The following is a 271,028-nucleotide window of genomic DNA, read 5'->3' as shown; positions in this document are numbered from 1 at the left end:
CAGAGAGAGACAGACTACCCAGAATGTCCCATCCTTCATATCAGAGAGAGACAGACTACCCAGAATGTCCCGTCCTCCATATCAGAGAGAGACAGACTATCCAGAATGTCCCATCCTTCATATCAGAGACCGAGACAGACTACCCAGAATATCCCGTCCTTCATATCAGAGAGAGACAGACTACCCAGAATGTCCCGTCCTCCATATCAGAGAGAGACAGACTACCCAGAATGTCCCGTCCTCCATATCAGAGAGAGACAGACTACCCAGAATGTCCCGTCCTTCATATCAGAGAGAGACAGATTACCCAGAATGTCCCATCCTTCATATCAGAGAGAGACAGACTACCCAGAATGTCCCATCCTTCATATCAGAGACCGAGACAGACTACCCAGAATGTCCCGTCCTTCATATCAGAGAGAGACAGACTATCCAGAATGTCCCATCCTTCATATCAGAAGACCGAGACAGACTACCCAAAATGTCCCGTCTTTCATATCAGAGAGAGACAGACGACCCAGAATGCCCCATCCTTCATATCAGAGAGAGACAGACTACCCAGAATGTCCCATTCTTCATATTAGGCAGCCATCCAGCTCTTGAAGGCTGGTAGGAAAGAACCCTAAGGTACCTAAGGGCTTGACTAGAAAAGGAAAAAGTGCCAAGACACCTCCACAGGGGTAAGCAGAGAGAAGAAATATGGCGCAACCCATATGGTGCACAAAACACCAGCAGGTCATAAGGATGCACAGGGACCCATGTGCCTAAACACCCATCGGTGCCTCTAAGCAAAACTGCCTACATCTAATCACGGAGCATGGTCCAACAAAGCATCCTCAGCTGAGGAGAGGGGAAGGGGGAAGGGATCATAGATTGTCTACCTGATTAGGAACAGAAGCAAGGGAAGGAGTCTGGAGGAACTGCACATCGGTCATCAAATGAGAACTTAACCTCCAGTGACCAAGTCCTACAAAGGTCTCCAGGCAGACTCCCTATCTGCTGGGGGAACTAGCAGAAGGACCCCAGCATGATCTTCTTGCTGACAATGTGGAGAGCACAGGAACATCCAGCAATTAAATCTTCCTGCCAGTTGGGAAATCAACAGCTTTCAGGTACTGAATCAGATATATCAGTATAGTGAAACGTAACACTCTCAGTGTAGTACAGCATAGGGACTAGGCCACTATACCTGCCGCAGGGAAAACTCCCAGACCGTTCCATAAGGGAAGACTCTTCAATACGTGAGGGATTTCCAGTGGAGCTCAGGTCAGAGTACCAAGTCATGAAGGGGATGCTTGATGAGATGGGAACTGTTCTCAGGAAACAGATTGGAGCCCCAAGACTTTCATGGTGAAGGGAAGAAAATACCCCTTTCAGACAAAAAGGCAGACAGGTAATGAAGAACTCAAGAACTGAGTTACAATTGAAAAAGGGAGTCTAAATTATGAGAGTAATCCCTTGGCACCCTACACACCCTGAAAGAAGAGGAAGGGAGAATGATCCTGATTTATAAGGGGAGGAATTAAAACCCTAAAGCACAGGTGTAAAACTGGTGACCCTCCAACTTTTGCAAAACTTCAAGTCCCATGAGGCATTGCAAGATTGACAGTTACAAGCATGACTCCCAAAGTCAGAGGCATGATGGGACTTGTAGTTTCACAACAGCTGGAGGGTCGCCAGTTTGACACCCCTGCCCTAAAGGAAATGAGCAACCTTGCCCAACAGTGACCTTTAAAAAAAACAAGGCCTGGAACAAGAGTCTGATTCTCCAGATGATGGGTAGTACATCTATAAGGTTTGAAACAACCCCGGTAAATCTGTGTCCACTTCAGGAGACTGTAATGACCCCAACCAGAGGTAGACTGTTGGAATTCTCAGAGACAGTGACAAGATCAACATGGCCAGCATGAATAGAAGTTTTAGGCCAATCACAGACAATCTGCAGGGGACCATGTGGAGCCTTTGAGGGTAGAGTGCCCCGATATCTGAGCAAAAACAGCCATAAAGTCCAAAATGGAGACTGAGGTCCCTGTGGACATGGGGGATACCTTGGCGACACACGAGAGAGCTTTGGTAGACTTCAATAAAGATGATCCAGTAACAATAGGTCCAAGGTTCTGAATTACAGATGTCAATTCCTTCTGGGAAGGAAGCACTCTATGACTATAAGCCGTGTTCATCCTTGGCAGTGGGACAGTCCTGGCTGTCTTAGTGAAGACATGTTGTGTTTGTACAGTGGTAATTCAACTAGGCCCAATGTGAGGCAATGTTTTAAGTCTCATAAACCCAGGCAGCTTGGGCTGAGGGTTTTAGGTGGCCGAGGGTGACCAAGTCAGTGTAGGAAGGGAGATCCATGTGATGCTTCAAGAGCTTCAAGAGCAACGGCAGAATGATGCTTCCTCCAAGCTGAATAGAGAGAAAGAGAAGTCAGAGCTCCACCCAGTGAATGACATCAGCACTCGATTCCTCAGCCTTAACCCTTAAAGACAAATGTTATATATTTTGCTTTAATGTTTGAAGCCCATGGTCAAAATGGCTGCAGTAGCTTATGGGCATAATGGAGCCATCCTAACACATATGCCTCCTTTTTTGGCAGGAAAGGTGGCCCCTCATTCTTGTGGCCCCTGCTCCTGAGCCTTACCATGGCTCTTTCTACTCCCAAACAGTCTCCTGGGCTATGGCTGCCAGTGTCCTATTTGTCTGGATAAACTGGAGTGAAGAACATACCAATGAGCAATCCCTCAAACCTTGGTCGCAAATGTCACATCATACATACAGCCTAACTAGTATCTGATGTTGGGTCGGGAACTGCTGTAATGGGTGGGGATGTACAAATATATGTTACATGTGTATTTGGGAAATGTCATTTTTTTTTGTTCTGTGGTGCAGGGAAGTTCAGGCACTCCAAACTTGCATGAAATGCCGTCACCTCCACCTGAGTTGCCTGAACCTCCGGTAAGAGATGCTAAAGATGTTCTCCCTAATGAGTCACCCAATTAGAGTATAACTCCGTTCCTGGCTGGGCAGGATTTGGCAACGTGATGTGTAACTTACTTTTTTCGGATCATTGCTTAGTCCGGAGCTGGAGGGAGTGATGTGCATGTGACAAATCAGCAGGAAGGTATCAGTCTGGGTAAAGATGCCAAACCATTCATTTCGGTCAAATGCTGATCCAGTGTAATGTGTCAGGGAAAGGCATTCACCAATACCTGGTCCTAGGGACGGGACAAGAACATGATCTAGTGTTTGGTGTCAGACGAGGCCCCTGTCCTACTGTACACTTGTGCTGTGTGTTAAACACTCTTTAATTTTTTTGTTTGTTTCTCCTTACAGCCAACATTGGATGCAGCTGGATCAGCACCCCGTCCACCTGGACCCAGCCCCCTTCTCAAGCTTGAGGAAAGGCTGGTGTTCAACATGGAGAGATTATGGGAGCAAAGGAGGCTTTCTAATACATCCAGTAATATAGAAAGGTTACTGGGGCTCCAACATGAAGCCCTGCTTGGACTTGTCACCTCGGTCAGGGAGCAGACTACAGTGCTGCAGGACCTTAGGGCCTTATGTCAAGCAGGGGCTGAACAAAATGCACCTTCGGCCAGAGGCTCCCAACCCCCGTGCAGTAGTTTAGGGCCAATGCCAAGGTTACCACAGAGTTCCCCTGTAGAAAGTGCTGGGGAATCAGCAGGGGAACAAGCCTTGGAGGTGCCGATTCTGGAACGACCCACTCTGGAGCAGCCTCCTCAAGAAACCTCACCCGAAGACCAGTATGCCTCCTTCCCCATGGATCCCTCTTCTGCACCTTCCTCACACTCCACTTTGCCCCTTGACCACACCCCCACTTTCACACCCCTTCCCCTTGTTTCTACACACCCCTCCTCTCAATCCCATTTCCACCCTTACCTTCCACATCCTGCCCACTCTCCTCAGCCCTCAAACGCCTCTCCCCACATACTCTCTCCCCATCACTCTTCCGTTCCCGCCTTTCCATCACCCCAGGTTCAACCCCTTACCCAGCACTCCCTCCCAATCCATCTTTTCCCAGCCCCTCCCTGCATCCTCCCTGCCTTCCGTTCCCACCTTTCCTTCATCCCCCGTTCAACCCCTTCACCAGCCCTCTATTCCCACCACTCTTTCCCAGCCCCTCCACACACTGTAGCTCCCCAAACCTCACACCCACCCTCCTCTGCAGCAGCCGCCTCTTCCTCCTTCCCATTAATTTTGTATTATGTTTGTGTTTGTAATAAACATTATTTGGAAAGTAGCAGAACGTGTCTTTCAAATTGTCAAATGCATTTGGGGTAATAATGGTGGCTTGGTCATGTAGGGAATCCAACACAGGTGCTTTTCTGAGTATGGCTACCAATAATTCCAAATAGCGAACACTAAAAAAGCAGCACTTCAGAAAGAAAACTAAAAGGTGACCCTTCCAGAGGCATTGGTGGTTAGACTCTTTGGCCTTTCTGCTGTTTTCACCTGGTGGTCTGTCCTGCAAATAGTTTTAGCTGTTCCCCATCACACAAGTTCTCTGGCACATGTAGCGGTTGGCCATTATCTGCTAATATGAAACATGCACGCATCACCCCCATACTTAAAAAGCCCTCCCTGGACCCCAATGACCCGAACAACCTCAGACCCTGCTCCCATTTACATCCAAACTCCTCGAGCGCCTAGCCTACACCCGCCTATGCTCTCACCTCAATGACAACAACCTCCTCGACCCCCTACAGTCCAGCTTCCATCCCCTACACTCCACCAAAACTGTCTTACTCAAACTCTCCAACGACCTGCTAACCGCCAAAGCTAATGGCCACTATTCAGTGCTCTTACTCCTTGACCTCTCTGCGGTCTTCCACACAGTCGACCACCCCCTCCTCCTCAAAAATCTACACTCCCTCGGCCTCAGAGATTCTGCTCTCTCCTGGCTCTCATCCTACCTGTCATAACGCTCTTTCAGCGTTACCTATAATGCTACCACCTCCGCCTCACTCCCCCTCTCTGTTGGGGTCCCTCAAGGCTCTGTCCTCGGGCCCCTTTTCTTCTCCATCTACACCTCCTCCCTTGGCCAACTCATACACTCTCACGGCTTCAACTACCACCTCTATGCCGACGACACACAAATCTATCTCTCAACCCCCCACCTCACCACCTCAGTCTCCGCCCGAATCACACACCTACTGAGTGACATATCAGATTGGATGTCGCTCCACTTCCTTAAACTGAACCTCTCCAAAACCGAGTGTCTTGTCTTCCCCCCAGCCCGGACCCCACCCCCCATTGACTTCTCCATCATGTCCAACAACGCCACCATCAAACCCGCCCCGCAGGTCAGAGTACTTGGTGTCATTCTGGACTCCAACCTATCCTTCCAGCCCCAAGTCCAATCTTTAACAAGCTCGTGCAGACTCCACCTCCGCAACATGCAGACTCCACCTCCGCAACATGCAGACTCCACCTCTGCAACATCGCCAAAATCTGCACGTTCCTAACCCCAGAAACCACTAAACAGCTCAACCACTCCCTCATCATATCACGACTCGACTACTGCAACTCCCTCCTCACTGGTCTGCCTCGCCGCTGGCTATCCCCGCTTCAGTTGATCCTGAATACGGCTGCCAGACTCATTCACCTTTCCAACCGCTCCATCTCCTCCACCCCCCTCTGCCAATCTCTCCACTGGCTTCCGATTGCGCAATGGATCAAATTCAAAATCCTAACACTGACATACAAAGCCATCCACCATACTGCCCCGAACTACATCACTGACCTAATATCCAAGTACTGCCCAACACGCACACTCCGCTCCTCACAAGACCTCCTTCTCTCTAGTTCCCTGGTCTCCTCCTCCCATGCCCGCCTCCAGGACTTCTCCAGGGTGTCACCCATCCTCTGGAACTCCCTGCCCCAACCCATCAGTATATCACCTACTCTCCTCTCCTTTAGGTGCATCCTGAAAACCCATCTCTTCAGGGAAGCCTACCCCACCCCCTGCTAACTTGCAGACCTCCTCCACTCTTCCTACCACTCCATCCCCCGCAGCTATCTCCTCCTGTACCACCATCCCCTCCCTCCTAGATTGTAAACTCGAAAAAGCAGGGCCCTCGATCCCCTCATGTTTTGCATTGTATTGTTATTGTTCTGTTACATGTTCTGTCCCCCTTTGTAATGTACAGCGCTGAGCGAACTATTGGCGCTTTATAAATACTCTATAATAATAATAACCATTTGTCTGCCCCAAGGGAGCTTAGAATTCTCAGTGGACTCTGTGGGCAAGGCTAACTTTCCCCAATATGGGAACACACAATATTGCAGCTTGTTCTCTAAGTGTCGGCTAGCTTTTGTCTTTTTGGGGTGCTGATTTTGGCCAAGACTCCTGCATGGAACACTCACCCCCCTCCCCAGAGACTGACACTGCCGTCCAAATATGTTCCCTTCATTGACACACACTATACAAGAAGTGTGTAATATCCAGGACACCAGGCGTGACACCAGGACACAACTTACACACAGTAAGCCTGCCAAGGAATGCTAGAGACACAGAAAAGTTGGGAGAATAAGAAGAAGGCCTTCTGTTGTTTGGACTATCATTATGCTGGACTAACTGGACCCAGACTAAGTTTGCTTTACACCCCGTGTAACATCTTGCCCTGAGATTGGTTGGGGAGCATAGGATCTTTAGCTGCCTGATTCTAGACGTGTGTGCCTATGGAATTTATGTGCCCAGTGGACACTTGTTCCTCACTTCATTCCCTCCCCACCTCTTGTTGTCAAAACACTGACATGTGAATGAGGAACAAGTTGGATCCAAGTGGTATGTGTGGAGCAGACAGACAATTTGCCCATTAGGGCCCCTTCTTTTCTGGAGGACATTGCATGTAACTGGTCTCATCCATAACTGATAGTCCTTCCAAGAGCAGCTTTCAAGTCATGTGACTTCTGTGTAATGCCAATCCCAACTAGAGATGAGGTGATGGGAGACATCTTGACAGAGTTGGGCCACAGGATCCCCCCACATTGTCTACTTGGCTGCACCCCCCTTTTGGCAGTCTGCACAACTACACTTCACCAAGCCATGTAGAAGTCCCTGGATGGAATGAAGAGCTACTCCAAACGTGAACAATGTAACGTGAATGGAGTGTTCTGTGTAAACTGTTGCAGCATTTCACAAGAGGAAGCAAACCAAGATTGGGAGTAGCTGCAGACAGCAAGCAGACAACTTCAATCTTTATGTATCCCAGCTTAGGATTGAAGGAGCTGGTTTACCTCTCGGAAACATGCAATCCTATCTGCTACAGTCCTAAAGCTGGACTTGCCAGAAAACACTTCGTTTGGACATTACCAGAAATTCCAGGTAAGCAAGATTGTCCAGTGCAGCTGGAGCTAGCAGAGTCCTGCAATGCTTTAGGGACATGCAGATCAGCTCCAACTGCAATGAAGAAGATTGCCGACCTGCAAAGGCTGAAGAAGGCCACAACACAGGGCACTGTCCAAGAGAAATAGAACATTTATTACCAACAATCAATAGAAAACTATAAAACATCATAAAAAATTGTAACTAAACTAAAATTGCTGCCTGAAATAGGCTCCAAGGCTGGGCTGGTCCTCGTCTGGTTCCACCTCCAGGGCTTGCTCCAGGGCCTGGATCCAGCGGCACATCCAGCCCAGGAGGCCACGAATGTCAGGATCGGGGAACAATGTAGAAAAAGCCAAACAAAATGTATTATCTGTAATAAAAAAGGAGACAGACTTGCTTCACACAACAACAGCATGCAATGCTTGTCTACCTTTGTCCATTATCCTGAAAGCACTCTATGCTGTTGTCACCTCATAATTGGAACACAGAACTTACATTTCTTGCCTGGATGATATCATGGCCCAAGGAGTGAGCTGGGAATCCTTAGTCCTAGATTACCCGCTTCCCACCCGCAATGTACTGTGGCCAGGCGGCAGCTACAGGCAAAGCAATGTACTTGTACGTCACTCTGGCTGTACTAACACAGGAGGCACACCACACACCCGAGCCGGCACACAGCGCTCCCCTCCCCCCGACTGCTGTGTCTGGTGGATACAGCGGAATGAAGATCCCAGTGATTGTGACCCGGTGATCATGTGATCCCAATGTAAGCAGTTATTATGAATCAATCTCATTCATAACAGCTGTGCTTCTCCTCCTAGTGAGCTGTGATTGGCCCACAGCTGTCACATGATACATATGGCCAATCACAGCACCCTGTACCATGTGACCAGCTCCAGCCAATCACAGATCACTATCTTGAGCTGTCAAAAATCTAACTCACTGATGACAGTTGATGAATGAGTTCGGTTCTGACAGCAAGCTTTGCATTGCAGGAGAAATCACCATTATTTCCTCTGCAAAGAAAAGTGTGAAAAAAAAAATCCCTGATCACCCCCCTCCCCCCACAGTAGTACAATGGTTACTATGGTAACATCCTACTATTCTGATACAAGTATTAAAAAAAAGTTAAATACCATATTGAGAATTTTGTTTTAAAATGTTTTTAAGGGTTTTTTTTAACTATTTGCCAACCACTTACCCGCATTTTGTGGGCGAGCAGCAGCTCTTGGCAAAGTGACGTAATCTGCATCGCTTCCGGTGTCAATGCGCCTGCGCCCCCCCACTGCCCCCGGTCAGTCCAGGGAGAGAAGAGAGAACACGGCACCGAGTAAAAGCACCACTACATTGTACACACACGTTAGATTAGCACATTTAACCCTTTGATGGCCCCGTCACCCAGCCAGTGCCATTAGTACAGTGTCAGTATATAGAATGTTTCACTGATCTCTGTATTCCTGCCACTAGTGACATCACATAGTGTCAGGGTCAGTAAGCCCCTCCCAGCCAGGGTCAGCTGGCGTTAGATTGGCCGCACACTGTCGCACTCACGCTATAGGTCGCTGATCACCGCCATTACTAGTATAGTGTTTGTACGGATCAATATATTGATCATGAACAGAACTATACTAGTGCCGGCTTTGTATAGTGTCCCCAATACTCAGTGTTAGCCGGATCGGCCCGGTCACTGCCAGCACTAGTGTTCAGCCCCTCCACTGTTCTTCACAGAAGATTTGTACCAATTGTGGGCCAAGGCAATTTATACACCACAATACATGGCCGCCCCCCAAATTCAGCTCTTGTCACACAATTCACATGGAACTCTATCACCGTTTATGAAATTAAAACATTTTTGGGCCGAACCCTCAACATGGACATTACAGAAAAGAATGAATTGCAGTCATATTGGTCCGCAGACCCGATTCATGGTATGTCCGTGTTCTCTGCTGGTACATATATGTCCAACATGGACCAGCAATGTACAGGAACGTCGCTGGACTTGGAGTGGTTATACCGGGAGGATGCTTGCAGCTACAGGCATCATTCTAGTGCTGGTTTATTAGCTGGAGGTCGGCTTTCATGTAAGAGTAATCCTAGTGGCCAATTAGCTGCAGAATTGTATTTACGATCATTTTAAATGATTTCCTATAGCAGCAAATCTGATCAGATGAATGAAGTGGGTGTAAAGTGGAAGCAGTGGATCTGCAGGGAGCAGCATCTTGAGCACAAAGCACTTTATGTTGTGGATGGATTTGCACACGGTTCAGTTTCCTTCATTTATTGATAAACCCCATAAGACCAATGAAGTGGGTGTAAAGTGGAAGCAGTGGATGTGCAGAGAATAGGATTTGGAGCCCCGAGCTCTTTATCTCTGAATGTCTCCACATATTTGTAGTGTATTTGTGATGATTTCGGTGCACACACAATAGGACAGCGCTGTGACACATAATGCTCTTCTAGATGACAGGGAATCCTTCCCTTTGTTACAGCAGCAGTCCGCTAGAAGGTTTTTGTAGGTTTGGAGTTGTTACACATAGCGCGGGTTTTATCCATTTATAGTGATGACATCATTGCCCAAATCTGGGGGTCACCAGCCATTTCCACCCTTTACTCCCAGCTGGGGGGCTTTGTATCCATATACCAGATGTTCTACAGGACTAAATCTGCCATCAATGTTACTGCAAAATCAAAGGGGCCAAAACCCCTCCCCCGAGGAGTCATATATTTCTGTCCCCCTTGGTGGGAGTGGAGGTGACCCCTCTATAAGGATCTACAGTCCATACACACCCAGCACAAGGCCGGGGTCACACTACCAGACGCTTCTCGGGGCTGCAGTTCCTCTGAGCTCCACAAGGTGGGGATCTCACTTCTACCCAGACAGGAGGTCTCTATGGAAGACATACAGGAAGTGATGTCAGGTACAGGCAGGAAGTGATGTCAGGTACAGACAGGAAGTTCCATGAATGAGGAAGTAGAGAGTCCACATTTCTGGATGTGGCAGCAGAGGAGGTAATACGTAGATGAACCCCTTCAGGGGAGGAGTTGATGATAATATATTTGCTCCCAAAGCTGGCCTACATGGTTCAGTTTTATCGTTCAGCCAGCGGGATGACCATAAAACCTGAAGTGATTCCCCCATCCACACATTGGAGGTGGATGGGGGAATCCTCCCCGCTGCACTCTTGTATTCTGACAATGGGGGGATCTCCACTGCTCTCAGAATACACAGATCAGCACTGAAGCTATTGGCTGCAGCCGCTGGGGGAGTGGCTTTTATCCGGCAGTGGCCACACATGGATGGAAATGTGAGCGATCCCTGCTGAACCAGCTGAATTTCCATGGATCTATGGTCACCTTCAGTGACTTCCTCCCCTCCCCCTCATCTCCTTCATGATGGAAGTCATGCTGAGATCATCTCCCATTGGCTGAGCAATATTCTCATTTGTCTCTCAGCTCCTTCTTGCTATTCCTCGTCCTGCCTGTTGTTTCCTTGGATTGATTTTCTGTGTAGTGACCCCGGCTTGGTCTCTTGGATGCGCTCGTCTGTTGCTTGCCCTGACCTTTCTCCTGATTCCTGGATTCCAGGAACTAGGATTTGGTTTGTACGGGAGCCTAATATAGAGGATCCCTCAAGTCTCCCCATCCAAATGTCCCTCCATCCAGAGTCTATCTGTCATAGAATTCTCTGACTCCGGATGGAGGGACATTAGGAGGAGGAGCTGTGAGGTCAGTGTGATGTTATAGGACATATAGATTAATCAAAATTATTGGTAGTTGTAATTTATACACAGCATGTTTGTTACAATGAATGTTTTATTATATCTTTCAGAGTGGAATCCTCGGGGATGATAATATTGATGTTAAAGAAGAGTATAAAGAGGAGGATGAGGAGTATGGAGTGATGGAGGAGTTTTCAGAAGGACACAAGGATATGATGGAGCCACCTAATACCAGGAACCCACCAGAGAGATGTCCCCGTCCTCTGTATTCCCGGGATTCCACACAGGAAGGTCACACCATCCCTCATTGTTATAAGGTTGGTGGGATGGAGCATCTAGAACATGGACTTGTGGAGACAATTTGTGCATTTTTCATGTTAGTTTATATTTTACAGATATTATTTTCTCTTACTTATTTTAGGGTGAAGATTTAATAGATATAAAAGTTGAGGTTAAATCAGAAGAAGAAGAGGCGTATGTGAGGGATGATCAGCAGTCTATGGAGGAGGATGGAATAACGGGGACATTTATAGAGGAGGACACTCCTACAGAGATCAGCACAGGTGGGTCATGAACACTAAATCCATTCCTCCACCCATACTGCTCACTGATTGGTCCAGAGTAGGGCGGGGACTGGGTGATATCAGCCTGTAATCCCCTGGTCACTTTCCTGAGCTGTGTTCCCCGTCCTGTATTCCTGGATTTCTCTCGGATAATCTTCCTTCTCTGTGCTGCAGACACAATTTATGTCTCTAGACTGGATTTATGGAAGTTCTGGGGTTCAGCTAAATATTAATTCATTGACTCTGCTAAACGTAGGCACCTGTCAGAGCCTGGACTTGAACCCAGGACCTCTACTGTGTCTGGCAGAAATTCTTCTCACTGAACTACCTGATATAATGGACGGCACTCTGCTTATCCATTGCTGTGTTTTCTGCTGAGCCTTGAACTCTGTGCTCCTCCCATGAACTTCCTGATTTAAGCCATGTCTTTGCATTTCCTGTTTGGCAGATTTTTGTGCCTTCTCCATCCAATATCTTGCTCTTATCTCTCCTGCTACCGTCTGTATTGTGGGGACTCTGGACATTACACTGTTAATTGTCACAACAAAGTTAAAAGAACAATTGCTGCGATTGATAGTATATTATTATTATACAGTATTTATAAAGCGCCAATAGTTCACTCAGCGCTGTACATTACAAAGGGGGACAGAACATGTGACAGAACAATACCAATACAATGCAAAACATGAGGGGATTGAGGGCACAGCTCTTTCATGCTTACAATCTAGGAGGGAGGGGATAGTGGTACAGGAGGAGATAGCTATGGGGGATGGGGTGGTAGGAATTGTGGAGGAGGTCAGCAAGTTAGCAGGGGGTGGGGTAGGCTTCCCTGAAGAGATGGGTTTTCAGGGTGCGCCTAAAGGAGAGGAGAGTAGGTGACAGTCTGATGGGTTGGAGTAGGGAGTTTCAGAGGATGGGAGACACCCTGGAGAAATCTTGGAGGTGGGCATGGGAGGAGGAGACCAGGGAACTAGAGAGAAGGAGGTCTTGTGAGGAGCGGAGTGTGTGTGTTGGGTGGTACCTGGATATTAGGTCAGTGATGTAACTTGGGGCAGTATTGTGGACGGCTTTGTACGTCAGTGTTAGGATTTTGAATTTGATCTGTTGGGCAATCGGAAGCCAGTGGAGGGATTGGCAGAGGGGGGTGGAGGCCAGTGGAGGGATTGGCAGAGGGGGGTGGCGGAGATGGAGCTGTTGGTAAGGTGAATGAGTCTGGCTGCCGTATTCAGGATGGACTGAAGTGGGGATAGCCTGTGGTGAGGCAGGCCAGTGAGGAGGGAGTTGCAGTAGTCGAGTCGTGATATGATGATGGAGTGGTTGAGCTGTTTAGTGGTTTCTGGCGTTAGGAACGTTCGGATTTTGGCGATGTTGCGGAGGTGGAGTCTGCATGAGTTTAATGATTGGACTTGGGGCTGGAAGGATAGGTTGGAGTCCAGAATGACACCAAGTACTCTGGCCTGCAGGGTGGGCCAGATAGTGGCATTGTTGGACGTGATGGAGAAGTCAATGGGGGGTGGGGTCCGGGCTGGGGGGAAGATTAGGAGCTCGGTTTTGGAGAGGTTCAGTTTAAGGAAGTGGAGCGACATCCAGTCTGATATGTCGCTCAGTAGGTGTGTGATTCGGGCGGAGACAGAGGGGGTGAGGTGAGGGGTTATGAGATAGATTTGTGTGTCGTTGGCATAGAGGTGGTAGTTGAAGCCGTGAGAGTGTATGAGTTGGCCAAGGGAGGAGGTGTAGATGGAGAAGAGAAGGGGCCTGAGGACAGAGCCTTGAGGTACCCCAACAGAGAGGGGGAGTGAGGGGGAGGTGGTAGCATTATAGGTAATGCTGAAAGAGCGTTGTGGTAGGAGGAGAGAGCGGAATCTCTGAGGCCGAGGGAGTGTAGTTTTTTTGAGGAGGAGGGGGTGGTTGACTGTGTGGAAGGCCGCAGAGAGGTTGAGGAGAAGGATCACTGAATAGTGGCCATTAGCTTTGGCGGTTAGCAGGTCGTTGGAGAGTTTGAGTAAGGCGGTTTCGGTGGAGTGTAGGGCAGTTTCGGTGGAGTGTAGGGGACGGAAGCCAGACTGTAGGGGATCGAGGAGGTTGTTGTTGTTGAGGTGAGAGCTTAGGTGAGTGTAGACTAAGCGCTCAAAGAGTTTGGATGTAAATGGGAGCAGGGAGATGGGTCTGAGGTTGTTCGGGTCATTGGGGTCCAGGGAGGGCTTTTTAAGTATGGGGGTGATGTGTGCATGTTTCAGAGGGGAGGGGAAAGTGCCGGAGGAGAGGGAGAGATTGAAGATGTGGGTGAGAGAGCGTAGGATGGAGGTGGAGGGAGGTCATAGGAGTTGTGAGGGGATAGGGTCGAGGGGGCAGGTGGTGAGGCGGGCATCAGAGAGGATCTTGGAGACCTTGATGGTAGTAAGGTCAAAGGTGTGGAGTGTTGAGGGGGCTTCAGTGTGAGGAATGTTGGGTGGGGGTCAGAGCAGTGGTGGGGCCGTGGGGGAGGGGTGATGAGGGGGTAGCTGTGTGAGAGGGGACAGGGTTGGAGGGAGTTTGAGCAGCGATGAAGTCTCTGCGGAGTTATGTTGAGGGAGAGGGGTGATGGGGGGGTTGCTGTGTGAGAGGGGACGGGTTTGGGGTGAGTGTGAGCTGCGGCGATGTCCTTGCGAATTGTGTCAATCTTGTTTTTTAGGTGATTGGCAATCTCAAGGGCGGTGAGTGAGGTGGGGGTGGCGACAGTAGAGAGTTGAAGGTGGAGAAGAGTCGGTGAGGATTGGAGGAGAGGGCCTTGAGGGTCAGGAAGTAGGCTTGTTTGGCTGCGTGGAGGGAGGAGGTATCGGTGTGGAAGGCAGATTTGTAGCGGGTGAAGGCTTGTTGGGATTTGGTTTTGCGCCATAGTTGCTCCAGGGCAGGACTGTGTCATTTGAGAGTTTTGGTGTGATCAGTCTGCCAGGACTGGGGCGGTCGGGGTCTGATGTTTTGTGTGGTTAAATGCGCTAGTGAATCAAGGGCTGTTGACAGCGCGTTGTTTTAGGCGGTCATAGCCAGGAAAAGGCAGGACGGGGAGAATGCTGTCATGGAGTTGATCAGCTGCAGAATGGAGGGGGGCAGGGTTCAGGTTGCGGAGGTTACGACTGGTGGTAGTATGACATTTAGAGGGGTAGGGGTTAGAGGACAAAGAGATAGAGAAGGTGATAAGGTTGTGGTCAGAGAGAGGGAAGGGGGTGTTAGTGAGGTTGTGGGGAGCGTAGCGGTTGGAGAAGACAAGGTCCAGGATACTTACATCGGAGTGGGTGGTGGATTGTATGCACTGTGCAAGTGCAAAGGAGGAGGTTAAGTGGAGGAGTTGGGATGTGGCCGGGTTGTCAATGTTGACAGGGATGTTGAAATCCCCAAGTATAGTGCCTGAACAAATAAGCTCCATTACCAGTCTATCTCCCCATTGATTTATGAAGACATAAAAGTTGATTCTATACAGTCTCATTTTATTGTCCCTATCATTCTTATCACTGAGGGCCATGAAATCCCATGTTCTGCTATGCTGGACTCTGGGGTCGGGCGGAACTTTATGGACATAGAATTTGCCCACAACAACAATAATCTCCCAAGAAACAAATCTGCCCCATTGATATGGAGACGGTTGATGGTTCACCTTTAGGACCGGTGTTGCCCATGAAACGGTTCCCCTGGTACTCTAATTTGAGGCTGACCATTATGAGACCATCAGCTCTCAGCTGATTACATCCCCTAAATTTCCTGTCATCTTGGGCATTCCTTGGTGTTCTACCCATAACCCCACTGTCGGTTGGGGAGAACGGACTATACATTTTATGTCCCCTCATTGCAAGGAGCATTGTAGGGAACCATGTTGTACAAGTTTTCTACCAATCAGGGAATCACAAGTTGATGTGGTAACTACCCAGTCATATGACAACCTGCCTCCACAATACTATGAGTTCTGAGATATCCATGATAAAAAGAATGACGATCAATTACCTCCTCCTCACCCTTACGATTGTCCCATTGAACTGCTTCCAGGGTCAGAAATACCATTCAGCCGCCTTTTCAAACTGTCAGAACCTGAATTAAAGGTGCTCAGGGAGTGGCTTGATGAGAATTTGAGAAGGGCTTTATCAGACCCTCAACATCTCCTGCAGGGGCAGCCCTGTTCTTTGTTGAGAAAAAGGATTGCACTTTGCGTCCATGCATTGATTTCAGGGACTAGAATAAATCACTATTAAAAACCTTTACTCCCATTAATCATTGAAATGTTGGAAAGACTCCGCTCTGCCAAAGTCTTCACAAAACCTGACTTACGGGGGGCATATAACCTTGTATACATTCATCAAGGAGACAAATGGAAAGCCACCTTTACAACCAGATATGGGCACTTCCAGTCCCTAGTTATTCCTTTTGGCCTATGCAACGCTCCCGCGATTTTTCAGCACTTCATCAATGATGTGTTTTGACATCTGTTGGACCAGTTTGTTATTGTATATCTGATGATATTCTCATCCTTTAACTTGGAGGATCATCTCAAGCGTGTCTGCACTGTATTCGAAAGATTAAGGAAGCACCGACTTCAAACTGGAGAAATGTGAGTTTGAACAAACCCAGATCCAGGTCTTGGGATTTATTATCTCTTCAGAAGGAGTGAGCATGGATCCCGAGAAGATCAAGGCAGTGGTGGATTGTCCTGTACCTGGAAACGTGAAGGAAATACAATTTGTTGGATTTGCCAACTTACAGGAAATTCATAAGAAACATCTCTAAGGTAATCGCACCAATTACAGAGTTGACAAAGAAAGGAGTGCCCTTTGTATGGTCACCTGAGGCACACACTGCTTTTAGTAAGCTAAAGTTTATTTTTCATTTCTACACCAATATTGGTACATCCTGATCCTGAACTACTCTTGTTATCTCTCACCTTGACTATTGTAACTCCCTCCTCATTGGCCTACCTAATTGCAGGCTATCCCCTCTTCAGTCTATCATGAATGATGCTGCCAGACTCATCCACCTCACTAACCATTCTGTATCTGCCACCCCTCTCTGCCAATCCCTCCACTGGCCTCCATTCAGTGTCCTCCACCCCTCTCTGCCAATCCCTCCACTGGCCTCCACTCAGTGTCCTCCACCCCTCTCTGCCAATCCCTCCACTGGCCTCCATTCAGTGTCCTCCACCCCTCTCTGCCAATCCCTCCACTGGCCTCCACTCAGTGTCCTCCACCCCTCTCTGCCAATCCCTCCACTGTTCTCCATTCAGTGTCCTCCACCCCTCTCTGCCAATCCCTCCACCGACCTACATTCAGTGTCCTGCACCCCTCTCTGCCAATCCCTCCACTGGTCTCCATTCAGTGTCCTCCACCCCTCTCTGCCAATCCCTCCACTGGCTTCCATTCAGTGTCCTCCAACCCTCTGCCAATCCCTCCAGTGGATTCACATTGCCCAACGAATAAAAGTCAAAACATTAATAACATATAAAGCCATTTATAACTCTGTCCCAAGTTACATCACCGATCTTGTCTCCAAATATCACCCAAACCGTCCTCTCCGCTCCTCCCATGACCTCCTGCTCCTCCTGAGGGAGGAGTCAATACCCCAATGATGGTGGTCTTCAGGATCAGTCCAGTCTTCATCTTGGTTGTTCTCCCCCCATCCTCACTCTCTGACCTCTGGTGGGGCTCAGCCCCGCTGTTCTTCATGACTAAATCATGGACTAAATAAGGAAGTGCAGTACTTCTTGTGTTGGGAAGATGGCGATGAGTGATAGAGGGGGTGGGGACCCTCGTCCTATAATCCCCTCATCACTGTCCCTCCTATAAAAGACAGTTCTGGTTGTTTCCTCACTCTCTGACTAAGGTCCATGAATAAAGAAATGACCTGGTAGGAGATCAGAGGAGCCATTTCCTAGTTCCCTTGAGGGTGGAATTGTAAGCTCCTCAGAGACCAAGCTGCCTGATGTGGGCGGAGTCCTGGTTTGGGGGAACCAATCAGCTCCTGTCTAGTAATCCTCTTTGTCTTTGTATTTTAGTCCATGGCCGGGAGATGAGGAAAACCTCCGAGGATTGTCTCACTTTGTCTCCAGACTGGAAAGTAGAAGATGAGGACATCACACAGTATAGTCCAGGAGAAAACCCGGCTCCCTCCAATGTCCATCCGGCACCACCCAGTGTAGATGGACCATCGGATTCCTCGTATCCTGAGGAACCTCAGACTGTGCGGGACCGGGCCGGCCTTCCAACAGGGAAGAGGTTCTCCTGTACTGAGTGCGGGAAAGGTTTCCGTTATAAACATGGTCTTAATGTGCATAAAAGATCTCACACGGGGGAGAAGCCATATTCCTGTCCTGAGTGCGGGAAATGTTTTTCAGTGAAGTCCAGTCTTTGCACACATCAAAGATCTCACTCGGGGGAGAAGCCGTATTCCTGTCCTGAGTGTGGAAACTGTTTTTCACATATATCCAGTCTTTACAGACATCAAAGATCTCACACGGGTAAGTATCTGTATTCCTGTCCCGAGTGTGCAAAATGTTTTTCAGAAAAGTCCAATCTTCACATACATCAGAGATCTCACAGGAAGGAAAATCAATATTCCTGTCTTGAGTGTGGAAAATGTTTTTCAGTGAAGTCCCATCTTTACAGACATCAGAGATCTCACACGGGGGAGAAGCCGTATTCCTGTCTTGAGTGTGGGAAATGTTTTTCAAGGAAGTCCAATCTTTACACACATCAGAGATCTCACACAGGGGAGAAGCCACTTTCCTGTCCAGAGTGTGGGAAATGTTTTTCAGACAAGTCCCATCTATACAAACATCAGAGATCTCACATGGGTGAGAAGCCGTATTCCTGTTCTGAGTGCGGGAAATGTTTTTCATGTAAGACCAGTCTTTACACACATCAGAGATCTCACACAGGAGAGAAGCCGTATTCCTGTCCTGAGTGCTGGAAATGTTTTTCAGACAATTCCTATCTTTCCACACATCAGAGATCTCACACGGGGGAGAAGCCGTATTCCTGTTCTGAGTGTGGGAAATGTTTTTCACAGAAGTCCAGTCTTTCCAAACATCAGAGATCTCACACAGGGGAGAAGCCGTATTCCTGTCCTGAGTGTGGGAAATGTTTTTCATTGAAGTCCCATCTTCACACACATCAGAGATCTCATACGGGGGAGAAGCCGTATTCCTGTCCTGAGTGTGGGAAATGTTTTTCAGCAAAGTCCCATCTTCACGTGCATCAGCGATCTCATACAGGGGAGAAGCCGTATTCCTGTCCTGAGTGTGGAAAATGTTTTTCACGGAAGTCCCATCTTTCCAGACATTAGAGATGTCACACAGGGGAGAAGCCACTTTCCTGTCCTGAGTGAGGGAAATGTTCCTCACTGAAGTCCGGTCTTCCTGTACATCAGGGGTCCCACACAACCCTGGAGGTATATTAGTGCCTTGAGTGCGGGAAATGTCTTCTAGATGAATGTTGCTGGACATCCCAGCTCTCATGTGGGGAAGAAGCACACCCTGATATACACCTCAGATATACTCCATGGCTGATCTTCATCATGGCAGAAACAGTTGATAAGGAGATGAGAGGCCCCCAAAGACATGGGTGAAGTGCAGTAAATGTCGGGGTGCAGAGTGGTCAGTAGATCCTGGAAATGAAGGACACAACTTCAGCCCTTCTTGGGTGTCGGAGTTGCGTTTCCTGATAATGATATAGCGGGTTACAGAGCTAGAAGCCGGGAGAGCCCAGATCTCGTTATTGGGGAACTTTACACAGACAACAAGAACTTCTGAAGTTGATGTCCTTCATTTCAAGGCTCTACAGAACAGTGGTGACCCCGAAGCGTCTCTCTGTCTTCAGTCCATCCTTCTCCCATCCCCCAACAGGAGGGAAGGAGAACTCCGCCCCAAACTAGGGGGGAACTTTCCTCTCATTATTTCCCTTGGCTTCTGTGTGGGTTTGGGTGGTTGGAGGAGTGCGGCACGAGAGGGAACACAGCTTGTTCTATGTCTACATATGGGGTCTGGGTAGAGGGGATCCACCGGAAAATATTTCTACTCTTTGATTATGTGCAAATCGTTTCTGTTTTCACTTTGAAGGGCGATATTATGTGTGGTTTGTAAAAGGGTTTGGCCCAATAGATACCACCCCACTTAGAGAATAGATGAACTAATATGACCAGCATTCATTCAGCCATGTCACATGTTGGGATCTTTTCTACAATACTTTGTTATAATAATGGAACACGTTGTGTATTGTATTGTACACCAATAATAATGACTCCGCCCCCACATTCCAGACAAGGGATCTTCCTGACCAATCAGATTTCTGCCTTTACTATTTCCTGATTATTTTTGTAATCTTGATGAAAGTGAAATTATAATAAAAATTGTATTGAATGAAAACAAAATGGTGTGTGTGCAATGATGACAAAGCTGTGTATCCAGAAACGGCTGGTCAGTGACACTTCCATATACAGCCCAATGAAGTGACAAGGAAGCCCTAGAACCCTTTGGAGGAACCCTGGCTGAGAAAGGCTGGACTAGGCAGTCACATATCTCTGCCCCCCTTGCAGGGTTCCCAACCCTCCGGGACTTTTATTACTGACACAACATGAACATTTACTGACGGAGGACATGTTTTTACTGACATCCTGAAAAATGACAGAACTCCTGTTAGGATGTCAGACGATGGATATTGAATCCATATAACAGGACATGTGATCACTGACAATCCCCAGAACAAGCCATCTGCCTGGTTTACACCTAATAATTCAATCCATGGTGACCACAAATCAGCCCAACGCAGACACATGAAAACCAAGTTCTGCTCGGCATGCCATGGAAAGTAATGGGCACGGTCAGATGGGAGGGGCATAGAAGAGGATGATGTCACAGACCCGCCCCCTGATCACCTACCTCTAAATGAAGAAAGCAGCTGTATGGGTGAGTACACATTGCTGTGACCTCCATGCTTAGCTTCACAGTGCGGCAATTTTACCTTCACATGCCGAGTCTCACAGGTGGCACCGCCTGTCATACCTGTCTATTGAAGTCAATGGGACTGAGCCGCAGCCACAACCAATCACCTGACTTGTCATTGTGACACAGAACTTCCATGTAAAATCTCCATTCAGCTGGAAAACTCCAGACACCCCAGAGCCACCATGGATCCCTTTATAGATGGAGGAAGAGACTGCAGGACTGGTGAAGGAGGCCTTCATAGTGATGGATCCACTTTATCCACAAAGGACTTGTTCTGACTCCCATGTACTCCAGTGATGGCCAACTGATGAGACACTGGGGGCCTCAACTGCCCCCCAACACACCAAAGGGTTGTGCTTTATATTTACTGCTAGACATACTACAGGAGACGGTCAGAGACTGCAGACTTACTACAGGAGATGATCAGAGACTGCAGACATACTACAGGAGATGGTCAGAGACTGCAAACATAGTACAGGAGATGGTCAGAGACTGCAGACATAGTACAGGAGATGGTCAGAGACTGCAGACATAGTACAGGAGATGGTCAGAGACTGCAGACATAGTACAGGAGATGGTCAGAGACTGCAGACATAGTACAGGAGATGGTCAGAGACTGCAGACATAGTATAGGAGACTGTCAGAGACTGCAGACATAGTACAGGAGATGGTCAGAGACTGCAGACATAGTACAGGAGATGGTCAGAGACTGCAGACATAGTACAGGAGATGGTCAGAGACTGCAGACATAGTACAGGAGACTGTCAGAGACTGCAGACATAGTACAGGAGATGGTCAGAGACTGCAGACAGAGGTGTCTATTGCTTCACAGACACCATGAACTCTGTGGGACTACAGAGCCTAGCACACCTAGTCATCTACAGTCGGGGGTTTTCTGAGTAAGTGCGGCCAGGTTACCCCAGGAGTTTTCTTACACTTTGTTATCAGAAGGTTTTATTGGAACCATCGTGTTGAGGATTCAGATATTTTGTCCATAGTGCAAGCATTGCCCCAACATTTATTATTTCTAGATTAACCCCTTCAGGGGCAGAACATTCCCCCACTTCCGGGGCCGGAACATTCTCCTCATTGTGGAGATAAATTCTAGTAATATGGTCCTCTAAACAAACAGCACTGACAATAAATAGACAAGACAAGGACCATCCTGACCATACATGGCCTACAAAGGGCAATGATGACACTACACAGGCAGCCAATGGGCAATCATTACACTATGCAGCCAACACAATGATGGAGTGCCGGGGTCAGGAGTATGGAGCCTCTTTGGAAGTAATAGGGCTGAACAACTCTGAGAGGTTAATGGGGCAGAAGGACTGTGGGGGCCTCTAAGGGGGTTGTCAGGCTGCAAGGACCAGAGATAAGAGGGGGCTTTAGGGCTCATAAGGGATCTTGCTCTCTGATGGTCCTCCCACCCCACCTGTGCTTACTTCTCTGACCTCCTTAACCCCTTGACACCTCACAGACCTGGGCTTTTTCCGTGGGGCTGCATATTTGCGTACCTGTCTTTGTGCTGAGAACGCGCCGCACTGCACACTCCCAGCACAAAGACCATGGTGTCTCTGAGAGCCCCGGCTCCCGTTCTAACGATCGGGACCCGGGACTCCTGGTTCTGGGTCACATGATTGCTGTGATAGAATCTGGCTATCACAGTGATAAGTCACTGTGCAGCCCGGACCCTTTGTTTTTTGTTTTTTTTAACTATTGTTTTTTTATTAGTCATTTGATTGTTTACAACAATTAACAGTATTGTCACAATATCGTATTACAGATTTGTAAAGGATATAGATAACAGTATGAGCATATTCAACATCTTACAAAATTCAAACATCTTACAATATAAACAATGTGACTTTGCAATCATTACTGTCATCAATACATTTCTTTTTTTGATGAGTATACATTGTTTGTTTGAAATATTCAGTAAGTCATTAGTTTAGAGAAGAAAGGAAGGTTGCAAGAAGTGGAGATTAGAAAGAAGTAGAATAAAGAATGAGATTTGAAATGATTACATATTTCCTTTTTTGGATAATAGGGTGATAATAATAGAGTGGAGTAGCTGTATCTCTAGTGGTGTTTGATTGGTACATCTTGTAGTTCTTTATGTAACGGTACATCGATGATCTTTGAGCCATAAGTCCCAGTGTTTCTGGAATTTAGCAGATGAGTTGTGTATTTGAGCAAAGGTTTTTTCGAAGGCTGTGTTTTTGTTCAAGATTTCAGTTACTGTGTGAATGGATGGCGTTGTAGTTTGTTTCCAAAGCCTGGCAATACTCAATCGTGCCGCTATCAAAATATGCATTAGTACAGTTCTGGACTGTGGTGGCCAGGAGTCTATAACTATTCCCAAAAGTGCCAGGGCTGGATCAGGAATTGGAGAGCAGTTTGTAATTGATGTTATAAACGTGAAGATATCTGACCAGAATGGAGTAATTTGTGGACATTCCCACCATATATGGTACAAGGATCCTTGTTGGTTACAGTTCCTCCAGCATAATGAGGAGTAGCGGTTGGATGAACGTGCTGCCAAATGTTGTGGAGTTATGTACCATCTGTGTAATATCTTTTGGGCTGATTCCCAATGGTTAATGCATCTGGTAGTTTTCCTAGTCCAGTTTCCTGCTGTTTGCCATTGTTGAATCTGGAATTGTTTCCCAATGTCTTGTTCCCATTTATGCATTGTTGGTACTTTTCCTGATGTTGAAGAAGGATATTATATATGAATGAGATACCTCGTTTGTGAGAATATATTCTTTCATAAAAGTTGGTCAAAGATCTGAGGAGAGAATCCTCTTGGTATTCCAGGTTGCGTAATGCATGATGAATTCTTAGATATTTGAAAAAGTCCTATGCGTAATTTTGTATGTTTCAGAAAGTTGTTGAAATGTTTGTAGGGTACCATTGGCATAGAGTTGGGCAAGATTTTTAAGGCCTGCTTTTGACCAGGATTTAAGTTCTAGATCAGGTGTCATCGATGATATGGAGAGTAGAGGAATGAAGCCATTAATTGTAAGGTGATTTTCCTTTGAGATTCGTAGAATAGACACCCAGGTGCAGAGAGTCACATTGATTGTGTCTAGGCAGTATCTTGGGGCTCTATGGGTGAGAGTAAGAGCTCCCAATGTGGCTTGAGTGTCACTATGGATAAGGGACTGTTCTATCTGTACCCATCGTTTGTCTCTTTGATGTGTCCACCAATGCTGTGTCTGATCCAACACTATTGCTTTATGGTATAATTGTAGATTGGGGGCTCCCATACCTAAATTTGATCAAGAAGTGTATAGTGTCAATTTGTTGACCCGTGCCTTTATGTGTTCTCAGATGTAAGTGTTTAATAGTGATTGTAGTTTTTGTATGGATGAAGATAGTAATGGTATTGGGATGGCTCAAAAGAAATATAAAATGTGTGGTAAGATAAACATTTTTACAATAGCAATTCACCCAACCATTGTTGTGGGCTTTTGAATCATGTCTCAAGAATATGACTTTTATCAAGACATAATGTTATATAGCAAACAGCTCAGCAGAACCGTATGTTAAGAGTTAATTTTGTCTTGGTTGAACCTTCAAGAATTCTAGTTAAAGAACTGAAGAGAACAGGGAATTAAGACTTTTCCAAGACAATGGGACTGTTTAAACTGTCAACAAGGACTATTTGTATATGGAAGTGAGAAGAATGCACCTACAGAAAGTCAAACAAATAGGACTCTGACTTGTAAACATTTCAACAATAATGAGACGGGAACTCAACTGTTTGAAAGCTTAACCAAAACCTGTAGAGTGTGATGAACCAACAAACCTCTGAAACTATTACCATCTACTATTGTTCACCAAGGGTGAAAGCATTAACAATTGTTTACCATGAGTCCAATACAAGGGCTAGGCAAACAGAGAATTTTTTTTCCCTACACAGAGGAAATGTTGATGCTGAAACCAAGAGGTGAAATTCAGGACATTTAAGTCTAAAAGTTCACTGTATATCATTACAAAAATGTACTACAGAAACAGATTATAAATAAGATGTCATAGACTTTAAAACACCATTAAATACTCAGCAATGGGAACTATATATATCACTAACTTGAGTATTGAGATGATGGGAAGTAAGATGTATTATAAACTAGCATTAGTTACATGTCTTATCAGGAAACAAACAGGATGGTATTTCAAATAGGAATAACTGAATATACACCTATATTCCATGGTCCCTATTTAGAATAATATAGGTATGATCACTGCTATATCTGGAAAGAGCCGTATATTTTATTCCTGAAATTACCTGAAGATTCCACCCAAGATATGAGTCATCTCAAATACTCACATTGTTCTGTGATACATGACCGCCACCTGGCGGGCAGGTGAGAAATAGCTTATGTACACACATTTCTCAACTAGCCAATCAGGAAGCCTGGTGGGAAGGTATCTTAGAACAATGGACTAGTGGATATAAAAAGCCCATGTGTTTTGACATAAAAGGACCTCATGAAAAGAAGAAAAACCCTCATAAAGACCTCATGGAAAGACCTGACATCTGAAGAAGATCTCTGCTGAATAACTACTCTTCCATCTTTTCAAACTTCCTAAAACTTTAAACCTCAAAACTTATAACTTCCTACATTCTCCCCTATTGAATCTATCACTTGCCTATATATCAGTCTAAAGGCGTTCCACTGCCAGCTAAATCCCCGGGAGAGTTGCCTAGTCTGACGTCCGGGTGTGGTGAGATGTTTATTTGATTTGTATTCATTACTTTCTCTATTGTGTAGAATCATAAAAATTACCTTAGTGTATTACAACAATATTGGATAGTTAGATATATGTAGTCAGATACTGTGTTACTGTTAAAAAAAAAAATTGTTGATTGCCATATTATAAATTTTTCCATATTTCATAATTTATTGAATATTAATAACCAGAGTATCATATATCAAGGGCTTACTTCTTGCAAGCCTATGGCCACGGCATGTAAGAATATAACCTTTGAGATATTCGAAATTATTAATTATTAATAAATTTAATAAATATCATATCATTTAAATTTGTGATTGATGTAATTAGTTAGAGACATTATTAGTGTGTCTTACATTGGTAGGATATATTTTTGATTGTGTGTACCAATATTCATTTATCACCAGTCTTTTGTGTTTTGTGTTAATATATATATAATTTTTGTACATAAATAAATTTTTATATTTATCTATTATAAGGCAAATTTTGTGTGTATGGTACGAAATCATATTGGCTAAAAGAATTCAAGGTATAATAATAAGTGGTGATCAAATTATCAAGGTGTCCAAATTATTGGTTTACTAAATATTTGCCGTATTTTAACGGCTGGAGGCACTGTAATATTTCATCTAAGGGAAAGGGACACGCCCTTTATAAATAATATATCCTTACATAAACCACCACAACATAAATTTGGAGGCACTGCTGAGATCCATAGAAATCGTACCATAACACAAAACGCACTGGTGATTGTATATTTGTACACGTTATCAAACATATATTTTGTATCAAAATGGCATCCAGTAATCACGGATCCACCTCTTCCAAGCATAACGAGGAAAATATGGCGGCTCAAGGCATTGAGCAGGAAGTTATGAAGCCAGCTCGGAAAGCTGCCGGTGCTTGGCAGAAGTATGTTGAAAATGAAGTAATAAATTATCTCCGCAAGAGATTGAATTTGGGGGATAGTAATAATGAATTTGTGGATGAAGAGAAAGAGCAGGCCATGAGCACCTTTGAGGACCTGTTTAACCAAAAGGGCCAGGTTGTTGGGTTTTTAATGGCATTTGCTGGAACAGAAAGTGATAGAGGCCGTGACAGACTTCTCCTAGAAGCTTGGCCCATGTTATGGTTCATGACCGCTGGAGCTGCCCAGCGGACCATGACTCTAAGGGAAGAGTTGTCAGAGGCCCGCCTCTTGTTAGAAAGCAAAAATCAGGACATTGAGTCTTTGAAAGGGAAGCTTGGTCATGCCGGTATTCGTTTAGACGAATCCGAGAAACATTATGATAGATTGGTCGGAGACTTTCGAAGTGCTCAGGACCTGTATGAAAGAAACTTTCAGGAGTTAAAACAACTTCAAGAGAAGTATCAGGACTTAAAAGATGAGGTGGAGTACTTCAGATCAGAGAGGTTATCTCCTGTCAAAATTAAAGTTCACCCAGGGGATAAGCATGACCAGTCAGAACTTACCTTGATAAAATCTGAGCAGAAAACTCTGGAGGAGCAGATTATAAGGTTGACGGCCCAAATAAATTCTGGGGTCCGAAACCGGACCAACCCAGGCAAGCAGGAGGCTGATGAGCGGAGATACCCGCATCACAGCGAAGTATCTGATAGTGAGGCAGGGTCAGAATATAGGTCACCTCCTAAGCTGTCAAGATACACTCCAGAGCGCTCTGAAGAAAAATATGAGGTTTCATATAGGCAGGAAGGGAAATCCCAGGGGTCATTCAGGAGATATGACACCCCAAAGGTCATTAAGTTCCTGAAGGACACTGTTCCTATGTTTTCTAAGAAAGGGTCCCTTGAAATCACCGAACACATGAAAACATATGAACAGACGTTAGAGATTCTGGGCATTAGAGATGACCACACCAAAATAGAATTGCTGCCATGGGTGTTTGAAGAGAAATACCGGCAATTCTTTGAGACTTTGAGGGCCTATTCCAATCAGTCCTGGAGAGAGGTTAAACATAAGTGCCACATGGAATTTGGGCCTTATAAAACTGTAACCTCTGCCAAGGCTGCGGCCTACAATTTAAAGTGTGGTCCTCACCAAAGCCCTGCAGAATTTCTGGCTGTCCTCAGAAATGCCTATTTCCTGGCTGAAAAGGATCCCAATCCTAACCAGCCAGAATTCAAGACACTATTCTATGAAGCATTACCTGCTTACATAAAATTGGGACTTGCAAAGGATTACAGAAAGGGATGCTCTCTTGATTGGTTGGTGAGAGAGAGTGACTATTTATTCTCGATCCAACAGTCCAGTGAGGGCGGGATAAAAAGAGAACCTAAAAATAGCCCCAAGATAGTAGCAGCCACTACCGTTTCCCCTCCAAATCCAAATGTGCAGGCAGAGAAGAAATCATATGCGGAAGTAGTCCGTGGGGGTAAAACCAATGGTTCCCCTAGATTTGCACCTCAAACCCAGCAAGTGAAGGAGGTCCATAACTTTGCACCCCAAAACCAGTGGGTGAGAAAGGATAGGCAAAAGCCAGGGAACTACGGTAGTGGAAGTGAGAAGAATAAAAAGTATGGTAAGGGCCAGTACAGTGATGAAAATCAAAGGAGGCAATGGTATCCTCAGAGGTTCTATTATCCTCGCCAAAACCAACATGGGAATTTTTATGGGAACCCCAATTTCAACAGGAACCATAATTACAATAAGAATCCCAATTTTAATAAAAACTCCGATTTCCAAAGATTTCCTCCACGCCAAGAACACCCTCAGGCTCAAAGGGGGGATACAGTACCCCAGGCTCCCTTTAATAACAGGGAGACCCCAAAACCTCAGAGAGAACAATGGCATCGGGATCAGAGCAGTAGTTCTGACTCTGAGTCTCATTACCAGTCCCGGCCAAAATATCAGCGCAAGTATAGGAAGAGGGAGAATCAACAGAATGACTCCTCTGAGCGTATTGGACAAATCGAGGCACAGGTCAGCAAAATGGCTGAACAAATGGACAGGCTTGTCACTCAATTTCCATCCAATCCTTTTTTAGGAGCAGCTCCTGTGACCAACCAAGGGTCACAGAATTAACAGGCAACCAAGCCTTAAACCAACAGGGGAGGACACTGAGTCAAATGACAGGAGATGTGTGCCCCGTCCCTGACACGCCTACTAATGGAGAAGCTAGTTCTCAGGCAAAGGGGGACCAGTTGTTGGTTATTAATGATTCTCCTGTTTTTCAGTGTCCATCTATTGCCCCTAATATAGTCGCGGCATCGGAAGTCGTCGGGATTGACAAGCCAGACGGAGCACCAACTTCTAGTTGTGCTTCTGTCTTGAGACAGTCCAAGAATCCCACCAGGGAGGATAAGGGTAATGTGTCCACCACATGCGGTGAGATAAGAGCCAGTCATATGTTATTGAAGGGCCCACAGATCTTCAACCACACTAATTTCATGTGTGAGCTGACTGAATCTGATGGGAGATATTATGCCACGGTGCAGGTGCAGGATGCCAGTGATCTTTCGATTGTCGGCTTAATAGACACTGGATCCCAAGCAACCATCATGTCACAGGAGCATTTTGACAAAGTGGCGAATGTCATGCCCACCAAGCCAAGACTTAAAAGTTTTGACAGCTCATTGATTGGTGTAGGTGGAGACCCTTTACAAGTCATGGGTACCGCCTGGCTTAAACTGAAACTGGGTAATAAGGAACTGAGACACCCCATCATCATTGCCAGCATCTCCCAGCACCACATGATAATTGGGATGGACTTCCTAAAAAGGCTGAACACGATAGTTGACTGTGTGAACCAAGTCCTGTGGTCACAGGTAAATACCCCAATTAAATATGGGAAACTTAAAACTCCCCATTCCCGACAACACTGCCACCTGGTGGAAGAAAGGCCTGGATCATTAGAAATCCATTTCAGGAACAGCCAACTTCCTGATGTAACGGTTATCAAACCTGATGACTGTAACCCTATCAGAAGAGATGAGGAACACATTTTTAGAATTCCCCAAGATAAAATAAAAGATATTTCCCTCCAAGATGACATCCTAACGATATCTTTTCATCAGGAGGATAAACCAAGAAAAGGGGGAGATCACACCCAATTCTTGACAGGTATTGAAAGGGTTAACAGCGACTTGTTTATCCCCATCCGGATAAATGGTCTTAATAGTTCAAAATATGCCAAACTAGATTTGAGACAGGAACACAGCTTTGTAAGCCATGGGTTGATAAAACACCTGACCGAAATGGAAATGATCCGTTTCTCCACACCTCAGCGTCATTGGATTTCAGACTCCATTGATGACTCTGATGATTATAATTCAATGGCTAGGTGTCTCTTGAACGTCACTGTAGGAAACAAAACAGCCACCCATGTGTTCCTAGTCTTGGATAATCCCCAAACTAAAATTTATTTTGGCAACGATGTATTACATCGATTTGCAATGCAAGTCGACCTAATTAATGACTGTTTATGGAGTCGACTAAAGGGGGACCCCGAAAAATACCAAAATCTGGACTTAGCTTTAAAATCCCAGCAACAGATGCCTTATGCTGTTGAAGTCCAGATAGCCCAAAAGATTACAATAGCTAAGGGCATAAATAATTTCATACTCCCCATCCAAGTTAAAAAGGGACATAGACTGAAGGGGTCAGATGCATTAGTATGCCTCTCCCATAAAATGCAGGGGGAGGGACTGAACATTACACACACGCCCCTAGTCAACACACATCAATCCCCGATGTACATTTACATACATAATCTGTCCAATCAGGACATCGTCTTACCCAAAGAGACCCTTATTGGTCTAGCGGTAGAGACTGAATATTACACCTTTGGGGTCACTAACCAGGTGATCGGACTCATCCCCGATGAATATTTGTCGGAGGAACAATTAATTGAACAAACATTCCATTCATTACCAGAGGGTATTTTCACCATAGAGTCCATTTATCCGTTCGATTCTAAAGATGGCACCTGTCGAATCGAAGAGACATCAATTGTCTTTGATCACCCAATCAAAGAACAAGAGTACCCCAAAGAACCTGGATGGCAGGAGAACACACACACACATCACATACCCAATGACCTCACCACAAAACTTGAAAAGGCATATGAGATAGGTCAGCCGGAAAGCTTTCCTGGATTCAAGGAGTTAGTGGAAGAGATGGTGGCCCTCGCCGACGCGTGTGCCAGTGATCTCGACCGACAATTGCTCCGAGAGCTTCTCCTTGAATTCCAAGAGATCTTTGCCAAGGATTCTTACGATTGTGGGACTACTGACCTACACATCGCTAGGATCCAAACAGATCCAGATGCCCCACCAGTATTCGTAAGACAGTATAGGTTACCATTAGCTTCCTATGAATCTCTAGCTGAGATTATCAGGAAGTTACATGAAAGGGCTATAATTAGGCCCATCCACAGCTCCTACAACCACCCGATCCTGGGTATTTTAAAACCCAATGGACAATGGCGTTTGTGCGCTGACCTCCGTCAGCTGAACAAACGTGTGTACATGTCAGGATGGCCTGTCCCATACATAGACCAATGTCTCGCCCAGCTCCAAGGATCCCAAGTTTTTACAGCCTTGGATTGTGCACAAGGGTATTGGACCATTAAGGTGAATGAGGAAGACCAATACAAACTGGCCTTCAGTTTTGGGAATCGACAATATTGTTGGGTGAGAATGCCTTTCGGATTCATAAATTCCGGACATGAATTTGCTGTGTTCATGCACAAGGCCATGCCAGACGCCTTCGAAAGGGGGACGTTGGCATATGTGGACGATATCCTGATCAAAAGTACTGATATGGCCAAACACATTACAGAACTTCGGCATGTCCTGGGCCAATTAAAAGCAGCAGGAGTTAAACTGTCCTTACAAAAAGCCCAGTGGTGTCGCACGAAGGTAAACTTCCTAGGCCATGAAGTTACTGCTGAAGGTTTGAACCCACAAAAGAAGAAGGTTGAGGCGGTTCTGAACTGTAAAGTCCCTACTAACCTTAAAGAATTGAGATCATTCCTAGGTATGGTAAACTACTCGCGTAAGTTTATTGATAATTACGCCGAGATAAGCAAGCCGTTGCTTCACCTACTGAAGAAGGATGTCGGATGGTCGTGGGGTAAGAAACAGGAGGACGCCATGAAGGAGTTAAAGGAACGTCTCGCGCAAGAGCCGTGTCTAGGATATCCCGAAGGGGGTAAAAATTTCTATCTAGAGACAGGGTTTACGCAGGTAAGTATGAGTTCCGTTCTTTACCAGAAACGTGATGATGTCAGTAAGGTGATTGCCTATGCCAGTAAAACTTTATCCCCGGTTGAAGTAAAGTTCAGTGACTGTGAAAAAGCTCTATTGTCCACCGTGTGGGCATTACAGAATTTTCGCAGTTACATTCAGGGAGAGAGAATCATTGTTGAAACGGCACACCAGCCTTTACAGTATTTAAAGAGTGAACGTATCAAGGGAGGAAATGTGTCTAATAGCCGCATCACTGCTTGGACTTTGTCTTTGCAAGGGTGGCCTCTTGAAATTCGGTACAAACAGAACAAGGAAAGTCCAGTAGCCCAGGGCCTAGCCGAGCTCCATGATTGTTCCGCAACTACGCCTGCTATGGAGGCCCCGGACACCGACTTTCTGGAAGAACAACTGTTCTCTCCCTACAAGGTTTATGTTGAAGAATACTGTAAACAGCTGCCGTGTGTATATGTGGATGGTTGTGCTTTTCATCACAAGGATGGGGAACAGCTCCAACTAGTGGCAGGTATTGGAATCGTTTGGACCCAAGGTGTCACCCCAATTTCTGTGGGATACAAACTTGGACCAAAAAGCAGTCAGGTTGCTGAACTTACTGCAATTCTTAGAGCAGTTGAGATGGCTATAGAGTTCAACATTAAAGAGTGTGCCATCATAACCGATTCCAATTATGTCAGGAATAGTTTTGTGGAGTATTTCCCTAGGTGGAAGCGAAACAACATGAACAAGAGTAATCACAAACCCGTGAAACATGGTAAGCTCTTTTGTCACATCGATGAACTGGTAAGGTTCAATGATCTCACCCTGCACTTCAAGAAGACCAAAGGCCACTCCAAGGTTCTAGGTGCCGAGAAAGAAGGGAACGATCTGGCCGATTCTCTAGCCAAGGAAGGAGCAATCACCGGTGAACTGTTAGACATTGATCAATTTTTAGGTACTGTACAGGTTGAAGCTGTCACCAGGCAACAGGCCAGAACAGCTGGTGATCCAAATGCAATACAGTGGAGTCACGATTCTCCTAGTGAGGATTTAATTACTGCCCAAAAAGAAGACCCAATAATTGGCTTGTTTTATAGTCATATAGAAGATCCCAACCAAAATCCCATAAATAAGGAAGTATGTAGTGGGAAGGAGGATTTACGTATCTTAATGAAATCCAAATCCCAATTCTCTTTATACCAGGGATTGTTGATACGAACCTCAAAGGGTGGCGTACAACAATGGGTCGTCCCACTTAAATTTAGAGGTTTGATGCTACAGCATGCCCATGATGCTCCCACTTCCGGTCATCGTGGAGAGAAGATCACGTATGAGATCCTGCGGGATTATGCCTACTGGCCTCATATGTTACGTGATGTGAAGGAATACTGCCAAGGTTGCCTAATATGTCCCCAATTTCAACCTACCAAGCCAACTCACAGAGCACCTCTCCAGAAGAGGGGGATATGTATGCCTTGGTCAGACCTTCAGATGGATTTTATTGGGCCCGTAACAAAATCTTCACGAGGAAATCGGTATATGTTAACAGTTACATGTTTATTTATCAAGTATGTCGAATGTATACCAGCACCAAATAATAGCTCCGAGACATGTGCTGCATTGCTAATAAATCATGTATTTTCACGTTTTGGTCTACCACAGAGGATAGAGTCTGATAGAGGATCGCACTTCACTAGCGAAGTGATGGCCAAATTGTGGAAAATTTTGGGGGTTAAAAGGAAATTGCATATCGCCTATCGGCCAGCCTCTAGTGGTGGTGTAGAACGATACAATCAGACCATCGTTAACGTCCTTAAGAAATTTGTTAAGGAAACAGGCAAGGATTGGGATGTCAAACTCCCACTGGTCCTGATGGCGTTGAGGGCTACTCCGAATACAGTTACAAAAATGTCATCTTTTGAACTGATGACAGGTAGACGGATGGTACTGCCCCAGCACTTATTGTATCGCACTACAGATCAAAATTTGATCAATGCTACCACCACACACCAGTACATAGAGGATTTACGTAAACATCTGCAATATGCTTTCGCCTTTGCCCAGCGGAATTTGGAAAGAGCTGCAACTAGTGCTAAGACATACTATGATCTCAAAACCTCCAAGAAGGAATATGAGATTGGTGACAAGGTCTATCTATACAACTTTGCAAGAGACCAGATCAAGGAACGGAAATTCCTTCCATTCCATCTTGGAAAGGTCCGTTCTCTATCATTGATAAAATCTCTCCGGTCGCATATAAATTGCAGGTTACCCGGTATGGTGAAATCAGTGATAGATGGGTGCACATCAACCAATTACGTGCTTGCCATCCAAAGTCTCAATTGCAGTTGTTGGAAGACTAACCCACCAGTTCCTATCTGGAGATATTGAGATCATTATTAAATTTCCTTTGAACATATAACTCATCTTTTGCCTTACAGGATCCAGTAATATAATTTTATGTATATCCAATACTTAAACTGTTCATTTTAATAATTTAGAAAGGAAGGCCCAGACTGTGATCAGACCGGCGATCGGAGGTGTCGATGACCGGACCCTAGAAGGAAGCTATAATTTCCTGTGGGAAAGACCAGATGCCAGAGATCGATCCAGAGACGATAACCTGATGTCCCAGGCCACCAAGGGCCAGTCCAGAGGAAAAGATCCGCCTAGGAGACCGTCTAAGAGACCTGTCGTGCGGAGGACCCATGGACCCCAAGGTGGATGTGCCAGGCCAGGCCGGCCTCATCACAAGACCAGGATCGTCATCAGAAGTGTCCATCTAAAGACGCCGAGTCAAGTTGAGGACCAACCAGCATCACCGCTGCCATTTTATTATTAAAAAAAAATTTTTTTTTGTATTTCATTCACTTCACCGGAGAAGACGAACAATCACTCTAGCCAAAAGCCCCACTCATGTTTTGCGACACAGACACAGACACCCCTATACACGTGCCTGTATAGAGGGATTTTTTTTTCCTCCTAGAGACAATCTACTATGTTGAAGTTCTACAGGTGGTCAAACACCATTATTCAGACTTCAATAGCAGGTAAACATATACAAGGTCTGGACATGACAATAGAGGAACCAAACTGATTGTCTGAGAGCTTACCCAAACCTTGTAGAGTGTGATAAACCAACAGACCTCTGAAACTATCACAATATACTATTGTCCACCAAGGGTGAAAGTATTAAGAGTTGTTTACCGTGACTCAAATACAAGAGCCAGGCAAACAGAGAGTTTTTCCCTACACATAGAAAATGTTGGTTCTAAAACAAAGAAGTTAAATTCAGGACATTTAAGTCTAAAAATTTACTGTATATAACTACAAAGATATATTACAAAAACATATTATAAATGAGATGTTATAAAGGATAGGTTTCACACACCACCAAATATTCAGCAATGGGAACTATATATCACTAACTTGAGTATTGAGATGATGGAAAGTAAGATGTATTATAAACTAGCATTAGTTACATGTCTTATCAGGAAACAGACAGGATGGTATTTCCAGAAGGAATAACTGAATATACACCTATATTCCATGGTCCCTATTTAGAACATTATAGGTATGATCACTTAGATCTGGAAAAAGCCGTATATTTAATTCCTGAAATTACCTTAAGATTCCACCCAAGGTGAGTCATCTCAAATACTCAAATTGTTCTATGATACATGACTGCCATCTGGCGGGCAGGTGAGAAATAGCTTATGTACACACATTTCTCAACTAGCCAATCAAGAAGCCTGGTGGGAAGGTATCTTAGAACAATGGATTAGTTGGTATAAAAGCCCTTGTACCTTTAAGAAAGAAAGACCTCATCAAAAAAAAAACTCATCAAAAGAAAAGACCTCAGCAAAAGAAAACCTGACTGAAGAAAGACCTGATTCTGAATAACTACTCTTCCATACTTTCAAACTTCCTAAAACTTTACTAAATTTCTAAACCTCTATCCTTATAACTTCCTACATTCTCCCATACTAAATATCTATCACTTGCCCTATAATATCATTTCTAAAGGCGTTCCACTGCCAGCTAAATCCACGGGAGAGTTGCCTAGTCTGAATGCCGGGTGCGGTGAGATTGTTTATTTGATTTTGTATTACCTATTTTCTCTGTTGTGTAGAATCATAAAATTACCTGAGTGTATCACAACAATATTGGGTAGTTAGATATATGTAGAGAGATCCTGTTTTACTGTTAAAAATTGTTTGTTGCCATATTATAATTTTTTTTCATATTTCATAAATTATTGAATATTAATAATCAGAGTATAATATATCAAGGGCTTGCTTCTTGCAATCCTATGGCCACGGCTTGTGAGAATATAACCTTTGAGATACTCGAAATTATTAATTATTAATAAATTTAATAAATAATCAGATCATTTAAAAATTGTGATATTGATGTAATTAGTTAGAAACCTCATTATTGTATATTACATTGGTAGGGTATATTTTTGATTGTGTGTACCAATATTCATTTATCACCAGTCTTTTGCGTTTTGTGTTAATATATATATAATTTTTGTACATAAATAAATTTTTATATTTATCTATTATAAGGCAAATTTTGTGTGTATGGTACGAAATCATATTGGCTAAAAGAATTCAAGGTATAATAATAAGTGGTGATCAAATTATCAAGGTGTCCAAATTATTGGTTCACTAAATATTTGCCGTATTTTAACGGCTGGAGGCACTGTAATATTTCATCTAAGGGAAAGGGACACGCCCTTTATAAATAATATATATCCTTACATAAACCACCACAAGTCGTCTATCCAAACAGGATGGGATTTCATTTTCATTATCATTTTTTGAGGTGTTTGACCCAAGACCATTGTGAAGGAGTTGGAGATGATTGGTCACTTACAGTTGCAAGAAAAAGTATGTGAACCCCTTGGGATTACGTGGAGTTTTGCATTAATTGAGCATAAAATGTGCTCTGAACGGCATCTAAGTCACAACAATAGAAGAACACAGTCTGCTGAACATAATACTACACAAACATTAGATGTTGCCATGGTTTAATTGAACATAACATGTAAACATTCACAGTGCAGGGAGGAAAAGGTATGTGAACCTTTGGACTTAATAACTGGTTGACCCTCCTTTGGCAGTAATAACCTCAACCAAACATTTCCTGTAGTTGCAGATCAGACCTGCACAACGATCTGGAGTCATTTTGGACCACTCCTCTTCACAAAACTGTTTCAGTGTAGCAATATTCTTGGGATGTCTGGTGTGAATCGCTCTCTTAAGGTCATGCTACAGCATTTCAATCGGGTTGAGGTCAGGACTCTGACTGGGCCACTCCAGAAGGCGTATTCTGTGCTGTTGCAGCCATTGTTTTGTTGAATTACTTGTATGCTTTGGGTCATTGTCCTGTTGCATCACCCATCCTCTGCGGAGCTTCAGTTGGCGGACAGATGGTCGTACGTTTTCCTGCAAAATGTCTTGATAAACTCTGGAATTCATTTTCCCATCAATGACAACAATCCGTCCAGGCCCTGAGGCAGCAAAGCAGCCCCAAACCATGATGCTCCCTCCGCCATGTTTCACAGTGGGGATGAGGTTTTGATGTTGGTGTGCTGTGCCTTTTTTTCTCCACACATAGTGTTGTGTGTTCTTCCCAAACAACTCAATCTTGGTTTCATCTGTCCACAGTATATTTTGCCAGTAGTGCTGTGGAACATCCAGGTGCTCTTTTGCAAACTTCAAACGTGCTGCAATATTCTTTTTGGACAGCAATGGCTTCCTCCGTGGTGTCCTCCCATGTACTCCATTCTTGTTTAATGTTTTCCTTATTGTAGATGTGTCAACAAAAATGTTAGCATGTGCCAGAGATTTCTGTAGGTCTTTAGCTGACACTCTGGGATTCTTCTTTACCTCATGCAGCATTCTGCGCTGTGCTCTTGCAGTCATTTTTACAGGACGACCGCGCCTAGGGAGAGTAGCAACAGTGCTAAACTTTCTCCATTTGTAGACAGTCTGTCTTACCGTGGACACATGAACATCAAGGCTTTTGGAGATACTTTTGTAACCCTTTCCAGCTTCATGCAAGTCAACAATTCTTGATGGTAGGTCTTCTGAGAGCTCTTTTCTGCGAGGCATGGTTCACATCAGACAGAGCTTCTTGAAACCAGTAAACCCAAAACAGGTGTGTGTTTGTTAAGGGCAGGACAGCTGTCAGCAACACATCCAATATCATCACACTGATTGGAGTCAAGGTTGGCTCACTCCTGCCTCCAATTAGCTCTGGGAGAAGTCATTAAGCTAGGGCCTCACATACTTTTTCCTCCCTGCACTGTGAATGTTTACATGTTATGTGCAATTAAACCATGGCAACATCTAATGTTTGTGTAGTATTATGTTCAGCAGACTGTGTTCTTCTATTGTTGTAACTTAGATGACATTCAGAGCACATTTTATGCCCAATTCATGCAAAACTCCACGTAATCCCAAGGGGTTCACATACTTTTTCTCGCAACTGTATTCAGCCAATCATTATCCTCCTGTGTGTGCTGTGGCTGCATTAAATGGTTGGTGTACCCTGCTTCTAGTTTGTACAGCCCTACTACCATTATGTCCTGCAGAAACTGCTCTCCCCCTACTATCTGCTTGTGCAGCAACTGCTCTCCCCTTACTATTCCCTGTGCAGCAACTGCTCTCCCCCTACTATCTCCCCATGCAGCAACTGCGCTCCCCCTACTATCTCCCCGTGCAGCAACTGCGCTCCCCCTACTATCTCCCCGTGCAGCAACTGCGCTCCCCCTACTATCTCCCCGTGCAGCAACTTCTCTCCCCCTACTATCTCCCTGTGCAGCAACTGCTCTCCCCCTACTATCTCCCTGTGCAGCAACTGCTCTCCCCCTACTATCTCCCCGTGCAGTAACTGAACTCTCCCCACTGTCTCCCCATGCAGCAACTGCTCTCCTCCTCATCTCCCTATGCAGCAACTGAACTCCCCCCTACTATCTCCCCATATAATAACTGAACTCCCCCTACTATCTCCCCATGCAGTGACTGCTCTCCTCCTACTATCTCCCCATGCAGCAACTGCTCTTCCCCACTATCTCCCCGTGCAGCAACTGTTTTCCTACTATCTCCCCATGCAGTAACTGCTCTCCTCCTACTATCTCCCCATGCAGCAACTGCTCTTCCCCACTATCTCCCCGTGCAGCAACTGTTCTCCTACTATCTCCCCATGCAGCAACTGCTCTCCCCCTATTATCTCCCTGTGCAGCAACTGCTCTCTTCCTACTATCTCCCCACTATCTCCCTGTGCAGCAACTGCACTCTTCATACTATTTCACTGTGCAGCAACTGCTCTCCCCCCACTATCTCCCCGTGCAGCAACTGAGCTCCCCCTACTATCTCCCCATGCAGTAACTGAACTCCCCCCACTGTCTCCCCTTGCAGCAACTGCTCTCCTCTTTTTATCTCCCCATTCAGCAACTGCTCTCCCCCCACTATCTCTCCATACAGCAACTGCTCTCCCCCCGCTATCTCCCCGTGCAGTAACTGCTCTCCTCCTATTATCTCCCCGTGCAGCAACTGCTCTCTTCCTACTATCTCCCCTTGCAGCAACTTCACTCTGCCTACTATCTCAATGTGCAGCAAATGCTCTCCCCCCACTATCTCCCTGTGTGGCAGCTGCTGTCCCCCCACTGTCTCCCTGTGCAGCAAATCCACCTCTCACATGAGGTATCTCTGTCTTTGTAGTATTTTGATGGAGGTGGACACCCTGGCTTTTATTCATACTATGGTGATGGAGATGTTTAGGGTTTTTATTGATCACTGTTTACTGTAAGGCGATGGCGGGCTGCATCAACATGTATATGCTGCACACCCATTGGTTATAGTTATTTGTTATTCCCTCTAGTGTTCTCTAGAATTGTTACATCGTATCTATTATTGCAATGGAGGAGGACCAGAGTCACAAGACTGAGAAGATACTAAACCTCACCCTGGAGATCATCTACCTGCTGACCGGAGAGGTGAGGAGGATTCTGGGAGCTCACATGACATCACTCTGATCTCTATTAATAAAACACAGACCTGACTGGAGAGGTGAGGAGGATTCTGGGAGGTCACATGACATCACCCTAATCTCTATTAATAAAACACAGACCTGACTGGAGAGGTGAGGAGGATTCTGGGAGGTCACATGACATCACTCTCATCTCTATTAATAAAATACAGACCTGACCGGAGAGGTGAGGAGGATTCTGGGAGTCTAACATGATATTCCTATTGGTTCCTCAATACAGAGATTTCCTCTTCTGAAGTCAGGTGATCATATGACCATCACAGTGCCTCCATGTGACTCCCTAAACCCTGAGAGACACAACATGCAGAAGATTCTAGAAGTCACCAAGAAGATGATGGAGCTGCTGACAGGAGAGGTGAGCGGTGCCGGGAATTCTGGGACATTCTCCAGTAACAGACAAGGGATGTGTCTGGATGGTGACTGTATCATTGTGTGTGTCAGGTTCCTATAAGGTGTCAGGGTGTCACTGTCTATTTCTCCATGGAGGAGTGGGAGTATTTAGAAGGACACAAGGATCTCTACAAGGACGTCATGATGGACAATCAGCCGCCCCTCACATCACCGGGTAAGAGGAGACTTTATTGTAAAGGAGAGAGCAGTACGGAGGATCCACCTAGGTCCCCCACCATCTGATAAACACATAGAAACAATGGATTCAGTCAGTGTGTGTGTTTCCTACAGATGGATCCAGTCATGGGAACCCACCAGAGAGATGTCCCCGTCCTCTGTATTCCTGGGATTCCACACAGGAAGGTCACACCATCCCTCACCATCATCAGGTAGATGAGGAACAATCACTGATAGTATCATTAGGATCTGTACATTATCTGCATTGTTACCATTGATGTCATTTTTATTATATATTCAGAGTGGAAACCTGAGAGATCCTAAAGTTGAGGTTAAAGAAGAGATGAAAGAGGAGGAGGATGAGGATGGGGGGATGGAGGAGTCAGAGCTTCTAAAAGAACACAAAGATCTGTACCAGGACACCATGGTGGAGTCATCCAGCTACAGGAACCCACCAGAGAGATGTCCCCGTCCTCTGTATTCCCGGGATTCCACACAGGAAGGTCACACCATCCCTCACCATCATCAGGTAGATGATGACAATTATTGGTAGTTGTGATTTATACACAGCATGTTTGTTACAATGAATGTTTTATTATATCTTTCAGAGTGGAATCCTCGGGGATGATAATATTGATGTTAAAGAAGAGTATAAAGAGGAGGATGAGGAGTATGGAGTGATGGAGGAGTTTTCAGAAGGACACAAGGATATGATGGAGCCACCTAATACCAGGAACCCACCAGAGAGATGTCCCCGTCCTCTGTATTCCCGGGATTCCACACAGGAAGGTCACACCATCCCTCACTATTACAAGGTTGGTGGGGCTGAGAGCATGGACTTGGGACAATATATGGATTTTTTATGTGAGCTTATATTTTACAGGTGACCTCTTCTCTCATTTTCTTGGTTTAGAGTGAAGATCTGATAGACATCAAAGTTGAGGGTAAAGCAGAAGAAGAAGAGGCGTATGTGAGGGATGATCAGCAGTCTATGGAGGAGGATGGAATAACGGGGACATTTATAGAGGAGGACACTCCTACAGAGATCAGCACAGGTGGGTCATGAACACTAAATCCATTCCTCCACCCATACTGCTCACTGATTGGTCCAGAGTAGGGCGGGGACTGGGTGATATCAGCCTGTAATCCCCTGGTCACTTTCCTGAGCTGTGTTCCCCGTCCTGTATTCCTGGATTTCTCTCGGATAATCTTCCTTCTCTGTGCTGCAGACACAATTTATGTATCTAGACTGGATTTATGGAGGTTCTGGGGTTCAGCTGGCAGAAAGATGTTCATTTCACCATAGACATTACTTGACCTAGGCACCTGGGGTGTGTGCTTTGGGTCTTCTGCCCCATGCCTGGGTCTAGTAAGATTTCTGACAGAACAATTCTCCCAGGATTACTTGCTCTGTTATCTGCTGGCTGTGCTGGGTGGAGGGATATGTCTGTAGTGTCTCAGACCTAAGTCACTGAGTGCAGTCTCAGGAGATGGGAGGCAGCGGTGTGGGATCTCTGCAACTTGTCTACAGGAAACATTTAAGCTTCCACTGATTACTGAATACCAATATTATGAGTCCTGACCCTTACACTGTATAATTTATATTGTACATTACATACTCCTGACCCCTGCACTATATACTCTATGTTGTACATTACATACTCCTGACTTCTGCTCTCTATCTTCTTCCAACTGCTATATATAAACATAGGAAAACATTGGGAAGATGGCGATGAGTGATAGAGGGGGTGGGGACCCTCGTCCTATAATCCCCTCATCACTGTCCCTCCTATAAAAGACAGTTCTGGTTGTTTCCTCACTCTCTGACTAAGGTCCATGAATAAAGAAATGACCTGGTAGGAGATCAGAGGAGCCATTTCCTGGTTCCCTTGAGGGTGGAATTGTAAGCTCCTCAGAGACCAAGCTGCCTGATGTGGGCGGAGTCCTGGTTTGGGGGAACCAATCAGCTCCTGTCTAGTAATCCTCTTTGTCTTTGTATTTTAGTCCATGGCCGGGAGATGAGGAAAACCTCCGAGGATTGTCTCACTTTGTCTCCAGACTGGAAAGTAGAAGATGAGGACATCACACAGTATAGTCCAGGAGAAAACCCGGCTCCCTCCAATGTCCATCCGGCACCACCCAGTGTAGATGGACGATCGGATTCCTCGTATCCTGAGGAACCTCAGACTGTGCGGGACCGGGCCGGCCTTCCAACAGAGAAGAGGTTCTCCTGTACTGAATGCGGGAAGGGTTTCTGTTCTAAATCCAAACTTACTATGCATAAAAGATCTCACACATGTGAGAATCTGTATTCCTGTCCTGAATGCGGGAAATGTTTTGTAGAAATGTCAGATCTTGTCATACATCAGAGATCTCACACGGGGGAGAAGCCATATTCCTGTCCTGAGTGTTGGAAATCTTTTTCAGTGAAGTCTAATCTTTATAAACATCAGAGATTGCACACTGGGGAGAAGCCATTTTCCTGTCCTGAGTGTGGGAAATGTTTTTCACAGAAGTCCTATCTTTACACACATCAGAGATCTCACACGGGGGAGAAGCCATATCCCTGTCCTGAGTGCGGGAAATGTTTTTCAGACAATTCCCATCTTTACAGACATCAGAGGCTGCACACGGGGGAGAAGCCGCATTTCTGTCCTGAGTGTGGGAAATCATTTTCAGTGAAGTCACATCTTTATACACATCAAATTTCTCACACGGGGGAGAAGGCATATTCTTGTCCTGAGTGCGGGAAAAGTTTTTCAGGGAAGTCCCATCTTGACACACATCAGAGACTGCACACAGGAGAGAAGCCTTATTCCTGTTCTGAATGCGGGAAATGTTTTTCTGATAAGTCCAATCTTTACAAACATCAGAGATTGCACATGGGGGAGAAGCCGTATATCTGCCCTGAGTGTGAGAAATGTTTTTCAGTGAAGTCCAATCTTAAGAGACATCAGAGATCTCACACGAGGGAGAAGCCACTTTCCTGTCCTGAGTGAGGGAAATGTTCCTCACTGAAGTCTTGTCTTCCTGTACATCAGGGGTCCCACACAACCCTGGAGGTGTATTAGTGCCTTGAGTGCGGGAAATGTCTTCTAGATGAATGTTGCTGGACATCCCAGCTCTCATGTGGGGAAGAAGCACACCCTGATATACACCTCAGATATACTCCATAGCTGATCTTCATCATGGAAGAAACAGTTCATAAGGAGATCAGAGGTCCCCAAAGACATAGATGAAGTGTGGGACCGTGTTGGCCATTGATAGGAGAAGAATAAAAATGGAGTCCTGCCTGAAAGGATCTAGAGAACCTCCATTGTGTTGATGTACGCTATTTTAAGTATTAAGTTAGGTTTTTGCAGATATATTAGAAGTTTAATGGAACTGTTTTAGTTTGCTGAAGGATGTATCAACAAAAGATAACATGACCCTGACATTGTCTTTGTCCGGCTATTTCTCAGAAAGCTAGCAAAAACAGTTAATACCAAGAAATGTATATGTCATGTTTCATGTAGTCAGCTCATGATGGAAACTTACAATTACAGTTTTAGAACTCGCTCCCCCCCCTTATTATTTCTGTATCCTATATAATCTTAGTAATGTCTAATAAACTTTGAACATCTCTGAACATAAGCTGCCGTTATTTCCGTGTTCAAGGGGTGTTCCCAGAATTCTGCTGATAAACCAGGAATCTCTCCACAGACCGGGGGTCTCTGAGGGGATAAGAAAATCATCCTTTCAGCTGGGGGCTCAGCCCGGGATGACCACCCACCTCACTTGGTAAGTAAACCTTTTGTCTTTTTATGACCAAAAGCTCTTTCTTGCCCTGTGTTGAGGGAAGGTCTTGAATCATTCTGTATTGTCTATATAGACCCGTGATAACCTGTAGCTGCTTTTGGTAAGCAGACTTAACTCTTTAATAGCGTTACAAAAGAGTGCACTATATATATATATATAAAAAAAAGAGTGTTTTTGGTAAAACACAGATTGTTCTTTGGTAGAACACACTGTCCTTTGGTAGTGTTAGGGATCCAGGTATGACCAGAGATGTGTGGACTGACACAGGGAAACGCAGGCTTCAAGTATGGTATAAAACAATATAATTTATTAAGATTATACAGTACACAGTGCAAAAACCAAACCTTCAATAAATAACAATATGTGCGGGAACACAAACGCAGTCAGGCAGGGTCAGTAACTATCGGGCAGACGGTACCAAGGAGCAGGCAGGAGAGTGGTCAGGAATAGCCGGGGTCAGTGCAGGCAGAGTTCTAGCAGAGTCACGATCAGGCAGAATGCAGATACAGGGGCTCATAGGAACAAACACCAAGGCACTGACTGCAGGCCTGGCCATTGCTTAAATACACCTCCTGCAATCAGTCTCAGGTGATGGCTTGATTGCAGAAGTGAGATTCTTGCTGCTGAGAGCACCCGCTGGCCAACACTGGTACTGCAGCCCACAAGGCAGTTGAGCCCCAGCACCACCTGTGCTGAGCCCATTCCTAACAGGTAGAACAGTGAGGAGATAACTTTTGGGAAGTTATCAAAAGGTTAATAAGTCTGTGGAGCAGATTCTGGTTTATCTTTTGCTTTTTCTTTCTGTCTCGTAGAAGTATAAGATAATTTGTTGTGTGGAACAAAATAAGATTATAAAAAGGTAAGATAGATAATCTTATCCACTGTCTAAATATGGGTCAAGGAGGTAGTTACCCACCAGGTCCCCCAGAAAAGAGAAAATTGTAAGGATTATGTTGCTAGAGTTTGTGGAACGGACTATTATTTAATAAATCGCTGGGTGGATTGTATGGCAGGTTGGACAGAAGCCATGGGAAGTACAGACCCATTCCCGAGAGAGGGAGAGATTTTATGGGAATTTTAGGGATTTCTCTGAGAGTAACATCAGAAGGAGGTATAGTTGCCAGATCCTCCAAAGTACCCATTATACCCACCTATTTCAATGATGAGAGTCATCCCTCACACATTACACCCCCTCCTCATACACATCCAGTTTGGGCCACAAATTCTATGGATGTAGGATTAATTTCATGTACACCATACACAGTCACACTCAAGGAAGGGGCATTGCCCTACAAACAGAGGCAATACAAATTGTCGCCAGAGAAGGAGGAAGGGATTGCTCCTCTAGTGGAAAGATTTTTAGAGACGGGTATTTTAGAAGAAACTGTTTCTCCTTACAACACACCTATCAATCCTGTTAAGAAGCCGGATGGCTCTTACAGGTTTGTACAAGATTTGAGGGCCATAAATAATTTGGTGGTTCCAATAGCCCCAATAGTGCCTGGTGTCCCATCACTCCTCACCTCCATTCCGTCCGATGCAGAATATTTTACAGTGATTGATTTAACAAATGCATTTTTTTGGTTCCTGTGGACCACCAGATGAGGGCGCTATTTGTATTTATATTCTGAAATTGCCAGATGAGCTGGTGTAGAATGCCCCAGGGTTTTGTAGATTCGCCTGCAGTCTACTCACTTGCCCTCCAGACCACACTGAGGTCCTGGACCCCTCCCAATGGTTCGGTCCTCATTATATATGTGGGACCTATTGATTTGTAGTTCAAGTCAGGCGGCCAGTCAGGAGGATAGTTGGTCTCTGTTAGAATGGTTGTCAGGGAATGGTCACAAAGCATCTAAAAAGAAACTGCAATGCTGCCAAAAACAGGTTGAGTACCTTGGTTTTATTCTAAGTCATGGTGAGAGGAATGTCAGTCACAAAAGAGCTGCGGCTCTCGTGGGTCTGCCCCGCCCACAAACAAAAAAGGACATGCTAACTTTTCTTGGTATGATTGGTTACTGCCGCCAATGGATACCTGATTGTTCATTCTATGATCACACTCTGAGGTCTGCCACACTTTCAGAATCACCTGACATTCTCACATGGTCAAATGAAATGGTTGATGCCTTTGTGTACCTGAAGAATGCTATGGTAACGGCCCCTGGTCTTGGACTACCTGACTATAAGAAAATGTTTCATCTGTATGCGGGGGAAAATTGTACAACCATGGCGGGGGTCCTGGCTCAGGAACATGGAGGCAAGCTCCGCCCGTAGTTTTTTTTTCAAAGTAGTGCCAACTCAGGTTCAGGGCATGCCTGCCTGTCTGAGAGCTGTTGCATTGTGCGTGATGGTGGTGGAGATGGCTATTTCTTTCACATTGGGACATGAAACTACCCTACACACCACACATCAAGTGTCCTTACTACTGAAAAACATACACACTCAACACATGTCAGCACAAAGGTTGAGCGGATATGAAGTGATTCTTCTATCTGATCCCAACTTGATTATTAAATATTCTTCAGTAAATTCAGGTCCTGCTCCAATTTTGAATGCCCTACTGGGGCTAAAGGGGGAACAGGATGAAGTGGCACCAGAACACAATTGTATAACCCACATACAGCAAGACACTTCCCCTAGGCCCGACATGTCAGCTGTGGCTCTTGATGGGGCCCCAGATGTGTTTGTAGATGGCTCATGTTCTAGGCCAAATGATAATACTTACCATGCTGGATACGGCATTGTGCAACTTCCTGACAAAATACTCGAGGCAAAGCCAATCCCATATCAGTCAGCCCAAGCAGCCCAACTGATTGCCCTTACAAGAGCATGTCAATTATTTGCAGGACAGGATGTCACCATTTACACAGACTCCAAGTACGCCCATGGTGCTGTACACGATTTTGGGGTCATTTGGGAGAGAAGAGGATTCATTGCTGCTGATGGCAAAACCATATCTCACTCTTCCTTGATATCTGATCTACTCAAAGCCATAGTTACCAAAAACATTAGCCATTCTTCATTGCAGGGCACATACAAATCGCAGAGATCATATTGCCAAAGGAAATGTATTAGCAGATAAGGTAGCAAAGAAAGCTGCATTACAACAGGTGGCCAGTGAACAGATGCCTATGTCCACTTCAGGCGTCACAACCACCCCACATGACCAGATGTATGCAGATTTACAAACATTTGCTATAAAAGTCGATCTAGCAGACTGGAATGGTTCTGGAGCACAACTAGATCCAGCTTCTGGTCTAGTGTGCTTAGAGGGGAAACCATGCATTCCCATGTCAAGTGCCCCATTGTTCATTGCACAGTACCACGGTCTAGGACACAGAGGATGGAAAACAACATGTGAAACATTATTGCAGGATTTTTACATTACAGGTTTATTTAGGTTGGTGAAAGAATATGTTTCCAGGTGCATTACATGTATAAGGAACAATCCACAGAACCCAAAGAAATCACAACACCAGCATCTAGTGTACCCAACTACACCTTTCACCCATTTACAAATAGATTTTACCCACATGCCAAAAACAGGACAGAGGCAAGAGTCTTTGTTGGTAATGGTGGATATGTTCAGCAGATGGGTGGAAGCATTTGTCACTAATAAAGAAGACGCGCAGACTGTAGTCAGAATTCTTACACAGGAGATAATACCCAGATGGGGATGTCCGCTGCAGATAAATTCTGATAGTGGACCAGCCTTTGTGGCCAAGGTATGCCAAGACCTGGTAAAAGTACTTAGATTGGAAGTTTCATATTCCCTATCATCCTCAAAGTTGGGGTATAGTATAAAGGATGAACAGGACAATTAGGGATAAGTTGAGGAAGGCCACTGGAGGAACCTATACCCACTGGAAGAAGATGTTACCTGCAATTCTAGCAGAGGTAAGAATGACACCTAATAAGACTACAGGGTTATCTCCTTTTGAAATATTAATGGGAAGACCGTTCCCCACTCCTTGGGCTAGACAGCCACTTATGTTAGAAAGAGGGGACCTTGACCTGGTACAACAAGAATATGTGAGAAAATTGATTCAGACTTTAGATCAGATTGAAAGAAATGTTGCTCGCACCTCTCCTTTATCTTTTCAGGAACCAACACACCTTTTCCAAGTGGGAGATGTCGTAGTGGTCCGCCAACTCGCTAAAGACAAGAAGCAAGGCTACCCCTTTGGACCACCTACTACGGTGATAGCGGTTACCAGAACGGCTGTTCTGGTGAAGAATTCCCAGTCCTGGATCCATGCTAGTCGAGTGAAGGTGAATCAAACACCTGAGAAATACGAAACGGAAAAAGGAGGTGAAGGACAAGTAGAAAATCCTCGAAGAGCGGGTGAAGTCGGTGAGAAAGGCCCTGAAGATGACATTCCTTACTGCCCCTCATGGTGCTTTGAAGATCTGGGTCCTATTGGTCACACTGACTGCTCTTTTTCCTGCCAGTATGGATCATAACTAACTGTATTTATCACCCTGAGGACTTGGGTCTAATAAAAGGTATCTGTGGTCAAGGACTAGATTTAAATGAGACTCAGATAACCAAAAGTGAAAGAAAGTCAAAAAGAAGTTTTGAAGAGAACAATCCTTTTTCAGGGAAATGTTGATGACGCAGTTTAAATCTGCTTATGCTCAAAAGTCAGGTTCTGATAAATGTTGGATCTGTAGTAAGTTACATCCGAGCACATAGGAAATTCCTCTTCTGGCCGCTCCAGTCAAAATATTTTTGTTAATAACAGGGAATGTAAGTATTGGTTTGACCAATATTACTTCTAATGCCGCCATATCTTTTCCAACTCTGGGAGTCACTCAACTCCCCGATTGGTGTTTTAGACTGGGGAATACTTCCCACAAGGGAAAGGGAATGTGCTCTCAGTCCATATTAAACATATCTGATCCTGGAAGGAGGGATGGAACTTCTTCTGTGAAACTCTGGCAAGTAAATGGTAGAGCCCTGAATGAAAGTTTAGAAGGGATACAAGATAATGTGGGGAAAACTATGTTTGGAAAACTTCTTTTTCATTTCACACTTGTTGTCACCCCTGAATTTCACTCTGCAATACAAAAATTGCCAATTTCCTTGGGAAACAATACCTATATCTGTTGTGGTAAGATCTGTTACCCTTGGATACCGAGTAATGTCCAGGGCTGGTGCTATGTAGCCCAATTAGTGCCAATCATGGCAGCTATAGACCAGAAGGAACATCAGGTAAAAGCCAGTACATACCCAAAACACCAACTAACTCTGAGACAAAGAAGGGAAACCAAACAAGAAAAGGTAGATCTATTCTCTACAGGTGATAAGGTTTGGTCATGGTTCCCTACCTACACGGGATGGGGAATAACACTCATGAACAAAATAAATAATTACACAAACATTATTGATGATATACTGGAGAGGAACTCTAAGGACATGGGGTTGCTAAATACCGAGACCAGAGCTATTAGAGAACAGCTGGAGATGCAAGAATTAGCTATTGAAAGCATGAGTGCTGCTCTGACAGGTCTGTGTGAGATGACAGAGGATTCTGAATGTTGTACTTGGATATATAATACCACAATGACTGTTCCAGATTATTATGAAATAATAAAGCAACACAGGGAACAGGTAGATGGTTTAATGGAAGAAGCTAGAGCTATAGGAAAAGATGGATGGACTCCTTTTGATTGGCTAGGATCAGGATTTGGTTCCGTCTTTTCATGGATGAAAGGTATCGCTGTAAGAATAGTCATGATATTGTTTTTTGTTTTATTTTTATATCTATGTTTTAAATGCTTATTATATTGCATTGCTAGAGCTACCAAGCCGCAAAATACAAATGAAGGTTATCTGGCTATGTACAAAAAGATGAATGAGGTAAAGAATTGAGATCATGTTCATGATCTAAGAGGGGATTGAAAGGATCTAGATAACTTCCATTGTGTTGATGTACGCCATTTTAAGTATTAAGTTAGCTTTTTGCAGATATATTAGAAGTTTTAGTTTGCTGAAGGATGTATAAACAATGATAACATGCCCCTGAAGTTTTCTTTGCCCGGCTATTTCTCAGAAAGCTAGCAAAAACAGTTTATACCAAGAAATGTATATGTCATGTTTCATGTAGTCAGCTCGTGATGGAAACTTACAAGTTACAGTTTTAGAACTCGCTCCCCCCCTCCCTTATTATTTCTGTATCCTATATAATCTTAGTAATGTCTAATAAACTTTCAACATCTCTGAACATAAGCTGCCGTTATTTCCGTGTTCCAGGGGTGTTCCCAGAATTCTGCTGATAAACCAGGAATCTCTCCACAGACCGGGGGTCTCTGAGGGGATAAAAGAAAATCAATCCTTTCACTTACCTGACCTAAATCCAACAGAACACCTCTAGGATATCATGTTTTGGTCTATCCGACGCCACCAGGTTGCAACCAAACCGGATATCATATGTACTCTCCAGCGCCTCAGGATATGCACAGCCAAAAGGGAAGCCAAGGGAACCAGGACAGCGACAACCAAAGGAAATGCTTCAGGGGTGCAGCCCTCCTCAGACGGGGAGATCAGCCACTAGATAGAGAATAAACAGGAGGCGCACACACCTTGTGCATTATCCAAGGTTTATTGAAAGGAGTGAAAAATAAAACCAGACTCACAGGTGAAGCATGTATCTAAAAATCATTTGCATAATGACGATGGCCACAACGGCAAGCAAGGTGTTCCAAGTGTCAGTGCGGTCAAATGGCTGATGTGTTTCGGGGATGAATCCCTTTCCTCAGAGCTCCTGACCAGCCTCTGATGCAGATGTGTAATGGATGGATGATGGGAGTCTTGCTGGTGATATCTCATTAGGAGCCTCCCCCGACGTTGTCAGGCATGAATACAAGCACATGGGGGCCATACAGACTACTGAGGACCATTCTGAGTTGCTGCAATGACATTTCAGCACAATGGATGACAGGCGGTGCCACCTGTGAGACTCGGCATGTGAAGGTAACATTGCCGCACTGTGAAGCTAAGCATGGAGGTCACAGCAATGTGGACTCACCCAATCAGCTGCTTTCTTCATTTAGAGGTAGGTGATCAGGGGGCGGGTCTGTGACATCATCCTCTTCTAAGCCCCTCCCATCTGACCGTGCCCATTACTCTCCATGGCATGCCGAGCAGAACTTGGTTTTCATGTGTCTGCATTGGGCTGATTTGTGGTCACCATGGATTGAATTATTAGGTGTAAACCAGGCAGATGGCTTGTTCTGGGGATTGTCAGTGATCACATGTCCTGTTATATGGATTCAATATCCATCGTCTGACATCCTAACAGTTCTGTCATTTTTCAGGATGTCAGGAAAAACATGTCCTCCGTCAGTAAATGTTCATGTTGTGTCAGTAATAAAAGTCACGGAGGGTTGGGAACCCTGCAAGGGGGGCAGAGATATGTGACTGCCTAGTCCAGCCTTTCTCAGCCAGGGTTCCTCCAAAGGGTTCTAGGGCTTCCTTGTCACTTCATTGGGCTGTATATGGAAGTGTCACCGACCAGCCGTTTCTGGATACACAACGTTGTCATCATTGCACACACACACAATTTTTTCCTGTTCAATACATTTTTTTTATAATTTCACTTTTAACAAGATTGCAGTCATAGAATCAGGAAATAACAAAGGAAGGAATCCAATTGGTCAGGAAGATCCCTTGTCTGGAATGTGGGGGCGGAGTCATTATTATTGGTGTACAATACAATACACAACGTGTTCCATTATTATAACAAAGTATTGTAGAAAAGATCCCAACATGTGACATGGCTGAATGAATGCTGGTCATATTAGTTCATCTATTCTCTAAGTGGGGTGGTATCTATTGGGCCAATCCCTTTTACAAACCACACATAATATCACCCTTCAAAGTGAAAACAGAAACGATTTGCACAAAATCAAAGAGTAGAAATATTTTCCGGTGGATCCCCTCTACCCAGACCCCATATGTAGACATAGAACAACAAGCTGTGTTCCCTCTCGTGCCGCACTCCTCCAACCACCCAAACCCACACAGAAGCAAAGGGAAATGAGAGGAAAGTTCCCCCCTAGTTTGGGGCGGAGTTCTCCTTCCCTCCTGTTGGGGGATGGGAGAAGGATGGACTGAAGACAGAGAGACGCTTCGGGGTCACCACTGTTCTGTAGAGCCTTGAAATGAAGGACATCAACTTCAGAAGTTCTTGTTGTCTGTGTAAAGTTCCCTGATAACGAGATCTGGGCTCTCCCGGCTTCTAGCTCTGTAACCCGCTATATCATTATCAGGAAACACAACTCCGACACCCAAGAAGGGCTGAAGTTGTGTCCTTCATTTCCAGGATCTACTGACCACTCTGCACCCCGACATTTACTGCACTTCATCCATGTCTTTGGGGGCCTCTCATCTCCTTATGAACTGTTTCTTCCATGATGAAGATCAGCCATGGAGTATATCTGAGGTGTATATCAGGGTGTGCTTCTTCCCCACATGAGAGCTGGGATGTCCAGCAACATTCATCTAGAAGACATTTCCTGCACTCAAGGCACTAATACACCTCCAGGGTTGTGTGGGACCCCTGATGTACAGGAAGACAGGACTTCAGTGAGGAACATTTCCCTCACTCAGGACAGGAAACTGGCTTCTCTCCGTGTGAGATCTCTGGGGTGTGTAAAGATTGGACTTCCTTGTAAAACATTTCCTACACTCAGGACAGGAATATGCCTTCTCCCCCATGTGAGATCTCTGATGTCTGTAAAGATTGGGCTTGTCTGAAAAACATTTCCCGCACTCAGGACAGGAATATGGCTTCTCCCCTGTGTGAGATCTCTGATGTGTGTAAAGACTGGACTTCACTGAAAAACATTTCCCACACTCAGGACAGGAATATGGCTTCTCCCCCGTGTGACATCTCTGATGTCTGTAAAGATCAGTTTTCTGTGAAAAACATTTGCCGCACTCAGAACAGGAAAGTGGCTTCTCCCCCGTGTGAGATCTCTGATGGCTGGAAAGATTGGTCTTCTGTGAAAAACATTTCCCGCACTCAGGACAGGAATATGGCTTCTCCCCCGTGTGACATGTCTGATGTGTGTAAAGATGGGACTGCTGTGAAAAACATTTCCCGCACTCAGGACAGGAAAATGGCTTCTCCCCCGTGTGACATCTTTGATGTGTGGAAAGATATGACTTATTTGAAAAACATTTCCCGCACTCAGGACAGGAATATTGCTTCTCCTCCGTGTGACATCTCTGATGTCTGTAAAGATCGGATTTCTGTGAAAAACATTTCCTGCACTCAGGACAGGAAAAGAGCTTCTTCCCCCTGTGACATCTTCGATGTGTGCAAAGATATGACTTATTTGAAACACATTTCCCGCACTCAGGACAGGAATACGGTTTTTGCCCCGTATGCGATCTCTGATGTCTGTAAAGATTGGACCTTTGTGAAAAACATTTCCCGCACTTAGGGCAAGAATACGGCTTCTCCCCTGTGTGAGATCTTTTATGAACGTTAAGTTTGGATTTGAAATGGAACCACTTCCCGCACTCAGTACAGGAGAAGCTCTCCCCTGTTGGAAGGCCGGCCCGGTCCCGCACAGTCTGAGGGTCCTCAGGATACGAGGAATCCGATGGTCCATCTACACTGGGTGGTGCCGGATGGACATTGGAGGGAGCCGGGTTTTCTCCTGGACTATACTGTGTGATGTCCTCATCTTCTACTTTCCAGTCTGGAGACAAATTTAGACAATCCTCTGAGGTTTTCCTCATCTCCCGGCCATGGACTAAAATACAAAGACAAAGAGGATTACTAGACAGGAGCTGATTGGTTCCCCCAAACCAGGACTCCGCCCACATCAGGCAGCTTGGTCTCTGAGGAGCTTACAATTCCACCCTCAAGGGAACTAGGAAATGGCTCCTCTGACCCCCTACCAGCTCATTTCTTTATTCATGGACCTTAGTCAGAGAGTGAGGAAACAACCAGAACTGTCTTTTATAGGAGGGACAGTGATGAGGGTATTATAGGACGAGGGTCCCCACCCCCTCTATCACTCATCGCCATCTTCCCAACACAAGAAGTACTGCACTTCCTTATTTAGTCCATGATTTAGTCATGAAGAACAGCGGGGCTGAGCCCCACCAGAGGTCAGAGAGTGAGGATGGAGGGAGAACAACCAAGATGAAGACTGGACTGATCCTGAAGACCACCATCATTGGGTTATTGACTCCTCCCTCATTATCACTTTCACTTTCTTCCCACCACAGACAATTTTCAGCTGTCAGCACTCTCACACTTTGAATGACAATTACTCGTGCAAATCATGCAATGCTGTACCTATATTACATTTGTATAATCTTTTTCACCCAAATTGAGCTTTCTTTTGGTGGTATTTAATCACCGCTTGTGTGTGTGTGTGTGTTTTTTTTTTGTTTTGTTTTGTTTTTTAGGTATCAACAAAAAAAAAGACTAAACGTTTTGCAAAAATCATTTTTCTTAGTTTTTGTAATAACATTTTACAAATAAGTAATTTTTCTTCATTCATTTTGGCCAAAATTTGTGTATATTATATAGTCTATGAGAAAGTTATAGAGTCTACATACTATGGTACCGATCACTGAAAACTGACCAATCCTAATGTACCGACATCATTTCTTGAGGCCCTTAAAATGTCAGGACGGTACAAATCCCCCCAAATGTCCAAACAGTACAAATCCCCCCCAGATACCAGGACAGTACAAATCCTCTCAAATGTCAGGACGGTGCAAATCCCCCCAAATGTTAAGACAGTACAAATCCCCCCGAATGTTAAGACAGTACAAATCCCCCCAAATGTCAGTACGGTACAAATCCCCCCAAATGTCCAGACAGTACTGTGACATAAATGTACAGATTTGAGTAGCTGAAATGTGACCTGTAGCAATATGTAATCATAAATTTAGTTCAGTCCTTATCATGAAAGAAATATTCAGTCACAGACAGAGGCACATGGTCACCCATTAGCATCTGAAAAGAGACAGAGCTTCCTCAGGCTGGAAATGGCACCTGGGTGCTAATAAGATTGTGTCAACTGTATGTAATCAGACTTTGCCATCTTCCTGAAGTTTAAAAGAGAAATTCAGATGTTTCATGACACCAGGGGGGCTCCGATCTGTCTTGGGAGCTCTAAAAGTATATACATAGATCAAAGGAGTATGTTTCATCCCTCATAAAAGCTAAAATAATAGTTGCATAGAGATGAAAATACTTCCTTCTGATGGGGCACTCTGTGGGCTACATCGGCATATAAAAACTATATTTGTGTCTATGTAGAATGCCAGGAAAATGCAGGAAATGGTTATGTGTAGCTGGAGTGCGATAGTGGAACAGTGATTGGTACCGTCGCAATTCGACTGATGCGCTGGTGTCGGAAATTCAATCCCCGACTTGGTGATTCAAGCCGGTCTTGGTCCAATTGACTTTGGGCAGTTCAGCACGCAGAACAGCCTGTGGGCGGGTACAGGAACACCCCCCCAGAGTCAATTGGCCCAGGACTCATGTCCAGCCCACGTCCATATTCCCATAAAGTGAGGACTGGAGATATGGACATGGTAATTCGTATGGAGCCGGTTCTATTTGACTGACAAATTGCTGACTCTCTGACTTGCTCCAGTCGCAGGATAAATCTTGGTAAAAGTTTTATTTCTGTCTTTTATTCCCTTTTATATTATAGTGAATAGTCATTTGTGTGTCTTCTTGTAGTTTTATTTATTTATTTCAGGTAGTTATATAGCGCCGTCAATTTATGCAGCACTTTACATATATATTGTACATTCTCATCAGTCCCTAACCCTCAAGGGTGCGTACAATCTAAGGTCCCTAACTCACATTCATACATACACATACTAGGGACAATTTAGACAGGATCCAATTAACCTACCAGCATGTCTTTGGAGTGTGGGAGGAAACCGGAGCACCCGGAGGAAACCCACGCAGGCACAGGGAGAACATGCAAACTCCAGGCAGGTGGTGCCGTGGCTGGGATTCAAACCAATGAACCTAGTGCTGCCAGGCGGAAGTGCTAACCATTTAGCCACTGTGCTGCCCCACCATTTAGCCACTGTGCTGTAGTTTTTGTATTTTCTGTAACTTTTTATACTTTGTACATCACCGGAGGTCCTGCGGCCCCTGCCTGACACCCAAGGAGGGGTGCTGGGTGTGTTGTCTCTCTGGTGGAGCTCTGGCAGTTTGCGGCCTGTGAAGCCGCGGTCTTTCCTGCTGCCATGGCCGGAGCGAGGCCGAAGCGAGGCGCCACCCCCTTCCATTGGGCCCGCTCCTGGGGTGCTCTGTGTGTGGCCCCCCAGCCTCCTCATTGGCTCTGGGGATCACGCCAGGCCCACACAGTCGGTAATAAGGCCTGGAGGCCCAGCGTAATGGAAGAGTGGCCTCGACAGGCCTGGAGGCCTACCCCATCTGCCCCCTTTCTATAGGGGGTGAACTAGTTGCCCCTGTGCCCCCTCCTGCAGGCCTCCACTGCAGGCCTTCTTTGCTGCCATCTTCCTGGCCTGGATGTCATGGACCCACATGCCCCACCTGTTGCTGAGATCCAGGGGCCTACGCCCGCTCTGCCTGGGACTCCATCACCCTAAAGGACCAGAAGCGAGCCTGCTTCCATGCCGCTGAACCAAGCAAATGACCCCAGCCTGGTGAAGCCTACCATCGCCCTCCACATCGCAACCCTACTTCCACGCCGCCAAACCCAGCAGACGACCCCAGCCTGATGAGGCCTACCATCGCCCTCCACGTTGCAACCCTGCCCGGACCTGCTGAGCCCAATGGACGATCTCGATCTGGTGAGGCCTACCATCGCCCTCCACGTCGCAACCCTACTTCCATGCCACTGAACCCAGCAGATGATCCCAGCCTGATGAGGCAACCCTACTTCCACGCCGCTGAACCCCGCACATGACCCCAGCCTGGTGAAGCCTACCACCGCCCTCCACGTCGCAACCCTGCCAGGACCTGCTGAGCCCAATGGACGATCTCAACCTGGTGAGGCCTACCATCGCATACCCCGGGACAACCCTGCCCTGACCCACAGTCCATCTGACGCTTGACTACTTGTAACGGACACGAAAGATTTGATCAGTGGAAATATGGAATCATAGCCATAGCAGGTTGAGTAATTAGATTAGGTCAGGCCTTTTCATTACAAATATGTATTCAGGAACAGCCCTTTTCATTAAGGATGTATATTGAGTCCCTTGACATTAGGGAAATGAATAGGCATTACAGACAGTAGTCATCAATTAGCATTAGTTAGTCTAAAGCCAGGCCTCCTGGAGGTGACACCTTTGTGTTAATTAGATTATCACCTGCTGGGAAAACCAGTTTGGGAACTAATTACAGCAGACAGGGCAGCTGCCAGATGTGGAAAGCCCTATAGGTATAGTCATGCATTCATCAAAGGAGTATGTTTAATCTCCTATAAAGCTGGAAAATTAGTTGGAGAGATATGAACATGCTCCCTTTGTGCAGGGCATGCTGTGCACTGCATTTGCACAAACAAAATCATATTTGTGGCTTAGGGAAAATACCAGGAAAATGCATGGAATGGTTAGGTGGCGCTGGATCATGACAGTCGAACAGTGTTTGGTACTGTCGCGATCGGACTGATTCGCTGGTGTCAGAAATCCAATCCCCGACTTGGTGTTCAGGCCAGTCTTGGCCCGATTGAACTTGGGCAGGTCCACACACAGTACCTCTTGTGGGCAGGTCAGGACCACCTCCCCCAGGGTCAATTGGCTGAAGACTAATGTCCCGCCCATGTCCATATCCCAATAAATTGAGTACACGGACATTTGGACATGGGTGATTCGTGCGGAGCTGGTTCGATTGACCAATGGATTGCTAATTTTCTGGCTTGCTCCAGCCGCAGGGTAAAGTGTTATACTGTCTTTTATTCCCTTTTTATTTTATAGTAATTAGTCATTTGTGTGTCTTCTTATATCTTTTGTATTTTCTGTAACTTTTTATATTTTGTACATATTTTATGCACCGCCCACTTTGGGAAATTAAATCTTAAAATTAATTAGTGAACTTCTGAGTATTTAAGCACGTGCTCATATCTTCGGAGAGATTAGATCGGAGAGACTAGATCGGAGAGATTAGATTGGAGAGATTAGATTGGGTTATATTGTATTGTATTTTAGTGCCTTTAAAACGCTCGGTCAAGCTCATTGCCAATCTGTATGCAACTGCACTGCGAGTGGGCAGATTGTATGCAGATTGCAGAGGTAACAGATCTGCCAGAGATCTGTGTGTGTGTGGTGTCTCAACAGACCATTCTGCGGATAAACTGTTGGGTGGTGGCAGGCTACCTTTTGTGGTGTGTCTGGTGCAGGGGGGTGTGGACAGTGGAAGGGTGATTAATGCTGGGGTTCAAGCTGTAGGTAGCTGGGGGGACCTTAGGAGGGTGTAATTACTAAACTGGTCCTCGACTCTAATCAGTGCACCAGGTTGTATGTAAGATTCCTATTTGCCAGTGTGTGTGGTCAGTCAGCTGGATTGGAATGGAGTCTCCATCTACTGGTGGCCAAAGGTAGTGCGGGCTGTGAAAAGGTATCACGGCTGATCCTATATACAGTTTTTAGATATTCAAGTTAAGTCCCCTTTATCCCCTCTTGTCCTGCCTGTCACGGCCGCACGTGTGCGTCTCAGTTAGCTAGTCGCTGTAGGCGTGGCGTGTGTGTGGATCCATGACAGGGTGATCTTTGACACTACCCTTGACCACAACTGGCCGAATAGAACTCTACCCATCCTGATCCTAAGCACAAGAACTCTTGTCACGGAAAGGTACAGCTACGAAATACGCCACTACATGCCGACTATCTACAACCAAGCGCCCTGAGAGACTTTCCACCTCACTTGTCCGCCTATTCGTCTACCTCCCTAAGCACCTGTACTCCTCCTCCTCGTACTCTTCTCCTCCGTACCCAAAATCTCTTCTCTTTATGCCCCCGCTCCTCCCACACAACTATACATCACACCCTCACTGCTTCCTTCTCCCCTCTATGGCTCTCACCACCTTCTCCTGCTGCTCCACTCTCCCACTGCCCCGAACACCACCAATGGTAGAATCACACGCTCTTGTCATCCAGCACCCATGCCACCTTTCTTACCCTTCTTTGCCTCCTAACAGTAGGGGACCTCACTCACCCACAAGGCACCTACCTACTTCCATGAACTGCCGCAACCCCCTCAACCTAATACCGGTCCCCCTGCTCCCCAAAACCACCCCTCCAATTTAACGTGCACTCCTGAATGCCCGTTCGGTTTGCAACAAACTTACCGCCATCCACAACCTTTGTCTCCCGCTCCCTCAACCTCCTGGCGATCACCGAAACCTGGATCCAAACCACTGACTCCACCTCCCCTGCAGCTCTCTCCTATGGAGCTCTCACCTGGACCCACTCACCCAGACCCAGCGTTCGAAAAGGTGGTGGGGTTGGTATGCTCCTGTCACCACAGAGCACCTTCCAAGTCCTCCCAAACCCCCCTCTCTATCCTTCTCCTCCTTTGAGGCCCACTGCATTTGACTGTTGTCTCCAATCCCCCTGAGGATCGCAGTTATCTATTGCCCCCTGGACCCGTATCCCGCTTCCTCGACGACTTCTCCACCTGGTTACCCTTCTTTCTCTCCTCTGAGCTGCCCACCATCATCCTTGGAGACTTCAACATCCCTACTAACATCAATAACCCGGCTACATCCCAACTCCTCCACCCAACCTCTTCTTTTGCACTCACACAGTGCATACACTCCCCCACCCACTCCGACGGGAACACCCTGGACCTTGTGTTCTCTCATCTTTGCACTCCCCACAACCTCACAAACACCCTTTTTCCCCTCTCTGACCACAACCTCAGCACCTTCTCCATCTCCTCGTCCTCTTAAAACCTACCCCTCCAAACGTCAAACCATCACCAGCCGAAACCTCCGCAGCCTGGACACTACCCCCTTCCACTCTGCAGCTGACCAACTTTATGACAGTATCCTTCCCCTATCCTGCCCTGACCTGGCCACTACTGTCTATAACAACTCGCTGCCAGCCGCTCTTGACCCCTTAGCACCCCTAACCACACGAAACATTAGACCCCAACCCCAAGCGACACCTGCTGATGCGGTCTAGTCTGTCTCTACACCTGCCAATGTGGTCTAGTCTGTCTCTACACCTGCCAATGTGGTCTAGTCTGTCTCTACACCTGCCAATGTGGTCTAGTCTGTCTCTACACCTGCCAATGTGGTCTAGTCTGCCTTTGCACCAGTTGTTCTGATTCAGCCCAGGCCAATTGAGCCTCCTTTTTCATTTCTGGGACTTTCAGTAACCGGGCCTCACCCTACTGCAACTGCTGAAACCTATCTAAGAAGTTCCATCCAGCCTTTGGATAAACTGCCTCATTCAGCCATTTTTGGGCCCGCAACTTTTTCTTCTGGTCACTCTGCATCCAGCCTGTGTTCCAGCTTGACTTCTGTACCATGTCACCTGCTATCTAACCTGATGTCACAGGTTCTCTGCTGTCCAGTTTGGATCCATAAACTCTCTGCCTGCTAACCAACCTGACTTTGCTGATCCCCTGACCATTGCCCAGCATGATGCTCCTTTACTGGAAGCCCAGCTTGATGGTCCTTTGTCATATGCCCACCCTGATGGTCCTGTGCCAGATGCCCAGCATGCTTTTAAGTGTCCATGGGTTCCTCCTCAGAGGGGGCTAATGTCAGGAACGTCTAGTCCTTCTGATAAATCACAATTAATGGTCCCATTACAGCATCCTGGTTCTAGCTATGATGCAGCTTGTCTCTGGGTGGAGACCAAACCTCATTTAAGCCAGCCAAACCTACAGTCTCATGTTAGTGATAGTGTGTGTAATACACGTTTAAGCTCCCTGTCTGTCTGTCCTGCTCTGCTGTTTGGATTCCTCTGTTTGGATTCCTCTATTTATGACCTTGCATCAGATATCAACTACTCTCTGAACTCTGCCTGTCTTTGGGCCAGGGATTGGACCCTGATTACTCTGAATATTGCCTGCCTTGTCAATCAAATGTTGCCAAACACAATGCTTAAATTTTGGTGCTTCACAATTCCACATGGTATCTGTCACTTGATGGGGTTCAGCCCTCCACAGATGGGGAAATCTAGGAACTGTCAAAGACAACACACAAGAGGGTGCATTACCGTAATATCACATTTATTAAAAGATCACAAATGGAATCTCACAAGTCGACCATAAAAACAGACATAGAGCCAGATCTTCAGTCCCAGACAATGGGGTCCTGTCCCAAATACTGCCCAGTTGGGAAAACTGATGCATTTCGGGAGATGAACTCGCCTTGGACCTGGCCTGTCATTGAACCATTCTGCCTGTCAGCCAACCACAAGTACCTGTTGCTGTGCTCAGTTTGCACCTACCCTGGTGTGGTAGCCAGGCACTATAGCATTGTGTATCAGTCCTGGAGGCAACCGAGTACCAGTAGGCCTGCCTGCCTGCCTTATGGGAAAGGGGCTGCTATAGGTAAGGACCACAGAAGCCAGCTATAGTGTCTGACCACCAGTGTTAGAGAGAAGTGTGACAAGACCTCCAAGTATTTGTGAAATCTCCCACCACAAAATGTACTCAGCCAATCAAAGGTCAGGACTCCATTTTTATTCTTCTCCTGCCATCGATGGCCAACCCGATCCCACACTTCATCTATGTCTTTGGGGCCCTCTGATCTCCTTATGAACGGTTTCTTCCATGATGAAGATCATCCATGGAGTATATCTGAGGTGTATATCAGGGTGTGCTTCTTCCCCACATGAGAGCTGGGATGTCCAGCAACATTCATCTAGAAGACATTTCCCGCACTCAAGGCACTAATACACCTCCAGGGTTGTGTGGGACCCCTAATGTACAGGAAGACAGGACTTCAGTGAGGAACATTTCCCTCACTCAGTACAGAAAAGTGGCTTCTCCCCCTTGTGAGATCCCAAATGTTTGTGAAGGTGGGACTTTCCGCACTCAGGACAGGAACACGGCTTTTCACCTGTGTGAAATCTCTGATGGGTATAAAGACTGGAATTTCTTGAAAAAAAAAAGGAAAGTGGCTTGTCCCCTGTGTGAGATCTCAGATGTCTGTTAAGACAGGACATCGGTGAAAAACATTTTCCACACTCAGAAAACAAAAACGTCCTTTCCCTCCCTGTATGAGAGCTAAGATGTATGACAAGTTCTGATTTTTCAACAAAACATTTCCAGCACTCAGAACAGTATTATGGCTTTTCACCTGTGTGCAATCTCTGATGTCTGTAAAGATTGGACTTATCTGAAAAACATTTCCCGCACTCAGGACAGGTATATGGCTTTTCCCCTGTGTGAGATCTCTGATGTGTGACAAGTTTTGCCTTTTCTACAAAACATTTCCCACACTCAGGACAGGTATATGGCTTCTCACCTGTGTGCAATCTTTGATGTCTGTGATAAAAAGATTTGTCTGAAAAACATTTCCCACACTCAGAACAGGAGTATGGTTTTTCCCCTGTATGAAGCCTTTGATGTGTGACAAGATGTGATTTTTGTATAAAACATTTCCTGCACTCAGGACAGGAATATGGCTTCTCTCCTTTGTGAGATTCTTTATGCCTAATTACATTGAACATAGAATGGAAACACTTCCCGCACTCAGTACAGATATATGGCTTCTCACCTGTGTGAAGCCTCATATGCTTTTGAAGATTTGACTTTTGTGAAAAACATTTCCCGCACTCAGGACAGGAATACGGCTTCTCCCCCGTGTGAGATCTTTTATGCTCATTAAGATGGAATTTAGAAGGGAATCCCTTCCCGCACTCAGAACAGGAGAACCTCTTGTCTGTTGGAAGGCCGGCCCGGTCCCGCACAGTCTGAGGATACGAGGAATCCGATGGTCCATCTACACTGGGTGGTGCCGGATGGACATTGGAGGGAGCCGGGTTTTCTCCTGGACTATACTGTGTGATGTCCTCATCTTCTACTTTCCAGTCTGGAGACAAAGTGAGACAATCCTCAGAGGTTTTCCTCATCTCCTGGCCATGGACTAAAAGACAAAGAGGATTACTAGACAGGAGCTGATTGGTTCCCCCAAACCAGGACTCCGCCCACATCAGGCAGCTTGGTCTCTGAGGAGCTTACAATTCCACCCTCAAGGGAACTAGGAAATGGCTCCTCTGATCTTCTACCAGGTCATTTCTTTATTCATGGACCTTAGTCAGAGAGTGAGGAAACAACCAGAACTGTCTTTTATAGGAGGGACAGTGATGAGGGGATTATAGGACGAGGGTCCCCACCCCCTCTATCACTCATCACCATCTTCCCAACACAAGAAGTACTGCACTTCCTTATTTAGTTCATGATTTAGTCATGAAGAACAGCGGGACTGAGCCCCACCAGAGGTCAGAGATTGAGGATGGGGGGAGAACAACCAAGATGAAGACTAGACTGATCCTGAAGATAAACAGCATTGGGTTATACAGTGTAAGGGTCAGGACTCATAATATTTGTATTCAGTAATCAGTGGAAGATTAAATGTTTCCTGTAGACAAGTTGCAGAGATCCCACACCGCTGCCTCCCATCTCCTGAGACTGCACTCAGTGACTTGGGTCTGAGACATTACAGACATATCCCTCCACCCAGCACAGCCAGCAGACTACAGAGCAAGGAACCCTGGGAGAATTGCTCTATCGGAGATTTCACCAGGGCATGAGGAAGAGGACCCACAGAGCAGGTCCCAGATAACTCAAAATCTATGGTGAAATGAACATTTTGCTGCCAGCTGAACCCCAGAACCTCCATAAATCCAGTCTAGAGACATAAATTGTGTCTGCAGCACAGAGAAGGAAGATTATCCGAGAGAAATCCAGGAATACAGGACGGGGAACACAGCTCAGGAAAGTGACCAGGGGATTACAGGCTGCTATCACCCAGTCCCCGCCCTACTCTGGACCAATCAGTGAGCAGTATGGGTGGAGGAATGGATTTAGTGTTCATGACCCACCTGTGCTGATCTCTGTAGGAGTGTCCTCCTCTATAAATGTCCCCGTTATTCCATCCTCCTCCATAGACTGCTGATCATCCCTCACATACGCCTCTTCTTCTTCTGCTGTCACCTCAAATTCTATATCGATTGGATCTCCACTCTAAATCAAGGAAATGAGAGAAAATATCATCTGTAAAATGTAAGATTTATGATTGTGACATCACATAAAAAATCCTCAGTGTCTCTACAAGTCCATGTTAGATTGTAAGCTTGAAAGAGCAGGGCCCTTGAACCCCTCGTGTTTTGTTTTGTTACAGCATTGTCTCATGTACTGTCCCCCACTATAATGTACAGCGCTGAGCAAACCAATTAGTGCTATATAAATACTGTATAATAATAATAATAATGTTCTAGATGCTCCACCCCACCAACCTTGTAATAGTGAGGGATGGTGTGACCTTCCTGTGTGGAATCCCGGGAATACAGAGGACGGGGACATCTCTCTGGGGGATTCCTGGTATTAGGTGGCTCCATCATATCCTTGTGTCCTTCTGAAAACTCCTCCATCACTCCATACTCCTCATCCTCCTCTTTATACTCTTCTTTAACATCAATATTATCATCCCCGAGGATTCCACTCTGAAAGATATAATAAAACATTCATTGTAACAAACATGCTGTGTATAAATCACAACTACCAATAATTGTCATCATCTACCTGATGATGGTGAGGGATGGTGTGACCTTCCTGTGTGGAATCCCGGGAATACAGAGGACGGGGACATCTCTCTGGTGGGTTCCCATGACTGGATCCATCTGTAGGAAACACACACACTGACTGAATCCATTGTTTCTATGTGTTTATCAGATGATGGGGGATCTAGGTGGATCCTCCGTACTGCTCTCTCCTTTACAATAAAGTCTCCTCTTACCCGGTGATGTGAGGGGCGGCTGATTGTCCATCATGACGTCCTTGTAGAGATCCTTGTGTCCTTCTAAATACTCCCACTCCTCCATGGAGAAATAGACAGTGACACCCTGACACCTTATAGGAACCTGACACACACAATGATACAGTCACCATCCAGACACATCCCTTGTCTGTTACTGGAGAATGTCCCAGAATTCCCGGCACCGCTCACCTCTCCTGTCAGCAGCTCAGTGATCTCTCTGGTGACTTCTAGAATCTTCTTCTTCTTTCTCTCTTCTATCAGGGAGGGAGGTGGAGGCAATGTGATGTCATATGATCTCCAGACTTCACAGGAGGCAAACTCTACATCTGAACACAAATAGTCACATCAAATGATATTCCCAGAATCCTCCTCACCTCTCCATTCAGGTCTCCATTTTATTAAAGCCCCACTTCAGGCTGAGGTATAATTCCCCCCACAGGACCCCCACACTACGCAGGGTATAGGCTTGTTGCAGCATTCTGATGTCATTACATACAACACAGGACCAACAGTCCCACTTTACATGTGAGGTTACCAAGGGGCCCCACATCCTAAGAGCATCAGAAAAATGCCAGATGGAGGGACATTGGGAGGAGGAGCTGTGAGGTCAGTGTGATGTCATAGGATTCTCTGACTCTGGATGGAGGGACATTGGGAGGAGGAGCTGTGAGGTCAGTGTGATGTCATAGGATTCTCTGACTCTGGATAGAGGGACATTGGGAGGAGGAGCTGTGAGGTCAGTGTGATGTCATAGGATTCTCTGATTCTGGATGGAGGGACATTGGGAGGAGGAGCTGTGAGGTCAGTGTGATGTCATAGGACATATAGACTCTGGATGGAGGGACATTTGGATGGGGAGATTTGAGGGGTCCTCTATATGAGGCTCCCATGTAAACCAAATCCTTGTTCCTGGGTGCGTCCTACCTCTCCTAAACTGAAGAGTGAACTTTGACCTTTACCATCCAGAAACTTGTCCGGAATCTGTGGAAGTAAGCTGTCATGTGATCAGGTGACGTGCGGAGGAACGGAGTGTAAATAGCAGACAATAGTCTCCATCATGAAGGAGATGAGGGGGAGGGGAGGAAGTCACTGAAGGTGACCATAGATCCATGGAAATTCAGCTGGTTCAGCAGGGATCGCTCACATTTCCATCCATGTGTGGCCCCTGCCGGATAAAAGCCACTCCCCCAGCGGCTGCAGCCAATAGTTTCAGTGCTGATCTGTGTATTCTGAGAGTGGAGGAGTCCCCCCATTGTCAGAATACAAGAGTGCAGCGGGGAGGATTCCCCCATCCACCTCCAATGTGTGGATGGGGGAATTGCTTCAGGTTTTATGGTCATCCCGCTGGCTGAATGATAAAACTGAACCATGTAGGCCAGCTTTGGGAGCAAATATATTATCATCAACTCCTCCCCCTGAAGGGGTTCATCTCCGTATTACCTCCTCTGCCGCCAGATCCAGGAATGTCTCCTCTCTACTTCCTTATTCATGGAACTTCCTGTCTGGGTAGAAGTCAGAGGACAGACATGACGGGGGGTTACTCGGTGTAAATAGAAAATAACATCTTATTACCTCCTCTGCTGCTACTTCCACCAAGGTCTCCTCTATACGTCCTGCCTGTACCTAACATCACTTCCTGTCTGTGTCTGACATCACCTCCTATCTGTACCTGACATCATTTCCTGTCTGTCTTCCATAGAGACTTCCTGTCTGGGTTGAAGTGAGATCCCCACCTTGTGGAGCTCAGAGGAACTGCAGCCCCGAGAAGCGTCTGGTAGTGTGACCCCGGCCTTGTGCTGGGTGTGTATGGACTGTAGATCCTTATAGAGGGGTCACCTCCACTCCCACCAAGGGGGACAGAAATATATGACTGCTCGGGGGACACATTTTGGCTCCTTTGATTTTGCAGTAAATGTGATTGCATTAGTCCCGTTGATTTTCGTATTTCCATGTAATAAAAGGTGTCACATGATGTCGGGTTCCCCTTTCTCTCCTCCCTGAGTGTGTATTTAGAGGCGGAGCTCCTGCTGGAATGGCGGTCAGAGGCGGAGTCTAGCAGGGAGACTGACAGAACCCGCAGCAGACTTGCAGGAGTGAGCGAGGAGGATCCGGTTCCATTACCATCGGAGATGAGGAGAGTGTGAAGGATGTTTGTGACTCTGGGAGCTGAAAAGCTGGGAGTCCTATTGGTGTGGTGAGGGGGAAGCACTAGTAGGGGGCGCCCTCACCATCCCGTGTACAAGAGGTGGAAGAAGGCGTGGCTACACTACAGCTGACACAGTTTGGAGGGCGGAGCACTTTCACACCTTATCAACTTTTCACTGATTGGTGGATTTTTGGAGTAAAATAGGTGGATTGAAGTAGATGCAAAGTGGAAGCGGTGGACTTGCAGAGAACACTATACTGAGCACACAATATTGTCTGTCTCCATGGATTTGCACAGGATTTGAGATGATTTCCTATAGCAGCAAATCTGATGAGATGACTGAATGTAGCGCCCCCTCCTGGTCAGGTCTAGGATGTGTAGAGTCAGGTAAAGCATAGCTGTGTTTCTCTGCTCACCAGAGAGGCTGTCAGGTAAATTCAGTCGGTATTCTGATTTACAGAGAGCTGTGATTGATTAGTCAGGTCTGCTCATGCTGCTCTGGTTCTGTTGGAGTTTGTCTGAGTTCTGCCCGCCTTCAGGAAGCTATGAGAGTCTTCCAGAACATGGGAATTGGCTAGACAAATGACCGGCATGAATATGGATACAGTCCTGGCCAATTGCAGGGGAGGGTGGCCCCATTGCATGCTGGGAGTGGTATTTATATTCTGAGAGCACATGGGTTCAGTGTCTTTCCTCGGAGAGGATTGCACCAGCCAGGCTGGAGGCAGGCTGCCTCGCCTGGCACTTGCTGTTATGTGGCCTCGGGTGGGTGACCTGAGGGCCTGAAGTTAGAGAGAGTGACCCTGATTCTACAGTAAGCTGACTGAGGGGAGCTGTCTGCCAAAGCTCTGTCTGGTATCACTGGAGAGAGTGGCTTGGAAGATTGGAAGGAGGCAACCATTCTGTCCTTGGACCTGTGACTGCAAACTCTGAGAGATCTGGGGGGCTCTGTGTGCTTGTTACCCCTCTGGTGCTTGATAGTCAGCCTGGGTCTGAGAAAGGGAGCCCTGCCTAGTGTTCTGCAGAGCTTGTCCAAGTATTGCTACTGCTAATGGGACTTCGCTCTCCTACAACTACTTGCTGCTATTTGTTACTGAGAAGTCTGCTATCTACTGTCAGCCGAGACTTCACAAGTCTTCTACTAAGAGATCAGCTAGATGTCCTCAGTGTGAAGAGTTCTGATTCTGGAGGATCCGACTACATTCCCCATCCCTATCCCCAGTTCTACAATAAACTCCAAACACAAAACATCCCCTAGACTGGTCATTGGAGACAACGAGCAGAAGTGTGTGTGTTTGCCTTGCTGTGGGGCAAAGCAAAGGGAAAACGGGGGCAACATTCAGCTCCTTCTGGGGTAGTGCTACATGAAGTCAGTGTAAAGTGGAAGCAGTAGATCTGCAGGGAACTGCATCTTGAGCACAAAGCACTTTGTTGTATATGGATTTGCACATGGTTCAGTATTCTCAATTTACTGGCAAACAACACAAGATCAATGAAGTAGGTGTAAAGTGGAATCAGTAGATCCACAGAGAATAATATTTTGAGTAGGGATGGGCTAACGGTTGGAGACAAACATAAGTTCGACTCGAACATTAGCCTTTTGAGTGTTCACCATTATGCTGGAAGTTTGCCCGCGTGCCCAAACAATGTAAAACATGCCTTGTGATTGGCCAAAACATTGCACCTGACCACAGGTCAGGTGCAACGCTTTGGCCAATAACAGCTGAGTTCTCAGGAAGAGCCATGATTGGCCAAAGTGCTGGCTGTATTATTGAACCACAACATGCAGAAGAGGTGGTGGAGTGGATAAGTCAGTCATCCTCATCCTCTGTCACCCAGGCTCATACTATTTTGCCTTCCACCACAGCTGCCAAAGTGTCCTGTTCCTCCGGCTCCTTGTCCACCACAGCTGCTCCTTCCGTAGCCCCACCATCATGCATGGAGGAGTCACCAGAATGATTGGATCATAGTGTCAGTGCCATGCTGCTGGAGGATGTGCAGCAATCTGAATGCTGTGATGTTGGGTCCTAGGATGAGGAAAGGAGTGACGTGAGCCTAGAGAGAGGGGGCGCCAGTGAGGGAAAAGAAATTGTCAGTCCTGTTCCCCCAGCCGCAGCACACTGCCAAGTTGGCTCTATTGATGAGGAGGATGGGGATGATGAGGTCACTGACCATACTTGGGTGCCTGAGAGAACAGAGGAGGAGAGTGAGGAGGAGGCAGAACTCCAACAAGGCAGGATGTCCTCCAGGGACAGGCATAAGGGCAGCCAACCAATGGCATCACACGACAGAGCTCCACAGGTGGGGGGCGCTGCTGACTCCTGGCAGACTTCCACAAGTTCTCTGGTGTGGGCTTTCTTCAACACATGTGCAGCATTGCTGTTTGCAGTCTTTGACTGAAGCAGACCAAGCATGGCCAAAACACCAGCCACTTGGGCACATGATTGACAAGACGTATGATGAGCTGCCATGCAGCCGCTGGTAACAGCACCTGAAAGACCCAGAAAAAGTGCAGACTTCTCCTTGCTCCTCATCTGGGATCTCTACTGTAAAACGTCAGGTCTTCTCAACAGCCTCCACTGAGAGGAGTGATGGTACAGCAGTGGGTGGCCCATCTGACAGCAGGACACCACCTGTTGATTTCAGCAGGAACATTTCACTACCCCATTTGCTGAACCGTGAAAAAAAGACTGTCCCAGCCATCCACATTCTATCCTGGCCAAATTGCTGCGTTACAACTGCTGCCTTTCCATCTGGTGGACTCTTCCCCCTTCCGGGAATTTGCAGAATGTGCTGTATCACAGTGACAGGTTCTGAAAAGACAATTTGTTTCATACAAGGCCATTCCAGCTCTGTACCATCATGTGGAAGGTCATGTTTTGGCCTTGTTGGACAAGGTGGTCAGCAGCAAGGTCCACATTACTGACACGTGGTCCAGCAGGCACAGTCAGGGATGTTACATTTCCATCACGGCACACTGGGTGACTCTGCTAGCAGCTGGGAAGGATGCAGGACAGGGTTCAGTTCTGGAGCTTGTTCCACCACCATGCCTCCAAAAACCTGGTGGTGATTCTGCCACATCTGTCTGCTCCACCCCCTCCCCTTCCTCTTCCTCTATGGCCTCTTCTGCTGAATTGTCCTCTGAACCAGCAGTGCTCCATAAGCGTTCAAGGGGCTATGTGATCAGTCAGGATAAAAGATGCCACGTGCTGCTTCAGCTGGTCTGTCTAAGGGACAGGAGCCACACCGGGACACAGATTCTGTCAGCTCTGAAGGGGCTCTCCGCCCTCCAACAGGGACACTTGACACATGTTCCATGCTTGGCACACATCCTGAATTTGGTGGTGCAGCACTTCTTGAAGAGGTACCCAGGCTTTCAAGATCTTCTGAGGCAGGCCAGAAAAGTCTGGCCATTTGTGGTGGTCACACACGGCCAGTGTTCAGCTGGCTAAAATTCAACCTGCCCACCAACAGACTCATTTGTGACATGTCCACTCGGTGGAACTCCTCATTGGAAATGCCGCAGTGGCTGCAAACTTAGCAGAGGACCATCAATGAGTACCTGTGTGAGAATGGCACAAGGACAGGCTCAGGGCAGCTTGGCTTCCTTTCACCTCACCAGTGGCTGCTGACAATGGATGCATGCACTGTCCTGTCACCATCTGAGGAGGCCACAAGGATGGTGAGCTGTGACACTGCATGCATCAGTGACACTATCCCTGTAGTCTTCCTGCTGGAGCACACGCTGCATGGAATCATGGACAGGGCACTGGAGGCAGAACAGCAGGAGGAAGAGGAGGATTTCCTGTCCTCTCAAGGCCCTCTTTATGCAGAAACCATTCCTGTGGGGCCACAGTACACACAGAAGGAGGAAGTGGCGGAGGAGGAGGATTGCAGCAACATGGAAGTAGGGGATCACATAGAGCAGTATTCAAGGGACACTTTTCAGTCCCCAGAACCCAGCCAGGAGTAGTACATGTCTGGGAGGAGGTAGTTCCTGACAATGTCATCCTCAGTGACCCAGAGGACTCAGAATCTCCTGCCTCCTCAAACTTACACTGCATGGGCTCCCTGATTCTGCAAAGTCTGTGTAAGGACCTGAGGATGTGTGTTATCAAGAAGAGGGATCAATACTGGTTGGCAACCCTTCTTGATCCACGTTACAAGGGTAAAGGTGCAGAGCTCATCCAGTCTTCCCAGAGGGAGCAGAGGATGAAACATACTGAGGATGCCTTGAAATTGTGCAACACCTTTCCAGACACTGGGAGGTCACCATTTCCTGGACAACGTGTTTCTGAGGCTTCATTCTGTCAAAGGAAGAGCGGTGGAGAAGGCGGCCGGCTGACCGATTAAACAGTTCATTAGTCCTCAGCACCCAGGACTGTTAGGTTTAAGCACCCATCGGCAGGGTCTGCATCATATGGTGCAGGATTATCTAGGGGCAAGAATAGACTTGGAGACCTTTCCAACTGAGCATCCACTGGGTTACTGGGTCTTGAGGATGGATCACTGGCCAGAACTTGTTCAATATGCCATCAAGGTACTGGCCTGTCCTGCATCCAGCGTGCTTTCTGAACGGACATTCAGTGCTGCTGGAGGTTTTGTGATGGATAAGAGTGCGTCTGTCCACAGACTCCGCTGACCAGCTGACATTTATCAACATGAATCAATCCTGGATCAAAAGCAACTATCTTGTCCCTGATGCTGATGTAACTGATTTCATTTGTTAGGGATCTGGGATCCATTGAAGACTCCCTATGTTGCCTATCCTATTCCTCAATCCTGATTGTGTTAGCTTCCAAAAATTTTTTTGGTTTAGGGCACCACCAACACCCAAGGCCCAATTTTTGGTACCTGTTTTACACATGTAAGTCATTTCAATTTTTTTTTACCATGTATCTATAATTGTTAGAAGTTTTTAACTGCAGGGCCCATTCCTGCACCCAGCATTAGTAACTGTGAGGGGATATAGTGTTCAGGCACCACCAACACCAAAGGCCCATTTTTTTCTACATCTGTATGATAGGTGCATATAATTAGAATTTTTAGAGCCGGGTCCAATCCTGGACTTATCAAGAATAACTCTGAAGGGTTACGGTGTCAGTCCTGCTGTAGCAGGTTCTATACTTTGTACAGATGTGCAACTTTGCAGGTAGTTTAAGGGGACCCCCAAGACATGATATTTAAATTAATATTTATTTTTTACTTTAAGCATTGAAAGATGACTGCCCCTTTATAAATGGTACTATTAGAAAAAATGTTTTCACTGATTAATTGGCCTCAGGGTAGAACCCGAGTCCGAATACCACTTTTATGGGCAATACCTAGCATATAAGCCTTCAAAATTGGCACTTTTGAATTTGCAAGTTCAAGTTCCATAGACTTGCATTAGGATTGATGTTCGGTGTGAACTTTTGGTCTGTTCGATTGCTCTAACATGAACTGAACCGGGGGGTGTTCGGCCCATCACTAGTGATAAACTAGAAGTGCAGAGAGAGCACACAGAGCAGATCACACAAAACCTGACATATGGGGGTGTATTGGGGAATGTGAGGGTACAGTATGCATAACAAGACACAGCACAACAAAATAGTCCACCAGGTAGCAATGTAATACCACATAGATAGCCCTTGTAGTATGGCCAAGCAAAAAGGAGAACCAGTACACCAGGCCACCAGCCCAAGGGGAATGTACTCAGTCCAAAGGGCAGGGATCTGGATAGACCAGAGTACAGCATAGCAGTAAGTCCAGCACACAAGACAGGGATCCAGGTGGACCAGGGTAGGATGTAGAAAGGGTCAAATCCAGCAGACAGGGCAGGGATTTGGGCAGACAAGGGACTAAGTCAGCACAGGACAGGGAACTGGGCAGGCAAGTGGGGTGATTCAAGCATAGGGTAGAGACCAGGGCAGCATGGTATGGCACATCAAGGGTACAGGCTGGCACACTGTGCAGCAATTGGATCCAGCAGGTACTTAGTCCAGAGTCCAGGACCACAATCAAGGCACAATGAGGGATGAGCAGCAATAGACACAGCATGGGTTCAGGGACTCATCAGTCAACAGTGGCTCCAACTTAGGAATTCCAGGCAGTGTGGCAGGGAACAGGAGGTCTAGTGGGCAGAGGTTCTTCATATGCACATCATAGGTCCTCAGATGGCTGTGTGTCCTGGCCCCAGCATCTGGACCAGAGACAGAAGTTGCCAGAAGATCAGAGAGTAGATCAGAGTCCCAGTGTCCAGGAAGCTATCTGTCTCAGCAACTGTGTGCACCAGGTAACCTCTTTCTAGGAAGACATGCAGCCCTCAGTCCTGTGTGTCCATCACAGAAGTAAACTCAGAAACGTCTGACCCTTTCTGCCAGCATAGGGTTATTATATTGTCCTTTAAATTCAGCCACACCTTAAGCATCCAAACCTGCTGCTGGCCCATCTGGCTTTATCCAGCTACAGGACACAATGCTGTCTGTGCTTCAACAAACAACACACAAAAAAAATTATATTTCTCCACTACAACCCCTGCCCCTTCCAAACATGTACCAGCAAGAGGCCTCAACATGCCTCTGCAAGGTACATGTCCCAGTTCATCAGCAAAACTACAAAAGTATCCATGGGATGGCTTTTCATCTGAGGGTCATATGGTTATTAAAGCTCTTTCCAGCAGGACATCACTTTGGGGTATGGAAGCGGTTGGCTTAGGGACACACTTGAAGTGCTGGGAGGATAATTTGATCCACTAACATTATCTCTACACCAAATGGCAGCTGTAAAGTTGGACATCTCCCTACAACTCTTGGGACAGATAGCCTGCATGTGACCCTGCTGTCTCCATCTACAGAATCAAGTCTGGGGTGCTCTTCCTTTATGTCTCCACCTGTTTTCCAAATCAAGAGATCCTCCCCTAAACCTTGGGGTGTTGGTGGGATTGACCTGAGCCTTTACATAGTTAACCGGGTAGATCCTTGATAAATTTGCATCTTGCATCAAGCCTGTCCCAGATTTGTGCTCTACTCCTAGAGAGTGGATCTGGGTCACACTCCCTAGAAACTGACAATTAAGTTCTCCCAGGTCATTCTCTTGGAGAATGTCAACAGAAAGTCCTGCCATTACCCCAACAGAAGAAATTCACCACACAGGGATCAACGATGGTCAGGAAAGCGCCTGTATCACAGAAACCAATGACTTTTTGTACATCTATGCAGAGCTCCTGTAACTGCTGCTGCCGTACCTTGGGGCTGGACACCACAGACTCCGAGAAGGGCACCGGTTGTTGTTGGAAGCATCCATTCACTTTGATATGGTGAGAGGCACTTTCCTTCTGGCGCCAGCGCTACACTGGGATCAGTGCAAGTGTTTTGAGTCTGGGGAGGGTGGAAGCTCCTTGGGCATCTAGCCTGGAGATGCCTGGGTTGTCCACATCCATAGTGTGGGTGGTCCAAAGGTGACCAGAGGGCTGGGGTTGGAGTGGCATTTCCTCAGAAGCTTGGTACATATCCACATAGTGCACTGGCTTGGGAGAGGTGGGCCCAAGAGTATTTTTCTTAGAAGGGAAGCTGGCTTGGTAGTGACCGGTTTGTCCACAGCCAATGCAGAGTCTCTCTATAGTAGGCTGGAGGGCCTGCTGTGAGGGAACTGGATTATATGAGAGATTTGGTTGAGGCAGCTGCACTATCTGGGGACTCATCCAGCAGTGGGGAGGCTGCTGCCTTCTCTACGGTGATGAGTTTCCATTCACACACCCACTGTAAGAGCTCAAGGAGACACTTGAACAACTGCTCCTTCAGGATCACGTGAATAATTTCCTCAGGGGAGGTCACTTTCTCCCCTGCCAGCAATCGGCGACAGGCTAAAGACAGCTTATGCACAAACATTTCGAAAGTGGTCTCTGGGAGGTGAGGGGTAGTCTGAAGCTGGTCCCAATAAGACTATGTGATGCCGCTTCCATCCCTGCCCTTTTTATTTACTCATAGTTGCATTTCTTTAGGGGATCCATCATGCAATAGGCCTCAGCAGCCCCTTCATCTAGCATCCCTACCACATGGCAGGTCCAGTCCATGGGAGGTACTTCCAGCAGCTTGCATTGGTGTTCAAAATCCTGAAAGAACCCTTCCTCATCTCCAGTATGTTCTTGGTAGGGCTTAAAGTCCATCCTGGAGACTTTTGTGGTTTCCCTTACCACAGGGACAGACACAGAGGTGGCTTCTCTGTTCTTTGCAGCCTCCCACTCTGTTTGTCTCATTTGTGTCTTCTTAGTGACTGCAAGTTTCCTTTCTGTAGTGGCACCCTCCCCCAGAATGGCCATCTCTAGTACCAGATAACCCATGGGCTCTTACTGGATTTCCCAGGTAGCTCTGGTACATCCTCCTGGGATGGTGCCTGACCCATGTTCGTGCTCAACTCCTGTTGGCTAGCTTCCTTCAGTATCCGTACCAGCTGTTCCTTAGTAAGTCCCTTGTTTCTGAGACCCAACTCTCCAGCCTTTTCTTGTAGGCTGGGACATCTATCCATGGTGTGCAGATTCTTGTCATCCATCTCCAGTGCTCTCGTCCCGCTGCTGGCAACCAGTTTGTGATGAACTAGGAGTGCAGACAGAGAGTAAATGGAGGTGTATCACACAAAACTCAATATATGGGTGTTTATTGGGGAACATGAGGGCAGAGTAGGGATAACAAGACACAGCACAACAAAATAGTCCTCTGGGTAGTAATGTAATACCACATAGATAGTCCACATAGGATGGTCCAGTAAACTGAGGAACTGGAACACCAGGCTACCAGATGGTACGGCAAGGGAAATGTACCCAGCCCAATGGCTGAGCGGTAAAGACCTCCGGCAGCTGTTCATTGCAGTATGAACCAAGCCTTAGAATTTTGGAACTGTACCCCTCCTTACTTCATGCTTCATGTTTTTTCTTTGATTCTACACAAGTCCTTGGATCTCCAGATAGTCAAGCCCTGCTGTTACAAAGCATGATTTTTCCAGCCTTATGGTGTCAGTGGGCATACTGGATTGACTGTTGCAGCCAAAAGGGTTTTGAGAGACAGAAGTATCTAGGCTTTTGTTGTTTCTGTTCTTTTGAAGGCTAGGAATTCTAACTTAGGGAGACTTCCCGCAGGTCCTAACAATCATATTTTGTGTTTTGTTGACCTAAGAGGTTTCCTCCTTGTCTTGGTCCGTGTCTTGGTTTCCTTCTTGGGGTGGGGGGTGAATGTGTGCCTGGCCTTGTGTATAACCAAGAGTCAGATTTCAGCCTTGGCAGTCTCTTCTTTCAGTGGCTGATTGCATTACACTTTCTAGTTGCATGCGTTGGTACTAGATGTCCTGCATGTTGTTCCTCCAGTCAGCCTGTCATTGTTTCTATGGGATCTCTTTCTGTTTTTACAGAATTCTCTGTTTGAGTCCATTCAGGACCTTCCTTTTGTTCCCTTTGTTCTTTCACAAAGATGGCTTTTTTACCTTAGCTTTTATTTATTATTTTTTTTTACCTAAAGGGGTTTGTACCTTTCCATCTCAGCCGGGACAGCGTATTACCTTCCTTTACCCTCATCTCAGCTGGGACGGCGTATTACCTCCCTTTACCCTCATCTCAGCCGGGACAGCGTATTACCTTCCTTTACCCTCATCTCAGCCGGGACAGCGTATTACCTCCCTTTACCCTCATCTCAGCCGGGACGGCGTATTACCTTCCTTTACCCTCATGTCAGCCGGGACAGCGTATTACCTTCCTTTACCCTCATCTCAGCCGGGACGGCGTATTACCTCCCTTTACCCTCATCTCAGCCAGGACAGCGTATTACCTTCCTTTACCCTCATCTCAGCCGGGACAGCGTATTACCTCCCTTTACCCTCATCTCAGCCGGGACAGCGTATTGCCTTCCTTTACCCTCATCTCAGCAAGGACAGCGTATTACCTTCCTTTACCCTCATCTCAGCCGGGACAGCGTATTACCTCCCTTTACCCTCATCTCAGCCGGGACAGCGTATTGCCTTCCTTTACCCTCATCTCAGCAAGGACAGCGTATCACCTTCCTTTACCCTCATCTCAGCCGGGACAGCGTATTACCTCCCTTTGCCCTCATCTCAGCCGGGACAGCGTATTGCCTCCCTTTACCCTCATCTCAGCCGGGACAGGGTATTACCTCCCTTTACCCTCATCTCAGCCGGGACAGCGTATTGCCTCCCTTTACCGTCATCTCAGCCGGGACAGCGTATTACCTTCCTTTACCCTCATCTCAGCCGGGACAGAGTATTACCTCCCTTTACCCTCATCTCAGCCGGGACAGCGTATTACCTCCCTTTACCCTCATCTCAGCTGGGACAACGTATTACCTTCCTTTACCCTCAGCCGGGACAGCGTATTACCTTCCTTTACCATCATCTCAGCCGGGACAGCGTATTACCTCCCTTTACCCTCATCTCAGCCGGGACAGCGTATTACCTTCCTTTACCCTCATCTCAGCCGGGACAGCGTATTACCTTCCTTTACCCTCATCTCAGCCGGGACAGCGTATTACCTTCCTTTACCCTCATCTCAGCCGGGACAGCGTATTACCTCCCTTTACCCTCATCTCAGCCGGGACAGCGCATTACCTCCCTTTACCCTCATCTCAGCCGGGACAGCGTATTACCTCCCTTTACCCTCATCTCAGCCGGGACAGAGTATTATCTTCCTTTACCCTCATCTCAGCCGGGACAGAGTATTATCTTCCTTTACCCTCATCTCAGCCGGGACAACGTATTACCTCCCTTTACCCTCATCTCAGCCGGGACAGCGTATTACCTTCCTTTACCCTTATCTCAGCCGGGACGGCGTATTACCTTCCTTTACCCTCATCTCAGCCGGGACGGCGTATTACCTCCCTTTACCCTCATCTCAGCCGGGACAGCGTATTACCTTCCTTTACCCTCAGCCGGGACAGCGTATTACCTCCCTTTACCCTCATCTCAGCCGGGACGGCGTATTACCTTCCTTTACCATCATCTCAGCCGGGACAGCGTATTACCTTCCTTTACCCTCATCTCAGCCGGGACGGCGTAATACCTCCCTTTACCCTCATCTCAGCCGGGACGGCGTAGTACCTCCCTTTACCCTCATCTGAGCCGGGACGGCGTATTACCTTCCTTTACCCTCATCTCAGCCGGGACAGCGTATTACCTCCCTTTACCCTCATCTCAGCCGGGACGGCGTATTACCTCCCTTTACCCTCATCTCAGCCGGGACAGCGTATTACCTCCCTTTACCCTCATCTCAGCCGGGACGGCGTATTACCTCCCTTTACCCTCATCTCAGCCGGGACAGCGTATTACCTCCCTTTACCCTCATCTCAGCCGGGACGGCGTATTACCTCCCTTTACCCTCATCTCAGCCGGGACAGCGTATTACCTCCCTTTACCCTCATCTCAGCCGGGACAGTGTATTACCTTCCTTTGCCCTCAGGCTCAGTAACTGGGGGAATAGGTTTTTATCACGCTGGGTATTTGTTTGTCTATCAGGTTACCTGTAGTTGACAGCCGCAATTTGGCGACAGGATTTCTCTTTGTGGCTCCTGAGGACCGAATAGAAGGATCCCGCAGCTTCCATGTCTACGTTTATTCCCTGAATTTGTCGGCTTGTTGCTCCAGTTTCCAGTATGAAAGGACAGGTTCCCCCTTTATAAGGGATGACACTACCTACCTTCAGTGTATCATGTTGGTGAAGCCTCTACCTGGTCTTCGGTGCACTCTTTATGATGTTACCAGGTGGATGTTGGAGTCACTAAGGACACTTCCCTTTGGACACATTGGTTTTTGCAGGCTGCTGCATGAGGTTCTTTCCTATTTCTGGTTGTTTTTGGGACCTGTTGGCTTGTTGTCCTCCCCTCATGTTCTAGGTGGGACATCCCTGTTAGTAAGGAATGTAAAAGATGTTCTGTGTCCTGTGATGTGCGACAAAGAAAATTATAATTTTTGGTTTACCTGTAAAATCCATTTCTTGGAGTCCCTCAGGAATCCCAGAGATCCATCCCCTCCTGTTATGGGCTATGGCTTGCTACAAACCTTTCCTATGTCGGAGATCTGCTCTACAAGGGGACGTCCTGTCTATTGTTTGCCAATGTCCGATCACCTGTAGGTGGGCATAACAGTGTTAGGAAGGATTTATAAAGATGCTTCGTGTCCTGTGATGTATTCCAAGAAATGGATTTTACAGATCATTGATGCCATTTGTTACTAAGAGACAGGAATTGTTCATTGCTGAAGGAGCCCCTAGAAACCTTTGGAGGACCCCTGGCTGAGAAAGGCTGGACTAGGCAGTCACATATCTCTGCCCCCCTTGGTGGGAGTGGAGGTGACCCCTCTATAAGGATCTACAGTCCATACACACCCAGCACAAGGCCGGGGTCACACTACCAGACGCTTCTCGGGGCTGCAGTTCCTCTGAGCTCCACAAGGTGGGGATCTCACTTCTACCCACACAGGAAGTCTCTATGGAAGACAGACAGGAAGTGATGTCTGGTACAGGCAGGAAGTGATGTCAGGTACAGACAGGAAGCATATTGGAGACGTTGCTGGAAGATGCAGCAGAGGAGGTAAAAAGATGTTATTTCCTATTTACACCCAGTAACCCCCTGTCATGTCCATCCTCTTCCTTCATAGTCATGTCTGTCCTCTTCCTCCATAGTCATGTCCATCCTCTTCCTCCATAGTCATGTCCATCCTCTTCCTCCATAGTCATGTCCATCCTCTTCCTCCATAGTCATGTCCATCCTCTTCCTCCATAGTCATGTCCATCCTCTTCCTCCATAGTCACGTCCATCCTCTTCTTCCATAGTCACTGTGATGTCTTTTATCTCCAGCAGATGATGATACACACATATATAGTGTAGGAACCCAGTGTCACGGTATGGGAGCCTGCCAATTATTAATCCCCTTATTAATGCCTTGTATCACATGCCCTCAGAGTCCCGCTCTGTATTCTTCCAATTGTTCCCTGTGTCACTAGGCCAAATGGCCTAATTCAATGGCCTAATCAAATTACTCTGGGCCCCCCTCCCTCCCAGCCACAGAAGGGGGAGAGACTATCCCAGTCTGCCTGATTTTTGCCAGAGGCCCCACAGAAGGGGGAGAGACTACCACAGCCCATCTGCCAAAGCCAGAGGCCACCCGCCTTGTCCGGACTCCACAGGTACCTGCGTTCTGCTTCTACCCCTGGGAGACCAGGCACCATGTTGGATCCGTGAGTACCTGCTTCCCCACTGTGTTACCTGAACTGTTGCGGTGGTGACCCCTCGCACCCCTCTCCTGTGTCGAACTACCCCTGTTACAGGGACACCCCCTTGGCTCTCCTAGGCGACTATAAGTGGATGGGGCCCCCTCATTATCCTTTAGTGGCAAATCCACCCTCTCTGCCACCCCCGTATTGAAGGACTGCCATCTGTTTGTCTCAATAAAGCTTTGTGCGTCTGTCATCCACTCTGTGTGTTCTGTCCTTCCTTTTCTCCGTTACACCCAGATTAACCCCTTCAGGGGCAGAACATTCCTCCACTTCTGGGGCAGAACATTCTCCTCATTGTGGAGAGGTGTCACCTTCTCACCTCATCAGTCTATACTAAAGGATTTTATGACTTTAGTTAGAGGCGGGGGATGGGGGGATATTTAGGGGGATTGGAATATCTATGTCTTTGTTTTATAAGATTCAAATAGGAAGAAAGAGAGAAAAATGTAATTTGTAGTAAATGTCCTGAACACAATGTATACAGTCCTCCGCTCACTCTGATGGGAATACATTAGACCTTGTTTTCTCCCATCTTTGCACTCCCTACAACCTCACAAACACCTCCTTTCCTCTCTCTGATCACAATCTCATCACCTTCACAGTCTCCTCAACACCTATCCCTCCAAGCAGCAAACAATTACCCGCAGAAACCTTCACAACTTGAACCCGGCTCCTTTCCACTCTGCAACTGACCAACTCTATGACAGAATCTCTTCCCTGTCCTGCCCTGACCTGGCCACTGCTGTCTACAACAGTTCACTATCATGCACATTACACTAATTTGCTCCTCTAACAACATGAAGCATCAGGCCCCGACCATTACAACCTTGGCAGACTGACCACACTAGACATCTTAAGCGACAAAGTCATGCGCTGGAGCGATTGTGGCGTAAAACCAAATCTCAGCAAGCATTCACCCGATATAAATCTGCTTTCTTCACATATAATTCCTCCCTTCATGCTGCCAAACAAGCCTACTTTGTCACTCTTATTAATACTTTGTCATCCAGTCCTCGTCGTCTCTCCTCCACTTTTAACTCTCTACTTTCTCCACCTCCACCCAGTACGTCACTCACTGCTCACGAGATTGCAAATCATTTCAAAAACAAGATTGACACAATTCATAGAGGCATCACCACTGAACAGACATCCATCCCACTTAGCATACCTTATACTAAACCTCCCTCAAAACTTTCCTCTTCTGACCTCACTATTACCAAAGAGGTCACTAAGGTTTTCTCAGAAGCCCGTCTCACCACCTGCCCCCCGGATCCTGTCCCCTCACAACTACTACAGTCACCCTCTTCCATCCTATGCTCCCTCACTCACATCTTTAATCTCTCCCTCTCTAACGGTGCCTTCCCCTCCCCTCTTTATTTCAGAGGTATGCTCGGTTAGGCGAGAACTGTATTGAGTTGATGATCCTTATATAGGAGAGAGAAGGAACATGGATAAGAGGAGAGGGCTGGGTGAAAAAGAGGGGGGAGGGGGGATGCACCAGTCAAGGGTCAAGAGTCTAAGTGTTATAGGTTTAGTTTATCAATCTTTAAAAATGCATTTTGGGTTTACTAGGCATCGAGACTAGAGATGAGCGAATTTCTCAAAAATTCGATTCGGCTGATTCGGCGAATTCCAGTGTGAAATTCGATTCGATGCGAATTTCTTCGCTACGAAGATGACTTATAAAAAGGGTTTCTAGGCTTCAGAGAGCCTTTAAATTAGTGCAGAACACTGTACCTTTAATTTAAATGCCCTTGGAGATGAGGAAAGAGAAGGAGAAGGAGAAGGATGAGAAGAAGGAGAAGGATGAGAAGAAGGAGAAGGAGAAGGATGAGAAGAAGGAGAAGGATGAGAAGAAGGAGAAGGATGAGGAGAAGAAGGATGAGAAGAAGGAGAAGGAGAAGGATGAGAAGAAGGAGAAGGATGAGAAGAAAGAGAAGGATGAGAAGGAGAAGGATGAGAAGAAGGAGAAGGATGAGAAGAAGGAGAAGGATGAGAAGAAGGATGAGAAGAAGGAGAAGGATGAGAAGAAGGAGAAGGAGAAGGATGAGAAGAAGGAGAAGGATGAGAAGAAGGAGAAGGATGAGAAGAAGGAGAAGGAGAAGGATGAGAAGAAGGAGAAGGATGAGAAGAAGGAGAAGGATGAGAAGAAGGAGAAGGATGAGAAGAAGGAGAAGGAGAAGGATGAGAAGAAGGAGAAGGATGAGAAGAAGGATGAGAAGAAGGAGAAGGATGAGAAGAAGGAGAAGGAGAAGGATGAGAAGAAGGAGAAGGATGAGAAGAAGGAGAAGGATGAGAAGAAGGATGAGAAGAAGGAGAAGGATGAGAAGAAGGATGAGAAGAAGGAGAAGGATGAGAAGAAGGAGAAGGATGAGAAGGAGAAGGATGAGAAGACGGAGAAGGAGAAGGAGAAGCAGAAGGAGAAGGATGAGAAGAAGGAAAAGGAGAAGGATGAGAAGATGGAGAAGGATGAGAAGAAGGAGAAGGAGAAGGATGAGAAGAAGGAGAAGGATGAGAAGAAGGAGAAGGATGAGAAGAAGGAGAAGGATGAGAAGGATGAGAAGAAGGATGAGAAGAAGGAGAAGGATGAGAAGAAGGAGAAGGATGAGAAGAAGAAGGAGAAGGATGAGAAGAAGGAGAAGGATGAGAAGAAGGAGAAGGATGAGGAGAAGGAGAAGGATGAGAAGAAGGAGAAGGATGAGAAGAAGGAGAAGGAGAAGGATGAGAAGAAGGAGAAGGAGAAGGATGAGAAGAAGGAGAAGGAGAAGGATGAGGAGAAGGAGAAGGATGAGAAGAAGGAGAAGGATGAGAAGAAGGAGAAGGAGAAGGATGAGGAGAAGGATGAGAAGAAGGAGAAGGATGAGAAGAAGGAGAAGGAGAAGGATGAGAAGAAGGAGAAGGATGAGAAGAAGGAGAAGGAGAAGGATGAGAAGAAGGAGAAGGAGAAGGATGAGAAGAAGGAGAAGGATGAGGAGATGGAGAAGGATGAGGAGAAGGAAAAGGATGAGAAGAAGGAGAAGGATGAGAAGAAGGAGAAGGATGAGAAGAAGGAGAAGGATGAGAAGAAGGAGAAGGATGAGAAGAAGGAGAAGGGTGAGAAGAAGGAGAAGGATGAGAAGAAGGAGAAGGAGAAGCAGAAGGAGAAGGATGAGAAGAAGGAAAAGGAGAAGGATGAGAAGATGGAGAAGGAGAAGGATGAGAAGATGGAGAAGGAGAAGGATGAGAAGAAGGAGAAGGAGAAGGATGAGAAGAAGGAGAAGGAGAAGGATGAGAAGATGGAGAAGGGGAAGGATGAGAAGAAGGAGAAGGAGAAGGATGAGAAGAAGGAGAAGGAGAAGGATGAGAAGAAGGAGAAGGATGAGAAGAAGGAGAAGGAGAAGGATGAGAAGAAGGAGAAGGATGAGAAGAAGGATGAGAAGAAGGAGAAGGATGAGAAGAAGGAGAAGGAGAAGGATGAGAAGAAGGAGAAGGATGAGAAGAAGGAGAAGGATGAGAAGAAGGATGAGAAGAAGGAGAAGGATGAGAAGAAGGACAGTTATGTGACAGTTTCTGTCTATTTCTGACAGTTCTGGGACATTCACTCCATACAGCTGTTTCAACCGCTGTATGGAGGGAATGTCATGGAACTGTCAGAAATAGACTATTTATGACAGTTCTGGGACATTCCCTCCATACAGCGGTTTCCGGCAAAAAGTGTATGTGCAGAGTTCCTCTATTCTGCAGATACACTTAGAGGAGCTCTGCAGATACACTTAGAGGAGCTCTGCACATACACTTTTTGCCGGCTTGGAATTATTCTTCTTTTCATCCTACTTCTTCTTCTTCTTCTTCTTCTTCTTCATCCTCATCCTCTTCTTCTGAGGATAAGGATGAAGAAGAAGAAGAAGCAGTAGGATGAAAATAAGAATAATTCCAAGCCGGCAAAAAGTGTATGTGCAGAGTTCCTCTATTCTGCAGATACACTTAGAGGAGCTCTGCACATACACTTTTTGCCGGCTTGGAATTATTCTTATTTTCATCCTACTTCTTCTTCTTCTTCATCCTCATCCTCTTCTTCTGAGGATGAGGATGAGGATGAAGAAGAAGAAGAAGAAGAAGTAGGATGAAAATAAGATTAATTCCAAGCCGGCAAAAAGTGTATGTGCAGAGCTCCTCTAAGTGTATCTGCAGAATAGAGGAACTCTGCACATACACTTTTTGCCGGCTTGGAATTATTCTTATTTTCATCCTACTGCTTCTTCTTCTTCTTCATCCTTATCCTCAGAAGAAGAGGATGAGGATGAAGAAGAAGAAGAAGAAGTAGGATGAAAAGAAGAATAATTCCAAGCCGGCAAAAAGTGTATGTGCAGAGTTCCTCTATTTCTGACAGTTCTCTCACAGCTTCTTCACATGTACAGCGGTTGAAACATCTGTATCCTAAATGTAAACTAATAGATACAATGTTTCAACCGCTAAACATGTGTTCCTTCTGTCAGAGAACTGTCAGAAATAGCGGAGCTCACTGCAGGGACACTTTTGCCGGCTGATCGGGAAATGTTCGATTCGCGCACCCGAAGTAGGCAAAATTTCGGTTTCGCCGCGAATCGAATATTTCCTGAAATTCGACTCGAATTCCGGTTCGCCTGGTTCGATTCGCTCATCTCTAATCGAGACCACTGGTGTTTGAATTTGTGGTGGTAAAAATTATTGAGGGCTGTTTTTCTTTCCATATCACATTGAAAGTTAAGGTCTGATATAAGAGAAGAAAGGGAGGGAATGGCGGTGGAGTTCCATAGTTTGGTAAGGTTGGTCTTAGCAGCTGCTAGTGTATGAATCATAATAGTGCGGGAGTCCTTAGGGAATTTGTCGATACCTCAGTGGAGGAGAGCCAGGACCAGGTCTGGTGTTATTGGGGTGTCTGCAATTGTTGAGAGCAGTCAGAAAACACTATTCCAACAGGATCTGAGGGATCTACATGTCCATAGTATATGGAGGATTGATCCTGTTTCTCCACATTGTCTCCAGCAAGTGGATGGACGTTGAAGGTAGTATAAAGAGAGTTTGGTTGGGGTTAGGTACCATTGGTGCAAAACTTTCAGGTATGATTCCCAATGAGAGCTACATCAAGATGCTTTATGGGTGATGGTGAAGGTCTTTTCCCATATGTGCAGTAGTATTGATTGGGAGAGTAGTTTCTCCCAGTTGGATAGGGAGGAAGTCTGTAGGGAGAATTGTGTATTGGTTAAATATGTATAAAAGATTGAGATCCCCTTTTTCGGGTATTGTGTTTTGTTTAAGAATTGGTATGCTATGGAGGGAATTTTCAAAGAGTGAGGGATGTTTGCCTTTTGTAAGGAGTGAGCTATTCTCAGGTATGTAAAATGCTTTTTGTTGGGAAGGTTACATTTTTCTTGAAGAGTCGGGAAGGGATCCAAATGTTGGGTTGTATAGAGGTCTTTTATAAAAGATATGCCTCGATCTTCCCATTGCGGTATAGGTAAGGATGGGGTGATGAGATGTAGAGTTGTAATTGGAGTATTTGTTTGGCTTCTGTCAAGGTTAGGGGTGAGGAAGTCATACCAGGCTTGTACGGTGGCTTGGATGCATGGATGTTTGAGATAACTTTTGGATTGAGGAGATTGTGGAAGGAACAGTAGGTGATGTGGAGCAAGTTGGGTATTTGGGGGCATTTCCATGGTGGACCATGCTTTTTCCTTAGTTGGGTGCCACCAGTAGTAAAGTTGGTCCAGTAAAGTGGCATTATAGTATGATTTTAAGTGTGGGAGACCTGCTTCTCCTCTGGACGTAGGGCGTATTAATAGGTTTGTAGTACATCTGGGTTTTTTGCATTCCAGAGAAATTTAGTGAGTATCGCCTGTAATTTGGTAAAGAAGGTATTAGGAATGGGGATGGGGAGTGTGCAGAATATATAAAGGATTTTGGGTAATATGTTCATTTTTAGGGTTGCTACTCTTCCCAATTTTGAGAGTGTAGAAGTACGGAGACTAAGTTCTTGTGGGATGGGTTCGAGCAATAGTTTGTGGTTTGACGTGTAAAGCTGATCTGTTGTGGTAGTAAGGTTGATTCCTAGATAAGGAATGCTTTGATGTTCCCAAGTAAAGGGGAAATGTTTGGTTAATATTGTTTGAGTTTTAGTAGGTGTATGAAGGTTTAGAATAGAAGATTTGGGTTCATTCAGCTTGTAATATGAAATTTCCGAATAACTACGGAGATGTTCCCGAATTGATGGAAGTGATTTGTGAGGGTTATTTATCATAAGCATGATGTCATCTGCAAAAAGACTAATTTTGTGTTCAGTCTTAAGGTGTGTAATTCCTGTAAAGGTGGGGTCGTCTCTGAGTTTTGAAGTTAAGGGTTCGATGAGTAATGTAAATATTATGGGGGATAGGGGGCAGCCTTGTCTGGTACCGTTGGAAATTTTAAAGGTATGCGAGAGTGTACCATTTGTTAATACTCTAGTGGAAGGATTGGAGTATAGAGAACGGATTGCAGAGAGCATCCAGTCTGTAATTCTGAATTTTTGGAGTGTTAGCTGCATAAATTGCCAATGTATTCTGTCAAATGCTTTTTCGGCATCCAAGGATAGGAGTAGAGAGGGTTGTTTTTAGTGGTTTCTAAGTTGTGGATGAGGGAAATGAGTCTTCTGGTTGCGTCCGGTGCTTGGCGACCAGGAATAAATCCCACTTGGTCCGGGTGGATTAATGTGGGGAGGTAGAGGAGTAGTCTTTGTGCTATAATTTTTGCATAGAGTTTTATGTCCGTGTTTAATAGGGAGATTGGTCTGTAGTTCTAGAAAAGTTGGGGGTCTTTGCCTGGTTTTGAAATGGTGGTGGTTATGGATTTAGCATTTCATTGGGGAATTCACCTGTAGAAGCGGCATGGTTGAAAAGAACGGAGAGATGTGGTGTGAGATCGGGGGCAAATATTTTGTAGAATTCATTAGTAAAGCCATAATTTCCTGGAGATTTATTCAGAGGTAAAGTTTTTATGTTTTTGGCTATTTCTGCGGGAGAGATAGGGGTAGAGATAGAAGTGAGTTGTAATGGGGTAAGTTGGGGGAGATTTGTGGTATTTAGAAATTTTTGAATGGAAATCATTGTTGGTTGGGATGTATTTGTGTCATCTTTAATATTATATAGTGTTTGGTAATATGTTGCGAAGGCGTTGGCTATGTCTTGCGGGTTTGTGAGAGACTTATGGGTGGTTGGGTGTTGAATTGAGGGTATTTTGGATTTGAGACGTCTATGTTTAATTAGTTTTGTTAATGGTGAATTTGCCTTATTGCCTAGGGAGTAGAATTGTGCTTTTGTTTTTTGAAGGTTAAGATCTTGTACAGTAGAAGGGATCGGAGTTTATTTCTGTCTGAGGTTAGTGATTTGTGCGTTGAGGGGTTTGGGTTTTTTTATTGATTTCTTCTTTTAGTTTTATGGATGCTAGAAGTTGGTCAATTTGCTGGGTTCTTTGTTTATTGATGTGAGTGTTAAGTTGTATGAGGATACCTCTCATGTATGTTTTGTAGGTGGACCATAGTGTGGTTATAGAGGTGTCAGGTGTGGCGTTAAATTCAAAAAATGTTTTGTGAGCTTCTGATAGGTGTTTTTGGTTATCTGGGTTCTTCAATATCGAGGAATTCAGTCTCCAGATTCGGGGGATTGAGGAATGTTGCTTGTCGTCCAGAGTTATGTTGATTGGAGCGTGATCAGACCAGGTTATAGTGCCAGTTTTGGATGATGTAACATGTAGAGTCCATTTATCTGTAACAAAGAAGTCAATTCTGGAGTATGAAAGGTGAGATGGGGAGTAGTAGGTATAGTCTCTTTCGGTGCTATGGTGACATCTCCAGATGTCATATAAATCATGGTCATGTAAGAAACGATTAAAGTTGTGTTTTGGAGAGCGTTTGTTGGTGAATGAGTCCAGGAGCGGGTTGCCGATGATGTTAAAGTCTCCGCCAATGAGAAGTCTGCCATGTTTGTGAGAAGAGATGGTGGAAAGGAGTTTGTGGTAGAATTGCAATTGGCTGTCGTTTGGTCCATAAACGTTTACTAGGGTATATGGTATGTCGTTGAGTTTGCAGAATAGGATATGGTAGCGCCCTTGAGAGTCTGCTATTTCCGAGATGTATTGGAAGTGTATAGAGTCTTTCACGGCTGTAATAACTCCATTTTTCTTTTTGGAGTTGGTAGCCATATAAATGTGGGTGAATCGGTGCAGTTGTAGTTTAGGGGTCTTGGCAGTTGTGAAATGTGTCTCTTGTATGAAGAGTATGTCAGCATGAAGTGTTCCGGCTTCCTTTTGGAGCATCCATCTCTTAAAAGGGGAGTTTAGGCCCCGTACATTGAGTGATGTTATATCAATAATTTTGTTGTTCGCTGGTTAGGTTGGTAGAGTAGAGGAGTTGTTTCTGTGCGTGCTAACATAGGCGAGAGAGACTTGGGGGGACAAGAGAGATTTCCATGCATTTGGTATAGTGGTGTTGGTGCGCTCGATGATGCATGTGATGTTTTCCTTCTGTTTTGGCTGGTTTCAGGTGAACAGTTGGTCCGATTGATCGACTGATGGTGCAGGGGGGAGTGGACTTAGAAGGGGGCAAAAAAAGACTTGCGGAAAATGCAAGTAGCATGGGTAGCAGGGAGTGCTACTGCAAAACAGGGGGGTGCAAACAAGCACAGGGGGGTGCAAACAAGCATAGACCAGCAAAAGGGTCATGCCAAACAATGTCTCGTAACGTGAGAATATTTTGTAAAGGGCCATTGCCAGAAAACGATATGTTGAGGTATAGTATCCGAGGAGGTAAGGATGGGTTGTACAAAGAGTGTGGTTAGTCAGGTTTATTCTGCCTCCATATGTTGCATATTGATAGGAGGGGACTGGTGGGGCTCAGCGGGTAGTATGTTCCAAGTCTTCAGTAGGTCAATTGCCTGCCTCTAGGGTTCTCATTGTATGTGTTCTGCCCTGGTGTCTGATGGTCAATTTTGTGGGGAATCCCCTTTGATAGGCTATTCCATGGTTTCGTAGGGCCTTGGTGATGTTGACCATCTTTTTTTGATTAAGAAGAGTGGCCTTAGAGAGATCCGCATATAATCTGATGTTTGTATGTGATGGCGGGAGCAGGGCGGGTTTCTGGCTGCTGTCATTATTTTTTCTTTGATATGGTAGAAGTGAATGTGGGCCAGAACGTCTCTAGGGATTGACGCTGATAAGAATGCGTGATTGGGTATTTTATGTGCTCGATCTGTGGCGAGCTCCATATCTGAGAGAGATGGGATGAGGAGTTTCATGTACTGTTGGTGTATCATTGACGATAGTTTCAGGCATACCCCTGAATTTTATATTGTTGCATCTTGAGCGATCTCCCAAATCTGCTAGTTTTAGGTGAATTTGCTCGATTTCAGAAGCGTGGTCATCATGTGCGTAAATTACATCGTTATGTGCTGTGACTATGTCTCCCATTTTTGTCTCAATATGGCGTATTCTGTGCTCTTGCTGTTGGATCGCATGTATGTCCCTCCACTTCCTCAAACTCAGTCTTTCCAAAACTGAGCTCTTAGTATTCCCTCCGCCCGCTCCTAACCTCGGAAACCACTAAGCAACTTATTCCCTCCCTGGTTATCTCTCACCTTGACTATTGTAACTCCCTCCTCATTAGCCGACCTCATCGCAGGCTATCCCCTCTTCAGTCTATCATGAATGCTGCTGCCAGACTCATCCACCTTACTAACCGTTCTGTATCTGCCACCCCTCTCTGCCAATCCCTCCACTGGGCTCCATTCAGTGTCCTCCACCCCTCTCTGCCAATCCCTCCACTGGCCTCCATTCAGTGTCCTCCACCCCTCTCTGCCAATCCCTTCACTGGCCTCAACCCCTCTCTGCCAATCCCTCCACTGGCCTCCATTCAGTGTCCTCCACCCCTCTCTGCCAATCCCTCCACTGGCCTCCATTCAGTGTCCTCCACCCCTCTCTGCCAATCTCTCCACTGGCCTCCATTCAGTATCCACCACCCCTCTCTGCCAATCCCTCCACTGGCCTCCACCCCTCACTGCCAATCCCTCCACTGGCCTCCACCCCTCTCTGCCAATCCCTCCACTGGCCTCCATTCAGTGTCCTCCACCCCTCTCTGCCAATCCCTCCACTGGCCTCCACCCCTCTCTGCCAATCCTTCCACTGGCCTCCACTCAGTGTCCTCCACCCCTCTCTGCCAATCCCTCCACTTGCCTCCATTCAGTGTCCTCCACCCCTCTCTGCCAATCCCTCCACTGGCCTCCATTCAGTGTCCTCCACCCCTCTCTGCCAATCAATCCACTGGTCTCCATTCAGTGTCCTCCACCCCTCTCTGCCAATCCCTCCACTGGCCTCCACCCCTCACTGCCAATCCCTCCACTGGCCTCCACCCCTCTCTGCCAATCCCTCCACTGGCCTCCATTCAGTGTCGTCCACCCCTCTCTGCCAATCCTTCCACTGGCCTCCACTCAGTGTCCTCCACCCCTCTCTGCCAATCCCTCCACTGACCTCCATTCAGTGTCCTCCACCCCTCTCTGCCAATCCTTCCACTGGCCTCCATTCAGTGTCCTCCACCCCTCTCTGCCAATCCTTCCACTGGCCTCCACTCAGTGTCCTCCATCTCTCTCTGCCAATCCCTCCACTGGCCTCCACTCAGTGTCCTCCACCCCTCTCTGCCAATCCCTCCACTGGCTTCCACTCAGTGTCCTCCACCCCTCTCTGCCAATCTCTCCACTTGCCTCCACTCAGTGTCCTCCACCCCTCTCTGCCAATCCCTCCACTGGCTTCCCATTGCCCAACGGTTAAAATTTAAAACATTAACAATAACATATGAAGCCATTTATAACTCTGCCCCAAATTACATCACCAATCTTGTCTCTAAATATCACCCAAACCATACTCTCCGCTTCTTGTAAGACCTCCTACTCTCTAGCTCCCTTGTCTCCTCCTCCCATGCTCTTCTCCAGGACTTCTCCAGAGCTTCCCCTGTCCTCTGGAACTCTCTACCCCAATTTATCAGACCATCACCTACTCTGCTCACTTTTGGTCAATCTCTGAAAATCTCTCTCTTCAGGGAAGCCTATCCTGCACTCAGCTAATAATGGAATCTTCTACTCCCCCTACCAGTCCATCCCCCACAGTTACTACCTTTTGTACCACTAGCCCCTCCCTCTTAGATTGTAAGCTCCCAAGATCAGGCCCTCCTATCTCTCTTGTATTGAACTGTATTGTTGCTGTATTGTCTCCCGTTATATTGTAAAGTGCTGAGCAAACTGTGCTATATAAATCCTGTATAATGATAATGTCCTGAAAGCATATTTCTCCATAATGATCCCAGACACAGATATTCATCCTAAAATGTGATCAGTAAAGTCTCCGGAGTACATGGAGATCTGCGAAATATGATGTGTCCTGGCAAAGCCCAAAGACAAAGTTCATCTTTTTTATGTTTGGAGAGGCGGTATGCACCTGGGAGCAATGTACAGAAACCTCACAGAGCGCCCCCCACAGCACCTCCTCCCAATGTCCCTCCATCCAGAGTGAGAGAATCCTATGACATCACACTGACCTCACAGCTCCTCCCTCCTCCCAATGTCCGTCCATCCAAAGTCAGAGTCCTGTGACATAACACTGACCTCACAACTCCTCCTCCTAATGTTCCACCATCCAGAATCAGAGAATCCTATGACATCACACTGACCTCACAGCTCCTTCTCCCAATGTCCCTCCATCCGGAGTCAGAGAATCCTATGACATCACACCGACCTCACAGCATCTCCTCCCAATGTCACTCCATCCGGTGTCAGAGAATCCTATGACATCACACCGACCTCATAGCATCTCCTCCCAATGTCCCTCCATCCAGAGTCAGAGAATCCTATGACATCACACTGACCTCACAGCCCCTCCTCCCAATGTCCCTCCATCCAGAGTCAGAGGATCCTATGACATCACACTGACCTCACAGCTCCTCCTCCCAATGTCCCTCCATCTGGCTTTTTTCTGATGCTCTTAGGATGTGGGGTCCCTTGGGATCCTCACATGTAAAGTGGGACTGTTGGTCCTGTGTTGTATGTAATGACATCAGAATGCTGCATTACATATGGAGAGGTGAGGAGGATTCTGGGAATATCATTTGATGTGACTCTTTGTGTTCAGATGTAGAGTTTTCCTCCTGTGAAGTCTGGAGATCATATGACATCACATTGCCTCCACCTCCCTCCCTGATAGAAGAGAGAAAGAAGAAGAAGATTCTAGAAGTCACCAGAGAGATCACTGAGCTGCTGACAGGAGAGGTGAGCGGTGCCGGGAATTCTGGGACATTCTCCAGTAACAGACAAGGGATGTGTCTGGATGGTGACTGTATCATTGTGTGTGTCAGGTTCCTATAAGGTGTCAGGGTGTCACTGTCTATTTCTCCATGGAGGAGTGGGAGTATTTAGAAGGACACAAGGATCTCTACAAGGACGTCATGATGGACAATCAGCCGCCCCTCACATCACCGGGTAAGAGGAGACTTTATTGTTAAGGAGAGAGCAGTACGGAGGATCCACCTAGATCCCCCATCATCTGATAAACACATAGAAACAATGGATTCAGTCAGTGTGTGTGTTTCCTACAGATGGATCCAGTCATGGGAACCCACCAGAGAGATGTCCCCGTCCTCTGTATTCCCGGGATTCCACACAGGAAGGTCACACCATCCCTCACCATCATCAGGTAGATGATGACAATTATTGGTAGTTGTGATTTATACACAGCATGTTTGTTACAATGAATGTTTTATTATATCTTTCAGAGTGGAATCCTCGGGGATGATAATATTGATGTTAAAGAAGAGTATAAAGAGGAGGATGAGGAGTATGGAGTGATGGAGGAGTTTTCAGAAGGACACAAGGATATGATGGAGCCACCTAATACCAGGAACCCACCAGAGAGATGTCCCCGTCCTCTGTATTCCCGGGATTCCACACAGGAAGGTCACACCATCCCTCACTATTACAAGGTTGGTGGGATGGAGGATCAAGAACATGGACTTGTAGAGATAATGTGTGAAATTTTTGTGATGTCATAATAATAAATAATAATAATAATAAATATTACATTTTACAGATGATATTTTCTGTCATTTCCTTGATTTAGAGTGGAGATCCAATCGATATAGAATTTGAGGTGAAAGCAGAAGAAGAAGAAGAGGCGTATGTGAGGGATGATCAGCAGTCTATGGAGGAGGATGGAATAACGGGGACATTTATAGAGGAGGACACTCCTACAGAGATCAGCACAGGTGGGTCATGAACACTAAATCCATTCCTCCACCCATACTGCTCACTGATTGGTCCAGAGTAGGGCGGGGACTGGGTGATATCAGCCTGTAATCCCCTGGTCACTTTCCTGAGCTGTGTTCCCCGTCCTGTATTCCTGGATTTCTCTCGGATAATCTTTCTTCTCTGTGCTGCAGACACAATTTATGTATCTAGACTGGATTTATGGAGGTTCTGGGGTTCAGCTGGCAGCAAAATGTTGATTTTTACTCTAAGCATTGCATAATGTAGGCACCCAGGACATGTGACTGGGGTCTCCTGCCTTGTGCCTGACTCCTCCAGGGGACCTTCTCTGTTATCTGCTGGCTGTGCCGGGTGGAGGGATATGTCTGTATAGTCTCAGACCCAAGTCACTGAGTGCAGTCTCAGGAGATGGGAGGCAGCGGTGTGGGACCTACATAGTTACATAGTTAGTCTGGCTGAAAAAAGACATTCCATCTAGTTGTACCATTAAAATAAAAGTTATAATCCGACACCCACAGCTGATCCACCAGAAGGCAAAAACCCAGCAAAGCGCGATCCAATCTCCTCCTGCAGGGGAAAAAAATCCTTCCTGACCCCCCGAGAGGCAATCGGATATTCCCTGGATCAACGTTAACTATAAATGTTATATCCAGTTATATTCTGTGTATCCAAGAAACAATCCAGGACTTTCCTACAGCAACCCCCCCTTATGTATTATACATGGAGATCATATCCCCCCCTTATGTATTATACATGGAGATCATATCCCCCCCTTATGTATTACACATGGAGATCATATCCCCCCTTATGTATTATACATGGAGATCATATCCCCCCCTTATGTATTATACATGGAGATCATATCCCCCCTTATGTATTATACATGGAGATCATATCCCCCTTATGTATTGTACATGGAGATCATATCCCCCTTATGTATTATACATGGATATCATATCCTCGTTATGTATTATACATGGAGATCATATCCCCCTTATGTATTATACATGGAGATCATATCCCCCCTTATGTATTATACATGGATATCATATCCCCCCTTATGTATCATACATGGTGATCATATCCCCCCTTATGTATTATACATGGAGATCATATCCCCCCTTATGTATTATACATGGAGATCGTATCCCCCCTTATGTATTATACATGGAGATCATATCCCCCTTATGTATTATACATGGAGATCATATCCCCCTTATGTATTATACATGGAGATCATATCCCCCCTTATGTATTATACATGGAGATCATATCCCCCCTTATGTATCATACATGGAGATCATATCCCCCCTTATGTATTATACATGGAGATCATATCCCCCTTATGTATCATACATGGAGATCATATCACCCCTTATGTATTATACATGGAGATCATATCCCCCCTTATGTATCATACATGGAGATCATATCCCCCCTTATGTATTATACATGGAGATCATATCCCCCCCTTATGTATTATACATGGAGATCATACCCTCCTTATGTATTATACATGGAGATCATATCCCCCTTATGTATCATACATGGAGATCATATCCTCCCTTATGTATCATACATGGTGATCATATCCCCCCTTATATATTATACATGGAGATCATATCCCCCTTATGTATCATACATGGAGATCATATCCCCCCCTTATGTATTATACATGGTGATCATATCCCCCCTTATGTATTATACATGGAGATCATATCCCCCTTATGTATTATACATGGAGATCATATCCCCCCTTATGTATCATACATGGAGATCATATCCCCCTTATGTATTATACATGGTGATCATATCCCCCCTTATGTATTATACATGGAGATCATATCCCCCTTATGTATCATACATGGAGATCATATCCCCCCCTTATGTATTATACATGGTGATCATATCCCCCCTTATGTATTATACATGGAGATAATATCCCCCTTATGTATTATACATGGAGATCATATCCCCCCCCCTTTTATATTATACATGGAGATCTTATCCCCCCTTATGTATCATACATGGAGATCATATCCCCCCTTATGTATTATACATGGTGATCATATCCCCCTTATGTATTTTACACGGTGATCATATCCCCCCCCCCTTATGTATTATACACGGAGATCATATCCCCCCTTATGTATTATACATGGTGATCATATCCCCCCCTTATGTATTATACATGGAGATCATATCCCCCCCTTATGTATTATACATGGAGATCATATCCCCCTTATGTATTATACATGGAGATCATATCCCCCTTATGTATTATACATGGAGATCATATCCCCCTTATGTATTATACATGGAGATCATATCCCCCCTTATGTATTATACATGGAGATCATATCCCCCCTTATGTATCATACATGGTGATCATATCACCCCTTATGTATTATACATGGAGATCATATCCCCCCTTATGTATCATACATGGAGATCATATCCCCCCTTATGTATTATACATGGAGATCATATCCCCCCCTTATGTATTATACATGGAGATCATACCCTCCTTATGTATTATACATGGAGATCATATCCCCCTTATGTATCATACATGGAGATCATATCCTCCCTTATGTATCATACATGGTGATCATATCCCCCCTTATATATTATACATGGAGATCATATCCCCCTTATGTATCGTACATGGAGATCATATCCCCCCCTTATGTATTATACATGGTGATCATATCCCCCCTTATGTATTATACATGGAGATCATATCCCCCTTATGTATTATACATGGAGATCATATCCCCCCTTATGTATCATACATGGAGATCATATCCCCCTTATGTATTATACATGGTGATCATATCCCCCCTTATGTATTATACATGGAGATCATATCCCCCTTATGTATCATACATGGAGATCATATCCCCCTTATGTATCATACATGGAGATCATATCCCCCCTTATGTATTATACATGGTGATCATATCCCCCCTTATGTATTATACATGGAGATAATATCCCCCTTATGTATTATACATGGAGATCATATCCCCCCCCCTTTTATATTATACATGGAGATCTTATCCCCCCTTATGTATCATACATGGAGATCATATCCCCCCTTATGTATTATACATGGTGATCATATCCCCCTTATGTATTTTACACGGTGATCATATCCCCCCCCCTTATGTATTATACACAGAGATCATATCCCCCCTTATGTATTATACATGGTGATCATATCCCCCCTTATGTATTATACATGGAGATCATATCCCCCCCTTATGTATTATACATGGAGATCATATCCCCCTTATGTATTATACATGGAGATCATATCCCCCTTATGTATTATACATGGAGATCATATCCCCCTTATGTATCATACATGGAGATCATATCCCCCCTTATGTATTATACATGGAGATCATATCCCCCCCCTTATGTATTATACATGGAGATCATATCCCCCCCTTATGTATTATACATGGAGATCATATCCCCCCCCTTATGTATTATACATGGAGATCCTACCCCCCTTATGTATTATACATGGAGATCATATCCCCCCTTATGTATTATACATGGAGATCATATCCCCCCTTATGTATTATACATGGAGATCATATCCCCCCTTATGTATTATACATGGAGATCATATCCCCCTTATGTATTATACATGGTGATCATATCCCCCCTTATGTATTATACATGGATATCATATCCCCCCTTATGTATTATACATGGAGATCATATCCCCCTTATGTATTGTACATGGAGATCATATCCCCCCTTATGTATTATACATGGAGATCATATCCCCCTTATGTATTGTACATGGAGATCATATCCGCCTTATGTATTATACATGGTGATCATATCCCCCCTTATGTATTATACATGGATATCATATCCCCCCTTATGTATTATACATGGAGATCATATCCCCCCCTTATGTATTATACATGGAGATCATATCCCCCTTATGTATCATAAATGGAGATCATATCCCCCCTTATGTATTATACATGGAGATCATATCCCCCCTTATGTATCATACATGGTGATCATATCCCCCCTTATGTATTATACATGGAGATCATATTCCCCCTTATGTATCATACATGGAGATCATATCCCCCCTTATGTATTATACATGGAGATCATATCCCCCCCTTATGTATTATACATGGAGATCATATCCCCCCTTATGTATTATACATGGAGATCATATCCCCCCTTATGTATTATACATGGAGATCATGTCTCCCTTATGTATTATACATGGAGATCATATCCCCCCTTATGTATTATACATGGAGATCATATCCCCCCTTATGTATTATACATGGAGATCATATCCCCCTTATGTATTATACATGGAGATCATATCTTCCCTTATGTGTCATACATGGTGATCATATCCCCCCTTATGTATTATACATGGAGATCATATCCCCCTTATGTATCATACATGGAGATCATATCCCCCCTTATGTATTATACATGGAGATCATATCCCCCTTATGTATTATACATGGAGATCATATCTTCCCTTATGTGTCATACATGGTGATCATATCCCCCCTTATGTATTATACATGGAGATCATATCCCCCCTTATGTATTATACATGGTGATCATATCCCCCCCTTATGTATTATACATGGTGATCATATCCCCCCTTATGTATTATACATGGTGATCATATCCCCCCCTTATGTATTATACATGGTGATCATATCCCCCTTATGTATTATACATGGAGATCATATCCCCCCTTATGTATTATACATGGAGATCATATCCCCTCTTATGTATTATACATGGAGATCATATCCCCCTTATGTATTTTACATGGAGATCATATCCCCCCTTATGTATTTTATATGGAGATCATATCCCCCCTTATGTATTATACATGGAGATCATATCCCCCCTTATGTATTATACATGGAGATCATATCCCCCCTTATGTATTATACATTGAGATCATATCCCCCCTTATGTATTATACATGGAGATCATATCCCCCCCTTATGTATTATACATGGAGATCATATCCCCCCTTATGTATTATACATGGAGATCATATCCCCCTTATGTATTATACATGGTGATCATATCCCCCCTTATGTATTATACATGGAGATCATATCCCCCTTATGTATTACACATGGAGATCATATCCCCCCTTATGTATTATACATGGAGATCATATCCCCCTTATGTATTATACATGGAGATCATATCCCCCCCTTATGTATTATACATGGAGATCATATCCCCCCTTATGTATTATACATGGAGATCATATCCCCCTTATGTATTACACATGGAGATCATATCCCCCCTTATGTATTATACATGGAGATCATATCCCCCTTATGTATTATACATGGAGATCATATCCCCCCCTTATGTATTATACATGGAGATCATATCCCCCCCTTATGTATTATACATGGAGATCATATCCCCCTTAATCTCCTCTTCTCAGTAGAGAATACATTCAGTTCCTCTAATCTTTCCTCATAGCTGATCTCCTCCATGCCTCGTATCAGTTTGGTTGCCCTTCTCTGTATTTCCTCCAGTTCCCCAATGTTATTTTTGTGAATTGGAGCCCAAAACTGAACTGCATATTCCAGATGAGGTCTTACTAATGATTTGTACCCGGGGGGGGGGGGGGGGGGTGATATCTCTCTCTCTGGAGTCTATACCTCTCCTAATACAAGAGAGGATTTTGTTCGCTTTAGAACACGCAGCTTGGCATTGCATGTCAATATTAACTTGTGATCTACTAGAACCCCCAGATCCTTCTCCACCATTGACCCCCCCAGATCCTTCTCCACCATTGACCCCCCCAGATCCTTCTTCACCATTGACCTCCCCAGATCCTTCTTCACCATTGACCTCCCCAGATATTTCTCTACCATTGGCCCCCCAGATCTTTCTCCACCATTGGCCCCCCAGATCTTTCTCCACCATTGGCCCCCCAGATCTTTCTCCACCATTGACCTTTCCAGATCCCTCTCCACCATTGCACCCCAGATATTTCTCCATTTCCCTCCAGAACCTTCTCCACCATTGACCCCCCCCCCAGATCCTTCTCCACCATTGACCCCCCCAGTTGTACCCCCCTAATATGTATGATCCATGCATATTCTTAGCCCCCCCCAGTGCAGAACCTTACATGTATCACCATTAGCCCTCATTGGCCCCATAGTCCCCCAATTACACAGAGCATTGAGGTCGGCTTGTAAGTTGGAGACATCCTGTAAGGACGTTATTCCCCGGCACAGCTTGGTGTCATCTGCAAAGACTGGAATGGGATTTATAATCTCACACCCCATATTGTTTATATATATATTAAAAAGTAAGGGTCCCAACACTGAACCCTGGGGTACCCCACTAATAACACTGACCCTTGGGGTACCCCACTAATAACACTGAACCCTGGGGTACCCCACTAATAACACTGAACCTTGGGGTACCCCACTAATAACACTGACCCTTGGGGTACCCCACTAATAACACTGAACCCTGGGGTACACCACTAATAACACTGAACCCTGGGGTACCCCAATAAGACTGACCCTTGGGGTACCCCACTAATAACACTGAACCTTGGGGTACCCCACTAATAACACTGAACCCTGGGGTACCCCACTAATAAGACAACCTTGGGGTACCCCACTAATAACACTGAGCCTTGGGGTACCCCACTAATAACACTGAACCTTGGGGTACACCACTAATAACACTGAACCTTGGAGTACACCACTAACACTGAACCTTGGGGTACCCCACTAATAACACTGAGCCTTGGGGTACCCCACCAATAACACTGACCCTTGGGGTACCCCACCAATAACACTGAACTTTGGGGTACCCCACTAATAACACTGAACCTTGGGGTACCCCACTAATAACACTGAACCTTGGGGTACCCCACTAATAACACTCATCCCTGGGGTACCCCACTAATAACACTGAACCCTGGAATATTCCACTAATAACACTGAACCTTGGGGTACCCCACTAATAACACTGAACCCTGGGGTACCCCACTAATTACTCTGATCCCTGGGGTACCCCACTAATAACACTGAACCCTGGGATATCCCACTAATAACACTGAACCTTGGGGTACCCCACTAACACTGACCCTTGGGGTACCCCACTAATAATACTGACCCTTGGGGTACCCCACTGACACCCCCAGACCATTCAGAGTATGAAAAATTAACCACTACTCTCTGAATACGATCTTTTAGCCAGTTTTCTATCCATTTACATTCAGATTTTTCCAGCCCATAGACTTTACCTTACACATTAGCCATGTGTGGGGAACTGTGTCCAAGGATACCATGTCCACCGCCACCCCTCTGTCCAAGTATACCACGTCCACCGCCACCCCTCTGTCAAAATATACCACGTCCACCGCCACCCCTCTGTCCAAGTATACCACGTCCACCGCCACCCCTCTGTCCAAGTATACCACGTCCACCGCCACCCCTCTGTCCAAGTATACCACGTCCACCGCCACCCTCTGGCCAAGTATACCACGTCCACCGCCACCCCTCTGTCCAAGTATACCGCGTCCACCGCCACCCCTCTGTCCAAGTATACCACATCCACCGCCACCCCTTTGTCCAAGTATACCACGTCCACCACCACCCCTCTGTCCAAGTATACCACGTCCACCGCCCCCCCTCTGTCCAAGGATTTGCTCACTTCCTATCTAACCTGTTTCATGATGGTTTAATCCCAACTCACCTCTACATGTTGTCTTCAATAAACATTTAAGCTTCCACTGATTACAGAATACTAATACTGTGAGTCCTGACCCTTATACTATATAACTTGTACATTACATACTCCTGACCCCTGCACTATATACTCTATGTTGTACATTACATACTCCTGACCCCTGCACTATATACTCTATGTTGTACATTACATACTCCTGACCCCTGCACTATATACTCTATGTTGTACATTACATACTCCTGACCCCTGCACTATATATTCTATGTTGTACATTACATACTCCTGACCCCTGCACTATATACTCTATGTTGTACATTACATACTCCTGACCCCTGCACTATATACTCTATGTTGTACATTCCATACTCCTGACCCCGGCACTATATACTCTATGTTGTACATTATATACTCCTGACCCCTGCACTATATACTCTATGTTGTACATTACATACTCCTGAGCCCTGCACTATATACTCTATGTTGTACATTACATCCTCCTGACCCCTGCACTATATACTCTGTTGTACATTACATACTCCTGACCCCTGCACTATATACTCTGTTGTACATGACATACTATTGACCCCTGCACTATATAATCTTTGTTGTATATGACATACTCCTTACCCTGCACTATATACTTTGGTGTGCATTACATACTCCTGACCCCTGCACTTTATACTTTATGTTGTACATTACATACTCCTGACCCCTGCACTATATAGTCTATGTTGTACATTACATACTCCTGCCCTCTGCACTATATAATCTATGTTGTACATTACATACTCTTGACATCCTGCACTATATATTCTGTTGTTCATTGCATACTCCTGATCCCTGCACTTTATACTCTGTTGTACATTATATCCTTCTGACCCCTGCACTATATACTCTATTTTGTACATTACATACTCCTGCACTATATACTCTGTTGAACATTACGTATTCCTGATCCCTGCACTTTATACTCTGTTGTACATTACATACTCCTGACCACTGCACTATATACTCTATGTTGTACATTCTATACTCTGGACCCCTGCACTATATACTCTGTTGTACATTACATACTCCTGACCCCTGCACTATATACTTTGTTGTACATTACATCCCCCTGACCCCTGCACTATATACTCTATGTTGTACATTACATACTCCTGACCTCTTGCACATTATATTCTCTTGTTCATTACATACTCCTGACCCCTGCACTATATACTCTATGTTGTACAATACATACTCCTGACCCCTGCACTATATACTCTGTTGTACATTACATACTCCTGACCCCTGCACTATATACTCTGTTGTACATTACATACTCCTTTCCCCTGCACTATATATTCTATGTTGTACATTACATACTCCTGACCCCCGCACTATATACTCTATGTTGTACATTACATACTCCTGACCCTTGAACTATATACTCTGTTGTGCAATACATATTCCTGACCCCTGCACTATATACTCTCTGTTGTACATTACATACTCCTAACCTTTGCACTATATACTGTATATTGTACATTACATACTCCTGACCCCTGCACTATGTACTCTCTGTTGTACATTACATACTCCTAACCTTTGCACTATATACTGTATATTGTACATTACATACTCCTGACCCCTGCACTTTATATTCTGTTGTTCATTACATACTCCTGACCCCTGCACTATATACTCTATGTTGTACATTACATACTCCTGACCCCTGCACTATATACTCTGTTGTACATTACATACTCCTGACCCCTGCGCTATATACTCTATGTTGTACATTACATACCACTGACCCCTGCACTATATACTCTATGTTGTACTTTACATACTCCTGACCCCTGCACTATATACTCTATGTTGTACATTACATACTCCTGACCCCTGCACTATATACTCTGTTGTACATTACATACTCCTGACCCCCTGCACTTTATTTTCTGTTGTTCATTACATACTCCTGAACCCTGCACTATATACTCTGTTGTACATTACATACTCCTGACCTCCTGCACATTATATTCTGTTGTTCATTACGTACTCCTGACCCCTGCACTATATACTCTATGTTGTACATTACATACTCCTGGCCCCTGCACTATATACTCTGTTGTACATTACATACTCCTGACTCCTGCACTATATACTCTATGTTGTACATTACATACTCCTGACCCCTGCACTATATACTCTGTTGTACATTATATACTCCTGACCCTTTGCACTTTTTTTCTGTTGTACATTACATACTCCTGACCTCCTGCACATTATATTCTGTTGTTCATTACATACTCCTGACCCCTGCGCTATATTCTCTATGTTGTACATTACATATTCCTGACCCCTGCACTATATACGCTATGTTGTACATTACATACTCCTGACCCCTGCACTATATACTGTGTGTTGTACATTACATACTCCTGACCCCTGCACTATATACTCTATGTTGTACATTACATACTCCTGACCCCTGCACTATATACTCTGTGTTGTACATTACATACTCCTGACCCCTGCACTATATACTCTATGTTGTACATTACATACTCCTGACCCCTGCACTATATGCTCTATGTTGTACATTACATACTCCTGACCCCTGCACTATATACTCAATGTTGTACATTCCATACTCCTGACCCCTGCACTATATACTCTATATTGTACATTACATACTCCTGACCCCTGCACTATATACTTTGTTGTAAATTACAAATCCCTGACCCCTGCATTATATACTCTATGTTGTACATTACATACTCCTGACTTCTGCTCTCCCCCCTCCCCCACTGCTATATATACACATAATATTGATTCTCTTTTTGTAAGGGACCACCCGGCGGTACCACTAGCACTCCACTAAATAGGTGTTCCCAGAGCACGGAGTCTAAGTCCCAGGGTGCTTGTTCACCAGGGCCCCTGATGGTGGGGATGGACTTGGAGCTCCCCGAGACCAGGTCGTGGCTACTGGGTAAACCCATCAGTGGTAGTGTTATACGCCGAGGGCTCCCACGGGGAAGATCCTGATATGAGGAGGTCAGAAGACCCCACTGGGAGGGATGGATGGATGGATGGCTGAGCAGGTGCAAAGTCAGACAAGCGGGGTCGGTAACAGGGAGGACGGTACGGTACAAGGCAGCGGGCAGAGAATAGTCGGGTCACACGCCAGGTCAGTAACAGCAGGTCAGATCCAATAGGGGGCATTCAAGAGAGAGGTCAGGCAAAGCAAGGGTCTGGGCAGGAGAATACAGCAAGGTCAGAGCACAATCCGGGTCAGCAACTTACAATTCACAGGTTCGCAGGATACAGGATACAGGGAAGACCAGAAGGCACTGAATGACAGCTCAGGGCCATTTAAATATCCCGCCCTGCGCTGCCATTGGTGCCCAGCGGGTGGCCGCGGCTTCTACTGCGCATGCGCGAACTCGAACGCCGCGGCCGTCCCGGACCTAGTGCCCGAGTGCCTGAACAGGGTGGCGCACTGCGCCTGCGCCGGGACCATCGCGGCAGGGATCGAGGAGATCCCTGACATTGCCCTCCCCTACGGGCAACCTCCGGATGCCCACCCGATCTCTCCACCACGGGTGATCGCGAAAAAACCTCTGGACAAGTCTGGGTGCATAGACATTATGGGCTGGTTCCCAAGAATTGTCCTCAGGGCCGTAGCCCTTCCATTTGATTAGGAATTGGGTCTGGCCCCCCCTCCTTCGGCACTTCAGGATTGTTTCTACCTCAAATTCTTCTTCTCCTTCGACCGTTATGGCCTCCGGAGGTCTAGATTCTCGGTCAGGGAAGGCATCTGGGATCACTGGCTTCAGCAGGGACACATGGAAGACTGGGTGGATCTTGAGTGTGTCAGGGAGGACAAGTTCGTAAGCCACCTCGTTGACCATCCGCTTAACGCAAAAGGGTCCTATAAATTTAGGTCCCAATTTCTTTGAGGGGCAAAGCATCTTTAAGTTGGATGTAGACAACCAAACCTTCTCTCCGGACCGCAATACCAGATCTCCCCTTCGTTTCTTGTTAAATGCCTTCTTGTAGTCTTCTTGGGCCCGAATGATGGCTTCCTGTAGCTTCTTGTTGTTCGAGGAGAAGAATGTCAATGTATCCTGCGTTGCTGGAACTGGGCATTCAGGGACCAAGTCCGGGAGGAAGATAGGGTGAAACCCATAATTGGAAAAGAACGGGGACTGCCCCGTTGCCGAATGGCACGCGTTGTTGTACGCGAATTCCACCAAGGGTAGAAGTGGTATCCAGTCATCCTGGGCAAAAGATGTATAGCAGCGCAGGTATTGCTCCAGAGTCTGGTTGGTTCTTTCGGTCTGTCCGTTGGACTGAAGGTGGAATGCAGAAGAGAGGGACAGTTGGATGTCCAGGGCTTTACACAGAGCCCTCCAAAATCTTGAGGTAAACTGAACCCCTCGGTCTGAGACAATGTCTTTAGGGACCCCGTGCAGTCTTACAATTTCTTGAATGAATACTCGCGCAGTTTCGGCTGCCGATGGAGTCTTCCTTAATGGTATGAAGTGGGCCATCTTAGATAAACGGTCCACGACCACAAGGATTGCTGTGTGGTCTAGTGATGGTGGGAGCTCGACTATAAAATCCATCGAAATCTTCTGCCAAGGCCGTTCGGGAATCGGTAAAGGCCGCAGACGACCCCAAGCCTTGCACCTTGATGGTTTGTTCCTCTGGCAGGTGATGCAGGATTTTACATAGTGTTTGCAATCTTTAGCCATATTAGGCCACCAGAAGGAGCGTCGGAGGAGCTCTAGGGTCTTGGCCTAGCCAAAGTGCCCTGCCATCGGGTGGTCATGGCAATGTCCCAAGACCAGGGTTCGGGTTTCCTCTGGCACCATAATCCGATCCTCCTTCCATAGGAGTCCCCCCTTGTTCTGGAGGGGCACCCCGGCTGGGATGGGTATGGCCGTGGATGCCTCCATTATCTTGGACCGAAGGTCCGTCTGGAGCGCCAAGAAGTTTCCCGAGGACAGGATAGTGTCGGGCGCTGGGACCTCCTTGGCGTCCTCGTACATGCGTGACAACACATCTGGCTTTGTATTCTTTGATCCCGGCCTGTACATAATGTGGAAATTAAATCTTAAGAAGAACAGTGCCCATCTCGCCTGTCGTGGGCGTAAGCGTTTGGCGGTCCTCAGGTACTCCAGATTCTTGTGATCTGTAAATATCAAGATGGGGTGTGAGGCACCTTCCAGCAGGTACCTCAATTCCTCTAACGCTGTCTTAATAGCCAGAAGTTCACGATCGCCGATATCGTAGTTCCTTTCCGCCGGGGTGAGTTTCCGTGAGAAGAATGCCACAGGATGGAGCAATTCCCTGGTGCCCTTTCGCTGGGATAGGATGGAACCTACTGCATTCTCCAATGCATCTACCTCCAAGATGTAGGGTAAGGCGGCATCTGGGTGACCCAGGATGGGTGCCGAGGTGAATAGCTTCTTCAAAGCTTCAAAAGCTCCCTGCGCCTCTGGCGTCCACCTGAACCGAGTTCCAAGCTTGGTTAGCTGAGTAATGGGGGAGACCAGACCCGAGAAGTTCTTGATGAACTTGCGGTAAAAGTTTGCGAACCCAACAAACCGTTGGACGCCTTTCCTGTCTGTGGGTTCAGGCCAATCCAGTATTGCAGAGACTTTCTGAGGGTCCATCGCGACCCCCGCAGTGGAGATAATCAGACCCAGAAAAATAATGCTGGATTGTTCAAAGCAACATTTGTCAGCCTTGGCGTACAAGACGTGCTGCCGCAACCGCCCCAATACCCTTGCTACATGAACTCTGTGCTCCCCCAGAGAAGGTGAAAAAATCAAAATATCGTCTAAGTAGATGATAACAAAGACATCCAGGAAATCCCTAAAAATGTCGTTCACAAAGTGTTGGAAAGTGGCCGGAGCATTGCACAGACCGAACGGCATGACCAGATATTCGAAGTGGCCAAAGCGGGTGCGGAATGCCATTTTCCACTCGTCCCCCTCCCTTATGCGAACCAAGTTGTAAGCTCCCCTTAAATCCAGTTTTGTGAACACCACTGCAGCCTTTAAACTCTGAAATAACTCTGGTACCAATGGCAGGGGGTAACGGTTTTTGATTGTGACTCTATTCAACTCCCGGTAATCAATACACGGTCTCAAGGTCCTGTCTTTTTTTTCTACAAAGAAAATCCCTGCCCCTGCCGGAGAGGTAGAGGGGCGGATGAATCCCTTCTGGAGGCTGTCTTCAATGTATTCCCTCAGAGCCCCCAATTCGAGCTCCGAAAGGGGGAAGATCCGCCCAAAAGGGATCTCTGAGCCAGGTAACAGGTCAATCGGACAGTCATACGGGCGGTGGGGGGGTAGAGTATCTGCTCCCAGTTTACTGAATACATCAAGGAATTCTTGATAGGCTTGCAGGAATGACCTGCCTTAAGTCGGCATCCCCTTCCAAGCACACGAGGACCTGGGGGACCCCCAGGTCCAAAGTGCGGCAGTGTTCCCAACAGCATGGGGAAGGGAACGAGACTACCCTGGTCTCCCAGTCAATTTGGGGGTTATGAGCCCGTAACCATGGGAGCCCCAGAATGACTGGGAAAAGGGGTGATACGATAGCATCCAAGCGGAGGAGTTCCTGGTGTTGGCTGGCAATGGTGGTGGCAATGGAAGGGGTCTCCTGGTTAACCACCCCTGATCTTATCCGGGACCCATCGGCCAGAAATATGTTGAACCCCTTTTCTTTTGGTTGGAGGGGAATACCCTGCTGGTGAGCAAAATTAATATCTACAAAACAGCTGCATGCCCCCGAGTCAATTATGGCTGTCACTTCCACGGTCCTTTCTGGCAGCTGAAAGGAGAGGGGTACAACTAAGTATTGGGAATAATGAACATCGCCAACAGATAAGGAAGAAGAGGTGCACTTACTCAGTTTCTGCGGACAGGATCGTACCATGTGACCAGCTTCACCACAGTAGAGGCATAGGTTCTGGGAGCGTCTGCGCTGGCGTTCCTCTGGAGATAGCTTAGGTCGTGCTAGGCCTAGCTGCATGGGTTCAGGAGTATCCTCCGGTGGTGGGTTCTGGAAATGTGGCCTAGTGGATTGGCTGGGACCCTGGAAAGACCCCCAGGAAATTCCACGACCCTGACTGGACCTCTCAAACCTGCATTCCCGCAGTCTACGGTCAATCTTGATGGTTAGTGCAATTAAGTCTTCTAGCGCCTCAGGCATTTCTACCCGGGCGAGCTCGTCTTTCAGGGCCTCTGACAGGCCCATACGGAACTGGTGCACAAGAGCAAACTCGTTCCAGCGTGTGTCCCCCATCCAACGCCTAAAATCAGAGGCGTATTCCTCTGCCGCTCGTCGGCCCTGCCGGAGCGTGTACAAGATTGCTTCAGCCGAAGCTGCCCGCTGTGGGTCATCGTATAAGATGGCCATTGCGTCAAAAAAAACGTTAACTGAGCCTAGGTGGGGGTTGTTGTTCCCTCTTAGTCGGTGGGCCCAGTCTTGGGGTTCACCCTGCAGGAGGGAGATGACAAACCCCACCTTTACTGATTCCGTCAAAAAGGTACGAGGTTGTAACTCGAAGTAGAGAAGGCAGGACTCACGGAACGACCTGAAGTGTGTGCGGTCCCCGTGAAAACGCTCCGGTAAGGGTACTCGGGGTTCGGCCATAGGAAGTGGTGCAGGAGCCCCTGAAGCGGGCTCAGGGGCCGCTACAGGCGGAGGTGCAGGGACCGGAGCCTGTGGTGCAGGGACAGATATAGTGCAGGCCTGGAACCGATTTTCAATCTGTAAACATCTGTCCTGTAATACGTTTACAGCTTGTGTCAGGGTAGCCAGGTGCCTACAAACTTCCTCCAGCGGGGGAAACTTCCTCCAGGGTCCTCCTCGAGGCTCCGTCATGGCCTTCTGGTACTGTAATGGACCACCCGGTGGTACCACTAGCACTCCACTAAATAGGCGTTCCCAGAGCACGGAGTCTAAGTCCCAGGGTGCTTGTTCACCAGGGCCCCTGATGGTGGGGATGGACTTGGAGCTCCCCGAGACCAGGTCGTGGCTACTGGGTAAACCCATCAGTGGTAGTGGTATACGCCGAGGGCTCCCACGGGGAAGAGCCTGATATGAGGAGGTCAGAAGACCCCACTGGGAGGGATGGATGGATGGCTGAGCAGGTGCGAAGTCAGACAAGCGGGGTCGGTAACAGAGAGGACGGTACGGTACAAGGCAGCAGGCAGAGAATAGTCGGGTCACATGTCAGGTCAGTAACAGCAGGTCAGATCCAATAGGGGGAATTCAAGAGAGAGGTCAGGCAAAGCAAGGGTCAGGGCAGGAGAATACAATCCGGGTCAGCAACTTACAATTCACAGGTTCGCAGATACAGGATACAGGGAAGACCAGAAGGCACTGAATGACAGCTCTGGGCCATTTAAATATCCCACCCTGCGCTGCCATTGGTGCCCAGCGGGCGGCCGCGGCTTCTACTGCGCATGCGCAAACTCGAACGCCGCGGCCGGCCCAGACCTAGTGCCCGAGTCCCTGCACAGGGCGGCACACTGTGCCTGCGCCGGGACCATCGCGGCGGGGATCGAGGAGATCCCTGGCACTTTTGTTCCCCCCATTTCCTCCCAGCTGGACATTTTATATCGGATGATGTGATTGGAGCACAGACTTTTACATGGTGATAATAATGTGATAACATCCTCCAACTTTGGACCCTTAAACAGAAAGTGATAATGAGGGAGGAGTCAATACCCCAATGATGGTGGTCTTCAGGATCAGTCCAGTCTTCATCTTGGTTGTTCTCCCCCCATCCTCACTCTCTGACCTCTGGTGGGGCTCAGCCCCGCTGTTCTTCATGACTAAATCATGGACTAAATAAGGAAGTGCAGTACTTCTTGTGTTGGGAAGATGGCGATGAGTGATAGAGGGGGTGGGGACCCTCGTCCTATAATCCCCTCATCACTGTCCCTCCTATAAAAGACAGTTCTGGTTGTTTCCTCACTCTCTGACTAAGGTCCATGAATAAAGAAATGACCTGGTAGGAGATCAGAGGAGCCATTTCCTAGTTCCCTTGAGGGTGGAATTGTAAGCTCCTCAGAGACCAAGCTGCCTGATGTGGGCGGAGTCCTGGTTTGGGGGAACCAATCAGCTCCTGTCTAGTAATCCTCTTTGTCTTTGTATTTTAGTCCATGGTCGGGAGATGAGGAAAACCTCCGAGGATTGTCTCACTGTGTCTCCAGACTGGAAAGTAGAAGATGAGGACATCACACAGTATAGTCCAGGAGAAAACCCGGCTCCCTCCAATGTCCATCCGGCACCACCCAGTGTAGATGGACCATCGGATTCGTCGTATCCGGAGGAACCTCAGACTGTGCGGGACCCGGCCGGCCTTCCAACAGGGAAGAGGTTCTCCTGTACTGAGTGTGGGAAGGGTTTCCGATATAAATCCAATCTTAATGAGCATATAAGATCTCACACGGGAGAGAAGCCGTATTCCTGTCCTGAGTGCGGGAAATGTTTTTCACGGAATTCAATTCTTTACTTACATCAGAGATCTCACATGGGGGAGAAGCCGTATTCCTGTCCTGAGTGTGGGAAATGTTTTTCACGGAAGTATCTTCTTTACTTACATCAGAGATCTCACACGGGAGAGAAGCCGTATTCCTGTCCTGAGTGTGGGAAATGTTTTTTACAGAAGACCAGTCTTTACATACATCAGAGATCTCACACAGGGGAGAAGCCGTATTCCTGTCCTAAGTGCGGGAAATGTTTTTCAAGGAAGTCCTATCTTTACATACATCAGAGATCTCACACGGGAGAGAAGCTGTATTCCTGTCCTGAGTGCGGGAAAAGTTTTTCACAGAAGGCAAATCTTTACACACATAAGAGATCTCACACGGGAGAGAAGCCGTATTCCTGTCCTGAGTGTGGGAAATGTTTTTCACAGAAGTCCCATCTTTACACACATCAGAGATCTCATACAGGTGAGAAGCCATATTCCTGTCCTGAGTGTGGGAAATGTTTTTTAGAGAAGCGCAGTCTTTACAGACATCAGAGATCTCACACTGGGGAGAAGCCATATTCCTGTCCTGAGTGTGGAAAATGTTTTTCAGATAAGTCCAGTGTTTACAGACATCAGAGATCTCACACGGGAAAGATGCCGTATTATTGTCCTGAGTGCGGGAAATGTTTTTCAGACAAGTCCAGTCTTAATAAACATCAAAGCTCTCACATGGGAGAGAAGCCATATTCCTGTCTTGAGTGAGGGAAATGTTCCTCACTGAAGTCCTGTCTTCCTGTACATCAGGGGTCCCACACAACCCTGGAGGTGTATTAGTGCCTTGAGTGCGGGAAATGTCTTCTAGATGAATGTTGCTGGACATCCCAGCTCTCATGTGGGGAAGAAGCCCCCCCTGATATACACCTCAGATATACTCCATGGCTGATCTTCATCATGGAAGGAACAGTCCATAAGGAGATCAGAGGTCCCTAAAGACATGGATGAAGTGTGGGACCGGGTTGGCCATTGATGGCAGGAGAAGAATAAAAATGGAGTCCTGACCTGTGATTGGCTGAGTACATTTGTGGTGGGAGATTTCACAAACACTTGGAGGTCTATTATTGATACTTTGTGGACAAATGTTCCAAGCACTCATTAGGCCCACAGTTGGAGGTGAGGACAATACTTGCATGGTGGGGGATCACTGAAGAGGTGGGTGGTAATAAAATGTCCCAATTCTAGAAGAGTGACTGATGGTGTACACATGGAAGCAATGGAATTGTGTGTATACCGGGAATGAAGGAGTGATTGGTGAATGCACATATTGGGACTTTCCCCTGTCTTTCTCCATACATGTTTCTTGTATGTTTCCCGTGATACAAATGTCTGTGTATATGATCGGCACATGATGGTCTGTCTATGACAAACATTTCATTGATCTGATCATTTCCATGGTGATTGTGGACACATTGTGATTGGTTGATGGGGGATGGAAAGCACAGAGAGCAGGAAGTAGAGCGCCATCCTTTCTACCTTTCTCTATTCCTAGTTCAGATTTGTAGCAGAAATCCCCAACATGTAGCAATACACGGACAATTGATATCAGACAATGAGGCAGAGGAAGGCCAATCATGAAGCTGGGGGTGGTGCAGCATAGACTGGAACAGGGTCCTCCAGGAGTGCAGCTCACACTGCGGGCAGAACTCCTCCTACTGGGACATTCAGGCTTCACACAGCTACAGCTGCACTCCCGGGACTGCCACGCCTGGACTGTATATGGGGCGGGTGTGGAGGGATGAGGAGCAGGGATTGGCTAATGGAAAGTGGGGGCATCTCTGAGTTACCGATGGATATACAGTATATGGAGATCAAGGAGAGTTCATCTTCTGCCGGCTATAGATGGGACCCTTCAACAGTTGGAGTATAGGGGATGATAATGACTGGGTCAAATCTGCAGAGAAGATGGGGTAATGGGATCTCCTTGGATGAAGTGGGGTAGAGGTGTCTGCTAGTCTGAGAAGCAGAGCGGACGTGGGGGAGGGTAAAGGTGTCTGCTAGCTGTGTCCACATGTGAGAAGTAGAGCAGAAGTGGGGGAGGGTAGAGGTGTCTGCTAGTGGTGTCCACTTGTGAGAAGTAGAGCAGAAGTGGGGGAGGGTAGAGGTGTTTGCTAGCAGTGTCCACGCATGAGTAGAGTGAAAGTGCGGGAGGGTAAAAGTGTCTGCTGGCGGTTGGTGGTCAATGTAGCGTCTCCTGACATTGGTGGTCAGTGCAGTGTCTCCTTAGATTGGTGATCAATGTGGTTCTACCTTGCATTGGTGATCAGGTTAGTTCCTCCTTATATTTGTGGTCAGTGTAGTGTCTCCTTACATTGGTGGTCAGTGTAGTGTCTCCTTACATTGGTGGTCAGTGTAGTGTCTCCTTACATTGGTGGTCAGTGTAGTGTCTCCTTACATTGGTGATCAGTGTAGTGTCTCCTTACATTGGTGGTCAGTGTAGTGTCTCCTTACATTGGTGGTCAGTGTAGTGTCTCTTTACATTGGTGATCAGTATAGTTCCTCCTTACATTGGTGGTCAGTGTAGTTCCTCCTTACATTGGTGGTCAGTGTAGTTCCTCCTTACATTGGTGGTCAGTGTAGTGTCTCTTTACATTGGTGGTCAGTGTAGTTCCTCCTTACGTTGGTGGTGAGTGTAGTGTCTCCTTACATTGGTGATCAGTGTAGATCCTCCTTACATTAGTGATCAGTGTAGATCCTCCTTACATTAGTGATCAGTGTAGTGTCTCCTTACATTGGTGGTCAGTGTAGTGTCTCCTTACATTGGTGGTCAGTGTAGTGTCTCTTTACATTGGTGATCAGTATAGTTCCTCCTTACATTGGTGATCAGTGTAGTGTCTCCTTACATTGGTGGTCAGTGTAGTTCCTCCTTACATTGGTGGTCAGTGTAGTTCCTCCTTACATTGGTGATCAGTGTAGTGTCTCCTTACATTAGTGATCAGTGTAGATCCTCCTTACATTGGTGATCAGTGTAGCGTCTCCTGACATTGGTGGTCAGTGTAGCGTCTCCTTACATTGGTGATCAGTGTAGTTCCTCCTTACATTTGTGATCAGTGTAGTTCCTCCTTACATTTGTGGTCAGTGTAGTGTCTCCTTACATTAGTGATCAGTGTAGTTCCTCCTTACATTGGTGGTCAGTGTAGTGTCTCCCTACATTGGTGATCAGTGTAGCGTCTCCTGACATTGGTGGTCAGTGTAGCGTCTCCTTACATTGGTGATCAGTGTAGTTCCTCCTTACATTGGTGATCAGTGTAGTGTCTCCTTACATTGGTGGTCAGTGTAGTGTCTCTTACATTGGTGGTCAGTGTAGTGTCTCCTTACATTAGTGATCAGTGTAGTGTCTCCTTACATTGGTGGTCAGTGTAGTGTCTCCTGACATTGGTGGTCAGTGTAGCGTCTCCTTACATTGGTGATCAGTGTAGTTCCTCCTTACATTGGTGATCAGTGTAGTGTCTCCTTACATTGGTGGTCAGTGTAGTGTCTCTTACATTGGTGGTCAGTGTAGTGTCTCCTTACATTAGTGATCAGTGTAGTGTCTCCTTACATTGGTGGTCAGTGTAGTTCCTCCTTACATTGGTGGTCAGTGTAGTTCCTCCTTACATTGGTGATCAGTGTAGTGTCTCTTTACATTGGTGGTCAGTGTAGTTCCTCCTTACGTTGGTGGTGAGTGTAGTGTCTCCTTACATTGGTGATCAGTGTAGATCCTCCTTACATTAGTGATCAGTGTAGTGTCTCCTTACATTGGTGATCAGTGTAGTGTCTCTTACATTGGTGGTCAGTGTAGTGTCTCCTTACATTAGTGATCAGTGTAGTGTCTCCTTACATTGGTGGTCAGTGTAGTTCCTCCTTACATTGGTGGTCAGTGTAGTTCCTCCTTACATTGGTGATCAGTGTAGTGTCTCTTTACATTGGTGGTCAGTGTAGTTCCTCCTTACGTTGGTGGTGAGTGTAGCGTCTCCTTACATTGGTGATCAGTGTAGTTCCTCCTTACATTGGTGATCAGTGTAGTGTCTCCTTACATTGGTGATCAGTGTAGTGTCTCCTTACATTTGTGGTCAGTGTAGTGTCTCCTTACATTTGTGGTCAGTGTAGTGTCTCCTTACATTGGTGGTCAGTGTAGTTCCTCCTTACATTGGTGGTCAGTGTAGTTCCTCCTTACATTAGTGATCAGTGTAGTGTCTCCTTACATTGGTGATCAGTGTGGTTCCTCCTTACATTTGTGATCAGTGTAGTTCCTCCTTACATTGGTGGTCAGTGTAGTGTCTCCTTACATTGGTGATCAGTGTAGTTCCTCCTTACATTGGTGATCAGTGTAGTTCCTCCTTACATTGGTGATCAGTGTAGTTCCTCCTTACATTGGTGGTCAGTGTAGTGTCTCCTTACATTGGTGATCAGTGTAGTGTCTCCTTACATTGGTGATCAGTGTAGCGTCTCCTTACATTGGTGATCAGTGTAGTATCTCCTTACATTGGTGATCAGTGTAGTTCCTCCTTACATTGGTGATCAGTGTAGTTCCTCCTTACATTGGTGGTCAGTGTAGCGTCTCCTTACATTTGTGGTCAGTGTAGTGTCTCCTTACATTGGTGGTCAGTGTAGTGTCTCCTTACATTGGTGATCAGTGTAGTGTCTCCTTACATTTGTGGTCAGTGTAGTGTCTCCTTACATTGGTGGTCAGTGTAGTGTCTCCTTACATTGGTGATCAGTGTAGTGTCTCCTTACATTGGTGGTCAGTGTAGCGTCTCCTTACATTGGTGATCAGTGTAGTGTCTCCTTACATTTGTGATCAGTGTAGTTCCTCCTTACATTGGTGATCAGTGTAGTGTCTCCTTACATTGGTGGTCAGTGTAGTGTCTCCTTACATTGGTGGTCAGTGTAGTGTCTCCTTACATTGGTGATCAGTGTAGTTCCTCCTTACATTGGTGATCAGTGTGGTGTCTCCTTACATTGGTGGTCAGTGTAGTTCCTCCTTACATTGGTGGTCAGTGTAGTGTCTCCTTCCATTATTATTATTATTCAGTATTTATAAAGCGCCAACGGTTTGCTCAGCGCTGTACATCACAATGGGAGACAGTACACGAGACAGTACAGTAACAGTACAATACGATACACGAGGGGTTCGAGGGCCCTGCTCCTTGGAGCTTACAATCTAGGAGGGAGGGGATAGTGGTACAGGAGGAAATAGCTGTGGGGGATGGAGTGGTAGGAAGAGTGGAGGCGATCGGCAATTAGCTGAGGGCGGGGTAGGCTTCCCTGAAGAGATGGGTCTTCAGGGTGCATCTAAAGGAGAGGAGGGTAGGTGATAGTCTAATGGATTGGGGTAGGGAGTTCCAGAGGATGGGGGAAGCCCTTGAGAGGTCCTGGAATCAGGCATGGGAGGAAGAGACCAGGGAACTAGAGAGTAGGAGATCTTGTGAGGAGTGAAGAGTATGTTTTGGGTGGCAGATGGATGTCAGGTCAGTGATGTAGTTTGGGGCAGTGTTATGAACAGCTTTGTACGTCAATGTTACTATTTTGAATTTTATTTGTTGGGCAATCAGAAGCCAGTGGAGGGATTGACAGAGGAGGGTGGCTGATACGGAGCGGTTGGTAAGGTGAATGAGTCTGACCGCAGAATTTAGGACAGACTGAAGCGGGGATAGCCAGCGGCGAGGCAGGCCAGTGAGGAGGGAGTTGCAGTAGTCGAGTCGTGATATAATAAGGGAGTGAATGAGTTGCTTAGTGGTTTCCGGGGTTAGGAACGGGCGTATTTTGGAGATGTTGCGGAGGTGGAGTCTACATGAGTTTGTCAGCGATTGGACCTGGGGTTGGAAAAACAGGTTGGAGTCTAGGATGACAACAAGTACTCTGGTGTGCGGGGTGGGACTGATGGTGGTGTTGTTGGTCTTGATGGAGAAGTCAGGGGGGTACGGGCTTGGGGGAAAATTAGGAGCTCGGTTTTGGAAAGGTTTAATTTGAGGAAGTGAAGCGACATCCAATCCGATACATCATTCAGTAGGCTAGTGATTCAGGCAGAGACTGAGGGGGTGAAGCGAGGGATAGACAGATTTGCGTGTCATCGGTATAGAATTGGTAGTTGAAGCTGTGAGAGTGTATCAGTTGGCCAAGGGAGGAGGTGTAGATGGAGAAGAGAAGGGGCCCGAGGACAGAACCTTGAGGGACCCCAACAGAGAGGGGGAGGTGGTAGCATTATAGGTAACACTGAAGGAGCGCTGTGATAGGAGAGAGCGGAGTCTCTGAGGCCAATAGAGTATAGTTTTTGAGGAGGAGGGGGTGGTCAACTGTGTCGAAAGCCACGGAGAGGTCGAGGAGTAGGAGCACTGAGTAGTGGCCATTAGCTTTGGCGGTTAGCAGGTCATTAGTGATTTTGAGTAGGGCAGTTTCGGTGGAGTGAAGGGGACGGAAGCCAGACTGTAGGGGATCAAGGAGGTTGTTGTCGGTGAGGTGGGAACTCAGGTGATTATAGACAAGGTGCTCAAGAAGTTTGGATGTAAATGGCAGCAGGGAGATGGGTCTAAGGTTGTTCAGGTCGGTGGGATCCAGGGAGGGTTTTTTAAGTATGGAAGTGATATGCGCGTGCTTCAGAGGGGAGGGGAAAGTGCCAGCAGAGAGGGAGAGATTAAAGATGTGAGTCAGGGAGCGTAGGATGGAGGAGGAGGGTGACCGTAGGAGTTGTGAGGGGACAGGGTCAAGGGGGCAGGTGGTGAGGTGGGCTTCAGAGAAGACCTTAGTGACCTCTTCAGTGGTAGCAAGGTCAAAGGAGTGGAGTGTTGAGGGGGTTTTTGTGCGGGGAGTGTTAGGTGGGGTGGATGTCTGGACAGTGGTGAGGTCAAAGGAGAGGGGAGTTGAGGGGGTTTTCGTGTGAGGGATGCTAGGTGGGGTGGAAGTCTGAGCAGTGGTGATGTCCCTACGAATAGTGTCGATCTTGTTTTTGAAGTGATTGGCAATCTCGTGGGCAGTGAGTGAGGTGCTGGGTGGAGGTGGGGGTGGAGAGAGTAGAGAGTTAAAAGTAGAGAAGTGCCAGCGAGGACTGGAGGAGAAGGTATTGATGAGGGTTACAAAGTAGGATTGCTTGGCAGTGTGGAGGGAGGAGGTGTAGGTGAGGAAGGTGGATTTATATCGGGTGAACGCTTGCTGGGATCTGGTTTTGTGCCATAGTCGCTCCAGTGCACGATTGCGTTGTTTGAGATTTTTGGTATGATCAGTCTGCCAGGGTTGAAGCGGTCGGGGTCTAATGCTTTGTGTGGTTAGAGGCACTAACGAGTCCAGAGCGGCTGACAGCGAGTTGTTATAAAAAGTAGTGGCCCGGTCAGGGCAGAGCGGGGAAAGGATACTGTTGTATAGTTGTTCAGCTGCAGAGTGGAAAGGGTCAGGGTTCAAGTTGCAGAGGTTTTGGCTGGTGATAGTTTGACATTTGGAAGGGTAGGTGTTTGAGGACGAGGAGACGGAAAAGGTAATAAGGTTGTGGTCAGAGAGAGGAAAGGGGGTGTTTGTGAGGTTGTGGGGAGTGCAGAGATGAGAGAAAACAAGATCCAGGCTGTTCCCGTCAGAGTGGGTGTGGGTGGTGGACTGTATACACTGTGCGAATTCAAAAGAAGAGGTTAAGTGGAGGAGTTGGGATGTAACCGGGTTTTTAATGTTGATAGGGATGTTGAGGTCTCCAAGGATGATGGTGGGTAGTTACTCTCCAAGTATATAGTGCAGGGGTCAGGAGTATGTATTGTACAAAATAGAGTATATAGTGCAGGGGTCAGGAGTATGTAATGTACAACATAGAGTATATAGTGCAGGGGTCAGGAGTATGTAATGTACAACATAGCGTATATAATGCAGGGGTCAGGAGTATGTAATGTACAACATAGAGTATATAGTGCAGGGGTCAGGAGTATGTATTGTACAAAATAGAGTATATAGTGCAGGGGTCAGGAGTATGTAATGTACAACATAGAGTATATAGTGCAGGGGTCAGGAGTATGTAATGTACAACATAGCGTATATAATGCAGGGGTCAGGAGTATGTAATGTACAACATAGAGTATATAGTGCAGGGGTCAGGAGTATGTAATGTACAACATAGAGTATATAATGCAGGGGTCAGGAGTATGTAATGTACAACATAGAGTATATAGTGCAGGGGTCAGGAGTATGTAATGTACAACACAAAGTATCTAGTGCAGGGGTCAGGAGTTTGTAATGTACAACATACAGTATATAGTGCAGCAAGCAGGAGTATGTCATGCACAACAGAGTATATAGAGTAGGGCTCAGGATAATGTAATGTACAACAGAGTATCTAGTGCAGGGATCGGGAGTATGTAATGTACATAGTGCAGGGGTCAGGAGTATGTCATGTACAACATAGAGTATATAGTGCAGGGGTCAGGAGTATGTAATGTACAACATAGAGTATATAGTGCAGGGGTCAGGAGTATGTAATGTACAACATAGAGTATATAGTGCAGGGGTCATGAGTATGTAATGTACAACATAGAGTATATAGTGCAGGGTCAGGAGTATGTAATGTACAACATAGAGTATATAGTTCAGGGGTCAGGAGTATGTAATGTACAACATAGAGTATATAGTGCAGGGGTCAGGAGGATGTAATGTACAACATAGAGTATATAGTTCAGGGGTCAGGAGTATGTAATGTACAATATAAATTATACAGTATAAGGGTCAGGACTCATAATATTGGTATTCAGTAATCAGTAGAACATTAAATGTTTACTGTAGACAAGTTGCAGAGATCCCACACCGCTGCCTCCCATCTCCTGAGACTGCACTCAGTGACTTGGGTCTGAGACACTACAGACATATCCCTCCACCCGGCACAGCCAGCAGACCACAGAGCAAGGAACCCTGGGAGAATTGTTCTGTCAGAGATCTTACTAGACCCGGGAATGGGGAAGGAGACCCAAATCACATGTCCCAGGTGTCTATGTCAAGTAACGCCCATGAATCAGAATTTTCCTGCCAGCTGAACCCCAGAACCTCCATAAATCCAGTCTAGATACATAAATTGTGTCTGCAACACAGAGAAGGAAGATTATCCGAGAGAAATCCAGGAATACAGGACGGGGAACACAGCTCAGGAAAGTGACCAGGGGATTACAGGCTGATATCACCCAGTCCCCGCCCTACTCTGGACCAATCAGTGAGCAGTATGGGTGGAGGAATGGATTTAGTGTTCATGACCCACCTGTGCTGATCTCTGTAGGAGTGTCCTCCTCTATAAATGTCCCCGTTATTCCATCCTCCTCCATAGACTGCTGATCATCCCTCACATACGCCTCTTCTTCTTCTGCTTTCACCTCAAATTCTATATCGATTGGATCTCCACTCTAAATCAAGGAAATGAGAGAAAATATCATCTGTAAAATGTAAGGTCACATAAAAAATCCACACATCATCTTTACAAGTCCACGTTCTAGATGCTCCATCCCACCAACCTTGCAATAGTGAGGGATGGTGTGACCTTCCTGTGTGGAATCCCGGGAATACAGAGGACGGGGACATCTCTCTGGTGGGTTCCCATGACTGGATCCATCTGTAGGAAACACACACACTGACTGAATCCATTGTTTCTATGTGTTTATCAGATGATGGGGGATCTAGGTGGATCCTCCGTACTGCTCTCTCCTTTACAATAAAGTCTCCTCTTACCCGGTGATGTGAGGGGCGGCTGATTGTCCATCATGACGTCCTTGTAGAGATCCTTGTGTCCTTCTAAATACTCCCACTCCTCCATGGAGAAATAGACAGTGACACCCTGACACCTTATAGGAACCTGACACACACAATGATACAGTCACCATCCAGACACATCCCTTGTCTGTTACTGGAGAATGTCCCAGAATTCCCGGCAACGCTCACCTCTCCTGTCAGCAGCTCCATCATCTTCTTGGTGACTTCTAGAATCTTCTGCATGTTGTGTCTCTCAGGGTTTAGGGAGTCACATGGAGGCACTGTGATGGTCATATGATCACCTGACTTCAGAAGAGGAAATCTCTATATTGAGGAACCAATAGGAATATCATGTTAGAATCCCAGAATCCTCCTCACCTCTCTGGTCAGGTCTGTGTTTTATTAATAGAGATGAGAGTGATGTCATGTGACCTCCCAGAATCCTCCTCACCTCTCCGGTCAGGGCTGTGTTTTATTAATAGAGATGAGAGTGATGTCATGTGACCTCCCAGAATCCTCCTCACCTCTCCGGTCAGGTCTGTGTTTTATTAATAGAGATAAGAGTGATGTCATGTGACCTCCCAGAATCCTCCTCACCTCTCCGGTCAGCAGGTAGATGATCTCCAGGGTGAGGTTTAGTATCTTCTCAGTCATGTGACTCCGGTCCTCCTCCATCCTCATTGGTGCCATCATGTGATCTATACAGGTCTCCTTGTAGACGGATAACTTTGGGAAATGAAAGTAAGAATGATTTGGATGGTATTGGTCACACAATAATAGGATGTGGATGTGAGGGGGGAATAGGAGGGGTGCTGGACATTGAAGAACTACTCCCCCCATGGGAAGACATTTAGTTTGGGCTGTTTAGTGTTTACTACAATTTTGAGGTCCGGGGCCCCTTTTCTCTGTTGGGTTTGTTTGGTCTCTGAACTGGTTTTGATGAGTTTTAGATCTGCAGACAAGGAATGATAAATCTGATCCTTCCTATGACTAGTTTGCTCTGAGGCAGTGCTGTGAGGTCAATGTTGGCTCATCATGCAGGGATGGTCACTTTACATCACCTGACACCCGGGACATGTAGTTCTGGGGGCCGGGCAAGTATTGTGTTTAATCTTTATCCCTGCTGAGGGCAAGCCGCAGGGCTCTCCTTTCAGGTGCCAGCCTCTGCCACCCCGTGTGTGTGATCCTCTCCTGTACCTACTATGCTTCCCCGGCTCTGCTTGCCCATCTGTGGGCCCGGGTCAGCGGGTGTCGGAGGGTAGAGGGGATGGAAGAGAGCGGACATGTTCACTCCCTTCTTGTCCTGACCCAGAAGTGACGTTTTGACAGATTTCCTGACTATCGAGGCCGGCAAAGAATGTAATGCGATGTGATGTGCTCTACATTACATCCAATGGAGTACAGGGGAGACATTGGGGGTCTTTTACACCCTGGATGTCTCAATAAAGAGAACCTGTCATCAAAAGTCATCTCATAGAGGACTTTGTCCCCTTAAGTAAAAATGTTTTTTTAATTGTAAACAATTAAAGTTACACCCAAGTATATAACTCCTCCCCTTAAAAAATTTTGAGGCTCCCCACCCCCTCATATATGCACACCCAAACGTAAGAGCACACGCTGGAGCGCCTACACGTGATAACATTGATTGTGATACACGTTACATATCGCCGGTCACACCAGAATGAGAGGATAATTCTAGGAGCAGACCTCCTCCGTACTCTATACTGATGACCTAGAAGGGGCTATAAATGTGTCCCCTATAGATAATACCGGGGACTAAAGGTTGTCACCATTTCAGCACACACAACTTAAGGTTTGACATGTTGGATATCTATTTACTCGCTGCAACCTCGGCTTTTATATTTTTACACATAAATGGGTCATTTATTGCTTTTTTGTGCCCTGAAATCAGCTTAAGTGTATTTTTTACTGAAATTTGGCATTTCCTAGACTTTGTGATAATATTTTGTGACATAAAAAAATAGAACTGCCGCTATTTTCTCTAAAGTCTCTACTTTCAGAAAATCGATATTTTGGGGGTTTTGTGTCATTTTTAGGGCTAAAATGATTTTTTAAATGTGCAAAAAATGCAAAAACAGCTCTGGGAGTGAAAGGGAGAAAGGATAAGCCGGACACTCCCCTTTCCTGAGGAGCAGCCAATCGGTTCTCATTACACTGCAAGGTCTCTCCCCTCCCTGCTAGTCCCGGTGCGGTGCTGGAGACAGGCGGGGGAGGGGAGGAGGAGATAATCAGCGCAATGTTACACATATTACACATTTAAGTTGCTATAAAGCCCCTTTCATTTTTTTTTGTTTACAAACGATTTTATTTTTCAAAAAGTAGACTGAAAAATAACAGTACAGCGTCAAACAATGTGTACAGTATTAACAAGGCACACTTGAATCATACAATTCAGAAAGGCACATCATATAGAAAGGGTAAAAAAGAAGAGAAAGGAAAGGAGAATAGATCCTAAGTACATGAGAAATATAAATGAAAAAGTAGACTGAATGATATATGTGTGAACAGGACACGTCAATCAACCTTCACATGGAATGCCACTATTCATGTAGTAAATGTCTCTGAACCTTCCATGATTCCCATTTTCTATCAGACAAGTGCATCTTGTCCAGTAAGTTATAATGAATTCTCTCCATGAGCATCACAGCATCTACTCTATGTAAAACAGAGGCCAATGGTACAGTGATAGATTCCCAATGTAGGGCGATAGCCCACAAAGTAGAAATACAAATAGTATGTATCAATGTCATAACATTATCAGGAACCCCCGGGATACGAGCTCCCAATAGGAAGACTGTATAGTCAGACGTACCGGAACACCCACCAGTGAAGTCACCAACTCAGATATCCTGCGCCACACCAAGGATAAAGTTGGGCAAGCCCACAACATATGTACCAAAGTACCGGTGAGGCTGCAGCCCCGGAAACATAACGGGGACGTTTGTGGGTACAAAACATATAGCCTTGACGGGTATAATACCATCTGGTTAATACCTTGAGGGCCGTCTCACGGGCAGAAAGAGATTGAGAGCTCTTACATATGTTATCCACCATGGAATCCCAATCCTCGTCCGAAAAAGTGATACCACTATCCTCCTCCCATTTGTGTCTCTATAAAGGAGGTGAGGGAGAGAGACTGACCAGGAATTGGTGATACAGATCAGAGATAAGACCTTTGCCCAAGAGAGTCACGGCTAATACGTTCAGAAATCGGAGATGAAGGTGTAAGGCCAAAATGCGAGTTAAAAAATGTCTAATCTGTGGATAACGATATATTCACGAAGCGGAACATCAAAAAGTACGCACATCATATCAAACGGAATATAAGATCCTCCACTTTGACAGTCAGACAACCTAATAAAGGATCTATCGTACCACCAACGAAACGCCTGAGGAGAAGAAAATGCTGTACTAAAGTTAGGGTCACCAAAAAACGATACACCCGGGGAAACAGAAGAGACCAGATTTCATTTAAGTTTCCATCGAGACCAAAGTGTCAATGAATGGCCACAACAGTTATAAAACGTTAACGATCGAGGGAGGATTATGGACCATAAAATTCCGGGTAAATAAAATGGGCGTATAGATTGAGATTCAAATCTAACCCCCGGGATCTGGGAGTTAACAGTCGCCCATTGTGATAATTGTGCAAAACACGCTGAAAGGTAATAGAGCCAAAAATTGGGAAGACCGAGGCCCCCCATCCGTTGTGACTGGTACAAAACCGATGAGGTAAAACGTGGACGTTTATTACACCAAATAAATTGTTAATCAGCCGCTGAAAGCGATCCAGAAACATTTCCGAGACGGAGACTGGAAGTGATGTAAATAGATAAAGTAGTTTAGGCAGAATATTCATTGTGACTGCCGTGACTCTACCCAGGAAGGAGATGGGGTACCCATGGCAAACCTTCAGTAGAGTAGAGAGGCGACACACATGGGGGGTAATTAGCAGCAAACATATCTGAGTATCTGGGAGTGAGGTTGATACCTAAATAGGAAATCCGATCCGTGGCCCAAAACGAAATGGAAAAGAGCTACGGAGAGAGGCACTCAGGGAATCAGGAACATTGATGGCATAACCACTGATTTAGTGACATTGTGATGGATTTGGTAAAATGCCTATTTTATTTCCTATTGAATATATATATATATACGCTATTTCTATAAGTTTTATAAATATTTACTTTTATACTTTAATACATATGTTGTGTGAATATTTTCTGCCTGCTGGGCTTTGTGGTACTTTAAGAAATCCTTGCTTAAGAAATATTTGCTCACAGGAACAGACCCCCTCCCATCGTGTGATTTGGAAGACAAAAGAATGTTTTTCTCTTTTTAAGATAAGACTGAAGAAGATCACACCTATACCATGACGGAGACTGTTTTCGTGTAAAGTGACCAATCAAAGACTAATATAATGCTTATGCTGTTATCACGTGATGTTCGCATCATTTTTCATATATAAACTCACGGTTTCATTTCAATAAATTAGAGAGAAGTTTTCACAGACCAAACGTGTCAGTGTGAGTTTCTTTATGTGCGCACATTCCAAAAGCTGGCCAGCGTCATAAATTTTGGACAGGAACAGATAAGCACTGGATGATTAAGTCCAAGACTAAAACAATTTGGTGCCAAGAAACCCGGGAACTGAATAATGAACCTGCAGCCAGCCGCCATGAAAAGGCGTTCGGTGTCAGTCAAACTGGACAGGCCGGAGAGCTTGATCACCTCTCGGAGCATGGTAAGATATATTTTGCTATCTTACCATTGCTTATCCTGTCTTTGTTGTTGATTCATACCTGTGCCTAGTACGGCTGCTAAAGGTCAATAAAGGCAGGTAACCTTGTATGCCCGGAGTTTATTTAAATATACCTGCATGTGCTTATCTGTTACCTGGGTCTCTGTTGTGTGTTTTTATGTATCAGTCTTGAGGTGGAAGAGGAGTGGACCTACTGAGGGTTTTGACACATAATTTCTCTGGGTGTGTGGTAACCTTGTGTGTTGACCACAACAGAGGAGGTGTCGGATATGCGTCACGGTAGTGTGACAGCGGGTGCCGTAACTGTTTGTGTGGGTTACGATGAGTTACTCAGTGATCTGTACTCAGAGCCCACCAAGATAGACTGCTATGTTATGTCCTAAATGTGTGTCTGTGAGCTAATGTTTGCCATTCATAATAGAAGGTTGGGGTTTGTTAAGGGTTAAGGAAAGTCTGGACAGCAGCCTGTGAAGTGTCTTAGATTTGTTAGGAAGGACCAGGGACAGGAGGAGATGGGTCAGACGCTGATAAGACCCCTAGAAAGGCCTGACCTGGTTGCACAGAGGGAGGGGGAGCAGAATGTTAAAGGAATTAGTTAAGTTAGAAAGTATGTGGAATCAAAGATAAGGAGGTATGAGAAAAAAAAAAAAAGAGAAGAAAGATGTCTTAGTTGACAAACATGTGCTGAGGACAGCAAGAAGTTTGGTATAATGTAGCCGAAGTTATCCACAAAGAGTAGTGGACAGAACAGGTATTGCTACAGGGAAAAAAAAAAAAAAAAACTGTTTATGTGTAGCATTAATGTGTTAAAATATTGAAAAGGATTACTGGCATGTCATATTGTGAAGGAAGTGAAGCAGTTAAAGTTATAGTAAGTAGCGAAAGTTTGTAAGCTGAAGGTCAGGACTGGCATAAATCATTGTAGGAACAGAGAGGAATGTTATGTGATAAAGGTTTGCTGAACGTGACAGAAGTTTGGTACAGAACTGGAAAAGTGTTGTATAAAGAAGGATAGTTGGAAGAAATTCAGGAAAATGGCAATTGTATAATGTATTTGTATCACAAAATTGTAAATGGAAGTGTGTGCTAAAACCACCGCCCTATGTTGGAATGTGGGGTGGAGGAGGGGAGGGACAGCACTGCCCTTCATCTAACGCCTACTTTATGCCCACCACCCCAGCCCTGCCCAGCCCACTTCCTGAAGGCAGCCATCTTGCTGCTCCTGTTTTGTCCCTTCCTGCCCTGCCCAGTACACTTCCTGATGGCAGCCATCTTGCTGCTCCTGTTTTGTCCCTTCCTGCCCAGCCCAGTACACTTCCTGGAGGCGGCCATATTGGTACACCAAATTAGACAAATGGAAGGCCAACGCCTTGAGTGAGCCGCCTCTACCCAGTGTGTCCGGTCTTACAAGTCAATGGTACATTCTACGTGGCACCGGATGTGCTGAGCAGAATCCCAAGTTGTCTATGGTCCACAGGACCCGAAGATATTGGACGTTTAAAAGGTACCCCCAATTATGGTGGAACTGAAGCCTGGAGCTCCCCTACCCAGGAAACCACAGTACCCACTGAAACCAGCGCAATCCAAGGCCATTTTGAAGCAGGTCAAGTCCCTTGTGGCAAATGGTGCACTCATACCTTGTTCCTCTCCATGTAATACGCTTTTGTTCCCGATAAGAAAAGAAGACACCCAAAGGAGAACCAGAGAAGTACAGGATGATACAGGACCTCCGAGCAGTGAATGAAGCCACTGTCTTAGAGACACCTATCGTTCCAAATCCCCACACTTTACTCACAGGGGTATCTCCAACAGCAAAGTAATTCACCGTGGTGGACCTGGCAAATGCATTCTCCAGCGTTCCCTTGTATCCTCCCTGCAGATACTTCTTCGCTTTTATCCATGAGGGGCAGCAATACACCTGGGCAGTTATGCCACAAGGGGGCGCAAAATTCCCTGAGTCAGTTTGCCAAAGCCATGACCACCATACTGGGCACGTGGCAAAAGGAACATTCGGCAGTGGTCCTTCTTCAATATGTGGATGACTTTTCCTCTGTGCTGATGACCTGCCCACGGCTGAAGAAGCCTCAGACAGTTTACTATGTTACTTGGCACACCAAGGCTGTAAGGCCTCTAAACCGAAGTTGCAATGGTGCTCTACAACAGTCGTATTCTTGGGCCACTGCCTCTCACATGGAACAAGGCATCTTACGGAGGAAAGAGTTAAGGCCATCCAGAACTTGCCACTCCCTTTAGGCCAGAAGCCATTCCATGCCTTTCTTGGCCTCATATCCTACTGTAGGTCATGGATTCCTGATGTTTCTTGGTTTATGCAACCACTCTACGATGCTCTCGAGTCTGAGCCCTTCCATCTGTCCGAAGAGGCCGACTCCAATTTTTTGGCTCTAAAACGCTTATTTTCTTCAGCCCCAGCCCTAGGTCAACCAGACTACGAGAAACCTTTCAAACTGTTCATGTCTGAACGCCAAGGCCATGGCACAGGAGTATTGGCCCAGTCCCACGGAGACTGCCTACGATCCGTAGGCTACTACTCATGCCATTTAGACCCAGTGGCTAGAGGAGCACCCTCCTGTCTGCGTGCAGTTTTCGCTGCTCCGCTGGATAAGACCTCTGATATCGTACTGGGACATGAACTTGTTCTTCTGGCACCGTATGCCATTGCTGCCATTTTAAACCAAGTCCAACCTAAACATTTGTCCACAGCGAGGCATCTTAGACTACAGTGTTCCCTCCACCTTCCTGATAACGTCACTCTCCTACGTTGCCAAACCCTGAATCCGGCCACTCTCCTCCCAATTGCTGAGGGGGGTAATGAAGGTAATGCAGAAAGTGGAGAGGATGATGGAGCCACTGAACCTCATAATTGTCTTGAAGTGATGGAAATGGAAATCTTCCATCTCCCCACAGTGAGTGAAACACCTCTGCAGGATCCAGACTTCACTTTCTTTGTTGATGGTTCCAGATATGCAGATGAAGGAGGCACATATTACACAGGATTTGCGGTCACTACTGAAGACACAGTCCTACAGGCAAGAGCCCTATCGCCAGCAATATCTGCACAGGGAGCTGAACTTCAAGCACTCACAACAGCATGCCGGATGAATTAAGGAAAAAGGGCCAATATCTACACAGACTCCAGATATGCCTTTGGGATGGCCCATGACTTTGGACCCATATGGAAGGCAAGAGGATTTATGACTGCGGCAGGTACGTCCATAAGACATGGAGCAGCCATTGGACGACTGCTGGAAGCACTCCTTCTACCCATTCAAGTGGCTATTCTGAAGGTAAAAGTTCATGGGAAATTAAACTCTTCAGAAGCCAAAGGCAATAATCTGGCAGATTTGGCGGCAAAACGAGCGGCCATGGGACCACCAGAAATGGAAGGAGAGGTGACCGGAAAGTGGGAACCAATGTTCACCTTACAGACCTTACCTGTGGACAGAAACTACCTCAAGGAACTCCAAGAAGCAGCAAGTCAAGAAGAAAAAGAAAGCTGGAGATGGAGAGGAGCTATTTTCAAAGACGGTCTGTTTGAGTGCAACAAGAGGCTTTGTTTACCCAAGAATATGTTTCCAGCTGTAGTCCAGTAGGCACACGGAGCAGCCCATCTGTCAAAGAGCCTCATGAACTCTGTCATCAACAAGTACTATGTAGCGCCTGGAATCACCACATTGACAAACAATTTTTGCAGAACATGTGCCATCTGTGCAAAATGCAATCCGGGACGCACAGAGAAGACACCACAGAAACACTTGGCCAAACCCCTATACCCTTTTCAAAGGATACAAATTGATCATATCCAGATGCCAAAGAGTGGGCGGTTGAGTACACCCTAGTGGTGTTGGACATGTTTTCCAGTTGGCCAGAGGCCTTTGCTGTAACTAACAGGACTGCTAAAACAACTGTGAAGAAACTCCTCACTGAGGTTGTATGCAGATATGGGCTTCCAGAGGTGATAGAGAGTGACCAGGGCCCCGCTTTCACAGCTTCAGTAACCAAAGAAATATGGGCGGCATTAGGAGTCACTCTGGCGTTCCATACCCCCTATCACCCCCAAAGTAGTGGGAAAATAGAAAGAATGCTAAAAGTAGCCCAAGAGACTGGCATGAGTTGGCCAGACAGTCTGCTTATTGCCCTATTTAGTGTCAGATACACACCAAGAGAGAACACTCCCTATCCCCTTATGAGATTTTGTTTAGCTCAGCCCCCATATTTGGTTGTTATTTTCCACAACAGTTGCAATTACAATTTGATGTGTTAACTGATTATGTGACTGTATTATTACGTGAATTAACCCGTATCCATGTCCAAGTGTTTTCTCCATTCCAGATTCTGAGTCAGATACAGGAACTCACAGCCTATTACCCGGAGATTGGGTATTAGTAAAGACATTTATGAGGAAACATTCCCTTGAGCCAAGATATGATGGTCCATTCCACGTTCTGCTGACCACAGCCCCTTCTGACAAGGTGGCCAGGAAGAACACTTGGATACACGCCTCCCAAACCAAGAAAGTCCCGAACCCTGAGGGAAAGGCGTCATCTACACCATGACAACTATGTTGTATATCCTTTTTCTAATGAGTCTGACAGAGGCTCAACAGGTGGATATCACTGAAATAGGTGACACCACTATATTTTGGTACAACTCATCCAACACTCATGTAGCTATTTACACCTTTGATTTCTGTAGTACAGATCCCATGTGGTGCTATGACCGTAATCTATATGATCTTGACACAACGAGCATGTTCCGATAGTAGTGACCAGGTATACATATGTGTCATGGATGATTACTGGGGACCAAAAGATTAGAATAAGATTGGAAGGGATTTGGACTGGTGAGTATGCCCTTGTAAAGGCCATTATGCCTCTCCACATCCTAGCAGAGAATACCCCTGACCCAACGCCTGGCCGTAGGAGGAAACAAAAAGCTCCTTCTGGTAGTTTTGACCCACATGTGTATATAGATGCCATTGGAGTCCCAAGGGGGGTGTCTAATAAATTTAAAGCCAGAGACCAAGTAAAGCAGGTTTTGAATCCCTGATTCCCATGATAACTGTTAATAAAAATGTAGATTAGATAAATTACATATACTACAACCAACAGAGGTTTGTGAATTACACCAGGGATGCCCTTCAAGGAATCGTTGACCAGCTAGCCCCTACATCCTACATGACATTCCAGAATAGGATGGCTCTGGACATGATTTTAGCAGAAAAAGGAGGTGTCTGTAAAATGATAGAAGGAACCGGAACATGTTGTACATATATTCCTGACAATACTGGCCCGAATGGTAAGGTTACTCTGTCTATGAAGAAATTGGAAGATCTGTCAGTTGAGTTGAAAAAGAATTCAGGGATCACAGACTTGTGGGATCAATATTTCAGTTGGATGAGTGGGTGGCAAAAGATACTTGCCCAAATAGGGGTAACTGTACTAATAATTCTGATTCTCCTGGTCCTGGTTGTATGCTGTGTTATACCATGTGTGAGGAAATTGATGAGCAAAGCTGTAGACAACAGAACACCTACCTTCCTGAACCAGGAGCAAGAGGATCCCCATATGATAGATGAAGGAAAACCTTATACCCCATTACGGTCCCTCCCCGCCAATAGTAATCTCACAATTTTGTAGGGATAGCATCTGACTTCCTTATGTACAAAGTCTGTGGCAAGGGAGGTGATGAAATAGTCATCACCTGTCTAACATACAGCATAAAAGAGTTCCAAGGTACATAAGGACAGATGATCGAGGTCTTATAGGGACAGATGAGCGAGGTCTTATAGGGACAGAGGAAAATAGTCATTCTAAGGGGGGACTGTGATGGATTTGGTAAAATGCCTATTTCATTTCCTATTGAATATATATATATATACGCTATTTCTATAAGTTTTATAAATATTTACTTTTATACTTTAATACATATGTTGTGTGAATATTTTCTGCCTGCTGGGCTTTGTGGTACTTTAAGAAATCCTTGCTTAAGAAATATTTGCTCACAGGAACAGATCCCCTCCCATCGTGTGATTTGGAAGACAAAAGAATGTTTTTCTCTTTTTAAGATAAGACTGAAGAAGATCACACCTATACCATGACGGAGATTGTTTTCGTGTAAAGTAACCAATCAAAGACTAATATAATGCTTATGCTGTTATCACGTGATGTTCGCATCATTTTTCATATATAAACTCACGGTTTCATTTCAATAAATTAGAGAGAAGTTTTCACAGACCAAACGTGTCAGTGTGAGTTTCTTTATGTGCGCACATTCCAAAAGCTGGCCAGCGTCATAAATTTTGGACAGGAACAGATAAGCACTGGATGATTAAGTCCAAGACTAAAACAACATGAACAGACCTGACACTAGAGCAAAGTCGTTCAATACCGGCATAGATTAGGCAATGATACTAACGGGATGGTGAGGAAAAGCATTACATCATCAGCATACATACAGATTCTGAAAGGTGAAACCAATAAAGGGTAACCAGAGATCTCCGAATGTGATCTGATTGCAATCACCAAAGGTCCCAACACCAGCGCACACAATAGGGATGACAGAGGACAACCATGACGGGTACCTCTACCCAATGTAACAAAGTCAGAGTTACAGCCGGGAAGTCTGATCCTTGTTATGGGAGAGTCATAGAGGGCGAGTATACCAGATAAATACTCATCACTGACACCCATTCTCTGCACCCAGGAAAACAAGGCCAAAGGACACCATCGAAGGCCTTATTAGTGTCCAAACTCAGTAACAAAACTTCTCTGGAGTGCAAATTGGCATCCTGACTAATGTGTAATGTAAGGAGAATGTTGTCACTGATAAATCTGTCCGGGATAAAACCTGATTGGTCTGGAGACACCAAAGCCCCTTTCATTCTTTACCCCCCCGGACATTCCTAAAAGAGCCTCAGATTTATATACATTTTCTGTTACAAAGGAATGTTTCCTTCCTCCTGAGCAGCAATGTAAGGGGCTCTATGCTCCATACTCCTGACCCCGGCACTCCATCATTGTGTTGGCTGCATAGTGTAATGATTGCCCATTGGCTGCCTGTGTAGTGTCATCATTGCCCTTTGTAGGCCATGTATGGTCAGGATGGTCCTTGTCTTGTCTATTTATTGTCAGTGCTGTTTGTTTAGAGGACTGTTAAATCTAAATTATGATTCGGCACTTATATTGATGGCAAGCTTGCAAAATATTTGGTTTTTATGATTAGTCATAATTAATATTAATATATGTAAGTGGTCTGTGACAAATGGTAGTATTTACTATTCTTCAATTATAGCTGAGACCAAAAGATATACAAGTTAAGCTGAAATAGTATATACCAGTTGAAAGTTGAGTAGACTATATTTAGAGATAGTTGGTTAAAAGTATTTGGTAGTTATGTCAAGGTTATTAGAAGTGACTTACTATTACATTACGTATTTTCTGTGTATATTTAGTATACGTCTCTAACACTGATACATATATAGTTTAGTGATTATACATTGATATGTTCTTAAGCTATACTATCTTTTAAATATATAGCTAAGGGTTACATCATTGGTACATCAGCATACATATGTTCCTGTCCATCAAACATCATATGTATAGCATCTTTCCCTTTTATGAATTGGCTTTGCTAAGCAGTAATACTTTCCATAGAAGGTATTATGATCACTAACTATGACGTACATTTGCCTCATAAAAGACCATCGGAACGGACAAGGGAAACACACACTCACGCTCACACACTCTCTCTCTGATACACACAAGCAACATGACTCTTGCAAACACACGTCTGAGAAGCTGCAACAGGTGCTGCAAGACAAGAGATCATCATTAACGTCACTTCCATCTTCTCTCTCGGACTTTGAGTTGGACAAGGACATGAGAATCGCACATGGCAAGAACAGCCATGACAGATAATGGTGACTTTTTCTTTGAACTTTCGCTTGTCAGTTTTACAGTAGTTTCATCTAGATGGAACTGTTCATAATACGCTTTACATTGTTTATTTGACACCATTGTGTGATAGAATAAAATCACACTTCATTTTTTATTACAATGGCTCTTTCATTCATAACACTGTTCAACAAATTTTTATTTTTTGCCAGTTTTGGAAACAAAAGGATCCATTTCTTAATGAATTTCACATTCTGAGTTCAAATATAACAATGAAATTTGTCAATTGGCTCTAGTTTTTCTGTAAACGGAAAGTTTTCTACTATAGGCGTAATGACTACATAATGCACAATAATTATATAGATAGATGTCTTTCCACAAATATAAAGCAAGTGATATTGACTACATAACAAAGCCTAAATGGCATAATATATTGCATAGGATTACCAAGAAAAATTATAGCCATAAGCTAAGTTGAATCATTTTAATACTTAGGATTCTCACTAGTTTTGTCTTCAGTTTGTGTCGGTTTTGCTTCTCTTGGCTTTTCTCTTGTATTCGAGGAAAGGGCTATCTCTTACAACTGTCCAGCAATAGTCAGCAAGCATTGATGGGCTCCATTTACCTTGATATCTTCTTTCCATAGCTGCAATGTCTTGATGGAAGCGCTCTCCGTGTTCATCACTCACTGCTCCACAGTTTGGTGGGAAAAAATCCAGATGCGAATGTAGAAAATGAATTTTTAGAGACATGTTTTTAGAGAATTTTTAGAGACATTTTTAGAGACTCTCCAAATCATTGGCACAGCGAAAGGCATAGATGCCTTTTTTCCATTCAACCATTGCTCCAGTGCCGTCCCACAAGAATTGCAGCATATATGTGGTGCCCAGCTCTTGTCCTGGTCTCCTATCTTGCAGCCAAAATACAAGTTGTAGGCTTTCTTAATCATTCCTGTTATCCTCCTTTTTTGTGAGATAAAAGTTATTTCACCGCAGATATAGCAGAAATTATCTGCTTTATTCACACAAGTTCGAGGCATTACTGAGTAGCCTATATAAGCATCAAACGAAATGTAAAGACGCTGTCGGACTACAATCAGCTACAGATACTGCAGCTTTTATGCAGTGAAGTGATGCAATTAAAGGCTAATATTGCATCATCTCAGTATACATGCAATTTTCTATTGGTCACCAGTATCAATTGCGCAATATGCACCTGAAGTTGCATCATAATTTTGAATGGCTTACGTCATTAGATGGGTGAATATATCATGGAAACTAGAGCCAATCAACATTTTTTAGGGTCATTTTCGTTTCCAGCACCCCAAAATTATGTAAGATTAGCTAATTTTATGCCCAAAACTTTTTACCTGTTGAACAGTGTAATCGCCTCAAGACACTAGAAGCAGTATTATATGTGTCTAAAAATCCAACAAGGACCATATTACTAGAATTTATCTCCACAATGAGGAGAATGTTCCGGCCCCGGAAGTGGGGGATGTTCTGCCCCTGAAGGGGTTCATCTGGGTTCCCACACTATATAAGTGTGTATCATCATCTGCTGGAGATAAAAGACGTCACAGTGACTATGGAGGAAGAGGACGGACTTGACTATGGAGGAAGAGGACAGACATGACTATGAAGGAATAGGACGGACGTGACTATGGAGGAAGAGGATGGACGTGACCACGGAGGAAGAGGACGGACGTGACCACGGAGGAAGAGGACGGACGTGACCACGGAGGAAGAGGACGGAGGTGACTATGGAGGAAGAGGACGGAGGTGACTATGGAGGAAGAGGACCGACATAACTGTGGAAGAAGAGGACAGACGTGACTATGGAGGAAGAGGATGGACATGATGGGGGTTAAATAGGAAAAAACATCTTATTACCTCCTCTGCTGTCACATCCAGCAACGTCTCTGATATGCTTCCCGTCCGTTCCTGACATCACTTCCTGTCTGTACCTGACATCACTTCCTGTCTGTACCTGACATCACTTCCTGTCTGCATTCCATAGAGACTTCCTGTGTGAGTATAGGTGAGATCAGCACCTTGTGGAGTTCAGAGGAACTGCAGCCCCGAGATCCATCCCATAATCCCCCTTCCTGTATAATATGTACCTTACAGGGATACTACGGGAGATGAAACATTACTGAATAAAGGAAGAAGAAATAAATGTAACTCTTATGTAACCAACTGTTCAACAAACATCTCTTATTACATATAGAAAAGTCTTACAAACACAGAACACAAAATACAAATGTATAGCTAATGAGAGCGATCCCGCCAAACCTGATCCTTCTGGGGGGGACAATGCAAAAATATATATCAATCCACTCATAATGACATCATCTTCTGGGAGTGTCTGCACATCCATCCATTTCATACACATTTCATTGTCTCTGCAGATCTCCTGCAGCCTATTAGCACCCATTTCCCTCTATGTCTCAGCAGATCTCCTGCAGCCTATTAGCACCCATTTCCCTTTCTATGTCTCAGCTGGCTGATTTTTAACGTGTCCTATGTCTTCAAGCAGAGTCCTATGTCTTTCGATCCTCGTTCAGCCTTTATGGTCAGGGTTTATGGGTTTATGTATCCCAGGGATCCTATAATAATTCCCATATTACTCCCAGGGATCCTTTATGGTCTGCAGAGTTGGGATGTAGCCGGGTTGTTGACATTAATAGGGATGGTAAAATCTCTGAGAATGATAGTTTGTAGTTCAGAGGAGAGAAAGTAGGGTACCCAGGTGGAGAAATCATCAAGAAAGCGGGACACGGGTCCAGGAGGCCTATAGATCACTGCAATCCTCAGAGAAATGGGAGAAAACAGCTGGATGCAGTGAGTCTGGAAAGAAGAGAAGGATAGAGAGGGAGGGTTAGGGAGGACATGGAAGGTGCTCAGTGGGATAGAAGCAAACCAACCCCACCACCTTTCTGACCACTGGGTCTGGGTGAGTGGGTCCAGAGGAGGCCTCCATAGGAAAGTGCTGCGGGGGAGGCAGAATCTGCTGCTTGGAGCCAGGTGTGTAATATTATATATATAATGTATATAATAAGACAATGTATATAAAATGTATATAATGATACAATGTGTAATAGGATGTATATAATGATACAATGTATAATAGAATGTATATATTGATACAATGTATAATAGGATGTATATAATGATACACTGTATAATAGAATGTATATAATGATACAATGTATAATAGAATGTATATAATGATACAATGTATAATGGAATGTATATAATGATACAATGTATAATGGGATGTATATAATGATACAATGTGTAATAGGATGTATATAATAATACAATGTATAATGGAATATATATAATGATACAATGTATAATATAATGTATATAATGATACAATGTATAATGGAATGTATATAATGATACAATGTATAATATAATGCAGATGATGATACAATGTGTAATAGGATGTATATAATGATACAATGTATAATGGAATGTATATAATGATACAATGTGTAATAGGATGTATATAATAATACAATGTATAATGGAATGTGTATAATGATACAATGTATAATAGAATGTATATAATGATACAATGTATAATGGAATGTATATAATGATACAATGTATAATAGAATGTATATAATGATACAATGCATAATAAAATGTATATAATGATACAATGTGTAACATATATAGTCAGGTCCATAAATATTGGGACATGGACACAATTCTAACATTTTTGGCTCTATACACCACCACAATGGATTTGAAATGAAACGAACAAGATGTGCTTTAACTGCAGACTGTCAGCTTTAATTTGAGGGTATTTACATCTAAATCAGGTGAACGGTGTAGGAATTACAACAGTTTGCATATTTGCCTCCCACTTGTTAAGAGACCAAAAGTAATGGGACAGAATAATAATCATAAATCAAACTTTCACTTTTTAATACTTGGTTGCAAATCCTTTGCAGTCAATGACAGCCTGAAGTGTGGAACGCATAGACATCACCAGATGCTGGGTTTCATCCCTGGTGATGCTCTGCCAGGCCTCTACTGCAACTGTCTTCAGTTCCTGCTTGTTCTTGGGGCATTTTCCCTTCAGTTTTGTCTTCAGCAAGTGAAATGCTCAATCGGATTCAGGTCAGGTGATTGGCTTGGCCATTGCTTTTGCAGTCTGCTTTGGGTCATTGTCCATCTGCACTGTGAAGCGTCCAATGAGTTGTGAAGCATTTGGCTGAATATGAGCAGATAATATCCCCGAAACACTTCACAATTCATCCGGCTGCTTCTGTCAGCAGTCACATCATCAATAAATACAAGAGAAGCAGTTCCATTGGCAGCCATACATGCCCACGCCATGACACTACCACCACCATGATCACTGATGAGGTGGTATGCGACGGATCATGAGCAGTTCCTTCTCCATACTCTTCTCTTCCCATCACTCTGGTACAAGTTGATGTCGGTCTCATCTGTCCATAGGATGTTGTTCCAGAACTGTGAAGGCTTTTTTACATGTCGTTTGGCAAACTCTAATCTGGCCTTCCTGTTTTTGAGGCTCACCAATGGTTTCCATCTTGTGGTGAACCCTCTGTATTCACTCTGGTGAAGTCTTCTCTTGATTGGTGACTTTGACACACATACACCTACCTCCTGGAGAGTGTTCTTGATCTGGCCAACTGTTGTGAAGGGTGTTTTCTTCACAAGGGAAAGAATTCTTCGCTCATCCACCACAGTTGTTTTCCGTGGTCTTCCGGGTCTTTTGGTGTTGCTGAGCTCACCGGTGCGTTCCTTCTTTTTAAGAATGTTCCAAACAGTTGTTTTGGCCACGCCTAATGTTTTGCTATCTCTCTGATGGGTTTGTTTTGTTTTTTCAGCGTAATGATGGCTTCACTGATAGTGACAGCTCTTTGCATCTCATCTTGAGAGTTGACAGCAACAGATTCCAAATGCAAATAGCACACTTGAAATGAACTCTGGACCTTTTATCTGCTCATTGTAATTGGGATAATGAGGGAATAACAAACACACCTGGCCATGGAACAGCTGAGAAGCCAATTGTCCCATTACTTTTGGTCCCTTAACAAGTGGGAGGCACATATGCAAACTGTTGTAATTCCTACACCGTTCACCTGATTTGGATGTAAATACCCTCAAATTAAAGCTGACAGTCTGCAGTTAAAGCACATCTTGTTCGTTTCATTTCAAATCCTTTATGGTGGTGTATAGAGCCAAAAATGTTAGAATTGTGTCGATGTCCCAATATTTATGGACCTGACTGTAAATCACATACTCCTGACCACTGCACTCTGTGCTCTGGGATGTAAATTGCATACTCCTGACCACTACACTCTGCACTCTGGGATGTAAATCACATACTCCTGACCACTGCACTCTGGGATGTAAATCACATACTCCTGACCACTGCACTCTGCACTCTGGGATGTAAATCACATACTCCTGACCACTACACTCTGGGATGTAAATCACATACTCCTGACCACTACTGTCAGGGCTCCGGGTATGACCAGAGGTGTGTGGACTGACACAGGGAAACGCAGGCTTCAGATATAGTATAAACAATATAATTTATTTAAGGCTAAACAATACATAAATGCAGTGCAAAAATAAACATAAACACAGTGCAAAAAAACCAAAACAAAACCCCCAACAGATAACAAAAGAACAATACTAAGCATAGTCAGGCAGGCCGGGTCGGTAGCAAACGGGCAGGCAAGGTACAAAGGAGCAGGCAGAGCATAGTCAGACGGGCCGGGTCAGGAACAATCAGGCAGACAAGGTACAAAGGAGCAGACTGGAGTGTGGTCACGAATAGCAGAGGTCAGGACAGGCAGAGTTCAAATCAGAGTCAGGGATCAAGCAGGATCAGACAGGAAGCAGACAGGATGCAGGTACAGGTGCTCTTGCGAAAACAAACACCAAGGCGCTGATTGCAAGTCTGGCCATTCCTTATATGCACCTCCTGCAATCAGCCTCAGGTGTTTGGCTGACTGCAGAAGTGAGCCTCTGGTTGCTGGGAGCACCCACTGGCCAGCCCTGGTACTGCAAACCACAAGGCAAGTGAGTCCCACCACTATTGGCGAGTCCATTCCTGACAGTACCCCCCCCCCTCAAGGAGCGGCCTCAGGACGCTCCAAACCGTCCTAAATGGGCAAAATGTTCCACCGCCCGGATCCGGTAATTGGCAGGATATCAAGGACTGGTAGATCAGGCTGGGCACCGGGCAGAGGCACATAAGGCTGGGCACCGGGCAGAGGCACATCAGGCTGGACACCGGGCAGAGGCACATCAGGCTGGACACCGGGCAGAGGCACATCAGGCTGGACACCGGGCAGAGGCACATAAGGCTGGGCACCGGACAGAGGCACATCAGGCTGGACACCGGACAGAGGCACATCAGGCTGGACACCGGACAGAGGCACATCAGGCTGGGCACCGGGCTACCAGGCGGAGCAGCGGGCACCAGGCCACCAGGCGGAGCAGCGGGCACCAGGCCACCAGGCGGAGCAGCAGGCACCAGGCCACCAGGCAGAGCAGCAGGCCCTGAGTCATCTGGCAAGACTGCGGGCACCGAGTCATCTGGCAAGACTGCGGGCATCGGGGCTTTAAGCTCGACAGTGGGCACCAAGTCATCTGGCAAGACAGCGGGCACCGAGTCATCTGCGGAGCAGCAGGCACCAGGCCACCAGGCGGAGCAGCAGGCACCAGGCAGAGCAGCAGGCCCTGAGACATCTGGCAAGACTGCGGGCACCGAGTCATCTGGCAAGACTGCAGTCACCGAGTCATCTGGCAAGACTGCGGGCACCGAGTCATCTGGCAAGACTGCGGGCACCGAGTCATCTGGCAAAACTGCAGGCACCGAGTCATCTGGCAAGACTGCGGGCACCGAGTCATCTGGCAAAACTGCAGGCACCGAGTCATCTGGCAAAACTGCAGGCACCGAGTCATCTGGCAAGACTGCGGGCACCGAGTCATCTGGCAAGACTGCGGGCACCGAGTCATCTGGCAAGACTGCGGGCACCGAGTCATCTGGCACAACAGCGGGCATCGGGGCTTTAAGCTCGACAGTGGGCACCGAGTCATCTGGCAAGACAGAGGGCACCGAGTCATCTGGCAAGACTGCGGGCCCCGAGTCATCTGGCAAGACTGTGGGCGCCGAGTCATCTGGCAAGACAGCGGGCACCGAGTCATCTGGCAAGAATGTGGGTGCCGAGTCATCTGGCAAGAATGCGGGTGCCGAGTCATCTGGCAAGACAGCGGGCACCGAGTCATCTGGCAAAACTGCGGGCATCGGGTCATCAAGCTCGACAGCGGGCAACGAGTCATCTGGCAAGACAGCGGGCACCGAGTCATCTGGCAAAACAGCGGGCACCAGGTCGTCAAGCTCGACAGCGGGCACAGAGTCATCTGGCAAGACAGCGGGCACCGAGTCATCTGGCAAAACAGCGGGCATCGGGTCATCTGGCAAGACTGCGTGCACCGAGTCATCTGGCAAAACAGCGGGCACCGGGTCATCTGGCAAGACTGCGGGCGCCGAGTCATCTGGCAAGACTGCGGTCATCGGGGCTTTAAGCTCGACAGCGGGCACCGAATCATCTGGCAAGACAGCGGGCGCCGAGTCATCTGGCAAGACTGCGGGCACCGAGTCATCTGGCAAGAATGTGGGCACCGAGTCATCTGGCAAGACTGCGGTCATCGGGGCCTTAAGCTCGACAGCGGGCACCGAGTCATCTGGCAAGACAGCGGGCGCCGAGTCATCTGGCAAGACTGCGGGCACCGAGTCATCTGGCAAGAATGTGGGCACCGAGTCATCTGGCAAGACTGCGGGCGCCGGGTCATCTGGCAAGACTGCGAGCATCGAGTCATCTGGCAAGACAGCGAGCGCCGGGTCATCTGGCAAGACTGTGGGCGCTGAGTCATCTGGCAAGACTGCAGGCGCCGGGTCATCTGGCAAGACTGCGGGCGCCGAGTCATCTGGCAAGACTGCGGGCACCGAGTCATCTGGCATCAGGGTATCGGGCTGAATTGCGGGTGCCGGGGCACCAGGCTGAACCACGGAAGGCGGGTTCACAGACAGCAGACTGACCGGTTTGGATACTGGCAGGATGGTACTGGTTGGAAAGAATTTTTGCTTTTTCCTGGTTTTAGTTACTGGAGCACAGGAAGTAAGCGCAGGTTTGTAAGTGGATAGAGCAGCTGTAGGCAGAGAAGAGCTGGGGGATGGAACAAAGGAGGGAGCAGTTGCTACAGAGGACTTCTTTACAGGGTTAAAGAAAGGATAGGTGCAACGAGTGGGAGCAGGGGACTGATATGTGGTAGTTAGCAGAGTATACTGGGCAGTCACTGGGGGTGCTGTCGGGGATGAAGGAAGAGTGCCTTGAGCAGAGGAATGACGTTGCAAGCTGACTGAGGCTGGGTGCAACAAGTCTGTCCATGTCTGCAGTATGGGTTGAACAAAGCTCAGCTTACACAAAGCCTGTCTGGTCAAAGACTGCACTGCGTTTATACAGTCCCTTAATACCTGTTGTGAACATGCAGAATAACGCTCCAGAAAGTAATCCACATCATCCTCTAATAACCATACCAGGGACTCTACCTGGTCGGCACTAAATGGCGGCAAAAATTCATCCCTGCATTCGGGGGTACCAGATGAAACCAACTCTGCACAAACCTGAATCAATGGTTGCACCTCAGAGAACTTTGTGCCCTGATCTACTAGGCAATGAGCGATCCTTATGCACTCTAGTAGTTGATCCCCGGTATATTTCTTCAAAGTCTGATAAGCATAATCTCTGTCATCAAAGACTAGCAGAGATAAATACACAACCTCATCAAGATCCATCCTTCCCAGCAACAAGCCAAGATGGCTTCCCTGTGCAGCCACTTCTGGTCAGGATTGGCCTTGGTGTAATGTCAGGGCTCCGGGTATGACCAGAGGTATGTGAACTGACGCAGGGAAACGCAGGCTTCAGATATAGTATAAACAATATAATTTATTTAAGACTAAACAATACATAAACGCAGTGCAAGACTAAACATAAACACAGTGCAAACAAACCAAACCAAAACCCCCAACAGATAACAAAAGAACAATACTAAGTGTTGTCGGGCAGGCCAGGTCGGTAGCAAACGGGCAGGCAAGGTACAAAGGAGCAGGCAAAGTGTAGTCAGACGGGCTGGGTCAGGAACAATCAGGCAGACAAGGTACCAAAGGAGCAGACTGGAGGGTGGTCAGGAATAGCAGAGGTCAGGACAGGCGGAGTTCAATCAGAGTCAGGGATCAAGCAGGATCAGACAGGAAGCAGACAGAATGCAGGTACAGGGGCTCTTGGGAAAACATACACCAAGGCGCTGATTGCAAGTCTGGCCATTCCTTATATGCACCTCCTGCAATCAGCCTCGGGTGTTTTGGCGGACTGCAGAAGTGAGCCTCTGGTTGCTGAGAGCACCTGCTGGCCAGTCCTGGTACTGCAAACCACAAGGCAGGTGACTCCCACCACTATTGGTGAGTCCATTCCTGACAACTACATTCTGTACTCTGGGATGTAAATCACATACTCCTTACCACTACACTCTGGGATGTAAATCACATACTCCTGACCACTACACTCTGTACTCTGGGATGTAAATCACATACTCCTGACCACTACACTCTGTACTCTGGGATGTAAATCACATACTCCTGACCACTACACTCTGTACTCTGGGATGTAAATCACATACTCCTGACCACTACACTCTGTACTCTGGGATGGAAATCACATACTCCTGACTACTGCACTCTGGGATGGAAATCACATACTCCTGACCACTACACTCTGTACTCTGGGATGTAAATCACATACTCCTGACCACTACACTCTGTACTCTGGGATGGAAATCACATACTCCTGACTACTGCACTCTGGAATGGAAATCACATACTCCTGACCACTACACTCTGTACTCTGGGATGGAAATCACATACTCACCACTGCATGTTGTTTGCAGGGCTGTATGAAGTAGTCTCCTGACCCCTGCACTCTGGGCCATTATTCATGGTGAACCAGAAACTGGATGACCTGTAAAGGCTTGTAAAGTTGTCAGGGATCGCGGGGCCTCTCCCGGCGCACGCACACTTGCGACAGCTCACGCCTGGACACAGGCACTAGATCCCGGCGGGCCGCGACTGACAGGACACTGCGCATGCTCAGTAGGAGCCGCGGGCGCGCCTCGGGCGGCCAATGACAGCCCGGGGGCGTGTCCTGGCCGGCCAATGACAGTGCAGGGCGCACTATTTAAAGATGCCCTGCACTTTCACAGATTGCCGCAAGGTCTATCTGTGATCCTGAGTTCCTGTACCTGATTAGTGACCCTGATTGCCCTGGCTACGCTGCCTTCTCCTGTGATTTGACCCTGATTGCCCTGGCTACGCTGCCTTCTCCTGTGATTTGACCCGGATTGCCCTGACTATGCTGCCTTCTCCTGTGCTTTGACCCGGATTGCCCTGACTACTCTGCCTTCTCCTTTCCTGACCCCCGGCTTGTTTGACCATTCTGCGGACTGACTTATCCTGCTGACCCTGCAAGTGACCTGACTATTCTTAGCCTGCTGATTCGGTACCTCGCTTACCCCACGGGACCACGGCTCATGGCCATCCTGCTAGGTCCTGCCGTCCTTCTCACATCTGGCTCTCCCGGTACCTGCATACATCCCCGGAGGCTCCCTCTGCCACTGGTGGGCCTGCTCGGAGGTCGTGACCTGGCCCTGGTCTGTTACAAGTCCATCCCCACCATCAGGGGCCCTGGTGAAAGCACAGACTGGGCTTAGACTACACACTCTGGGTAGGACTGTCAAGTGAGCAGCCAGAGGCACCACCTGGCGGATCATAACAAAAGTGTCTCCTGTGAGAAATGTTTGGGCCCCAAAGATCCCCATCGTGGCCCCGACACACACAATTCTTTTCACTCAATAAATTCTTTATTATAGTTTTACTTCTAACAAGATTGTAATCATAGAATCAGGAAATAACAAAGGAAGGAATCCGATTGGTCAGGAAGATCCCTTGTCTGGAATGTGGGGGCGGGGTCATTATTATTGGTGTACAATACAATACACAACGTGTTCCATTATTATAACAAAGTATTGTAGAAAAGATCCCAACATGTGACATGGCTGAATGATTGCTGGTCATATTAGTTCATCTATTCTCTAAGTGGGGTGGTATCTATTGGGCCAATCCCTTTTACAAACCACACATAATATCGCCCTTCAAAGTGAAAACAGAAACGATTTGTACAAAATCAAAGAGTAGAAATATTTTCCGGTGGATCCCCTCTACCCAGACCACATATGTAGACATAGAACAACAAGATGTGTTCCCTCTCGTGCTGCACTCCTCCAACCACCCAAACCCACACAGAAGCCAAGGGAAATAATGAGAGGAAAGTTCCCCCTAGTTTGGGGTGGAGTTCTCCTTCCCTCCTGTTGGGGGATGGGAGAAGGATGGACTGAAGACAGAGAGACGCTTCGGGGTCACCACTGTTCTGTAGAGCCTTGAAATGAAGGACATCAACTTCAGAAGTTCTTGTTGTCTGTGTAAAGTTCCCCGATAACGAGATCTGGGCTCTCCCGGCTTCTAGCTCTGTAACCCGCTATATCATTATCAGGAAACGCAACTCCGACACCCAAGAAGGGCTGAAGTTGTGTCCTTCATTTCCAGGATCTACTGACCACTCTGCACCCCGACATTTACTGCACTTCATCCGTGTCTTTGGGGGCCTCTCATCTCCTTATGGACTGTTTCTTCCATGATGAAGATCAGCCATGGAGTATATCTGAGGTGTATATCAGGGTGTGCTTCTTCCCCACATGAGATCTGGGATGTCCAGCAACATTCATCTAGAAGACATTTCCCGCACTCAAGGCACTAATATACCTCCAGGGTTGTGTGGGACCCCTCATGTACAGGAAGACAGGACTTCAGTGAGGAACAATCACCTCACTCAGGACAGGAATATGGCTTCTCCGCCATGTGAGATTTCTGATGTTTCGAAAGACCGTACTTCTGTGAAAAACATTGGCCGCACTCAGGACAGGAATATGGCTTCTCCCCTGTATGAAATCTCTGATGTCTGAAAAGACTGCACTTCCGTGAAAAACATTTCCCGCAATCAGGACAGGAATACGGCTTCTCCCCCGTATGAGATCTCTGATGTTTGTAAAGACTGGATTTTACTGAAAAACATTTCCCGCACTCAGGACAGGAATACGGCTTCTCCCCTGTGTGAGATCTCTGATGTGTGTAAAGATGGGACTTGTCTAAAAAACTTTTCCCACACTCAGGACAGGAATATTTCTTCTCCCCTGTGTGAAATTTCAGATGTCTGTAAAGACTGGAATTCTGTGAAAAACATTTTCCACACTCAGAACAAGAATACTTCTTCTCCCCCTTGTGAAATCTCAGATGTCTGTAAAGATTGGTCGTCTGTGAAAAACATTTCCCGCACTCAGGACAGGAATACGGCTTCTCCCCCGTGTGAAATCTCAGATGTCTGTAAAGATTGGACGTCTGTGAAAAACATTTCCCGCACTCAGGACAGGAATACGGCTTCTCTCCTATGTGAGATCTTTTATGCACATTAAGTTTGGATTTAGAACAGAAACCCTTCCCGCACTCAGGACAGGAATACGGCTTCTCCCCTGTGTGAGATCTCTGATGTGTGTTAAGATTTGACTTATCTGAAAAACATTTCCCGCACTCAGAACAAGAGTGTGACTTCTCCCCCGTGTGAGATCTTTTATGCCTATTAAGGTGGGATTTAAAATGGAATCCCTTCCCGCACTCAGTACAGGGAAACCTCTTCCCTGTTGGAAGGCCGGCCCAGTCCCGCACAGTCTGAGGTTCCTCAGGATACGAGGAATCCGATGGTCCATCTACACTGGGTGGTGCCGGATGGACATTGGAGGGAGCCGGGTTTTCTCCTGGACTATACTGTGTGATGTCCTCATCTTCTACTTTCCAGTCTGGAGACAAAGTGAGACAATCCTCGGGGGTTTTCCTCATCTCCCGGCCATGGACTAAAATACAAAGACAAACAGGATTACTAGACAGGAGCTGATTGGTTCCCCCAAACCAGGACTCCGCCCACATCAGGCAGCTTGGTCTCTGAGGAGCTTACAATTCCACCCTCAAGGGAACTAGGAAATGGCTCCTCTGATCTCCTACCAGGTCATTTCTTTATTCATGGACCTTAGTCAGAGAGTGAGGAAACAACCAGAACTGTCTTTTATAGGAGGGACAGTGATGAGGGGATTATAGGACGAGGGTCCCCACCCCCTCTATCACTCATCGCCATCTTCCCAACACAAGAAGTACTGCACTTCCTTATTTACTCCATGATTTAGTCATGAAGAACAGCGGGGCTGAGCCCCACCAGAGGTCAGAGAGTGAGGATGGGGGGAGAACAACCAAGATGAAGACTGGACTGATCCTGAAGACCACCATCATTGGGGTATTGACTCCTCCCTCATTATCACTTTCTGTTTAAGGGTCCAAAGTTGGAGGATGTTATCACATTATTATCACCATGTAAAAGTCTGTGCTCCAATCACATCATCCGATATAAAATGTCCAGCTGGGAGGAAATGGGGGGAACAAAAGAGAATCCATATTATGTGTATATATAGCTGTCAGGGAATTCCATGATCCCCGTAGCGATGGTCCCGGCGCAAGCGCAGTATGCCGCCCTGTGCAGGGACACTGGCACTAGGTCCAGGCCGGACGCTGCGTTCGAGTTCGCGCATGCGCAGTAGAAGCCGCGGCCACCCGCTGGGCACCAATGGCAGCGCAGGGCGGGATATTTAAATGGGCCTGAGCTGTCATTCAGTGCCTTCTGGTCTCCTTGTATCCTGTGAACCTGTGCCCTGTAAGTTATTGACCTGGATTGTACCTGACCTTGCTATAGACTCCGTGCTCTGGGAACGCCTATTCAGTGGAGTGCTAGTGGTACCGTCGGGCGGTCCCTTACAATAGCAGTGGGGGAGGGTGGAGAGCAGAAGTCAGGACTATGGAATGTACAACATAGAGTATAAAGTGCAGGGGTCAGGAGTATGTAATGTACAACATAGAGTATATAGTGCAGGGGTCAGGAGGATGTAATGTACAACATAGAGTATATAGTGCAGGGGTCAGGAGTATGTAATGTACAACATAGAGTATATAGTGCAGGGGTCAGGAGTATGTAATGTACAACATAGAGTATATAGTGCAGGGGTCAGGAGTATGTAATGTACAACATAGAGTATATAGTGCAGGGGTCAGGAGTATGTAATGTACAACATAGAGTATATAGTGCAGGGGTCAGGAGTATGTAATGTACAACATAGAGTATATAGTGCAGGGGTCAGGAGTATGTAATGTACAACATAGAGTATATAGTGCAGGGGTCAGGAGTATGTAATGTACAACATAGAGTATATAGTGCAGGGGTCAGGAGGATGTAATGTACAAGTTATATAGTATAAGGGTCAGGACTCTCAGTATTAGTATTCTGTAATCAGTGGAAGCTTAAATGTTTACTGTAGACAACATGTAGAGGTGAGCTGGGATTAAACCATCATGAAACAGGTTAGATTGGATGTGACGGTGTAAGTGGTATACTTGGACAGAAGGGTGTTGTTGGACGTGTTATACTTGGACAGAGGGGTGGCAGTGGACATGGTATACTTGGACAGAGGGGTGGCGGTGAACGTGGTATAATTGGACAGAGGGGTGGAAGTGGACGTGGTTAACTTGGACAGAGGGGTGGCAGTGGACGTGATAAACTTGGACAGAGGGGTGGCAGTGGACGTGGTATACTTGGACAGGGGGGTGATGGTGGACGTGGTATACTTGGACAGAGGGGTGGCGGTGGACGTGGTATATTTGGACAGAGGGGTGGCGGTGGACGTGGTATACTTGGACAGAGGGGTGGCAGTGGACGTGGTATACTTGGACAGAGGGGTGGCGGTGGACGTGGTATACTTGGACAGAGGGGTGGCGGTGGATGTGGTATACTTGGACAAAGGGGTGATGTGGACGTGGTATACTTGGACAGAGGGGTGGCGGTGGACGTGGTATACTTGGACAGAGGGGGGGCGATGGATGTGGTATACTTGGACAGAGGGGTGGCGGGGGACGTGGTATACTTGGACAGAGGGGTGTTGGTGGACGTGGTATACTTGGACAGAGGGGTGTTGGTGGACGTGGTATACTTGGACAGAGGGGTGGCGGTGGATGTGGTATACTTGGACACAGTTCCGTACACATGGCTAATGTGTAAGGTAAAGTCTATGGGCTGGAAAAATCTGAATGTAAATGGATAGAAAACTGGCTAAAAGATCGTATTCAGAGAGTAGTGGGTAATGATTCATACTCTGAATGGTCTAGGGGTGTCAGTAGTGTACCCCAAGGTTCAGTGTTATTAGTGGGGAACCCCAAGGTTCAGTGTTATTAGTGGGGTACCCCAAGGATCAGTGTTATTAGTGGGGTACCCCAGGGTTCAGTGTTATTAGTGGGGTACCCCAAGATTCAGTGTTATTAGTGGGGTACTGCAAAGGTTCAGTGTTATTAGTGGGGTACCCCAGGGTTCAGTGTTATTAGTGGGGTACCCTAAGGTTCAGTGATATTAGTGGTGTACCCCAAGGTTCAGTGTTATTAGTGGGGTACCCCAAGGTTCAGTGTGTTTACTGGGGGACCCCAAGGTTCAGTGTTATTAGTGCGGTACCCCAAGGCGCAGCGTTATTGTGGGGTACCCCAGTGTTCAGTGTTATTAGTGGGGTACCCCAAGGTTCAGTGTTATTAGTGGTGTACCCCAAGGTTCAGTGTTATTAGTGGTGTACCCCAAGGTTCAGCGTTATTGTGGAGTACCCCAGGGGTCAGTGTTGTTAGTGGGGTACCCCGAGGTTCAATGTTATTAGTGGTGTACCCCGAGGTTCAGTGTGATTAGTGGGGTACCCCAAGGTTCAGTGTGATTAGTGGGGTACCCCAAGGTTCAGTGTTATTAGTGGGGTACCCCAGGGTTCAGAATCATCAGTGGTGTACCCCAAGGTTCAGTGTTATTGGTGTGGTATAGAGGTTCAGTGTTATTAGTGGGGTACCCCAAGGCTCAGTGTGATTAGTGGGGTACACCAATGCTCAGTGTTATTAGTGGGGAACCCCAAGGTTCAGTGTTATTAGTGGGGTACCCCAAGGTTCAGTGTTATTAGTGGTGTACCCCAAGGTTCAGTGTTATTAGTGGTGAACCCCAAGGTTCATTGTTATTAGTGGTGTACCCCAAGGTTCAGTGTTATTAGTGGGGTACCCCAAGGTTCAGTGTTATTAGTGGTGTACCCCAAGGTTCAGTGTTATTAGTGGGGTACCCCAAGGTTAAGTGTTATTAGTGGGGTACCCCAGGGTTCAGTGTTATTAGTGGGGTACCCCAGGGTTCAGTGTTATTAGTGGTGTACCCCAAGGTTCAGTGTTATTAGTGGGGTACCCCAAGGTTCAGTGTTATTAGTGGGGTACCCCAAGGTTCAGTGTCATCAGTGGTGTACCCCAAGGCTCAGTGTTATTATCCGGTTGCTGCCCGATCTATGGCCAGATGGTGGCCGGGTGAGCACCTCGTCCCTCCGGGTGAAAGCCATATGGCGTCCATCCAGGTATGCGCAGTTTGCATGCCCGCAGAACCGTGCAGCGGCGCGATCTGTCACCGGCCATGTACCTCGGACACGGCCAATGACAGATCTGTGTACCGGCCCCATTGTCTGTACCATGTGACCTGCTGTGACCAATCACTGTAGGTCACATGACAGTTGTATACAATGGATGGCTTCATTTTCTTCCCAAAAAAAGAACACACATTTTTAAATAAAGATATGTTTTTCTTTGTTTCTGTTATAAAAGTTTTCAAATAAATAATTGTTCTTCATAAATTTAGGCCGAGATGTATTCTGCTCCATGTCTTTGGTGAAAATAACCCAAATTAGGATTTCTGAACTCTATAACTTCCCTACAGACTAAATCATAAACTATGGTATAGATCTGAAAATTGATCAATCCTGAAGTACTGACAGCCAATCTAATTTCTTGAGGTCCAAGAATGTCAGAATAGTACAGATATCCCCCAAATGTCAGGACAGTACAGATATCCCCAAATGTCAGAATGGTACAGATATCCCCCAAATGTCAGGACGCTACAGATATCCCCCAAATGTCAGAACGGTACAGATATCCCCCAAATGTCAGGACGGTACAGATATCCCCCAAATGACAGGACAGTACAGATATCCCCCAAATGTCAGGACGGCACAGATATCCCCCAAATGTCAGGACAGTACAGATATCCCCCAAATGACAGGACAGTACAGATATCCCCCAAATGTCAGGACGGCACAGATATCCCCCAAATGTCAGGACAGTACAGATATCCCCCAAATGTCAGGACGGTACAGATATCCCCCAAATGTCAGGATGGTACAGATATCCCCCAAATGTCAGCACAGTACAGATATCCCCCAAATGCAGGACAGTACAGATATCCCCCAAATGTCAGGACAGTACAGACATCCCCCAAATGTCAGGACAGTACAGACATCCCCCAAATGTCAGGACAGTACAGACATCCCCCAAATGTCAGGACAGTACAGACATCCCCCAAATGTCAGGACAGTACAGACATCCCCCAAATGTCAGGACAGTACAGACATCCCCCAAATGTCAGGACGGTACAGATATCCCCCCAAATGTCAGAACGGTACAGATATCCCCCAAATGTCAGGACAGGACAGATATCCCCCAAATGTCAGGACAGATATCCCCCAAATGTCAGGACGGTACAGATATCCCTCAAGTGTCAGAACGGTATAGATATCCCCCAAATGTCAGAACGGTATATTTATCCCCCAAATGTCAGAACAGTACAGATATCCCCCAAATGTCAGGACGGTACAGATATCCCCCAAATGTCAGAACGGTACAGATATCCCCCAAATGTCAGAACGGTACAGATATCCCCCAAATGTCAGAACGGTACAGATATCCCCAAATGTCAGCACGGTACAGATATCCCCCAAATGTCAGAACGGTACAGATATCCCCCAAATGTCAGGACGGTACAGATATCCCCCAAATGTCAGGACAGTACAGATATCCCCCAAATATCAGGACAGTACAGATATCCCCCAAATGTCAGGACAGTACAGATATCCCCCAAATGTCAGGACGGTACAGATATCCCCCAAATGTCAGGACGGTACAAATATCCCCCAAATGTCAGGACAGTACAGATATCCCCCAAATGTCAGGACGGTACAGATATCCCCCAAATGTCAGAACAGTACAGATATCCCCCAAATGTCAGGACAGTACAGATATCCCCCAAATGTCAGGACAGTACAGATATCCCCCAAATGTCAGGACAGTACAGATATCCCCCAAATGTCAGGAAAGTACAGATATCCCCCAAATGTCAGGAAAGTACAGATACCCCTAAATTTTAGTTTGGGTACAATGTTGCATTACTGTGCAATTGTCATTCAAAGTGTGAGAGCGCTGAAACCTGAAAATTGGCCTGGGCACGAAGGGGGTAGAAGTGCCCGGTATGGAAGGGGTTAGTGGGGTACCCCAAGGTTCAGTGTTATTAGTGGGGTACCCCAAGATTCATTGTTGGGACCCCAACTTATTAATATATTTATAAACAATATCGGGTCTGATATTAAAGATCCCAAGGGAGGATATGATCTCCATGTATAATACATAAGGGGGGGATATGATCTCCATGTATAATACATAAGGGGGGGTATGATCTCCATGTATAATACATAAGGGGGGATATGATCTCCATGTATAATACATAAGGGGGGATATGATCTCCATGTATAATACATAAGGGGGGATATGATCTCCATGTATAATACATAAGGGGGGGATATGATCTCCATGTATAATACATAAGGGGGGATATGATCTCCATGTATAATACATAGGGGGGGGGATATGATCTCCATGTATAATACATAAGGGGGGATATGATCTCCATATATAATACATAAGGGGGGATATGATCTCCATGTATAATACATAAGGGGGGATATGATCTCCATGTATAATACATAAGGGGGGGATATGATCTCCATGTATAATACATAAGGGGGGATATGATCTCCATGTATAATACATAAGGGGGGGATATGATCTCCATGTATAATACATAAGGGGGGATATGATCTCCATGTATAATACATAAGGGGGGATATGATCTCCATGTATAATACATAAGGGGGGATATGATCTCCATGTATAATACATAAGGGGGGATATGATCTCCATGTATAATACATAAGGGGGATATGATCTCCATGTATAATACATAAGGGGGGATATGATCTCCATATATAATACATAAGGGGGATATGATCTCCATGTATAATACATAAGGGGGGATATGATCTCCATATATAATACATAAGGGGGATATGATCTCCATGTATAATACATAAGGGGGATATGATCACCATGTATAATACATAAGGGGGGATATGATCACCATGTATAATACATAAGGGGGATATGATCTCCATGTATAATACATAAGGGGGATATGATCTCCATGTATAATACATAAGGGGGGATATGATCTCCATGTATAATACATAAGGGGGGATATGATCTCCATGTATAAAGCATAAGGGGGATATGATCTCCATGTATAATACATAAGGGGGATATGATCTCCATGTATAATACATAAGGGGGGATATGATCTCCATGTATAATACATAAGGGGGGATATGATCTCCATGTATAAAGCATAAGGGGGATATGATCTGCATGTATAATACATAAGGGGGGATATGATCTCCATGTATAATACATAAGGGGGGATATGATCACCATGTATAATACATAAGGGGGGGATATGATCTCCATGTATAATACATAAGGGGGGTTGCTGTAGGAAAGTCCTGGATTCTTTCTTGGATACACAGAATATAACTGGATATAACATTTATAGGGAAAGTTGATCCAGGGAATATCCGATTGCATCTCGGGGTGTCAGGAAGGAATTTTTTCCCCTGCAGGAGCAGATTGGATCGTGCTTTGCTGGGTTTTTTCCTTCTGGTGGATCAGCTGTGGGTGTCGGATTATAACTTTTATTTTTAATGGTACAACTAGATGGAATGTCTGTTTTCAGCCAGACTAACTATGTAACTATGTAGGTCCCACACCGCTGCCTCCCATCTCCTGAGACTGCACTCAGTGACTTGGGTCTGAGACACTACAGACATATCCCTCCACCCGGCACAGCCAGCAGATAACAGAGAAGGTCCCCTGGAAGAGTCAGGCACAAGGCAGGAGACCCCAGTCACATGTCCTGGGTGCTACATTATGCAATGCTTAGAGTAAAAACCAACATTTTTCTGCCAGCTGAACCCCAGAACCTCCATAAATCCAGTCTAGATACATAAATTGTGTCTGCAGCACAGAGAAGGAAGATTATGCGAGAGAAATCCAGGAATACAGGACGGGGAACACAGCTCAGGAAAGTGACCAGGGGATTACAGGCTGATATCACCCAGTCCCCGCCCTACTCTGGACCAATCAGTGAGCAGTATGGGTGGAGGAATGGATTTAGTGTTCATGACCCACCTGTGCTGATCTCTGTAGGAGTGTCCTCCTCTATAAATGTCCCCGTTATTCCATCCTCCTCCATAGACTGCTGATCATCCCTCACATACGTCTCTTCTTCTTCTGCTTTCACCTCAAATTCTATATCGATTGGATCTCCACTCTAAATCAAGGAAATGAGAGAAAATATCATCTGTAAAATGTAAGATTTATGATTGTGACATCACACACAAAATCCACACATTGTCTCCCTTCACAGAAGCAGATCACATGTGATATGTGGGTACATTTCCCCTAAATACCGCATGCCATCCTGAAACTGTCCATTTCCTATCCCGTGTTGCGGTATTGACCACAAACACTGAACACGCTCAGTAAATACCGCATGAACAGGCGTTACATTCACAGAAGGAAATAAAGAATGAAATGCATGCGGTCATTAATTAGTGGTGGAGACATGCGGCATTCAGGAAATGTGTACTGCTTGGTAAAGAGTGGACGGCCGCTGGCATCCTTAACAACCAGTAAACAACATGGTTGTTAGGGAGCGAGCGGCCGCCACGTCCTAACAAACCAATAAATATAAAAAAAAGAATTACCGGCAATGAAATATGAAGAAAATAGCATAGGATTCCCCCTTTGGCGGGGTCTAGTATGGATTTTGAGGGGGACCCCTTGCCAAAATGAAAGAAATACATATCATACCCCTATCTGAGCATGCAGCCCAGCAGGTCAGGAATGGGGGTGATGAGCAAGTGACCCCCCCATCCTGAAACATACCAGGCCACGTGCCCTTAACATGGAGTGGATGCTCTGGGGCAGGGGGGCTTTGCTCCTCCAGATCACCTTGTCCATGTTGATGGGGACAAGGGACTCTTCCCCACAACCCAGGCTAGTGGCTGTGGGGGTTTGCAGGCAGAGGACTTACAAAATTTAACAAGGGGGCCCTCAGATCCCTCACCCCATGTGAATGAGTATGGGGTACATGGTACCCCTAATTATTCACCCCCAAAAAGTATTCTGTTAAATAGACAGCAGGCAGTTTTTGACAAGTCCTTTATTAAAAAAGCAAAACTAAAGCAAAATGTCCCCCCCGGTGTAGATCCATCATCAATCACGATGCTCGCTGTCACCGCTGACTCGGAAAGAAAAGCTCCGCTCCCAATGAAGACTCCCCTCTGTCTGACAGCTCTGCTGCCTCCTGCCACTAAATATACTAAGGGACGGTGCCACTCGGTGATGTCACTGACCAGGGCATGTTGTATTGGTGATGTCACTGACCGGGGCATGTTGTATTGGTGACGTCACTGACCAGCGCATGTTGTATTGGTGATGTCACTGACCGAGGCATGTTGTATTGGTGACGTCACTGACCGGGGCATGTTGTATTGGTGACGTCACTGACCGGGGCATGTTGTATTGGTGATGTCACTGACCGGGGCATGTTGTATTGGTGACGTCACAAGAGGGCAAGGCCACCCAGTGATGTCACAGGGTGGTAGCACTCCTTAGTTTATTTAGAAGTGGGAGGCGGCGGAGCTGTCAGACAGCAGGAGGAGAGCTTTGTTTTTTCTTCGAGTCAGCGATGACAGCGAGTATTGTGATTGGATCATCGATGAATCTACATCAGGGGGATATTGTTCTTTATTTTTGTTTTGTCAAAAATATCTTCAAGTGGTTTTTTACACTACACTACAATGCCCAGGGTTGTGGGGAAGGGACCCTTGTCCCCATCAACATGGGGACAAGGTGCTTTTGGGAGGGCAGAGCGTCCCTGCCCTGAAGCACCCACCCAATGTTGAGGGTATGTGGCCTGTTATGGTTCAGGAGGAAGGTGGGCACTCACTAAGGGTCTGGTATTGATTTTGGAGGGGAACCCACACTTTTTGTATTATTTTGTCATCGGGGTTCCCCTCAAAATCCATACCAGACCTTGAACTTGGCAGCCGTCTGCTCCTTGTTTACTGGTTGTTGGGGACACTGGTGGCTGCCCTCTCCATAACAACAAGCTATTTACAAGTGTTGCTATGGACACCAGTGGTAAATTCCCCGCAGGATTCACTACTAAAAAACAGAATGCAGCATCTTACTACATACTGGGATACGGGAAGATACCGCTTTGTGATTGGACCCCATAGTCTCTACAAGTCCATGTTCTAGATTCTCCATCCCACCAACCTTGTAATGGTGAGGGATGGTGTGACCTTCCTGTGTGGAATCCCGGGAATACAGAGGACGGGGACATCTCTCTGGTGGGTTCCTGGTATTAGGTGGCTCCATCATATCCTTGTGTCCTTCTGAAAACTCCTCCATCACTCCATACTCCTCATCCTCCTCTTTATACTCTTCTTTAACATCAATATTATCATCCCCGAGGATTCCACTCTGAAAGATATAATAAAACATTCATTGTAACAAACATGCTGTGTATAAATCACAACTACCAATAATTGTCATCATCTACCTGATGATGGTGAGGGATGGTGTGACCTTCCTGTGTGGAATCCCGGGAATACAGAGGACGGGGACATCTCTCTGGTGGGTTCCCATGACTGGATCCATCTGTAGGAAACATACACACTGACTGAATCCATTGTTTCTATGTGTTTATCAGATGATGGGGGATCTAGGTGGATCCTCCGTACTGCTCTCTCCTTTACAATAAAGTCTCCTCTTACCCGGTGATGTGAGGGGCGGCTGATTGTCCATCATGACGTCCTTGTAGAGATCCTTGTGTCCTTCTAAATACTCCCACTCCTCCATGGAGAAATAGACAGTGACACCCTGACACCTTATAGGAACCTGACACACACAATGATACAGTCACCATCCAGACACATCCCTTGTCTGTTACTGGAGAATGTCCCAGAATTCCCGGCACCGCTCACCTCTCCTGTCAGCAGATGGACCATCCTGGTGGTCAGTTCCAGAATCTTCTGCTCTTTCTCCCTCTCAGGTATCAGAGAATGAGATGGAGGCACCATGGTGAGGCTCTGGGTTCTGCTCCATCCTCCTGAGATTGGCTCCCCACTAGACTTCTTCTTTACAACATAATCCTACAGATCAGAAGACAAATAAAACAATATCAACCACCTGACATCATCTAAATGTGTGCAAAAATAAAATGGTCTATTGACCAGAATAGACAAGAGTGATGTCATGTGACCTCCCAGAATCCTCCTCACCTCTCCGGTCAGGTCTGTGTTTTATTAATAGAGATGAGAGTGATGTCATGTGACCTCCCAGAATCCTCCTCACCTCTCCGGTCAGCAGGTAGATGATCTCCAGGGTGAGGTTTAGTATCTTCTCAGTCATGTGACTCCGGTCCTCCTCCATCCTCATTGGTGCCATCATGTGATCTATACAGGTCTCCTTGTAGACGGATAACTTTGGGAAATGAAAGTAAGAATGATTTGGATGGTATTGGTCACACAATAATAGGATGTGGATGTGAGGGGGGAATAGGAGGGTTGATGGACATTGAAGAACTACTCCCCCCATGGGAAGACATTTTGTTTGGACTGTTTAGTGTTTACTACAATTTTGGGGTCCGGGGCCCCTTTTCTCTGTTGGGTTTGTTTGGTCTCTGAACTGGTTTTGATGAGTTTTAGATCTGCAGACAAGGAATGATAAATCTGATCCTTCCTATGACTAGTTTGCTCTGGGGCAGTGCTGGGAGGTCAATGTCGGCTCATCATGCAGGGATGGTCACTTTACATCGCCCGACGCCCGGGACATGTAGTTCTGGGGGCCGGGCAAGTATTGTTTTTAATCTTTATCCCTGCTGAGGGCAAGCCGCAGGGCTCTCCTTTCAGGTGCCAGCCTCTGCCACCCCGTGTGTGTGAACCTCTCCTGTACCTACTATGCTTCCCCGGCTCTGCTTGCCCATCTGTGGGCCCGGGTCAGCGGGTGTCGGAGGGTAGAGGGGACGGAGGAGAGCGGACACGTTCACTCCCTTCTTGTTCTGACCCAGAAGTGACGTTTTGACAGATTTCCTGACTATCGAGGCCAGCAAAGAATGTAATGCGATGTGATGTGCTCTACATTACATCCAATGGAGTACAGGGGAGACATTGGGGGTCTTTTAGACCCTGGATGTCTCAATAAAGAGAACCTGTCATCAAAAGTCATTTCATAGAGGACTTTGTCCCCTTAAGTAAAAATGTTTTTTTTAATTGTAAACAATTAAAGTTACACCCAAGTACATAACTCCTCCCCTTAAAAAATGTTGAGGCCCCCCACCCCCACATATGCGCACCCAAACATAAGAGCACACGCTGGAGCGCCTACACGTGATAACATTGATTGTGATACACGTTACATATCGCCGGTCACACCAGAATGAGAGGATAATTCTAGGAGCAGACCTCCTCCGTACTCTATACTGATGACCTAGAAGGGGCTATAAATGTGTCACCTATAGATAATACCGGGGACTAAAGGTTGTCACCATTTCAGCACACACAACTTAAGGTTTGACATGTTGGATATCTATTTACTCGCTGCAACCTCGGCTTTTATATTTTACACATAAATGGGTCATTTATTGCTTTTTGTGCCCTGAAATCAGCTTAAGTGTATTTTTTTAATGAAATTTGGCATTTCATAGACTTTGTGATAATATTTTGTGACGTAAAAATTAGAACTGCCACTATTTTATTCTCTAAAGTCTCTACTTTCAGAAAATCGATATTTTGGGGGTTTTATGTCATCTTCAGGCCTAAAATGATTTTATAAACGTGTGCAAAAAATGGCTCTGGGTGTGAAAGGGAGAAAGGATAAGCCGGACACTCCCCTTTTCTGAGGAGCAGCCAATCAGTTCTCATTACACTGCAAGGTCTCTCCCCTCTCTGCTAGTCCCCGGGTGCAGTGCTGGAGACAAGCGGGGGAGGGGAGGAGGAGATAAACAGAACAATGTTACACATATTACACATTTAAATTGCTATAAAACTCTTTTAATTTTTTTAAAGCCCCCAACATTTGTAAAAGAGCCTCAGATTTATATATATTTGTTGTAAATAGGAAATAACATCTTATTACCTCCTCTGCTGCCACTTCCACCAACGTCTCTGATATACTTCTTCCCACGTCACCTCTGATCTGGAACTTCCTGTCTGTACCTGACATCACTACCTGTCTGTACCTGACATCACTTCCTGTCTGTACCTGACATCACTTCCTGTCTGCATTCCATAGAGACTTCCTGTGTGAGTATAGGTGAGATCAGCACCTTGTGGAGTTCAGAGGAACTGCAGCCCCGAGATCCATCCCATAATCCCCCTTCCTGTATAATATGTACCTTACAGGGATACTACGGGAGATGAAACATTACTGAATAAAGGAAGAAGAAATAAATGTAACTCTTATGTAACCAACTGTTCAACAAACATCTCTTATTACATATAGAAAAGTCTTACAAACACAGAACACAAAATACAAATGTATAGCTAATGAGAGCGATCCCGCCAAACCTGATCCTTCTGGGGGGGACAATGCAAAAATATATATCAATCCACTCATAATGACATCATCTTCTGGGAGTGTCTGCACATCCATCCATTTCATACACATTTCATTGTCTCAGCAGATCTCCTGCAGCCTATTAGCACCCATTTCCCTCTCTATGTCTAAGCAGATCTCCTGCAGCCTATTAGCTCCCATTTCCCTCTATGTCTCGGCAGATCCCCTGCAGCCTATTAGCTCCCATTTCCCTCTCTATGTCTCAGCAGATCTCCTGCAGCCTATTAGCGCCCATTTCCCTCTCTATGTCTCAGCGGATCTCCTGCAGCCTATTAGCACCCTTTTCCCTCTCTATATCTCAGCAGATCTCCTGCAGCCTATTAGCACCCATTTCCATCTCTATGTCACATATTACAACAAGCAGTCACAAAGGTAAATGTAAAATAAAAGCAGAGAGGGAGAGAAGGCTGATAAAGCAGCTCATAGATGAGAGGTACATAAGAACATACAATGTCAATACAAAACAGTGACATGGCCATCAATCACAAACGATTGGAGCAGACAGATCGGTGTCATAGGTATCCCGTGGGTCCTGAACTGCCTCCAGCGCAGGGACAGTAGCAGGGTGTAAAGCAGGTAGGTACTCCAACTTTCTCATTTCTGCTCTGACCTTCATCAGTGCCGGTAACATGGGGGACATAGAAGACAGCCAATGCATGGGAATGGTTCTCCTGGCTGCCCTCATGTAGGTGGAAAGTTTCCTCGCACATTTAGAGAGACCCGAAAAGGTAGACCCAACAGAAAGTAAATGGGCTCAAAAGGGACAGGAGCCCGCAGAAGTAACCACAATGGGGTAAGGACCTCCTCCAAAAGGGTGCAATGGACCGGCAATCATAAAAAATGTGGAAAAGAGTGTCAGTTTCCATCCCACAACACCAACAAACAGAAGAAACATTCGGGTTACTATCATGGAGAACCTCAGGGGTCCGATACCAAAACAAGGGGGTCTTAGAAGGATTTTCTGTACACATTACACACACAGAAGATTTAGAAGAGGCCTCCCAAATCCTACTCCATTGATCCAACCCAATATCACATTGAAGGAAACGGGACCATTTACACATATAAAGGGGAGAATCAATAGAAAAAGGGCGACATCTACAAGCAATGTATACGTAGCGGAAATGATGTCCCGGTGGTGTGGGCCTTGGAGGCAGATATGCTCTAAAGGGGTAGGTTGTTCAAGAGTCAGAGAAGAGGCTTTGGAGGCAAAAATGTGTTGTATCTGTAGATAAACAAAATACTGATGGGGTGGAATGCGAGCAGCTTTTTGAATGTCAGGGAAGGATTTAAGGTTGTGAATTATGGGATTGACCAAATGTTGCAATTGGAATAGATTAACCTCAGCCCAAGGACGGACTCGACCAATGGCCAGACTATCTGGGAGACTTGGATTAAAAATGATGTTGGTCAAGGGGGAACACTTAGAGCCTAGGATGAATCTAACCCTACACCTCCTCCATATAGACAACATAAACTGCATGGGTCCTAATATGAGAGGAGAGGTAGTGCGGGCTGTGACAAAATAAGTCCCCCTCATTCCCTCTTTACACCAAGTCATGGCCAGACATGCACGCCTCTGTTAGCTAGTCGCTGTGGCCGTGTGCATGTGGGTGGGATCTGTGACAGCCTCTGATGACTCCTCTGTCATCCAATAAAGCTGATGGACCTCAGATGTCTTCCATGTCCTACGATGAAGCTGATGGACCTCTGATGTCTCCCCAGTCCTCCAATAAAGCTGATGGAACTCTGATGTCTCCCTTGTCCTACGATGAAGCTGATGGACCTCTGATGTCTCCCCTGTCTTCTGATAAAGTTGATGGACCTCTGATGACTCCCCTGTCCTCCAATAAAGCTGATGGAACTCTGATGTCTCCCTTGTCCTCCAATAAAGCTGATGGAACTCTGATGTCTCCCTTGTCCTACGATTAAGCTGATGGACCTCTGATGTCTCCCCTGTCCTCTGATGAAGCTGATAGACCTCTGATTTCTCCTCTGTCCTCTGATAAAGCTAATGGACCTCTGATGTCTCCCCTGTCTCCAATGAGGCTGATGGACCTCTGATGTCTCCCCTGTCCTCTGATGAAGCTGATGGACCTCTGATGACTCCCCTGTCCTCTGATAAAGCTGATGGACCTCTGATGACTCCCCTGTCCTCTGATGAAGCTGATGGACCTCTGATGTCTCCCCTGTCCTCTGATGAAGCTGATAGACCTCTGATTTCTCCTCTGTCCTCTGATAAAGCTAATGGACCTCTGATGTCTCCCCTGTCCTCTGATAAAGCTGATGGACCTCTGATGACTCCCCTGTCCTCTGATGAAGCTGATGGACCTCTGATGACTCCCCTGTCCTCTGATAAAGCTGATGGACCTCTGATGTCTCCCTTGTTCTACAATGAAGCTGATGGACATTTTGATGTCTCCCCATTCTCAGATGAAGCTGATGGACTTCTGATGTCTCTCCTTTCATCTGATGAATCTGATGGACCTCTGACTCCCCCCCTGTCATCTGATGAAGCTGATGGACTTCTGACGTCTCCCCATCCTCTGATATCCACCAGTCAATGTTCACTGAAGGAAGGGGGATCCAGGAGTGAACATTCACTGAAGGAAGGGGGATCCAGGAGTGAACATTCACTGAAGGAAGGGGAGATCCAGGAGTGAACATTCACTGAAGGAAGGGGGATCCAGGAGTGAACATTCACTGAAGGAAGGGGAGATCCATGAGCGAATGCTCACTCCAGGAGGGAGAAATCCAGGAGTGAATGTTCACCATGGGAAGTGGAAATCCAGGAGTAAATGTTCAATGAAGGAAGGGGGGATCCAAGAGTGAACATTCACTGAAGGAAGGGGAGATCCATGAACGAATGCTCACTCCAGGAGGGAGAAATCCAGGAGTGAATGTTCACCGTGGGAAGTGGAAATCCAGGAGTAAATGTTCAATGAAGGAAGGGGGGATCCAGGAGAGAATGTTCACTAATCTCCCACCCCTCTAACTGGCATCACCCCCTGTGCCGATCCTAGGTGTGCTAATGGGCCCACGGCAGGGGTGTGTGGGGGGACCTACCTTTACCAGGGTGTGTGGGGAAAACCCCCATTGCTGGGCTATGCAGGGGGACCTACCATTACTTATGTGTATGGAGGAATCCACCATAACCTGGGTGTGTGCGGGAGGGCTCACCATTACCAGGGTGTGTGCGCGAGGGGGCACCATTGCTGGGGTGTGTGGGGGAACCCCCCATTACAATGGAGTGCGGGGGAGCCAACCATTACTGGGGTATATGGGGGACCCACCATTTGTCAATAAGATAACACCGTGTTATCATTAGTTCATTTTGAAGTGGAGTTCCCCTTCATCTTCATACTTCTCCTAATGTTGGATGAGGAACTGGTATGGATATTAAAGGGGAACCCCACACTTATTTAGTTTTGAAGCAGAGTTTTCCTTTATATTGTTAGACCTCACAGTTGAGCTGAACTTTTACTGCCCCCTATATCTGCAGAGGCAGTGGGCAGTGTCTACACATATCCCAGTAGTGATGGTTGTCTTCGCAGTCACAGCAGGAATTATCCCCCAGATGTCACTTTTGGTGGGTGTAGCTCCTGCTGAATGTGACCCATTGAAGTGAATGAGGCTGTTTGACCCCAACAAGTGCAGGCAATGCATGTGACTCACAAACTGCACCAAAAACACAAGGCAGGTGCATTTTTGATGTGGTTTGCCATGTTTTCCATTGATTTCAATGGGGAGGTGCATTTTTTGTGTGGCTTTTTTTTTTACCACACCAAACCTGCACTAAAAATGTGACAAGCAGGACTTAGAAAAATGCAGCGGCCCCGCATCGGCTGAGTGTAAAAAGGAATCCGGGAGGGAAATGTAATTTGTTGGCAATTTAAAACTCTTCTCTAGATTTATAAATGTCAGGGACGTGCGATGATTGACACCCCCTTACCCAGATAATGGGGACTTGTAATCTGACAGATTCACACAGGAATTCATTGCTGAAGGAGCCCCGAGAAACCTTTGGAGGACCCCTGGCTGAGGAAGGCTGGACTAGGCAGTCATATATTTCTGTCCCCCTTGGTGGGAGTGGAGATGACCCCTCTATCAGTGTAGTGATCCCCCCAAAGGGGGTACTTATGTTCACTCCAGCACTCTGCCTCCCAACCCCAAGAACTGTCTCAGCCCCAACTGACACCCCTGACAATAGTGAAGTACAAGGACCAATGAAAAGCACACACGGTATAATAAACACAGAGATCAGCTTTACTGTAAGACCTCTATGGGAAGTAATAAACATGAACAACAGGTATACGTTCGGTGAATCCAGAGAACAGCAAATCCTGAGACCGGAAGCAATATAACTCACTTTTACACTCAGGCTGCTTTCAGGGAATCCAACCGTGAATAACCCCAAGAGCAGAGGAAACACTTACATGGCGCCCTCAAAGTGGGTCTAAACCCCTTTACATAAACTCAGCTCTATGATGTCCAAGCAGGAGGAGAGCAGAAGGATGACTCTCTGTGGTGTCAGACTTCTCCCTTCTAACCCCCGACACCACAAGCCCAATAGGCAAACACTGCGCCCAACTGATGCTTCATAGCTACTTTCCAAGGTAGAGCTATTCCCTCCCACACCATGCAATATAGAGGCCTGAATACGCATGCGCGTGCCCGTATGGCACCAGTAACTTCAGTCTCTTGGTAACAGGATGAATGTTGGGGTCTTCAGCGAGACACTTTCATTGGTGCACTTACACTCCTATGGTAAAGTATCATTGTAATCCCGTGGCAGGATTTGTATAGCAAAGCAAACACTGTGTCTGTATAGCAGAGCCATCTACACAACCCAGTGCCTGGTGAGTATGGGAGAAGTGTCATGTCTCTGTGTGCCGTGTTCCTGTCATCTGCCAGGGGGCAAAATCCCTCTCACCAGATCCTGGGACTAAGGCCCAAACCATGGTCCTGGAAATGACCGGCTCCTGTGGTCACCTCACGATGAGCCCTTCACACTGTTGGTGTAGGCACTGTACTGTAGGCCACATCTCTCAGGTTGGATGTTCCCTGACTGATGCGGATACCTAAACATGGAGTGAACTGACCCTGAGCACTTCTCTGCCAGGTCCAGACTGTCTCCTGCCACATGCAGACTGCCTCCCCTCAGGAAAAACAAGATGGAGTCCTTCACGCTGCTCTCACTAAGCATGCTGGTCTCTGTAGTTCCATCCCTCATACCAGCTTATCAGGCCATTTCTTTCCAGGACTGCATATCCCACAATGCTTTGCAGCTGCACCTCCTGCTTGAGAAAGTCCCCGTCATTGGCTCCTTTAATACCTCTTCTGATTGGCTCTCTCTGTATTACAGTCTGAGAGGAGAAGGGAGGGGCTGAAATCCCTGACTGCCTTGTGTGCATCCAGTGCAAGTGTCAGATTTCACAGGAGATGCCAGTCAGCAGGTTACAGCAGTCACAGATAGGAGTCATTTCCTCCCCTACACAAGGATCTACAGTCCATACACACCCAGCACAAGGCCGGGGCCACACTACCAGACGCTTCTCGGGGCTGCAGTTCCTCTGAGCTCCACAAGGTGGGGATCTCACTTCTGCCCAGACAGGAAGTGTCTATGGAAGACAGACAGGAAGCTCCAGGTGAGAGGTGAGTTGGGAGGAAGCAGAGAGGAGACGTTGCTGAAAGTGGCAGCAGAAGAGGTAATAAGATGTTATTTCCTATTTACACCCAGTAACCCCCGTCATGTTCGTCCTCTTCCTCCATAGTCATGTCCATCCTCTTTCTCCATATTCATGTCCGTCCTCTTCCTCCATAGTCACGTCCGTCCTCTTCCTCCATAGTCACGTCCGTCCTCTTCCTCCATAGTCACGTCCGTCCTCTTCCTCCATAGTCACGTCCGTCCTCTTCCTCCATAGTCACATCCGTCCTCTTCCTCCATAGTCACGTCCGTCCTCTTCCTCCATAGTCACATCCGTCCTCTCCCTCCATAGTCATGTCCATCCTCTTCCTCCATAGTCACTGTGACGTCTTTTATCTCCAGCAGATGATGATACACACATATATAGTGTGGGAACCCAGATTAACCCCTTCAGGGGCAGAACATCCCCCACTTCCGGGGCCGGAACATTCTTCTCATTGTGGTGATGTGTCACCTTCTCACATCATCAGTCTATACTAATGGAATATACCACTTTTATAAGTGGCGGGGAATGGAGAATCCTATGACATCACACTGACCTCACAGCTCCTCCTCCCAATGTCCCTCCATCCAGAGTCAGAGAATCCTATGACATCACACTGACCTCACAGCTCCTCCCCCAATGTCCCTCCAACCAGAGTCAGAGAATCCTATGACATCACACTGATCTCACAGCTCCTCCTCCCAATGTCCCTCCATCCAGAGTCAGAGAATCCTATGACATCACACTGAGCTCACAGCTCCTCCTCCCAATGTCCCTCCATCCAGAGTCAGAGAATCCTATGACATCACACTGACCTCACAGCTCCTCCCCCCAATGTCCCTCCATCCAGAGTCAGAGAATCATATGACATCACACTGACCTCACAGCTCCTCCCCCAATGTCCTTCCAACCAGAGTCAGAGAATCCTATGACATCACACTGATCTCACAGCTCCTCCTCCCAATGTCCCTCCATCCAGAGTCAGAGAATCCTATGACATCACACTGACCTCACATCTCCTCCTCCCAATGTCCTTCCATTTGGCTCCTTTCTTTTTATTCTATGGTCTTAGGATGTGGGAGACCCTTGGCATCCTCATAAGCAAAACAGAACTGTAGATCCTGTGTTGTATGTAATGATGTCAGAATTCTTTTTAACCTGCATAGTGTGGGGGTCCTGTGGGGGGGAATTATACCTCAGCCTGAAGTGGGGCTTTAATAAAATGGAGACCTGAATGGAGAGGTGAGGAGGATTCTGGGAATATCATTTGATGTGACTATTTGTGTTCAGATGTAGAGTTTTCCTCCTGTGAAGTCTGGAGATCATATGACATCACATTGCCTCCACCTCCCTCCCTGATAGAAGAGAGAAAGAAGAAGAAGATTCTAGAAGTCACCAGAGAGATCACTGAGCTGCTGACAGGAGAGGTGAGCGGTGCCGGGAATTCTGGGACATTCTCCAGTAACAGACAAGGGATGTGTCTGGATGGTGACTGTATCATTGTGTGTGTCAGGTTCCTATAAGGTGTCAGGGTGTCACTGTCTATTTCTCCATGGAGGAGTGGGAGTATTTAGAAGGACACAAGGATCTCTACAAGGACGTCATGATGGACAATCAGCCGCCCCTCACATCACCGGGTAAGAGGAGACTTTATTGTAAAGGAGAGAGCAGTACGGAGGATCCACCTAGATCCCCCATCATCTGATAAACACATAGAAACAATGGATTCAGTCAGTGTGTGTGTTTCCTACAGATGGATCCAGTCATGGGAACCCACCAGAGAGATGTCCCCATCCTCTGTATTCCCGGGATTCCACACAGGAAGGTCACACCATCCCTCACCATCATCAGGTAGATGATGACAATTATTGGTAGTTGTGATTTATACACAGCATGTTTGTTACAATGAATGTTTTATTATATCTTTCAGAGTGGAATCCTCGGGGATGAGAATATTGATGTTAAAGAAGAGTATAAAGAGGAGGATGAGGAGTATGGAGTGATGGAGGAGTTTTCAGAAGGACACAAGGATATGATGGAGCCACCTAATACCAGGAACCCACCAGAGAGATGTCCCCGTCCTCTGTATTCCCGGGATTCTACACAGGAAGGTCACACCATCCCTCACTATTACAAGGTTGGTGGGCTGGAGGATCTAGAACATGAACTCATGAAGACAATGTGTGGATTTTGTGTGTGATGTCACAATCATAAATCTTACATTTTACAGATGATATTTTCTGTCATTTCCTTGATTTAGAGTGGAGATCCAATCGATATAGAATTTGAGGTGAAAGCAGAAGAAGAAGAGGCGTATGTGAGGGATGATCAGCAGTCTATGGAGGAGGATGGAATAACGGGGACATTTATAGAGGAGGACACTCCTACAGAGATCAGCACAGGTGGGTCATGAACACTAAATCCATTCCTCCACCCATACTGCTCACTGATTGGTCCAGAGTAGGGCGGGGACTGGGTGATATCAGCCTGTAATCCCCTGGTCACTTTCCTGAGCTGTGTTCCCCGTCCTGTATTCCTGGATTTCTCTCGGATAATCTTCCTTCTCTGTGCTGCAGACACAATTTATGTCTCTAGACTGGATTTATGGAGGTTCTGGGGTTCAGCTGGCAGAAAAATGTGGATTTTCACTATAGACTTTACTAGACCTAGGCACCTGGGGTGTGTGCTTTGGGTATTCTGCCCCATGTCCGGGTCTAGTAAGATCTCTGACTGAACAATTCTCCCAGGGTTCCTTGCTCTGTGGTCTGCTGGCTGTGCCGGGTGGAGGGATATGTCTGTATAGTCTCAGACCCAAGTCACTGAGTGCAGTCTCAGGAGATGGGAGGCAGCGGTGTGGGATCTATGCAACTTGTCTACAGTAAACATGTAAACTGCCACTAATTACTGAATACCAATATTATGAGTCCTGACCCCTACACTGTATATTCTATGTTGTGCATTACATCCTTCTGATACTGTATAGTCCCAACATTTGTATCCTATATAATAGGTTGTACATTACATCGGCGTTACTTCTTTTGTTACACCCATTTCCTCCCAGCTGGACATTTTATATCGGATGATGTGATTGGAGCACAGACTTTTACATGGTGATAATAATGTGATAACATCCTCCAACTTTGGACCCTTAAACAGAAAGTGATAATGAGGGAGGAGTCAATACCCCAATGATGGTGGTCTTCAGGATCAGTCCAGTCTTCATCTTGGTTGTTCTCCCCCCCATCCTCACTCTCTGACCTCTGGTGGGGCTCAGCCCCGCTGTTCTTCATGACTAAATCATGGACTAAATAAGGAAGTGCAGTACTTCTTGTGTTGGGAAGATGGCGATGAGTGATAGAGGGGGTGGGGACCCTCGTCCTATAATCCCCTCATCACTGTCCCTCCTATAAAAGACAGTTCTGGTTGTTTCCTCACTCTCTGACTAAGGTCCATGAATAAAGAAATGACCTGGTAGGAGGTCAGAGGAGCCATTTCCTAGTTCCCTTGAGGGTGGAATTGTAAGCTCCTCAGAGACCAAGCTGCCTGATGTGGGCGGAGTCCTGGTTTGGGGGAACCAATCAGCTCCTGTCTAGTAATCCTCTGTGTCTTTGTATTTTAGTCCATGGCCGGGAGATGAGGAAAACCTCAGAGGATTGTCTCACTTTGTCTCTAGACTGGAAAGTAGAAGATGAGGACATCACACAGTATAGTCCAGGAGAAAACCCGGCTCCCTCCAATGTCCATCCGGCACCACCCAGTGTAGATGGACCATCGGATTCCTCGTATCCTGAGAAACCTCAGACTGTGCGGGACCGGGCCGGCCTTCCAACAGGAAAGAGCTTCTCCTGTACTGAGTGCGGGAAGGATTTCAGTTCTAAATCCCTTGTTAATAGGCATAAAAGGTGTCACACAGGAGAGAAGCTGTATTCCTGTCCTGAGTGCGGGAAATGTTTTTCACAGAAGTCCAGTCTTTACACTCATCAGAGATCTCACACGGGGGAGAAGCCGTATTCCTGTCCTGAGTGTGGGAAATGTTTTTCACAGAAGTCCCAGCTTTTCAAGCATCAGAGATCTCACACGGGCGAAAAGCCATATTCCTGTCCTGAGTGTGGGAAATGTTTTTCAGAGAAGTTCAGTCTGCACAAACATCAGAGATCTCACACGGGGGAGAAGCTGTATTCTTGTCCTGATTGTGGGAAATGTTTTTCACAGAAGTCTCATCTTTCCACACATCAGAGATCTCACACAGGTGAGAAGCCACATTCCTGTCTTGAGTGTGGGAAATGTTTTTCAAGGAAGTCAAATCTTTCCACACATCAGAGATCTCACACAGGGGAGAAGCCATTTTCCTGTCCTGAGTGTGGGAAATGTTTTTCAGAGAAGTCCCATCTTTACACACATCAGAGATTTCACACAGCTAAAAAGCCATATTCCTGTCCTGAGTGTGGGAAATGTTTCTCTTTTCAATCCGGTCTTACAGTGCATAAAAGATCTCACACAGGGGAGAAGCCATATTCCTGTCCTGTGTGCGGGAAATGTTTTTCACAGAAGTCATCTCTGTATACACATCATAGATTTCACACAGGGGAGAATTCATATTCTTGTTCTGATTGCGGAAAATGTTTTTCAGATAAATTCAAGCTTTACATACATCAGAGATTTCACATGGGGCAGAAGCCATATTCCTGTCCTGAGTGCGGAAAATGTTTTTCACGGAGGTCCAATCTTTACACACATCAGAGATCTCACACGGGTGAGACGCCGTATTCCTGTTCTGAGTGCGGGAAATGTTTTTCACAGAAGTCCCATCTGTACACACATCAAAGATCTCACACGGGGGAGAAGCCGTATTCCTGTCCTGAGTGTGGGAAATGTTTTTCATGGAAGTTCAGTCTTCACAAACATCAGAGATCTCACACGGGGAGAAGCCTCTCTCCTGTCCTGAGTGAGGGAAATGTTCCTCACTGAAGTCCTGTCTTCCTGTACATCAGGGGTCCCACACAACCCTGGAGGTGTATTAGTGCCTTGAGTGCGGGAAATGTCTTCTAGATGAATGTTGCTGGACATCCCAGCTCTCATGTGGGGAAGAAGCACACCCTGATATACACCTCAGATATACTCCATGGCTGACCTTCATCATGGAAGAAACAGTTGATAAGGAGATGAGAGGCCCCCAAAGACGTGGATGAAGTGTGGGACCAGGTTGGCCATTGATATCAGGAGAATAAAAATGGAGTCCTGACCTGTCATTGGCTGAGTACATTTTGTGGTGGGAGATTTCACAAACACTTAAGAGGTCTGATTTTTTATATAAAAACCTGCTGATCGGCTCAGTGAATTCCAGTAAAGGGCTCTGTGTTTACTAACAACACAGGACTCTGTACACAGAGCAGAAATCTGGCAATTTATTCTCTTTGTAAAGCAGAAAGAGAAATCAGCCCCATTAGTATGAGCAGCACGGATCACACACAGGACACAGATCGCACACAGGACACGGATCGCACACAGGACACGGATCGCACACAGGACACGGATCGCACAGAGGACACAGATCACACAGAGGACACGTATCACACTAGTGAACAAACACAACAATTTCCATGTTAAATCGATGTAAAATGTTTGATCAGCTCAGCAAATCTCCCGAGGACATTTGGTTAATCCCCCATTACACAGAAGGGAAGTACAAGAACTTTCCCGGGGGGGGGGGGGGGATTGCTATGCCGTGTTTTTCAAGAAGTCAGGAGATGGGAAGTATGAATCAGATATATTACAATCCACATTTTAGGCCTGAAGATTAGTTAAACCCCCAAACATATATTTCTGAAATCAGAGGACGTGCAGAATAAAATGGTGGTAGGTACAATCTTTATGTCACATGATATTAAATCAATAGTTCATCAATGTTACATTTCAGTACAAATACATTCATTGTAATCTTAGAGCACATAGATGACATTTGTTACTTAGTTTTTCTGTAAATAATGAGGTTGTGCCGAGTAAATAGATACCCAACATGTCCAGCCCTAGAATTGTGTGTGCTGATGACAAAACTTCAATAATGGCCCATGGGGGGCACTATAAATGCCTTTCCTGGTCCTCGGTGTAGAGGTGACCCTGAATAATGGATGGAGAATGACTGCTCTCACTCTGGCATGCATGGCGTGATGTAATGTGTGTGGTGCAAGCCATGTTTTGGTTGCATGTAAGAGGGGATGCAAAGATTTTGGGGAGGGATTTAAGTGTTTGGGTGTAAGTTTCATTGTTTTTACTTATCTTTATTGCTATCACATAATTGACCATTATCCCCCTATAGGATTTTATGGTGACGGGTTCTCTGTTAAGAGACATCAGGACCCTGATTTACTAAGACGTGAGTCTACCAGCAGACTCTGAACATTCAGGCAGACTCAGTTAAATCAGTCAAGACCTGTCAGTCCTCTGAGCGACGTCTAGCAATCTCATTGACGAACGTCAACTTTACTATTAGTAAATGTGGAATCACGTCTGGCACATTTTTAGGTGCAATACCGGATATGTTCACTAGATGGCGCACAAGCGCGGGCTTTGTACCATTGGCGTTTTCCTGTTGGCATAAGAGAATACTTAGAATGTAACATAATTAGTACTCCTATATATATATATTTTTTTTTTTGCTGTTTCTCCAAAATGATGAGACAACTGATGCATTTACTAATGAATGTCATACATTCTATTTTCAGATGTTATACATTTTCACACTTATATCTCAAATAATTGGGAATGTCTAGTTCTAATTTCCCAATATAATGATATATCTTCATTCTCTTTAATCACGTAACTATTCTATGTTATAGACAAGTGCAGCGCTATAAATGCATGTGATCAATAATGAACGCATGGAAAAACCAAAACGTGCAAAGAATTGCAATAATGATGTAAAATTGTAAATGGTGCTAAAATAAGTTCCTATAATCATTCCTGAATAATGGAATGTCCTTGGTGTGAGAGTACCAACTCAGAGAGTGCCTATGAATGACACGTGTGGTCTCTCCGTGACGGACAGTAGTGCATGAACTCGTGAAAGGTAAACCACTGGGACTGGTCTACACTCACCAGAACAAAAGTATTAATGTGCATGGGTTATACACATCACACATCTGGGGGTGCAGCGGTATGCTGGCAGCTATGGGTTAGTCATCCAGCTCCATCCATCCATTCATCCATCCATCAGGGTGGGTGCCCAAATGGTCCTGGGGAGGAATTAGCTCAGCCACAGGAGCCAGAAAGGTGCTTAATAGTGTAGTACACTGTCACAGGGGTGGATGACCTATCACAAGTTCATGCACTACTGTTCGTGGTTATATTGATCTTGTGTAATACCATTTTAGTAGTCTATATAATTTGACCAGCGCTCGCTCTATCATTTTTAAACAATGTAACTATTCTACATTGTATCTCAATTTGTGTCTCCCACAGTGGTTTAGTGGTTAGAGCTCAGAACTTACAGCACTTGGGTCATGGGTTCTAATCCCAGTGATGGCTACATCCCAGTTTGCATGCTTTCCCTGTATGGATGTGTTTCTGCCAACACTCAAATGACATGCTGTTAGGTTCATTGGACCTAGTACATGGCTGAGTTTCTGCCCTTAGATTATAAGCTCCTTGACATTTATGAACGTTCAAAAAATGGAGATCAATTTTCTGGGTTGTGTCAGTGCCAGGAATATTGATCAATCAATTATGATTTTGCCTAATGACTAGAAAGTGGATGAATGTTACCTGCGTCCTGTTCTTCTGCCAATTAGGAAATGTGCAAGTTTCATGCTGTGTATATTTCATTGTAACTTTTTTCTCTTCTTTTAAATCTGTCTCCTTATACAACTTGACCCCCTCCCCCACCCCATCATCACCTGTCCCATATGCAAATCTATGGATCACTGCCCCACTCTTTTTAACTATTTACTGATCAAGTGAATGTGTCTCATTTTCTATCAGCTACAGCTCAGATCTCACATTATTATACAATTGCTGATTGTATCTCACCACTAGTCTGATTGAATTCACAATCCCTGGTCAGTCCCGGTCCCTGACCTATAATAACCTTTAGGGCCAGTTTACCCTACATGTGTTTCAGTTGCTTTTTTGGCATCACAAACGCACAGAGAGAAGGTTATATGGTTTTCAATGTCATAGTTCACATCAGCGCTTGCATTTTCAGTGCATTGCAGGTGCTGTAAACAAAGTTGACCACGCTGCATTGTTTATGCACAGAACTGTACTGGAACACATTGAAACGTCCTTGAATGTACTAAAGTGCACATGTCCCTAATTAAATTGAATAAAAAGAAAGTAGAAAAAACTAACTTGAAGGGATACAAAAATGTAATGCAACGTGTCCAAAACGCATCCAAAATTTACTGGAACACACTAAACATGCATGCCAAAAGGGCCTGAAAAAACGCATCAGGAACACATCTAGACTGTTTCTATAGTGTGAACTGACCCTTAGGACTTGTTCACACCATTGGTGGTGCAGAAACGCATGCAAGAACACACATTTTCCAGCACAGCAAAGAAATGCAATGCCCTCTGCAGATGTGCACGGTTAGGCGCAACACACTTTTAAAATAATATGCCTGCAGTATTTTTGCATGTTCCCACACATTAGGCAGCCCATTGAAATTAACGAGCTGAGGAAAAAAAAAAGTAAAAAATGCCCCATTCACACAGGTCCTCTGTCCTGTACAGCATGAATGAGGGGGTTGTTTATGTGGGCGGAGCCACCTGTTACACTATGGGGACACAGCAGCTGTATGAACACAGGTTGTCATCTGACAGGTGTGATGGCGTGGGGAAGTGGCCCTGAATGCTCACTGTCTGTGTTCAGGGCTGTACACCTGCACCCATATGCTTGTCAAATTATGACCTGCAGCATTTCCATAGTGTAACATAGGTTGGCTGCAAACGGCGACAGCCACAAAAACCAACCACTGATTCCCACGCTACAGGCCACAGCACCCATGTGAATGAGCCCCAAGACCTCCATTACACACACAGCTTGATTTATGAACTCAGTACAGTTTTATCATTTAGATTTCACAGGAATATGGTTGGGATTATGTCCATTAATAATGTTTTTAGTGTATTTTTACCATAAATATAATTTGGATATTTTCTCTGGAGGTGGGGGGCTGTCAGGTATGCTGTATGGGCCCCCATGATATCTAACAGTGGCCCTGGGTGTATGCTTGTGTCTGTGCCACCTGTATAGTTAGGAAGAACCTTGAACCTCTGCTATGTACCTCAATGGATCTAGGAATTGGACATGTTTCCTCCTGAAGATACAACAATTATTAATAATGTTTCCCCGGCCAATGAGGATCAGCTCCTCGGTGGAGAACAGCGATCTCGCCATGTCCAGATGTGGTCTGGAATTCCACAAAAGAACAATTCACAAAACTAAAAAATAGACTTGTAAATGACCACTTAACTCTCCTAACTACACTCCCATCCACTCACACTCCCCACTACCACTTCCAGGTGTGTACAAACGTCCTGCCGCCAACGTCATGACGTATTTCCGGTATGACAGCTGCTCTAGCGCCTCCTCCAACAGCCGTCTTGGCATTTATTTGTGCACCATAGCAATTTTCCATGCGGCTCCATTGTGTATATGACATTCACAAATATATGTTTGCAGTTCTATTGTGGATTTGGCATTGGTGACTGTATGCTTGAAGCTATACTGTGTATATGACATTAGTGAATGTATGCTTGCAGCTCTGTGTATATGACATTGGTGAATGTATGCTTGCAGCTATACTGTGTATATGACATTCACAAATATATGTTTGCAGTTCTATTGTGGATTTGGCATTGGTGACTGTATGCTTGAAGCTATACTGTGTATATGACATTGGTGAATGTATGCTTGCAGCTATACTGTGTATATGACATTGGTGAATGTATGCTTGCAGCTATACTGTGTATATGACATCGGTGAATGTATGCTTGCAGCTTTACTGTGTATATGACATTGGTGAATGTATGCTTGCAGCTATACTGTGTATATGACATTGGTGAATGTATGCTTGCAGCTTTACTGTGTATATGACATTGGTGAATGTATGCTTGCAGCTATACTGTGTATATGACATTGGTGAATGTATGCTTGCAGCTCTACTGTGTGTATATGACATTGGTGAATGTATGCTTGCAGCTATACTGTGTATATGACATTGGTGAATGTATGCTTGCAGCTATACTGTGTATATGACATTGGTGAATGTATTCTTGCAGCTATACTGTGTATATGACATTGGTGAATGTATGCTTACAGCTATACTGTGTATATGACATTGGTGAATGTATGCTTGCAGCTTTACTGTGTATATGACATTGGTGAATGTATGCTTGCAGCTATAATGTGTATATGACATTGGTGAATATATATTTGCCAGTAAAGGCCCAAAGTCAACATAAATATGGGGCCCAATTTTTTACAGTTAAGAGGATTGTAGAAGAAGAATAGCTAGCTGCACATTGAACACGACCTATTCATTGGTACATAACTTGGTCTTGTGGTGCAATAGGGGGCTTTTGGTTTGTTAGTTTGGACATACTTGCACATATGCGCTCTAACAAGGAAGATTTGGGCATATTATATAGCTAACAACAATAAGTGTTAGGGGTGCGAGTACATTTCAGATACTTATATAGCGCTGTCAATTTACGCAGCGCTTTACATATAGATGTGGTAAATTCACATCAGTCCATAACCCTTAAGGGGCGTACTAAGAGCCCTAACTTACATTCATACATATACTAGGGCCAATTTTGACAGGATCCAATTAACCTACCAGCATGTCTTTAGAGTGTGGGAGGAAACCGGAGTACCCGGAGGAAACAGGCACAGGGAGAACATGCAAACTCCAGGCAGGAGGTGCCATGGCTGGGATTCGAACCAACAACCCTAGTAATGCCAGGTGGAAGTGCTAACCATTTAGCCAATGTGCAACATACAACTCGAGCATGAAATAATCCCCCCAAAAAATACATAGTACAAATGTTTATTGATCAAATACACATTCCACATTTATTTGGATAGCAACAAAAAGCTACATTCAATATCTTGGTGTGGAAAAAAACAAAAAAGCACAGGATTGATTTTGCTAAAATAGAACGGTCCTGCTCATAAGAGCTTACAATCTAAAAGATTATACTTCTAATGAACTGTGCTTTCACAGGTTACAGCAGGAGACAAACAGTTAATATCACTTGGGCTTATTCACAAGACAAGCTGCAGATCGAAATATCAATATAAAAATACATATGTGCCAAAATAAAACACCTCCCACCTCCCCAAATCCCCCACACATACATTTCTCACCGTGTTTGTCTGAAAACTGCATTTCATTCTAAATAAAGAAAACTTGGAAGAGCAGAGCAATGGACATGTGTTAGTATTACAATGCAAAGATAATAAACACACAATCATTGTACAATAACACACAAACACACCTTAGAAGGAAGAACATGCAAAACATTTACAGCCCACATCAACACACAGCGTGAGTGTGACCTGGGGCAATTCACTGCAATATCTCTTCCCCCCCCCAAACACAGCGTGAGTGTGGCCTGGGGCAATTCACCACAATATCTCTTCCCCCCCAAACACAGCGTGAGTGTGGCCTGGGACAATTCACCACAATATCTCTCCCCCCCCCAAACACAGCGTGGGTGTGGCCTGGGGCAATTCACCACAATATCTCTTGCCCCCCCAAACACAGCGTGGGTGTGGCCTGGGGCAATTCACCACAATATCTCTCCCCCCCCCAAACACAGCGTGAGTGTGGCCTGGGGCAATTCACCACAATATCTCTTCCTCCCCAAACCACCACAGACAAGGACATGCAGAAATAATGTGCCTGTACAAGGCAAAAATCAGCCACTACTGCATCTCTTAATATTAGGTAGGCCACACCCACCACTGCCATTCATTTGGTCAGAGAAAGTGTTTGCACCTGATGAATCCTCTTCCCACCTGCATTAACCCTTGGTATACAGGCCCCACAAATCAGAGTCAGAAAGAAAGCCACAGTGACGTGTACCTGTGCAGCATACAACAGAACATTGAACAGAAATGTGAAAGGGAACCCTATTGGTAATATTTCTTGGCCCTATGGGCACAATTCACTGCAGATTATCGCATGAGTTAAGGCAGTCACATGACCACATCTCGCATGCAATACTGAAAATGTCAATTCACTTTTGCTAGTATGCGGCATTTCCCATAAATCAGAAAAACACTCAGGAAATCAAACATAAAAAGGCCTTACACTGCGGTCACATCAAAGCCGATTTAGAAATTGTGCGACGTACAGTGAAGATGCTGATTTCCTTACGATTTGCAAGACATCTGACACCGATATCTATGCAAATCGTCACAAAAGTAGTACATGTACTACTATAAAAATCAGTGTAGGAAACGCACCCATGTGACCGCTCTAATAGCAGACAATAGGGTGCGACTTGGCATACGATTTGCATGCCATGCAAATCGCATGCCAAGTCACATCCAGGGTTCACGATTTCAGGTGCGATTTGGGAATTGAAATTGTACCTAATATCCAATCTAATGAATGTGGATGTGAGTGTCTTAACGTAAGCGATTTGCTGCAGCACAATTTCAAAAGTAGTTCTCGTCTAACTTTTTCAGCATTTTGTAGCGATTTCACATATAGACTACAATAGAAATTGCAATGCAAAAAACAATTGAAAACTCATTGGTAAATCTACAGAAAACACGGTGAAATTGCCAACAAAAAGCACAATTTTAAATCACATCTAGTGTGAACGAAGCAGGCAATTCAACAAAGGAAATAAGTCTTTGAAGGCATGTGGTATCTGCATGCTCAGATAAGGGTCTGTTATGGATTTGGGGGGGACTCCATGCCATTATTATTATTTTTTTTTTTAATCCATTTCTTTCGCTCACTCTTCTCATGTTTGACAAACTTGCCCAAAAGAAGTTGGAGTGCAAACCAGCATTATCCAATCAATCATTAGTCCCGGCCCTTATCTCATCCCATCGTTTGACATTCACATAAGGTGCTACTTTAAAGGTGTTTGAACAGACAAGGCCTCATTCTAATTCACATTCTAGGGATCATTTAAACAGAAAGCAAAGATGCTGCCACCAGTACATGTATGTTAGGGTAGTCACACAGAGATCATGCAAATTCATTGCCGTGGTTGGGATTCAAACCAACAACCCTAGTGTTGTGAGACAGCAGTGCTAACCACTAATCCACGGAGCTGTTGAACACTAATCCAGCCTGTATTTCTGTGGTGTGAATCAATCCTAAGTCCCTGGGCAAGGTCAGTGTAACTAGCAGATATCTCCAATGTGACACAAATGTTGTGCTATGTTGCCAATTCACATGTATGTTGGTTCTATGTATCCCAATACAAAGGATTGCAATACTAATACAGGCGTACCTCGGTGTACCAACGCCTCGGGGAACGTAATTTTTGGTTTATGAATGAAAATCCATTGAAAATAATGCCTCGGTTTACACAATTGTTAATAATTTTTTTCGCAATACAAAGTCTATGTCGGCGCTGATTTTCAAATGCAAATGCCGCCTTTTTTTTCTTCACTATAGTTCACAAGCTTAGAAGTCACTTTCCCCGAAGTTACAGAAAACTTTGTATCTTTTAATAAACTCAAAGTAAACATTGTTTCCTTTAGGGATATAAATTCCAAGAAAACTTTCTCTTTTAGCTGGGGGAAGTGACAGGTGAATTTCTGAGCTATAGTGAAGAAAAAAAAGGGAGAATTACATTTAAAAACCAGCACCATAATAAATAAAAAATGGCGTGGGGTCCCCCCTCCCATCCACACCAAACCCTCCGGGGGTCCCCCCTCCCATCCACACCAAACCCTCCGGGGGTCCTCCCTCCCATCCACACCAAACCCTCCGGGGGTCCCCCCTCCCATCCACACCAAGCCCTTCAGGTCTGGTATGGATATTAAGGGGTAAATCCACACCGAAATTAAATAAAAAACAGCTTGGGGATCCCCCCAAAATCCATACCTGACCCTTATCCGAGCATGCAGCCCGGCAGGTCAGGAAAGGGGGGGGACGAGCGAGCGCCCCCCCCCCCCTCCTGAACCATACCAGGCCACATGCCCTCAACATGGGGGCTCCCCCCCAAAGCACCTTGTCCCCATGTTAATGGGGACAAGGGCCTCTTCTGTTAGTGGGTTAATTGGTCGGCCATTTTTCGGGATTTTGGCATATTTTGTTTATCAGTAAAGTTGGAAATTTTGTTTTCCAAATTTACTGATAAAAAAAAATGTGCCAAAATCCAGAAAAACGGCCGACCAATTAACCCACTAACGGCCTGAAAATCGTTTGTTTTTTTTTTCGGCAGAAAAATCGGCCGATTTTAGATCCATCTATGGCCTGCTTTAGATGGGTCTAAAATCGGCCGGAAAAAAAATTGGCTGATTTTCGGGCCGTTAGTGGGTTAATTGGTCAGCCATTTTTTGGGATTTTGCAACTTTTTTTAATCAGTAAATTTGGATAAAAATTGGCCGATTTTTGCAGATCGGACGATTTTAGCGGCAATGATCAGCAAATTAGCTCATCTTTTTACAGATAAAAAATCTGTGCATGAGCCATGACCTGCAAGAAAAAGAAGAAAATGAAAAAGAAGAATAAAAAAAAGAAGAAAAAAAAATGCAGGCCATAGATGGGGCGAAAACTGACCGTTTAAAAAATAAAAAACAAAAAATCGGTTGTTCAATGGGCCGACGTTACCACCAACGGTAAACAAAATTGTCTGATTTTCGCCCCGTCTACGGCCGGCAAATATAATAGCAAAGTAATTCCTTCTGTCCCTGCAGAGAGCTGCGCTATTATATTTGACATTAAAAAGTATAAAGGTTGCAACATTGTATCTATATGTATCAGAATAAAAACATCTATATCCGGAATGGATACAAATAGATACAATGTTGCAGTCTCTATACTTTTTAATGTCAAATATAATAGCGGAGCTCTCTGCAGGGACAGAAGGAATGTTTCAGCTGTCATCGGGGTTTCCCACTGACAGCTGAATTTTAAATTATTTCCGTGAATTAAATAAATAATTAAAAAAACAGCGTGGGGTCCCCCCTCTCATCCATACCAAGCCCTTCGGGGGTCCCCCCTCCCATCCATACCAAGCCCTTCGGGGGTCCCCCCTCCCATCCATACCAAGCCCTTCGGGGGTCCCCCCTCCCATTCCTATCAAGCCCTTCAGGTCTGGTATGGATGTTAAGGATGAACTCCACGTCGAAAATTTAAAAAAAAACAGCGTGGAGTACCCCCCAATATCCATGCCAGACCCTTATCCGAGCATGCAGCCCGGGAGGTCAGGAAAGGGGGGGACGAGCAAGCGCCCCCCCTCCTGAACCATACCAGGCCACATGCCCTCAACATGGGGGGGTGCTTTGGGGCAGAGGGGGCTCCCCCCCAAAGCACCTTGTCCCCATGTCGATGAGGACAAGGGCCTCTTCCCCACAACCCTGGCCGGTGGTTGTGGGGGTCTGCGGGCGGGGGGCTTATCAGAATCTGGAAGCCCCCTTTAACAAGGGGGCCCCCAGATTCCAGCCCCCCCTACGTGAATGAGTCTGCGGTACATCATCCCACGACTCATTCACAAAAAAACTAAGTGTGGTGTAAAAAAAACACAGTACAGGGTCTTTGACAAGTCCTTTATTAAAACAATGTCCCCCGAAGTAGATCCAACGTCAATCACGGCAGTGGGGACCCGAAAAAACAGAAAAATCTGGTCCTGTCGGAGGCGTCCAGCCTTCTGAAAAAAAGGCTAGCTGACAGTTCTTAAATAGGTTTTGGGCGGGGCCAGCCGTGGACATCATCCGAGAAACCCCGCCCAATGTAACATCATTGATGTCACATGGGGCGGGGTTTCTCGGATGATTCTCTGCTTTTATGTATACCTTTGTTTTTATCTTGTGTTCTGTGTCTTTAAGACTTTTCTATCTGTAGTAAAATATATTTTTTAAACAGTTGGTTGCATAAAAGTTAGTTTTATTGTTTCTTACTTTTTTTAGTTATTTTGGCTCTTCCCTGATATCTCTGTAAGGTAGATACAATACAGGAATGGGTATTAGGGGACATTTCTGGGGGCTGCAGTTCCTCTGAACTCCACAAGATGGTGATCTCATTTCTACTACCCAGACAGGACTTCTCTATGGAATACAGACAGGAAGTGATGCCAGGAACAGACAGGAAGTGATGTCAGGAACATACAGGAAGTCATTTGGACTAAAGGCAGGCTGTGCCATGTAGTGTGAATGAGATTGGAGATGTTGGTGGACGTGGCAACAGAGGAGGTAATAAGATGTTATGTTCTATTTATACCCAGTAACCCCCGTCATGTCCGTCCTCTTCCTCCATAGTCACGTCCGTCCTCTTTCTCCATAGTCATGTCCGTCCTCTTCCTCCATAGTCACGTCTGTCCTCTTCCTCCATAGTCATGTCCATCCTCTTCCTCCACAGTCACTGTGACGTCTTATCTTCAACAGATAATGATACACACATGTTGATGATATACATCAATATTTAGAAGGACACAAGGATCTCTACAAGGACGTCATGATGGACAATCAGCCGCCCCTCACATCACCGGGTAAGAGGAGACTTTATTGTAAAGGAGAGAGCAGTACGGAGGATCCACCTAGATCCCCCATCATCTGATAAACACATAGAAACAATGGATTCAGTCAGTGTGTGTGTTTCCTACAGATGGATCCAGTCATGGGAACCCACCAGAGAGATGTCCCCGTCCTCTGTATTCCCGGGATTCCACACAGGAAGGTCACACCATCCCTCACCATCATCAGGTAGATGATGACAATTATTGGTAGTTGTGATTTATACACAGCATGTTTGTTACAATGAATGTTTTATTATATCTTTCAGAGTGGAATCCTCGGGGATGAGAATATTGATGTTAAAGAAGAGTATAAAGAGGAGGATGAGGAGTATGGAGTGATGGAGGAGTTTTCAGAAGGACACAAGGATATGATGGAGCCACCTAATACCAGGAACCCACCAGAGAGATGTCCCCGTCCTCTGTATTCCCGGGATTCCACACAGGAAGTTCACACCATCCCTCACTATTACAAGGTTGGTGGGATGGAGCATCTAGAACATGGACTTGTAGAGACAATGTGTGGATTTTTTTATGTGACCTTATATTTACAGATGATATTTTCTCTCATTTCCTTGATTTAGAGTGGAGATCCAATCGATATAGAATTTGAGGTGAAAGCAGAAGAAGAAGAGGCGTATGTGAGGGATGATCAGCAGTCTATGGAGGAGGATGGAATAACGGGGACATTTATAGAGGAGGACACTCCTACAGAGATCAGCACAGGTGGGTCATGAACACTAAATCCATTCCTCCACCCATACTGCTCACTGATTGGTCCAGAGTAGGGCGGGGACTGGGTGATATCAGCCTGTAATCCCCTGGTCACTTTCCTGAGCTGTGTTCCCCGTCCTGTATTCCTGGATTTCTCTCGGATAATCTTCCTTCTCTGTGCTGCAGACACAATTTATGTATCTAGACTGGATTTATGGAGGTTCTGGGGTTCAGCTGGCAGAAAAATGTTGATTTTCACCATAAGTGTTACTAGACCTAGACACCTGGGGTATATGGTTTGGATCTTCTTCCCCATGCCCGGGTCTAGTAAGATCTCTGACAGAACAATTCTCCCAGGGTTCCTTGCTCTGTTATCTGCTGGCTGTGCCGGGTGGAGGGATATGTCTGTAGTGTCTCAGACCCAAGTCACTGAGTGCAGTCTCAGGAGATGGGAGGCAGCGGTGTGGGATCTCTGCAACTTGTCTACAGTAAACATTTAAAGTGGTTGTAAACCCTCCATATACCCAGAGAAGTGACTGGCCTCAGGTGATACACAGAGATAAAACAAATCCTCCTACATATGTTGCACCTTTTTATCTGCAGTACTCTCTTCTCTACAACTGTTCAAAGCCCAGAATGTGTACAGCTTGTATGAGAAGTCAGAAAAAAAGAGACAGAGAGCTAAAGTCACATTCTGTAGAGCTCAGTGATGTGAGCTCTGAAAGATGATTGGAGGGAAGGTACACTTTCACACAGGAACAGAGCTGAGGCTGTCAATCACAGGCTGTGTGCTGGAGCTTCTTCCCTTTCACATTTCTTCTCTTGGTGTCAGGAAGACTTGTCAGAAGTGATTCATGCTGATCGCAGAGGAAGGAGACAGCAGAAAGAAATGACTCTTAGTGCTCTGGACTGAGACAAGTACACACTGTAGAGGGATATGCCTTGTTTATATTCCATGTCTGAGGGTTACAACCACTGTAAGTGATCTCTGATTACTAAACACCAATTTGATGTGATCCTTACACTATTTATTAGTGTGGCCCCCTTGTCCTGAATAGAGGTACTATGTGGGTTTAGTTTGTGGCTGGGCTGTACTTGGCTCAGGCTGATTGTATAGTTCTTCACTTGGTTTCTCCCTAAGTTTAGGTTGTCTTGTGATGTCTCACTGTGGCCAGTAGATGTCACTGCTATCACTGGACATAGGATGAGGTGGCGGCTGCATTCCTTTTCTTTGGCTTTTTCCGTTTTCACCTGGTGATCTGGCCAGTAACACACCTTCTGTATTAGAGCGCCCCACTGTGGAGACAGCAGCATGGTCAGTCTGGGGGGAGGGGAGTGTTAGATGTACTAGCAGATATAAAAACAGTAACTAATTGAAGCCAAACTCCAGCTCACACTTCATACTCAGTTTCATCAAACAGTTTTTTTTCTTTTGGGATAAAAGTTTTACAAGAATAAATAAAAGCTGATCATTGTAAGCCCCCTGTCAGTGGTAAATGGTCTGCCTCATCCCTGGAACTGATACATTCTGCTGCAGAGTTTTTATAAAACAGATTTACTGGCTAGATCACCAGATGAATATAGAAGAAAACTAATACTGTTTAGTCCTAACTTTTGTATCCCGTATGATAAGTTGTACATTACATACAGTGAAGGAAATGCGTATTTGCTCCTCGGCTGATGGTCAATGTTCGCCCCTCACACAGAAATGATCGGTCTAACAATGGAATGTTCGCCCCTCACACAGAAATGATCGGTCTAACAATGCAATGTTCGTCCCTCACACAGAAATGATCGGTCTAACAATGGAATGTTCGGTGTAACACTGAGAGACAGAATACAACAACAAATTCAGCAGAAATGCATCTAACAAATGATGACGGATCTGCATGTTCATGAGGGAAAGAAGGATTTGATCCCCTATCATTCAGCAGGATTTCTGGCTCCCAGGTATCTTTCATACAGGTAACAAGCTGAGATTAGAAGCAGTCTTTTAAAGGGAGTGCTGCTAATCTCATTGTGTTACCTGTATAAAAGACACCTGTCCACAGGAGCAATCAAACCATCAGATTCCAAACTCTCCACCATGGCAAAGACCAAAGAGCTGTCCAAGGATGTCAGGGACAAGATGGTAGACCTACACAAGGCTGGACTGGGCTACCAAACTATGGCCAAGCAGCTTGGTGAGAAGGTGACAACAGTTGGTGCAATCATTCACAAATGGAAGAAACACAAAACAAGTGTCAGTCTCCCTAGGTCTGGTGCACCATGCAAGATCTCACCTCGTGGAGTGTCAATGATCATGAGAACAGTGAGGAATCATCCCAGAACTACACGTGAGGATCTTGTCAATGATCTCCAGGCAGCTGGGACCACAGTCACCAAGAAAACAATTGGTAACACACTACGCCGACAAGGACTGAAATCCTGCAGTGCCCGCAAGGTCCCTCTGCTCAAGAAAGCACATGTCCAGCCCGTCTGAAGTCTGCCACTGAACATCTGAATGATGCCGAGGAGGACTGGTGGGAAGTGTTGTGGTCAGAGGAGACCAAAATCCAGCTCTTTGGCATCAACTCAACTCGCCGTGTTTGGAGGAGGAGGAGGAATGCTGCCTATGACCCCAAGAACACCATCCCAACTGTGAAACATGGTGGTGGAAACATTCTGCTTTGGGGGTGTCAGGGATCACTGTCGCGATGGGCTCGGCACAGGTGCAGTGCACCACCCTGTGTCGGAATGCGGGCACTGAGACCTGGCCGACCGCGGCGAGTGAGTTTGCGCATGCGCAGTAGGGACCGCGGGCGCGCACGTGGCACCAATGACAGCGCAGGGCGGGATATTTAAATGGCCCTGAGCTGTCATTCAGTGCCTTCTGGTCTTACCTGCATTCTGTATCCTGCGAACCTGTACCTAGTAAGTTGTTGACCCGGATTGTTCTTGACCTGCTGTTGCTGACCTGGCGTGTGACCCTACGATTCTCTGCCCACTGTCTTGTACAGTACTGTCCTCTCTGTTACCGACTCAGCCTGTCTGACTTCGCACTTGCTCAGCCATCCATCCATCCCATCGGGGTCACCCGACCTCCTCATATCAGGCTCTCCCCTGTTGGAGCCCCTGGCGAACACCCCTACCACTGACGGGTGTGCTCAGTAGTCTTGACCTGGTCTCGGGGTACTCCAAGTCCATCCCCACCATCAGGGGCCCTGGTGAACAAGTACCCTGGGGCTTAGATTCCGCGCTCTGGGGATACCTGACCAGTGGAGTGCTAGTGGTGCCGCTAGGCGGTCCGTTACAGGGGGTGTCTTTCTGCTAAGGGGACAGGACAACTGCACCGCATCAAAGGGACGATGGACGGAGCAATGTACCATCATATCTTGGGTGAGAACCTTCTTCCCTCAGCCAAGGCATTGAAAATGTGTCGTGGATGGGTGTTCCAGCATGACAATGACCCAAAACACACGGCCAAGGCAACAAAGGAGCGGCTCAAGAAGAAGCACATTAAGGTCCTGGAGTGGCCTAGCCCGTCTCCACACCTTCATCTGATTGAAAATCTGTGGAGGAGCTGAAAGTTCGAGTTGCCAAACGTCAGCCACCAAACCTTAATGACTTGGAGAGGATCTGCCAAGAGGAGTGGGCCAAAATCCCTCCTGAGATGTGTGCAAACCTGGGGGCCAACTCCAGGAAACGTCTGACCTCTGATTGCCAACAAGGGATTGGCCACCAAGTACTAAGTCATGTTTTGTGAAGGGGATCAAATCCTTCTTTCCCTCATGAACATGCAGATCAGTCATCATTTGTTAGACGCATTTCTGCTGAATTTGTTGTTGTATTCTGTCTCTCAGTGTTACACCGAACATTCCATTGTTAGACTGATCATTTCTGTGTGAGGGGCAAACATTCCATTGTTAGACCGATCGTTTCTGTGTGAGGGGCGAACATTCCATTGTTAGACCGATCGTTTCTGTGTAAGGGGCGAACATTCCATTGTTAGACCGATCGTTTCTGTGTGAGGGGCGAACATTCCATTGTTAGACCGATCGTTTCTGTGTGAGGGGCGAATATTCCATTGTTAGACCGATCATTTCTGTGTGAGGGGCGAACATTCCATTGTTAGACCGATCGTTTCTGTGTGAGGGGCGAACATTCCATTGTTAGAGCGATCGTTTCTGTGTGAGGGGCGAACATTCCATTGTTAGACCGATCGTTTCTGTGTGAGGGGCGAACATTCCATTGTTAGACCGATCGTTTCTGTGTGAGGGGCGAACATTCCATTAGAGCGATCGTTTCTGTGTGAGGGACGAACATTCCATTGTTAGACCGATCGTTTCTGTGTGAGGGGCGAACATTCCATTGTTAGACCGATCGTTTCTGTGTGAGGGGCGAACATTCCATTGTTAGAGCGATCGTTTCTGTGTGAGGGGCGAACATTCCATTGTTAGACCGATCGTTTCTGTGTGAGGGGCGAACATTCCATTGTTAGACCGATCGTTTCTGTGTGAGGGGCGAACATTCCATTGTTAGACCGATCGTTTCTGTGTGAGGGGCGAACATTCCATTAGAGCGATCGTTTCTGTGTGAGGGACGAACATTCCATTGTTAGACCGATCGTTTCTGTGTGAGGGGCGAACATTCCATTGTTAGACCGATCATTTCTGTGTGAGGGGCGAACATTCCATTGTTAGAACGATCATTTCTGTGTGAGGGGCGAACATTCAACATCAGCGGGGGAGCAAATACGCATTTCCTTCACTTTACGCCTTAATTATTTTCCACCCATTTCCTCCCAGCTGGACATTTTATATCGGATGATGTGATTGGAGCACAGACTTTTACATGGTGATAATAATGTGATAACATCCTCCAACTTTGGACCCTTAAACAGAAAGTTCTAATGAGGGAGGAGTCAGTACCCCAATGATGGTGGTCTTCAGGATCCATGCAGTCTTCATCTTGGTTGTTCTCCCCCGATCCTCACTCTCTGACCTCTGGTGGGGCTCAGCCCCGCTGTTCTTCATGACTAAATCATGGACTAAATAAGGAAGTGCAGTACTTCTTGTGTTGGGAAGATGGCGATGAGTGATAGAGGGGGTGGGGACCCTCGTCCTATAATCCCCTCATCACTGTCCCTCCTATAAAAGACAGTTCTGGTTGTTTCCTCACTCTCTGACTAAGGTCCATGAATAAAGAAATGACCTGGTAGGAGATCAGAGGAGCCATTTCCTAGTTCCCTTGAGGGTGGAATTGTAAGCTCCTCAGAGACCAAGCTGCCTGATGTGGGCGGAGTCCTGGTTTGGGGGAACCAATCAGCTCCTGTCTAGTAATCCTCTGTCTTTGTATTTTAGTCCATGGCCGGGAGATGAGGAAAACCTCCGAGGATTGTCTCACTTTGTCTCCAGACTGGAAAGTAGAAGATGAGGACATCACACAGTATAGTCCAGGAGAAAACCCGGCTCCCTCCAATGTCCATCCGGCACCACCCAGTGTAGATGGACCATCGGATTCCTCGTATCCTGAGGAACCTCAGACTGTGCGGGACCGGGCCAGCCTTCCAACGGGGAAGAGCTTCTCCTGTACTGAGTGCGGGAAGGGTTTCTGTTCTAAATTCGGTCATAATCTGCATAAAATATGTCACACAGGGGAGAAACCGTATTCCTGTCCTGAGTGTGGGAAATTTTTTTCAAAGAAGTCACATCTTTGCAGACATCAGAAATCTCACACGGGGGAGAAGCCGTATTCCTGTCCTGAGTGCGGGAAGGGTTTCCATCATAAATCCCATCTTAATGTGCATGAAAGATCTCACACGGGGGAGAAGCCGTATTCCTGTCCTGAGTGCGGGAAATGTTTTTCAGTGAAGTCCAATCTTTACACACATCAAAGATCTCACATGGGGGAGAAGCCGTATTCCTGTCCTGAGTGCGGGAAATTTTTTTCAGCGAAGTCCAGTCTTTACAGACATCAGAGGTCTCACACAGGGGAGAAGTTATTTTTCTGTCCTGAGTGTGGGAAATGTTTTTCAGAGAAGTCCAAACTTCATAGTCATCAGAGATCTCACACGGGAGAGAAGCCGTATTCCTGTCCTGAGTGTGGGAAATGCTTTTCACTGAAGTCCCATCTTTACAGACATCAGAGATCTCACACGGGGGAGAAGCCGTATTCCTGTCCTGAGTGCGGGAAATGTTTTTCATTGAAGTCCCTTCTGCACACACATCAGAGATCTCATACAGGTGAGAAGCCATATTCCTGTCCTGAGTGTAGGAAATTTTTTTCACAGATGTCCAGTCTTCACAGACATCAGAGATCTCACACGGGTGAGAAGCCATATTACTGTCTTGAGTGTGGAAAATGTTTTGCGCGGAAATCCATTCTTCATAAACATCAGAAATCTCACAAGGGGGAGAAGCCGCATTCATGTCCTGAGTGCGGGAAATGTTTTTCACAGATGTCCACTCTTTACAGACATCAGAGATCTCACACGGGGGAGAAGCCACATTCCTGTCCTGAGTGTGGGAAATGTTTTGCAGTGAAGTCCAATCTTCACACACATCAGAGATCTCACACGGGGGAGAAGCCACTTTCCTGTCCTGAGTGAGGGAAATTTTCCTCACTGAAGTCCTGCCTTCCTGTATATCAGGGGTCCCACACAACCCTGGAGGTGTATTAGTGCCTTGAGTGCGGGAAATGTCTTCTAGATGAAGGTTGCTGGACATCCCAGCTCTCATGTGGGGAAGAAGCACACCCTGATATACACCTCAGATATACTCCATGGCTGATCTTCATCATGGAAGAAACAGTTGATAAGGAGATGAGAGGCCCCCAAAGACATGGATGAAGTGTGGGACCGGGTCGGCCATTGATGGCAGGAGAAGAAGTTTTCAATGTATTTTCCATGAATGGAAGACATTCCAGCAGCTCAGATGTGATCCTAATAACATTGGTTCCCCCATTCACACAGGAGGAATGGACATGAACTCTCACTGAGGGAATTGCTATACAAACATTCTATGAATAGACCCCCAAATGTCAGGAGACATTTCTATAAAGACGGGAAGTATGGAGCAGAGAAATGAAGAGACCTCCCAGCAATGTTATTACCAGGCTGCAGCTAGGGGGAGCTCTAATGTCACCCCAGCAGAGGGATCCCATCTAGCCCACATTAACCCTCTCACTGCCAGAGCTGTTTCTGCATGATTTTGCACACATGGGAAAATGCAGATTTTGGTCCTGAAGATGAGATAAACCCCCAAACATCAATTCTGTGACATCAGAGGCCCTGGAGAATAAAATGGTGGTGATTGTTAAGGTGTTCCCCGTACACAGATTCCCCTTCATATCCGCCTTTATTTCCTCCTTTCCCCCATTTTCTATGTTGGGATCTTTTCTACAATACTTTGTTATAATAATGGAACACGTTGTGTATTGTATTGTACACCAATAATAATGACTCCGCCCCCACATTCCAGACAAGGGATCTTCCTGACCAATCGGATTCCTTCCTTTACTATTTCCTGATTTTTATGCTTCAATCTTGTTAAATGTAAAATTATAATAAAACATTTATTGAACAAAAACTATTGTGTGTGTCGGTGCAATGAGGGCAAACTTCAATATAGAACATTGCTCCTCGGTGACACCTCACACCCTTCAATAACGGTGCAGAGTGCGGGGGTCAGCAGTATATCGTATACAGCCCACCATACAGAGTGCAGAGGGGGGCTGTAGTGTGCCCCCCCTCCTGATCCATACCAGACCACATGTCCACAACATGGGGGTCATCTTACCAGGGGGGATTCCCCCAGGTATAGCACCTTGTCTGGTGGCTGTGGGGATCTGTGGGTGGGGGTCATATTGGATTCTGGAAACCCCCTTTAATAACAGGGGGCCCCCATATACCGTCCCCCCATGTGAATGAGTATGGGGTATATAGTACCCGACAATAGCACCAGCCCAATGACCGTTCCCTAAACTGTCATCATCTACATAAGTGAAGGGACAGGGATGGTGGGACCTTATTACCCAAATGTGACCAGTGACCATATTTGGTCAGTGATGTCACTGCTTTCCCCGCCCCCTTCCTTACATGGCAGGGATTCCCAATGACATCACTGATTCCTGGAGGTGTGGCCGCTGTACCCATCCATGTCTTCCTCAGGCACCAGTGACAGCGGGAAGCTGTTATATATAGAAGTGGTAGAAATGTCTCTTCTATATGTGATGATCGGCTCCTGCAAAACACGGGACCGGAACAGGCAAAGTTTGGTTTGTACTGTCGTCATCCCTACTCTCCGACAACTAAACCCAGAGATCATCCCAAGTGGTCATTGTATTTGTCCCTTACATTGGTGACCAATGGGAGAAGGACCCTCTTATATCAGTGGTCAGTGTAGTGGTCCCTTACATTGGTGACCAATGGGAGAAGGACCCCTTATATCAGTGGTCAGTGTAGTGGTCCCTTAAATTGGTGACCAATGGGAGAAGGACCCCTTATATCAGTGGTCAGTGTAGTGGTCCCTTACATTTGTGGCCAATGGGAGGAGGACCCCATTATATCAGTGGTCAGTGTAGTGGTCCCTTACATTGGTGACCAATGGGAGAAGGACCCCCTTATATCAGTGGTCCGTGTAGCTGTCCCTTACATTGGTGACCAATGGGAGAAGGACCCCCTTATATCAGTGGTCAGTGTAATGGTCCCTTACATTGGTGACCAATGGGAGAAGGACCCCCTTATGTCTTCTCCAACCGCTGCGCTCCCCACAACCTCACTAACACCCCCTTCCCTCTCTCTGACCACAACCTGATTACCTTCTCTATCTCCTCGTCCTCCAACGCCTACCCCTCCAAATGTCACACTACTACCAGCCGTAACCTCCGCAACCTTAACCCTGCCTCCCTCCATTCCGCAGTTGATCAACTCCATGACCGCATCCTCCCCCTGTCCTGCCCCGACTTGGCTATGACCGCCTACAACAATGCGCTGTCAACAGCCCTTGACTCACTAGCGCCTTTAACCACACGCAACATCAGACCCCGACCGCTCCAGCCCTGGCAGACTGATCACACCAAAACCCTCAAACGACACAGTCGTGCCCTGGAGCGACTATGGCGCAAAACCAAATCCCAACAAGCCTTCACCCGATACAAATCTGCCTTCCACACCTACACCTCCTCCCTCCATACTGCCAAACAGAACTACTTCCTGACCCTCATCAAGGCCCTCTCCTCCAATCCTCGCCGACTCTTCTCCACCTTCAACTCTCTACTCTCGCCACCCCCACCTCCACCCAGCACCTCACTCACTGCCCTTGAGATTGCCAATCATTTCAAAAACAAGATTGACACAATTCGCAAGGACATTGCCGCAACTCACACGCCTTCTCAACCCGTCCCCTCTCACACAGCTACCCCCTCATCCCCCCTCCCCCTCGACATAACCCACAGGGACTTCGTCGCTGCTCAAACTCCCTCCAACCCCCTTCCCCCTCACTCAGCTACCCCCTCTACACCCCTCTCCCACGGCCCCACCACTGCTCTGACCTCCTCTCCCACCCCACCCTACATTCCTCATACTGAAGCTCCCCCAACACTCCGCACCTTTGACCTTACTACCATCGAAGAAGTCTCCAAGATCCTCTCTGATGCCCGCCTCACCACCTGCCCCCTTGACCCTATCCCCTCACAACTCCTACAACCTCCCTCCCCCTCCATCCTACGCTCCCTCACCCACATCTTCAATCTCTCCCTCTCCTCCGGCACTTTCCCTTCCCCTCTGAAACATGCACACATCACCCCCATACTTAAAAAGCCCTCCCTGGACCCCAATGACCCGAACAACCTCAGACCCATCTCCCTGCTCCCATTTACATCTAAACTCCTCGAGCGCCTAGTCTACGCCCGCCTATGCTCTCACCTCAATGACAACAACCTCCTCGATCCCCTACAGTCCGGCTTCCGTCCCCTACACTCCACCGAAACTGCCTTACTCAAACTCTCCAACGACCTGTTAACCGCCAAAGCTAATGGCCACTATTCAGTGCTCCTACTCCTTGACCTCTCTGCGGCCTTTGACACAGTCGACCACCCCCTCCTCCTCAAAAAACTACACTCCCTCGGCCTCAGAGATTCTGCTCTCTCCTGGCTCTCATCCTACCTGTCACAACGCTCTTTCAGCGTTACCTATAATGCCACCACCTCCCTCTCACTCCCCCTCTCTGTTGGGGTCCCTCAAGGCTCTGTCCTCGGGCCCCTTCTCTTCTCCATCTACACCTCCTCCCTTGGCCAACTCATACACTCTCACGGCTTCAACTACCACCTCTATGCCGACGACACACAAATCTATCTCTCAACCCCCCACCTCACCCCCTCGGTCTCCGCCCGAATCACACACCTGTTGAGCGACATATCAGACTGGATGTCGCTCCACTTCCTTAAACTGAACCTCTCCAAAACCGAGTTTCTTGTCTTCCCTCCAGCCCGGACACCACCCCCCATTGACTTCTCCATCATGTCCAACAACGCCACCATCAAACCCGCCCCGCAGGCCAGAGTACTTGGTGTCATTTTGGACTCCAACCTATCCTTCCAGCCCCAAGTCCACTCTTTAACAAACTCATGCAGACTCCACCTCCGCAACATCGCCAAAATCCGCACGTTCCTAACTCCAGAAACCACTAAACAGCTCATCCACTCCCTCATCATATCACGACTCGACTACTGCAACTCCCTCCTCACTGGCCTGACTCGCCGCTGGCTATCCCCGCTTCAGTCCATCCTGAATACGGCTGCCAGACTCATTCACCTTTCCAACCGCTCCGTTTCCGCCACCCCCCTCTGCCAATCCCTCCACTGGCTTCCGATTGCGCAACGGATCAAATTCAAAATCCTAACGCTGACGTACAAAGCTGTCCACCATACTGCCCCGAACTACATCACTGACCTAATATCCAAGTACCGCCCAGCACGCACACTCCGCTCCTCACAAGACCTCCTTCTCTCTAGTTCCCTGGTCTCCTCCTCCCATGCCCGCCTCCAGGACTTCTCCAGGGTGTCGCCCATCCTCTGGAACTCCCTGCCCCAACCCATCAGATTATCACCTACTCTCCTCTCCTTTAGGCGCACCCTGAAAACCCATCTCTTCAGGGAAGCCTACCCCGCCCCCTGCTAACTTGCCGACCTCCTCCACTCTTCCTACCACTCCATCCCCCACAGCTATCTCCTCCTGTGCCACCATCCCCTCCCTCCTAGATTGTAAGCTTGAAAGAGCAGGGCCCTCGATCCCCTCATGTTTTGCATTGTATTGGAATTGTTCTGTCACATGTTCTGTCCCCCTTTGTAATGTACAGCGCTGAGCGAACTATTGGCGCTTTATAAATACTGTATAATAATAATAATAATAATAATATCAATGGTCAGTGTAATGGTCCCTTACATTGGTGACCAATGGAAGAAGGAACCCCTTTTATCAGTGGTCAGTGTAGTGGTCCCTTAAATTTTGTGACCAATTGGAAGATTCCCTTTTATCAGTGGTCAATGTAGTGGCCCCTTACATTTTGTTACCAATTGGAGAAGGATTCCCCTTTTATCAGTGGTCAGTGTAGTGGTCCCTTACATTTTGTGACCAATTGGGGAAGGATTCCCTTTTATCAGTGGTCAGTGTAGTGGCCCCTTACAAAAGACTAGAAGGTCTAAAAAAAAACTAAATGTGAATGAATCACCAGGACCAGATGGCTTGCACCTGAGAGTCCTCAAAGAATGTAGCCAGGTTATTGATAGACAGTCATTCCACATATTTAGGAAAGCTTACTGACCGGAATGGTGGCAGCGGATTGGTGAATATCTAACGTGGTTCCAGTATTCCAGAAAGGACCGAGATACATATCTGGAAGCTCCAAGCCAGTCAGCCTAACATCAATAGTTTGTAAACTATTGGAGGGATGATAAGGGACCATACCCAAGAATTTGCTGATGAACATAGTATCATTAGTAGTAACCAGCATGGATTTATGGGAAAAGATCGTTCTTGTCAGACCAACCTATTAACAATCTATGAGGAGGTGAGCTGTAATCTGGATAAAGGAACCCCCGTGGATGTAGAAGCAACGAGGATTGTGTCACTTCCAGAGTCACTCAGATGTAAACAAGCCATTTCCAGCTTGTGAAAGCATCAGAATGAACTGATCTTGGTTTGATCGGATGTTTTTATGGTCAGATTGGGATCTGGGGTCCAATAGACCGCAGATGTCTCAGTACAGAGAACCTGTCTGATAGCAATAAAAGTAATAAATAAATTGGGACAGTGTAAAAAAATAGAAAAAAAATTAAAAGAAAAAAATGAAAGCACCCCCCCCCCTTGTTTGCACACAAAGGTTAACACATACGGAATTCCACCACGCATTGTAAACGGTGTTCTCACCACACGTGTCTCCACACAGGTATGGCTGGAAATGTCAGAGTGAGAGCGATAATTCCGGCATCAGACCTCCTGTGTACCTCTACACTGGTATCCTGAGTGACACCTATGGGGGGTATTTAGGCCCCGTAGTTTGGCGCCGTTCCACTGGCATTTGTAATTGTAAAGTGTGACATGTTAGGTATCTATTTACTCGGCATAACATCATCTTTTACCCCCAAAACGGTATTATATTGTGTTTGCTGCACTAACATTAGGTAAAGTTTCTTTTCTAAAAAATGTACATTAAAGAAAATCTTCAGAAATACGGAGCGACAAATATTGTACCAGCAACCATGTTCCTCTCCAGGGTCTCTGCTTATATATAATATTTGGGGGCTCTCAGTCATTTCCCAGCAAATAATGACTTTTACATGTCGGAATGTCAGAATTGGCCGGGTAGGGAAGTATTAATAATAAATACAATAAATAATCGTCTCCTGACATTTAGGAGTCTATTAATAAATGGAACAACAACTCCCCCAGGTAGAAGTGCCGGTACAGTCCATTCCTTCTGTGTGAATGGGATGGGGGGACCAATGGTAGGAGGATCTTTGCTGAGCTGCTTGAAGGGTTTCCATCCATTTCACATGGAAAATACCACATTTGTCTATTAGATGGTGAGAATTCCTAGGATACTTAGCGCCATCTAAAGGCCAAATGCAGAATTTACCATTTTAAATCAATGGCTGGTTTCATAGCGCTGGTTTAATCCCCTGATGCAGAGCGCACGCAAATTAGTGACCTCTCAGACCAGACCTGGGATTTTTTCTGTGTGTACCTGTCTTTGTGCTGGGAGCACACCGCATGGCGCACTCCCAGCACAAAGACTGGGGTGTCAGTGAGAGCCCCGGGTCCTGGAACTCTCAATTCTGGGTCACATGATCGCTGTGACAGCCCCTGATTGGCTATCACAGTGATCAGTCACTATGAAGCCCACCCCCTTGTTTTCTCTCTTTGAATGGAAGAGAGATACATTGTATCATTATATATATTACACATTGTGTAAAATACCGTATTGTCTTGATATTTTATTAACTTGTATTGGTGAGAAAAGCTCAAAATAGAAAGTCCTTCCAACTCTTGCATAAACTCAAAAATTGATTTAATAATAATTGCATAAAATTAGAAATAAAATATTGGAATACAGAATGTTTAAATAATGTCCAAAAATATAGTTCTGTTCTTGAGATAAATATTATATGTAATCGTGTATGTGTGTGGTGTCAATAAGTAGGCTCTCTTAGCCTTGCTTCCAAAAAAAGTGTGTGTCCAAAAGTCTTTGTTCTGCTCTAAAAAAGGAGCAATTCAGCCCCCACCATCTCCTAAAAGTGGGCTGGTATTCTCTTCTAGTCCCACAATGATAAATGATAACAGATGTATTAGTCTTCTTCCCTCCCCTCAGAGTCTGAGTGATACTTTAGCTTACAGAGATGGGGGAGGGATAGCTAGACTAATTACTACCACATGTTGCTAGAATGTAGAGAAAAAACCCAAGATATATATATATATATATATATATATACTGTACATCTCCACATATATATATTCACAGACTATATAAAGTCTATTTATCTTACTTTTCCCAATCTAGAACAAATAGAAATATAATAACTCAATTATCCTATTAAGATCCAACTCATCCATACTTATGTTAGTACTGTTAATAAGCAGATATTAGATATTAGGTTAAGGAAAGCTTCTAACATTTCCCTCTCAAAATGATCGATTTATCAGATCTTAATCATTTTCCTTATCTTAATCCATTTATACACATTCTAGTCACTTTCGTATCCATTCATGCGTTTTTAGATCTTAAGATAACTGATCTGAACATATATTCAACTTGATTCTATAATGGGAAAATTAATTATTTGATAAACCTTTTGTATTGTATCACATAAAAATATTTTTACCCTTATTATTTTCCTTTCCTTTCCCCAAATAATTTATCCCCTTAATAAATGTAATATTATAGCACAATACTTTAAAGTATGTATGTCACTTAAAAAATAGATGTTTCATATTTTCCCTCCAAAATATATGTGTAGCACACAGTTCTATAATCCATACATCTTTTCAAATTACCTTATCAACATTTAACCATAACATATGTTCCCTAACTTCAATTCATTCATGTATATCAAATGTTTTTTTTTTAAATATACATATAACAATGTATTCCAAGATACCACTTGCTACACGTCTGGACGTGCCTTGGTCTATCACCACGGCTTATCCTCTTGGACATTTAACCCATGTTTTGCCGTTGACTGTCTTCATACACACCACGTCTTAAGCTATATGTCTATCTTTCTAGCACGACTCATTCAACATGAAGTGAGCCATTTATCCACAAGTATACACTCTACTTCCCCGTTTTATCTTACCCAAAGCCCTCCCCTCCTTTTTTTTCTCTTCTTTCTTTCTCTCCTTCCCCTTCCTTTCTATCCTATACACTTACCTTTCCCACTATACTACCCTACATACCCTTCTCTAACTAACCCCCCTCTGTCCGTTCTCTAGTTCACACCTGTATCCAAATCCTATCACTTATATATCACAAACAATACAGAGCATTGATCTTCAAACAGGTGTGCTATACTCCACTTAACTCAAATATCCAATCCATGGACACACGAAACATAACAGAAACTACATCATGTGCTGTTCTTACTCAACATTTCACACTCCCTGATATAGAAACCTGCTCATAGGTCAGAAGACAATCTATCTCAATGCTTATCTCCTATACTCTGTATATTTGCTGGACTGTAATATTATGTTGTCATAATATCTTACACCATTCTGATCTGTATTGCTTTTTAAGCTTTGACCCATCTGCGAAACGGGAGGCGACATGCTGTGTTTTGTTCAGATTTGGTTCCATAACTGTATATGCACTGTTATGCCTTCTTTCTTCTAATAAAAATATTTTTTGAAAAAACAAAACAATGTAAAGCTGTCTCAGTTTTTTTATATGTACCTTAGGAAAACTTATCTCTAGCTTAATTAACAACAGATGTTCTGACTAATTAGAGTGACTCTGTTGTAACAAAAGTTTAACCCTTTCACTTCTGAAAGTACATAGTGTGTGATTGTAAATGTTTGTGTGAAAACTGATCTCATCTTGATATGGTAAACAAATCATGTCAAAATAAAATGTACACACAAAAAAACAATATATCTGACGAATGAATTATTTCATCAGTAGTCAAAAGTCAATTGTTTTATAAGTTCTTCCTCTATGAGATGCCTTGAGAATTCTTGTCTTCTTCTAGCGCTCTGTAAAGTTAAAATAACTTTATTGAACATAAAAAGACAACAAAAACTATGATGAGTGAATTATTTTTGCAAAGCTTCTTCCAGAATAGATTTCCTTTTTGGAAAATGTACTATCATCTGAAAGGTTTAGAAATATTTGAGTTTTCTTTTAGCAGTTACTCTTAAGTCATTTCCTGTAACAGAAATGCAGTATCATTATTTTGGCATTGATCATTTTACATTGGTTAATCCTCTTACATTAATCTATTAATATCACATATCACAATCACAAACATTTCTAGTCATGACATGGAAGACATATTTTTATTATAACATTTCTTATTGACTTGTAGTGTTCTATTTTTCCTAAAATGGCCTAAATTCTTCTACAAATGTTCTGTGAATTTAAATATAACAGGACGCTACATCTCCATTATTGGTCATGATTCAAAACCTTGGTTTCAAAACCAAAGAAAGGTTTTGTATCTACCCAGAGATGACAAAGGACTGCCTTTGTTCTTATCTCTATAAAATTGGAAATATGCGTAACTGTTTTTTGTGTTGACTTACTTCTTGTAGTATTGTACTGATCTGCAGTAATACATACTGGTTTAAAACTTTTCTCACTTCTTATGCTGAAAACATGAGGTACAAACTTCTCACCTACAGCTGTACAAACATGTGTTGGTATGTTTTCCTGAAAATGTCTTTTTGTTACATCTATCTGAATGTGTTTGGATGACAGTGTTTTGTACCATATAGGATCATTTTCATGATAATTTTCTGTTGAACCATCTTCCTCTAGGAGTTTCAGTGATGAATCAGGTGTCTGTAATATGATCTTACTAGATCTCACAATGTTTTCAGTTACCTTGACTGCAAAGGAAACACTTAACAATTTTTTCATATGTGCATCAAAGTTTTTTTTCCATATTTGTCAAAGTTCTTGAGAAGAAACCTATTATTTTCTGATCACCTTCTTTTAATTGTGACAAAGTTGCTGAGATTGCATTATTGGTTACAAACATTGGTTTCTAAAACAAAAGGAATTTTACTACAAAACTCAGCAGTACTCAATGTAGTAGCATTCTGCAGATCTCTTTTCAATAGTTCAAAGGCTTCTTTCTCAGTTTGATCCCATTGATCAAACACACCATGTTTTTGTCTCAAACGATCAAATAATGATCTAGACTTTCCTGCAAAATTGGGTATAAAATCTTTACAATGATTTACTTCACAAAATAAATAGAAAAAGCGCCACACTATTTAAAATAATTAGAGATGAGCGAATTATTCAAAAATTCGATTCGGCTGATTCGCCGAATTTGAGGAAGAAATTCGATTCGATGCGAATTAATTCGCTACAAATTTAACTTATTAAAAGGGTTTCTAGGCTTCAGAGAGCCTTTAAATTAGTGCAGAACACTGTACCTTTAATTTAAATGCCCTTGGAGATGAGGAAGGACAAGGAGAAGGAGAAGGAGAAGGAGAAGGATGAGAAGAAGGAGAAGGAGAAGGATGAGAAGGAGGAGAAGGAGAAGGATGAGAAGGAGGAGAAGGAGGAGGATGAGAAGGAGAAGGATGAGAAGAAGGAGAAGGATGAGAAGAAGGATGAGAAGAAGGAGAAGGATGAGAAGAAGGAGAAGGATGAGAAGATGGAGAAGGATGAGAAGAAGGAGAAGGAGAAGGATGAGAAGATGGAGAAGGATGAGAAGAAGGAGTTTCAACCGCTGTATGGAATGTCACAGAACTGTCAGAAATAGCGGAGCTCTGCAGATACACTTAGCGGAGCTCTGCAGATACACTTTTTGCCGGCTTGGAATTCTTCTTATTTTCATCCTACTTCTTCTTCTTCTTCTTCTTCATCCTCATCCTCAGAAGAAGAAGAAGAGGATGAGGATGAAGAGGAAGAAGAAGAAGAAGAAGAAGAAGAAGTAGGATGAAAATAAGAAGAATTCCAAGCCGGCAAAAAGTGTATCTGCAGAGCTCCTCTATTCTGCAGATACACTTTTTGCCGGCTTGGAATTCTTCTTATTTTCATCTTACTTCTTCTTCTTCTTCATCCTCATCCTCTTCTTCTTCTTCTGAGGATGAGGATGAAGAAGAAGAAGAAGAAGAAGTAGGATGAAAATAAGAATAATTCCAAACCGGCAAAAAGTGTATCTGCAGAGTTCCTCTATTTCTGACAGTTCTCTGACTTTCACATGTACAGCGGTTGAAACATTGTATCTATTTATTTCCGAATAAAAACATCTGTATCCTAAATGGAAACAAATAGATACAATGTTTCAAACGCTGTACATGTGAAGGAACTGTCAGAGAACTGTCAGAAATAGCGGAGCTCTCTGCAGGGACACTTTTGCCGGCTGATCGGGAAAAATCCGATTCGCGCACCCGAAGTAGGCTAATATTCGGATTCGACGCGAATCGAATTTTTCCTGAAATTCGAATCGAATTCCACTTCGCCTGGTTCGATTCGCTCATCTCTAAAAATAATAAGCTATGTGTCAGCAGCAACACCCACCAAAAAAAATTATATATACAAACAATTAATTTGGCAAAGTGAACAAAATCTCATAAGGGTATGCGCTAAAAAAAAAATTATATATATATATATATATATATATATATCTCACCATATATTAAGTGTCCAAAATAAACTAGTGTCCAAAACAAAATCTAAATATTCTCTGTGACTTCATAACACTGTGAATAATCCACCACCAAATGAATTAAATGAACTCACCAGAGCTATATGCTGATCAAATTATAGAGCAGCAATAGCACTTGTGCTCTGGGAGTGGTGAATGAACGATGTCCAGATATTAGATGTGGTAATTCTTAATCACGTCCAGGTAATCAATAATGGTGAACAGTAGGAAGGATAATGTATCACTACCAAAAGCAATACTCTGCAGCCAAGGATCTCATGATGAGTCTCTCCATTTAATTCCATACCTCCATATATGCATGAATCACACTCAGGGACAAAGGAAAAAGCATGATGGTGCAGTACGTTTAAAACATATGTAAATTTAATAAAAGCTCAAACAACTCACAAAAAAGGTGTCCAGACAGACACCAGCTTAAACAGCAATGCACAGCAATGAGGTGATGAACGATCCCCGCTCACCGCGGATCACCTCCGCCCCTTGATGACGTTGTGGTGACGAAACGTGTTGGGCGTGGGCTACTCGATGTTGACGTCAGAACGTTCTTTTCCCAGTGTTTGTCGGAGGTGATCCTGAAATCAACTGATAAAGAATATGAATTATCAGCTTTCTTGATAGGCCAAATACAATTATTCACCACTGATTGTACTTTCTTTAAATTCCTTGCTGTAAAAACTCATCTATAATGGAAGAAATTGGATTAATTGATTCTAATGGCAATTTGTATTGAGGTTGAGGCTTAGGGTCTCTACCTTCAATGTCAGCTTCAAAATCTTTAAACAAACCTGCATCATTTTTGCTTTGACTTCAAAGATCTTTATGTGATCTAACCAATTGTTCCAATTCAAGATTGGTTCCTGTATGGGGCCATTTATGATCTGAAGACATGTCAGCAGTTGCTGTACAAATACTTCCAACATTACTATACATGGAAGAATCAATTAACGTTGATTTGGGCCTAGATGGATCTCTCCATAACGTTGAAGTACATAAATCAATTATCAAATTGAGTTTACTAATCACATCGATACCAAGAATGTTCTGTGCACCGTGACAATATCAGATGTTTATGTTAGTTTTCAGAAATCCTGGAATCTCAAAAGTCACATTAGAAACTTTCCTCGCAACTAAACTACATTTTCCACTAAAATCAAGTAAATTGCATTTTGGAGAATTGGCATTTACAGGTAATTTATGTTTATGTTTTATGTACCTACTAAAAACATTATGTTCCTGCCATTCAATACACCCTGTACATATGGCCTTCCACTTTCATCCAATAAAATTGGAGCAACATATTCTAACGGTAAAGGAGAAGAATCTCGATTTGATCCTGACTCTAATTTTGGAAATGGCAATAAACAATTCCTATTAATGACAACAGCACTGTTTACCATATTGTTCAAGCTGTTGTTGACACTCAGTGAACTGATCTCTTTGACTTCTGAGGCATAAGGCAACTCATACAAACTATTGTTGGAACATGGAGGAGCAGATTGTTCAGAAATTGTATTTTCATTTTCTAATTCCAAAGTGTTTCTTTGTAAATCTAATATATATATTGAACACAATCTCTTTTCAAATGACTAAATCATTTACAATAGAAACAAATGGTATTTCCTGTCTGCTCTGAGACTCTAGGTCTGCCTGTGACGTGTTCATCACCATAATTGGGTGTGGCCAAGCACGTGGTCTCTCTCTGATCTCCATTTTGAATAGCTACACTTTCCATCTTCTGATTGTGTAGTTTAATTTGTCTGCTAACTGTATCTATAACTTTGGCTGCTTGATCTAAATCTTTTTATCCGGCAGCAAATAAGAGATGCTGGATATAGATACTTAAATTTTTTAACAAAAGCTTTTATCATAGCAGAACTCTCATTGGCCAAATTAAATATCATTTTGTATACTTTGGAAAATCTATTTTTACAATCAAAAGGATCATCATTGATCGTATCTCTAAAGGAGTCTAAGATTTCCAGAGAAGGAGTTTCCTCCCCAGTTGTACATAGCAATAACTGACGCAATCGGTCTGATGCATTGCTATGAATTTCCACATCATCCTCATTAATATATGGGGTTTTGGTTAATCGACATGTCATAAAGCTGGGAAGCCATAATCTGAAGAAAACATTTCTTTGCTACTCATTCAGGCAAAAGTTATTGCACAAAATTTCAAAAACCTCTATATTATGAAAAGCATCCGCTTTCATGTCATAGGCTGGCATATCCTTCAAAATTTTCATGAGCTGATCAAGGATCTTAAGATGAAGTTCTGCAGCTTTATCCATTCATTTTCTCTTAAGCATTGCTTCATGATCCTGCAGATCATCTTCTATAAACTGGATGTCTGCTATTAAAGATTTTTGTCTGCCTTGCCTCTGGCTAGTATTTACACAAATTCTTTTTATATCAGTCATGGTGTGACAGATGTCCCGCTCCCCCCTTGGCTCACCTTCATCCCCCTCCACCTCTCATCCTGTCGTGGTCCTTTGAAGCCAGGCTGCTCAGGATAAGAGGTGTGACTCCTGTCACCCCTGTCACTTATATTCCCCCATCCGGCTTGGCTGGAGGGAGGAAGATAGTTTTCCACAGAGAGGTTCACACCTCTCCATGGAGAGGTGCGAACCTCCCTTAGGGATGTTCCGGGCCACAGCAGTCAGCCTGACACCGCACTGCCCCGGCATCTGCAATGCGGGCACAAAAGTTCCTGCGCTTGCAGATACCAACAGACAAAGGCAGCACTCTCGAGAGCTCGGCCCTTGTCAAGGGGGGCATGCCTCGTTGCCAGGTGATGAGGCACACCACATACGGTTGCCAGGATGACCAAGGAGCGTCCTGCATCGGCTTAAGAAGGCCGATGCCAGGCTCCCTGGTTGTTCGTTCTGCTGCACAGCCGCTGAGAGGTCTCCGCTGTGGCAAGACTCTCACGGCCACTCTGCAAGAGCCCAATACTGGGTGAATTAACCCCCGCTGCCACTCTGCAATAACTAGGGATGTGGGGGAGAATTACCACCCACTGTCCCCTGGCTGTCGTCTGCTGTGATTCCGGGCATCCCTGCCAGAGCCGTGAGTGTATGCACCCGTTTTATTCCCCTGAACTGTTCCTGTACTCTATCCCCATTTCCCTGCTTGGATTACAAACTGTTGTAGAGACTCTAACTTTGCCCCTGGGATCCGATTACAACTGTTTTGATCCCTCTCCTTGCTACTTCCCCATACCAGGTACTGCCACGCTCCCTGCAGACCCCAACTGAGTGACTGTCATTTGCTTTAATAAAGCTTTGTGTGTTTGCCATCTGCTTTGTGTGTTCTGTCCTGCCTACCCTCCGTCACAATATCATTCTGTAGTTCAGAAAGCTGAATGTCTTTCGTTTGAATTGCACTTTGCAGGTTAACTGTTTGCTCAAAGTCTGGCAATTAGCATATACACTGTTATCTTCCTCTGACTTATTCTTTACACAAGCAGCAATCCTAGGAACCTCCAAAATCATGGCGTTAAAAACATTAACTAACTTCATTACATTTCTAACTTGTTTGCTCAATTTCTTAAAGGAAAACCTAGATTTTTCTATGTTAATATTAGCCTGTAAGCACTCATTATACATGTACCGCCAAAGTTCATTATCTTTAACAAATTTAGACAGATTTTGGAATTCTAATTTACTCTCTCTAGATAATTCATCGATAAAATCCATTACTTACCGATTAAGAAGGTCTTTCTTCATGTAACGTTCCTTTTCTCTCTTGGTGGGAAATTACATCACCAAGGAACAGCGTTTTCTTGCATCTGCACAAAATTCTCACCAATTCTGATTCTAGGCTGATTTCGATTATGCCAAAGGGTCATCTGCTGAAGGCTTTTATTTCTCCTGAAAGCTTGACTTCATATTTTGCTGACCTTGCAGCAATCTTCTCTCTCATCAAGGTGAAGGAAAAAAAAGTAAAAAACGATCGATAAATCAAACTGGTCTGACTCGCCACTGTAAAATACCGAATTGTCTAGATGTTTTGTTAACTTGTATTGATGAGAAAAGTCCAAAATAGAAAGTCCTTCCAACTCTTACATAAACTCAAAAATGTATTTAATAATAATATTGCATACAATTAGAAATAAAATATTGGAATACAAAATGTTTAGATAATGTCCAAAAAATATAGTTATGTCCTTGAGATAAAAATTGTATGTAAAATTGTTTGTGTAGTGTGAATCTGTAGTCTCCTTAGCCCAGCTTCTAAAAAGTGTGCCACCAAAAAGTCTTTGTTCTGCTCTATAAGGAGCAATTCAGCCCCCACCTTCTCCTAAAAGTTGGCTGGTTTTCCTCTCTGGTTCTTATAGTCCCACAATAATATCTGGTGACAGATGTATAGAACAAACCTTCAGTCTTCTCCCCTCCCCTAGGAGAGAGGCTGAAAATGAATCCTTGGGACCTCTAATCAAAACTTCACTGATATTCCATCAGTCAGGGGGGATGGGATGTGTTACACATACTGTATATACTATATATATATATATATATATATAAAATATTTCCTAAAAATATTCTTAATATAAAAGTTATATCATATATAAATATCCTAATCAAGAAATATTACAGTATAAAATGTGTATGCTTAACATGTATCAAGTAGATTCTTACAAATCTCTATTAGTGAAACTTTAGCTCCTACCCACAGAGATGGGGGAGGAAAGCTAGCAAACCAATTCATGACTAATTACTACCATGTTACTAGAATGTAGAGAAAAGATCCAACACATTCATACATATGTTAGTAATGTCAATAAGCAGATATTAGGTTATGGAAGGCTTCTAACAGGAACATTTCCCTCACTCAGGACAGGAAAGTGGCTTCTCTCCCGTGTGAGACCTCTGATGTGTGTAAAGACTGGACTTCTCTGAAAAACATTTCCCGCAATCAAGACAGGAAAATTGCTTTTCAACCACATGAGACTTCTGATGTCTGACAAGTTTTGATTTTACTACAAAACATTTCCCACACTCAGGACAGGAATATGGCTTCTCTCCTGTGTGCAATTTCTGATGATAATAAAGATTGGGCTTCTTTGAAAAACATTTCCCACACTCAGAACAGAAATATGGCTTCTCCCCTGTGTGAGATCTCTGATGTGTGTACAGACTGGACTTATCTGAAAAACATTTCCTACACTCAGAACAGGAATATGGCTTCTCCCCCGTGTGGGATCTCTGATGCCTGGAAAGATGGGACTTCGCTGAAAAACATTTCCCACACTCAGGACACAAATATGGCTTCTCCCCCGTGTGGGATCTCTGATGTCTGGAAAGATGGGACTTCACTGAAAAACATTTCCCGCACTCAGGACAGGAATACGGCTTTTCCCCCGTGTGACATATTTTATGCACATTAAGATTGTACTTAGAACAGAAACCCTTCCCACACTCAGTACAGGAGAATCGCTTCCCTGTTGGAAGGCTAGCCCGGTCCCGCACAGTCTGAGGTTCCTCAGGATACGAGGAATCCGATGGTCCATCTACACTGGGTGGTGCCGGATGGACATTGGAGGGAGTCGGGTTTTCTCCTGGACTATACTGTGTGATGTCCTCATCTTCTACTTTCCAGTCTGGAGACAAAGTGAGACAATCCTCGGAGGTTTTCCTCATCTCCCGGCCATGGACTAAAATACAAAGACAAAGAGGATTACTAGACAGGAGCTGATTGGTTCCCCCAAACCAGGACTCCGCCCACATCAGGCAGCTTGGTCTCTGAGGAGCTTACAATTCCACCCTCAAGGGAACTAGGAAATGGCTCCTCTGATCTCCTACCAGGTCATTTCTTTATTCATGGACCTTAGTCAGAGAGTGAGGAAACAACCAGAACTGTCTTTTATAGGAGGGACAGTGATGAGGGGATTATAGGACGAGGGTCCCCACCCCCTCTATCACTCATCGCCATCTTCCCAACACAAGAAGTACTGCACTTCCTTATTTAGTCCATGATTTAGTCATGAAGAACAGCGGGGCTGAGCCCCACCAGAGGTCAGAGAGTGAGGATGGGGGGAGAACAACCAAGATGAAGACTGGACTGATCCTGAAGACCACCATCATTGGGGTATTGACTCCTCCCTCATTATCACTTTCTGTTTAAGGGCCCAAAGTTGGAGGATGTTATCACATTATTATCACCATGTAAAAGTCTGTGCTCCAATCACATCATCCGATATAAAATGTCCAGCTGGGAGGAAATGGGTGTAAAATAATTAAGACCTATGTAATGTCCAACTTATATAGGATACAAAAGTTAGGACTATACAGTATTAGTTTTCTTCTATATTTATCTGGTGATCTAGCCAGTAAATCTGTTGTTTTATAAAGACCATTTACCACTGACAGGGGGCTTATAATGATCAGCTTTTATTTATTCATGTAAAACTTTTATCCCAAAAAGAAAAACCTGTTTGATGAAACTGATTATGAAGTGTGAGCTGGAGTTTGGCTTCAATTAGTTACTGTTTTTAAATCTGCTAGTACATCTAACACCCTCCTGCCCCCAGACTGACCATGCTGCTGTCTCCACAGTGGGGGCGCTCTAATACAGAAGGTGTGTTACTGGCCAGATCACCAGGTGAACACAGGGAAAGAAGCCAAAGAAAAGGAAAGCAGCCTCCACATCCAATGATTGGTAAGCTATAATATGGGACATTTGTGGTTTATCCGCTTGCCGACCCTCCCACAGTGTTGTTACTGCAGCAGGGCGGCACCTGTACGCACAATGCCGTCTTTTAACGTCGCTGTGCAAAACGGGTAAGGGGCGCGCGTGAGGCGTGTTCCCGCCCTACCATACCCGCCGATCGTGGCAGCGGGTGTCTGTCACCAGCTCCAGGCAGGTCATTTCCCACAGGGTGCCGGTGATTACAAGTAATCACTGACAGATAGCAGGGCTGCAGTGTTTACGTTGCAGCTCTGCTATCTGTCAGTTCCAAACACGCTGAACCTGAGAGCAGACTTTATCTCTAGGGATCAGTGTGTTCCTGTGAAGTACACACCCCCGCCCCCTAGTAAAACACTCCCCTCACAGTTAACCCTTTCATTACCTAAAAAATGTTAACCCCTTCCTCCCCAGTGCCATTAGTACAGGGTCAGTGGTTTTTTTTGCACTGATCACTGTATTGGTGTCACTGGGGATGTCAGTGACCCCAAGTCATTTCCCCCCTATGTCAAAATGTCTGCCGCAGTCCCGCCATAAGTCGCTGATCACTGTCATAAATCGCTGATCACCGCAATAAGTTCCATTATTAGTATAATTAAAAATAAAAATCCCAGTATCTTTCCCGCCATTTGTAGACGCTATAACTTTCACATAAACCAATTAATTTACACGTATTGGGATTATTTTTAAGCAAAGACATGTCGCAGAATACATTTTGGTAGAAATTTATGACTAAATTTGATTTTTAAATTTTTTTACTGGACATGTTTTATAGCAAAAAGTCCAAAATATTGTTTTTTTTTCTCAAAATTGTCAGCCTTTTTTTATAGCGCAAAAAATAAAAAAAACGCACAGGCGATTAAATACCACCGAAAGAAAGCTCAATTTGTGGGAAAAAAAGGATGTAACTTTCATTTATGTACCGTATTGCATGACCGCGCAATTGTCTGTTAAACTAGCACAGCGCTGTATAGCAAAAAATGGCGTAAATTCCATTATCTATCCCATAGTTTGTAGACGCTATAACTATCACACAAAGCAATCAATATACACTTATTGGGATTTTTTTACCAAAAACATGGAGCAGAATACATTTTGGCCTAAATTTATAACTAAAACTTTATAGTTTACTATATATTTTTTATAGCTGAAAGTAAAAAATATTGTTTTTCTTCAAAATTTTTGGTCTTTTTTTATATATAGTGTGAAAAATAAAAAGTGCACAGATGATCAAATTACACCGAAAGAAAGCTCTATTTGTGTGAAAAAAGGACGTAAATTTCATTTGGGTGCAGCATTGCATGACCGCACAATTATCAGTTGAATTAGTGCAGCGCTGAGTAGCAAAAAGAGGTCATTAAAGGGGGTAAATCCTGAGGGCAAGTGGTTGGTGAAATCTCATCCTATGTCCAGTGATAGCAGTGACATCTACTGGCCACAGTGAGACATCACAAGACAACCTAAACTTAGGGAGAAACCAAGTGAAGAACTATACAATCAGCCTGAGCCAAGTACAGCCCAGCCACAAACTAACACCCACATAGTACCTCTATTCAGGACAAGGGGGCCACACTAATAAATAGTGTAAGGATCACATCAAATTGGTGTTTAGTAATCAGAGATCACTTACAGTGGTTGTAACCCTCAGACATGGAATATGAACAAGGCATATCCCTCTACAGTGTGTACTTGTCTCACTCCAGAGCAATAAGAGTCATTTCTGTCTGCTGTCTCCTTCCTCTGCGATCAGCAGCTGAGTCACTTCTAACAAATCTTCCTGACACCAAGAAAAAAAAAAGATGACAGGGGAGGGAGCTCCAGCACATAGCCTCTGATTGACAGCCTCAGCTCTGTTCCTGTGTGAAGGAAGTGTGTCCCTTCCCATCAATTGTTTCTCAGAGCTCATTTCACTGAGCTCTGAAGAGAGTGACTTCAGCTCTCTGCCCCCTTTTTTCTGACTTCTCAGACAATCTGTAAATATTCTAGACTTTGAACAAATATAGAGAAGAAAGTGCTACAGATACACAGGTACAACGTATGTAGGAGGATTTTTTTTCATCTCTGTGTATCACCTGAGGCCGGTCACTTCTCTGGGTATATGGAGGGTTTACAACCACTTTAAATGCCTACACTAGACAAGTTGCAGAGATCCCACACCGCTGCCTCCCATCTCCTGAGACTGCACTCAGTGACTTGGGTCTGAGATACTACAGACATATCCCTCCACCCGGCACAGCCAGCAGATAACAGAGAAGGTCCCCTGGAGGAGTCAGGCACAAGGCAGGAGACCCCAGTCACATGTCCTGGGTGCCTACATTATGCAATGCTTAGAGTAAAAATCAACATTTTTCTGCCAGCTGAACCCCAGAACCTCCATAAATCCAGTCTAGATACATAAATTGTGTCTGCAGCACAGAGAAGGAAGATTATCTGAGAGAAATCCAGGAATACAGGACGGGGAACACAGCTCAGGAAAGTGACCAGGGGATTACAGGCTGATATCACCCAGTCCCCGCCCTACTCTGGACCAATCAGTGAGCAGTATGGGTGGAGGAATGGATTTAGTGTTCATGACCCACCTGTGCTGATCTCTGTAGGAGTGTCCTCCTCTATAAATGTCCCCGTTATTCCATCCTCCTCCATAGACTGCTGATCATCCCTCACATACGCCTCTTCTTCTTCTGCTTTCACCTCAAATTCTATATCGATTGGATCTCCACTCTAAATCAAGGAAATGAGAGAGAATATCATCTGTAAAATGTAAGGTCACATAAAATATCCACACATTGTCTCTATGAGTCCATGTTCTAGATGCTCCATCCCACCAACCTTGTAATAGTGAGGGATGGTGTGACCTTCCTGTGTGGAATCCCGGGAATACAGAGGACGGGGACATCTCTCTGGTGGGTTCCTGGTATTAGGTGGCTCCATCATCTCCTTGTGTCCTTCTGAAAACTCCTCCATCACTCCATACTCCTCATCCTCCTCTTTATACTCTTCTTTAACATCAATATTATCATCCCCGAGGATTCCACTCTGAAAGATATAATAAAACATTCATTGTAACAAACATGCTGTGTATAAATCACAACTACCAATAATTGTCAATCATCTACCTGATGATGGTGAGGGATGGTGTGACCTTCCTGTGTGGAATCCCGGGAATACAGAGGACGGGGACATCTCTCTGGTGGGTTCCCATGACTGGATCCATCTGTAGGAAACACACACACTGACTGAATCCATTGTTTCTATGTGTTTATCAGATGATGGGGGATCTAGGTGGATCCTCCGTACTGCTCTCTCCTTTACAATAAAGTCTCCTCTTACCCGGTGATGTGAGGGGCGGCTGATTGTCCATCATGACGTCCTTGTAGAGATCCTTGTGTCCTTCTAAATACTCCCACTCCTCCATGGAGAAATAGACAGTGACACCCTGACACCTTATAGGAACCTGACACACACAATGATACAGTCACCATCCAGACACATCCCTTGTCTGTTACTGGAGAATGTCCCAGAATTCCCGGCACCGCTCACCTCTCCTGTCAGCAGCTCCATCATCTTCTTGGTGACTTCTAGAATCTTCTGCATGTTGTCTCTCTCAGGGTTTAGGGAGTCACATGGAGGCACTGTGATGGTCATATGATCACCTGACTTCAGAAGAGGAAATCTCTGTATTGAGGAACCAATAGGAATATCATGTTAGAATCCCAGAATCCTCCTCACCTCTCCGGTCGGGTCTGTGTGTAGCAATTGTGCACACAGAGATGGACGCGGCCCCCCATTTTGTTAAGAATTTTCTATGTTATACAATTTCTAACTCTCAAGGCAGGCTACCCCCTCCATCTTGTAGATCTCTCTTCCCCCTCCCTCGCTGTGGGGTGACATGTGGCCTGAGTGATGAGAAGGGTCACAGGCAGCCAAAGCACAGCAGAAGCTCCGAGCTATAAAACCTTATGAGCTGGGTGCCTAGCTGTCTAAGAAACTGTGCAATCTGGCACATCGTAAAAGTATAAACTGAGTCCCTCACTGAACTTCAAAAGACCTTCCAAGGGGTTGTAAAAACAGACTTACTTTTAAAAACTCACTTTACATATAAGTTGATATCTTCACGTAGGACATAACTACCTAAACATGGAGCCTATATTCGGAAGGCTCAGATTGAGGCCATTCTCCTGGTATGTGACACCCCTTAGCTGACATACAGAGAAAAACAGAAAAGTATATCTCTTGAACCATTCAAGTGCATATTTCATGTTTCATCTCTAACCATTCCGCAGATGCGGCTGAGTATTAATATACTAGTGACCAGGCCGGCAAATGTACCTAGGAAAAGTTATGAGCCAAAATATTAGCTAGGAGAGATTCTGGTTGTAACTTAGGTCTCCACCCAACACCCCTCCCCAAAAGGAGACCATTGGTTACTACTCCAAAGAGACACCCTGCTGGGATTTGCTAGAAAAAGGCTGTTATGCTTGGAGTGTGGGTGAGAGAAGAGTCTCCTGCTTTTAACATCGAAACTAGCAGTAGAGATAAGAAATCCTTTTTGTCTCATGAGACTTGAAGCTGCTTAACACAAGGCTTTTTGGCTAGTACTTCTCTACCTAAACTTCTTTCTGTTGTCTCTTTGCTGTGTTATTGCTCTCTGTATATTTATATATATTGGTTACATCTTTTTTTTGTAAATATTTTTATTGCACCCTTTTGACCTTTTAGTAATAAAACTTACTTTCTGAAAGTGTTGAACTGTTTCTAAAGCTCTTTAATGCAACTTACGAATTCATGCTGCTGAAGAGTGCTACTGTGTTGTTTAACCCTCTGTATAACCTGCCTGCGGTGACAGTGGTATACAGACGATTATTTCAACCACCCTAGTGTTATTGCTGATATTGTCAAGTTTCCTCTTTCTCTGTACAAAAAGGAGGTGGTGGCAGTGTGAAGGGTTAATTGCGTAATTAACCTGACCCAGTAACAATTGCGCTCAGGCTGCTGGTACATCGATTTGTGGTCCAGTGAGTTGGAAAATCGTTGTGCAGGGTGCAGCTGGCCGTGGCATTGTTACGCATGTGACATTGCGGTTTTAGATTGGCTAGTCCTTCGGTCATGAGTCTGGTGAGAGGGGCAGGGATTTGACATCGCAATCGTCACACTGTGTATTATTAATAGACATAAGAGTGATGTCATGTGACTTCCCAGAATCCTCCTCACCTCTCCGGTCAGGTATGTGTTTTATTAAGAGATAAGAGTGATGTCATGTGACCTCCCAGAATCCTCCTCACCTCTCCGGTCAGGTCTTTGTTTTATTAATAGAGATGAGAGTGATGTCATGTGACCTCCCAGAATTCTCCTCACCTCTCCGGTCAGGTCTGTGTTTTATTAATAGAGATAAGAGTGACGTCATGTGACCTCCCAGAATTCTCCTCACCTCTCCGGTCAGGTCTTTGTTTTATTAATAGAGATGAGAGTGATGTCATGTGACCTCCCAGAATCCTCCTCACCTCTTCGGTCAGGTCTGTGTTTTATTAATAGAGATCAGAGTGATGTCATGTGACCTCCCAGAATTCTCCTCACCTCTCCGGTCAGGTCTGTGTTTTATTAATAGAGATAAGAGTGACGTCATGTGACCTCCCAGAATTCTCCTCACCTCTCCGGTCAGGTCTTTGTTTTATTAATAGAGATGAGAGTGATGTCATGTGACCTCCCAGAATCCTCCTCACCTCTTCGGTCAGGTCTGTGTTTTATTAATAGAGATCAGAGTGATGTCATGTGACCTCCCAGAATTCTCCTCACCTCTCCGGTCAGGTCTGTGTTTTATTAATAGAGATGAGAGTGATGTCATGTGACCTCCCAGAATCCTCCTCACCTCTGCGGTCAGGTCTGTGTTTTATTAAGAGATAAGAGTGATGTCATGTGACCTCCCAGAATCCTCCTCACCTCTCCGGTCAGGTCTGTGTTTTATTAACCTCCCTGATGGTATTCCCGAGTGTAGCTCAGGGTAAGGTTTCAGTACCACAAGCGGTAACCCCGAGCTACACTTGGGAATACCATGTGGCGCTGCTCCGTGATCCCTCGATCTCCCACCTTGTCCTCCGCTCCCACGATGTCCCTCCTGCAGTGTCCCAAGCAATGTTGTTTAACCCTCTGTATAACCTGCCTGCGGTGACAGTGGTATACAGACGATTATTTCAACCACCCTAGTGTTATTGCTGATATTGTCAAGTTTCCTCTTTCTCTGTACAAAAAGGAGGTGGTGGCAGTGTGAAGGGTTAATTGCGTAATTAACCTGACCCAGTAACAATTGCGCTCAGGCTGCTGGTACATCGATTTGTGGTCCAGTGAGTTGGAAAATCGTTGTGCAGGGTGCAGCTGGCCGTGGCATTGTTACGCATGTGACATTGCGGTTTTAGATTGGCTAGTCCTTCGGTCATGAGTCTGGTGAGAGGGGCAGGGATTTGACATCGCAATCGTCACACTGTGTATTATTAATAGACATAAGAGTGATGTCATGTGACTTCCCAGAATCCTCCTCACCTCTCCGGTCAGGTATGTGTTTTATTAAGAGATAAGAGTGATGTCATGTGACCTCCCAGAATCCTCCTCACCTCTCCGGTCAGGTCTTTGTTTTATTAATAGAGATGAGAGTGATGTCATGTGACCTCCCAGAATTCTCCTCACCTCTCCGGTCAGGTCTGTGTTTTATTAATAGAGATAAGAGTGACGTCATGTGACCTCCCAGAATTCTCCTCACCTCTCCGGTCAGGTCTTTGTTTTATTAATAGAGATGAGAGTGATGTCATGTGACCTCCCAGAATTCTCCTCACCTCTCCGGTCAGGTCTGTGTTTTATTAATAGAGATACGAGTGATGTCATGTGACCTCCCAGAATTCTCCTCACCTCTCCGGTCAGGTCTGTGTTTTATTAGCCTCCCTGATGGTATTCCCGAGTGTAGCTCAGGGTAAGGTTTCAGGACCACAAGCGGTAACCCCGAGCTACACTCGGGAATACCATGTGGCGCTGCTCCGTGATCCCTCGATCTCCCACCTTGTCCTCCGCTCCCACGATGTCCCTCCTGCAGTGTCCCAAGCAATGTATTCCGGAGGATGCCGTCATCTGTTTTCTGGGTTCCATCCCCTGCGAGCGTCGGGACATATGAGAAATTTGAAAATGGCAAAAAGTGACATTCACTAAAATCACATAGTATAACATTCCTGTATCAAACCATTTCACATACATTGTGTCCCGAGTGCTTTGTCTGGCGCCCTGCCTGCATTTTTACTGTTCTTTCTGCCTGGAAACTGAGAAACGTCCATGGCGTCCAAAAAGCGTCCCTTTAGGTTAGACGTGGTTATAGACCGGCTAGAGAACAGCAATAGTAAACCAGAACCACTTGCAGAATTGAGTGATAATGATTGGTGGGGGAAATTCCTCATCAGACACTGAAAACGATTCTGTGACTGAGCTCAGCGATGGGCCAACTTGGCGCTATATTTCACATTTCATTGTTTTTGGTTTGATTATATTATTGAATTAAATGTATTATTATTATTATATTATTATTTTTTATGATTATTTATTAAATTATTATTTATGATTTTGTGTTTCAAGTTTTATCCTCCCCGGGATGTTTACTAGACTCTTGTCCAGACAGATTTCAGTGAGTTATTCCTAAGAATTACAGCCGACAATAAAAAAAATACATATTTCCATGCAAAAAAATTTACCGCTTTCAGCACAGAAATACTGACATAATCAGACTGCTAGGGAGGTTAATAGAGATAGGAGTGATGTCATGTGACCTCCCAGAATCCTCCTCACCTCTCCGGTCAGGTCTGTGTTTTATTAACAGAGATGAGAGTGATGTCATGTGACCTCCCAGAATCCTCCTCACCTCTCCGGTCAGGTCTGTGTTTTATTAACAGAGATGAGAGTGATGTCATGTGACCTCCCAGAATCCTCCCCACCTCTCCGGTCAGGTCTGTGTTGTATTAACAGAGATGAGAGTGATGTCATGTGACCTCCCAGAATCCTCCCCACCTCTCCGGTCAGGTCTGTGTTTTATTAACAGAGATGAGAGTGATGTCATGTGACCTCCCAAAATCCTCCTCACCTCTCCGGTCAGGTCTGTGTTTTATTAACAGAGATGAGAGTGATGTCATGTGACCTCCCAGAATCCTCCTCACCTCTCCGGTCAGGTCCGTGTTTTATTAATAGGGATCAGTGATATCATGTGACCTCCCAGAATCCTCCTCACCTCTCCGGTCAGGTCTGTTTTATTAATAGAGATAAGCGTGGTCATGTGACCTCCCAGAATCCCCCTCACTTCTCCGGTCAGGTCTGTGTTTTATGAATAGAGATGAGAGTGATGTCATGTGACCTCCCAAAATCCTCCTCACCTCTCCGGTCAGGTCGGTGTTTTATTAAGAGGTACGAGTGATGTCATGTGATCTCCCAGAATCCTCCCCACATCTCTGGTCAGGTCTGTGTTTTATTAATAGAGATAAGAGTGATGTCATGTGACCTCCCAGAATCCTCCTCACCTCTCCAGTCAGGTCTGTGTTTTATTATTAGAGATAAGAGTGATGTCATGTGACCTCCCAGAATCCTCGTCACCTCTCTGGTCAGGTCTGTGTTTTATTAATAGAGATGAGTGATGTCATGTGACCTCCCAGAATCCTCCTCACCTCTCCGGTCAGGTCGGTGTTTTATTAAGAGGTACGAGTGATGTCATGTGATCTCCCAGAATCCTCCTCACCTCTCCAGTCAGGTCTGTGTTTTATTAATAGAGATGGGTGATGTCATGTGACCTCCCAGAATCCTCCTCACCTCTCTGGTCAGGTCTGTGTTTTATTAATAGAGATGAGAGTGATGTCATGTGACCTCCCAAAATCCTCCTCACCTCTCCGGTCAGCAGGTAGATGATCTCCAGGGTGAGGTTTAGTATCTTCTCAGTCATGTGACTCCGGTCCTCCTCCATCCTCATTGGTGCCATCATGTGATCTATACAGGTCTCCTTGTAGACGGATAACTTTGGGAAATGAAAGTAAGAATGATTTGGATGGTATTGGTCACACAATAATAGGATGTGGATGTGAGGGGGGAATAGGAGGGTTGCTGGACATATAAGATCTACTTCCCCATGCGAAGACAGTAGTCTGGACTGTTTAGTATTTGCTATATTTTGGAGGTCCCGGGACCCTCTTGACCTGTCAAATCAGAAATCCCCTTTTCTCTGTTGGGTTTGTTTGGTCTCTGAACTGGTTTTGATGAGTATTAGATCTGCAGACAAGGAATGATAAATCTGATCCTTCCTATGACTTGTTTGCTCTGAGGCAGTGCTGTGAGGTCAATGTCGGCTCATCATGATGTCCAGGAAGAGGAACTTACTGACTTTTGGCTGGAGTTGCTGGCTAATCAGGACAATTGGCAGACCTCCGGCTGCAGGGCTCCAATCTGTGGCAGCCTGCTGACTGACAGGAGTGATGTCACTGTCACTCTCTGCAGTAAGAGAAAAGATTGGATTGGGTAGAAGGAGGATGGTGCTGGTGGAGTAGAGAGCTGTCAGGAAGGAGCCTATTCTGTTCCCTCCAATGACAGCCTAGTGTGGGTAGAAGGAGGACAGCAGGAGGGTTTGAGTATCAAGTATACTGTAGTATCCAGGACATTGTACAGAGTGGTGGTGGGTTCCTGGGGCTCTGAATTCCAGCACCGGGCACTGCCAGAGCCTGTGTCATGGGAAGGTATAGGAGTGTCTCCTGAAGATGTATAGCACTGACCCCCACTTACCTTTTAGTCAAAAATGCACCAAGAATCCTCCTCTAAGAACAAGTGCCCACCAAGGGGTGAAGGATTGTCCTTCTGCATTCTATTTGGTATCTTGGAATACATTATTTGACCAGTGAGATGGTAAGAAGGTGAAGGTTGTCTTCCTTTCCTGGTAGAAGCTCTGTAAGGAGGTCTGGAAAGTAAGTGCAGGTAAGAGGACAATCAGAGACCAAGAGCCCCCCTCCCTACCTCAGTGTCCCCCTGAGCCTGACAAACTTCTCTTTCCTCAGAGCCCTGCTCCCCACCAACCCTATCAAAGACCCAGATTCCTTCAGCTACTCTACCCCCTTAAAACCCTTTAACTTCACTATCCCCTTAGGGGCCCCAAAGTCTCCCATCCTCAGTAACCCCTGAGAGACCCCTCAGCTCCTCTACTTCCCTCAGACCCCTCAGTATTTCCCTCCCTCTGACACCAATGATGGAACATATTCTTCATGGCCGGCTGGGGAATGTTTCCTTCCTCCTGAGCAGCAATGTAAGGGGCTCTATGCTCCATACTCCTGACCCCGGCACTCCATCATTGTGTTGGCTGCATAGTGTAATGATTGCCCATTGGCTGCCTGTGTAGTGTCATCATTGCCCTTTGTAGGCCATGTATGGTCAGGATGGTCCTTGTCTTGTCTATTTATTGTCAGTGCTGTTTGTTTAGAGGACCATATTACTAGAATTTATCTCCACAATGAGGAGAATGTTCCGGCCCCGGAAGTGGGGGAATGTTCTGCCCCTGAAGGGGTTCATCTGGGTTCCCACACTATATATGTGTGTATCATCATCTGCTGGAGATAAAAGACGTCACAGTGACTATGGAGGAAGAGGACGGACATGACTATGGAGGAAGAGGACGGACGTGACTATGGAGGAAGAGGACGGACGCGACCGTGGAGGAAGAGGACGGACGTGACCGTGGAGGAAGAGGACGGACGTGACCGTGGAGGAAGAGGGCGGACGTGACCGTGGAGGAAGAGGGCGGACGTGGCCGTGGAGGAAGAGGGCGGACGTGGCCGTGGAGGAAGAGGGCGGACGTGGCCGTGGAGGAAGAGGACGGACGTGGCCGTGGAGGAAGAGGACGGTCCTGTCTTTGCCTGACATCACTTCCTGTCTGTGCCTGACATCACTTCCTGTCTGTGTTCTATAATAACTTCCTTTCTGGATAGAAGTGAGATCACCACCTTGTGGAGTTCACAGGAACTGCAGCCCTGAGAAACATTAAAATAACCGTTCCTGTGGTTTCCATGAAAGATCAAAAATAACTTAAAAAAAGGGGAGGGGGAGGAGAGTCAAATCAGGAAGTACTAGGGCATGGAGATGTATGGAATCCATGGATCCCATATTTTATCACATTGGTGATGTAGCTAGGGGCAGTGTTGTGGATGGCTTTGTACGTTGTGGTTAGTATTTTTGAATTTTATATGTTGGGTTAGTGGAAGTCAGTGAAGGGATTGGCAGAGAGGGGCAGCAGTCACTGATTGGTTGGGTTGTCTAATGAGAGCGATCCCGCCAAACCTGATCCTTCTGGGGGAGACAATGCAGAAATATATATCAATCCACTCATAATGACATCATCTTCTGGGAGTGTCTGCACATCCATCCATTTCATACACATTTCATTGTCTCAGCAGATCTCCTGCAGCCTATTAGCACCCATTTACCTCTCTATGTCTCAGCAGATCTCCTGCAGCCTATTAGCGCCCATTTCCCTCTCTATGTCTCAGCAGATCTCCTGCAGCCTATTAGCGCCCATTTCCCTCTATGTCTCAGCGGATCTCCTGCAGCCTATTAGCTCACATTTCCCTTTCTACATCTCAGCGGATCTCCTGCAGCCTATTAGTGCCCATTTCCTTCTCTACGTCTCAGCGGATCTCCTGCAGCCTGTTAGCTCACATTTCCCTTTCTACATCTCAGCAGATCTCCTGCAGCCTATTAGCTCACATTTCCCTTTCTACATCTCAGCGGATCTCCTGCAGCCTATTAGTGCCCATTTCCTTCTCTACGTCTCACCGGATCTCCTGCAGACTATTAGCACCCATTTCCCTCTCTACGTCTCAGCGGATCTCCTGCAGCCTATTAGCACCCATTTCCCTTTCTACGTCTCAGCGGATCTCCTGCAGCCTATTAGCTCCCATTTCCCTCTCTACGTCTCAGCGGATCTCCTGCAGCCTATTAGCTCCCATTTCCCTCTCTATGTCTCAGCAGATCTCCTGCAGCCTATTAGCGCCCATTTCCCTCTCTATGTCTTAGCAGATCTCCTGCAGCCTATTAGCTCCCATTTCTCTCTCTATGTCTCAGCAGATCTGCTGCAGCCTATTAGCACCCATTTCCCTCTCTATGTCTCAGCAGATCTCCTGCAGCCTATTAGCTCCCATTTCCATTTCTATGTCTCAGCAGATCTCCTGCATCCTATTAGCTCCCATTTCCCTCTCTATGTCTCAGAAGTGGTGTGACTACAGATGATCCCTCAATATCGCCTCTCCAAGAATAATGTCCCTTCAATCTAATATTCCTGAGACATCTATACAAGTCCTGAGCCAACAACAACGTCTTCCTGATACCTTTAGGGCTAAAGCCCCAACCTTCCCCCAGAAGGTCCATCTTCCCCGATGTCAGTCCAGCTGAGGAGAAGGTGACAATTCCATCTATTTCTGTTGATGATGAATCATCTGTTGGGATGGTTGGATGAGTGGGAGATCCCTTGTTGCAGCGTTGATGTTTCCTACCTCCCCTGTGGCCGGATCTCTGCTGTTTCCTTGATTCTGATGGACAATACGAGGCCGGTGTTGTCCCTCTATAGATCCTAATAATGTGCCTCCAGCAGAGGAGGGAAGTGATGGGTCAGAGGCTGTAGAAGAAGCTCTAGTGAGCAGTCTAGATGGACGAGGTGAGTCTTGTGTAGGTGGTGCTCCAAGAGTACGCCTGATTAGTAGACGGTTAGATGTTGGACTCCTTCAGCTGCTCGGCTGACAATGCAGACTGCAATGTAGACTCCACCTGTGTGATCTGTACAGCCAGAACAGGTTCTTCCTTCTGGAGAAATGAAACTCAGAGAACAATGGAGCTTTTGTTTAGGACTTGTGTAAACAGACCACTGGACTCCTCCCTGTCCACAAACAGACCATTAGACTCCTCCCTGTCCACAAACAGACCACTGGACTCCTCCATAGCTGCATACAGACCATTGGACTCCTCCCAGTCCACAAACAGACCATTGGACTCCTCCCAGTCCACAAACAGACCACTGGACTCCTCCCTGTGCGCAAACAGACCACTGGACTCCTCCCTGTCCGCAAACAGACCATTAGACTCCTCCCTGTCCACAAACAGACCACTGGACTCCTCCGTAGCTGCATACAGACCATTGGACTCCTCCCAGTCCACAAACAGACCATTGGACTCCTCCCAGTCCACAAACAGACCACTGGACTCCTCCCTGTCCGCAAACAGACCACTGGACTCCTCCCTGTCCGCAAACAGACCACTGTACTCCTCCCTGTCCGTAAACAGACCACTGGACTCCTCCCTGTCCGCAAACAGACCACTGGACTCCTCCCTGTCCGCAAACAGACCACTGGACTCCTCCCTGTCCACAAACAGACCACTGGACTCCCCCCCTGTCCGCAAACAGACCACTGGACTCCTCCCTGAACACATACAGACCAGTGGACTCCTCCCTGTCCACAAACAGACCACTGGACTCCTCCCTGTCCACAAACAGACCACTGGACTCCTCCCTGTCCACAAACAAAGCTGGGGTCAGTTTACCTCATAGCCCCCTTGGAATAAGCTGTGCTTCTAATATTCAGCTAAAGTTATCTTTTTACATAGACAAGACAGCTGTCTTTAGGAACTTCTCAGGAGGACTTTGATCTGGTGTCATTTACCCAAAAAACCCCTTCCCCTCCTCCACTAAGAACACCCTCTTCCCCCCACAGAGGACACCCCTCCCCCACTAAAGACACCCCCCCACACACACAGAGGACACCCTCCCCCACTACAGACACCCTCCCCCACTAAAGACACCCCCCCCACACACAGAGGACACCCTCCCCCACTACAGACACCCTCTCCACTGAAGACACTCCTCCCCCTCCTTTCCTGTGCTGGGGACACTCTTTTCCTTCTGAGGACACACCTCTCCCCTAGTGTTGTCACCCCTCCCCACTGAAGACACTCTTTCCACTGAGATCACCCCCTCTAGTGTAACCAGTTGCTCTCCAGTCTATAGCCAGATGGCGGTTGGATGAACAGCTCGCCCCTCCAGGTGGTGCCATATGGCATCCTTTCTGGAGCGTGCACCCTGCAGGGCTGTGGTGCGATCTGTCACCGGCCATGTACCTCAGACACGGCCGATGACAGATCTGTGTACCGGCCCCGTTGCCAGTGCCATGTGACCAATCACTGTAGGTCACATGACAGTTGTATACAATGGATGGCTTCCTTTCATGCCATCCATTGTATACAAGTGTGTCTAGCTGTGAATGGTCACAGCGATCACATGCACAAGCTGCACCAATCACAGCCCAGCTGTGTCATGTGATTAGCTGTAGCCAAATCACAGCTAAGCACAAAAAACCCTGAATAAATCGATGTCATTCAGGTAAATGCATAAAACCTCCAGCAGCACTGAATGTCCATTCGGAAAGCACGCTGGATGCAGGACAGGCCAGTACCTTGATGGCATATTGAGCAAGTTCTGGCCAGTGATCCATCCTCAAGACCCAGTAACCCAGTGGATGATCAGTTGGAAAGGTCTCCAAGTCTGCTCTTGCCCCTAGATAATCCTGCACCATATGATGCAGACCCTGCTGATGGGTGCTTAAACCTAACAGTCCTGGGCGCTGAGGACTAAAGAACTGTTTAATCGGTCAGCTGGCCGCCTTCTCCACCGCTCTTCCTTTGACAGAATGAAGCCTCAGAAACACGTTGTCCAGGAAATGGTGACCTCCCAGTGTCTGGAAAGGTGTTACACAATTTCAAGGCATCCTCAGGATGTTTCATCCTCTGCTCCCTCTGGGAAGACTGGATGAGCTCTGCACCTTGACCCTTGTAACGTGGATCAAGAAGGGTTGCCAACCAGTATTGATCCCTCTTCTTGATAACATAAATCCTCAGGTCCTTACACAGGCTTTGCAGAATCAGGGAGCCCATGCAGTGTAAGTTTGAGGAGGCAGGAGATTCTGAGTCCTCTGGGTCACTGAGGATGATATTTCCAGGAACTACCTCCTCCCAGCCATGTACTACTCCTGGCTGGGTTTCTGGGGACTGAAAAGTGTCCCTTGAATACTGCTCTATGTGATCCTCTACTTCCATGTTGCTGCAGTCCTCCTCCTCCTCCACTTCCTCCTCCTTCTGTGTGTTCTGTGACCCCACAGGAATGGTTTCTGCATAAAGAGGGCCTTGAGAGGACAGGAAATCCTCCTCTTCCTCCCGCTGTTCTGCCTCCAGTGCCCTGTCCATGATTCCATGCAGCATGTGCTCCAGCAGGAAGACTACAGGGATAGTGTCACTGATGCATGCAGTGTTACGGCTCACCATCCTTGTGGCCTCCTCAGATGGTGACAGGACAGCGCATGCATCCATTGTCAGCAGCCACTGGTGAGGTGAGAAGAAGCCAAGCTCCCCTGAGCCTGTCCTTGTGCCATTCTCACACAGGTACACATTGTTGGCCCTCTGCTGTGTGTGCAGCCACTGCAGCATCACCAAAGTGGAGTTCCACCGAGTGGGCATGTCACAAATGAGTCGGTTGGTGGGCAGGTTGAATTTTAGCCAGCTGAACACTGGCCGTGTATGACCACCACAAATGGCCAGACTTTTCTGGCCTGCCTCAGAAGATCTTGAAAGCCTGGGTACCTGTTCAAGAAGCGCTGCACCACCAAATTCAGGACATGTGTCAAGTGTCCCTGTTGGAGGGCAGAGAGCCCCTTCAGAGCTGACAGAATCTGTGTCCTGGTGTGGTTCCTGTCCCTTAGACAGACCAGCTGAAGCACCACGTGGCATCTTTTATCCTGACTGATCACATAGCCCCTTGAACGCTTATGGAGCACTGCTGGTTCAGAGGACAATTCAGCAGAAGAGGCCATAGAGGCAGAGGAAGGGGAGGGGGTGGAGCAGACAGATGTGGCAGAATCACCACCAGGTTTTTGGAGGCATGGTGGTGGAACAAGCTCCAGAACTGAACCCTGTCCTGCATCCTTCCCAGCTGCTAGCAGAGTTACCCAGTGTGCCGTGACGGATATGTACCATCCCTGACTGTGCCTGCTGGACCACGTGTCAGTAATGTGGACCTTGCTGCTGACCACCTTGTCCAACAAGGCCAAAACATGACCTTCCACATGATGGTACAGAGCTGGAATGGCCTTGCATGAAACAAATTGTCTTTTCGGAACCTGTCACTGTGATACAGAACATTCTGCAAATTCCCGGAAGGGGGAAGAGTCCACCAGATGGAAAGGCAGCAGTTGTAACGCAGCAATTTGGCCAGGATAGAATGTGGATGGGTGGGACAGTCTTTTTTTCACGGTTCAGCAAATGGCGTAGTGAAATGTTCCTGCTGAAATCAACAGGTGGTGTCCTGCTGTCAGATGGGCCACCCACTGCTGTACCATCACTCCTCTCAGTGGAGGCTGTTGAGAAGACCTGACGTTTTACAGTAGAGATCCCAGATGAGGAGCAAGGAGAAGTCTGCACTTTTTCTGGGTCTTTCAGGTGCTGTTACCAGCGGGCTGCATGGCAGCTCATGATACGTCTTGTCAAGCATGTGGTGCCCAAGTGGCTGGTGTTTTGGCCACGCTTGGTCTGCTTCAGTCAAAGACTGCAAACAGCAATGCTGCACATGTGTTGAAGAAAGCCCACACCAGAGAACTTGTGGAAGTCTGCATGGAGTCAGCAGCGCCCCCACCTGTGGAGCTCTGTCGTGTGATGCCATTGGTTGGCTGCCCTTATGCCTGTCCCTGGAGGACCTCCTGCCTTGTTGGAGTTCTGCCTCCTCCTCACTGTCCTCCTCTGTTCTCTCAGGCACCCAAGTATGGTCAGTGACCTCATCATCCCCATCCTCCTCATCAATGGAGCCAACTTGGCAGTGTGCTGCGGCTGGGGGAACAGGACTGACCATTTCTTTTCCCTCACTGGCGCCCCCTCTCTCTAGGCTCACGTCACTCCTTTCCTCATCCTGGGAACCAACATCACAGCATTCAGATTGCTGCACATCCTCCAGCAGCATGGGACTGACACTATGATCCAATCATTCTGGTGACTCCTCCATGCATGATGGTGGGGCTACGGAAGGAGCAGCTGTGGTGGACAAGGAGCCGGAGGAACAGGACACTTTGGCAGCTGTGGTGGAAGGCAAAATAGTATGAGCCTGGGTGACAGAGGATGAGGATGACTGACTTATCCACTCCACCACCTCTTCTGCATGTTGTGGTTCAATAATACAGCCAGCACTTTGGCCAATCATGGCTCTTCCTGAGAACTCAGCTGTTATTGGCCAAAGCGTTGCACCTGACCTGTGGTCAGGTGCAATGTTTTGGCCAATCACAAGGCATGTTTTACATTGTTTGGGCACGCGGGCAAACTTCCTGCATAATGGTGAACACTCAAACGGCTAATGTTCGAGTCGAACTTATGTTTGTCTCCAACCGTTAGCCCATCCCTACTCAAAATATTATTTTCTGCGGATCTACTGCTTCCACTTTACACCTACTTCATTGATCTTGTGTTGTTTGCCAGTAAATTGAGAATACTGAACCATGTGCAAATCCATATACAACAAAGTGCTCTGTGCTCAAGATGCAGTTCCCTGCAGATCTACTGCCTCCACTTTACACTGACTTCATGTAGCACTACCTCAGAAGGAGCTGAATGTTGCCCCCGGTTCCCCTTTGCTTTGCCCCACACAAGGCAAACACACACACTTCCGCTCGTTGTCTCCAATGACCAGTCTAGGGGATGTTTTGTGTTTGGAGTTTATTGTAGAACTGGGGATAGGGATGGGGAATGTAGTCGGATCCTCCAGAATCAGAACTCTTCACACTGAGGACATCTAGCTGATCTCTTAGTAGAACACTTGTGAAGTCTCGGCTGACAGTAGATAGCAGACTTCTCAGTAACAAATAGCAGCAAGTAGTTGTAGGAGAGCCAAGTCCCATTAGCAGTAGCAATACTTGGACAAGCTCTGCAGAACACTAGGCAGGGCTCCCTTTCTCAGACCCAGGCTGACTATCAAGCACCAGAGGGGTAACAAGCACACAGAGCCCCCCAGATCTCTCAGAGTTTGCACTCACAGGTCCAAGGACAGAATGGTTGCCTCCTTCCAATCTTCCAAGCCACTCTCTCCAGTGACACCAGACAGAGCTTTGGCAGACAGCTCCCCTCAGTCAGCTTACTGTAGAATCAGGGTCACTCTCTCTAACTTCAGGCCCTCAGGTCACCCACCCGAGGCCACATAACAGCAAGTGCCAGGCGAGGCAGCCTGCCTCCAGCCTGGCTGGTGCAATCCTCTCCGAGGAAAGACACTGAACCCATGTGCTCTCAGAGTATAAATACCACTCCCAGCATGCAATGGGGCCACCCTCCCCTGCAATTGGCCAGGACTGTATCCATATTCATGCTGGTCATTTGTCTAGCCAATTCCCATGTTCTGGAAGACTCTCATAGCTTCCTGAAGGCGGGCAGAACTCAGACAAACTCCAACAGAACCAGAGCAGCATGAGCAGACCTGACTAATCAATCACAGCTCTCTGTAACTCAGAATACCGACTGAATTTACCTGACAGCCTCTCTGGTGAGCAGAGAAACACAGCTATGCTTTACCTGACTACACATCCTAGACCTGACCAGGAGGGGGCGCTACATTCATTCATCTCATCAGATTTGCTGCTATAGGAAATCATCTCAAATCCTGTGCAAATCCATGGAGACAGACAATATTGTGTGCTCAGTATAGTGTTCTCTGCAAGTCCACCGCTTCCACTTTGCATCTACTTCAATCCACTTATTTTACTACAAAAATCCACCAATCAGTGAAAAGTTGATAAGGTGTGAAAGTGCTCCGCCCTCCAAACTGTGTCAGCTGTAGTGTAGCCCCGCCTTCTTCCACCTCTTGTACACGGGATGGTGAGGGCGCCCCCTAGTAGTGCTTCCCCCTCACCACACCAATAGGACTCCCAGCTTTTCAGCTCCCAGAGTCAGAAACATCCTTCACACTCTCCTCATCTCCGATGGTAAAGGAACCGAATCCTCCTCGCTCACTCCTGCAAGTCTGCTGCGGGTTCTGTCAGTCTCCCTCCTAGACTCCGCCTCCAACCGCCATTCCAGCAGGAGCTCCGCCTCTAAATACACACTCAGGGAGGAGAAAAAGGGGAACCCGACATCGTGTGACACCTTTTATTACATGGAAATACGAAAATCAACGGGACTAATGCAATCACATTTACTGCAAAATCAGAGGAGCCAAAATGTGTCCCCCGAGCAGTCATATATTTCTGTCCCCCTTGGTGGGAGTGGAGGTGACCCCTCTATAAGGATCTACAGTCCATAAACACCCAGCACAAGGCCGGGGTCACACTACCAGACGCTTCTCGGGGCTGCAGTTCCTCTGAGCTCCACAAGGTGGGGATCTCACTTCTACCCAGACAGGAAGTCTGTATGAACTACAGACAGGAAGTGATGTCAGGGACAGACAGGAAGTGATGTCAGGTACAGACAGGAAGTTCTATGAATGAGGAAGTAGAGAGTCGACATTCCTGGATCTGGCAGCAGAGGAGGTAATATGTAGATGAACCCCTTCAGGGGGAGGAGTTGATGATAATATATTTGCCCCCAAAGCTGGCCTACATGGTTCAGTTTTATCGTTCAGCCAGCGGGATGACCATAAAAACTGAAGTGATCCCCCCATCCACACATTGGAGGTGGATGGGGGAATCCTCCCCGCTGCACTCTTGTATTCTGACAATGGGGGGACTCCTCCGCTCTCAGAATACACAGATCAGCACTGAAGCTATTGGCTGCAGCCGCTGGGGGAGTGGCTTTTATCCGGCAGTGGCCACACATGGATGGAAATGTGAGCGATCCCTGCTGAACCAGCTGAATTTCCATGGATCTATGGTCACCTTCAGTGACTTCCTCCCCTCCCCCTCATCTCCTTCATGATGGAAGTCATGCTGAGATCATCTCCCATTGGCTGAGCAATATTCTCATTTGTCTCTCAGCTCCTTCTTGCTATTCCTCGTCCTGCCTGTTGTTTCCTTGGATTGATTTTCTGTGTAGTGACCCCGGCTTGGTCTCTTGGATGCGCTCGTCTGTTGCTTGCCCTGACCTTTCTCCTGATTCCTGGATCTCCTCCTCATCTCTCCTCCATATCCTCTTACACAGCTTTTCTCCACACCTGCAGTGACCCTGGGGGGAGGAAACTTGGCACCAGCACGCCGCCAAATCCATCCCCACCATTAGGGGCTCTGGAGACAATTGTCTGCTATTTACACTCCGTTCCTCCGCACGTCACCTGATCACATGACAGCTTACTTCCACAGATTCCGGACAGATTTCTGGATGGTAAAGGTCAAAGGTCACTCTTCAGTTTAGGAGAGGTAGGACGCACCCAGGAACAAGGATTTGGTTTATAGGGGAGCCTCATATAGAGGACCCCTCAAATATCCTCATCCAAATGTCCCTCCATCCAGAGTCAGAGAATTCTATGACATCACACTGACCTCACAGCTCCTCCTCCCAATGTCCCTCCATTCAGAGACAGACAATCCTATGACATCACACTGACCTCACAGCTCCTCCTCCTAATGTCCCTCCATCCAGAGTCAGAGAATCCTATGACATCACACTGACCTCACAGCTCCTCCTCCCAATGTCCCTCCATCTGCATTTTCTGATGCTCTTAGGATGTGGGGCCCCTTGGTATCCTCACATGTAAAGTGGGACTGTTGGTCCTGCGTTGTATGTAATGACATCAGAATGCTGCAACAAGCCTATACCCTGCGTAGTGTGGGGGTCCTGTGGGGGGAATTATACCTCAGCCTGAAGTGGGGCTTTAATAAAATGGAGACCTGAATGGAGAGGTGAGGAGGATTCTGGGAATATCATTTGATGTTACTATTTGTGTTCGGATGTAGAGTTTTCCTCCTGTGAAGTCTGGAGATCATATGACATCACATTGCCTCCACCTCCCTCCCTGATAGAAGAGAGAAAGAAGAAGAAGATTCTAGAAGTCACCAGAGAGATCACTGAGCTGCTGACAGGAGAGGTGAGCGGTGCCGGGAATTCTGGGACATTCTCCAGTAACAGACAAGGGATGTGTCTGGATGGTGACTGTATCATTGTGTGTGTCAGGTTCCTATAAGGTGTCAGGGTGTCACTGTCTATTTCTCCATGGAGGAGTGGGAGTATTTAGAAGGACACAAGGATCTCTACAAGGACGTCATGATGGACAATCAGCCGCCCCTCACATCACCGGGTAAGAGGAGACTTTATTGTAAAGGAGAGAGCAGTACGGAGGATCCACCTAGATCCCCCATCATCTGATAAACACATAGAAACAATGGATTCAGTCAGTGTGTGTGTTTCCTACAGATGGATCCAGTCATGGGAACCCACCAGAGAGATGTCCCCGTCCTCTGTATTCCCGGGATTCCACACAAGAAGGTCACACCATCCCTCACCATCATCAGGTAGATGATGACAATTATTGGTAGTTGTGATTTATACACAGCATGTTTGTTACAATGAATGTTTTATTATATCTTTCAGAGTGGAATCCTCGGGGATGATAATATTGATGTTAAAGAAGAGTATAAAGAGGAGGATGAGGAGTATGGAGTGATGGAGGAGTTTTCAGAAGGACACAAGGATATGATGGAGACACCTAATACCAGGAACCCACCAGAGAGATGTCCCCATCCTCTGTATTCCCGGGATTCCACACAGGAAGATCACACCATCCCTCACTATTACAAGGTTGGTGGGATGGAGCATCCAGAGCATGGACTTGTGGAGACAATGTGTGGATTTTGTATGTGATTTCACAATAATGAAACTCATATTTTACAGGTGACCTCTTCTGTCATTCTCTTGGTTTAGGGTGAAGATCTGATGTATATAAAAGTTGAGGTGAAATCAGAAGAAGAAGAGGCGTATGTGAGGGATGATCAGCAGTCTATGGAGGAGGATGGAATAACGGGACATTTATAGAGGAGGACACTCCTACAGAGATCAGCACAGGTGGGTCATGAACACTAAATCCATTCCTCCACCCATACTGCTCACTGATTGGTCCAGAGTAGGGCGGGGACTGGGTGATATCAGCCTGTAATCCCCTGGTCACTTTCCTGAGCTGTGTTCCCCGTCCTGTATTCCTGGATTTCTCTCGGATAATCTTCCTTCTCTGTGCTGCAGACACAATTTATGTATCTAGACTGGATTTATGGAGGTTCTGGGGTTCAGCTGGCAGCAAGATGTTCATTTTCACCATAGACATTGCAAGGATTCATCCTATGTCTGTAGCCTTTAAATGTCTTCGGTAATTTCTAGCCTCTGAGCTCAGGAGGAATAAAGCTCCGGACACCGAAGTGTGCAAGCTGAATCTCTGAAAGTTTAATACGTGTGAGCAGGTTTTACAAATTCAGAATTACGAATGATATATTGTAATGACCAATGATATATTGCACTCTTATCGAGAGAGATAACAACCACAAATGACTGAAGACCTCCATATAAGGCAGTTCCATTTCTACAGAATAGAAATTGAATTCATGAAGCAAAGAGTTGTTACAAGTGACATATAAACACGAAACTAACTTGCTCACACATCTACAATGGAGGCATTAAACACAATGGATGCCAGTTTATAAGACATGTTTCCTTACAGTTCCTCCTTTTGTCACGTAGTAACACATCAAATTTCACAGTTGTTGTTTCTAATATGCATCCTGATTGGCAAAAAACTTGTTAAAAATGCACATGCAAAATTTAGCAGCAACATAAAACATAACTATTAGAAAAAAACATAAAATCAGCATGCCTACTTTCTTAAACCATCCAAAAAAATCTCCAAATCTTCCCAACCCTTTAAAAGGGTTCCAGCCATCTTCAGCTATGGATGGAGCTGGAGCTTGTAAAGCATTTACCTGGTCTCTATGACTCTCAATGACTTCATAGTAGTCTGGGATCCCAGCAGACGTGTTATGTATCCATGTACAACACTCATAGTCAGTAGTAGACTCACACAGCCCGGTCATCTTCAGCTATGGATGGAGCTGGGGCTTGTAAAGCATTTACCTGGTCTCTATGATTCTCAATGACTTCATAGTAGTCTGGGATCCCAGCAGACGTGTTATGTATCCATGTACAACACTCATAGTCAGTAGTAGACTCACACAGCCCTGTCAATGCTGCTCCCATTTGTTCTATTCCCATTTCATTCATGAGTACCTGTTTTCTTCATGCCCGTAGTTCAACATTCACAAGACTTACTTCTAGTTGTGTTTCATTTATAATCTGATCCATAATAAGTGAATAATTATTTAACCTTCTCCTCAGTTCTATCCCCACCCAGTCCATGCAGGAACCATGGCCAGGCTTGGCCTTCTGTTTTATACAAGTCCCTCTCATGCCTACATTTCATAGGATATCAGGGATGACTACTAGCCAGTAAAGCATCACTGTGTGTCCCTCCATGACATCCATTACTGGTACCAAGGTGGCTAAGTAACACCATCCTTCCTGTCCTTGGGGGGTCCATGGATAACACGTTTTCCCACAACATACCTGGACCCCTTCAATAAAATCTACTGATTGATCTTTCCATACTTGACTTACATTTGGGTTAGGGTAACCAACTAAATCTAGGTTAATGAGAACTCGCCCTACTCCATAGTATTTCCTGTGGGATGCATTGTTAGTGATGTTTTCTATGTATTTTCCATCTATTCTTAGTGTTTACTTGTACAAAGTCCCCGTCCTCAGGTGCTTTCCCAGTGACATTAAGTTTACACTGACTACAACATTCTCTCCTTCATTTGATTTGCTGCCTCAATGAAAACACCATTCAGGTTCCATCATAACTCCCAACACTTCAGATTTCAGCCTTGTAGTAACATTTGTGAGGATAATACTCAGATTACCAATAAACATTGACGTCACATTTTTTGGTGCTGCATACAAAGGAATGTTCATAGTTTCGGGGTGGAGTATACTGAAATCCCAACAACTCTCCAATCCCGAGAGCTTGGCATACCTATACTTACATTTCAATAGTGACATATTTTCTGTCAATGATCTTTTCTGCTCCTTTTTTATTAGTCCGCTGTCATTTACAGTCTTCATGTTGTGGCCACAGATTGGTGGCCATTCTTCTGGATTATAGTAGCAGTGACTAGCCCAGTAAGCCACTGAAAAAGTTATCACTGAGAGACAACCAAAAGAAAGTTCTTCCAGGCTGTCTCTGGATGAAGTAGCATTCTGGAGATTGAAGAACACTGGTAGGTCTGTCTCCTTTTCCTGTTCCGCCTGTTGCTCCTGGTTTCTTGGAGGTTCCTTGGAGGTTCCGGGATCCTCTTTACTCTAGAAGCATGTATCCAGACGTTGGAATCAGCAGTCAGAACTGCGGTTCTCCTCACAGCCGTCACTATGGTAGTTTCTTCGTATGGCAGATCTGTGCTCTTGTGAAGATCCTTAACCAATACCCGATCTCCTGGCTTGTACGGGTGGGTTGGATCATCTGTGGGAAGAGGGAATGAGAGAGAGACATCACCATATACAGGTGAAACTCAAAAAATGAGAATATGGTGCAAAAGTTGATTTATTTCAGTGCAGCAACTTAAAAGGTGAAACGAATATATGAGACTCATTACATGCAAAGCAAGATAGTTCAAGCCGTGATTTGTCATCATTGTGATGATTATGGCTTACAGCTCATGAAAACCCCAAATCCACAATCTCAGAAAATGAGAATATTGTGAAAAGGTGGAATATTCTCGGCTCAAAGTGTCCCACTCTAATCAGATCATTCAGCCATAACACCTGCAAAGGGTTCCTGAGCCTTTAAATGGTCTCTCAGTCTGGTTCAGTAGGAATCACAATCATGGGAAAGACTGCTGACCTGACACCATCACTGACACCCTCCATAAGGAGGGAAAGCCTCAAAAGGTAATTGCAGAAGAAGTTGGATGTTCCCAAAGTGCTGTATCAAAGCACATTAATAGAAAGTTAAGTGGAAGGGAAAAGTGTTGAAGAAAAAGGTGCAGAAGCAGCAGGGATGACCGCAGCCTGGAGAGGATTGTCAGGAAAAGGACATTCAAAAGGGTTGGGGACTTTCACAAGGAGTGGACTGAGGCTGGAGTCAGTGCATCAAGAGCCACCACACACAGAGGGATCCTGGACATGGGCTTCAAATGTCATATTCCTCTTGTCAAGCCGCTCCTGAACAGCAAACAATATCAGAAGCGTCTTACCTGGGCTAAAGAAAAAAAGACCTTGTCTGTTGCTCAGTGGTCCAAAGTCCTCTTTTATGATGAGAACAACTTTTACATCTCATTTGGATACCAAGGACCCCGAGTATGGAGGAAGAATGGAGAGGCCCAAGGACCCAGAGTATGGAGGAAGAATGGAGAGGCCCAAGGACCCCGAGTATGGAGGAAGAATGGAGAGGCCCAAGGACCCCGAGTATGGAGGAAGAATGGAGAGGCCCAAGGACCCCGAGTATGGAGGAAGAATGGAGAGGCCCAAGGACCCCGAGTATGGAGGAAGAATGGAGAGGCCCAAGGACCCCGAGTATGGAGGAAGAATGGAGAGGCCCAAGGACCCCGAGTATGGAGGAAGAATGGAGAAGCCCAAGGACCCCGAGTATGGAGGAAGAATGGAGAGGCCCAAGGACCCCAAGTATGGAGGAAGAATGGAGAGACACAAGGACCCCGAGTATGGAGGAAGAATGGAGAGGCACACACTGCAAGATGCTTGAAGTCCAGTGTGAAGTTTCCACAGTCTGTGTTGATTTGGGGAGCCATGTCATCTGCTGGTGTTGTTGTTGCCAAGAGAAAGATGAGAGACATGAGACCGAACAATGCAGAAGAGCTGAAGGCCGCTATTGAAGCATCCTGGTCTTCCATAACACCTCAGCAGTTCCACAGGCTGATAGCTTCCATGCCACGCCGCATTGAGGCAGTAATTGCTGCAAAAGGGGCCCAAACCAAGTACTGAGTACATATGCATGCTTCTACTTTTCAGAGGTGCGATATTGTTCTATGTACAATCCTTGTTTTATTGATTGCATGGAATATTCTCATTTTCTGAGATTGTGGATTTGGGGTTTTCATGAGCTGTAAGCCATAATCATCACAATGATGACAAATCACAGCTTGAACTATCTTGCTTTGCATGGAATGAGTCTATCTCATATATTAATTTCACCTTTTAAGTTGCTGCACTGAAATAAATCAACTTTTCCACGATATTCTCATTTTTCGAGTTTTACCTGTACACCATTCAGCACCCTAATCAATTCCTGGACATATCTTTCCGGGATTAATTCTAAATCACCTGACATAACTACCAAAGGACCTCTTGTCCAGGGGGTGGGGAATGGCCGTCCATAGGAATTTCAAAGGGGGAAAGCTTGGTGCCTTTATGTGGTGTCATCCTCATCTCAGCCAGAACAGCTGGCAAGTACGCTTCCCATCCCTTCAATGTCCCCCCTGTTGCCTTCCTTAGTTTTTCCTTCAGGGTCCTATTTGCCCGTCCTACCTGACCAGAACTCTGTGTGGTAGAATATGTGGAACTTCCAGTCAATGCTCATCAGTTTGGCTACCTGTTGTGTAACCTTTGATGTAAATGCTGGTCCTTTGTCTGAGTCTATACTTACCAGACATCCCCATCGAGGGATGATTTCTTTGCAAAGGATTTTAGCAACGCTCCTTGCATCCTCTTTGTTACAAATGCTTCAGGCCAGCGACTAAAGCGATCCACTATCACCAGCAGAAACTCGCCTCGTCCACTATTGGGCATGTGTGTGAAATCGATTTGAAGTTCCTCAAATGGTCCACTAGGTGGCAATAGCTGATCATGTCTAACCTGATTGGGGTTTCCACCATTGTTTCTGATGCATGTAACACACCTCCCTATTTGTTCTTGTGTCTGCTTAGTAAGATTTGGAGCACAAAATCTTTTCTTTAGTTCATCTTTCACTACCTGCCAACCCCGATGTCCTATGCCATGGAACTGCGCTATAATGAGAGGAGCGCTGTGACGTGGGAGTCCTAGTATACCTCCTTTTGATATTAGACCATTATGTCTCATGTCAACTCCTTCTGTTGCCAGTATGCTACATCCTCTTCATTTCTGTATATTGCAGCTCCTTGAGAAGAGAATGTTCCGGTAATATAGGTGGATCTAAAATGGCCAATAGACATTTGTGAGTTTACAAGAGGTGTTGCTGTAGGGCGGCATTTTTAGCAGTGCAATCAGCAAATGCCTTGCCTTTGGCTACAAAATCAGAGGAAGATATGTGAGCCTTACATCTAATTCCTGCAATGGACCTAAGTTTATGAATGGCTTCCAGAAGATTGTTTATTAGGTCCCCATGTGATACTCCTTTTCCATCTGCAGTGGAGAATCCCCTTCTCTGCCATATTTTACCAGAATCATGGACAACTCCAAAAGCATACCTAGAATCTGTGTAAACATTTACATCTTGATTCTCACAAAGTTCACAAGTCCTTGTTAGTGCAATCAATTCTGCAGCTTGGGCTGATTTGTGAGTGAGGGGTAATGCCTCCTGAACAATGTCAGGTAACTGGACCACTGCATACCCTGGTATAAAGGTATCATCAGAAGGTCTGGAACAAGAACCCTCTACAAATATGTCCAGAGCTTCCGGAATGGGTGTTGTATGTCTATTCTGGGAGAGGTATCTTCATGTATGACCTGAACACAATCATGTTCCTCGGGTGGGTTGTCAGCTTGGGCTGATTTGTGAGTGAGGGGTAATGCCTCCTGAACAATGTCAGGTAACTGGACCACTGCATACCCTGGTATAAAGGTATCATCAGAAGGTCCGGAACAAGAACCATCTACAAATATGTCCAGAGCTTCCGGAATGGGTGTTTGTTGTATGTCTATTCTGGGAGAGGTATCTTCATGTATGACCTGAACACAATCATGTTCCTCGGGTGGGTTGTCAGCTTGGGCTGATTTGTGAGTGAGGGGTAATGCCTCATGGACAATGTCAGGTAACTGGACCACTGCATACCCTGGTATAAAGGTATCATCAGAAGGTCTGGAACAAGAACCATCTACAAATATGTCCAGAGCTTCCGGAATGGGTGTTTGTTGTGTGTCTATATTCTGGGAGAGGTATCTTCATGTATGACCTGAACACAATCATGTTCCTCGGGTGGGTTGTCAGCTTGGGCTGATTTGTGAGTGAGGGGTAATGCCTCCTGAACAATGTCAGGTAACTGGACCACTGCATACCCTGGTATAAAGGTATCATCAGAAGGTCTGGGACAAGAACCATCTACAAATATGTCCAGAGCTTCCAGAATGGGTGTTGTATGTCTATTCTGGGAGAGGTATCTTCATGTATGACCTGAACACAATCATGTTCCTCGGGTGGGTTGTCAGCTTGGGCTGATTTGTGAGTGAGGGGTAATGCCTCCTGAACAATGTCAGGTAACTGGACCACTGCATACCCTGGTATAAAGGTATCATCAGAAGGTCTGGGACAAGAACCATCTACTAATATGTCCAGAGCTTCCGGAATGGGTGTTGTATGTCTATTCTGGGAGAGGTATCTTCATGTATGACCTGAACACAATCATGTTCCTCGGGTGGGTTGTCAGTTTCACCGTTTATCCCTAGCAAATAATTTAACATAGCTAAGGGACCTGAGTTTGAACCTGCATATTTTACTTCCAAATTTGTAGTTGATGTCAAAATCACTTGATAACCGCTTGCCCTTTGTGCTGTCATGTGCTGCGTAGTGAGGTTCTTAAGGATATGTAGTACATGATGTGTGGTGTGAAGGATGGTTTTATGTCCCAGAGTCACACTCATTGAGTCTTTCACCACCATGGCACAGACGGCCAGCATGCCCTGAACCGGACTTGGCACTACTTTTGAAAAATAGGCTACTGGCCTTGTGTCCTCCATGATCCTGAGTGACCACAGCCGCCATGGTTTTACAATTGTCATGAGCATACACATGAAAATCAATATTGTAATTCACTAAACCCAGAGCAGGACAGGAAACTAATGAGGACCTCAAGGTTTGGTAGGCATTGTTGGATTCTTCGTCCCACTTAATAAGGTCTGAAGCCTCAGCCTTAGTGTGCTGCCTGACTATGTTGTCATAATGGGAGCAGTCAGGTATCCATTAGAGACAATAGTTGACTATGCCAAGGAAAGAGAGCAGTTACTTTTTAGTTTTTGGGCGGGGCAGACTCGTAATGGCTTGGATCCTGGACTGGCTCACCATTCTGGTGCCTTGTGACAGAGTGAAACCCAAGTAATCCACCAATGTTTGACAACATTGTACCTTATGCCTTGCCACCTTGTGTCCCTCTGTACACAGAAAATTTAACAGAGACATTCTGTCCTGCCTACAAGGCTCCCTGTTGGGTGAACAAAGTAACAAGTCATCCACGTACTGGAGTAACGTGGAACCATGGCGGGGTGCCCAACCCTTTAAGAATTCTTGGAGGGCCATGGAATATACAGCCTGAGAATCCACATAGCCTTGGGGCAATCTGGCCCAGGTTAACGGTTTGTTGGCCAGAGTAAAAATTTACAGTAGTTGTGTCTCTTCATCACCTGGGACGGAAAAAAATGCATTGCTTAAATCAATCACAGTATAACACTGCGTATCATGTGGAATGGAGGTAATCAATGAGGGCACATCTGGGACAATGGGTGCAATTGGAATAATGAGATTGGTAATGGCTCTGAGATCTTGCACTAAACGGTAAGTACCATCAGCTCTCTTCACTGGATTTACCGGGGTGTTGTATGGGGAAACCACAGGTTTCAAAACACTTTCCTTGAGGAGCTTCTCTACTATTCCATCTACCATCTACTATTCTCTACTATTCCATCTACCATCTACTATTCTCTACTATTCCATATACCATCTACTATTCTCTACTATTCCATATACCATCTACTATTCTCTACTATTCCATATACCATCTACCATTCTCTACTATTCCATCTACCATCTACTATTCTCTACTATTCCATCTACCATCTACTATTCTCTACTATTCCATATACCATCTACTATTCTCTACTATTCCATATACCATCTACTATTCTCTACTATTCCATATACCAGTGGTCAGCAAGCCGCGGCTCGCGAGCCACATGCGGCTCTTTACAAACTTAAATGCGGCTCTTCTGTGTGCCGGGCGCCCGCTCCCCTCCCTCCTCTCGGGCGGGCGGCCGCCCCCCCTCCTCTCCTCTCCTCCTCTCCCCTCCTCCTCTCCCCTCCCCTCCTCTCGGATGGCCGCCCCCCTCCCTCCTCTCGGGCGTCAGGACTCTGCAGCTGTCAGGATGTAGGCGGGGCAGCCAGGATGTAGGCGGGGCAGCGTGAGGAACTCTTCTCCTCTCACAGTCCTCCCTGAAGACCAGAACGGCGCGGGAATACGAGAGGAACGCGCGGAGCAAAGGTAAGTGAATTGACACAGGGGGGACTTACTATATGGGGGACTTACTATATGGGGGATGAATTACTATATGGGGGACTTACTATATGGGGAATGAATTACTATATGGGGGACTTACTATATGGGGAATGAATTACTATATGGAGGACTTACTATATGGGGAATGAATTACTATATGGAGGACTTACTATATGGGGAATGAATTACTATATGGAGGACTTACTATATGGGGAATGAATTACTATATGGGGGACTTACTATATGGGGGACTTACTATATGGGGAATGAATTACTATATGGGGGACTTACTATATGGGGGACTTACTATATGGAGGACTTACTATATGGGGAATGAATTACTATATGGGGGACTTACTATATGGGGGATGAATTACTATATGGGGGACTTACTATATGGGGAATGAATTACTATATGGGGGACTTACTATATGGGGGACTTACTATATGGGGAATGAATTACTATATGGGGGACTTACTATATGGGGAATGAATTACTATATGGGGGATGAATTACTATATGGGGGACTTACTATATGGGGAATGAATTACTATATGGGGGACTTACTATATGGGGAATGAATTACTATATGGGGGACTTACTATATGGGGGACTTACTATATGGGGGATGAATTACTATATGGGGAATGAATTACTATGGGGGACTTACTATATGGGGGATGAATTACTATATGGGGGATGAATTACTATATGGGGGATGAATTACTATGGGGGGGATGAATTACTATATGGGGGATGAATTACTATATGGGGGATTAATTACTATATGGGGGATGAATTACTATATGGGGGATTAATTACTATATGGGGGATTAATTACTATATGGGGGATGAATTACTATGGGGGATGAATTACTATATGGGAGATGTATTTTCAGTTTTAAAAATGTGGCTCTCAAAATAAATTTCAATCGTGGTTTTGGCGAGATTTGGCTCAGTTGAAAAAAAAGGTTGCCCACCACTGCCATATACCATCAATCTTTTCTTGTAACAAAGGATACTGCTTTTGGTACACTGGACCAACTCCAGGTTTAGGTCTGGCCTTGTAAGGTGTACAGGGAATATACCCTACATGTAGCTTACTGTTGGCCCAGACTTCAGGCTTCACTTTGTCTAAATCTTCCATGCCCACAAAACAGTGAGATGACTCCATGTGCACCCCTCCCTTCTCACTTATCCTGATTGTGGCCTTGAATCTTCCCAACAGATCTCTGCCTAGAAAATTCACAGGGCATCCTGATATGATCTTGAAAGAATGTTTCACTATGGAACTTTTCCCATGAGAATCAGAAACACACAAAGGGGGTGTCCCAGGTTTTGGCACATGTCCCAGTAATACCAATTGAAGGTTCACATTCTACTCTTGTTCCCTCACAATGATCCTCTGGACCTGCTAGCTCCCGTGTCAATTAAGAAATCCATTTTTGTGCCTTCGACCATTAGTGTAATTTGGGTCACTGATCATGGCTAGCAGTCAGTTTGGGGAATGCCAAAAAAGGTGTAATCATAAATATACCTTCTTCATTGACTGCCATGATAACATTCATTTTACTAAGTAAATCTCTTCCTAACAGACTATCTGGGCAATCAGGGATTACAGTAAATTCATGACAAATAATCTGTTCCTCCCTCTTTTGTCAGGGTCCCCTTACACAGGCAAAGGGGAGTCTTAAAAGTTGGGAGAACTGCTCCACTAATTCCCATCGAAGGTTCACATAAAAAGAGTGGTTCCACATAATTTTCTTCCTTTATAACTGAACGAGTTGAACCCGTGTCAACTACAAATGCTAATATTTTTCCTGCTACCCTTAGAACCATTAAAGGTTCCTGTTCAGGAGTATGTGAGACAACTGGACATGTGAGGGAGCTATTACCTTTGGGACAGCCCTATTGTGGACCTTGGTTCTGCCAACTGATCGGGTACTTGATGGTGGATTTCTGCACTTTGTCTCCGGTGGTATGGATTTGTTCCCTCTAAGTTGTGGGCAATCCTTCTTCCAATGACCTTCCTGTCCACATATAAAACACCTGTCATCTTTGGGTCTCCCACCTCCTCTACCTTATATCCTTTTCTCTCCCTGTTTCCATTTCTACCTCTTTCTCTGGGATTGTAACTATGTTGTAACCCCTGAAAATGTGCTTTGTTGGTGGATTTAGGAACCTCAAAACATCCAGTGGCGTCTTTCTCCATCACTTGCTTTTCAAACGTACTTGCATCCATCTCTATCCAGTCTGAAATAAGCTGTCTTATTACCAGTGTAATTTCAGGTGTGAATCCTGCCATCAAGGTTTGGATATATATATATAATGCCCATTTCTGCACTAACCATATCTATCCGTCACCGTCTTTTGTCCCTTGCTTACAAGCAACAACAGTTGCTAACGATTTCCTACTTTTCCATATTCTCTCCATCTCGGCTGTCACCTCTTCCCATACTTTTTTCTGAGTGTCTTCTTTCAGCCATGTATGAGTGGCTGCCAGGGTTCCAGGATGAACCAAAACATGTATGGTAGACACCTTTGTCCAGTCAAACCCTGAGTCCATGTCATATCGTAAAATTCCATCAATTATTAATTTCATGTCCTGTTGTGAACACTGTCTGCCTTGGGTGGCTCTCTTTAAATAATTTATGCAGGCAACTGGATTCTTTCTGGGGTCTGGACTATTCTTTATGATGTCATTCATTCGGTCATATCCAGGGGTTTAATTACGATATCATTTCCCATCACAATATATGGGAAAGTTAAATTTTCTCCCTCTTTCACTTTTTCCTTTTACATTGCTTCTCAAAGCTTTGTCATTGGGGGCTGCAGTCCTCTTTGTAGATGTAAGTGTAATGGTTAGTGGACTCTGTGTAGTTCTGGTAATTTGCCACTCAGGACTGCCATCTGATCTGTCTCCTTCTTCTTCCTCGGGACTGCCATCTGATCTGTCTCCTTCCTCTTCCTTGGGACTGCCATCTGATCTGTCTCCTTCCTCTTCCTTGGGACTGCCATCTGATCTGTCTCCTTCCTCCCTTCCTGGAGACCACCATCTGATCTGACTCCTTCCTCTTCCTCGGAACTGCCATCTGATCTATCGCCTTCCTCTCTTCCTCGGGACCACCATCTGATCTGTCTCCTTCCTCTCTTCCTGGAGACCACCATCTGATCTGTCGCCTTCCTCTTCCTTGGGACTGCCATCTGATCTGTCTCCTTCTTCTTCCTCGGGACTGCCATTTGATCTGTCTCCTTCCTCTCTTCCTTGGGACTGCCATCTGATCTGTCTTCTTCCTCTCTTCCTCGGGTCCACCATCTGATCTGTCTCTTTCCTCTTCCTCGGGTCTGCCATCTGATCTGTCTCCTTCCTCTCTTCCTCGGGATTGCCATCTGATCTGTCTCCTTCCTCTCTTCCTCGGGACTGCTGTCTGTTCTGTCTCCTTCCTCTCTTCCTCGGGACAGCCGTCTGTTCTGTCTCCTTCCTTGGGACTGCCATCTGATCTGTCTCCTTCCTCTTTTCCTTGGGACTGCCATCTGATCTGTGTGTTGTTCTGGTAATTTGCCACTCGGGACTGCCATCTGATCTGTCTTCTTCCTCTCTTTCTTGGGATTGCCATCTGATCTGTCTCCTTCCTCTCTTCCTCGGGATTGCCATCTGATCTGTCTCCTTCCTCTCTTCCTCGGGTCTGCCATCTGATCTGTCTCCTTCCTCTCTTCCTCGGGACTGCCGTCTGTTCTGTCTCCTTCCTCTCTTCCTTGGGACAGCCGTCTGTTCTGTCTCCTTCCTCTCTTTCTCGAGACCGCCATCTGATCTGTCTCCTTCCTTGGGACTGCCATCTGATCTGTCTCCTTACTCTTTTCCTCGGGGCTGCCATCTGATCTGTCTCCTTCCTCTCTTCCTTGGGACCGCCATCTGATCTGTCTCCTTCCTCTCTTCCTCAGGACCTCCATCTGATCTGTCTCCTTCCTCTCTTCCTCGGGACTGCCATCTGATCTGTCTCCTTCCTCTCTTCCTTGGACTGCCATCTGATCTTTTTCCTTCCTCTCTTCCTTGGACTGCCCTCTGATCTGTCTTCTTCCTCCGGACCGCCATCTGATCTGTCTCCTTCCTCTCTTCCTTGGACTGCCATCTGATCTTTCTCCTTCCTCTCTTCCTCCTACAGCCCCTCCCTCCTCCTCCCATACTGTACTATCTGGACTCTGTATCTCCACTGCTTGTTCTACGGGAGGCTGTAGTGGTCTATCTGAAATCATCATCCTCTGTCTTTGGTAATGCTGGATATACTTGTGTAGAAGTTGGCGGGGCAGATGCTGGGGGTTAAAGAGTGGAGATTAAAATTCCTTGGCTCCGGAGCGTAACCAGACACATATCTGATCCAGTGAATACCCGCAGATTTCATGTATTAAGTCCCAGCTCGGTCAAGTTGAAAACCAAGGAAATATGTCTTATCTCCTAAACACAGTCCCCTTATCATGTCCATATGAATCTTATCATTAGACCCATCTCTAGGAAAGGGACCACTGCTTTTCATATCCAGGGACCATTCTGCAGTATTGTCTGTGAAAGGAACCACATAGTGATCATCCCACGGTGATACTCTGATCACATGTTCTTTACAAGTTAGCCTAGACCATTCCGGATTCTCTTGTCTTTCTTTCTTTTTCTCAGCAATATCACTTAACACTTTATGCGGAAGCCTTGGAATTTTTGGCAGAGATCCCTTACTTTGGATCTTTCCCATACTGGAAGAGGAAACAGCAGTTAGGCAAAGCAATAAATGATTACAATATCAGTACTTATTCCCTGAAGCGGAGAGGTTGTCATGTCAGCAAAGCCTTCTCCACAGTTCAGGAGTTTAACCCCTAAAAGTACAAATCCTTGTAATAAACCTGTTCTGAAGAAACACAAATACTACATAGCAGTTCCATAACACACAGCAAATAGGCACTTCTACTTCTAAAATGGCAGAAATAACCGAGGACTCCTGTGAATTCACAATACATCTGCCGAGGCAATTTTCCCCAGAGGCTTCCAAAACCTCTGAATTTCCTTTGAGGACCCACCTCAAGGACTCTCCGTGAGATCCAACAATCTCACACGGAAACTTTGGCTGCTGTCCCGGGGTCTTTAAAGGGGATTTGATCCGGCAAAACTAAGACAAAATAGCTCAGCTTACCTGACCAGCCTCACCTTTAATCCCGACTTCTGACACCAGATTGCAAGGATTCAACCTATGTCTGTAGCCCTTTAAATGTCTTCGGTAATTTCTGCCCTCTGAGCTCAGGAGGAATAAAACTCCGGACACCGAAGTGTGCAAACTAAATCTCTGAACGTTTAATGCGTGCGAGCAGGTTTTACAAATGCAGAATGACCAACGAAATATTGTAATGACCAATGATATATTGTAATGACCAACAAAATATTGTAATGACCAACGAAATATTGTAATGACCAACGAAATATTGTAATGACCAACGAAATATTGTAATGACCGACAAAATATTGTAATGACCAATGAAATATTGTAATGACCAACGAAATATTGTAATGACCGACAAAATATTGTAATGACCGACAAAATATTGTAACGACCGACGAAATATTGTAACGACCGACGATATATTGTAACGACCGACGATATATTGTAATGACCAATGATATATTGTAATGACCGACGAAATATTGTAACGACCGACGATATATTGTAATGACCGATGATATATTGTAATGACCAACGAAATATTGTAACGACCGACGATATATTGTAATGACCAACGATATATTGCACTCTTATCAAGAAATATAATGACCACAAATGACTGAAGACAACCATATAAGGCAGTTCTGTTTCTACAGAATGGGAACTGAATTCATGAAACAAACATTTGTACAAGTGACATATAAACACCAAACTAACTTGTTCCCACATCTACAATGGAGGCATTAAACACAATGGATGCCAGTTAATAAGACATTTTTCCTTACAGGGGGAATTGTACCGTCCTGACATTTGGGGGTATTTGTACCGTCCTGATATTTGGGGGTATTTGTGCCGTCCTGACATTTGGGGGGATTTGAACCAATCAGCTCCTGTCTAGTAATCCTCTTTGTATTTTAGTCCATGGCCGGGAGATGAGCAAAACCTCCGAGGATTGTCTCACTTTGTCTCCAGACTGGAAAGTAGAAGATGAGGACATCACACAGTACAGTCCAGGAGAAAGCCCGGCTCCCTCCAATGTCCATCCGGCACCACCCAGTGTAGATGGACCATCGGATTCCTCGTATCCTGAGGAACCTCAGACTGTGTGGGACCGGGCAGGCCTTCCAACAGGGAAAAAGTTCTCCTGTCTTGAGTGCGGGAAATGTTTCCATCATGAATACCGTCTTAATACGCATATAAGATCTCACACAGGAGAGAAGCCATATTCCTGTCCTGAGTGTGGGAAATGTTTTTCAATGAAGTCCAGTCTTTACAGACATCAGAGATCTCACATAGGGGAGAAGCCATATTCCTATCCTGAGTGTGGAAAATGTTTTCCAGAAAAGTCCAGTCTGCACAAACATCAGAAATCTCTCAAGGGGGAGAAGCCATTTTGCTGTCCTGAGTGCGGGAAATGTTTTTCAGTTAAGTCCCATCTTTCCAGGCATCAGACATGTCACACAGGGGAGAAGCCGTATTCTTGTCTTGAGTGTGGGAAATGTTTTTCACAAAAGTCCAGTCTGCAGAAACATCAGAGATCTCACACAGGGGAGAAGCCGTATTCTTGTCCTGAGTGTGGGAAATGTTTTTCACAGAAGTCCAGTCTGCACAAACATCAGATGTCTCACACGGGGGAGAAGCCATTTTCCTGTCCTGAGTGTGGGAAATGTTTTTCACTGAAGTCCCATCTTTTGAGGCATCAGACATCTCACATGGGGGAAAAGCCGTATTCTTGTTCTGAGTGCGGGAAAGGTTTTTCATTGAAGTCCTATCTTTACAGACACCAGAAATTTCACACAGGAGAGAAGCCGTATTCCTGTTCTGAGTGCGGGAAATGTTTTTCAGAGAAGTCCAGTCTGCACAAGCATCAGAGATCTCACACGGGGGAAAAACCATATTCTTGTCCTGAGTGCGGGAAATGTTTTTCACAGAAGTCCAGTGTGCACAAACATCAGAGATCTCACACGGGGGAGAAGCCGTATTCTTGTCTTGAGTGTGGGAAATGTTTTTCACAAATGTCTCATCTTCACAAACATCAGAGATCTCACACAGGGGAGAAGCCGTATTCTTGTCCTGAGTGCGGGAAATGTTTTTCAGAGAAGTCAAGTCTTTACAGCCATCAGAGATCTCACATGGGGGAGAAGCCGTATTCCTGTCTTGAGTGCGGGAATTGTTTTTCACAGAAGTCCAGTCTTCACACACATCAGAGACTGCACACGGGGGAGAAGCCGTATTCCTGTTTTGAGTGCGGGAAATGTTTTTCACAGAAGTCCTATCTTTACACACATCAGAGATTGCACACAGGGAAAAAGTCACTTTTCTGTTCTGAGTGCGGGAAATGTTTTGTAAATCAAGCAGATCTTGTCAAGCATCAAAGGTCTCACAAAAGGGAAAAGCTGTATTCCTGTCCTGAGTGTGGGAAATGTTTTTCAGAAAAGTCCAATCTTTATAAACATCAGAGATCTCACACGGGGGAGAAGCCACTTTCCTGTCCTGAGTGAAGGAAATGTTCCTCACTGAAGTCCTGTCTTCCTGTACATCAGAGGTCCCACACAACCCTGGAGGTGTATTAGTGCCTTGAGTGCGGGAAATGTCTTCTAGATGAATGTTGCTGGACATCCCAGCTCTCATGTGGGGAAGAAGCACACCCTGATATACACCTCAGATATACTCCATGGCTGATCTTCATCATGGAAGAAACAATTCATAAGGAGATCAGAGGTCCCCAAAGACATGGATGAAGTGTGGGACCGGGTTGGCCATTGATGGCAGGAGAAAAATAAAAATGGAGTCCTGCCCTGTGATTGGCTGAGTACATTTTGTGGTGGGAGATTTCACAAACACTTGGAGGTCTACGGAGAACAATGTTGAACGGATGTGACCGGCATTCTCCAGCTGGGAGGAGTTTTGGCCGTATTTTATTTCTTATGATCATTGGCTCCATCTAGTGGCCATAATATCATATTGGGCTAGTTTTACTGATGGAGAGATTTCAGAAAAATCACCTCATTGTGGCCACTAGATGGAGCCGGCGATCATAGGAAATCACTGTGTTACTTAACATAAGGCCAGATGTTGTCACAGCTGGAGGAATGATTGTCTCATTGGTCCAATGAATGTTCTATAAATAGAGCCCTTGGTTTCCTTCATCAGACACGGCTCCATACTAATCCCTGAGGTCACACTCCCGCACCCTGAGGTCACACTCCCGCACTCTGAGGTCACACACCCGCACTCTGAGATCATACTCGCTCCCGCACCCTGAGGTCACACTCCCGCACCCTGAGGTCACACTCCCGCACCCTGAGGTCACACTCCCGCACCCTGAGGTCACACTCCCGCACTCTGAGGTCACACTCCCGCACTCTGAGGTCACACTCTCACACTCTGAGGTCACACTCCCGCACCCTGAGGTCACACTCTGAGGTCACACTCCCTCACTCTGAGGTCACACTCTCACACTCTGAGGTCACACTCCCGCACCCTGAGGTCACACTCTGAGGTCACACTCCCACACTCTGAGGTCACACTCTCACACTCTGAGGTCACACTACCGCACTCTGAGGTCACACTACCGCACTCTGAGGTCACACTCCCGCACTCTGAGGTCACACTCCCTCACTCTGAGGTCACACTCCCACACTCTGAGAGAGATAAAACTTTATTTTGGTGGTATTTATTCAATGCTGGAATTTTTATTTTTTGCTATATAAATTAAAATGTCCAAAAATTTTGAAAATAAAATGTTTTTCTTATAAAATTTTGCAAATAAATAATCTTTCTTCATAAATCAGCCAAAATGTATTCAGATATCTTTTTAGTAAAAAAAACAAAACAAATTAGTTTATAACCAAAAATTATAATTGTTCAAAAAAATGTTTTACATTTTTATTTTTTTTATATTATTATTTATGTTTTTTTACACCCATAAAGGCTGTAAAAGCAATAATTTCTCCCTCTCTCCAGCTGCATTCCTGCAGCCATTGAGAAATACTGTGAGAGCTGTGATTGGTCACAGCTTGTCACATGGTACAAGTCTGTTGGGAACAGCCCTGTACCATGTGACCTCGGTGATCATTCACAGATTTCACTAGTAGTAAGCAATGATATCAGGAAGTGACATCTTGCGTACTACTGTTCATGTGATCACTTGTCTTCAGTTCACTGGTCTTCCTAGTGAATGGCTGTGCAGGGAGGGGGATGTCAGGACAAGTCTGATGATTGGAGGAGAGCAGACTTAGCTCCCAGTAGTTACAGAACTGACCACGCTGAGCTCTCATGCCTAGTGTGGTCAGTTTTAATAGGAAATCAGAGGGACTGTCAGGATCACCGGGGATCAAATATAAATAGGAGCTAATAGACGTCCCTGACTGTAAGCCCAGCACCCTATGATGATGTGCATCGCACAAAACGCGTCAGGTGGGAAATAGTTTCTGGACATCTGACCACCACTGGTGGCCATCCTGAATTCTATATGGTCAGTTTGTATTATTTATTTACTTGTATTTTCTATACTTTGTAAACAATAAATCAGTTATCTACGGTATCACGCCATGTGGTGTCCCTTATTGGGCTCTCTTCATTGAGAGTCTTCACCCACAGAGCCTGGGACCCCAGATGGTGATACACAGTTAGGTCCTCAGAGTACTCCACTCTAGAGGAGACCCGATGGTGTAAGATCCTGACCCTATCCTGGGAGCAGATGACCATTATCACACCTGATGAGAGTACTCCACTCTAGAGGAGACCCGATGGTGTAAGATCCTGACCCTACCCTGGGAGCAGATGACCATTATCACTCCTGATGAGAGTGCTCCACTCTAGACGAGACCCGATGGTGTAAGATCCTGACCCTACCCTGGGAGCAGATGACCATTATCACACCTGATGAGAGTACTCCACTCTAGAGGAGACCCGATGGTGTAAGATCCTGACCCTATCCTGGGAGCAGATGACCATTATCACACCTGATGAGAGTACCCCACTCTAGACGAGACCCGATGGTGTAAGATCCTGACCCTATCCTGGGAGCAGATGACCATTATCACATCTGATGAGAGTACTCCACTCTAGATGAGACCCGATGGTGTAAGATCCTGACCCTATCCTGGGAGCAGATGACCATTATCACACCTGATGAGACAGGCTAAACTCATTTGCGTTTTTTTGATGCACTTCTGGTGAGTGCGCATTTTATTTATTCCACACTCATCGTTTGCTTCACTGGATTTACTCCCCACACACTCATTAGGATCTACCAGATCCCCACGTGGCTTTGTATTCCATTACCTTGGGACATTCCTTTCACCTTTCACCTTAGGGTGATTCATTGACTTTGCACTTTATATTTCTATGTATTTTATACCTTTTATTATACCATATGATATCGTTATGGTTTAGTTTTTCATGCATATTTAGGGCTGCACCTATTTCTATTTCTTAGTGTTTTGAAGGTTTCAGTTGGTTGCCTTTTTGGTGTTCTAGCTGCTATTTCAGAGTTTCAGATAGCGCTCGCTTACCATCCTTCTGTACTCAAATCAGAGGGACTGGCAGGATCACCGGGGATCTCACACAAAGGAAGCAATACAGAGAGAAGAGGAGACGTCTTCATACCAGGACATGGGACAGCCGGCACAGATCAGGAATAGGACATGTTGGAGGAACATATTCTTTGAAGGAGAAGTTCAGGCAAAGCTCTTTTGTCTGTACTTCTCCTGTGGATCAGAGGAGTGCAGTTCATTCTGAACTCCTGTGACCTGTTTTCAGGTGAAGCCCGCTGTCAGCTGATGTCACTCAGCCGGTCCAGTCTGGGGAAAGATCACGCAGGCACAGGGAGAACATGCAAACTTCAGGCAGGTATGGCAGTGGTTGGGATTCAAACCAACAACCCCAGTTCTTCTAGTAGGAAGTGCTAACTATTTATATATTTCTATAACGGTGGGAAGTATGTAGCAGTGAATAGACCTCCCAGCAATGTTATTACCAGGCTGCAGCTAGGGGGCGCTCTAATGTGTACAGTGTGCCCCCAGCAGAGTGATCCCATCTAGCCCACATTGACCCTCTCACTGCCAGAGCTGTTTCTGCATGATTTTGCACACATGGGAAATGCAGATTTTAGGCCTGAAGATGAGATAAACCCCCAAACATCTATTATTAGAGGCCCTGGAGAATAAAGTTTTGGTAATTTTTGGGGAATTCCGGATCATCATATACTAAGCAGGATTTGGATCCCGGGGAGAACTTTCACCCCAAGAAAAAATGAGGGTGAGGTCAGCAGAGGAGCCCATAGTAAAGGAGGAAACTCTGAAATGTTTTCTTCAGAAGGTCGGAGTTTACTGGACAAGTGAATGTAAAATACACCATCAACGCGTTTCATGGCTTCAAAGTGTCACTTCATCAGGACAGGTGTAAGAAGACGATATAAAAATAGGGAATGAAGTAACAGTCCAGTATATCGTATTATAAAGACCCGAGTCACATACAATTCATGGACAGGACTGAGATTTATAGCATTCAGGATTTGTATGATGTTAGACAAGGTGAAGAGATATATGGAGAGGATGATCAATACATGGAGAAATCAATCTATTCTATCATAGAAGGGAATCAATAGATCAATAAATGACATCAACCAATCAATAAGATCCATTTCATGGGATAGATTTATCATTCTGTGCACTGGTTATGTTGGAGGATCAAACCGTGATCACTGGATATTGGAAACATTCCTATTGATCTGATGATTGCTGGCATGGATTCCTGATTGATTATTGCTGGGAATAAAGTCCAATAAACACGCAGATTTGATGGGATTATTGATAGAAAAATCTCTTCATATTCCATGGAATAAATATGTGTAGAATAGTTTGGATTTGATGGAATAAATCTCTATAAAAAGACTTTGTGGGGTTTGTTGGATCTTTTCTATTCCTCTCTAGGTCTGGATTTCAGGAAGAAGAAACAATTCCTCCAATTTCTAGTGGATGGTGAGGAGGGGAGAGATTTGGGGGAGTTTTGTACATACAGGAGGTAATAGAGAGAATCCGGCTAGAAATTGATGAGAGGAGATTTCACTGGAGAGTTCCATTGGAGAGAATTCAGGGCTGGGGGCACTGCTGGGGCCTGGAGGGTTCTGATTGGACCACCAGTACATGTGTCATATAAATCTGGGGGTGTGCACTGCTGGGGCCTGGAGGGTTCTGATTGGACCACCAGTAGACATGTCATATAAATCTGGGGGTGTGCACTGCTGGGGTCTGCAGGGTTCTGATTGGCTGATTGGACCACCAGTACATGTGTCATATTAATCTGGGGGTGTGCACTGCTGGGGCCTGGAGGGTTCTGATTGGACCACCAGTACACATGTTGTATTAATCTGGTGGTGTGTGTTTTATCATTGGAATGATTCTGGAAAGATGCCCTCCAGATGTACACATGGGGGGTGTCCCGGGGGGGTTACAATGTAGAGGGCGGAGAGAGAATACTGTACAGTGTGTAATAATATATTTGGGAAGCTGCCCCTATATACGATGGTGTAAAATCTAGTTGCAGAGCGCCCCCTACATACAATGGTGTCATAGGGAGTCCTCTTCCTGATCCTGTTCTGGTGACACCCCAAATCTCAGGATTTTATATCACTTTCGGTAATAATTGTAAACAGGACAAATAGAGAGGCTGAATCTCCCTAAAGGAGGCCGAGGCAGCAATAGAAACCAACAGGAGGTCTCATCCCTCTCCACTCTCCAGAAAATCAATGCCTTTAGTTCTTCTGTAAAACAACCCAGTGAAGGGATGGGGGGAGGAAATATGTTTGTCTTTTCCAGAAGGTTGGATGCAGAATACTTTCATGTCCAGCATACTAAATGGGTCCAATACTGGGATCATCTGAGAAAATGTGTTCTGTATTCCTGGGAGGGAGGCACCTATGGGTTGGTGTTTGTAGAAAATGAACACAGTGAGGACAATGGCAAGTGCTGAATGGCAGAGGTGACTGCATGGAGTCTGTAGTGCCAGAAACTTACTCAAATATATTCTCCTCCCATCCTCTCCATGGTCCTTCCCCACCGCATCCTTTCTAGGCTCCTTACCCCCCCCAACTCTCTAGGCTCAATTGCCTACAATTTCTCTAAGTTCCCTTCCCCTCCCCATCCTCTCTATTCTCCTTCCCCGTCCCATCCTCTCTAGGCTCCTTCCCTTCCCATCCTCTCCAGGCTTCTTCCCTTCTCATCCTCTCTGGGCTCCTTCCACTCATTGTCCTCTCTGGGCTCCTTCCACTCATTGTCCTCTCTAGGCTCCTTCCCTTCCACATCCTTTCTATGCTCCTTTCCCATTCTCTATACTTTTTTTCCCTTCCCTATCCACCCTAGTCTCCTTCTCTCCCATTCTCCTTAGGTTTCTGCCCCCCACCCATCCTCTCTAGGCTCATTCTCCCCCCCCATTCTCTGTAGGCTCCATCCCCTCCCCTTCCTCTCTAGGCTCTGTTCCCTCTCTAGGCTCCTTCTCCTCGTCATCTCTAGGCTCCTTCTCATCCTTTGTAGGCTTCTTCACCTCCCCATGCTCTCTAGGCTTCTTCACCTTCCCATTTTTTCCAGGTTCCTACTTCTCCCCATCCTCTCTTGGCTCCATTCTTTCCCCATCCTCTCTAGGCTCTTTCCCCTCCCCATCCTCTCCAGGCTCCTTCTGCTCCCCATCCTCTCTTGGCTCCTTCTGCTTCCCATCCAAGTGCTGTTTACTAATGCATTGTCTTCCCGCTGCATAGTGGAAGTGTAGAGGTATGCCGTGTAGTCATCCGTGGATAATTAGGTCTGCAAAGAGGTCTAGTGTGTCCGGTGCGGTGCGGGCTGAAGAAGCTCACGTGACTCAGTGGATGAAACACGTTGACATCACAGCATCATGATGCCCACCTCTCTGGCATGCAGGCCTCTCCACACAGCCTCACCACCTGGCCACACCGCTCTGGACACACTAGACCTCTTTGCAGACCTCCTCATCCACAGATGATTACACGGCGTGCCTCTACACTTCCACTATGCAGCGGGAGGACAATGCATTAGCAAACAGCACTTGGATGGGTGAGCGGACTCTGTTTTTTGGACTAAGGCACTAATACACTGCGGGAGTCCCCATTCATGGAAATTGCTTGGCTGAGCTCCACCTCTCTGATGTCCTTGTTCCTATCGCTGGCACACAGGGCTCTATCAGTCTCATATTTCTGCTCACCCACTGCCTACTGCACTATCCTGTCATTATAACCCGCCATCCATATACTGCCAACACTGCTATTACCACAATTATCCGTGGATGACGACGTGGATTACCCCCTATGGGATCTATATGGGTCTGCCATGTATGTATATGACCTCACTGAGGATTGAGGGACTCTCCTGTGCTGAAAGTGAATGGTGACCGCTGCCTCCTTTGACTCTACAAGTGCCCCGTTCCGTCATCTCTTTACATCCATCTACTGGCTGTCTTTGTGCCAAGTGTGAGATAGCAGCGTGTGGCTTTATCTGATATCTCAGTGACTATCATCTACATATGAGGATACCTGAGGATTGTCCTCCATGACACCACAAGGGTCTATTATACATGTATGTGACCCCCATGAGGACTGATCGGGTCTGCCTCTACTATCAAGGAGCTTGATTCTGCCCGTCCCTTCATCACCTTCCATTGACTACAATGTCCACATTATCTATCCATTCTATTCTATTTCATGTTGTGTCAGTAATAAAAGTCACGGAGGGTTGGGAACCCTGCAAGGGGGGCAGAGATATGTGACTGCCTAGTCCAGCCTTTCTCAGCCAGGGTTCCTCCAAAGGGTTCTAGGGCTTCCTTGTCACTTCATTGGGCTGTATATGGAAGTGTCACCGACCAGCCGTTTCTGGATACACAGCTTTGTCATCATTGCACACACACACCATTTTGTTTTCATTCAATACATTTTTTATTATAATTTCACTTTCAACAGGATTGCAAAAAAAAAAAAAATCAGGAAATAGTAAAGGCAGAAATCCGATTGGTCAGGAAGATCCCTTGTCTGGAATGTGGGGGCGGAGTCATTACAATGGCAACTCTTTAATTTTTTTTAGAATTTCTTCTTTGTTCTTAACCACTTGCCTACCGGGCACCTATACCCCCTTCCTTACCAGGCCAATTTTCAGCTTTCAGCGCTGCCGCACTTTGATTGACAATTGCGCGGTCATGCAACATTGTACCCATATGAAATTTTGATCATTTTTTTCTCACAAATAGAGCTTTCTTTTGGTGGTATTTAATCGCCACTGGGCGCTTTACTTTTTGCGCTATAAATTAAAAAAAGTGCAAAAAATTTGAAAAAAAAAAAAAAGTTTATTTGTTTCTTTTATAAAATTTTTCAAACAGGTATTTTTTCTCCTTCGCTGATGTGCGTTGATGAGGCAGCACTGATGAGCACTGATAGGCAGCACTAAAGGGCACTGATAGGCAGTACTAATGAGGTGGCACGGATAGGCGGCACTGATATGCAGCACTGATAGGCGGCACTGATAGGTGACACTGATTATGGGTACTGATAGACGGCACTGACTGGCATCACTGCTGGGCACTGACTGGCGGCACTGACTGGCACAACCCCTGGGCACTGACTGGTGGCACTGACTGGCAGCACTGCTGGGCTGCACTGGTGGGTGGCACTGGTTGGCAGCACTGGTGGGTGGGCACAGGTGGGTGCACTGCTGGGCACAGGTGGGGGCACTGCTGGGCACAGGTGGGTGCACTGCTGGGCACGGGTGGGCGGAGCTAGTGGGCGCACTGCTGGGCGGAACTTGCGGGTGTCACTGCTGGGCACCGATCATCAGGGCACTGATCATCAGTGCCCTGATGATCGGTGCCGATCCTCGCTCTGACAACTGCCGGTTCTCGGCAGTACTTTCCTCACGATCTGACAGCGTGAGGAAAGTGCAGCCGAGAACCGGCACTTGCATTTCCCTGTGATCAGCGTGTCATTGGACACCGCTGATCACATGGTAAAAGGCCGCTGTGATTGGCCTTTTACCACATCACGTGATCAGCTGTGTCCGTAGGACACAGCGATCACGGAGATCGCCGGGTGCGCGCCCCCTGGGGCGCACAGGAGAGCGCGTTCTGGGAGGATGTCATATGACGTCCACCCAGAACTGGCCGGCCGCGGTGAAGCCATCATTCGGCTATGCGCGGTCGGCAAGAGGTTAAACACAATACTTGCCCGGCCCCCAGAATTACATGTCCCGGGCGTCGGGCGATGTAAAGTGACCATCCCTGCATGATGAGCCGACATTGACCTCACAGCACTGCCTCAGAGCAAACTAGTCATAGGAAGGATCAGATTTATCATTCCTTGTCTGCAGATCTAATACTCATCAAAACCAGTTCAGAGACCAAACAAACCCAACAGAGAAAAGGGGCCCCGGACCTCAAAATTGTAGTAAACACTAAACAGTCCAAACAAAATGTCTTCCCATGGGGGGAGTAGTTCTTCAATGTCCAGCAACCCTCCTATTCCCCCCTCACATCCACATCCTATTATTGTGTGACCAATACCATCCAAATCATTCTTACTTTCATTTCCCAAAGTTATCCGTCTACAAGGAGACCTGTATAGATCACATGATGGCACCAATGAGGATGGAGGAGGACCGGAGTCACATGACTGAGAAGATACTAAACCTCACCCTGGAGATCATCTACCTGCTGACCGGAGAGGTGAGGAGGATTCTGGGAGGTCACCTGACATCACTCTTATCTCTATTAATAAAACACAGACCTGACCGGAGAGGTGAGGAGGATTCTGGGTGGTCACATGATATCACTCTCATCTCTATTAATAAAACACAGACCTGACCGGAGAGGTGAGGAGGATTCTGGGAGGTCACATGACATCACTCTTGTCTATTCTGGTCAATAGACCATTTTATTTTTGCACACATTTAGATGATGTCAGGTGGTTGATATTGTTTTATTTGTCTCCTGATCTGTAGGATTATGTTGTAAAGAAGAAGTCTAGTGGGGAGCCAATCTCAGGAGGACGGAGCAGAACCCAGAGCCTCACCATGGTGCCTCCATCTCATTCTCTGATACCTGAGAGGGAGAAAGAGCAGAAGATTCTGGAACTGACCACCATGATGGTCCATCAGCTGACAGGAGAGGTGAGCGGTGCCGGGAATTCTGGGACATTCTCCAGTAACAGACAAGGGATGTGTCTGGATGGTGACTGTATCATTGTGTGTGTCAGGTTCCTATAAGGTGTCAGGGTGTCACTGTCTATTTCTCCATGGAGGAGTGGGAGTATTTAGAAGGACACAAGGATCTCTACAAGGACGTCATGATGGACAATCAGCCGCCCCTCACATCACCGGGTAAGAGGAGACTTGATTGTAAAGGAGAGAGCAGTACGGAGGATCCACCTAGATCCCCCATCATCTGATAAACACATAGAAACAATGGATTCAGTCAGTGTGTGTGTTTCCTACAGATGGATCCAGTCATGGGAACCCACCAGAGAGATGTCCCCGTCCTCTGTATTCCCGGGATTCCACACAGGAAGGTCACACCATCCCTCACCATCATCAGGTAGATGATGACAATTATTGGTAGTTGTGATTTATACACAGCATGTTTGTTACAATGAATGTTTTATTATATCTTTCAGAGTGGAATCCTCGGGGATGATAATATTGATGTTAAAGAAGAGTATAAAGAGGAGGATGAGGAGTATGGAGTGATGGAGGAGTTTTCAGAAGGACACAAGGATATGATGGAGCCACCTAATACCAGGAACCCACCAGAGAGATGTCCACGTCCTCTGTATTCCCGGGATTCCACACAGGAAGGTCACACCATCCCTCACTATTACAAGGTTGGTGGGATGGAGAATCTAGAACATGGACTTGTAGAGACTATGGGCTCCAATCACAAAGCGGTATCTTCCCGTATCCCAGTATGTAGTAAGATGCTGCATTCTGTTTTTTAGTAGTGAATCCTGCGGGTAATTTACCACTGGTGTCCATAGCAACACTTGTAAATAGCTTGTTGTTAAGGAGAGGGCAGCCGCCAGTGTCCCCAACAACCAGTAAACAAGGAGCGGACGGCCGCCAAGTTCCCCGCTGACAGCTGTGACAGGTCTGGTATGGATTTTGAGGGAAACCCCGATGCCAAAATAATAAAATGAAATGCATGGTTTCCCCTCCAAACTCAATACCAGACCCTTAGTGAGTGCCCACCTTCCTCCTGAACCATACTAGGCCACATACCCTCAACATGAGGTAGGTGCTTCAGGGCAGGGGCACTCTATCCTCCCAAAAGCACCTTGTCCCCATGGTGATGGGGACAAGGGTCCTTCCCCACAACCCTGGGCAGTGGTTGTGGGTGGGGGGCTTATTGGAATCTGGAAGCCACCTTTAACAAGGAGGCCCCCAGATCCCGGCCCCCCACAATGTGAATGAGTATAGAGTACATAGTACCCCTATTCATTCACCAAAAAAAAGTGGTTTAAAAAAACACTGGAAGTAATTTTTGATAAAACAAAAATAAAGAACAATATCCCCCTGATGTAGATCCATCGATGATCCAATCACGATACTCGCTGTCATTGCCTTCTTGTGACATCACCAATACAACATGCCCTGGTCAGTGACATCACCAATACAACATGCCCTGGTCAGTGACATCACCAATACAACATGCCGCGGTCAGTGACGTCACCAATACAACATGCCCCGGTCAGTGACATCACCGAGTGGCACCGTCCCTTAGTATATTTAGTGGCAGGAGGCAGCAGAGCTGTCAGACAGAGGGGAGTCTTCATTGGGAGCGGAGCTTTTCTTTCCGAGTCAGCGGTGACAGCGAGCATCGTGATTGATGATGGATCTACACCGGGGGGACATTTTGCTTTAGTTTTGCTTTTTTAATAAAGGACTTGTCAAAAACTGCCTGCTGTATTTAACAGAATACTTTTTTGGGGTGAATAATTAGGGGTACCATGTACTCCATACTCATTCACATGGGGTGAGGGATCTGAGGGCCCCCTTGTTACATTTTGTAAGTCCTCTGCCTGCAAACCCCCACAGCCACTAGCCTGGGTTGTGGGGAAGACTCCCTTATCCCCATCAACATGGACAAGGTGCTCTGGGGGAGCAAAGTCTCCCCTGCCCCAGAGCATCCACTCCATGTTAAGGGCACATGGCCTGGTATGTTTCAGGAGGGGGGTCGCTTGCTCGTCCCCCCCTTTTCCTGACCTGCCAGCAGCATGCTCAGGGGTCTGGTATGTATTTCTTTCATTTTGGCAAAATCCATACCAGACCCCAGGGGGGGACCCTACAACATTTTCTTAATATTTTGTTGCCGGTAATTTTTTTTTTTTTTTATCGGTTGGTTAGGACGCAGCGGCCGCTCGCTCCCTAACAACCATGTTGTTTACTGGTTGTTAAGGATGCCAGCGGCCGCCCACTCTTTACCAAGCAGTACACATTTCCTGAATACCGCATGTCTCCACCACTAATTAATGACCGCATGCATTTCATTCTTTATTTCCTTCTGTGAATGTAACGCCTGTTCATGCGGTATTTACTGAGCGTGTTCAGTGTTTGTGGTCAATACCGCAACACGGGATAGGAAATGGACAGTTTCAGGATGGCATGCGGTATTTAGGGGAAATGTACCCACATATCACATGTGATCTGCTTCTGTGAAGGGAGACAATGTGTGGATTTTGTGTGTGATGTCATAATCATAAATCTTACATTTTACAGATGATATTTTCTCTCATTTCCTTGATTTAGAGTGGAGATCCAATCGATATAGAATTTGAGGTGAAAGCAGAAGAAGAAGAGGCGTATGTGAGGGATGATCAGCAGTCTATGGAGGAGGATGGAATAACGGGGACATTTATAGAGGAGGACACTCCTACAGAGATCAGCACAGGTGGGTCATGAACACTAAATCCATTCCTCCACCCATACTGCTCACTGATTGGTCCAGAGTAGAGTCAACACTTGGCAATATCAGTCTGTAAGACACAATTTAAATATCTAGACTGGATTTTTGTAGATTCTGGGGTTCAGCTGGCTGCAAAATGTTAAGTTTTCACCATTAGCATTAACCTAGGCACCTGGGGTGTGTGCTTTGAGTCTTCTTCCCCATTCCCGGGTCTAGTAAGATCTCTAACAGAACAATTCTCCCAGGGTTCCTTGCTCTGTGGTCTGCTGGCTGTGCCGGGTGGAGGGATATGTCTGTAGTGTCTCAGACCCAAGTCACTGAGTGCAGTCTCAGGAGATGGGAGGCAGCAGTGTGGGATCTCTGCAACTTGTCTACAGTAAACATTTAATGTTCCACTGATTACTTAATATCAATATTATGAACCCTGACCCTTACACTGTATAATTTATATTGTACATTACATACTCCTGACCCCTGCACTATATACTCTATGTTGTACATTACATACTCCTGATCCCTGCACTATATACTCTATGTTGTACATTACATACTCCTGATCCCTGCACTATATACTCTATGTTGTACATTACATACTCCTGACCCCTGCACTATATACTCTGTTGTACATTACATACTCCTGACCTCTTCTCTCCCCCCACTGCTATATATATACATAATATGGAGTCTCTTTTGTTCCCCCCATTTCCTCCCAGCTGGACATTTTATATTGGATGATGTGATTGGAGCACAGACTGTTACATGGTGATAATAATGTGATAACATCCTCCAACTTTGGACCCTTAAACAGAAAGTGATAATGAGGGAGGAGTCAATACCCCAATGATGGCTGTCTTCAGGATCAGTCCAGTCTTCATCTTGGTTGTTCTCCCCCCATCCTCATTCTCTGACCTCTGGTGGGGCTCAGCCCCGCTGTTCTTCATGACTAAATCATGGACTAAATAAGGAAGTGCAGTACTTCTTGTGTTGGGAAGATGGCGATGAGTGATAGAGGGGGTGGGGACCCTCGTCCTATAATCCCCTCATCACTGTCCCTCCTATAAAAGACAGTTCTGGTTGTTTCCTCACTCTCTGACTAAGGTCCATGAATAAAGAAATGACCTGGTAGGAGATCAGAGGAGCCATTTCCTAGTTCCCTTGAGGGTGGAATTGTGCGCTCCTCACAGACCAAGCTGCCTGATGTGGGCGGAGTCCTGGTTTGGGGGAACCAATCAGCTCCTGTCTAGGAATCCTCTTTGTCTTTGTATTTTAGTCCATGGCCGGGAGATGAGGAAAACCTCCGAGGATTGTCTCACTTTGGCTCCAGACTGGAAAGTAGAAGATGAGGACATCACACAGTATAGTCCAGGAGAAAACCTGGCTCCCTCCAATGTCCATCCGGCACCACCCAGTGTAGATGGACCATCAGATTCCTCATATCCTGAGGAACCTCAGACTGTGCGGGACCGGGCCGGCCTTCCAACAGGGAAGAGGTTCTCCTGTACTGAGTGCGGGAAATGTTTCCATTCTACATACCATCTTAACGTGCATAAAAGATCTCACACGGGGGAGAAGCCATATTCCTGTTCAGAGTGCGGGAAATGTTTCAGTTCTAAATCCCATGTTAATGTGCATAAAATATCTCACATGGAGGAGAAGCCGTATTCCTGTCCTGAGTGCGGGAAATGTTTTTCAGGGAAGTCCAATCTTTACAGACATCAGAGATCTCACACAGGGGAGAAGCCGTATTCCTGTCCCGAGTGCAGGAAATGTTTTTCAACGAAGACCCATCTGTGCAAACATCAGAGATCCCACACGGGGGAGAAGCCGTATTCCTGTTCTGAGTGCTGGAAATGTTTTTTACTAAAGTCCAATCTTTACAGACATCAGAGATCTCACACAGGGGAGAAGCCATATTCCTGTCCTGAGTGCGGGAAATGTTTTTCAGTGAAGTCCAGTCTTTACACACATCAGAGATCTCACACAGGGGAGAAGCCGTATTCCTGTCCTGAGTGCGGGAAATGTTTTACAAGTAAGTCCAATCTTTACACACACCAGAGATCTCACACAGGGGAGAAGCCGTATTCCTGTCCTGAGTGTGGGAAATATTTTACAAGGAAGTCTAATCTTTACAAACATCAGAGATCTCACACGGGGAAGAATCCACTTTCCTGTCCTGAGTGAGGGAAATGTTCCTCACTGAAGTCCTGTCTTCCTGTACATCAGGGGTCCCACACAACCCTGGAGGTGTATTAGTGCCTTGAGTGCGGGAAATGTCTTCTAGATGAATGTTGCTGGACATCCCAGCTCTCATGTGGGGAAGAAGCACACCCTGATATACACCTCAGATATACTCCATGGCTGATCTTCATCATGGAAGAAACAGTTGATAAGGAGATGAGAGGCCCCCAAAGACATGGATGAAGTGCAGTAAATGTCAGGGTGCAGAGTGGCCAGTAGATCCTGGAAATGAAGGACACAACTTCAGCCCTTCTTGGGTGTCGGAGTTGCGTTTCCTGATAATGATATTGATTTAGAAGAGGACTAAAAATGTCCGTTGATTATCTGTTCCTGTCCAGATTAATCTTTCTAGCTTTGGAATGTGCGCACATTGGAAGGGACTCACGCTGACACACAAGTTCAGTCTATGAATGCTTCTAGTTTATTATAATGAGAAAGTGAGCTTATATATGCAGAATGATGCGAGAGTCATGTGAGGACAGCATCAGAGTCATGTGAGGACAGCATAAGTATTATATCAGTCTTTGGTCATTTCCACAGGAAAACAATCTCCGTCATGGTATAGGTGTGATCTTCTTCCAAGTCTTATCTATAGAAAGAAAAACATTCCTTTGTCTCAAGTTGGGACGATGGGAGGGGGGGGTCAGTGTGTGTGAGCGAAACATTTCTTAAGCAAGGATTTCTTAAAGTACCACAAAGCCCAGCCGGCAGAAAATATTCACACAACATATGTATTAAAGTATAAAAGTAAATATGTATACAATTTATAGAAATATATATATATTCAATAGGAAACCAAAGAGGCATTTTACCAAATTCTTCACAGTCCCTCTTAAATGACTATTTTCCTCTGTCCCTATAAGACCTCGCTCATCTGTCCTTATGTACCTTGGAACTCTTTTATGCTGTACGTTAGACAGGTGATGACTATTTCATCACCCCCTTGCAGTGGTCAGGAGTATGTGATTTCCATCTCTGAGTACAGAGTGTAGTGGTCAGGAGTATGTGATTTCCATCCTAGAGTACAGAATATAGTGGTCAGGAGTATGTGATTTCCATCCCAGAGTACAGAGTGTAGTGGTCAGGAGTATGTGATTTACATCCCAGAGTACAGAGTGTAGTGGTCAGTAGTATGTGATTTCCATCCCAGAGTACAGAATGTAGTAGTAAGGAGTATATGACATACCTGTGTACAGAGTGTAGTGGTCAGAAACATGTCATACACAGCCCTGTGCATAGAGTGCAGTGGTCAGAAACATGTCATATACAGCCCTGTGCATAGAGTGCAGTGGTCAGAAACATGTCATATACAGCCCTGTGTATTGAGTGTAGTGGTCAGGAACATGTCATATACAGCCCTGTGTATTGAGTGCAGTGGTCAGGAACATGTCATATACTGCCCTGTGTATTGAGTGCAGTGGTCAGGAACATGTCATACACAGCCCTGTATATAGAATGTAGTGGTCAGGATTATATCTTAGGCCTGTGTATAGAGTGCAGTGGTCAGGAACATGTCACATACAGCCCTGTGTATAGAGTGCAGTGGTCAGGAACATGTCACATACAGCCCTGTGTATAGAGTGCAGTGGTCAGGAACATGTCACATACAGCCCTGTGTAGACAGGTACACATAAAATTATCGCATCTTAAGAATGCCTCCCTATTTAATCCTCCACCGCACTCCCACATTTCTATTTTTAAGAACATGCTCCTAAAGGATTTACAGAAATTAAAAATTAATAAATGGGACTACAACGGCCCAAAAGAAATTGTGAAACTGAAGGATGATTTACTAAAAGAGAAAGAGCTTGTTATCCGCCCAGCTGATAAAGGGGGCGGAGTGGTTGTCCTAGACAAAAAAGATTACATAACACAAGTATGTGATATATTGAATGATAGAAACACACATCAAGTATTACAGAATAACCCTCTGATGTTGTATAAAAAGTCTCTTAAGTGCATTCTGAAAAGAGGTTATGAAGCAGGGATATTAAACAAAAAAGAGAAGGACTACCTGTGCCCTATTGCTCCCAGATTACCTGTCTTCTATTGCTTACCAAAAGTCCATAAAAATCCGATTAAACGGCCAGGAAGACCAATAGTAAGCGGTATAGGATCACTAACGTCACGCATTGGGGAGTATATAGATTTCTTTTTACAACCGCTGGTTAATAATACTCCTGCATTTTTAAAGGATACCAAACAGGTTATATTGGACCTGAAAACTATGAAGTTACAACATCCCACGTATTTAGTGACGGCGGACGTAGCGTCACTATACAGCAACATAAAACACACTGATGGTTTGATGGCAGTGGATCATTACTTACATGAATCCGAGGATATTTCAATGTTACAAAAAAACTTGATTCTAGAACTCCTTGATTTTGCAATGACACATAACTATTTTTGGTTTGGCGACAAATATTACTTACAAACCACAGGGGTTGATATGGGGGCAAAATTTGCCCCCAGCCTAGCCAATCTCTTCATGGCTAACTGGGAGGAGGAGATTATTTATTCTAGGGACTGGCCAGACCTCATTTTTTATAAACGCTATATAGACAATATTTTACTCCTGTGGATTCACGTTAACTAACTTTTTTAACACTTTAAATGATAATAATCATAATATCAAACTGACGTATGAATACAGTTACTACGAAATAAACTTTTTAGATTTAACACTTTTTAGAGAAGGGACAAGTATTTTAACCAAAAGTTTTTTTAAAACCACAGATAGAAACAGTTTCATCCCAAAAACTAGTTGCCATCATCCCAGATGGCTAAATGGGATCCCCAAGAGTCAGTTCTTACGCATTCGCAGAAATTGCGATAAATTAGAAGATTACACTTCCCAAGTTAATACTCTCAAAGCACAATTTGCTGAGAAAGGGTACAATACTGAAGTTTTGGACAAGGAGATTATAGAAGTTGGTAACTTGGACAGAGAGAATCTCCTTGGTCCTAAAGTTCAACGGAACAATGAAAGATTCTGTCCCTTCATTAAGAACTATTCGTTGCAACATAGAAGTATATCTAGAATTATTAAAAAAAACTGGCCCATTCTCATGAACGATCCTATACTTGGTGAATCATTACCCAGTCATCCTGAAATCACATTTAAAAAAGCCCCACCGTTGAGGAATATTCTGGCACCAAATATTGTCAAGCCACCCAAAAACCTCTCCTTTAACTTGAACCATAAAGGATTGTACCCCTGCAATAGGTGCATGTTATGCACCTACAATGGAATACATAAAAAACAATTAAGAGTTTCCACTCCAGTATCACTGGTAAAACATATGACATTCAAGGAACAATAACATGTTATAGCACTCATGTGGTATATCTACTGGAATGCGAATGTGGGAAACAATACATTGGTAGAACTACAAGAAAGTTGCGGGACAGACTCAGGGAACATCTTTCAAATATAAAAAAGGGGTTCAAAGACCACTCAGTATCGATGCACTTTAAGGAAGCCCATGGTAAAAATCCGCACGGTTTGAAATTTATGGGAATTGATATTGTAAATAGCCATTGGAGGGGTATTTTTAAACGCCGTGCGGTATCGAGACTAGAAATGAAATGGATTTATCTGTTGTGTACCTTGGCACCGCTAGGCTTGAATGTGGAATTAGATATTAATTGTTATATAGATACTAGTTAACTCTCCTCTGTTTAGAATTAATCATAACAGTTATGGGAACATTCTTCCAATTTTCGAAGGAAATGGTCTATGGTTATGAATTTTATTATATCATTATTTTTAATACTCATCTTAATAGTAAGAAAACTCATTCACAGCCACTAAAATATCCTATATTTTAGGGAGTGACGTTTTTTAATATTTTTTATTATTTTTGCATTGGGTAGCTCACCCATTTTTTATCTATACATTTATTTACCAAATATATTTATTAAAGGTTGTCAACTATAGGTGTGAACATAAATATAAGATATGCACGGGAGAATATTTTTTTACATAACTAATATCAAGCACATAATTTTACATTTTTTAACTATTATGTTATTTTATGTATGTATATGGAGCGTTTTATAATCCTATTATACTCATACAGATATCATTTGGATTCATTTTTTGTGTATTTTTATGGATTATTAATATTTTATATACATATAATTCATTGTTATTTTATAGGCATATACTGTTTTTTCATATATACAGTCTATTTTTAATGTGTAATATTAAGTATTCAATGCCTGTTGACTAATTATATTTGTGGTCTGCGCATACTATGGAGATCGCTAGCTAATTGAGACTTGTAGTTCCACCACTTCATTAAACATACTGAGTAAAATTTATAATAAATAAATGAGGGGATATAATCAACTTTGGGAATCAAAGGAAGAGATCTAGACAATCTCTGCTATTTAAACTAGAATATATGTGTTTATTTAACCATCTAAACACGTGAGAATTAGTGGCTCAATACATAGATTCTGTACTGATTGAGTTCACATGTCCTTTCCCACTAAGAAAAATCCCCCATAGAAGTCAATGCATTTTTGGTCTTCTTCAAAATGGCTGCCGCGCGGACGATCTGCGCATGCGCGAGCATCTGACGATGACGTCACGATCATCTAATGAGCATGCGCCGCCCACACTATATAAGAGCTGTCACTGAGAGCAGTCAGCTTCCTTTGATAACGTGCCATCGCACGAAACATGTCAGGAAGTTGCTCTCAGTGACTCTGCCACGTGGATCTCTCATCTGGCCAGATGCCAACAGAAAATTAAAAGTGTAAGTGTCACTATTATCTTTTTTATACAAATTCTGAATAAAAACGGTGTTGCACTATGGAACTATTTGTGCTTGGGCTCTTTTTTCTTTGAGCCCGCCTCCTAAAGGATCCCCTGAGATGACAGGTTAATTACTGGCACCCTCTGAGAGATTGCAACCATCTGATATTCATCTGTGTTTCTGAGCCTTGGATCCTGGATGACATCTAGACTGCTGGCTCCCCCTGGTGGATCTGGATTGCATAACCAGGATATATTGGCTGAAATACTACTATCTCTGGTGGCGTTCTTCAACAGATCCGTGTCCTGGATGCCCAACCCCAGATTACCTAATACCATCTATTACATGCGCAATATTAAGCGCTCTCTGGTTAGTGCATTCTACAGCTATATTTATCACCGAAGTCACCATACTATGATTTAAATATCTAAGAGACTGTCACGACTCATCACCTACCTGTATTATTGTTGAATATTCATTTACTATTTGAATCGTTTTGGCTAAATAGAGACGATATTTAAGCGCACTTTGAGGATATTATTGAATAATTTTAGCGCTGCATGGTATATGAGATCTCAGTGATATAGAAGGTTTTGAGGGAATTACCTTTCATGCTAGCTGCTTCTGCCCTATAGATCTAGCGCTCGTTCTTGTTTCTGATATTTCAAGGCTGCTAAATGCCCCGAGAATAAGTTATGAATCATAATAGAAGCTATGAGAGTTTTTGGTCATAGCTTAGGTCTCCGCCTACACCTCCCTCCCCAAATGAGGCGATTTATTTACTGCTCCAGGGAGACACCCTGTGGAGTTGCTAGAAAATGCTGAGTTGGGGTGAGTTGAAAAATCTCCGTTTTAGCATCGAAACTGACAGTGGGAGATAAGAAATCCTTTTGCTCTGAAAACTAATCTGCTTAACCCAGGACGTGTGGCAAGTACTTTAACCCTCTAAACTTCTCTCTGTTATCTCTTTGCTGTGTTATTGTTCTCTGTATATTTATATATATATTGGCTACATATTTTTCTGTAAATATTTTTATTGCACCCTTTTGACCTTTTAGTAATAATCTTACATTCTGAAAGTGTTGAACTGTTTCTAAAGCTCTTTAATGCAACTAAGAATCCCTGCCTCTGAAGAGCGCTACTGTGTGTTTTTAAATCTGCATACATCTGTCTGCAGTGACATTGTGTAGACAAACGATTATTCAAACATCATAGTGTTATTGCTGATATTGCCGGGTTTCCTCTTTCTCTGTACAAAAAGTGGTGGTGGCAGTGTGAAGGGTTCATTGCATAATTAACCTGACCCAGTAACAATCTCTCTCAGGCCGCCGGTACACAGATTGTGGTCCATTAGCTGGAAAATCTTTGTGCAGGGTGCAGCTGGGTGTGGCATTGTTATGCACGTGACAGCGCAGTTTTAGATTGGCTAGTCCTTTGGTCACGAGTTTGGTGAGAAGGGCTGGGGTCTGATTGTCACAAGGAGTACGTCATATACAGCTCTGTGTACAGAGTGCAGTGGTCAGGATTATATCTTAGGCCTGTGTATAGAGTGCAGTGGTCAGTAGTATATCACATACAGCTCTGTGTAAAGAGCACAGTGGTCAGGAGTATTTCATATACATTCCTGTGTACAGAGTGCAGTGGTCAGGAGTATATCATAAACAGCCCTGTGTACAGAGTGCAGTGGTCAGGATTATATCTTAGGCCTGTGTGGAGTGCAGCGGTCAGGAGTATGTCATACAGCCCTGTGTACAGAGTGCAGTGGTCAGGAGTATATCATACAGCCTTGTGTACAGAGCGCAGTGGTCAGGAGTATATGATTTCCATCCCAGAGTGCAGTGGTCAGGATTATATCTTAGGCCTGTGTACAGAGCGCAGTGGTCAGGAGTATATCTTAGGCCTGTGTACAGAGTGCAGTGGTCAGGAGGATGTCATATACTGCCCAGCATACATAGTACAATGGTCAGGGTTTGTGGTATACAGCCCGGTATACAGAGTACACTGGTGAGGAATATAAACCCTTGTAAGGAATGCAGGGATCCAGTGACAGCCGGGATGACCAGATCGGTGGGCTATGCCTAAGAAATGTGGAATAATACGGAGTAGGAGGAGTGTGATTACAGGGGGTGTAAAGTCAGGAGGTTTGTTACCTCCATGTATTCTATATATGAAGGTAAATACCCTTCTCTGTGCAGCAGCCCCCCCAATACTCACCTGAGCCCCATCCTGATCCAGCGATGTGCACAAGATCCTTGGCAGTCTGGGGACTCTCCCTCCTCATTGGCTGAGACAGGAGCAGGGGTCATTGGCTCCTGCTGCTGTCAATCACAGCCAGTGAGCCAATGAAGAGGGAGAAGGGACTTTGTGGACACACAGAGCAGCAGCTCACTCCTGAGCCTGCTTGGATGCCCCCATAACAAGCTGCTTGCTGTGGGGGTACTCAGCAGGAGGGAGGGGCCAGGAGCACCTGTGTGGGACCCGAGAAGAGGAGGATCCAGGCTGCTCTGTGCAAACCACCACACACAGCAGTAAGTATGACATGTTTGTTTTAAAAGAAAAAAAAGTTGCCTTTACAATCACTTTAAGTCTCGTTTACTAATGGACACAACACCCTCCGACACCCACAGATCATAAACAAAGCAAAAGTGACAAATAAATGTGACAGCAAATAACCAACCCAACAACCTGACTATAATACACTGTGTACAATGGAGGGAAGCTGACATACACCGGGCAGACCCAGGACTGGGAATCAGGGGAGCAGAGATGGGGAACAGGATGCAGGAAACCAGAATCAGGGGAAAGTATACAAGATACAGGACGCAGGATCCAGCAGGGAAGCGGCTCACAGGCAGAACACTGAGGCACTGATGAAAACTACGGGGGGGATTATATACCTTCCCAGCAGCCAGCATCAGGTGGAGCCTCATTACTGACACCTTCTGTCTGCTGGGAGACAAAGCAATGTCTCCTCTCTACTTCCTCCCAACTCACCTCAGCCAGAGCTTCCTGTCTGTACCTGACATCACTTCCTGTCTATACCTGACATCACTTCCTGTCTGTACCTGACATGACTTCCTGTCTGTACCTGACATAACTTCCTATCTATAACTGACATAACATCCCGTCTGTACCTGACATCACTTCCTGTCCGTACCTGACATCACTTCCTGTCTGTACCTGACATTGTACCTGACATCACTTCCTGTGTGTACCTGACACAATTTCCATTCTGTACCTGACATCACTTCCCATCTGTACCTGACATCACTTCCTGTCTGTATCTGACATCACTTCCCATCTGTACCTGACATCACTTCCTGTTTGGGTAAAAGGGTGCTCACCACCTGGTGGAGCTCAGAGGAACTGCAGCTCCAAGAAATTCTCATAGTTTGAACCTTCTTGTTGTTTCCAAGTGTTCTCAAATGATCATCTCCATGTTTGGCAGGTTCCAGGACACATCAGAGTGGCAGTGAGGTGATGACTCCGGAACACTCTCTGGGTTCCATCACCAGGCACTGCAATTATACCCGACTGCTGGGAGCCGGCATCTCCTTTCCTACAGGGAAAGTATAATTCTGACATCAGCAGAGAGGTAGTGGGAGGGTGGGATCAGGTAAGTACCACCACTGACCACCAATGATGGCTGGGGGTACACTTTATTCTCACTGACACCAACAATGGGGCTTATTTTATCTCACTGACACCAACAATGGGGCTTATTTTATCTCACTGACACCAATGATGGAGCTTATTTTATCTCACTGACACCAACAATGAAGCTTATTTTATCTCACTGACACCAACAATGGAGCTTATTTTAACTCACTGACACCAACAATGGGGCTTATTTTATCTCACTGACACCAACAATGAAGCTTATTTTATCTCACTGACACCAACAATGGAGCTTATTTTAACTCACTGACACCAACAATGGGGCTTATTTTATCTCACTGACACCAGCAATGAAACTTATTTTATCTCACTGACACCAATGATGGGGCTTTTTTTTATCTCACTGACACCAATGATGGGGCTTTTTTTTATCTCACTGACACCAACAATGGGGCTTATTTTATCTCACTGACACCAACAATGGGGCTTATTTTATCTCACTGACACCAACAATGGAGCTTATTTTATCTCATTGACACCAACAATGAAGCTTTTTTTTATCTCACTGACACCAACAATGGGGCTTATTTTATCTCACTGACACCAACAATGGGGCTTATTTTATCTCACTGACACCAACAATGGGGCTTATTTTATCTCATTGACACCAACAATGGGGATTATTTTATCTCACTGACACCAACAATGGGGCTTATTTTATCTCACTGACACCAACAATGGAGCTTATTTTATCTCACTGACACCAACAATGGAGCTTATTTTATCTCACTGACACCAACAATGGGGCTTATTTTATCTCACTGACACCAGCAATGAAGCTTATTTTATCTCACTGACACCAACAATGGAGTTTATTTTATCTCACTGACACCAACAATGGGGCTTATTTTATCTCACTGACACCAACAATGGGGCTTATTTTATCTCACTGACACCAACAATGGGGCTTATTTTATCTCACTGACACCAGGGATGGGGCTTATTTTATCTCACTGACACCAACGATGGGGCTTATTTTATCTCACTGACACCAACAAGGGGGCTTATTTTATCTCACTGACACCAACAATGGGGCTTATTTTATCTCACTGACACCAGCAATGGGGCTTATTTTATCTCACTGACACCAGCAATGAAGCTTATTTTATCTCACTGACACCAACGATGGAGCTTATTTTATCTCACTGACACCAACGATGGGGCTTATTTTATCTCACTGACACCAACGATGGGGCTTATTTTATCTCACTGACACCAGGGATGGGGCTTATTTTATCTCACTGACACCAACAATGGAGCTTATTTTATCTCACTGACACCAATGATGGATGTCAAGGAAATCATGCCCACGGTGACTGGCTAACTGGAGTGAGATCCTTGATTGGTGGAGAAGGAATGAGGGTGGAGCTTTCTCTGGAATTCTCATCTGCTGACAATTGATGGACTGATCTGAATTCTGTGTGAAATATATCTGGTTGTTAATGATTGGCTGGAAATCAGGCGGTCACACCCCTAACCGATGACTCCTCATCTGTCGGCAGGTTTCCCCACTGACAGCTGAATGTCCACAAAAGAATTGTCAGCAATTACAAATTGTGGAAAACCCCTCAGAATGTCTCTGAGAAGAAATGATATTTTATCTTCTCTCCAACTCAGACTATATTTGTCTTAGACGTAAGAGGCCCAAAATCCCGAGTCCCTGTCAGGTCTGAGCTCCAGCCGGATACAATCACCTTCTCCACTCACATAGTTTGCTTTTGTAAATGAAGTGAGTACAGAATTGAGGAAAGCGAGGACACCCGGCAACAATGGGATTCTGTCCTATCTCCTGCACCCGGAGCAAATGAACAACATGTACCAGCCTTCCCAGCCCCATCAATGTACACTGTGGAGGCATCTTGTATGTAGACTCTGGATTCAACAAACCAGCAGCCTGGCCATTCAGGAACGTACCATTGTTCAGCTCTGGGGGGGAAACAAACATCTCTCATGGAAAGGAGCTCTGGGGAGTCAACAGACCAATCTTTCATCTATACATATGTTTCCATCTCTCCACATCACTCCATTCTTTTTCTGGACAAAACCATTATAAATATC

At 45.6% G+C, this 271,028-nt stretch overlaps 3 protein-coding genes and 1 long non-coding RNA gene across 4 annotated transcripts; 2 read left to right on the top strand and 2 right to left on the bottom strand.

The window, feature by feature from the left end:
* Positions 1-39,828: 39,828 nt before the first annotated feature.
* On the top strand, positions 39,829-245,860 carry LOC149440265 (uncharacterized). Its single transcript, XM_089658832.1, has 9 exons — positions 39,829-39,958; positions 40,090-40,168; positions 40,285-40,394; positions 41,084-41,136; positions 78,566-78,764; positions 110,577-111,517; positions 168,982-170,104; positions 187,842-188,790; positions 244,798-245,860. The coding sequence occupies exons 1-9, from the start codon at positions 39,854-39,856 to the stop codon at positions 245,832-245,834; spliced, it is 4,596 nt and encodes a 1,531-aa protein (XP_089514958.1). The 5' UTR covers positions 39,829-39,853; the 3' UTR covers positions 245,835-245,860.
* On the bottom strand, positions 144,244-162,665 carry LOC149440267 (uncharacterized). The gene is made up of 3 exons (XM_089658817.1): positions 162,633-162,665; positions 153,954-154,095; positions 144,244-146,365 (listed from the first exon to the last, which is right to left on the bottom strand). The coding sequence occupies exons 1-3, from the start codon at positions 162,663-162,665 to the stop codon at positions 145,287-145,289; spliced, it is 1,254 nt and encodes a 417-aa protein (XP_089514943.1). The 3' UTR covers positions 144,244-145,286.
* LOC149440266 (uncharacterized) lies at positions 201,286-204,961 on the bottom strand. Its single transcript, XR_016307690.1, has 2 exons — positions 204,650-204,961; positions 201,286-201,526 (listed from the first exon to the last, which is right to left on the bottom strand). It is a non-coding gene; the product is annotated as an uncharacterized LOC149440266 (long non-coding RNA).
* Positions 245,861-254,938: 9,078 nt separating the features above from the next.
* Positions 254,939-262,399, top strand: LOC149440264 (oocyte zinc finger protein XlCOF29-like; the record flags this gene model as incomplete). Its single annotated transcript, XM_089658831.1, has 3 exons — positions 254,939-255,054; positions 255,330-255,497; positions 262,226-262,399. Coding segments are annotated over exons 1-3 (438 nt in total), but the record flags the coding sequence as incomplete, so codon positions are not given.
* Positions 262,400-271,028: the final 8,629 nt, after the last annotated feature.

The sequence above is a fragment of the Staurois parvus genome, unplaced genomic scaffold, assembly GCF_062004578.1.
Source record: "Staurois parvus isolate SC_StPar_1 unplaced genomic scaffold, SC_StPar_1.0 ptg001098l, whole genome shotgun sequence".
Lineage (NCBI taxonomy): Eukaryota > Metazoa > Chordata > Amphibia > Anura > Ranidae > Staurois > Staurois parvus.
The sequence above is the reverse complement of the archived record's forward strand: the minus strand, read 5'-3'. Positions and strand labels throughout refer to the sequence as shown.

Coding starts and splice junctions, on each gene's coding strand:
- LOC149440267 (XM_089658817.1), bottom strand. CDS start 162,665: ATGGTGCCCCCTCGCGCACACACCCTGGTAATG. Junction 154,096..162,632: donor GCGCACACACCCTGGTAATG/GTGAGCCCTCCC, acceptor TCCTTGATTTAG/AGTGGAGATCCAATCGATAT. Junction 146,366..153,953: donor TCCTACAGAGATCAGCACAG/GTGGGTCATGAA, acceptor TTTGTATTTTAG/TCCATGGCCGGGAGATGAGG.
- LOC149440265 (XM_089658832.1), top strand. CDS start 39,854: ATGACCATCACAGTGCCTCCATGTGACTCCCTAAACCCTGAGAGACAC. Junction 41,137..78,565: donor AAAGCAGAAGAAGAAGAGGC/GTATGTGAGGGA, acceptor TTTGTCTATCAG/GTTACCTGTAGTTGACAGCC. Junction 78,765..110,576: donor ACCTTCAGTGTATCATGTTG/GTGAAGCCTCTA, acceptor ACCTCCGAGGAT/TGTCTCACTGTGTCTCCAGA.